The sequence below is a fragment of the Poecilia reticulata genome, chromosome 14, assembly GCF_904066995.2.
Source record: "Poecilia reticulata chromosome 14, P_reticulata-male-v2, whole genome shotgun sequence".
Classification (NCBI taxonomy): Eukaryota; Metazoa; Chordata; class Actinopteri; order Cyprinodontiformes; family Poeciliidae; genus Poecilia; species Poecilia reticulata.
In genome coordinates this window covers 11441859-11669501 of record NC_088843.1, presented here as the reverse complement: position 1 = coordinate 11669501, position 227643 = coordinate 11441859, and the positions used below count along the sequence as shown (strand labels likewise).

The 227643-nt window shown below is 40.0% G+C and overlaps 19 protein-coding genes across 34 annotated transcripts; 12 read left to right on the top strand and 7 right to left on the bottom strand.

Moving 5' to 3' along the window:
* The first annotated feature begins 25749 nt into the window (after positions 1-25749).
* plp1b (proteolipid protein 1b) lies at positions 25750-31613 on the top strand. 2 transcript variants are annotated; one of them, XM_008427610.2, is made up of 7 exons: positions 25750-25884; positions 27722-27908; positions 27999-28155; positions 28374-28551; positions 28813-28886; positions 29006-29071; positions 30741-31613. In XM_008427610.2, the coding sequence occupies exons 1-7, from the start codon at positions 25881-25883 to the stop codon at positions 30810-30812; spliced, it is 738 nt and encodes a 245-aa protein (XP_008425832.1). In that variant the 5' UTR covers positions 25750-25880; the 3' UTR covers positions 30813-31613. The 2 variants fall into 2 exon arrangements, with proteins under 2 accessions (XP_008425832.1, XP_008425831.1); XM_008427609.3 differs by lacking the exon at positions 25750-25884 and adding an exon at positions 27109-27329.
* Positions 31614-31650: 37 nt separating this feature from the next.
* LOC103475753 (uncharacterized) lies at positions 31651-45214 on the bottom strand. Its single transcript, XM_008427608.3, has 9 exons — positions 45159-45214; positions 44641-44672; positions 44467-44557; positions 44243-44320; positions 34385-34477; positions 33213-34280; positions 33075-33137; positions 32818-32920; positions 31651-31941 (listed from the first exon to the last, which is right to left on the bottom strand). The coding sequence occupies exons 2-9, from the start codon at positions 44648-44650 to the stop codon at positions 31837-31839; spliced, it is 1611 nt and encodes a 536-aa protein (XP_008425830.1). The 5' UTR covers positions 44651-44672; positions 45159-45214; the 3' UTR covers positions 31651-31836.
* On the top strand, positions 37004-41267 carry LOC103475752 (uncharacterized). Its single transcript, XM_008427606.2, has 2 exons — positions 37004-37308; positions 39726-41267. Exon 2 carries the CDS (start codon positions 39732-39734, stop codon positions 41025-41027), a length of 1296 nt encoding a protein of 431 aa, XP_008425828.1. The 5' UTR covers positions 37004-37308; positions 39726-39731; the 3' UTR covers positions 41028-41267.
* A 1697-nt stretch (positions 45215-46911) lies between the features above and the next one.
* On the top strand, positions 46912-49623 carry cwc15 (CWC15 spliceosome associated protein). Its single transcript, XM_008427611.2, has 7 exons — positions 46912-47018; positions 47418-47559; positions 48004-48116; positions 48228-48331; positions 48802-48912; positions 49045-49172; positions 49256-49623. Exons 2-7 carry the CDS (start codon positions 47429-47431, stop codon positions 49383-49385), a joined length of 717 nt encoding a protein of 238 aa, XP_008425833.1. The 5' UTR covers positions 46912-47018; positions 47418-47428; the 3' UTR covers positions 49386-49623.
* Positions 49624-50068: 445 nt separating this feature from the next.
* On the top strand, positions 50069-57166 carry mtmr2 (myotubularin related protein 2). The gene is made up of 16 exons (XM_008427613.3): positions 50069-50320; positions 51302-51404; positions 51502-51525; positions 51712-51778; positions 51923-52017; positions 52100-52204; positions 52319-52423; positions 52501-52584; positions 52676-52825; positions 52902-53090; positions 53539-53724; positions 53811-54017; positions 54129-54221; positions 54310-54423; positions 55432-55608; positions 55696-57166. The coding sequence occupies exons 1-16, from the start codon at positions 50244-50246 to the stop codon at positions 55858-55860; spliced, it is 1941 nt and encodes a 646-aa protein (XP_008425835.2). The 5' UTR covers positions 50069-50243; the 3' UTR covers positions 55861-57166.
* A 665-nt stretch (positions 57167-57831) lies between these two features.
* fam76b (family with sequence similarity 76 member B) lies at positions 57832-63277 on the top strand. The gene is made up of 10 exons (XM_008427615.3): positions 57832-58381; positions 59311-59375; positions 59475-59529; positions 59663-59818; positions 59914-60122; positions 60875-60925; positions 61021-61098; positions 61210-61345; positions 61471-61572; positions 62152-63277. Exons 1-10 carry the CDS (start codon positions 58295-58297, stop codon positions 62239-62241), a joined length of 1029 nt encoding a protein of 342 aa, XP_008425837.1. The 5' UTR covers positions 57832-58294; the 3' UTR covers positions 62242-63277.
* Positions 63278-64017: 740 nt separating this feature from the next.
* On the top strand, positions 64018-77947 carry taf1 (TAF1 RNA polymerase II, TATA box binding protein (TBP)-associated factor). 4 transcript variants are annotated; one of them, XM_008427617.2, is made up of 41 exons: positions 64018-64345; positions 64493-64607; positions 64718-64841; positions 64922-65038; positions 65221-65340; positions 65478-65719; positions 65841-66056; positions 66392-66634; positions 66703-66943; positions 67088-67195; positions 67282-67449; positions 67541-67668; positions 67974-68081; positions 68196-68369; positions 68645-68818; positions 68920-69024; positions 69119-69319; positions 69397-69538; positions 69700-69830; positions 69929-70009; positions 70093-70242; positions 70338-70457; positions 70639-70814; positions 70910-71142; positions 71237-71444; positions 71542-71707; positions 71869-72080; positions 72194-72302; positions 73328-73426; positions 73511-73688; positions 73792-73859; positions 73939-74061; positions 74174-74266; positions 74381-74465; positions 74567-74634; positions 75079-75195; positions 75500-75607; positions 75781-75876; positions 76607-76823; positions 77072-77237; positions 77342-77947. In XM_008427617.2, exons 2-41 carry the CDS (start codon positions 64494-64496, stop codon positions 77562-77564), a joined length of 5952 nt encoding a protein of 1983 aa, XP_008425839.1. In that variant the 5' UTR covers positions 64018-64345; position 64493; the 3' UTR covers positions 77565-77947. The 4 variants fall into 4 exon arrangements, with proteins under 4 accessions (XP_008425839.1, XP_008425838.1, XP_008425841.1 ...); XM_008427616.2 differs by having other exon boundaries at positions 71542-71713; XM_008427619.2 differs by lacking the exon at positions 75500-75607.
* A 1393-nt stretch (positions 77948-79340) lies between these two features.
* LOC103475761 (SLAIN motif-containing protein-like) lies at positions 79341-82622 on the bottom strand. The gene is made up of 7 exons (XM_008427621.3): positions 82210-82622; positions 81765-81898; positions 81539-81658; positions 80663-80761; positions 80234-80521; positions 79898-80023; positions 79341-79801 (listed from the first exon to the last, which is right to left on the bottom strand). Exons 1-7 carry the CDS (start codon positions 82620-82622, stop codon positions 79551-79553), a joined length of 1431 nt encoding a protein of 476 aa, XP_008425843.1. The 3' UTR covers positions 79341-79550.
* Positions 82623-86048: 3426 nt separating this feature from the next.
* Positions 86049-99039, top strand: slc6a7 (solute carrier family 6 member 7). The gene is made up of 14 exons (XM_008427620.2): positions 86049-86365; positions 88794-89031; positions 89495-89626; positions 91595-91805; positions 92594-92732; positions 92867-93001; positions 93995-94098; positions 94172-94296; positions 94379-94491; positions 94566-94703; positions 95428-95527; positions 95674-95792; positions 96865-97038; positions 97664-99039. Exons 1-14 carry the CDS (start codon positions 86294-86296, stop codon positions 97832-97834), a joined length of 1971 nt encoding a protein of 656 aa, XP_008425842.2. The 5' UTR covers positions 86049-86293; the 3' UTR covers positions 97835-99039.
* A 1433-nt stretch (positions 99040-100472) lies between these two features.
* On the top strand, positions 100473-124860 carry rb1 (retinoblastoma 1). The gene is made up of 27 exons (XM_081615127.1): positions 100473-100729; positions 101124-101244; positions 101434-101537; positions 102391-102525; positions 102608-102646; positions 102970-103019; positions 103263-103373; positions 103577-103722; positions 103805-103882; positions 104874-104983; positions 105072-105149; positions 106310-106397; positions 106821-106937; positions 107013-107069; positions 107169-107200; positions 109077-109153; positions 109267-109472; positions 120648-120763; positions 121009-121166; positions 121504-121649; positions 121760-121864; positions 121956-122069; positions 122162-122310; positions 122402-122432; positions 123075-123217; positions 123460-123506; positions 123624-124860. Exons 1-27 carry the CDS (start codon positions 100617-100619, stop codon positions 123692-123694), a joined length of 2742 nt encoding a protein of 913 aa, XP_081471253.1. The 5' UTR covers positions 100473-100616; the 3' UTR covers positions 123695-124860.
* Positions 110370-111999, bottom strand: LOC103475857 (lysophosphatidic acid receptor 6). The gene has a single exon (XM_017308500.2). It carries the CDS (start codon positions 111629-111631, stop codon positions 110618-110620), a length of 1014 nt encoding a protein of 337 aa, XP_017163989.2. The 5' UTR covers positions 111632-111999; the 3' UTR covers positions 110370-110617.
* LOC145554776 (lysophosphatidic acid receptor 6-like) lies at positions 116969-118997 on the bottom strand. The gene has a single exon (XM_081615131.1). It carries the CDS (start codon positions 118484-118486, stop codon positions 117437-117439), a length of 1050 nt encoding a protein of 349 aa, XP_081471257.1. The 5' UTR covers positions 118487-118997; the 3' UTR covers positions 116969-117436.
* A 216-nt stretch (positions 124861-125076) lies between the features above and the next one.
* Positions 125077-135100, top strand: LOC103475764 (short transient receptor potential channel 2-like). The gene is made up of 13 exons (XM_008427623.3): positions 125077-125764; positions 126003-126695; positions 127507-127707; positions 127793-127957; positions 128060-128234; positions 128308-128508; positions 129185-129347; positions 129439-129531; positions 129699-129891; positions 129977-130104; positions 130208-130280; positions 130359-130473; positions 133256-135100. The coding sequence occupies exons 1-13, from the start codon at positions 125750-125752 to the stop codon at positions 134131-134133; spliced, it is 3093 nt and encodes a 1030-aa protein (XP_008425845.2). The 5' UTR covers positions 125077-125749; the 3' UTR covers positions 134134-135100.
* A 615-nt stretch (positions 135101-135715) lies between these two features.
* On the bottom strand, positions 135716-144392 carry LOC103475859 (ribonucleoside-diphosphate reductase large subunit-like). Of its 3 annotated transcripts, none has more exons than XM_081615130.1 (19): positions 144178-144392; positions 142026-142114; positions 141769-141946; positions 141428-141528; positions 141289-141348; positions 141159-141198; positions 140891-141053; positions 140266-140407; positions 140103-140186; positions 139843-140004; positions 139679-139758; positions 139381-139582; positions 139115-139264; positions 138171-138392; positions 137989-138065; positions 137768-137903; positions 136793-136888; positions 136513-136701; positions 135716-136433 (listed from the first exon to the last, which is right to left on the bottom strand). In XM_081615130.1, the coding sequence occupies exons 1-19, from the start codon at positions 144182-144184 to the stop codon at positions 136242-136244; spliced, it is 2370 nt and encodes a 789-aa protein (XP_081471256.1). In that variant the 5' UTR covers positions 144185-144392; the 3' UTR covers positions 135716-136241. The 3 variants fall into 3 exon arrangements, with proteins under 3 accessions (XP_081471256.1, XP_081471254.1, XP_081471255.1); XM_081615128.1 differs by lacking the exon at positions 144178-144392 and adding an exon at positions 142808-143038; XM_081615129.1 differs by lacking the exon at positions 144178-144392 and adding an exon at positions 142451-142475.
* On the top strand, positions 143905-154029 carry rnf121 (ring finger protein 121). 2 transcript variants are annotated; one of them, XM_008427624.3, is made up of 9 exons: positions 143905-144063; positions 145965-146002; positions 146337-146478; positions 146862-147016; positions 147150-147257; positions 150353-150473; positions 150553-150686; positions 152553-152654; positions 153655-154029. In XM_008427624.3, the coding sequence occupies exons 1-9, from the start codon at positions 143986-143988 to the stop codon at positions 153773-153775; spliced, it is 999 nt and encodes a 332-aa protein (XP_008425846.1). In that variant the 5' UTR covers positions 143905-143985; the 3' UTR covers positions 153776-154029. The 2 variants fall into 2 exon arrangements, with proteins under 2 accessions (XP_008425846.1, XP_081471258.1); XM_081615132.1 differs by lacking the exon at positions 143905-144063 and adding an exon at positions 145757-145864.
* A 145-nt stretch (positions 154030-154174) lies between these two features.
* On the top strand, positions 154175-157315 carry LOC145554777 (uncharacterized). Its single transcript, XM_081615133.1, has 5 exons — positions 154175-155838; positions 155918-155959; positions 156029-156091; positions 156224-156353; positions 156460-157315. Exons 1-5 carry the CDS (start codon positions 155793-155795, stop codon positions 156620-156622), a joined length of 444 nt encoding a protein of 147 aa, XP_081471259.1. The 5' UTR covers positions 154175-155792; the 3' UTR covers positions 156623-157315.
* nlrc3l1 (NLR family, CARD domain containing 3-like 1) lies at positions 156355-163754 on the bottom strand. Its single transcript, XM_008427628.3, has 7 exons — positions 163673-163754; positions 162675-162928; positions 161540-161638; positions 161350-161427; positions 161155-161260; positions 160827-161064; positions 156355-160383 (listed from the first exon to the last, which is right to left on the bottom strand). The coding sequence occupies exons 2-7, from the start codon at positions 162830-162832 to the stop codon at positions 158825-158827; spliced, it is 2238 nt and encodes a 745-aa protein (XP_008425850.1). The 5' UTR covers positions 162833-162928; positions 163673-163754; the 3' UTR covers positions 156355-158824.
* A 2637-nt stretch (positions 163755-166391) lies between these two features.
* Positions 166392-204649, top strand: LOC103475861 (connector enhancer of kinase suppressor of ras 2-like). 9 transcript variants are annotated; one of them, XM_081615524.1, is made up of 22 exons: positions 166393-166944; positions 174348-174511; positions 177449-177651; positions 178616-178721; positions 179931-179972; positions 180064-180183; positions 182969-183028; positions 183435-183503; positions 188366-188512; positions 190513-190631; positions 191679-191899; positions 192065-192154; positions 194580-194764; positions 194865-194913; positions 195025-195203; positions 195296-195369; positions 196990-197061; positions 197292-197359; positions 199563-199663; positions 199748-200228; positions 203203-203402; positions 203489-204649. In XM_081615524.1, the coding sequence occupies exons 1-22, from the start codon at positions 166881-166883 to the stop codon at positions 203534-203536; spliced, it is 2862 nt and encodes a 953-aa protein (XP_081471650.1). In that variant the 5' UTR covers positions 166393-166880; the 3' UTR covers positions 203537-204649. The 9 variants fall into 9 exon arrangements, with proteins under 9 accessions (XP_081471655.1, XP_081471650.1, XP_081471653.1 ...); XM_081615527.1 differs by having other exon boundaries at positions 166394-166944; positions 178634-178721; XM_081615526.1 differs by having other exon boundaries at positions 166394-166944; positions 178634-178721; positions 190498-190631.
* Positions 204650-204656: 7 nt separating this feature from the next.
* Positions 204657-211597, bottom strand: LOC103475768 (olfactory receptor 52Z1P-like). Its single transcript, XM_008427629.3, has one exon. The coding sequence runs from the start codon at positions 206785-206787 to the stop codon at positions 205867-205869; it is 921 nt and encodes a 306-aa protein (XP_008425851.1). The 5' UTR covers positions 206788-211597; the 3' UTR covers positions 204657-205866.
* Positions 211598-227643: the final 16046 nt, after the last annotated feature.

The window sequence follows — 227643 nt, the reverse complement described above, 5'->3', positions numbered from 1 at the left end:
CTAGGAAGTGTGAATCACTTCAGAGCTTTTCCTGGTTACCATAGCAACTATTACACTTCTACCTAACTGATGATGTCACTAGGAACCCAGGCTTTGTGTCATAGATTCTATGACATCAGCTCTGAACCCTTTGAATATCTTGTTACGTGTGTTCTAAAGCCAGATGTGCAGAACTCAACGAATTTAGAGAATTGCAATTTTTCACCTAGAGACTGAAACACAAGATGGATTCACGTCGATTCCCCAAGAGGCATAACACCCCTATGCCTATGACGAGAAAGGTTACATTTGACCCAAACCCTACTCTATTCAAGAAAAGTGTCAAATTTCAAGATGAGGACAGCACTTTAAGAAACTCTACTTTAAAGTTGCCTAAAATGAAAGATTTCCATCCTACCCCCATACCACAACGTAAACTTGATATTCAGGAGAATTCCGCCACAAGTGATTCCGACATTAGAAATAGCTCAGGTTTCCTTATATGTTTGGAAGACGGAATTGATGATCAGACACGCATTGACCTAGATAAATTTCGAAGAGCACATGAGTTGAAAGAAAGACACCAAGCTGCACTTCGTAAATTACAGGAGAAGGAACCAAGACCAACAAATGCTTGTGCACGGGATGTGCAAAACCGGAGAGACAAGCGGGAGAAAACTCCATCAAAAACGTTGCTGCAGATTGGCAGACATGGGCAAAAACCTCTCAACTTGTCCCCAGATGTGGACAAGTTCAGAGATGACAAGCTCAGCTCACAGCTCACTGTCCTTTCTAATGTGGATTCTGGAAAGGACAAACAGTTTAAAAAGTCTTCGTCATGTAAAAAAGAACAAAAACTCAACAAGCAGCTTAGTGAAAAGGCAAAGGAACAATTTGTAAGGCCAAGGAAAACACACAGAGTTAGTGAAGGCAAACGGTCAGAATATGTACATGACGAGAGGGAGAAAAATGGTCCCGAACAGGTAAAATATCGAGAGAAATGTAAAAAGATGGCCTATGATAATTTAGAGAATATAAAGAGACAAGAATATCTCAAAGAAGCTTTCAAGGAGAAAAACCTTAATGAAGAAATTATTAAGCAGGAGTTTGCCCAAAAGTTACTTGAAAAACAGGAGAAAAAAAATAAAATTAAGATGCAAAAGTATTTGACTGATGCATGGGATGGTCAAGTTGAATATAAACGGCATAAGCAGATTGAAATAGACAAGATTGTAAATCAAGGGCAAGAAAGAGGAGTTCAGTATAAATCTGGCTTTCTAGGCTATGGGAGTGACTGCAACATTCCTGATAAGGACAGAAGTCGTGAAATACGTAAAAAAATAGTGTACAACCAACTGTCACTTATAAAGAAGGAAGAAGCTGAAAAACGGGCTTTTATGGAGGATAAATTACTGAAAGAAAAGACACAACGGGAAACTGCAGAGCAAAAGCGTGAAAAACTGGAGAAAGAGAAAAAAGCGACAGCTATGAAGTCTCTGACAAATTCTTGGAATTCCCAGATACAACTTAAACAGCAAGAGAAAAAGGAACGTTGTGAGATTGAAAGGAAAAACATGCAGACCTTGATGGAACTGGACAGAGTGTGTGGAGGTGAAAATAATAAGATAAGCCACCAGACTCTGCCAGGGAGAAGTACCTCCAAGAACTGTACAAGAAGATCGTTAAGTTCTGCTGACAAACATGACGAAGCAAAAATCAGACCTATACTGAGTCGTCAGAAAGTTAGCAATACCAAGCCCGTCACACTTCCATTACACAAATCCACCACTGTGCAAAGTGAGGATGGCCAACAGCATAATAAAAGAGTAAGCTTCCCATCCATTTCCAGTCCCTAATAAATATCTGTTTCTCAGCTGGCCAAGGAATGTGATGGGAATCCCCCGAAGGAGCTGACCCAAGTGCCTCCCTACTTAGGCTGCTGCCCCCATGACCTGAAGAAAATGGATGGATGGATGGATAGATAGGTTTTCTCTGGGTCCTCCAGTTTCCCTACAAAAATGACAAATAGGTTTTCTCTGGGTCCTCCAGTTTCCCTACAAAAATGACAAATAGGTTTTCTCTGGGTCCTCCAGTTTCCCTACAAAAATGACAAATAGGTTTTCTCTGGGTCCTCCAGTTTCCCTACAAAAATGACAAATAGGTTTTCTCTGGGTGCTCCAGTTTCCCTACAAAAATGACAAATAGGTTTTCTCTTGGTCCTCCAGTTTCCCTACAAAAAACATAGGTTTTCTCTTGGTCCTCCAGTTTCCCTACAAAAAACATAGGTTTTCTCTGGGTGCTCCAGTTTCCCTACAAAAAACATAGGTTTTCTCTGGGTCCTCCAGTTTCCCTACAAAAAACATAGGTTTTCTCTGGGTCCTCCAGTTTCCCTACAAAAAAACATAGGTTTTCTCTTGGTCCTCCAGTTTCCCTACAAAAATGACAAATAGGTTTTCTCTGGGTCCTCCAGTTTCCCTACAAAAATGATAGGTTTTCTCTGGGTCCTCCAATTTCCCTACAAAAATGATAGATAGGTTTTCTCCAGTGTCTCTTAAAACACAAGTGACAGACACTGTTATTTGCTCTGTTAGTAAAATCAACTAATATTGTTTTGAACACGTTTTCTCTGGGTGCTCCAGTTTCTCTACAAATACAAATAACAGACAGACAGACAGATATTGTCTGTAATTTTGTCTATTAGTGAAATAATTCTACTTTAAACATAAGTTAAAATTAAACATAAGTTAATTAAACATCCATCTATCAAGTTTGTAGAGTGCCTCTACAAACTTGATGGATGGATGGATGGATGGATGGTTCTCCAAACCACTCTTTGCTTCTCTCTTCTGCCTGTCTGTGAAGACGACAGCTTTCCCTGATTAGCTTCCATCAATCCATCCATACATTTCTTCCCCTTATCCAGGGTCGGGTCGTGGGGGCAGCAGCTTCAGAAGGGAGGCCCAGACTTCCCTCTCCCCAGCTACTTCTTCCAGCTCCCCCGGGGGAATGCCAAGGCGTTCCCAGGCCAACCGAGAGACATAGTCCCTCCAGCGTGTCCATGTCTTTCTGATTAGCTTCCCTGTGTATTTAACCCCAGCTGTTGTCTCTGTCCTTCGTCGGGTCGTCATTTGTTCATCGTTCGTCTGTCCGTTTCCAGTGCCGCATGTCTTTCTGAGTTTGTTCCTGATTCTTTATTAAATACATAATTTCCTCATTACTACCTGGGTTTACCGGCGTCTTCCTCACCTACAACCACGCAGATCATGGCAGAATGTCCCTATTAGCTACGACAGATATATGGGTAGGGCCGTGCAGAGACCACTAAAGGGGCAGGTGCTCGTCAACCCTCGTTGGGTCAATCAGTGTTGCTTCCTAAGTGGACAGTTTGATTTCACAGAAGTTTGATTTACTTGGAGTTATATTGTGTTGTTTAAGTGTTCCCTTTATTTTTTTGAGCAGTGTATAAAAACATTTTAAAACAAAGAAATAAATATAAGATTTGTCACTGAATCCACCTACCGATCAGGCCAAGCTCTTCTCACTCGCACCCAAATGGGAACGCTCACAAATGTCGGCACTTGTTGCAGGAACCACTCTGTAGTGTTGTGGAAAGAAGACACGTTCTTGAACAACTGTGCATTTATTCAACGCAGCACATCAAGTACAACTAACCGAACGAGCACATGCCATTCCTTCTCTAACGTTCTCTCGCTTACTCTTCCCACGCTTCTCACCCACACCTGCCAGCGGCTTCACCTAGTGGCATTGAGTAGTATTACACAACACAACATATCCTCCCTTGTTAAGGTTTTAACTTCTTCCAAAGTATACGTGAACAGAATTTGCAGAGTACAAACTATTATCCAAATGCATTTGAAATTATCTGCATATTTGTAGCAACAGAAATATAAAACAAATGTACATAACCCTTTTCATTTTAACTAGATTTTCTCTCAATATTTCTGTAATAAAACAAACTAACCCATGTTGGTAACCAGTAGCTGTAATAACATTTTATCAATCCTTCTATAACTTTATGAAACAGTTATGTTCCTACGTAACTTTTAAGACATAACAAAGTTTCTGTGCCAACCGGGTTTGTATTTTGCACGTGGGAGCTTCCTATTAGGAAGTGAATCAGGCTGGGCCTTTTCCAGTTCTGTCATAGTAAAGTCTTGTTCAGAAACTGGAGTGTAGCGTGCAAGGTGTAATGCGTTCCAATTCCTTCCGTCACTCAGCATGAAGGTGTGTTTACCTTTAATCTTTTTGGTGGTTGCAGGAGGGGTAAACTTAGGGTGACCTTTTGGAACGTGTAATGGATTCCGTATCCTCACCCTCTCTCTTATCTGGAATGAAGGTACTCTTGCACCGCGCTTGGCATCAGCGTAGCGTTTCATTTTGGTTTGCCGTTTCAGAACTTCATGTTGTGCCCTGTCGTGCAGTGGAGATGTAGGAGGCAAAGGGAGTACGTCCAGTTTAGTACGCATTTTCCTCCCAAAGAGAAGTTCGTACGGAGAGGTGGATGTAGTTGCATGAGGTGTTGCACGGTATACTTGAAGCTATTCTGAGACAGTCTTTCCACGATGTAGACTGTTGGATTGCAGTTTGAATGCAGGTGCGGAGAGCACGATGAAACCTTTCAACGGCACCATTGGCAGCAGGGTAGTAGACAGATGTTCGGTTGTGAGATATTCCTCTATTCTGGAGGAATGATGAGAAGGCACCAGATGTAAACTGAGTGCCATTGTCTGTAACGATGGTCTCAGGGTTGCCATGACGACTGAAAACTGTTGATAAGAACTGAATAACATCGTTCGTAGTGACAGTATGTGAGAAAGCAAGTTCAGGCCATTTAGAATAATAATCAGTCAATGTAATAGCAAATCTGCAAGAAGGAATAGCTGTGTCAAATGGACCTACAATGTCAAGTCCAAGTTTTTTCCAAGGCCCATCTGGCAGTGGTACAGGCTGAAGAGGAGCAGTGCGTGTTTGGGCAGTTTTATCATTTGACTGGCATATGACACGTGACTTTATGGCATACTGAACTTGTGAGTCCATTTTTGGCCACCAATAGAGGTCTCTCAATCGCTGTTTTGTGCGCACGATTCCTTGATGACTTTCATGTGCAAGTGTAATCAGAGTATGTCTGACAGAAAGTGGTGCGATGAGTCTCGTACCTCTGAGGATGTAGTTACCATAAGTGGAAAGTTCATTTCTGATCTTGTAGTATGGAGTAAGTGTATCACTGACTGATTTAATGGAGGCAGGCCAGCCTTTTTCCATTTGTGCATGCAAATCTGTCAGTTCAGGGCAGGAGAAGCAAGCTGAATCAAAGTCAGTAACAGGAAGAGCAGACAAAGTAGCAGAAATCTGAGCAACCATTTCTGGAACCACGTCTGGTACAGGTTCTGACGTTGCAGGCAAAGGCAGGCGTGACAAGCAATCTGCTGTGTAGTTTTGAGAACCAGGTCGGTAAACGACATCATAATCAAAACATAGCAGGCGAGCTGACCATCGTGCAATGCGCAATCCAGCTCGATTCATTCCTTTAGTGCTCAGAAGTGTGGTCAGAGCTTGGTGGTCTGTTCGAAGGGTAAAGCGTCGACCCCACAAATATGTTCTCCATTTCTCTGTAGCCCACACACATGCAAGTGCTTCTTTGTCAACAGTAGAGTACTTTTGTTCAGTTGCAGACAGTGTGCGAGAAGCGAAGGCCACAGGCTTCTCTGTTCCGTCAGGCTGAACTTGGGCAAAGACAGCTCCTAGTCCATAATCACTGGCATCAGTAGATATAACAATACGTAGAGAAGGGTTAAACAATGCAAGAGCAGGGCTGTTCACCAGAAGCTGCTTAATTTCTTCAAAGCTTGTCTGTGCTTCTGCAGTCCATACATAGTTACTTGTCACACTTCCACAAGAACGCATAGGTGCCACTATTGTTGCAAAATTGGGCAAGAACTTGGAGTACCAAGATACCAACCCAAGGAAGGATCTCAATGCAGCAGCATCAGTGGGTGGAGGTGCTTTTAGAACAGCGTCAATGTGTTCTTTGTCTGGGAAAATGCCATCTGCAGTTATGACATAAACCAAAAAACGTAAAGATGTCTTTCTGAAATGACATTTGTTTTCATTTAGCTCAAGACCAGCAGTTTTGAGCTTTTGAAGGACAGCATTCAGGTTGCTGTCGTGCTCAGCGGGAGTTTTACCATAGATGATAAGGTCATCCAGGTAATTCTGGACACCTGGAAGATCTTTTAGAATCTCAACCATCATCTTTTGAAATGCTGAGGGAGCAGAGGCAAGGCCATAAGGAACTCTGCAAAATCTGAAAAGACCTTCATGTGTGATAAATGCAGTTAAATCTCTGCTATCTTCATGCAAGGGTAGCTGGTAGTATGCATTGGCTAGATCGATTGTAGAAAACAGTGTTGCACCTTGTAAACTGACAAACAACTCATCCACATGTGGTAGGGGATAGCAGTCTGTAATAACAGCTCTGTTTGGTTCACGGAGGTCTGCACACAATTGTATTCCTCCTGTTTTGCGTTCTGTTACTACAATTGGTGAAACCCATGGTGATGCATCAATGCGTTCAATGACTCCAGCTTTCAGGAGGCGATTCAGTTCGGCTGAAACTGGAGCTCTCACTGCAAAGGGAAGGCGTCGAAGCTTTTGTCGTACCGGTTTAACTGTAGGATCCAGTCTCACTTTATGAACAAATGATTTCACACAGCCTATATCAGCAGCAGCAGCAGAGGCAAGTGATGCATCTGTTGTCATCACGGGAGCAGCAGGAGCAGTGCATGGTGGCAAAACAGCGTTTCCAGTGATTCAAATGTGTAGTGCTTCCATCAAGTCTCGGCCAAGAAGAGGAGTTCCCTGTTTTACTACAAAAAGAGTAGCTGGTGTAGTAATAGTTCCTCTACTTGCTTCAACTTGTAGACATCCTAGAACAGGAATTGTTTTCTTAGTATAAGTAACTAAGCGAAGGTCAGGAGGACGTAGCGGTGTTTCACTGAAATATTCTTTGTAGGTTTGCTGCAGCAGTATGGAAACTGCAGAGCCTGTATCAACAGTGAGTCGAAGAGTCTTGGTAGGTGAAGTTGTGGTGCTTAATTCAATGTCACACTGTAAGGTTTTTGATGCATGCAAAGTGTCTCAAGTACAGTACACTCAGATTTGGTAGCTGCACTTCACGGACCTGTCTTGTCTTAGATGAGCAGCAGACATGGGCAAAGTGACCAACTTTTTGGCAGAGGTTACATGTAGCTTTAGCAGCTGGGCATTGGCGGAAGTTAGCCAGGTGTTTGTTTGAACCACACCTAAAACAACTTTTAGCAGAAGCCGATGCAGCAGAAGGTGCCTTGGTAGGTCGAAGAACAGAATTGTTATTCTTTGTAGCCGAGTATGAACGAGACTGTATGGCTTGGACATGGCCGTCGCTATTAGCTGTTAACGCTTTAGCTTGGTAAGCTGCCGATTCCATTTGTGCTGCAAGAGTAACACCTTTATCTAGAGTCAAATCAGGTTCAAGTAGGAGTCTCTCTCTTATTCTGGAGTTAAAGACGTGTTCGACCAACTGATCACGGATCATTTCTTCGGTCTTATCATCAAAGTCACATTTAGAAGCAAGGTCACGTAGAGCAGTCACGTACTGCTCAACAGTCTCATGTGGTGATTGTGTTCGCCTTCTGAAAGCATGCCTTTCTACAACAATGTTGACTTTCGGTGTAAAGTGTTTTTCTAGAGCAGCAACAGCAGAAGGAAACGTGTCACCTGTGTTCGGCTCCTAAGCAGTGTAATAAAGTCGCTCTTTTCCGGGCGTCAGGCCAAGCATTCCCTGTTGCATTAATCACGAGCAAGTAATTGTTGAACATACGCATCCACATGTTGAATGGTAGAGCAGGTTCTCCTGGGCACGGCAAAAACAACGGCGGCGGGTGGACATTAGCAGCCATGCTAATTCACCAGGTAGAAAAAAACTTCAGCAGGTAGAAAAACTTCAGAAGAAAAAACACACACGCAGGATCTCTCGTCGCCAATTTGTAGTGTTGTGGAAAGAAGACACGTTGTTGAACTGTGCATTTATTCAACGCAGCACATCAAGTACAACTAACCGAACGAGCACATGCCATTCCTTCTCTAACGTTCTCTCGCTTACTCTTCCTACGTTTCTCACCCACACCTGCCAGCAGCTCCACCTAGTGGCATGGAGTAGTATTACACAACACAACACACTCCGCTCACGATCAAACGTGGTGGTAAATACGCTCGTACGTTTCTGCTGATAAAAGGCTCTATATAACTACAATGTACAAGCAGTTATAAATACGCAGGCAGCCAACCTCACCTGAACTCGGCATACAGACAGCTCAACAAGGAAGCGCGGCGCGCGACGTGTCAACAGCAAACAACAAGTATCCGTCTGCAGCTCACCTCAGCTTTTATACTGAGCGCTGTAACGCTTCAGGTTGTGTTTAAGGGAAGAGAGGAGGCGGTAGACTCGACTGGACGGTTAGAAACTCACAACTTCACTGGTACTGAGAATTCCACAGTGTTGTCCTTTAATAAAACGCTCTTCACCAACCTTACAAGCCCGGTTGAACGGCTGCTACACATTCACACATGAAATAAGCAGAGTTCAAAGCAACCCGTAACGTCACCAACGTAAGAGAGTTATATGTCCGTCTCAGTCCAGGTATTGTAACAATTTGTAACGACTGTTACAGTATCCAACTGTAGCAGGTTTCTCAGACGTTCTCTAAAAAGAAACAGCGACGCATACATGACGTCATCTGAGATACTAGAATGTCTTAAAGAGATACTACACAATTACGACTGTTACATATTCCCCCCAGGTCAGAATAGGCTGCCCTCAGCCGAACACAGCAAAGGCACAGTCAATACTTAACAAACCTCCATACATGGATAAGTTGTTAAAAGTAAACCGGGAATATACAGCATAATATTGAAAAGCCGACATACATGACAGTTTTCAACAACGGCAATATCTACTTTGACGAGTACTGTAAAAACAAAAAATAAGGCAGGCAGGACGATTACAAAAGTGGAATTCCTTTTTTTTTTGTCTTTTGAAAATGCTAGAACCCTTAGCATAACATGTGTTAAACGTTTGAACATGACCCGAACAAAACGTGACAGTCACAGAACACTACTGAAACTAGCAAAACAAAGTTCAAACAAGGTCACTTCAGGTTAAACCTCGAGGTATGAAAAGGGTTGGTCCATCTATTGACTGACCAGTCAGTGGTGACCCTCGGAACACGTCTCGGTCTAAAATTATAAGAGACACCAGCAGCACACCCATTGTCCGCAGGGGGCAAACTGTTAAGAGCCGTCTCCAAAGCAGTGTCAGGGTCTTGGACAGGGTCGTGGTCCAAAAAGGCTGGAACAGGATCCGCATATTCCCAATCAGTTTTGACTGGGACGTCATCAGAGACGTCATCAGAGACGTCATCAGAGACGATATCAGCGTCAACATCATAGTCAGGCTCTGGGTCCAAAAGAGCCGGGGAAAAACTGTTGTCTGGTGAAATGGAAACCAAATCTGCAGAAGTGGTTTGCTTTGAGTGTTTGTTAGATGAAGCTGTAGCCCAGGTGTAGAATGGTTGAAGGTTTGCAACATGAAAAACTCCAGCTTTCTCTCCAGTGTCCACCTTGGTTAGACAATAGTTCACGTCAGACATCTTTTTGTAGACACGGTAGGGACCCATGTAGAGAGGCGCCAGTTTTGCTGAAAAGTTAGATGATGCATCCGACTTTGGGTGTGATTTTGCTCTGACCAGATCTCCGACTTTAAAAGAGATTGGGCGTCGTCTTAGATCATAGTAATGCTTTCGCCTTCTATGACTTTCTGTGAGAACTGTACAAGCATGGTCATGAGCATCTTGAATCGAGGCTCTCAGGTGATCTGGGTAAGAAGTCTCAAGGTCGTCCATTCCTTCCCACGACGGCTGAGTGATTAGGTCCAAGGGAGTGTCTAACTCTCGTCCATAGAGCATCATTGCGGGACTCAGGTTTGTACTTTCATGAGGTGCCGTACGCAGCGCGAAACAAATATGGGGAAGATATTTGTCCCAAGAAGTGTGTTTGTCCTCAATATATGCTCGAATGGTTGTTTTCAACGTGCGATTTACACGTTCAGTTGCATTAGTTTGAGGATGGTAGGCAGTTGTCATTCTGTGCTCAGTTCCAAGTGTTGACACAACATGTTCAAACAGGTCGCTGATGAAAGGTGTTCCTCTGTCTGAAATAAGGTATGTTGGGGAACCATGTCGGGCAAATATGTCGTTGATGAACTTATTAGCAGCAACTCGAGCAGTTGCTTCCCTGACAGCACTCACTTCAATCCATTTGGAGAAATAGTCCACAAAAACAAGGATATATGCATTTCCCATTTGTGTGCGGGGGAGTGGGCTGATGTAGTCCACACCCGTGTACTCCCATGGTCTCTGTGGTTGGATTGGGACCATGAGGCCTGCTGGTTTTCTTTGAGTCGGTTTAGTGACTTGGCACGAACGACATGACACCACATATTTCTTTACATCAGAGTTCATGTTTGGCCAGAAGAACCTGAGACGCAAGAGTGCCAGAGTTTTTGCAACACCCAGATGTCCAGCTGTAGGATGGTCATGATAATACTTGAGTAGATAACTACGGAGTGCAGTTGGAGCAAAAAGTTTAATCTGCTTGAGTGGGTGAAGACCGCACTTTGTTTTCGGATCAATGAAATATAAGAGTCCATCTTGTACAATGAACTTTTGCAGATCTTGGTTATCCTCCTCACTCTGTTGGTCATTTTCAAGTTGGCAGAGTAAGTTGGCTGTGACTGGGTCCTCCAGTTGCAACTGACGAACATGAGGATGGTCCGACACAATTACAGAGGGCAGAGCACGAAGATCCATGCTTCCAATCACGGCATAGGGAGGAAGAAGATCCATGGGTGTGTCCACATCTGGGAGGGGATTACGTGAAAGGGCATCAGGCACCTTATTACGTTCTCCCGGTTTGTGGATGATGCTGAAGTCAAAGTCCTGAAGGCGAAGAGACCACCTGGCAAGCCTACCAGAGGGATTTGGTCGAGACATCAACCACTTGAGGCTGCTGTGGTCGGTGTAAATAGTCACGTGTAAACCTTCGACATAAGGACGGAAATGTTCCAATGCCCAGATAACAGCCAGACATTTTTTTTCTGGAGTTGAATAGGGTTTTTCTGACTTATGCAGCGAACGGCTAGCAAAAGCCACAGCTACATCTTTGCCGTTCTCATCCCTCTGCATTAATGCTGCTCCAAGTCCAGCATCACATGCATCAGTGTGGATGAAGAATGCACACATAAAATCTGGGAATTTTAGCACTGGTGCCAAAGTTATGGAATATTTTAGAAAGTCGACAGCTGCTTGGCACTCGTCAGTCCAGTTGAACGGCACGTCCTTTTTAGTGAGAGTGAAGAGTGGCTCTGCATGACTTGCATAATCTTGTACAAAGCGGCGGTAGTAGCCTGTTAAGCCAAGAAACTGTCGCACATGCTTTGTCGTGGTTGGCACTTTAAACTCAGTCACAGCTCTCACCTTGTCAGGGTCAGGATGAATGCCAGATGGTGTGACACGGTAGCCGAGGAAGGTGAGTTCCGAAAGGCAGAATTGACATTTGCTCAGTTTCAATGAGAGGCCAGCAGATTTAAGCCTGTCAAGCACCTCCTCTAGGTCAAGTAGATGCTGCTCAAAAGTTGGTGATGCGACAACAATATCATCCAGATACACTGCACACGACTTATAAATCAGGCCATCTAGAACATTGTTCATAAGTCGCTGAAAGGTCACAGGAGCATTACATAGACCAAAAGGAAGGACCTTGAAGTGAAACAGGCCACAATGCGTGATGAAAGCAGTCTTAGGTTTAGCCTGTTCGCCAATGGGGACCTGCCAGTAACCTCGAGCAAGATCTAATGTCGTCAGGAACTTTCCTCTTGATAAAAAGTCCAATGACTCATCCACTCGTGGTAGTGGGTAAGAGTCTTTCACAGTCAGCTGATTCAAACCCCGGAAGTCAACACAAAACCGTGGTTCACGGGGTGGTTTGGTCACAATGACCACAGGAGACGCCCATGGTCCAGACGCAGGTTCAATGATGTCATCCTTTAACATCTTTTGTACTTGCTCTTCAATGATTTGCTTTTTAGCTGGGGAGGTGCGGTAGGGCGGTAAGTTAACTGGCTTTGCATCCCCAGTGACAATGAAATGTTCTGTCAGAGAAGTGCGACCTAGATGACCATCAAACAGATCACTGTAGTTATCTATCAACTTTAACAGTCCATTTTTTTCCTCAGGATTCAAGTTAGCTTCTTCAACTTTTTCCTTAAGTGAGAGCTGTGGAGTGTTCTGTAGAGTCATCGTTCCACACTCAAGATCAGCCTCCACAAAGTCATTTTCACAGGGTTCATCCAGAAATGGGGAATTGTCATCCACAATTACTGTTCTGGTTGGGACATGAATTGTTAGTGAAGTGCGAGTCATAAAGTCCATTCCAAGAACTAAGGGGGATGAGAGGTCCTGCACTATCACAAATCGTTGATAGACTGACTTGCCCATAAATCCAATGGTCATCCAGGTTACACCTAACGGATTGCAGTCGGTGCCGTTGGCCAGTCTTATGGGTGGGGAATGCCACTGATTCTTTAACGACATATTTTGGGTCTTTTCGGGTATCAGGTCTGCGTTTACTGCTGAAAGCGACGCACCTGTGTCAAGTGTGGCCTCCAGAGCTGTTCCTTTAAAGTTCACTCTAACTCTGAAAGGGGTATTCCAAGATGATTGTGAAGCTCCATCTTCAACGTGATTGAGCATAGGTGGTGAACTTTGAACTGACACAGGCAATAAGGGCGGAGTTACTGACTGGGAGGAGGGTTGGCCCTGTGAAAAACTCTCCCCCCTCTGAAGTTTTCCTGCTTTCTACTCACTGGTTGTGTTTCTCTCATCATGTTAGCACTTTCTGGTTCTGCAGGTGCAGTTTGGGGATGCTCTCTAGCAGGTCTTGCAGACTGTCGAGTTCCCTGATACTCAGTGGAACAGTTTGGGCATGTGCGGGATGTAACACCAGGCATGGAACATCTAAAACGGTAGAGACCACCATCATTTTTATTTTTCATCTGGACCCTTGATGGTTGTGACAGGCTGGTGCCGAGAACAGAATGGAGCTCATGGGCACGCAGCACCAAGTCCATTACTGACCTGACAGGTGTTCCATATAGTGCCACTCTGTACTTCTCTACTGCATGTTTACAGATAAGGTCAATCTGCTCCTGCTCAGGCAGAGGGTTCCTCAGTCTTTTGAACTCACTGACCATATGGGCCACAAATGTAGGGAGAGGTTCTTCGGGGTGCTGGAAACTGTCTAGGATACCCCTCATAATATTTTCCTGGTTGTCAGCAGGTAAGAACACAGTTCTGAAAAGTCCACAAAATTCAGCCCACGTACAGACATGAGAGCTGAGAACATTAAACCACTTCCTTGGTGCCTTAGCTAGAAAATGTGTTCTCTGAGAATCTGTGTGTCTGTTAAGTCTAAAGAAGTCTTGTAAGCATTGACAGACTGCAGCCATTCCTCTGGGTGAAGACCACCATCATTAGTGAACACAGGGGGCACCAATTTTGTTTGGTGCAACGCGGCAGCGAGCACTCTGGTAGTATTAATTAACTCCAGTGAATCTGAATGGGTCTGAGACAAAGACCTTGTGGTCTGAGTGGGGTCGGGTGCTGAGTCGCATTGCTCTTTTCTCCTGGCATGTAGACTAGGCACATATGGAGTAGATGATGCTTGAGGAAAAGGCTGAGTAATCTGAGTAGCTGGGACTTTAGGAACAGTTTTAGTTTGTTGAGTCCAACGTTCTAAAATATTTTTCTGGAGATCCAATGAATCATGTAAACATTGTTGAAGCATGTCCACCTCTTCTTTTAGACTTTGTACTTTGAGTTCTAGGTCAGGGGTTTTGCGCCTGACGGTAGTTTGGTTTGGGAGCAACCTAAAGTCCAAATCATCACACAGGTCAGCCAAGTCAGGACGAGTAGCCATCATGCACACTTAAGTGAACCCGAGTCCGTGCAATGCAAGTTGTGCTAGGATGAATTCAGTTCTGTCTTTTCCTTTTATTTATTTATTTATTTATTTATTTATTTATTTATTTTTCCAAGTACTCACGGCTTCAGTTCGTATTTTCTCTGATGGACCTAAAGGCTCGCAGCCCTGATCCGGTACAGAGTTGAGTCCAGTAAGAAATTTCCGAAGGGAGTGTTCAAAAAAAAAAAGTCTGCCGCGCGCTTAGCCGATGAGGGGTTTTTCGCTTCGCTTCGCCGTGCACACAGGCACATTCAGAAATTATAAAGCAAAATCCATCTTACGTCTAGGCGGTGCAGTTGTTCCAAGTCGTCACGGTAAAGGGTTTAAACCTGGGACCGTGTTATATTCCAAAAACGGCGTTGAAGTTTCCGCTCGTTGCCGTTGAAAAGCTCCGAAGTCCGCGCCTGGCCTAGCTCGGTTCGTTCCCACAAGGTATGGCGGCGGACGTCCACTATACTGTAAAGTACTTCTTCCACGTTTCAAATATTAGCTGGTAGAAGATACTGCATTCTGAGGTCCAAGAGAAATTGTTCGGGCGCAATTTGTAACGCTTCAGGTTGTGTTTAAGGGAGGAGAGGAGGCGGTAGACTCGACTGGACGGTTAGAAACTCACAACTTCACTGGTACTGAGAATTCCACAGTGTTGTCCTTTAATAAAACGCTCTTCACCAACCTTACAAGCCCGGTTGAACGGCTGCTACACATTTACACATGAAATAAGCAGAGTTCAAAGCAACCCGTAACGTCACCAACGTAAGAGAGTTATATGTCCGTCTCAGTCCAGGTATTTTAACAATTTGTAAGGACTGTTACAGTATCCAACTGTAGCAGGTTTCTCAGACGTTCTCTAAAAAGAAACAGCGACGCATACATGACGTCATCTGAGATACTAGAATGTCTTAAAGAGATACTACACAATTACGACTGTTACAGCGCCCTCTGGCGCAATTGGCTCACTTGCAATCACCCTGCCAGCAGGTGCAGCCTCCACCTTCCTCCTGCCACATTTGGTTCCTCATAAAAAAATGTATTGATGAGGAAAACACTGTTGAGCAGATTTAATGGGAAACCGGGTTATTGTGTTTTGCACATTGTAAAGCTTATATCAGTGTGATGGCTGCAGTTACAGCCACACAAATGTGGTAACATTCACTTTCACCGCACGCAACAAGTTCACATTCACTCACTACAAATGGGTTCACCTCACTTATATTTGGGTTTCTTTAAGTCTAGGATTCAATTTACAGAATAACTGGTTTTGTTTAGAAGGCAACACATTGCATTGTATTCTAGAATAAGTGCGCACATTTTAGTCTACATTGTTGTGTTTTGCTTGATTTAACCTTTGTTTGTTTTTGAGTTTCCTTAGTGCTGGCTGCTCCAATCCTAGAGGAGAGCAGAGAGGTGGAGATGGGGTGGAGCAAGCCAGCTGAGACTGCAAATTGGTTCATACCACTACTCATCATCTAGAGGGGGGGGGGATGGGATTTTTCTATGTTAGTTTCAGTTAGGTTTTTGTGTATTTTCCCCTTGGTGTGTTGTATGTGGCCTGATCAGCCAGTATTTAAGTTCCCCCTTTTTGTCTGTTTGTTAGGTCTGTTTGTTTGAGTTATTATGAGTTGATGTCTGTTACTCTGACCTCTTTTATGGGCCCAATTTTTGTCATTTTTTCTGTTATTTACCCAAGTGTTGTTTGGGTTAAATAAAAAACAATTATTTTTGACTTAAAACTGGTGCCTGGCTGTTCCTTTACTGCTCGGTCCATCACAATCAGTTACAGCCACATTGGCTGAAGCTTGTCTAAATTGTTGAAAAAGTTACATTTGTATTAATATGAATGAGTTTATTTGGAAATGTTTTGATGGGTTGAAACATCTCCTTTACTAGGAAGTGTGAATCACTTCAGAGCTTTTCCTGGTTACCATAGCAACTATTACACTTCTACCTAACTGATGATGTCACTAGGAACCCAGGCTTTGTGTCATAGATTCTATGACATCAGCTCTGAACCCTTTGAATATCTTGTTACGTGTGTTCTAAAGCCAGATGTGCAGAACTCAACGAATTTAGAGAATTGCAATTTTTCACATAGAGACTGAAACGCAAGATGGATCCACGTCGATTCCCCAAGAGGCATGACACCCCTATGCCTATGACGAGAAAGATTACATTTGACCCAAACCCTACTCTATTCAAGAAAAGTGTAAAATTTCAAGATGAGGACAGCACTTTAAGGAACTCAACTTTAAAGTTGCGTAAAATTAAAAATTTCCATCCTACCCCCATACCACAACATAAACTTGATATTCAGGAGAATTCCGCCACAAGTGATTCCGACATTAGCAATAGCTCAGGTTTCCTTATATGTTTGGAAGACGGAATTGATGATCAGACACGCATTGACCTAGATAAATTTCGAAGAGCACATGAGTTGAAAGAAAGACACCAAGCTGCACTTCGTAAATTACAGGAGAAGGAACCAAGACCAACAAATGCTTGTGCACGGGATGTGCAAAACCGGAGAGACAAGCGGGAGAAAACTCCATCAAAAACGTTGCTGCAGATTGACAGACATGGGCAAAAACCTCTCAACTTGTCCCCAGATGTGGACAAGTTCAGAGATGACAAGTTGAGAGCTTGTCCACAGCTCACTGTCCTTTCTAATGTGGATTCTGGAAAGGAGAAACAGTTTAAAAAGTCTTCGTCATGTAAAAAAGAACAAAAACTCAACAAGCAGCTTAGTGAAAAGGCAAAGGAACAATTTGTAAGGCCAAGGAAAACACACAGAGTTAGTGAAGGCAAACGGTCAGAATATGTACATGACGAGAGGGAGAAAAATGGTCCCGAACAGGTAAAATATCGAGAGAAATGTAAAAAGATGGCCTATGATAATTTAGAGAATATAAAGAGACAAGAATATCTCAAAGAAGCTTTCAAGGAGAAAAACCTTAATGAAGAAATTATTAAGCAGGAGTTTGCCCAAAAGTTACTTGAAAAACAGGAGAAAAAAAATAAAATTAAGATGCAAAAGTATTTGACTGATGCATGGGATGGTCAAGTTGAATATAAACGGCATAAGCAGTTTGAAATAGACAAGATTGTAAATCAAGGGCAAGAAAGAGGTGTTCCGTATAAATCTGGCTTTCTAGGCTATGGGAGTGACTGCAACATTCCTGATAAGGACAGAAGTCGTGAAATACGTAAAAAAATAGTGTACAACCAACTGTCACTTATAAAGAAGGAAGAAGCTGAAAAACGGGCTTTTATGGAGGATAAATTACTGAAAGAAAAGACACAACGGGAAACTGCAGAGCAAAAGCGTGAAAAACTGGAGAAAGAGAAAAAAGCGACAGCTATGAAGTCTCTGACAAATTCTTGGAATTCCCAGATACAACTTAAACAGCAAGAGAAAAAGGAACGTTGTGAGATTGAAAGGAAAAACATGCAGACCTTGATGGAACTGGACAGAGTGTGTGGAGGTGAAAATAATAAGATAAGCCACCAGACTCTGACAGGGAGAAGTACCTCCAAGAACTGTACAAGAAGATCGGTGTGTTCTGCTGACAAACATGACGAAGCAAAAATCAGACCTATACTGAGTCGTCAGAAAGTTAGCAATACCAAGCCCGTCACACTTCCATTACACAAATCCACCACTGTGCACTTTGCTGAGGATGGCCAACAGCATAATAAAAGAGTAAGCTTCCCATCCATTTCCAGTCCCTAATAAATATCTGTTTCTCAGCTGGCCAAGGAATGTGATGGGAATCCCCCGGAGGAGCTGACCCAAGTGCCTCCCTACTTAGGCTGCTGCCCCCATGACCTGAAGAAAATGGATGGATGGATGGATGGATAGATAGGTTTTCTCTGGGTGCTCCAGTTTCCCTACAAAAATGACAAATAGGTTTTCTCTGGGTCCTCCAGTTTCCCTACAAAAATGACAAATAGGTTTTCTCTGGGTCCTCCAGTTTCCCTACAAAAATGACAAATAGGTTTTCTCTGGGTCCTCCAGTTTCCCTACAAAAAACATAGGTTTTCTCTGGGTGCTCCAGTTTCCCTACAAAAAACATAGGTTTTCTCTGGGTCCTCCAGTATCCCTACAAAAAACATAGGTTTTCTCTTGGTCCTCCAGTTTCCCTACAAAAAACATAGGTTTTCTCTTGGTCCTCCAGTTTCCCTACAAAAAACATAGGTTTTCTCTGGGTCCTCCAGTTTCCCTACAAAAAACATAGGTTTTCTCTGGTTCCTCCAGTTTCCCTACAAAAAACATAGGTTTTCTCTGGGTCCTCCAGTTTCCCTACAAAAAACATAGGTTTTCTCTGGTTCCTCCAGTTTCCCTACAAAAAACATAGGTTTTCTCTGGGTGCTCCAGTTTCCCTACAAAAAACATAGGTTTTCTCTGGGTGCTCCAGTTTCCCTACAAAAAACATAGGTTTTCTCTGGTTCCTCCAGTTTCCCTACAAAAAACATAGGTTTTCTCTGGGTCCTCCAGTTTCCCTACAAAAAACATAGGTTTTCTCTGGTTCCTCCAGTTTCCCTACAAAAAACATAGGTTTTCTCTGGGTGCTCCAGTTTCCCTACAAAAAACATAGGTTTTCTCTGGGTGCTCCAGTTTCCCTACAAAAAACATAGGTTTTCTCTGGGTGCTCCAGTTTCCCTACAAAAAACATAGGTTTTCTCTGGGTGCTCCTGTTTCCCTACAAAAATGATAGGTTTTCTCTGGGTCCTCCACTTTCCCTACAAAAATTATAGGTTTTCTCTGGGTGCTCCAGTTTCCCTACAAAAATGATAGATAGGTTTTCTCCAGTGTCTCTTAAAACACAAGTGACAGACACTGTTATTTGCTCTGTTAGTAAAATCAACTAATATTGTTTTGAACACGTTTTCTCTGGGTGCTCCAGTTTCTCTACAAATACAAATAACAGACAGACAGACAGATATTGTCTGTAATTTTGTCTATTAGTGAAATAATTCTACTTTAAACATAAGTTAAAATTAAACATAAGTTAATTAAACATCCATCTATCAAGTTTGTAGAGTGCCTCTACAAACTTGATGGATGGATGGTTCTCCAAACCACTCTTTGCTTCTCTCTTCTGCCTGTATGTGAAGACGACAGCTTTCACTTATCGTTTTTCTGTGTTTTAGTTCCGTTTCCCCTGTGAGTCTCTATTCCCTGTTGATTGCTCCCAGCTGTGTCCAGTTCCCTGATTAGCTTCCATCAATCCATCCATACATTTTCTTTCCCTTATCCAGGGTCAGGTCGTGGGGGCAGCAGCTTCAGAAGGGAGACCCAGACTTCCCTCTCCCCAGCTACTTCTTCCAGCTCCTCCGGGGGAATGCCAAGGCGTTCCCAGGCCAGCCGAGAGACATAGTCCCTCCAGCGTGTCCAAGTCTTTCTGATTAGCTTCTCTGTGTATTTAACCCCACCTGTTGTCTCTGTCCTTCGTCGGGTCCTCGTCATTTGTTCATCGTTCGTCTGTCCGTTTCCAGTGCCGCATGTCTTTCTGAGTTTGTTCCTGATTCTTTATTAAATACATCATTTCCTCATTACTACCTGGGTTTACCGGCGTCTTCCTCACCTACAACCACGCAGATCATGGCAGAATGTCCCTATTAGTTACGACAGATATATGGGTAGGGCCGTGCAGAGACCACTAAAGGGGCAGGTGCTCAACAACAAAAAAGGGCACATCTAACCGCATTCTAGGACAGAATATTAACAAGACCTCTCAGCTTTCAGAGTTTAATAAACAATGATAAATTACAAAATTGTGAAATATACACAATTATATCTAAAGGAAATCTCTATATAAAGCATACAACTAAGCATATGTAAGATATTTTATAAGTAATTTCTTTCTGCAGGTCTATTTTGTTATAGGAAAGTATTGCCATATTCAAACCCGCAATTTAGCAAGATATGAAAATCAGAGCTGGTGGTCTAGCTCTGATTTACATATTTTGTCTTTACAGAATTACACTATTAAAAATATAAACAAGGGCACAATGCAACCTTTTAGTGGACAGTAATCTATAAAAAATAACTGCTTGTTTGCTGCAGTGGAGATGAAGCCAGTCCATTCAGGAAAACAGAGCTGCATCAAATTAAGGTGGAACTGCAGAAAAAAGAAAAAAACAAAAGCAAAATTTTAATTGTTAATGCATGCCACCATGAGAAAATCCTACTGAGTTTTGCTTAAAAAAACTTTTTTAGACATTTAAATCACACATTTGTCTCACGAAGTGATTTTTTGTTGCAAAACAAACTTATTTGTGCATGTCAGAAATATTTTCTTGATATTCTAAGTTTTTGTTTGACTCAAAGTTTTGCTTGTGGTTCTCACATGATGTCGTGGGCAGGGCCTAAAATCACAACAAAAGATTTCTGATGTATGCAAATAATCTTAAAATAACCTTTTAAGTTCACAAGACAAAAATTAGTTATTTAATTTAAAAAAAAGTTTTTCTAAAAAACAAAACGACTTGTTTTTAAAAAAGAAATCATTACAATTCCAAAAGTTTTTATTACAATTTTATTTTAATCAATCAATCAATCAATCTTTATTCCAGACCAAAAAGGTCCATAAAAAAAGGAAATAAGAGAAAATAAAATAAAAATAAAATAAAATAAAAAAAATAAAAATAAATAAATAAAAAAACATGACATTCACTGAGTCACAAATAAATGATGACACCAATGTTTCCATAATCTTGAGAAAAATCTCACTGTACTAAAAACAGGATTTACTAAAATTGCAATTATATTATTGCATGACACAGAAAATCTACACATACATCTATACATGAGATTCCTGATTCCTTAACTGAGGTTAGTTTTTCCCATTGGGAAAAAAAATGGAACTGCTACTCTGCGAACCAGACCCTAAACTTAAAGTCTGGGTTGATTTTTTCCCTCTTCATTAATGACACACTTTATATCTATCATGGTAATTCAGGGCGAGTTATTTTTTATTCTAAATAAATATCCTTATTTAACACTTAAATAACTGTTATTCTCCTTCAAGATACGTTTACCTAACGCCAGAATAAATGCATTGTACATTATGCAGCAAAGGAAATTAGAAGATCGGACATATATCCATAATGGAGATGATACGTTTTGGACGGGCGATGTGCCTCGTACACCGGGAAGAAGCTTTTTAGTTATCCATCTTTGCTAGCAAAGTCGTTAGCTAGCAGCTAGCTAATAGCACAACAACAACAGCCTAATGTCTGTATGATAAAAATACTGAATCGATAGATAAGAACAGTTTTTCCTCACCTGGCTGTCTCCTCCCGCTCAGTAGTTCTTCAGAGAAAGGCAGACGCAGAAGCCTGTCAGTGTCAGTTGTATTTCATTACCTCTCTGCTTAAACCGCGACTCCGAGCTGAAGCAGAAATGATACGTTCAACGTTTTCCTTCATCTGACACTTTATTCACCAAAAATGTTTTTTTATAATTCACCAAAAACTGTTCTATAATCTAGAACGTTCGTTACATTGAGCTCCTGTTAGCCGCTTTATCGCACTGCGCGAGAGGCAATTGCGTCGTGCGTCACGGGCAAAAGGTCAAAGGTAACAAGGTGACGGGAGGGCTTATTATGTTGTACAAAAAAAAATAAATAATAATAATCATTTTAGTACATGTTATTATGTGTCAGAAGAGGGCTTAGAAAATAATAATACAAAAAAAAAAAAATTTGACCAAAAGGGCACTTGGGGGCAAGGAGCAAAAAGGGCAGGTGCTCGTCATTGTAGCATGATATAAAACTGAAAAAAAAAAAAAAAATCTATTTTACATAATACCCTTTCTTTGACCCAAAGCAAAATGGTATGTGTGACAGAAGACTAACACTGTCCCTGAACATATCATTGCCATGAAACATGGTGTGGAAATTTAAGTGGATGGGTAAATCATGTAAGAAAACTTTTTTTAGAAGCTGTAATGACTTGAGATTCAGGGACAGATTCTCCTTCCAGTACAACAATGTCCCTAAACATAGAACCAGAGAATCTGTTGCAAAACTCGATTTCCATAGACACTCTCAACCCTTCAGTCTTTACATGTGCAAAGTTGCCAGAGATTTACCTCAAATTCATGCCACGTTTTTCATTTGTGTTTTTTGGCAAAACATTTTGGAAAACCATGTATAATTTTTCTTACACTACACAATTTATTCTGTGATAGTCTACCACATAAAATCTCAGTACAATACATGGAAGCCTTTGGTTGTAACGTGACAAAATGCACAAAAAAAGCATAAGGGATATGAATACTTTGTAAGCACTACTCTGAAGTGGCAACCAGTCATTTCTTTGACACACTCCAGAAATTGCATGGTCTCACTGTCAGACTACCAGACTACATGTCTGATAGTGCAAGCAAACGTGAAGATTTTTTCAAACTGTGTGACTACTTGCATACCCTGCAGGCTTCAAACACACAGCCACACACAGAGCCTGTAATAATCACAAAAGACAATCAAACACGCAGGCAATGTAGACACCCAGCTGGAAAACAGCTCAGCCTGAACTTTCCTTCATCACTCAGCAAACCAAATAATTTCAACTCTCAACATGGGAGGTCATCACAGCTGAATTATCAAGGGTTTGTTTGTTTGTCTGATGGGTGTTTGTCTGGTTTGCCACAAAAAGATAACATAAGAAGCGTACAGACCGCGATCACAGGGTGAAAAGGAGGGCGCAAACATAGTGAGAGCCCATGCATATTGCTGCGTTTAGTGTGCAAATATTAGCAAGTGCAGCTGCCTCACGGCAAACAACCACAAAGACAACTCAGAGATCCCACGACCTCTACACGCAATCCCATGCATGCTATTGACGTGTGGAACCCATTTACATAGCTGCTTATGCAATCAAACCAAAATTTGCAGTGTAGCTCATGAAAATTCTCTCTCTCTTTTTTTGGTCAACCAAGTAAGCAATTCTTTCGATAATTACAGCTAATGCTAATTTCTCACATGCAAAGTCGACAGCCAATCAACTTCCTCTCGGAAAGAACAGAGGCTAATTGATGCTCCAGGTCTCTCCTCTGTTTTATTGCTCCATGCCTTTCTCTGGTATTTCAAAGGCATCATTCCCACTACAGCATGTTTCATTAATGTTCTCTTCTTGATCTATAACCACTCTGTGTTTTTTAGGACATAAAAGGATTGAGAATGGGGAAAATAGAAACCACTGAGATATTTTTTCTTTTCTTTTTTTTTTTTTGAAGATACCATCATAAAATAAGTCTGTTAATGTTGGTGAGCATGTCAGTCCCCAAAAGAGTTAATCAAACAGTTTTGCGTCAGCAGCAGTCTAAGATAATTGTGGTGCCTTGCAAAGTGTTAGATTGTTTAAAGAGTGATGACATGCAATTAAGATTAAATTTAAGTGAATTCAATTTTAATTGCATAGAGACTTCTTTTGCAAAGCATTGTACATTTATAGTTCCTTGCTAAAGTTCAAATACCCCTTGAACCTTTTGTGTTACTGGGATTTGATGAAATACAAAAATACACACAGCACAAAATTCTTAAGCGGAATAAAAATTATGCGTGTCTTTTCAAAACGGTTTGCATGTACAAATCTGCATGCATTTGTGTCCCCCTGCCTGAGTCAACCCTTTGTTGAACCACCATTCATGCAATTGATACTGAAAGTCGCTTTGCACATCTACTGTGAAGGCTTTGACAAGTTTAGTCTGAACATCAATTTTTAGTCCTTACACAAATTGGATTAATGTGTGGACTTGGATTGAGCCATTCATTCACATTTCAGTCTAAAGCATTTCATTGTATATCTGTCTGTTCGTTGAAGGTGATCATCCTGCTGAAAGGTAAACTCTCCACCTCAGTCTCAAGTCTTTCAGAGCCTCTAACAGGTTTTTCCCCCAGGACTGCGCCGTATTTAGCTCCATTCGTCTTCCCATCGACTCAGGCGGCGCTCCTGTCACTGCCAATTAAAAACACCCTCACAGCATGATGCTGCTCCTGTGTGTCAGTGTGGGAATGGTGTGTTCAGAGTTATGAGCAACGCTCGATTACCAACACAAGTGCAGTTTAACACGTAGGCCAGAAAGTTCAGTTTTGGGCTTATTTGATCAGATGGTAATTTCCACATGTCTGCTGTGGCCCCGACATGTGACCAATTGGAAAATCCAACTCCGCACAGCCTTCTTTCAACATTGGCTTTCTTCTTGCCTCTCTTTCATGGGGTAAATTTATGTCATTCTGTTTTATAACTCAACTTCCAGGTCCCTCTTGAAAATGAGATGTGGATCTCTCAATGGGGTTTTACCTGGTTAAATAAAAGAAAGCAATAAAAAATCAAACAATAAAAGTTTCTCTGCCACTTCACCCCTGAGTTCTGTCTCCACTGCTGTGTTCTTTGCTCTTCATGATGCTGTTTGATCACCAATCTTCTCTAACTAACCTCTGAAGCCCTCGCGCAACAGGGATCAAATTGCACACAGATTCACTGCATTTACTTTATTCAAAGTGACTTCTGAGGACAATTAACTAAACTGGAGTTTATTAAAGGTTAACAGGGTAATTAACAAGTGCTCACCATTTTTTTTTTTTTTTTTTACATTTTGAAAACTATTAATCCTTACTCTCCCATTTGACAATTTGGTGCTACTTTTTGTTGAGCTGTGGTATAAAATCTTCCAAAAATACAACATTTGATCCTAACGTGACAAAACATTTAACACTATAAAGGTATCTGATTGCATCTGATACAGTTGAATACTTTTTGCTTCAACAGAAAATAAAAAACAGGATGAAGACTTTCTCTCTAATAAAGGATAGTGCACTGTTTTCTCCTATCCCACACTGGCTCCTTTGTGTCGAACTCAGCTTTGACATCAACTGGGTCAAACTGGAGGGAGGGAAGGAGCACAGCAGCTGGACCAAACCATCAATGTCAGCCTTGTTAGCCAACTTCATCAATGTCAGCCACCGTTGCGATTTATTTCACTATTTTCACTCCGCGTACCTCTTATCTCTTTGTCTATGAACACGCCGTTTAGAGGAGCATTAAATTGTTCGACTGAGTATTGCTGACATTCTCGCATGTGGAGCTCGCAGAGAGACGGCACTGGCATGCTGACAACAAACACATTTAGAAGTGAAAGTTAATTGGATGCATCCTGCAAACTACTGTGCACAAAGTTAAACAAGTCTGTGATATAGGAAAGTTAAACGAACAGGGACGACAATGTATTTTGTACCTAGAATATTAAATAAAACAGAAGAGGAAAGAGGGGGAAGGAGAGGACTCATCAAATAGAGTTGAATATTCTTTATTTTGAACAGGTTTGTAGGTTTAAATAGATTGAAACGTTATGGTTTAAATATAATGAAAAATTGTAGCTTCAAAAACTATCTCTGCTTTTAAATTTGTGCTGCAGTGTAAAACCACCTGTTATAATTATAAAATACTATAAAGGAAAAAAACTTATAGTCAGAAGAGAAACTACATAAACTAAAACAAGTAATAAAGTTTTGATTAGAACTTTGGCCTCTCTTCTCGTCCCCCTTCCTGAACCCAGCGGCTACACAAATAATGACTGGCAGCTGAAATGGGACTTTGTGACTTTAAGATGTGACTCGGGGAGATGTGCTCTATCTATTGTTGATGAGACAAAAGCTCGAGTCAGATTCATATAAGGGTGGCGGGGAATAACTTCTCATATCCTCATATCAGTCACAAAGCCGTCCAGCTAAACCTCAATATCCCTGCTCTTCTTTCTGGACATGGGTGAGTGCACAGAATTTTTAATAACTCTTATCATCTCTTATTAATGGGATTTGAAAACTGTGAATTTCAATAACTTGCTAATGTTGCCTTGTAATATGTCTTTGGACACCGTGTTGACCTTTTGGTGCACTGTGGGCAGAGCGTGCTCGCAAATCATTCCTGCAATTTTCACCTATGTAAATGCATTTTTAGGTTCAAATATTCATTTACAGCTGGATCACCTTTCAAGCTCAGTAAGCAAAGATGACTTCAGACTTAATGGAAAACACCACAAGTGCTCAGTGGGGAATTTCTCTCAGTGCAGAAAGTGGTCCTCATCTCCTCCAGTGATTTTATGAAGCATAATTCAAAGTCAAATCAGAGAGTCTGAGATTAAAGGAGAGTAAATCTGTTCTTGCTTAGTCCATGCCTGGTCACCCATGGGAAGGAGATCTCTTGCATTTACTCCCAAAAAAAGATGTGTGCTTATTTTAGCATGCCGTTTTCAGCAACCTTTGCACATTTATTGCAACTAATGTGAGATCCAGCTGAATGAAATCTAAGCAGAGGCAACGGTGGCATTCTTTGCCAAACTCCTTTGCAGTAGTTGGTGTGAGACTACATGTGTGTGCCACTATTATTTTTGGGAAACCATTGCGCTTCCTTCTGTTACTATTTATAATTTGGGAAAACATTAGCTCAACACGTGGCTTCTGTTTCTGCATTAAACACGCAGATGCTTTGAGGACCTTTTAGAGACTTTTATGAAACCGCACATAAAGATTTAAGAATCTGCAGGATTTCCTGTGTAATTGTTGTAAAGCTGAATCTTGTTGCTGTTGTTGATGGGGAACTGTTTGAATTGCCCCCCTTTCTGCTCGTTTTCCTGCCACCCACTCTTTGAACCTTTGAGCCCAGCCCCCTGCCCACACCGACACTCAGTGCCAGCCTCAGCCAGCTGTGGATAGCCGGAGTAGTCACACACAACCAGTGGTGCTGAAACGGTCCCGGTGACCCCTTCTGCCATCACGCACGACACCGTTTCTGGTGTCACGATGGCCTTTTGTTTGTTTGACATCACTGCCCTTTGTTCATCTCCGATCTCTCCAAACACAATGGATATTGTACCCGCGAACCACAAAGAGAAGCTCTTTCTTCGGGCCCCCCGGTGAAGCCAGTGTTTCACCACCATCCCTGAATGGCCCGGTGACGCCTGTGACCATCGCAGGGAGAGGGGCCGGGCCAGATTTAGTTGGGACTAAGCTGTGAGGAGTTGGCACAAGCAGAAGAGCCGTCACATACGTATGAAATCAGCGCAGAAGCGTCGCAATATTTGTACAGTAGCGTAACCTCGTAGGCATCGTTGTACATCACTGCTTGGTACTGGACCTTTTCTTGTTGCAGAGCACGGCATCACAGGCAGCAAATGTTTCCGGTCAGACAACACTGGCTTTGCAAAGCCTTAGGTGCTTTTCTCTATCCAATTTCTGGCAATGCATTTATTATTAACCCCTTGGATATTTGCTAAATGCTTCAACACGACTGCTTAACCCGGAAGACGTGTACAAGTCTGCTTGTGAGGGCGGCGGCGGCTGCTTTAGTTTGGACTCTTTGTTGGAAGACGCTGCTTGAACTCTTATTTGTCATTGCTGTCTAATTGAATGTTTTTTTCCCTTGTTTTCTGTTGCTTTTTTTGTGGGGGTTTTGACACGTGCTCATGGATGTGCAGCCAGAGAGAGACCTTCCTCATAGCTCCCCAACGGGGTGGAAGAGCCCCCCTCTGCAGTGACGTTGATGTGTTGTGTGGTTATATGTGCGGTATGTGCCGCCTGTGTGCTGATATATTATGCCCCCTCAGGTTGTTATGATTGCTGTATCCGGTGCATTGGGGCAGTGCCCTACCCGTCCCTGGTGGCCACCTTGCTGTGCTACGCCGGCATGGCCCTGTTTTGTGGCTGTGGGCATGAGGCGCTGGCCCAGACGGAGGAGCTCATCGAGACTTACTTTGCCCGCGACCCTAAGGACTTTGAGGTCATGGCATCTTTGTGAGTTATACTTGAATAAGTTCATAAGAGCTCTCAAATGTTGCTTTCGTTTTCCATTTGACTGACTTTCCCCCCTTGTAACTTTTCCAGTATCAAATACTTCCAGTTCGTGATCTATGGGCTGGCATCATTTTTTTTCCTCTATGGTATCCTGCTTCTGGCTGAGGGTTTCTACACCACAAGTGCGGTCAAACAAACCTTTGGGGAGTTCAGGAGCACCCAGTGTGGCCGCTGCCTCAGCCTGACGGTGAGTCGGGGGAGGCGGGGGTAGGGGAGGAATGTGACGTCAGGTTGAGATGCTGAATGCTGGTTTGTGTTAATGAAACCCTCTTTGTTTCTGTATCCCCTCTCCCCCCACCAGAATGATTAATTGTGGTTGATGACCAATTTGAACGAAAACACATTTTTCATGCCGACACCTGAGCGCCTGAAGGCAACTAATCTATAACCTTCTTGTTTCAACAGTTCGTTATAGTCACATACATCTTGGCCTTCATCTGGCTGGCGGTGTTTGCCTTCTCGGCCATCCCAGTCTTCTTTCTGTTCAACATGGAGCACACCTGCCACAACATCAACATCCTGGCTGAAACCACCCCCAGCATTAATCAGCATAGCTGGATCTGCATGGATGCTAGGCAGTATGGTGGGTTTCTCCTACAATGACTGGCTGCATCCCCCCCTCCCACCAATGAGCGTGTTAATGTGTCCTTGGGAGCAAGGGGGATTAATCGATGGGGAGTGGCCATGAGACTGATGGTTGAATTTGCCATGAAACGATGGAGATAATTCTTCATCGCTGTGTCTCTGATGTGCTGCGTGTAAAACGGAGCGTTCATGCATCACGGCCCTGTCATGATTCAGCATTAGCTGGAGAGCCCTCGCTCACGTCATGTTTTCATTTCAGGTCTGCTTCCTTGGGATGCGATGCCGGGCAAGTCCTGTGGAATGACCTTGGCGGCTATTTGCAAAACCAGCGAAGTGAGTTATTGTCAAGGGGTCACTCATATTTGTTTGATGCTGCATGCTTGGAATGAATTTGTTAAAAAAGTCTTCATGTAAATATAAGCCGAACCAATTGTTTTTGTTGCTTCTTACAGTTCCATACCACCTATGACTTGTACATAGCCACATTTGCAGGGGCTGGAGTCACCCTTTTGGCGCTGGTAAGGACTCACTATGTTACTGATTTTGCTTAAAATGTAAAGAGGAGTCTCTCTTTTTTTAAAGAGTGGCTTATTGTACAGACATTAAGAGTAATCTATATCTTACTAGGGTAAACGATTCTCTTAGCATTTTCATTTTGATGAATCAAAGATATGCTTTCAAGCAAATGCTATCAAGAGAGGGCAGAGACAATAATACTCACTTGATTTGCTGCAACTATTTGGTTGTTATTTAGCCTGAGAGATGGTTAACCTGTTTGCTCCATGCCTCCTGTTTTGAAGTGTTTCATCTGGGATGGTCACTGTTATGAGTTGTGGACCGCAGCTGTCTTTATAGAAACTTCTATGTAAATGGCAGGGTTGTAACTACATCTGGAACAAACATCCAGAAAACTGCAAAACAGCTGAAACACTGACTTCCTTTAAATTAAGACTAAAACTCCCGTCTGGAGTTGTTTTTGAACAATAATAAATAGAACATTAACCAACATATTTGATGTGTATTGAAGATTTTGATGGGGGTTTTTTTGTAAATGTAAATGTTTGTCACTGGTTTCTGTTGTTTTTATGATTTTTTTGTGTGTTTTTATGATGTAAAGCCCTTTGAACTGCCTTGTTGCTGAATTGTGCTATACAGATCAACTTGATTGACTGATGATCGATTGATTTATTGCACATTTATAGCTGGTTTATAGGTTTTGTTTTTTATGATCACCAAATGCCATACAGTCATACTGATTAAAAAAAACTCTGAGGATGCTTCTATTTTATGTTTTTATCTCGCTCTTAATCTCAACAGACTTATACATTTCATGTTTTTGATAAGTATTTTAGATTTAAATAGAATTTAAATCTGATGTCTGAACCAGATGCTGATTTTGGCTTCATTACCAGCTGTTAGTCCATTATCACATTCCTTAAAAATCAGTCATATCTTGTCTTTAAAATACTGTTTAGATGGAGTGCCAGGCTTCTTTATTGTTTTATAGCAAAGTCTGGTCAGGTAGAGTTTGCCAGACAATCTTTGTTAGTTGATTCTGTTGACAGAACCTGACAATTCTAGAACTGTTTCCATATGAATTCAAATATCACTAAGAGTTTCAAGTTTGAAGCACTCACTTTCATGCCCAGGAACTATAAATGTATCTTGGACCTACTTCAGTAAACAAGGTCATATACCCTGCAGCATGAAGGTCTGAGTGTTTGAATCCAGGCCAGGGCCTTTCTGCATGGAGTTTGAATGTCTTCCCCATTCATGCGTGGGATCTTTCTAGGTACTCACGCTTCCTCTCGCAGACATAAAACATGCATTTTAGGTTAGTCGACCTCTCTAAATCACGCCGTTGTTTCCCCTGCGTGTCTTTGCTTTTAGTTGGAAACCTGTTCTTTAATTCATCTGGTTCCTGTTTTAGATTTTTTCCAAGTAAACTATGTGAAATAACAAGGAAGCTAAACCTGATTATTGCCACAGGCATCAGGAACAATACTCCAATCAATTTTTGAAGTCTTGAGTAGAAAGCATCCACATTTCTTTTTCTAACCATCTGGAACCAAAGATTGCAGTGTATCTGTTTCGCTCTGTTTCTCTTTACTGAACGCTATACACTCTCAGTATGTAGAATATTAATGCTGTTTCATGTCTGTCCTTGTCTTGCCTTTCTTCTTTCAGATTCTCTATCTGGTTCCCACCACCTACAACTACGCAGTCTTGCGGTTCCTGGGCAGGAAAGGAATTCGCTAAGTGCTTCACATCTGGCTATGAGATACTTGTCCAACTCCAGGTTTTAGTCCTGCCTTCTTGAAACAGAAACTTTTCAAACCTGGATCATCTGCCGTCCTTTTTCTTTTCTTTGTTCTTTTTCCAGATAACAGACAAATGTTTCTCTTTACTGTTATGTATGAACAACAGACAAAGAGAGGAAGATAATTCACCCACCGTAATGAGCCCCAACCTGTTTCACAAGTCATCCTCTCAGATGATTCTCTTAGCTTTGTTGTTCATTCTCTCTCTCTTTTGCTCTCTCTTCCTCTTTCTCTTTCTCTCTCTCTCTTAATTCGCTCTGTGAGGCTTTGCTGGAGCTGATTGTGATGTATGATGTTTCATGAATAATTAAGAGCAACGACAGCTTTGCTTTGCAAGTCATAACTGTGTGCTTCCTGTACAGTGTTTACTGGTGCAGATATTGGTTTCTGAATATAATTTTTGCTGCTGCCTTATTATCTCCAACTCGCCCATGAGCATCACGAGTCTCAAGCAGGTGAAGCTGAATGTACCAAAGTTTCTCTTGGAGCTTCTCTCTTCAGAAAAAATCTGCTGTGCGTTTTATTTTTATTTTTGTTTCTCTTAAAAGTGAGGAATTGTCTTCACGATTACCTAAAATTAGCAACAGAGAGGTCAATATTTAAATAACTGCTCTGAAGCTGACCAGTGTTGTGTGTGCTTATTTGTAATTGAGGCTAATTATTGATTTGATCTAAGGGATTTGATTGTAATTTTATTTTAATCACATCCTGTACATGGCATTAAAATAATTTATGCTAATTATGGAGCATTTCATTCAAACATCTGTGGTAATTACCACTGTGTACATTTTTTTTTTAATTGCACAATTTTTAAACTTCACATCACACCACGTCCTCCTTTTCAGTGAAAGGAAACATTCGGTAGAACAGTCTACAGATCAAGGGCAAAACCGGGGAGGTTCTCAGAGAGCACATTATTCACTGTGAGCTTGGTGACAGGAAGTATTTTTCGCCAGCAGAATTCAAATGTTAAGCGCGCTTGCAAAGCAGTCTGTGCAGTGGATCACTTTGCCAAGCAAGAACATGGCGATCGGCATTTCTCCCAGGGCCTTAGCACAAACGCCGCACTGCAGAACACACAAACATTAGTTAACATTAAGCAATGATAAGCGTTATTATTTCAATCATACACTGCCTTGAAAACCGTATTAATGCCTTTTCCTCTTTTAAACCTTTTGTCCTGTTCGAGCCACAAATCTCAACGTATTTTATGGTGATTTTATGCTGCAGATGAACACAAAGTAAGTGTTTAATTGTGCTTGGAGGGAAGAAGATGAATGGTTCAAAAATGTTTGGCTAGTAAAAATCGGATATATGTGGCACGCAGTGCAACCAGTTCTAATCAGAAATCTCCTACAGAGAAAACCACTGGGTTAGTAAGCGTGTGTCAGATGGCCTCCTGGTTTGATTACAATTTTGTTTTTTACTTTTTGGGAATGAGAGGAAATCTTTGAAAGTACTAACAGTAAAACGTCACCTAAAGCATGCATGGTGAAGCGTGGTGACTGCAGTGTCATGCTGTAGTAATGCTTTTCTTCAGCAAGGACAAGTAAGTTTGTCAGGTGTGCTGCTCAGAGCTACGATGGAATATATTATGTAAAAATCAGGACCTAAATTGGATTGAGAATCTGCAGCAAGACTCAAAAAATTATATTTAGACACCCTTTACCCAATATAGCTCACTATTTTGAAAATAGAAATGACCCCAAACTAGTTTTTAGATGTTTAAAGCAAGTAAAGAAATACCCCAAAATATTTGCGGTTGTATTTACATCAAAAGTTGGGTGGAGAATGTTTTTGCTTACTTTGTGTAGCCTATGAAATAAAATCATGATAAAATACATTAAAGTTTGTGGTTATAACCTTATGAAATATTTTTTTTAATTCTATGGGTATGAATACTTTGTATTTTAAGTAAATCAAATATGCAAAGAAATGCAAACCTTGAGGCATTCTTCATGGCATACCACAGGCGGTTCGCTCAAAGTGATCTTCACTTTCCCATCAATTATTTTGTTGCAGTAAGAGCAAAGAGGGGTTCCATCACTAAAATAAATGTGGAAACATTGAATTACCTCACAATGTAAAGCTTCCAGTGTTAATTATAACTTTAAATACCTTTAACACCTCATATTTTTCTATAAGAAATGCCAAGTCATGCTAATGCTTAGAGATGCGACATGAGCTATTGGAAACCCACCTGGATATTTTAGGAACCTGGGTTGAATTTAGTTCTTCTGCAGGCTTCTGAAGGCCTTCAGAACTATAAAAAAAAAATCATCAATAAATATGAAGTGTTTTATTGTCATGTTTCTACTGCTTGTGAAAGCATGCTTACACTCTGGCATCGTCAGGCTGGGGATCAGGTTCCTCTCGAAGAGGCTGTTCTTCAACTTCAGTTTTAGGAACAGATTCTTTCTGGGGTGCCTCCACACGCAGAGCATCTGTCAGATCAATGGGTCTGTAATCTGAACTATCCTGAACAGCTCCAGGATCTGCAGACGGTACGGGTTTAAGAGCATCTTCGATGTTCAAATCTATGGAATGTACTTCATCTCCAAACGACGGCTCGACACTTTGCTCAACAACAATATTGTCAGCTGCTTGGATTTCATCGTGTGACTCGGGTAGAGTGCAGGCGACTGGTTGCACACTGTTAAGCGGAGGGGCCTCCTCACGGGGTGTTGCATTATCAACATCGGGGGTTTCCACCTCCGGCTCAGCCTCAGATTCAACAGTTTTGTTGTCAACTTGCTCTTGGGGATGTTTTTCACAACTGGCCTCTGCAGGTGTTTCATTTCCAGGCTGAGCAGGTGACTTGCTTACAGATTCAAACTCCATGTTAGGTTCCACGCTGGCTTGAGGAGGAATGTCTTTCTCCGGCGTAGCAGTGTTCTCCGACAACTCCTTCACAATAAACGGAGAGGCAGCGGGTACAATTTCTTCTGCAGGTAGCGGGGATTTCTCTCGACTTCCCTCTGTAGTTTGAGTGGTAGTTTGCGTGGATGCCGTCTCCCCTCCGTCCTCCAAACTACTTGTGTCTGTTTTGATCAAAGCTTCTTGAGGTGAAGCGGGAACCTCTGCAGTGCCTGTTGTACCCGATTTCACCCGAAGATCACTGGAAACCTGATCTTCTACATTTGTAGGGTCAGTGTTAAGGTTTTGTTCTTTGACTTCTGCAGTTTCATGGGCAGGTGGTGGTTCTGCTGCATCAACGTTGCCATTTGTTGAAGAAGCTGGTTGGATTTGTTCTTCATTTTTTACATCTGCAGAGACCTTAACATCCCCCCCGTTCTGCTCCACGTTGGACTCGCCAGCTGGTGCTTTTAATTCCACCTCCTTCTTTTCATTGTTTGTGTTTATGACTGGCTGTTGCTCTTGTGCCTGTTTGGATGGTGATTGGCATCTGTAACATAGCGTGATATTTATTCGTAATTAAGAAAATGTGACATACAGTATATCTGCAGCATTTTTGCAAACACAGTTAAAAAGAGGATGTGCTATACTAACTTTGAATTTCTCGTGGTATTTTTTCTTGTTTCCTTGGTCGAATCATCGGGTTTAATAGAATCAGCTTCATTGTTTGTCTGATTACCTGGAAGCCTACAACAAAAAGGTGAAAGACAACTTTCAGAAAAATTCATCTGATAGCATCAATGACAATTTACAGTAAAAGTAAAAGCTGAGATTTTCAAGTTTTTTTAAGTTTTAAAGTTCAGTACATTGGGAGTTTGGATTATAGCTGATTGGAGAGAAGCAAAGATGAAAACAGAATTTCATCATCTTAACTCAAGATGATGATCTGAAAAAACATCATGGAGGTTTATGGAAAAGCAATTTAGCAAACCTAAATCATTTTTACATCTACATTTGGTGATTATCTTTAAAGAAACGAATAACTATGTAAACAAAGTTATGATAGGAGGCGAATTATCAAGCATCTTCCTTTGTGATATCCATCTATATATATCTATCGACATATAGGTTTATCTGATCACTCACTAAATGTAGCCTTTATAAGAGTTATCTGCTATATACTGATGGTTTAAAGGTTCATCTTTCCTTTCAGCATAAATCCAGATTATATGACTCTAGAGGCTAAAGCTAATGGGTAATCCACAAGGAGCCAAGACCAAAGCAGACTTCAGTCATTTAAAACAACACTTGATATCTATTTATGCTGTTGTATGAACCTGACTTGTTTTCATGTTTCATTTATCTTTGCCTAGATGCCAAATATGTTTACACAGGAAATGGAGCTTGGAGGTGGTGCATCACCAGTCATTTTCCTATGTGAAACACAAACTGAAAACGGAACTATAAGTAAAATGGAATTGAAAGCAAAAATATCATAGATCTTTGTTTGGTATTTAGTTGATTTTTTATTATTTTTTGTTTGCTTTATTTAAATTTTATACAAGAGAGTTATTCTATTTGGAAATGCTTGACCATGTTCTGTTTTCTGTATGTGATTTTACACAAGAAGATCTTGGAGGGCACACTGCCTTCTACTTCCCATGAACATACTAATTGTCTTCTTAATAAATAACCACCTAATGCAAAATAAAGAGAGCGGTTAAAGGCCAATAAAATAATGTTTGTGTAAGCTTCTACAACAAAATCATATTTGTTTTCAATCTTTAAAAATCTGTTTTGCTCATCACTGCTTCTGAACACGTCAACTAGGACCAACAAATCTGGATTATACAGAAAGATCTCTACTGCAGGTAATATATGACTTTACAACGTCTTTACGAGAACTTCATCAACGAATTCTGATCATCCCTTAAAAAGGGATTTTGCAGATGCACAAAGGGAACCGAATCACATTGCACAGCTTGTTCTGAATTAAAATTCAATGCATACGGTACGGTGTCTGATGTTAAAAGGTCAGAATAAAAAACACAACCGAAGGTGAACTTTGTCACTTAAAACCTCACATTACGAATCTCTGGAACATTTCCATGAGATCCAAACCAACTCAAAACTGCAATCACATTTAAAGGCTCTACTGTCAGACACAGTGGACGTTTTTGTGTATTTGTTGGGGTTTCAGAACATAATGTAGTCTCTTTCACAATATAAGCCAAGTAGTGATGTATATTTGCAAAAGAAATATGCACAAAGAATCTGCTCTGGGAGATAAAGATAGTAAGTATATGCTCCATAACTAATACATTCTGCTTTAAATATCATCACTGTGTTTGTTCACAGCTTAATTCTCACAGGACGCGTTGTGGAACAGGAAAGGAGACTGGTAAATGAATAGAGGCTACCCAATATAAAGCTTGAATGAAACGCGGACAAAGCATCATAAAGTCACAGGAGCAAACGGCTTACTCTTTATGTAACAATATATCAGAAGACAGTGGAAAAATGTCTCATTTGATGATGCTTTTTAACAGTCAACAGAGACATGCAAACATGGTGAATCAATAAATCAATATGCTGGACACTCTATAGAGCATATATAATAAGACAGTCTCCAACACAAAGCAAAGCTATACAGAAAGTTATTCCTGCCAGAAAAATACACCAAACTAAATTATTTATTTACAGCAAAATGAGTAAAATCTGGATTTCACCCAAGAATTTCAATCACCATACTGCTTATCAGCAGTTTTCCATTATTAGATTCAAAATCATTGTAAAACGTGTAGATATAGAAACCATTTTATCACCTGCTCAAGTTTAACCAGCTTGTTTGCTTTAATGTTCTATGTTAACTATAAATGAATTTAAACTAGAATTGTTTATGTTGCATTTCAAAAATATAAGCAATAAATAAACAAAGAGAGACATTAAGAATATTTTACTCATGTGAAAAAGTACATGTGAGAAAAGCTTAATTAATAAAATAATGGTTTAAAAACATCAGAAATAATAACGCAATTAAACAATTTTTGAAAATAAGTAGGAGAACGCAAATTCGTATTAAATCTAAAGTATTATGTTAAATCTTCTAAATAATTACATAAAATATAATTAATATCCAACCTAATTATATAGGTTAAATAAAATGTAACAAAATAAATTGAATTTGAAAATATCGATTTTACTTTTTAATTTCTGAACTTTTGGGCACTTCTTTTGGTAATGGTCGCTTTAAAACTTTTGTTTTGAAATTATCCCAACTTTATTTCCGGTTGCGCTCCTTGCTGTAGCAGTCTTAAGCTAGGGGAAAAAGAAATGGCTCTACTCCTGCTGTATAATATATTATTTATTGTGTTTCTGGAGCTGGGAGATAAAATAGTGGTTAGTATTGAATGAATAAACTGTAACTATTATGTTGTCAACTTCAAAACTACCTCAAAAGCCTTCAGACTGCACAGCATCGTACTTCACGAACAGCAGCGTTCACGTTTCATCACGGAGAAACCAATACAGGAGAAATTATCTTCAGATAAGAATATTACGAGGATCTTTCCTAGCCCGTAAGTACGCTTTGACAATTTTAGAGTCGCAAGAAGACGTATTTGTAGCAGAATATATAAGTATAATTTCAAGTGTTGAACGTCTCCATCATGAATCTCATTGGAGTCTCTGCATGGTGTATTTTGATGCTTTCAGGCTCTTAAAAGTTAAGGAGAATCGATTTTGTCGCTACTACTTTATGCAATGTATATTGTCAAAAAAACATACAGATAAAGCACATTTAAATATTTTTCAAACCAAATTTAGAACGTATAAAGTTCAATTTCGGTCTTGAAAAAAGAAGCGTCTGAAATTTCCGTCTTCCGACGTCCGTGAAGTAGTCGGCAACCCTTTTAGTTCAGAGCCAGTTTTGCCTCAGCTGCTACAAAATAAAATGTGTAGTGCTACAACAAAAGAGATATTTCATAAACATAACTAAATTAAACGTTTTAGTTTAAAAACTAAAGAAAATACACTAACGTGTATTTCTGTTCGATTTTTTTAAAACTAAAATATTATAAATGTTACAAAAGGAAATTATTTTGTAGAATGAGACCCTCTGAGTGAGCCCTTTCCATAAATGTGGAACATGTACTATTGGTCCCCTGTTGTAAATATTATATTTAGACACAGCACTGATCAAACCAGGCTTTCTTATAGCTTTTATAACTAAAAATATGTGGTGTTATAAAAGACTAAAGATATTGAACAGGAGAGGTTTGCAGGTGCTGCCTGAAATTTAGACGCAGACTAGGGTTTCTGTAAAAAATAAAAATGATCTGGATTATTTGGGCACCAGAACGGAGGACAGGTTTGGCATAAACCAGTTAAATCTTAGAAGTGTGCTTTGCTGCAATAATTGCCATCACATAGTTAACCATAACTGGGTCCTTTCAGGAAATGTGAGACCAATCTGTCAAAAACTTTAGGAAGAAGCAGATCTGGACCTTGGAACATGACAGTAACCCAAAACGTATTGCAACTCCTCCAAAGTTTAGTTCTGAGTTAGAAAATGAAAAGTTCTGGGCAAAATCGAACTCAGATTTTAATCTCAGAGAGAAGCTGACGGGTGACTGTAACAAGCCAGAACCTCCCAAACTAATCACTGAAAGTGAGGAAACTTTCCACAGGCTGATGTCAGAGACTGATAGGTGGTTACAAAAAGCGTCTTACTGAAGTTATTTCAAACTGAAGGGGGGAAAACATCAACTGTTAGGTGGGTGGGTGTCCTAACAATTATACTGTTACAGAAAATATATTTTTTCCTTTTGTACAATCATTGCTACAAGGTTAATTGTGATGTTCACCTGTTTAAATCGCTCTCTTTTGCAGAAATAAAGAATAACAATTAAAAAAAAACAGATAAGACAACGGTATGTGAATATTTCTGTGGAATTGAATATTTGATGGATTGTCCTACTTTATTGTGGAAGTAACGAAGCTGCTGAAGCAGATGAAAAGTGACAGGAACATTATTATAGGAAGAGAAGAAGGGTAACTGCAATGGATATTCTCTTTGCACTTTTCAAAAATATTACCATAATGTTTTCCTAATTTTGTGCAGCCCTAGTTTGTTTGGTGAGTCACTTAGCTCTCACCTATGAATTATTCAGACATAAAAAGGCTCCTGAACTCAAGAGATGAAGTGTTCTGTCAACACACAATAAAATAATTAGTCAAGAAGAATAGGGTTGAAATTGGACCTTAAGCCACTTTGTTACCCTCAGACAGTCAAAACCTGTTCCTGTTTCTTAAAAAGGTTTGTGAAAATAGTAAGAGAGGTTGACAGACTTAAAATTATCTTCTCATTAGGACAGCCTAATGAGAAGAAAGTGTTTTCATCACCAGTTAAATACTTTTATTATTCTTATGTTTGTCATTTTTCATTTTTAAAATGTTAAGTTTCATCTTTACTGTTATTTATGGAAATGATATTGATTAGAGAAAGAATAAAAGTATTTAAATATGAATCACCTTAAACAAGGTTTCCCCTAGAAAACTAAAGTCCAGTGGTTGGGTGCCAGGGCAGTCAATCTTCCAGCGGCCCGTCCTCTTTTTAAGTTAAAAAATGCTTACATTTGACAGGAAATTTGAAAACATCACTTGATAATTATGTGTTATTGAAATATTGGAAGATTAATACCTGAACTTCAACTATAAATCCTTAAAAAATGCAAACATTTTAAAAAGTCTTTAAATAAGCAATGCTTAGCCTGGTGGGGCCACAAGTAAAGCCTGGTGACCCGCCAGGCTTAGTATATACCGGGGAAAACCCTGCTTAAATACTAAAAGTATAAATTACAATATATTTTTATTTTATTACCGACTTGTATCTAGACGTCAATTTGTGAAATTCCTTAGTACATTAAGTGATGTTTATATGGATTAATTCACAGATTAGAAGTGAATCTTTAAAGCCTGAATTTCCTCTGTTTAGAAGAAAATGCCGTCCAGAAATCATCTTGACAAAGTTGGACGCAAGAAAAAGAAGAAATGGACAGAGGAGGCCATGGAGCGAGCGCTGATAGAGGTGAAGTCTGGGAGATGCACGGTGAGGCAGGCGGCCAAGGAGTTTGGCGTCCCCAAGTCCTCGCTAGGAGACAGAGTGAGTGGACGGGTGACACCGGGGAGCCGCAGCGGGCCGGCTCGGCTCATCACCTCCGCAGACGAGAAGCTGCTGGTGGAGTTCTCCTTATACATGTCCGAGCATGGATTCCCACTTACCAAGCAGCAGGTAGTGTCCTTCGCATCGTCCATTTATAAGCGGCAGCACCGGAGGGTGGCATTTTCCAAACTCGGCCAGACGTGGTGGCTCAATTTTCGAAAGAGGCAAGAAAAGAACATTACTATTCAGCCAGCAGACAATGTTGTGCGTGGGAGGACAGTGTGTGTCAGGAAGGAAGCGGTGGATCAGTTCTTTCGTCTGTTGAGCACGGTTGAAGACACACACGGGCTCAGAGACTCGCCGAGCCAGATCTACAACTGTAGCGAGACGGGCTACCAGTTGGGCAGGAGGAAGGCTGTCCTCTCCAAGCCCACGAGTCTGGGCTACAAGCCAGCGCCAAGCTCCAGGGACCACATCTCTGTCCTGGCTTGCTTCAACGCAGCTGGAGAAGACATTCCTCCATTTGTCATCTACTCCAAGGCCTATCCAGGAGGAGTGTGCTACAAGACGCAAGGCCCGCCTAACGCCCTCTACGGGTGGTCAGAATCTGGTTTCGTCAACTCAGAGCTCTTTAAGAAGTGGTTCCTCAAACATTTTCTCCTCCATGCGGCAAAGGAGCGTCCTCTGCTGCTGATCTTCGACGGCCACAAGTCGCCGGTGAGCCTGGAGGTGGTGGAGTCGGCCCAGAAAGAGGGCGTCATCCTCCTTTGCCTGCCTCCCCACTGCTCGCACATCCTGCAGCCGCTCGACACCAGCCTTTTCGTGGTCCTGAAGCAGCGTTTCGCTTCGCTCACAGGGGACGGCGACGCCGACGGCCACTTCGCCGTCAGCAAGAAGGAGTTCTCGGGGGTGTTGAACAGAATGTATCAGATAACAAAGGAAGAGGAAGGTGTCCGGATTGTGAAGGAAGGCTTTAGGAAATGTGGCATTTTTCCGCTTAACCACTACGCGCTTAATGAGGTTCATTTAATGCCTTCACACAGCATCGACCCCGCTGCTGGCGACTCCTTGTTAAAATCGGCAGAAGGCATGCACTCTGTAGCGGAGCTCGCAGCACCTGGACCCTCCTCCTAGCTCATTACCAATTCATCAAACTGTCTGTACCTTTGAGGTGAGCGGGGTCGGTCCTCCTGAGGAAACCGTGACTGGTCGCATAATTCAGCCAAACCCAATCAACTCAGACTAGTCCTGCTCATTAAGATGCCGAGTGGGTTTGCGGTCCTGTGGGGGCGTCACGCCGCACCACCCCCCTGCTTCCGTGCAGGACGCTCTGTTTATCCACCGGCCAGAATAAAGGGATGTGTTGATATTTAATTAGTTTCCTGGGTTGTGTTCAATGCCAATGTTACAATGCTTCACTACTTTACCTCCCAGCCAGTTAAGGTAAATTGGGACAATACAGTGCGGCCACATTTATTTGCGCCTCTTGGAAAACTGTAAAAACAAAAAACCTTAAATAAAAATTTTTTTGCTGCAATGGCATAACTAAGAAAATCACTATTTAAATCTGAATACATTTCTTTACGTCATCAAGAATTGGCCATTTTCAACAAAATGACTTGTGCGACAATTCTTTGAACCTCTAACAAATAAGGTTTTTTTAATGTATTTTACGTTTTTATTTAGGTTTTGCTGCTTGTATGTGACACAATGCAACAGACGGGATAGTATTCTTCATAAGCCAAGAAACACTGCAGCTGTCGTACATTACTGTAAGAGAACTGCGGCAAAGAGTGACATTTTAAGGTCACCGAGTCTCCATGACAACAATTACATACTATCTGCAAGCCAATTGCTTGCATGCTTGCCAGAAAAAGCCTTTTCTGTCCTTCTATCCAAGACGTAAACTCTGCTGGGAGTTGTGCTTTTTTTTTTTTTCAGATGAGACTAAGACTGAGCCTCTACGGCAGAGGATCTGTCATGCTGTGGGTCATTTTCACTTTCAAAGGGCTTGGAAACCTTGTCAGAGTGCGTAGCATCAAAGAAATTGAAAATGGGTCCAGAAATACCAGACCTAGTCTAGTTTTTATTGCAAATATTCTAATACAATTGAAATAAGACAAAACTTACTTGCAATTAACTTTTCAGCAAGAAATAGGAGCTTTTTTAATTTAAATAATTCCTTAATATTAGTGGAAAAAGTACTAGCTATAAGTGAAATAATCTGCCAGTGGAATAAGACATTTTTCCCATATCATAAGTTCAAATGTCTTGCTCCACCAGGAGATTATTTCACTTCTAACTAGTACTTTTAAATCAATCTCAAGAAATTATCGACTTAAAACAAGTTCCTATTTTGTGCTGAAAAGTTGTTGCTAGTTAGTTTTATCTTATTTCAAGAGTATTTGGAAACCAAATCAAAAATTCTTGTTTTTGCAGTGTAAAACCAAACCAACACAAAAAGTGTTCAGCACAAACTACATCATTTCTTTTCCATCTCTCTTCCTAAAATTGAATCCAATGCATGATATGAGTTTAAGAGGAGATGTGGGAGAAAGCTCAGTGTTTCTCTGTTGGTAAAAGATGAGGTAAAGAGTTAACAGCAGGGGTGCCAGTAATTGTGGCCCACTGTGATTTTTTTTTTTTCTCTCTCATTGAATGGACGCGACCACATTAAATATTTGTTTTTTATAATATTTTCCTATTGCGTGAATCTATTTTAAGGATTTTTACTCATCTGTACCAATAAATGTGGCCTGCACTGTACGTCTAAAGAGCAGAGAAAGTCTCGTTTTTCTAGCGTTTTTCTCCCTATGGTCCCCGATTCTTCTGGGTCTTTGATTGGACTATTATTTCAATTTAAAACGCACAAACACACAGAGCCTCCAACGCATTTTAAAAGCTTCTAAACAAAGCAACACGAGGTCAAACGTCCACTGCAGAACCGTAACTGTCGGCCGTTTCATATCGCAACCGGTGCAAACGTAACGTGTCACAGCCAGTTATTTAGCAGCTAAAACTCTGCAGCCGCGCTGACAGATGTGCCATCCCACGTCTGCAGTCATAATTACAGATGCAGCCTCTTCAGCTGTCAGTGGGCGGGCTGGTCAAGCAGATCTTCAAGTCTCCTCTCTCTGAATGCAGCCGTTCAGGCTGGCGCTGCCACGGCTCAGGCTGCTCGGATGCGGTGGCAACAACACGACACATGATGCGGTATAATAATCCAGCTCATCCTCGTCACCAGAGGAAGAGCAGACCCATCTGAAGGGTTATTTGAGAGTTAGCAAATGTATGTTTGCAACTTTTCAGAGTTACTTTTTTTTCTTCAAGTGAAATCTACCACAGTATTTTGTTCTTAATTTAAGTGTCGTAAGTGAATTTATCCGAACACTGCAGGCTCCATTTGCCATTACCACAGAAGGATGGACCCAATAGCATGTTATCAGGGAGACGATTTAAATAAAATGGGTTTTTTAAAATTTACTTACATGTGAATGTGTGTGTGCGCCTGTGTGAAAAAAATTGCACCTTTTGCAAGTTCTATGAAAGGCCTTGCTAGCCATTTCCATAAATAAAAATAGTAATGTGCAGCTTTCTACATATATAGGTTCTCTATATATACATAAACCTTGTGTGTGTGTGTGTGTGTGTGTGTGTGTGTGTGTGTGTGTGTGTGTGTGTGTGTATATGTATATATATATCTCAAAATCTCGTCATTTCTGTGAATTTCTGTATTGTAAACACACAATCAGTTACTTTGAATTGAGGCTTTTCGGTTTACCATTTAAAATGCAGTGCCCATTTGGTATTCAAGGTTGGTAAACCATTGACAAATACAGTGATTTATCCTTTAGGCTTTAAGAAGAATTATTTTGGAGTTTATTCTGCTGCAAATGGGTTTTCCCTAAGGGCAGAAAATGCTTCGGTATATATTTAGCCCAATGTGAAGTAATTAAAGTCCAGGTCACTTTCACACTGTAGGTCTGTAGGGAAGCAGCTGATGGACAAAGTTAATGTTTATGTTTGTTAAAGTCTGAGACGGTGAGTTGGGCCTGAAGCCTGGAATACTTTAATTACTACAGGGTGATGCAACACTTGGAAGAACGTCAACTTGAGCAACACAACAAGAAGCAGGTTTTTTGCAAAGTGCAGTATCTAAAAATGATAATCAAACATTAAGTGGAAGAAAACGTGCTAGAAAAATTGACTAATTTACTGTACATACATCCTAATACTTTGGGTAACTGGTTAATTAAGTTGGTTAGATGCTATACATGTGGTATTCTTTTTAAAATAAGCAGATAGGATCAGATCTTTAGCTATAACTGAGCGGCTTTTGTGTTACTCACTGGAATCTTTTGATCCTTGACTGGACCAGTGAATTCTTTGTCGCTGGCGCAGGTTCCTGTTTCGCTTCAGAAACTACCCTAAGGGACAGGAGAAGTTTTTGTTATCACTTCTAACGTATCATTTCTACAACTTGTATTTCTTTTACAAAGTTGGACAAATTAACCATCGTGTTGCTCAGTTACCCTGCAGCCTAGCAGCAAATTACTGGTTTAACTTCACTCACTTGTCATTGTTAGAACTATGGATCCACCAGCCGTCCTTCCTGGTCGCTTTTCGCACCTTGATGTTTTGCAACACCTGATTTCTGTCAATGTCTAAAAGATATAAAGCATAATACTCAATAATGGCAAATATTTATAATTTGCCCAAAAATGTTCCTAGACGTTGAGCAACTTGCCTTTTGACATGATGTGTCTCCCGACGTTCGACCTGAGGAGATTTTCTTGTGATGAGTAAGATTAAATTAACTCAACCTGATGTACATTTATTCTGAGCTGATTAATGAGCCGCGACTTGTAAATCGTCAACCTGCATCGAAAGAAATGACTAATTGCTCTTTAACAAGTTTCACCCTGACCACAACTTGACATCAACAAGTGTATGATCTGTTTACTATCTCCTCTCAGATATCTACCTTGACCTTTATTTACATTGTCAGATCTTGTCGCATCTTCTCTGTCTTCCCTCTGAGGCGCTGTTAACATTTTGACCTGTGCTTCGTTTTTAATCTCTTTTAATGAATCTAAATAAGGATCTGCCAGCACCAATTAACCAGGTCAAATTTGCTATGCATTGAAAATGAAGCCAATTTAGACTTTCTAATGAGGTCTGGCCGCGCAAACAAGTCAGAGAGACGAGATCAGATCCACTGTGGGGAAAAAAAGGCCAGTCTTTTGGGTTAGGCTGTGCTCTCACCTGTTTGAGTCAGCTGGGTCGTCGAGTCTCCTCTCTGTCCTTGTGGCAGATTGGTAGTGATACTTTAACTCCCACAACCCACCCACAACCTGTCATTTCAGATTCCACCCCCTGTGAGCGTCTAGGGTTGGATGTTGGAGAGGTGTATCTTTTTTTTTTTTTACTCTTTCTAGTTTGTGTTTGGAAAGCCACATTCCAAAGTTGTTATCCATTAAAATGTTTTGCTGCGGCTCTTTCTTGATAAGAAAAGGTAAGCACGGTTTATCGTTCATCTCAGCTGTGGGAGAATCTGAAAATGTTTTAAATCACTGCAGAAATGTAGTTCTGGTTGACACCTTTACTCGCTGACTTTATTGTGGAAAAATAAACCGCAAGCTGTAAACCTGTCATCGCTGTATTACGTTCAGTCAGGAAGCTGTTTGCTTTTGTTTTTCTTCTGGTTTTACAGCAAAACATTTGTGGCAAAACATACCGTTCCACTTACCAAGATTTCAGGAATCAGAAAAAACCTGATTTGAAACTACTGAAACTGTGATCAGTTTCCTTATCAAACACTTGCGTTATCATTTTCACTCAACGGCATTCAAGTGCAAATGACACGCAGGGATCTTTGTTGCCAAGCATCTTACTAAACTTGAATGAACCTGCTATGCCAATTTATATCCAAAAAGAGCTCACAGGCTGGTTTAATCTCCTATTTCAATGTTTTCCAGGTGTGGATAAGTATAGAAGAATATTTGTAACTTCATATCTTACTCCCTGTTACATTTTCTAAATGTTGTCCTTCCTTTCTTACCTTCCATTTCATGTCTTGCTCCCTTTTTTCCCTTTTTTCTTGTGTCCTTTTTTCCACCTTTCCCTCTATCTTTCCTTTTTGATACTGCATTATGTCAATAATTCCTTTTTTAAATTTAATTCACCCTTTCATTAGACAGTATAAAGATTCATTTACGTTTTCCTGGGATCCACATTGTCTAAACAATCATGGAAAACCCTCACCTGATAAACTGCACAGCCATAAACACATGCTCAGCTCAACAAATGTAAAAGATTAGTTAGAAACTTTTGTAGTGGGAAAACAAGTAAACCGTAATAAGGTAAAAGATTTTTTTTTTTTAAAGGTACTAATTTTACAAATAATTTTGGGTTAATAAAGATAGAAATCTTACTATGTGCCTAAAATACTACATTGCTGGTTCACAGGGCAATGGTTACAATATGCATAATCTTTGTATGAATCACAGGTTTTATTTAAACGCCTCAAAATTTCAGTTCTTTCATCAAAGACAAAAATTATTACTTCTCAAAATAAGTGACAGCTTTTGTGCTGCACTTTTTATGACGGAATCATTTGTACGTCTAAGAATTATAATGCAATATTTTTCAAATTTTGATCTAGATAGAAAGACTTGCTTTCTGGCATTGCATAATAATTATGTCCTAGTATTCAAGTACGTTTTGGTTCTTTAGGCTCAATCTTTCAAAATGTTGTTTTTGTGCCAGACGAACATTTACATACGAACACCAAAAAACAGTTTGGCAGTAAATGACAACACAGGTTTAAGGGTTTATACATTATCTAATACCTGCCCTCTACCGTCTCTTCCATAACACTGCAAGTCTTCCTAAAGTCAAAGTCAAGTTATCTGTTGACACCCGTTTATATTTTACAAATGAAATTGTTTATAAATACAGATATATTCCACAAAGTTATGATGATACTATTTTTGTGCCAAGATCAAAATATATATTTTGTCCGAGGTCTATGAACGCATCTTCTTTTTTTTTTTAATATGTTTATTCCGGAAATGACGCCACACGGATTCGAGAAGCTGTCTTTTGTCGTGTGCTAGCAGCCTGGTAAGTATTCAGCCTTTGGAAAAAGCCTTTTTAATAACCATGTATTTCACACAGAGAGTAAAAATTCACACAGCTTACCATTTAAAAGAATATTATACTTTCACTCACTTTGAGCGGATAATTTATGATACAGAGTTGATTAGACAAGCGGTGTTGAACCATGTTAGCCTGTCGGTAGGTCTTTAGCATTTCTAGCTAACATGCTAACTTTGTCTTTAAAGTCTGTTGATAATTTAGTAGGATTGTCTAATTACAGTTAGATTAATCCTAACAAACAGTGCAGATTTTTTTTCTTTGCGTTGAATATTGTAACGATGATGTGAAATACTTTAAGACAAAACTAATACCTTGTTTTGCCATCAGATGTATTATTTAATGTGTTACGTTTTAATAAAACAGAGCCGTCCAAGATGACTACAGCTGCAAGACCCACGTTTGAGCCTGCGAGAGGAGGCAGGGGGAAAGGAGAGGGAGATCTGAGTGCTCTTTCCAAGCAGTATTCCAGCCGAGATCTTCCAGGTCATACAAAGATAAAGTACAGGTCAGTAGATCGAATATAAGGGATAATTAAAATTTTCATGAGTAGATTTTATGGTTTTTCAAAGGAGTTTGAGAAAATACGTGGTTTTATATGAAAGAGAATTAAACATTTCAAATGATGCAAAGATCATATGTGCATGCTAAAAAAATAAATGGTCATTGTTGAAAACAAAAGCTTAAACAAGCGTGCTTTGTTGAATGTTGGGATTTGTTGACTGATAGAGCTCTGGATTCATCGGTCCGTCTACCTCCCAACCTACGCCCTTGATCATGACAGCTAGAGCAAAATCCTCAGGGATAATGATCTAATATTTGCTTTCTCTGTTGGGTGTTCATTTGGAGGAGGTTACAGTAAAGAGACTGCTTTGTGTCATCATAAGTTATTTTTAGGTGTTTTTTCCCCCCCTTTTTTTTTGTACTACAATAAATACTGCCCGGTACTCAGGCAACCCACCCAGGATGCCCCCGAGGAGGTGCGTGCCCGTGACTTCCGCAGGGAGCTGGAGGAGAGGGAACGTGTCGCTTCCCGTGACAAGACCAGAGAGAGGGGACCCAGAGGTTATTGTTTTTAAAAAATACTAATATTCTTAGGGTGTATTTCTGACACAGTTCCTAATTATTCAATTGTTTTTACACACAGGATCAATTATTAGTATTTGTTTTTTCCAGAACACACCACATCCTCATCATCATCCTCTTCATCATCTTCAAAGAGGCCCAGACTGGATCAAATCCCAGCAGCAAACCTTGATGCAGATGACCCTCTGACTGACGTAAGTACAAAAAGTTTATCTCGATGTCTTGTTGTATTTATCCAATAAAATTGATTATAAATCATATTTAGAAATCTTTGGTAATACATTTGTATGTCAGCCTAGTTAAAGCTGCTCTCCTAAAACAAAAGTTCACTAAAGATAGCTTATTGATTATTAAATAGGCTACTATAGGATGTCGCTCATGCAGTTGTGTTAATAAACAGCACAACTAAATCATAGTTTTGAAAGTCTTGTTACTTTTTGTACTATTGTCGATACCCCTTGAAAATATAGCAAAAACAATCCTAACAATTATTTGTGGGGTTTGCAGTTTATTGGTTTCACAACAAATCAAAATTCTTCTGACACTAAACAAAGTTTACTTTAACAATGAATGGTGTTATATTCGTGAACCTCACTGCTAACTTTACACGTCCTGTTTAAAACTCATTGGACTCCCCATCTCATTCTCTCTTCATGCTTCTAAGGATGATGAAGATGAAGACTCTGAGGACGACAGTGATGATGATGACACCGCTGCCCTCCTGGCTGAACTGGACAAGATCAAGAAAGAGCGAGCTGAGGAGCAAGAACGCAAAGTAACGACTGAACACTCGTGTTTCTGCTTATTGTTGAAATGGATGTACAGTTATTAAATGTTAGAAAGGAGCTGAATGACATCTCTTTGGGCTTAGTTCCTTTATTTTATTTTATTTTGTTTTCCACTTCAGGAGCGAGAGCAGAAGGCAGAAGAAGAAAGGATTCGAATGGAAAATATCTTGAGTGGCAACCCCCTAATTAACTTGGCCGGCCAGCAGCAACAGAACCAAGCTCAAAATACATTTAGAGTCAAAAGGAGGTAAATTTCTCAGACAGAAAACATTTGTGAGTGTGTGTGTTGTTTATCACCAGCAGTAACCTTCTCATGCATCATCTCTTTAGGTGGGATGACGATGTGGTGTTTAAAAATTGTGCCAAAGGAGTGGATGAGGCACGGAAAGAGAAACGCTTCATCAACGATACGCTGCGCTCAGAGTTCCACAAGAAATTTATGGAAAAATATGTAAAGTAAAGGACTTGCTCTGTGCTTTATTGGATCATTTGTATCATCTTTGGTCTACAACCCTCAAATGGTAGACAGCATCTGCTGCCATTGAAATTCATTAGACCTTGCAGAGTAAACAGGTAAATGGCTGTATATAAATGAGGTGCATCCTTTGTTTAAATTTTGTGAGAACGTTTTAAAATGTGATTTAACATTTATTTCTGTGGTTTATTTTTTATTTCAATAAACAATGACTTGGCTCACAGTGTGTTTCCTGTGAAATGTCTCTTCAAATATAATTCTCAGTTGAATGTCAAACAGAACATTAAAATCTTTCCTTTAGGAAATTATTTTATGTCTTTTTATGGTAAAATACTTGCTAGTAATGCTTTGTGTTCCTTGGTAAAAATCAATACACTCGAGGTATCTGAATAAAGGGGGATTAATTGAAATACATGCCACACTTTTCAAATTTTAATTTGTAAAAAAATGATTTTGTGACCTATCATCATTAAACTACCAGAAAAAGTTATGTGACAGCTTCACCATATTAAACTTATCATATTAAGTTTAATACAATCTCTCAATGAGTGTCCTTAACCTTTTCTGTCTAGTTACATATAAAAATAATTTTTTGCAATGATCTGAGTATCACATGAACTGCTAATATCCCAGACAACCGGCAGAGGGCGCCATCCTTCACAATGTCCTGTTTGTGACAGGGATTGGGAGGCTTCTGGGAAAAAATGGCAGCTTCCTTTTGTTTGTGAGGATTCGCTATGCTGGGAGTGAGCTTTTAAAGGCGGTGTTCAGCGGAAACTCCGGTCTACATCACGTTTTCGGAGCTCGTCCAGCCCTTTACTTAGACTTTTGAAGCAGGAGAAGATGGAGAAGAGCGGTAGCGTTGATAGTTTGGGCTCGAAACCCTCTTCCCGACAGCCAAGTGTTGATTCATTGTCCAGGTAGCAAAACCCTTCACATCTTATTGCTTTTAAATGTGGGTAAAAGTCTGAAAATTCATGCACTAATGAATATAGGGGCTTCTTAAACGTGTTTAATGTTTTCGTCCTCCAGTGTCTTGGGTGTAATTTTAGTAGCGAGTGTTTAAACTCCAATAATTAAGTCCGCTTCCTAAATTGTCACAAGACAATCAGAAGTCATTGAAATAGGACAAAAGCTTGGCTTGCATGTATCAGTTTTTCTCATTGTTTCCGAGTTCAGTTGGTTGTCTGATATAAAAGCTCATGGAAGCAATAAAACCTCTAAAACATTTCATTTAAAATCCGAACTGTGTGTAAGACAGACATGGGCGTTGTGCATTCTGTGATGCCACCTGCTGTTTTATTCAGCTCATTTTCACATTATATTCAAATACATAAAGTTCAAAATTATTCTAATTATAATTCAATACATTAAATGTGGTGACAGTGGAGAGGAACCACTCGTTTTTAGCAAGAAGAAACCTCCAGCAAAACCAGGCTTAGTTTGAGAATTTGAGAACCACAGAACCTGTAAGATACAGGAAACGTTGACTTGCTAGATAGAAATGGACATTTATTGTATTATCTAAGTACATTTCATATTGATTTATAGTGACATTGATAAATTCACAATAACAGCATTGCACAGCCTTACAGTTAAATATTTTTTAATAACTTTTAAAGTAATCACAATAGCTAGCATTGTGATCAGGAAAGCAATCCTAAAATATTAATTGAAGTTCTTAGTTATGTGACAATATGTGAAAGACTCATATGGGTGTAGTAGCTTTTAACTGTACGCTGCAGATCTATAGTAACTAGATTAATTTGATGCAAAAGGGGTATTAGCTGCAGAAGGCTGGTTGCATTCATACAGCCAGCAATTTATCGTCAAACATAAATCTAAGTTAAAGGAAGAAAGATTAAATCATGTTCTTCTGTCTTTGTTTTGTCCGTTCTCAGCACTTCCACCTCTCGCTCCGACCGCTCCGCCCAGGCCAAACCTCCGTCTGTTTTGTCCTCCGACTCTGTGTCGACATCTGCAGAGTTTTCCCCTGAGCTCCGGGTTAGTTGCCTGCGTGCAGTTCATTGATATTCTGCAGCTTGATAAAAATGAGTTTTCATAACTAAAGCATCACTCTCCTCCTTTATGCATCCCCCAGGTGAAGCCCAAAGCCACTGCCAAGGTATGTTATCGTATAAGTTTCTGAGCCAAAATCAGCAACTTTTCAAACCTCTGAGTGAAACTTGTAAAGTTAATGTTGTAATGTTGCATTAGTTCTCCATGATTTATTTGGGTATTTTAAAATGTTTCTATAAATCTGTGGATATTTGAGATGGAATGACTGCTTTGCATGTTGGATGTTTTGTAGAAGGCACATAGGGACTCAGATAAAGAAGAACCACAGTTGCTTCCGAACGAAACCGTGCAAGATATGGGTAATGTATTTCCTTTTTTGCTTGGGATTTAAGGGGCTATCACAGAAAGTAAACTATTATCTTCAAATTACTAAAAAGATAAAATAAAATTTCTTGAATAATTGATCTTTATCTTATTTTTTTGGGGTGTGGGGGTTTTGATAGCACATGACATTACCTACTTCTGTCCTTTCACTGGAGCGCTGAGGGGAACAGTGATGGTCACCAACTACAGGCTTTTCTTTAAGTCCATGGACAAGGTGCGTGTGGACCATGTTAAAGATGGAAACGCTGTTAAGTAGTTTGAAGAATTATTTTCGTTCTTTTGTTGCTCGTATCTAGGATCCGGCGTTTATGCTGGATTTACCTCTCGGAGTTGTAAGTCGAGTGGAAAAAATTGGAAATACTTCGAGCCGTGCTGACTCGTCATATGGAGTAGTTTGCAAGGTGATTACCTGGTGTTGTTTCATACTTAGAGGAAACTGGATGATTCATCACACATCACTTATTTAAAACCTTCATTTCTACTGTTGCTCTTTTTTTTTTTTTGCTATTTTGCAGGACATGCGCATTCTGCGATTTTCACACAAGCAGGTGGATGACACTCTCAAGAAGTCGATTTTTGAAGTTCTGATGAAATTCGCATTTCCTGTTTCCAACGGACTGGTGAGTCGCTTTCCAACTCACGGCTGCTGACGCATTGACGCAGCACAACCGCTTCATTTCTCCTCCTCACTACACAGCAAATCTTTGCCTTTGAATACGGGCAAGTTTTTCCTGAAAACGGATGGAAGGTGTACGATCCCATATTGGAGTATAAAAGACAGGTAATTCCAGGAGCACCGAGCTTTAATGTTTTGCTGAATCTTATTGGGAGCGTTCTTACCGATGTTTGTTTGTTTTTTTTTAAATTCTCAGGGTATACCCAATGAAAGCTGGAGGATAACGAAGGTAAACGACCACTTTGAGCTCTGCGACACATACCCATCCACTCTGGTGGTTCCGGTCAACATACCAGACGAAGAGCTGAAGAGAGTGGCAGCTTTTAGAGCGAAAGGCAGGATACCTGTGAGTAATCCATCCCGAACGTCCGCGACTTCGTCTCGCCGACGGTGCCAATGTTCTCCTGACCTTCATGTGGCAGGTGCTGTCATGGATCCACCCGGAGAGCCAGGCCACAGTGACGCGCTGCAGCCAGCCGACGGTCGGAGTGAACGGGAAGCGCAGCAAAGAGGATGAGAAATACCTGCAGGCGATCATGGATGCCAATGCTCAGTCCCATAAGCTTTTCATTTTCGATGCCAGACCGAGTGTCAACGCCGCTGCCAACAAGGTCGATGTTATGAATTTTTAAAAAGCAGCTTTTACTTGAATTTTATAGAAAGATATAATTAGAGCTGCTAGAATTAAGCAAAACCTGTTACAAAAACGGCAGCATGAATATAGAGGTATGACTATTTTTATATCGAGAAACAGTAATTTTATCAGCTCTTAAGCAGATCAAAGGTGACTTCATGCACTCTTTCATTAGCAGAAAAGATTATGCGGACATGCATATTATTGAAGTTACTCCTGTGTGAAAAGTCTTAAAATAATTGTCTTTTATTGTGGTTTCATTTCTACACTGCAAACTGAAAATATCACCTTTTAATGTGAGAAAATCTATTATTTTGCTATTTTTAATCTCTGCTACGCACAAGGATTCTATGTTTTTAATGAAGCGTGAATTGATTGTTAAGGGCTGGGGGAAAAAACCTCTTTTTCTCGCGTCTGTTCTGCAGATGAAAGGCGGTGGATATGAAAGTGAGGACGCATATCAGAACGCTGAGCTCGTGTTCTTGGACATCCACAACATCCACGTCATGCGGGAGTCGCTGCGCAAACTCAAAGACTTAGTTTACCCCAACATCGAGGACTCCCATTGGCTGTCCAACCTGGAGTCCACTCACTGGCTCGAACACATCAAGGTGGGCAGGATTAATTACGAAAGCGAGCCACCCACTCAACATTTCTTAGCTACTCTGTGTTCATTTTTCTGCTGGTGTGTTTTCAGCTGATCCTGGCCGGAGCGCTGAGGATCGCGGACAAGGTGGAGTCTGGGAAAACGTCCGTGGTGGTGCACTGCAGCGACGGCTGGGACCGGACCGCCCAGCTCACCTCTCTGTCCCTGCTCATGCTGGACGGTTACTACAGAACCATCCGTGGCTTCGAAGTGCTGCTCGAGAAAGAGTGGCTGAGTTTTGGACATCGCTTCCAGCAGGTAAACTGAAACGCTTTTATCCCTTTAAAAATAATAAAAAAATAAAAAATAAAGTTCGTATGTTGTAGTTTAAAAATACGTAACCAACTTTTCTCATCATGGGTCTGTCAGCGTATCGGTCACGGCGATAAAAACCACAGCGATGCAGACCGCTCACCTGTCTTTATCCAGTTCATTGACTGTGTGTGGCAGTTGACTCGACAGGTAAGTGAAGGATAACCGCGTGAGACATTTCTGTGTGGAGAAAGTGATGCTTGGAAGATAATATGCATCTTCTTTTTTATTATTGAAGTTTCCTGCAGCTTTTGAGTTTAACGAATACTTCCTGGTAACAATCCTGGATCATCTCTACAGCTGCCTGTTTGGGACATTCCTGTGTAACAGTGAACAGCAAAGGTTGAAGGAAGTAAGGGCCCTTTTGATTCTGTATTTAGTCACTTTTATTGCTAGAAGTTGCTGTCCACACTCCTTGACACATATTATGAAATCTAAAAACATGCTTCACATTTTGTGAAACATCAAATCCTGTTGCATTTGTGTGTGTTGCTCAATATTTGTATAGTGAGTGTTTTTGGGGGTGAAAAGTGTAAAATGTTCAGATTGTATTGCGTTAGGACACAGTAAGGCCTTTTTTTTTTTTCTTCAGTTTTTCTCTATGCTTCTTGTGTGGGATGAAAGTTTAATGCTTTTCGCAAAATTAAAACCTCCGAGTTGTAAAAAATGTATTAGCTGGGATCAGTGCAAACTCAGGTTTAGAGTTCACCTCATCAACTTTCTAACCTAAATTTAGTCTCCACTTTATGTGCATCATGTATCTCTGCTGTACCTGCAAACTGGAACTGTGCAATATATTGAATTGCTGTCATCATCTCTAATTGCTTTATGTATATTTATTTGTGGTTGAGATGCTCACATTGACAGAAAATGGTGGCAAATAATACAAAAGAAAGAAGTGACACAAGTGGCAGCAAAACCAGGTTGAGAGAAAGTGGGAGGGGGGGACAATCCACTGGTTTAAATAAAAGCTTTTCGTCATCATCATATATTTATTCCATACACGTAAAAAGAAAACAAACAAGATTTCACTTCTTAAACGTTCATATTTAAGATGTTTCCATTGAGAGCAAAGCAGACTTGCAGGCAGAGTTCTTGTTTTTGCACACAAACTTGGAGAATAAAACAGATTCTGATTGTTTTTAGTTGACTTTAAAGTGAATTGTATTATATACACGTGCAACCTGTCCAAAACCTACGCATTTAAATTGTAAATAAAATTCACGTATATTTTTTTTATAGAATCATGATGCGGATTCACAATAGTGTGACGGGGACAGGATCACTTAAACAAATAATAAAAACAAGTCAAGATGTTGCAGAAACATTAATGCGATTGTTTTTTCTTCTTAACTTAAAGGAGATTCCCAAGAGGACGGTCTCGGTGTGGTCCTACATCAACAGCCAGCTGGAGGAGTTCACCAATCCAATGTATGTAAACTACTCAAACCAGGTGCTGTTCCCCGTTGTCAGCTTGCGCCACCTGGAGCTTTGGTCTGGCTACTACATCCGCTGGAACCCTCGCATGAAACCGCAGGTATATCATGAAATCTTCTCTCTGTTAGTTGTTTCTTAAGTGCTCCAAAGCTGAAAATGTAGGCTTCTTTTTTCCGTCTTCGACAAGGAACCAATTCACCAGCGCCACAAGGAGCTGCTGGCGAAGCGAGCCGAGCTTCAGAAGAGAGTGAACGAGCTCCAGAGGGAGGTGACGAACCGCTCTGCTTCATCGTCTTCGGAGAGGGCGGGCTCACCCACACGCTCCATCACTCCCGTGCAAACCTTTGTTTGACACTCAATGTCTTTATGAAAGCGTGAAAGAGTTTTTTTTTATGCCAGGGAGAACATTGGAAAACTAGGAATCGGTGTCATAACTGGATCCCAGAAGAGCCTCTTGAGTCGAGCCACTTCATTAGGGGACGAATGCATCACCACCACAAGTTTGAACAGGCAGAGATGTGTGACTATTCGGGTAGAGTGTGTTTACGTTGGAGATCACTGGACTGCAGCCATATATAAAATACTAGTCCTGTGAGGTAGAAGGGCATGTAAAAAAAAATAAAGAAGGACCTTAATGCCTGTTGACCCACCTACAATCAGTGTTTGTTTTAATTACACTAGTTATCATTTTGGTTATCTTTTTTTTTATGCCTTATGCTTCATAGGAACACTCACTCCACTACTTCATGTTGATTTCAAAGCACAACAGCACAATTTGTGAACACAGTGCTGCAAAAAAACAGAAGAAAACCCAAGTGTTCTTTGAGTTTGTACATATGTGTTTCAGCCGATAACTAAAAAGAAATGATGCTAACATTTTTAACACTTGCTTTGTCTTCATTAATCAATCCTGTTTGACTTTTGCGACCAAATATCTGTTTTAATTTGAGAAGGGATACTACGTATAACATTCCTTTTAATGAGCAATTTAACTTTTGTAAGTTTAATTTCTCTAAGAAGCTAACATTATTTATTATCCTGTACTATGGACTTATGAACTCTAAGCTTCCTCTTTCTCTTAGTCTCATAATCACATTTTTTAGGTGATATCAGTAAGTTGCAATGGATATGCAATAATTTGGGTTTGTTTTGGTTATTAAATGTAATGTAATAATTAGAATCTGTGCCTTTTGTTCAAATAATCAAGAGTAAAAACTCAAATGTGCACAATGATGATAAAAACACTCGCATAAAACACTAATCAGCCTCATGATGTTTTCCTCATATGTAAGCTGTTGAAATTGTTTGGTAACTTCCCTAATAGCACTAGCAGTAATGAGTTTATAAAAAGTGCCTTTCATGGTAAAAAAAAATAAATAAAAAAGTTGACTATTGGTGGGAACTCTTACTTTGTTATGTTTCTACATTGTAGTTTTTAAATATACCCACTAACACTAATATTTCTTTGATTATTATACCACTACATCTTTCTCTGTGTACATCTCTGTCACTGATATTGTTCCTTTAAAATGTAGAACTATTAGTCATAAACTTCCACACCATTCCTTATGCTGTGCTTACTACCTTTATTGGTCTATTTCCTGCATTGTCAAGTGTACTGTCAGATGTCAACCCGTATTAAACTACTTAAAAAGTGACACTGGAGTCATTTTTAATGTCTGATTGTGAGTGGATAATGTTGAATTCTTTAGATTGGCACATAATTAAATTGGTAGGTGAGTAGTTGTGTCATACTGTTGATGCATGTGTTTTGGTTTTCTGAAGATTAAACGGTGACCAGTGAGATATGCAAAGTTTGGGATACACCAACTTTCTCCCTGATCTGTCTGCAGTGTTACTTGGTTTTCATGATGCTGTTTAATCACTAATGACCTCTCACAAAACTCTTGAAACCTTTACAGAAGAGCATTGGATTTTATTTAGGGGTATAAAATTTTTACCACACTATTCTGTTTTTTGTTTGTCTGTCACATAAAATCACAAAGAAATAGATTTAAGTCTATGGTTGTAACTTGCCAGGATTCCCCTGAATGGATAACTTCAGATTGAGGTTAAATTGAAATGTATTCATGATATCCACCCGAGCCTCCGTGTTATCACTTTTTTGCTTGCAAAAGGGCTTCCAATCACATAAACACCTTGAAGCGTTTTAAAATATTCAAGCCAACTTGCTTGTTTATCCTTTTAATAACGCAAGTGTAGGGGATATTGAAAACTGCTAAAATTTGTGCGGGCCCCTGATTGGCTGAGCTGATTTCAAACTGTAAATCCCGCGGACGGATGTTGTGTCGCGATAGGTTTCCTTCCTTCTTCGGGAGCTGTCGGCCTCTTCCGGTTACATGACACAAAAAGAGACACGGAAAACACAAGGAAAATACATTTCTCCGCGAGAACAGCGGAAACTTGAGCCCCGCGGAGTTCATTGTTGATGAGGATTAATTCCGAGGCGACGCTATTAAAAGCCAAGGAGAAGCCATTGCTGCGGGACGACGCAGCGAGAGAGCCCGGAGATCAGGACTTTATTGTTCTTCGCCGCTCGCTCGCTCCCTCCAGCTGAGCTATTTCTGTATTTGCCCTGCGCTACGTAGCCGAGCGGGCTAACGTCGGCCAACGCTGGATGCCAACGCGGTGTGTTTTTCCCAGCTCTCAGTTGAGCAACAGCGAGCGGCTCTGACGGTAAAAACAGCGCGGCTAATCCGTTCGGTACGCAGCTGGACCTCGGTGTTCCTCGGCTAGGTCGGACGACTGCTCAGGCTGGGGCGAGAATGGCAACGTCGGCTCTGTACGCCTGCACGAAGTGTAACCAGCGGTACCCCTTCGAGGAGCTGTCGCAGGGCCAGCAGCTTTGCAAGGTTGGAGAGCATGAGAGGGAGAACGACCCAAACAATCACGACCTTAGGAGTGTAGTTGTGTGCGGGTTGTTTGGTTATGGCCACCTTGGAGAGATTTAGCAAGGGCTCAGATTATGTAACAAGTTGGAAAACGTCCACATGAACGTAATGTTCATTTTATTGTAGAGTTAATAGCGGTGTTACCACACCCTGACCTGCTGAACACTTGTTAATACGGGTCACTTGCTGTACATATTTTTCAGACGTGTTGCTCCTGTGGTGCCGAGTGTATGATGGTACAGCTGAGAATTGAAGGCCTTTTAAGTCACATTTAAGCCTTATATAATTTCCACATGCCCTTAATTAGTTTCTACAAATTAATGAGTTTCAGATTTTTTTTTAATGTCCCCCAATCACCTCTGGATTAACTGCTCTTAAAGTTTCTAACTGAATTAAATCATTAATTGACTGCCATACTGTCTTTATAAAGTTGAAGGATACCAATTTAAAACAAACAATTTCTCCTGTGTTAATGAGTCACAAAAGAAAAAGGGAGGGAACAATGAACTGTGTATGAGATCAAATATTGGCATTCCCGGTACAGATGTTAAATAAAATAAAACTTTAAAAATAATTTAAATTGTAATGTGCGTTAGCAGAATCTCATGTTTAAAAAAAGTTAAATTAAAAACTCTGTGCCTCCTTGCAATTCTCTAAAATGGGAAAAACAAGAGAGCATGCCTTCAACTAAGGTTGATTTGTCGATCTGGATTAATAAATAAGAAAATTGATACAATCAAGAATCTGAGACATTCTCCATCAGATTGAAAATATAAATGCATCTTGACATAAAAAAAGATCCGAATTTATTTTAAAGCTTTTTACATGTATTTATACCAAGTGTGCCAATAACTGGAAGCTTCTGTACTTATTTTTTTTTTCTTTTGCAGGAGTGTCGTATTGCACACCCAATAGTGAAGTGTACATACTGTAGATCTGAGTTTCAGCAGGAGAGGTGAGAAGGGCTCCACTATTTTCTATTATCTCTTATTTGGGATGTTTTTATTTATTTATTTATTTTGTGTGGATTCAAACCCTGTTTGTTCCTCTGCAGTAAAACAAATACAATTTGCAAGAAATGCGCCCAGAACGTCAAACAGTTCGGAACAGTGAGTAGTAGAATCTTCCAAATTAGTTTTCACACAAAGTCGCACTTGTGCTCCCAAACCATCTGAAATTGCTTGTGACTGTTTCGTGTCCACATCCTGTTTTCAAAAGTTCTTCTTCATCTGTTTTTTGCAGCCCAAACCCTGCCAGTACTGTAACATAATTGCAGCTTTCATCGGGACAAAATGCCAGCGGTGTACTAACTCGGAGAAGAAATATGGACCCCCACAGACTTGCGAACAGTGCAAGCAGCAGTGCGCTTTCGACCGCAAGGAGGAAGGCAGAAGAAAGGTGAAAACCAGAGCAGATATCCAGTCTTGAGTTTGCGGCCCGTTTCGTCACGGGCGGAGTCTCACCGCCTGCTCTCTCTCTTGCTTGCGCCACAGGTGGACGGCAAGCTGCTGTGCTGGCTCTGCACGCTGTCCTACCGCCGCGTCCTGCAGAAGACTAAAGAACAGAGGAAGGGCTTCGGCTCCTCCAACTCCTCATCCCTGAACGAGAAAGACCACCACTCCAGATCGCATCACCACCATCATCACCACCACCAGCAGCACCACCAACACCACCAGCACAGACACAGCAGCTCCCACCACAAGTATGTCCGCCACAAGTTGTCGCTTCTAGTCAGTAGAGATTCGCCAATCTGAACTTTGCGTCCAGTCCTCGCAAATGGTTTCACCTGCAAGATTTCGATTGTGTGTGTGATTCTGATTTCTCCCCAAGAACGGAAACGTAGGAAAAAAATAAGAATAGCATTAAAGGAATTCAGTCATTTTCTTCAGTAATTATCAAGACCAGAGTCGATGCTGCACCACTTTGTTTGAGAGAGTGTGGGCTTGGAAACAGATTTACTAGTATTTTAAAATAAACACGATGAATACAGAGACGAAAACAAAATTATAAGGCAGTAATTTATATTATGTTAGCGATTAGCTTGGCTAGCCTTCCAATCTCTGTGTGTATTTGCTAGAGAATTTAGATCTTTACCTTAACTATGATGCATTTCCAAAATCAGCATGCTTCATGACAGATGTTGAAAACCTCAATTGAAAAATTGGAGCAACTTTGCTCTAGAGAATTCTTGTTACCTGTGTTAGATTTTTATTTTGTACTTATTATTTTACAAAATAACTTATTCACTTTTAACCTGAATTAATGGCAGAAAGTTTTCTTTTACATGGTTTTTTACATATCTGTGCTGCACTTTAAGACATCTCACCAGTCCTGAAAATGGCTAACCTTCAAATATCATCAATATTTTTGTCTGAAAATTGTTCTTTTACTCTAGTTGGAGTAAAAAGTTTATACCATGAAGTGCAGTTTGCTAAGTTTACCCATTTTTCACAGACTGAGTGGGAGCTTGAGTCCTGAGCAGGAGCCAGGACTGTGGAAACAGAGGTACAGCAACTTCAAGTTTGTTAAGTTTACACAACAGCCATTAAAATAATGTTTAAATATTCACAGTTCAGTTTTCCTCTGCGTTTCTTTTGCAGCCATAAATCGTCTTCAATCCAGAAGGAGACTCCAAAGAAGAAACCAAAACTGGAGCTGAAGCCATCCAACGGGGACAGGTAGCCCCAGCGTTGTCATTTAAGCTCGACTTATAGCTGCAAAATATTTGTCCCACACGTTCAGGAGCTTTTTTTTATTATTATTATTTGTTTTCTTGTTCATCCCAACAGTAGTTCAATCACCCAGTCCATGGACTCTGGTGGAACAGACAACTTCATTCTCATCAGCCAGCTGAAAGAGGAAGTTATGTCGCTAAAGAGGCTTCTTCAGCAGAGGGATCAGACCATTCTGGAGAAGGATCGAAAGGTGAGTCGTCTTCCATAGATGAACTCCAGCGCTAATTATTCAGTCAAAGCTCCGAGTTTCTGCTCTTTTTTCCTTTTTTTTTTTTATCTGATAATTAAATGTTGCAATTTTTTTCCCCCCTCTAGCTCACAGAGCTTAAAGCAGACTTTCAGTACCAGGAGTCAAATATGAGAGTTAAGATGAACCAAATGGAGAAGTCACACAAAGAGGCCATGGAGCAGCAGCAGGTGGGGTAGTTGGTGTACGACCGCGCTCTGGACTGGTTTGATCTCAAGCTGTTGTTTTGGTTATTTTTAACGTATCCCATCGATGTTTTGGGAAGCTTCAAGGTTAAACGTGTTCTAAGAAAACTTGGTTTTTAGTAACTGAACTCAGATCTCGGTACAGTTACCAACTTGCTGTTGTACATGATTTTTAAGCTTTGCGTCTCAAATCCACATGTGCAACAAAGGGGTTCACATTTTCAACATTGTGCTGCCCTTTATACTCACACTTTGACAAATGTCTAAGTTTTTTTTGTCATTTTATCATAGATTATAGGCATTATTAGTTTAAAAATTCAGCTGTACTTTATTAGCTTTTATAAAGAAACTTTTTTTTTTCTTGTGTTGCGATACATTGTTAAATTATTGTTGACAGTATATTTTTTAATGAATACAATGAGGAACGCAATTAGCAGTTTGTTCTTATAACTGAATTTGCACATCATATCTTAGAAACGGTCGTTGTGTTTGGTCATTTGACTCACATCCAGAATTGGAAATAAATGTATCCACTCTGATTTCACCGTTTGTGTCTTTCCACAGTCCAAGAACAGGGAGCTGATGAAACAAGTGGCCGCCCTCTCGAAGGGCAAAAAGTTTGACCGGACAGGAGGCTCACTGCTGTTGCCCTAACAATAGGCCGGTCAGCGGCTAACGACAAAGAGCGGCTTCATTCTCGCAGCACTGAGAGAGTCTCCCTCCTGTGTTTCCTCATTGCCATCTACTTTGATTGCTTCCTGCGATGCCGAAGCCAGAAGCCATGCTGTAAAAGGAAACCAGCTGTTACATTCAAGAAACCATTCTCTAAAAAGCAGCGTATTTTAGGTGTCTCGTGGCAAAAATTGCCTCGAGGGCTTCGACTTTAGATGGCGAGGAGGATGAAGCCCTTGTTTCTAACACTGCCGGGCCAAAACAAAACAAGCTTGGTGTGCTAATATGGAGAGCATTCTGGTGACTCTTGATTTTATGGATGTCATGCATTTATTTATTCAGCTGTATTTCTTAGCGGTTTGTTTTTGGGTTTTTTTCCCTCAGCATACTGGGACAATAGCCCTCATTCTGGGGGTTTCTTCAATAGCAATCATCAGTTATATTTTTCTAAGTGGATGCAAGATGAGCTCTCATTAACAGAAATTATGTGAAACTTTACAATGTATGCAAATGCCGACTGGGTGACCGTCAAACAGCAGAGAACTCCCTGGACTGACTAAGAAAAACAACCAGTGAGCGCTCTGAATGGCTGTCTGAGGCCTTTTGGTCTCCCATTTTCTCACTGTGTGACAGCTGTAGTGCTTTACTGGTCCTCTGTACTGGAACGGTTGTAACACTGCATGATTTTACTGCCAGAGACCAGAATGGTGTTGTGGTGAGACTTCTTTCTCCTCCTTATTTTAATTACTTTTTTTTGTTTTGTTTTAAGGATAACTTTTAAATGTATTTCTGTGCTCAGCCATTGTATTTAAACCATTGCTTCTATCTGTTTTAGTGAGTACATTATGTGTATAGTATGGCCAGTTGAAATACACTTGTTTGTAGAAAATGCTTTTTAAATGAACACACCTATCACCCTACATTACTGGGTTGGTTTCATACTGTGGCGTTCATGATCACTTTTGTACTTTTTTCAAACTTAAGTGTTTGAAACTATTATTAAACTGGCTAAACTGTTGCTGTGTGCTTGTTTTCTTGACCATTGGCTAGCTAACTTTATATTAGCTAGCTAACTTCATAGCTAATATGAAGCTATCCAATGACAATTGAATTTATAACAGTCATTTTTCGTATGATTTGTATGATTATACCTGACATTTCAAATTATTTAGAGGTGTACAGATATTTGCACCTAAGATGTATATAAAATAAATTAAGTTGAAGCATTTTTGATGACAGTATCTACTCAAAACCTCTAGAAACTCCTTGTTAACCATGCTTCATATACGATATGTGATATCGTTTGGGAAGAAGACGAGTTCTGTGATCCAGAGATGAACATGTTTAAGTTTGAAAAGCATACTGACCCCAGAACGTATTGTAAAGAGGCTGGTAAGGATGTCACTGAGCTAGTCCTTCACCGCCACTCAGGCAGAAGCCATTTCTCGAAAATCAACGTAAAACTGATTGCAGAAGGTTAAAATTTGGGCACAAATGGACAAAGTCTCCAAGAATACCATCAACTTAGTTGCAAAGTGGCACGAGAACGATAAAGAAGCTGCTTTGGGGTGGACGTCACATACCAAAATGGCCCACAAACCGGACTCAAATACACCATTTCTGACAGGCGTCGAGTCCATCAAACATTTTTTATTTATTTATTTTTACTTTATTGAACATATTCTTTACTTCAGTAATTTACTCTTTGTGTTTCAACAGAAATTTTAGCTGTCGACAAATTTCCGAGTAGCCCGTTAACGCATCACGCTGTTCATCCGGGTCACGGCGAGGTTTCCGCTCGTTTACGGATAGCTTCTCTGTGTTGCACAAATAAAAACAAAACTTCATATTTAATCGGGTTGTGTCACGGATTGTTAAATAGATTAACATTATTTATCATAACCTGGCCAATTTAACGTAGGCACGGGGGGAAACATGCATAGTAACATAGCTTTTAGCTTACGTATTACAGCTTTTTGAGTTTAACCATCGTTAGCTAAACCTTTTAGCGCTTAGCTGCCTGTGTTAGCATGCAGTGAAAATACCAAAACAAAAACATAAACAATCTCAAGAAGAACCAGAGAAGGTAAGTACAACATAATTCCCTAAATATAGTATAGGTCTTGTAACTACTTGAGCACTAACGTGTAAAACTTAGTCATCATTGCATATCTTACGTACCATCGGTTTAGCTGTGTGCCTGGTGTTTATAATGCCATTATTCTTATTGCAGGATGTCTGATTCAGACAGCGATGAAGACCAGGACCGACCCTTTTCCCTCACTGGCTTTCTGTTTGGAAACATCAATGAAGATGGGCAGTTAGAGGGAGACAGTGTTCTGGACAATGTGAGCCTTTTCAAGACTTCTTGTTACAATATTATACTCTGTATGTGAGTATTTTTTTTTCCAGTTTTTAGGGAATATTTGTCTCTGATTTGCATATTGTCATGCTCCAGGAGTCCAAGAAGCATCTTGCTGGTTTGGGGACTTTGGGTCTGGGCTCTCTCATCACCGAGATCACGGCCAATGAGAGCGAGAATAAGGAGGAAAACAGAGAATCTGTAAGCGTGGATTCAGAGGGTGAGTATGAATGATGGTAGCGCTTGGCAAGACTATGACCAGCAACCAGATGTGATATATTTTTGTATCTCCTATTGCAGGTTGGGTGAAAAGCACTGACGATGCAGTGGACTACTCTGACATCAGCGAGGTTGCTGAGGATGAGACTAAAAAGTACCACCAGGCGATGGGGTCTTTGCAGCCCAGCAGGAAAACAGGTGAATCCTAATTTAGGGTTTAGGATTGTGTTTCAGCAGACATTCTGCTCTGACATGTCATTTATTGGCATCAAAAACCAAATTTCCGGTTGTACAATACCCTTGTTGTTTGTTTTCTTAACCTTATCTTTAACTTTCTATTTTTTGGTGTGTAACCGCGTCTTTAATCTCCTTCCTCCTAGATGATGAGGATGATTATGATGCTGACTGTGAGGATATTGACTCAAAGCTTATGCCTCCTCCTCCACCGCCTAATCTTCCTACTTCAGCTAAGAAAGAAGGATCGCCCACCGGTACAAATGGTAAAAAGAAATTGTAAAATATGTTTTTAAAGGCTGCCTGTAAAAAACAAAACAAACAAAAACCTGTGCTTGTCTTACACCTATTGAACACTGGATTACCACTTTACTCCGACTTTAATTTTCCTCTGTATTGGCAGTTGGGGAAGAGGGCGATGGCATCATCTTGCCCTCCATTATTGCACCGTCTTCCGCTGCCGATAAGGTAGACTTCAGCAGCTCTTCAGACTCTGAGTCGGAGACGGAGCGGCCCTGCCAGGGTTCGGGAGTTCTAGGGCCTCCGGACAGACTCACCCTGCCTCTTGCGGGCATCATGCAGAAGGATGCTGCCAAGGCGTTACCGAGTGTCACACAACTCTTTCCAGAGTTTAAGCCTGGCAAGGTAAATCAGTTTTTCAAACATAAAATAAATCTGATACTGTTTGAGAGTCTTTTTTTTTTTTTAGCTAGATTTAAATGAAACACGTAGTCTAAGAGTTTTTATTTTTTTGGATGTCTGTCAGGTTCTTAGGTTTTTACGGCTGTTCGGTCCTGGTAAGAACATGCCTTCGGTTTGGAGGAGCGCCCGCAGGAAGAAGAAGCGGAAACACAGAGACCCTCAGCCAGGGACTCCTCCGCCAGAGGAAGACGCCTCTGAAGCAATTCAGGAGAAAAAGTCTGGATGGATTTATGAGTACGCACTCCCTCCAGCCCCAGAGCACTGTCTCTCTGATGACGAGGTAAAGCTTTCGCGTTACAAGGTCTTGTAGTTTTGTAGTTTATTCTTAGTTTTTGAGTGCTTTTATGAGTTTTGAAGTTATTTTAAGGATGGAAAAAAAAACATCCTTAAAAAATTTTTTAAGGATGTTTGAAGAGTTATTTTTGAATCTTAAAGGATAAAAATCTGAATTAAAATGTCTAAGTATTATTCTTAACTTGTTTTAAATTGTTTTTGATTATAGATGGATGCGCACTCATTCAAAAATAAAGAAAGATCCATTTCACTGTGGTTTGTCACTTCTTTCTAAATGTTTAAAACATGTTTTTTTTTTGCATATTTTCTACGCGTTGTTAGATAACCATGATGGCTCCAGTAGAGTCAAAGTTCTCGCAGACGTCCGGAGACGCGGACAAAGAGACAGAGTCTCGACCTAAGGTAGCAGAATGGAGATACGGTCCGGCGCAGCTCTGGTACGACATGCTGGGAGTACCTGAGGACGGAAGCAACTTCAACTACGGGTTCAAACTCAGAGAAGATCAGCTCAGTGAGGCTGAAGAGCAAGATCTGCCCAAAGAAGTAACAGAACCTCCTGAAGAGGTTTGTTTCCACAGACGAGGATGACATTTACGCGACTAGTGGTGACTCTCCATTTTATATTTCCTCAGGCTCAGAAAGAAGACGACAGCATGGATGTCGATGACGACGACGGTGGCGACGGAGATAAAGTGAGGCGGGTTCTGGAGAACGAACTGTTCCTAATGGTCACTCAGCTGCAGTGGGAGGACGACATCATCTGGAACGGAGAAGACGTAAAACACAAGGGGACCAAGACTCAGAGGGCCAGTTTAGCAGGATGGCTTCCCTCCAGCATGACCCGGAATGCTAACGCTTATAATGCCCAGCAGGGTGAGAGTAGAAGCCTGGATAATACACACAAATAAACCTCGTAATGTTAGAAAAAAAGTAGCTTTTTTTTTTTTTTTGCTGAAAATCTCTCAACACCAGGTTCCATAAGAAGGGAATAAAATCATAAACTTTATAATCCTCCAGGTCTGACCCGGAGCAATTCCCAGCTGGTCCCACCGACGCCGCCGCCTATTCCAAAAGCTTCCTTGATTTCTGCCTCGAAGCGGGAGAAAAGCAGCCACGACAATCAAGGTGTCCTTTTAGTTTCCTCTGCACAGCTATTCTGTCAAATAAAGCTTCCACGCTGATGTTTATTGATTATTTCTGCTTCCTTGCAGCCTCTCTAGAAGAAGACTGTTTGTGGTTTTCCATTTTCCCCATTGACAACGAGGAGTTGGTGTACGGCCGCTGGGAAGACAACATCATCTGGGACGACCAGGAGATGGACCACTTCCTCATGCCGCCGGTTCTCACACTGGATCCCAACGATGAGAATATAATACTAGGTGAATTAGAAACCATGACCTCACCGATCTCAGCTTCTGCGAAACATGTTTAACTTTGGTTGGATATTTACCGAGCTCCTGTGTCGTCTAGAAATCCCCGATGAAAAGGAGGAGACGACGTCTCATTCGCCGTCAAAAGAGAATAAGAAGGAGACGGCAATCAAGAAGAGTCGGATTCTGTTGGGGAAGACCGGCGTGATTAAAGACGAGCCACAGCAGGTATATCAGTCCATCAAAGCAGACAGAAATTCTGCAACCTAAAATTACTTTATTTGCCACACCACATATTTTGTAATATCAGAACAGATGGGACTGTACACATCCATGGTTAAAGGTGTTGGATTTAGGGAAAAACAGTAGTTACCCCTATAAATGAGCAGTAGTTGGGCTTTTTTCTATGCTGTGTTTTACCTCCATTTATCTCCTTTTTACGCCGACGCCGCTGAGTAAATTCCAGTGTAATAAAGTTAGTAGTTGTAACATTAAATTTTTAATGATTTTTATTTTTAAAAATTTTATCACAGAACATGTCCCAACCTGAAGTCAAAGATCCTTGGAACCTCTCCAACGACGAGTTTTACTATCCCAAACAGCAAGGCCTGAGAGGAACGTTTGGCGGCAACATCATTCAGGTAGCTAACAGAGACCAAACGGGCTTTAGACCGAATGCTGCCAAATCTTTCTTTGTTTCTTTCCTCTTTTTTTTTTTTTTTTTTTTAACGAGTTCTTTGTCTGTCCTTCCACAGCACTCCATTCCAGCACTTGAGCTGAGGCAGCCCTTCTTCCCCACTCACATGGGTCCAATGAAGCTTCGGCAGTTCCATCGACCGGCCCTGAAGAAATACTCTTTCGGAGCTTTAGCGCAGCCGGGTCCGCACGCTGTTCAGCCGCTGCTCAAACACATCAAGAAGAAAGCCAAGGTAAAGAAAGCCCCAATTTACCCTTTTGTTTTACATGAAGCTAATTTATTCCAGCTCTGCTGTGAGTCGGCAGGTTTGTGGGATCATTCAGCAGATTAGTGAACACAGATGGAACAGGAATGAATAAAAATACAAAACCAGAGAGAAATACGATTCAGCAGCTCCCCCTCACCGTCTTCTGCAGGGACTTCTACAACGAGGCTGTGTGTTTTTTTTTCTTTCTCTCTCTCTCTTGTTAATAACTCGACGCATATTGCTGTGCGTTTGGGGAACAGATGCGAGAGCAGGAGCGCCAGGCGTCAGGCGGCGGAGACATGTTCTTCATGCGAACGCCGCAGGACTTGACCGGCAAAGACGGGGATCTGATCCTGGCGGAGTACAGCGAGGAATACCCGCCTCTCATCATGCAGGTTGGCATGGCGAGCAAGATCAAAAACTACTACAAGAGGGTGAGCAGCGTCTTTGTTTTTTCAGCTGTGACTTTACGTCCGTTCGTACCCGGTCGTCGTGTAAACGCGTTTGCAAATGGCAACGTTCCTGTGTCCCGCAGAAACCCGGAAAAGATCCAGGAGCGCCTGACTGTAAATACGGAGAGACAGTTTATTGCCATACCTCCCCTTTCCTTGGTTCTCTTCATCCTGGTCAGCTTCTTCAGGTCTGCATGTCCATGTTTTTGATAATGTATAAACAATTAGATAAAATCTCTCTGACCTACTGACACGCCGCAATTTTTGTTGTCTTCCTTAAAGGCGTTTGAAAACAACCTCTTCCGGGCTCCAATCTACCTGCACAAGATGCCGGAGACGGATTTCCTCGTCATACGAACTCGACACGGCTACTACATCAGGGAGCTCGTGGACATTTTCGTCGTTGGTCAGGAGTGCCCGTTGTTTGAGGTTCCAGGTCCAAATTCCAAGCGCGCCAACACTCACATCAGAGACTTCCTGCAGGTCGGTGCATTCGTCTCGCCGCGGCGCATTGACCTCTCCTCTTGATGTTGCTGAAGGTTCATCTGCGTTCTCTGCAGGTGTTCATTTACCGCTTGTTCTGGAAGAGCAAAGACCGGCCTCGGAGAATCCGCATGGAGGATATAAAGAAAGCTTTTCCCTCGCACTCGGAGAGCAGCATCAGGAAGCGGCTCAAGCTCTGCGCTGACTTCAAGCGTACAGGTAACACACACAGAATTTGGGAGGAAAACTTTAGACATTCACACATGGTTTCAACATGTGTTTTTATCTAGTGTTGATCAGAAATGGTAGAGAGAGACAGGGATTTTTTATTTTTTTTACTTGGCTCACATGAAACTCCAAGTGTCTTGTGTTCGTGCCAGGGATGGACTCAAACTGGTGGGTGCTGAAGCCTGACTTCAGGTTGCCCACAGAAGAAGAAATCAGAGCCATGGTTTCTCCAGAGCAGTGCTGCTCTTACTACAGTATGCTGGTTGCAGAGCAGAGGCTTAAGGTGACAATGGTTACCTCATCTTGTGGGGGTGGAAAAATAAAACGGAGCAAAAGTAAATGTTGTGTTTCGTTTAACTTTGTGCTTTCCATCCATCGCAGGATGCTGGATACGGCGAGAAGTCTTTCTTTGCTCCAGAAGAGGAGAACGAAGAGGATTTTCAAATGAAGATCGACGACGAGGTGCTTGACGACGTGAACGCGGTTTTGAGACGAGAGAGAAGCAAAGCGTCGTTTCCACACTAACTCTGTGTCACGGACCGCAGGTGCGGACGGCGCCCTGGAACACGACCAGAGCCTTCATCTCCGCCATGAAGGGGAAGTGTCTGCTGGAGGTCACGGGAGTGGCAGATCCCACCGGCTGTGGAGAAGGCTTCTCGTATGTGAAAGTGCCAAACAAGCCCACTCAACAAAAGGTCCATTTTCTGAAGTAGATTCCCATCATCCCGGTATCGTTTCTTTTTCCCCCCAAAGTTTTTTTTTCCATATATTTGTCTTTGTTTTTCGTCAGGACGACAAAGAGCCACAGCCTGTAAAGAAGACGGTGACGGGGACGGACGCTGACCTGAGGAGGCTCTCTCTGAAGAACGCCAAGCAGCTCCTTCGCAAATTTGGCGTGCCAGAGGAAGAGGTAAAAATCAAAACTATGTCTGGTTTGTTGGCAGGTGTTCACTCATACAGACCTGGTACTGCTGAATGCCATGTTCAGCTTTATACATCCTCTCATCACGATGCTGCCGCCCTGCTGTTTTCTCTGGGAATGGTGTTTTTGCTCCATTTTTCGGCAATTCTTTTTGTTGCTCTCGTGTCAGATCAAGAAGCTTTCCCGCTGGGAGGTGATCGACGTGGTGAGGACCATGTCCACGGAGCAGGCACGTTCAGGCGAAGGCCCGATGAGCAAGTTCGCCCGAGGCTCTCGCTTCTCTGTCGCCGAACACCAGGAGCGCTACAAGGAGGAGTGCCAGAGGATCTTTGACTTGCAGAACAAGTGTGGCTTATTCCCTAGCGTCATATTTGTCACCCTGAAATCACCCTGTGCGAGTTTTAAGTTTTTTTCTCATTATTTTCACCCCTCGACGGCAGAGTGTTGGAGTCCACGGAGGTGTTGTCCACAGACACAGACAGCAGCTCAGCTGAAGATAGCGACTTTGAGGAGATGGGTAAGAACATCGAGAACATGCTGCAGAACAAAAAGACCAGCTCGCAGCTTTCCCGCGAGAGGGAGGAGCAGGAGAGGAAGGAACTGCAGAGGATGCTGCTGGGCGAGGAGAGCGACCGCGACAACAAGGGACGCAAGGAGCGCCGCAAAGGCTTGTGTAAGCAAACGAGCTCTTCGGCGGAGCAGGGGCACGTTCTGCCTGCCGAAGCGTGCGTCTCTGACCCCTCGTGCGACCGTCCTTCCCTTCACAGCCAGCGCCTTGTCCACCAGCTCCCACAAAGACGATGACACGTCCTCCGTCACCAGCCTGAACTCGTCGGCCACGGGGCGACGACTCAAGATCTATCGCACCTTCAGGGACGAGGACGGCAAAGAGTACGTGCGCTGCGAGACGGTTCGCAAAGCCGCCGTCATCGACGCCTACACCCGGATCAGAACCACCAAGGACGATGAGTTCATGTGAGTTTCGGCTTTCGGTCCCAGAGTTTTAGGTCTTTTTAAGGAGGAGATGGATCCCTCACACCCTTCTTTCTGGTTTTTTTTTTTGTGGTTTCAGACGAAAGTTTGCCCTCTTCGATGAGCAGCACAGGGAGGAGATGAGGAAGGAGCGCCGGCGTATTCAAGAGCAGCTCAGGCGGCTGAAGAGAAACCAAGAGAAAGACAAGATCAAAGGACCGCCGGAGAAGAAGTCCAAGAAGGTCAAGGAGAGACCAGACCTCAAGGTAAAAGTAAGCTTGCTGATTCAGTTCTATAGACATTTTCTTTCCCTTTTACAAGCTCACTTTGAGTTTATGTAGTTTCAATTTGCAGCATATACTGATAGATTGCCATCGTGTTCCTTAATGTTTGCTTCTGTGTTTTGTGTTTGTTTGTTTTTTTCTAGCTGAAGTGCGGCGCGTGTGGAGCCATTGGACACATGAGGACCAACAAATTCTGCCCGCTGTACTACCAAACCAACGCCCCGCCCTCCAACCCGGTCGCCATGACGGAGGAGCAGGAGGAGGAGCTGGAAAAGACCGTGATCCACAACGACAACGAGGAACTCATCAAGGTGGAGGGCACTAAGATTGTTCTGGGCAAGCAGCTCATTGAAAGGTAGCAGATCGTTGTTTATTTCATTTCTAATCTATTCCCATAACACGTATGTGCTTTGTGTGTTATGTTTTGTCCTCTTTGACACACGTGAGCTGCTGCTGCTTCTTTAACAGTGCCGATGAGGTGCGCAGGAAGTCTTTGGTGCTCAAGTTTCCCAAACAGCAGCTGCCACCAAAGAAGAAGAGACGCGTTGGCAGTGCGGTCCACTGTGATTACCTCAATGTGAGCACGATTATCAGTCATTGAGTTCACTCCTAGTACTGGCCAGAACTATAAAAGAATCAAAACACTAAATTAAATCCCAAAGAATTTAAAGGTTAACACGCAGAGAGGAAAGCGATATGCAAATAGGTTAAAGGGTTAAAAGACCACAAAATACGCAAGTGGAACACAGTGCAAAATGTGATTGAACTCATTTTTATTAACTTTGCTACTAATTGCAGTTTATCTAACCGCTCTTCAGAGCAACAGAGGCGCTATTAAAAACCGAAACTGCAAAGTTTATGAAAAACTGTCTTTTGACCACGACTCTGTATCCGAGTTAAAAGGAAGGTTTTGGTCAAAAGTGGCACCAGAGCGGCGGAGTTGAAACGTTTTTGCACACTGAGTTGAAGTTGTCAAGTTTAAAGTTCCCTTTAGTTACAGTTCTTTTTATTGTTTTGTTTTTTTAACTTAAAAGTCCAAAAAAAAGTTTATTCCAAAGTTTTGTACCTGCTCAAGAATAAAGCGAATACAATATTTTGATTAAACAATAAAAAAAATCATATTTTTGTAAAAAAAAAAAAAAAAAAGAAGCCATTTTTAAACAGGAATATTCCTGTTAAAACATATTATATCCTGTATTTTTGGAGTTTATCAATTTCTCAATGAAAAATGTTCATTCCTCTCACCCAACAAAAACATGATGTATGTTTCATACGTTCTTCATGTCACTAGGTTAAATGTAGCCACGTCTGCTTCTGACATAATCACTGAATATTTGTGCTATGAAATTGAAATGAAAGCAAAAAACCTGGTTCAAGAAAAAGACACCGAGTGTAGTACGTATCATTTTCCTTTGAAACAAATTTTTAATTAGCTGCCTTCAATTTTCATGTCCTGGCAGATTAAAGTTTGTACAAGTTTCGATTTCTTGTTATGAGCCAGACAAAACCATTTGACCCCCTATGTGGATGTTGTTGAAAGTTATGCTTCCTGGTAATAAGACGCTCTAACGTGTTTTTCTGACTCTGTTTGTCTTTTAACAGAAACCACACAAGGCAATCCACCGCAGACGCACTGACCCCATGGTCACTCTGTCCTCGGTGCTGGAGGGAATCATCAACGATATGCGGGATCACCCCAATGTAAGATCTCAGAAACATGCTCCAGTTTGTGCCTCTCCCTGCCCAGTCTCATCAAAAACCATCCCCTCCCCTCTCCAAATCTAGACGTACCCTTTCCACACACCAGTCAACGCCAAGGTGGTCAAGGACTACTACAAGATAATCAGTCGGCCCATGGACCTGCAGACGTTGAGGGAGAACGTGCGGAAGCGGATGTACCCGTCGAGGGAGGAGTTCCGGGAGGCCGTGGAGCTCATCGTCAAAAACAGCGCCACGTACAACGGTGATCCAAAACTCTCTTCGCGTGCCTTCGAATTTTCCCCATCAGTGTTCTGAGATTGATCTGTGTTGTTTTTTGTTGTTTTCTTTTTCTTCACCCCCACCAGGAGCCAAACATCCCATTACACAAGTGGCCCAGTCCATGCTTGACCTGTGTGACGCTAAGCTGAAAGAGGTGAGTTAAAAGAAGCAGTATGTCTTTCTAGTTTTGTTAGCTTCGGTCATAACCGTCGCATTTCTGGCTGCGGCGGCAGAAAGAGGATCGGCTGGTGAGGCTGGAGAAAGCGATCAACCCCCTTCTGGATGATGACGACCAGGTGGCGTTCTCCTTCATCCTGGACAACATTGTGACTCAGAAAATGATGGTGGTTCCCGATGTGAGTATGCGCCGCCCTTTCTCACTAGAAACAACATGCAGAGTGTTTGAGCCGTGACAGAATCGATTCGCGCTCGTTCCCTCCTCTCCTCTCACACCGTTTCCTTCAACAGTCGTGGCCGTTTCACCATCCTGTCAACAAAAAGTTTGTGCCGGATTACTATAAGGTTATTGTAAATCCTATGGATCTGGAGACTATCCGGAAGGTGAGACACTAACAAAAAGGCTGTAATTAAAAAAAAAAAAGTGTCAACATTATAAAGAAATCAGGATGAGACTACTAAAATGCTGCTGTCTTTTTTTTTTTTTTTGTTCTGCAGAACATCTCCAAGCATAAATACCAGAATCGGGAAATATTCCTTTCAGATGTCAGTCTCATCCACGCCAACAGCATTAAATACAATGGTGCTTGTTTTGTTTTGTTTTGTTTTTTTGTATGTTTTTTCTTTTTCTTTTTTTTTTACTTTGTGCAGAACAACACGTGACAGAATGTGCCTTTTGAACAGGTTCAGACAGTCCGTACACCAAGACCGCCCTGGATATTGTAAATGTGTGCAAAGGGACTTTAGCAGAGGTAAGTTTTATTTGTTATACACATTATCATTGCGTAGAAACCGGTGACGATATCTTTTAGGGATCTTTTTAAGATAAAACGGTTAAGATTCCCATATAGTCTTTAAAAGTCTGGATTTTAATGAAAACTTATCCGATCCCCAAACTTCATTCCCTATACCAGCGTTTAAGTCTTTTCTGTGCATTCATTTATCCATCAATCCATCCTTTTTTATTCATCCATCCACCACTTCTCTTCTTTATTTTCTGTTTTTTAAGTAAAAGGAACAATTTTTGTCACAATGTGATTGAATCCTGTTTTTTTTGTTGTTTTTTCAAGGATCACTTTAGAGGAAGTTGAAATTTGATTTTAACTCTGACATTTTTTTATTTATTTATTTTTTCTCGAAACGTTTCGCACTAGAGGGTAGACGTTTCACTGAAATAACGTTTCGTTTCTTTTCAGTACGACGAGCACCTGACCCAGCTGGAGAAGGACATCTCCACAGCCAAGGAAGCAGCTCTGGACGCAGCAGACTTGGAGAGCCTGGACCCAATGACACCCGGGCCGTACACGCCACAGGTAAGCGCGCCCGCTGCCCGGTCAGGTTGCCGGCGTACAGGAGAGAAGCGTACGTTGTGGTACACGCAGTAGATTCCTTGCTACATCGTTCACTGTTATTCCTGCCCTTTTCTTTCTGACTTCTTTGCTCTACTAGCGCTCCCCTCCAGATTGTTACGTTGTATTTGCGCAGTCTGGTTTCTTCACCACAGTGTCTCCTTGTTTTTTTCCCTCCCCCACTTTCCAACGTGTTTCCTGTGCTTCACTCCTGCCTTCACTTCCTTTCTCTTTGTTTGTGTATGCCACTGTGTGTGGTGTTGGCCAGCCTGCTGATCTGTTTGACAGCGTGGCTTCAGGGAGTCTACCCAGAGAGCCCAGCAGCCTTTTCTCTGAGGGACCTCTGTTGGTTGCTCCAGAGAAGAGAGGGGGGCAGGTACGGAGGGAGACACATGCCACCTCTCCTCAGACTTTCCTCAGAGCATCGGGCAATTTATTTTACCTGCTTACCAAAAAAGTTGTCCAGTACAAAGCTTTTTTTTATATATGCTTTCATTTCAATAAAAACTGGACTATGTGTGATTATTTTTGTTTCGTTCTGGCTGTCAGGGACGGCACATGAGGAGACCAGGAGAGGAGGACTCGGACGTGGACATCGAGGGCTTCGAGGAGGAAGATGACGGGAAACCCAAGACTCCTGCTCCCGTAAGAAAGATAAATTACTTATAGGTGAAAATGAAAACAAGGGGATTAATCGTGTTGAAAGAAAACTTATTTAGTAGCTGATTAATTGTAAGTGGGAGATAAAAATGGACAAAAAAAGGCAAATTACTGAAAGGACAGCATACTCAGAGGAGTAAAGAAGCCTATATATATATATCTATATCTATATATATATATATATATATATATATATATATATATATATATATATATATGTATATAATGATATAATGTCAAGTTGTCATAACAAAGACATTTTGAATAATGTCAACTTTGTATTAAAAGTGTCATAATTTACTGAATGACGCTTTATGACAACAGTCATAAATATATATTCATGAAGGCTTATTCATGTCCATGACAGGAGTTATGTCATGTTTATGAAAGTGTCATGGCAGTCTTATTCACCCCCCTTTAAATAGTGTTGCCATAAATCTTTTTAAGCACCTTTTGCTATCTAATTATTAATCCAAAAAATAATCACAGATCAGCCAGTATTGATGATAAGTCAATGTTTTTCCAAATTATTTGTCTATTTGCATCTTCTAATGTATTTCTAATATTGTATATATTTAAAAAAAAAGCTTAAATAAAAAAGAAAAGTCAGATAATCAATATCGTATTCAGTCACTAGCATAATCGTTAGTTCTGTTGTTGTTTACGAAATCTTAATTTGACCTTTCGCGCTTTCATCTCTTTGTCTGCTTTCCAGGCAGAGGATGCCGATGGAGATCTGGAGGACGAAGACGACGAAGAGATGTTACTGCCGCCTCGCAGGCGGCTGCACGACGTCGAGGACGACGACGACGACGAGCGAGGACACGGACGGTCCAACCACCCGGCCCAGTCCAGTGTGCTGTACCAGGACCTGCTCATGTCCGACGGAGAGGATGACGCCAGCGACGAAGAAGGGGACAACCCGTTCTCTGGTGAGGTCATCAGAAACAACGTCAAAAGTACTTGAACTGGACTGGATTTTATTAAGGAGTATCCAGTGTGTATACATTTGTAATTGTCCTTCTACTAAGCAGTTGAGTACTTTTGCAAGGCGCTGCATTTTAACTCTTCCCACAGCTTGTATTCATTGCCTTTGAACAGTTGCATCTTAAATTTAGGATTTCACTTGTGACCTCAAAGCTTCCCTGCCTGTGTGTTGATGTGTTGCGTTTCCCTGCAGGCATTCAACTGTCAGAGAGCGGCAGTGACTCTGAGAGGGAGGTGGACATCCGACCGGCGCCTCCGCGGAGAGCTCAGGATACGGCCCGCATGGGCATGGAGCAGGATGAGAGCATGATGTCGTATGAAGGGGTTGGTAATGAACACATGGAAGACAGCAACATCAGGTAGAACAATAAGTAGATGTCTTTTCTCACATTTGAAAGCTTAATACCCATTAAAGTCGTTTTGAATGTTTTGCGTTTTGCTCTCCCCCCGTCGTTTCTCTCAGCTACGGCAGCTACGAGGAGACGGAGAGTCGCAGTCAGATGCAGCCGTCCAGCATGGGAAACGGCGAAGAGTACGGCGTCAGCGAGGAGGAGGAGGAAGACGAGGAAGATGAAGCGCGGCGAAGAGGCCCGGCTGTCCTGTCCCAAGTCCAGCTCAGCGAAGACGAAGACAGCGAGGAGTTCCGATCCATCGGAGGAGACAGTGACATGGACTCTGATAATTAGCCGGATTTCATTGTCCTGACCGGACTTCATCAACTTCAACATTGTTGCAATTCCAGTTTCAAAACAGAGAAATCAGATTTCTCAGGTAAATACTGTATGTACAAACGTTTTGTAAATGGTGATCGCCGCTACTGTGGAATCTTCAGAGAGCATTGTAAATTATAGCTTGTTCCTTTTTATGTAAACTGAATAATATCCATTATGATGGATCCCAACATGGAGGTGTGCGCTCGCTTGTTTTTTTTTTTTTTTTACTGTTTTAGATGAGTTAAGTATGCAACAATTGTTGGCTGTTTCTAGGCTACCATCAAAGTAAAATAATACTGAAGAACTATAAAAATGTGTAAAAATGCAGTCAAAAATAAAACTTCAGTTCCTCATTAGCTACAAGTTTGTTTGATGAAATATTTTTTGCTGAAAAGTTCTCAGATAAGTCCCAGGTATTCAATTATTTTAAAACAAGGAACAAGGTTGGATCTATATGAAAAACAAACTAAAACTACAAATGATTATTATTATTTTGTTTGTTTGTTTATTTATTTTTCTGGGGACTCTAAAGAATACTTTTCTGTTCTTTTTAAATGCATGTTTAGTCCAGCTGAAGTAAGTATGTCGTTTGGAGATTATTTGTAGAAAACAGGAGATTCTCCAATTCATGCCTTGAACAGCAGATGGCGCTTTCAAGAACAAGCCAAATGTGGTCCTTACTACTTGTCTCTCCACTGAAATAGAAGAAGTCAAAGGAACTGACTGGTGGAAATGTTATTTATGAATAAAAGTGAGTGAACAAGCTTGAAATTAGAAAAAGAGCCCTCTCCCTCTGACCTGCAGCATGTAGACTAAATCTGAAGGACATCCTCTTTAAATGCTAAGCTGCTCTCTGCTCCTCTGTTTCCGGCTGCTGACACTTCCTTTCACACGTTATGTACTCGTATGGCTTTTTTGGCATGATGATGGTAAATTGCACACTTCCTGTTGCAATCATTCTGCTCACAGCAGACCGTTCTGTTGTCAGCCGCCCTGAAGAGAAGTTTCACTGCCACTTCCACTTTCAGACCAACCTTCAATCTGCACAAATAGATTTCTGCACAGTCCATCTTCACATCATCACTCTTGTTGCAGATTATAACTTTTCAGGTCTATGTGTCTTATCAGGTTAAGCGTATGAGCAAAGTTTATCTTGTGAGTGTTTTATGTTCTTTAAAGTTGCATTTAGAGTTTAACCAATCAGAAACTTCACCTAAAGAAACCACATGATGATTTTGATTTCACCTCGAGCAACACTTGTTTGTCTTTGTGGCAAACAAGCGTTGCCCTCGTCTGAGTTTCCTTCAGCAATACCTTTCCTGTCCCAAGTTGCAGAGCTCACACCCTATGGTTGTCCTGTAAACGGATTATTTGAACAGAACAGACAAAAAGTGAAAACAGATAAAAATAGGACAAATAATCATGCCAACTTTTATGCAATTTTACACAATTTGTTTGAAAAGAAGCAGATAGACAATAAAAGATCTTGTGATTTCCTGCCATATTTTTACATTGGTTTATATTAGTACTTTGCTCGAGTTCATCATTTAATCTTTTCCGCAGACCCCGCACACTGATATACAACAACTGATGGGTAACCACGAGCAGCTCGGCTGCTACTCTCCATTCAGCTTAGTCTGTCGGCCATGTCTTGGAGAATCAACAAACCCCTGTGAGAGGGTGAACGTTTAGGATATTGGACCAATAGTTGTCCTGTAAACCGTTGGGATAAATAAAAAAAAGCACGCCACACTTTACAGATTTTTATTTCAAAAACAATCACTTGCTTTCTACTTCCCAGCTACGCACTACTTTGTTAGTCACATAAAACACATCGAGGTTTTGAAGTTGCAGTGTGACAAATGTGGTGAAGTTTAAACAGTACAGATACATTCTTAAGCCACTTTTCGTGCTCATCCTCATTAGTTTGTCTAATGGGGATTTGCCAGTGAACATTTTTCACCTTTGAACGAATGAGGCATGCCTGCCCCAGGCCGCGGTGGACATCCTGTCTGGCGAGGCAAAAACTCGCCCACGAACAGACAGGTATCCCTTGGAAGGGTGAGCAATCCTGCTGGGACTGAGGGACTGGGATCTCTGCAGTCTTTTCACCGCCGTCACCCTGTCTGGGGACTCTCTCGCCAAGCAGGCGACGTCGCTGGAGATCAGATACGCGGCACGGCTTGACGCTGTTCCGGAAGACGGGACAACTGTGACGCAGGGTTAAGTGGTTAGACGTAATGAGAGACATGGAAAAAGATCAAACTTATTTCTGCAGTCTGTCGACGGCGTGGAATGACAGAAACCTGGAGGATGGCGGTCGCTTTGGCCTGCAGGTTGGCTGACATCAACCTCTAAACTTCTGCTGTTCCTGACAGCCTGGAGAGAGCGCAGGCTTGTCTGCAGAGGTGACCTCATCCTGCCTGGGGATGCTGCAGGCACGAAAGGATCAGATTTACTACCACTGTTCACCCCTAAAGTAAGCAGTGGAAAATCCTAACCAGTAACTAAAATAGAAAGTTCTGCAGATCAATATGAAAACATTGGTTTAAAATCTGTAATAAATCTCTCCATAGCCTTCTGCATGAGTTGTGCATTGTGGTACAATTTAGTTGTGATTGTGTCTGTGTGTGTGTGTGTACCTTTATTCTGGGCAAGCCTCAGCAGCTTGAACTGGGTTACTTGCTGGTGAAGTTTGGTCAGTTTTGGGCTTTGGCTGCCCTGCTTAGCTGCCGGTGTTGGTAACTTGCAGCTGGAAGAGCCTGCAGCTGTCAGACCGGGCTTGCAGGCAGAGTCTGGAGCGATGCTTTTATTTCTGGAACTGACGTCACCAGCATGGTCAGCCTCGGTGTTTAAAAATGAGGAAAACACGTCTGAGTTTCTCCTCAAGAGAGCTGCAGCAGGCATGGAAATATAGGCCTGTCTTAAACCTGAAAAGCGAGAGCAACAAGTCTTATAGTCCGACCTGGTTTAGGCGCAAGGGGTAAAAAAATCTAGAAAAGTCATGGATTATTCAGCTGAAAGATAATTGAAACACATGCCACCAGGTCCCTTATGTTCTTTATACTCACTGTCTTCCTGTATTCTGGCCATTATGTGGACATCTGTTATATCCTGTAGTCTGTAGCTTGTAGTTATGAAGTCATCAGGGTGGGTCACCTTAACATGATCTATGCAAAGTGAGAAATGGAAACCTTTTTGTGATAACTGTGCTACATTGTCAGATCTAGGCCGTGGGAAACACATTTAGTTCAAAGAGAGTTATTTATTTAGAGTTCTTACTGTTAAATAGACATGTATTTTGTAACTTTTTGCATGACATTTTCATAAAAAGCTTCAAAGTCTGACCTTTTGAAATGCACGGCATCTCTGCCTTGTTATGGTCCACATCCCGCTAACACAACATGTTGGGAGGTTTTTAATAAAGTCCACTGTGCCGTTTCCACAATATCATAGTAAATGTTTGACATACTGGAAGACTGTGTAGGTCGACTTCCTTGTTTTCTGTCTACTTCATTTTTGCCTTTCCTCTCTCAGGACAGAGCTTGTCTTTTTTGTTTGCTTTATCATTCTGCAGGGTTTTCTGCATATTTATTTAGAGTGTAATAGGAACTCCTAAAGAGTTCTGATGTGTTCTAACTGGTGTTTATCTTGAAAATAATACACCCAACTATGTGCTTCTATAGATCAGTAACCTGTCATACCAATGTGCCTGATGTTCTCGATCTTATTATTATCATAGTTCAACTTCTGCAAAACTAGACCACCTTTGGACTATTTTCTGTAGAACCACCATAGCTGTAGAAGAAACATGTTGCAGTCCCGCCCACCTTGTATCCTAAACTTGACCTTTTGACATATTGCTCAGCGCTACTCTGAGTAAGAAAGTTTTGCGTTTCTGCAACTTGTCTAAAGAGAATAGGCCGGCGCTTAACTGCAGCTTTTACCTAAGCTGTCAGAGTCATTGAGCGACGTATTGACTGATGTTTTGTCCAGAGCGAAACCCAAGGAGACACTCGGGGAATGAGTGGAAACTGCTGCATGTCTGAAGAAGTAATATCTTGATCCTGGCGATGGTAGAAATAAAGCAAGCCAATGACCATACCACATAATAAAAAAAAACAAACAGATTAACATTTGTAAGATCCTAAGTGTGTGAGGCTGATTTCTAACTTGGATCCAGCTTGTTCATCAGCCCACGACGGGCAGCCTCCATCTCGGGGCTGGGGTTATCCAGAACGTGTCGACACCACCTGAGCGCAGGCTCCCTTTCTTCGAACGACGGCCTGTTTGGAGGCTCATATAACCTGTGAGGAAAAACAACGTGAGCTATTTATACGCCTCGGACATTTTCTGCTCAGGGTGTTCGGGGTGAGGCAGAGTGTTTGTTTTCTGCCACATCTAGTCCAGCACGAAATCCAAAAGAGTCTAAAACAAATAAATCAATGTTTGTGGTTGTAACTTGACAAAATGTTAAGAAACCTTTGCGAACTTCACTGAAGTGATAAATCAAACATTTTAACATGCCTTCTGAAGTTCATAATTTAGACAAGATTGGTGTAAATACATAAATAACCACAAGGCCAGCTCAAGAAAACTCCCTCCTAGCAGAACCTACCAGCTCTCTTCATCGCCTATGCTTTCCTCCATGTCAAGTATCTCCACCTCGTCCAAAGCAGACTGCTCTTCCTCTACGTCTCCGCCGTTCCAGAGGTCTTTTTCACTGTCATAGTAGTAGAAAGAGTCGTCCGAGTTACCCCAGGGCTGCGGTGAATTGCACCCAGACTTCAGACTATCAAGTCTTATTCTAGCATCCATGGCAAACGACCTGCTGCTCCAGTTCTTGACTCTTGCTGGCTCAGAATCAGTCCAGAAGTTGCGGTACAGATGCGCCTGTTCGTCCAGATGTGCATTGCTGCTTTTCACTTCGCCACCGTTCGCGGGCCAGTTCGCCGTGGCACCAAACTCTCCCTGGGTTTGAGTGCACAAATATTCTTTCCAGCTGCTTTCCGTGTGGTTTTGATGCTCCATTTTCCGTGCAAAATCCTCAAACCTCCTTGTGGCTCCAAGCTCCCATCTGGGAACGTTGATAAAATCTTCAGTTGCTCTCGTTAAAACAGCTATTTTCTGCTATTCTGCTGGTTTTGTTCATCACACACACCAGCGGTAACGTCTATTGACCCAGATTTATTGAGTGAGGTTGTTAAATGAGGGACTCAACAGATTGGATGGATTTAGAGAAGCATCATGAGCTTAAGTGGATTACCACAGGTAGCTACTAAGAAAGAGCGACCCGGTCGACATCACACTGTCACGGCTCATATTGACACAAAATTTAGGCAGCAGAAATAGCCAGTCACACACATCACCATGTTCCATGTCTTTATCTTTATGTTGCCTTCTCTCTGTTAAGTGTTAGATGCTGCTGAGGATTTGTTGTGGTTCTTGTGTCAAATCCTGTTGCATTCTGGTCCCTGATGACCTCGATTGTCCAAAGACCATCGATGAAGTGGGACCAGCAGAGGCTCCCCACACTGTAGTAAGACAAACAACAGAACTCTACTGGACAGTGACGGGAGCTGAGAAGGTCAAACATTAATTTGACTTGGTTTGACTTGACAAAGGCCAGACTGTGAGGTGTGGTTTTCATCCACAGGCGGATTAGCGGACTTATGTACAGCTTTCCTTACTACCAAGTTAAACTCAAGATTCTTCTTCTTCACTCACAAAGTGTGAAGATCAAAACCTTCTCTGGGTTAAATGCCAGCTAAGAAAAGAGTTCAGATAAATGTATCATGAAAATGATACATTTGTACAGGTACAGAACAGATGATGTGGGATAGAAAGCAGCAGAAAAACAAGGTCTTTAATTTAGTGCACATTCATTTCACCACATAAATCCACTATCAGATCGTAGGTGGAACAATGTGTTGGCGTGAAAAGGTGAAGGCCTTTTGAACCTTTGAATGCCCCAGGCGTGGTTCGGTGCGTAAACAAATGTGTATGTTGTAAAGGCGCAGAAGACAATGGTCTGCTTTGACATGGCTCCGAAGATTAACACCTACGTCTGTTGATGTGTTTATCCGTGACTCTCATTGTGTGGACATCATGAAATAGAAAAACACTTGTAAAAAAAAAGAAGAAAGAAAACTTCAGTTTTAAATCTCAGCAACTGTGTACCTTGTCTTTAAATGTACCTTGTCTTTAAATGTATTAGGCTTTATAAGAACTTATTTTTATATTTTTATTGAGCCTTTACTAGAAATGTCACCCACCCTCTCTCTTACTCTCGATGAAGGCGGACGCTTTTTTCCTCTGCCCCCTCCCTGCCCATGCCTGCCCTGCTTGCTCTGTTTTTGTCCTGTCTTTTTCTATATTTTTGGAGCCTTTCTTTGCACATCATCCAAATCTACAAATTATGGACCTGGTCAACCGATCTCTCAATGCAATTGATCAAATTTTCAACGAGAAGTCTGGGTACAGGAGAGCCCTCTTGTCCTGCGGGGACACACCCGGCAGGATTCACCCTGGATTTATTCATGATAACAGGATTTCTGCTGTTTGGAGCTTGTGGATTCCTGGTTTATCAACAAATTTGTGACAGACTTGGCCGAACTAGCAAACACTCGGACTGTTGGTGTGGACAGAGACAAGGACTCTAAAACTCACTAACCGGATGGAATCGATCTTGGAGAAGTTGTTAGTTTCGGCTCAGTGGAATGACCAAACTAATTTGGATGATTGGGAACTGAGATGTATCGGAGAGACTTTAGGGAAGATTGAAATTTATAATCTTCCCAACCTAAGACCTTCTGTTTCTGAATTGGCTTTCCCCATGTGGCCTTGGAAGGGCTGCATATCTCTAATCTCCTCGAAGATACATTATGTAAACACAACGCTCTTCCCTCCTCAGCCCCTCCTGTTTCCATGGAGTTGCGAAGCTGAACGCTCCTAAGGACATTCCTAGATAAACAACACCTTTATCAGACTATGGCCCGCTCAGTAACGTTCCTTTGTGACCCTTTGACGTCACCGCCTTCACTCGTGTCTTTGTTTTGCCCCTTTGCTTTGTCTGAATGTTGCCACCTGCCCTACTGTGTCCATTCCTCTTTTTTGTTTTAGAAACGGTGGAGTACTCCCTATTTAACCCAGAAAAGGATTATTTTAGTTTATTAGTAATATCAGAAATTGTGGAGTATGTACCATTAAGATCAATATTATACAACCCAGAAATGGAATCAGAATTAGAATTAGAATAACTACAAACTTGGACTCCAGACTTAACAAGAACAGTCACTGCTTAGTTTATATTACTTTTAACCCACAAAAGGATTTAGAACAAACTGAGAATTGCGGAGTACTCACTTTAACCCAGAAAAGGAATTAGATCAGTCACTCTTTAGATTATTTTATCAGAAACTGTAGAGTACTCACTATTTAGAAATGGAATTAGATACTTAGCAACCCTGAACAGGAGCACTTAGTTTACAAACTTTAGAACAACATTAGATTAGTTTTCTTTCCTCTTTTTTTATTTCCTTTGGTTTGTTATTTTGTTTGTATTTCCTTTTAACTCATGTAAAGCACTTTGAATTGCCTTGTTGCTGAAAATGTGCTATATAATAAAATTACCTTTACCTTTACCTTTACCATAAAGTTGATAAGTTGAATAGAGTTAGCATAACGGTGATAAAACCAGAGTTGTACTTAAGCTATGGTAAGCTAAACAGGCTAATCATGTAACTAGAAAAATGAGTCTGTGCCCTGCCACTGTAACAAACAAATCTACTGCATAGATTTTGCATGCTAAACATATTCATGTGTTTTGTTTGGGTTAATAAATAGTTTTGTAATCTAAGACTGCAGAGCATTTAGATGAAATTGCAATTTTAGTGAGCCACCCGTCTACAGTTTGCAGACAACTGTAGACACGCCTCTGGTAATAAGAAACACACACACTTTATAACAACCTCTCCCCTCCCTTTACCTACACACACACAAGCACACACACACACACACACACACACACACACACACACACACACACACACACACACACACACCCACACACACACACACACACACACACACACACACACACACACACACACACACACACAGAAAAAAGAAGCATTGAAATACACAAAGTTGTGTCAGCTCCGGGTGTTATATGTGTTGAATTATGTTCTTTACAGAAAGTAGCCCAAACTCAAAGAGTGAGTTTGAAAAAAAAGTAATTACTTCTATAGGTTTACCAATAATAATAATAATAATAATAAAGACCCGAACAGCTTGCATGGCTTAAACTTACAGCACCCATAACTCACCACATTTGTCGCTGATTGGTTCTATAAGAATAAAAAACTTCAAAGCATCATTCTGCTACGTCAAATTGCCCTAGTTACTGTGTACACATCCTATAAACAGTCGCCGCCTCATTTTAAAGTGGTAGGTGGAGGTTTTCTCTTGAATGATGCAGCACCTGCGTCTCCTCTCCCCGCCCCTCACCTCACCCTCCGCCGGGCTCGGTTCCTGGTCGTCACCGCTGATGTCCACCTGCCAAGTCTGACTCTCTAACCGGTCCACTCCATCGACAGCCACCGAAAAACTTCAGCAGCTCGGTGTTCCTATAGTCTGTTGCATAAAATGAGGTGCAGCGACGTTGAATTTAGACAGTGAAGCGCCACCTCTGCCGGGTGGAAATGCACGACAAAAGCGGCAAAGGAGCAGCCGACGGAAGCTCCGCCGGTGGAGGCACAGCAGCCGCAACGCAGGTAAGAGCGGCGCTTTGTTTTGTTTCTATTTTATTATTTAATAATTTCTTACATTTTTGTTTGTTTGTTTTGAGCTCCCAAGACGTCACTCTATAAGTGTGTAAAATGTACAAGTTTTTTTTTCCGCTTTAAATTTCGAGCTGATACCGTCTGGTAAACTTCGCCGTCATCAGATGAAGCAGTCCAACCTGTCCGTCGACGTTATTTTGGGTACTGGACGCTCCTGAGATCAAACTGAGATGAGACTATGGAGCTACTCACTCAATACATGTGTGCATATAAACTATTCTTAAGATATTACAACACTGATACAGGTGATCCGCCCAGGAAAACGTCTTTTGTTCCGTCTCTATTATAACCTAAAATAGTTTCTTCCCAGGTATCCTTGGTGTGAACTCATTTGACTTGAATGCTTCTTTTTGAATTCAGTTGCAATAATTTAAAATCTCTAATTAGCTAAAGATAAAAAAAAAACAAAAAAACATTTGCTGTATTTTCTGCTCTGTCAGATGAAGATAATAATAGTCAGATGAAGATAATAATAGTCAGATGAAGATAATAATAGTAAATAAAAGGGAGTTAAAAGGGAGTTATCTCTGCATAGTTTTGGTGATCACTTCCTAAATGTTTTTGCAACACTTATTTATATAATTTATTTGTGTCTGCAATACAATTACAGTCATTCATATTTCCTATACTTTACCAGGTTTTTTTTTAAAGTATGTAAAACTTTTGAAGTAGGTAACTGATGATACCTTTCAGACTGAAATGTAAAATGTTATAACAATAAAACTGAAATCATATAAATAATTCATCTTTAAACTCTGTGTGACATAGTGTGACAGCACATAAAGCAGAAGCTCTGCTCTTATCTCCGTTGAAGTTCCTCCTTGTGGCCTTTCATAACTTCCTCTGTAGTTCAGATGTTGACTGCTTTTGTAGGAAGAACTAAATGGTACACTATTATTCTCTGGTTTTGAAAAAGTGTTGAGTTTCATACATGTTATACAAAGTGTTCTTAGGTCTACAAAGTGCCCTGTAAAACTATTAATACCTTTTGAAATGTTTGACATAATGTTTATTGAATAAAGCAACCGTTTTTGTTATTTACTCTTAATATAAAAAGCATACAGAAATATCATTCACACTGTGAAGCATGGTTGTGGCAGAATAATGCCATTACTATGTTTCTACTCAGCAGGGAGAAAGAAGCTAGTGTTGATGAAAAGACATAGAGCAAAATTCAGGACAATCTTCTTAAAAGAAAACATGTTAGAAACTACCAGTTTGTTTGTTTGTTTTGTGTTTGTTTTTGTTTTTGTTTGGTTGTTTGATTTCTATTGTTGTTATTCGCTCTATTATCTGGTTAATTATTTTGTAGATCAATACCCCTTTTATACTTTTTCTCACTCTATAATGTTTGTTAGAAAGAAAGAAACTACCTAAAGCAAGGTTTCTCCCAGAAAACTTGCTAGGCCTCGTGGTTGGGCAGTCATTCATCCAGCGGCCCGTCGTGTTTTTGAGTTAAAAAATGTTTAAAGTTGACAGGAAATTTCAAAATATCACTTGATAAACATGTGTTGTTGAACGATTGGAAGATCAATACCTGAACACCAAAGTGTTAAAAAATGCAAACATTTTAAAAAGACTTAAATAAATAAGCAATGCTTAGCCTGGTGGGGGCACAAGTAAAGCCTGGTGGCCTGCCAGGCTTATAATACACTTGCGGAAACCCTGTAAAGACCTGAGACTGGGGGAGAGATTCACCTTCCAGAAGGACAAAGCACTACAGCCAAAGATGCAATGAAATGGTTTAAATAAACATATTTGTGTGTTAAAATGGTCAGCTCAAAGCCTAAACATACATCTAGTTGAATATGTGAAACTTTCTATCAATAGATGTGCAAAGCTCTGTTTGACCTTGTCTCTTTTCTGGACAAACACATTAAAGTAACTGCTGTTGCAACTAATGCGTTACGCTTTTCCTCCTATAGCATCACATCACTGCTGTCGTTAACCATGTAGTTTTCTTTCTGTTAAAAGGGAGTTGTTCCTTTCTGTTGTTGCAAAATGCTTGCTCGGTGTGACGAGATTGCTGTAAGTGTAAACTTAATGACTTGCTTTGATAGAAGAAAACTTTCACCAATTGGCATTATTTGCAGAATTTAATCATCGTCAATTAAATGTATTTAATTTGATTTAAATTGGTCTATGACTGAACTGGATACTTATCTGTATTAAATCAAAACCACAAACAAAATATGAATTAAGAGGAGTTAGCAATGTAAAGTAATTCTTGTAGTATTACATCGACTAAATTTCCTTATAGCTACGAACAGCTTTACGTTGATTAGCTGCCAGTAACAATCAGAAACTGCAATGCATTTCTACTAATGTCGTCTGTGCAATTTAATTTTATATCTTTTAGAACTCATCACATTTGAATGGGCATAGTGTTTCTCCAAATGGCTTCAACCCAGCAATTACACCGACGCCACCGCAGCAGTCTGACACCCGAGTCCCCAGTCCCGTTCCCGATCCGGCTACGATTACCCCAAGGGATCAGTGGGGAGGGAAGTACGAGTTCCTCCTGTCCTGCATCGGTTACTGCGTGGGTCTGGGCAACGTGTGGAGGTTCCCGTACCTGTGTTACCGCAATGGAGGAGGTGAGCTACCATAAAGCATGCTGCATATCCTGATTTTAAAACCCAGGCATGTGTGCTGAATGGTTCCCGGCACTGATTTGGATTAGAGGTTGTCTTCGCACAACTCCATGGGTGTTGGCTTTGTTCCTCAGCACACTGACTTATTTGGCAGATTCTCTGTAAAATCGCGAGTCTCACAGCTTTCACAAACCGTCTAAGCAGAAATAGTATTTTCCCTTGATTACACACCAGACTTGAAGTCTATTTTCTATCCACTCATCTGAGATTAAACATGTTGAAGCTTGACTGACTGCACAACAGATTAACGTCTTTCTATGAAGCTGTCTCCTAAAATTGATGGTCTTATAATCAAACCTGCCTTCACAAGCATCATATAATCCCAGAATATTACTGTGTGATTTTTACATTTTTTTCATTACCAGCTTTGGTTTTCCTCATCTTGGCCTGTTTCCCTTCTTTGCAGGCGTGTTTCTCATCCCGTATTTCATCATGCTGTTTGTGACGGGAGTTCCTCTCTTCCTCATGGAGCTGAGTTTAGGCCAGTATGGCTCAGCTGGCCCAATCATGGTGTGGAAATGCTGCCCTCTGCTTAAAGGTAATGACCTACATCATCAAGTTTTTTTTTTTTGGCTAGTTAGTATGCATATTTATGGAGACCTAATGCCCCCAAATTCACCATGGTCTGCAATGTTAATTCTTCAGAAATCTCCATGTCGTCTGTTTTGCTTTATGTCACGTTGCTCCAACCCAACAGCACAATCCGGTAAAATTACAGGTTGCTGACTCATGCTGGCATGCCACCTCATTGCTTATATGTCATGCAGTTCAAGCTAAACATGCCTGACTGCTTTAGTTGCCTAAAGTGAAACATATTTGATTTTAAATAAATACATAATCTGGATAAAAGAAGTTAACACGGTTCAACTATTTATTTATTTATTTATTTATGGTTCAGGTTGTGTTAAAGTTCACAATACAAGTTGCTGAGTCACTAAGTTGTCCACATCACTAATTACACAGTGACTCTTAGAAGCGTAAACACCTCTGTTAAAAACGGCAGTTTTTTTTTTTTTTTTTTTTGACGCACATTTCAACTGAAAAACACTCGTCACATATAAGAACACTGCAAAACACAAAACCTTACCAAGTATTTTCGGTCTAGTTTCTAATGCAATTATCTTAGTTTTATCTTATTTCAAGTATACTAACTTATGGGTAGATTTTCAGCAAGATGCAGTAGCTTGTTTTACGTAAATAATTCCTTAATATTGATAAATGATAGTTTCATTTGGCAAATTATTTAACTTATAACAAGACATTTTTCCCATGTGATAAGAGAAATAATCTGCCAATGGAACTAGTACTTTTTATCAATACTAATGAACTTAAACAAACTATTTTATCTTGCTGAGAAGTTACTTAAAAGTCTTATTTCCAAAGTTTTTGCAGTGTAGAAACTTACAATAATTTGTTTGCATGAGTGTGCACATTCATGCTGTATTAAATCACCTTTTTATACAGTCTCAACATTTAGTCTACTTGTGTTCACAACTCCAATCGATTGCTGTGAGACAAATCTGATGAATGTGAAATAAAGATGAGCTGGTCTAGTGGGATTTTCCTCATTCCCTCATTTTCATCTTTTAACAAAAGCTTCAGTCTTAAAACAGGTTAGAAAATGTGAAAATGATCATATTGTACAAAGGTATCAGTCAGCTGAAGGGTACAAAAAAACATGCATTATTTGTATGCAGTGACTCTAAGGGCCAAGCTAGCATTCAGTACTAAATGTGACAAAAAAGTGATGTTATCAAAAAGCTTTTATTTAAAGTTGTGTGCGCTCTTATGCAGTTGAGTTCCACCTTTTTTTCTTTCTATTTTCTTCCCTGTAACAGATTTTCTTGTTTTCTGTTAATTGTTCCGAATAAATGTGACATTATTTGTGGGGGAAAAGTTTGAAATGATTAAAAACGATCTCATTTGCCAAAATGATATGTTTTTGTAAAAGGTGTGAAGTCTTTTGAGAGCAGCTGTAGTTAACGCTACATAAAAATGCCTACAAGAAACAAAAGACATCCAGTTCAACTTTATTTTATCATCAGGTCAGGGGTTCAGTCCAGGAAAGGTTCCAGTTGCTGACTCACGTTGACTCACTGTCTCACCATATACATTGTGTAGCTAATGCTAATGCAAAAAGCCTGATACATCTGCAGTTTAAAAGTTCAATATATGTGTTTAATTCAAAAAGCAAATGGCATAATTGTTGTTTTGCAAGAAACAAAAATGAATCAAACTCGAGTTGGTTTTACGAAGGTAAAAAATTTGTTCAAGTTAAAATGCCAGAATCAGATTAGCATGTTGAAGCTAAAGAACAAAAAATAAATAAATAATGTTTTTTTTTTTGTTCTTTAGTTGTACTGTACAACTTTAGGTTGTACAGTACAACCCAAAGTTTTCTGAATATTGCAATTCAGTTCATTCAACATAAACTTTTTTTCTTTGCACATTTTTACATAATAGTGTCTTTTTTTTCTTACACTCATACTTGTGTCTTTTTCTGTAGGCATTGGGATTGGGATGCTGTGTGTGTCCACGCTGGTGTGTCTCTACTACAACGTGATCATAGCGTGGACCTTTTACTACCTGGGCAGCTCTTTCCAGAGCCCCTTGCCCTGGTCATGTGACGCCGTGGCCAATGTCGCCATCTGTGCTAATCGCACCGTTGGTAATAGTTCCTCGGAAAGACCCCGAACTCCGACAGAGATTTTCTGGAAGTAAGTGCATTGTTTCCACCACAGTTCATACTCGAAATGCAAATTGTGTTTTCTCTAATGTGACTAAACTAAAAATGTAATCAAAGACATCCTCCATACTTATGAGCCCCCATTGCAAAGAAAAGCATTAAAATAAATACATTTTCTAATAATGTAATATATGGAGGAAATCCCATGTTAAGACTTTTCTTTAGAAAAATAGACAAAGATTTGTCTTCCAGTATTCTCCCACCTTGTAAAATGTTCTTCTACAACACTGGGGTCATTTCGGCAAAAGGCGGTTGAAAAAGGTGTAAAATTTCAATTTTATTTTATCTAATGTAACTTCATTTGGCTAATATCCCAAGCTTTATTAAACAAAAGTTTCAGTAAATTTAAAGTTAGATTAGTTTTAAAAAATATTAAATAGATTTATAACCTCTTGTTGCCTATTGCTAAAATCTCTTTTTCAGCTAAAACGTGTACATTGCATACATTCCAATTATTATTTATTATCAAAACTTATTTCCACACTTGCAATTCATTTTAAATTTGGTAAGCCAGGAGTGAATTTTAATAAATATTATTTAAACTTTTCAGAAAATATTAATACCATTACTAGAATATGAAGAAAAACATTTTTATGGACATAAAATGATAAAAAATAAATACATCTGAAGATCAAATATAAATGGCATTAGCTTTATATAAATATCTTAACTCTTAAGAGCCAAACCCTGATTATCTTTTTCTCAGCTAACAGATATGATTTAAAATGTTTCCATAATCAACGTTTGCTCATCTTTCAGTGAGAAAGTACTGGGCGTGGTGAACAGTGAGGGTCTTCACGACCCGGGCCCTGTGCGGTGGCCCCTGGCTCTGTGCCTGCTGGCTGCCTGGATCATCATCTTCCTCTGTATGCTGAAAGGGATCCGCAGCTCTGGCAAGGTGAACTACCTCAAATGTTTTCCACCCAAAAAAAATAAAATAAAATAAAATAAATTTTGAAACTCCCGACTCAATCTGTTCCCCGTACTTCTCTATTTTCCGAGTTTAACATTTGTGACGTCTGTGTTCTTTAGGTGGTTTATGTAACGGCCACCTTCCCATACTTTGTCCTCATTGTTTTGATCATCAGAGGTGCGACACTGGAGGGATCTCTTCAGGGCGTCGCTTTCTACCTCACGCCAGACTGGAGCCGTTTAGCCAACGCACAGGTACGTCAGAGCGCATTGCACGTTGTTTTGTATCAACGCCTCTTCAACTTTTTCATATTTTGTGACTTTACAACCACAGGCCATTGTATTTTCTCTGTTTTCCCTGATAGACCAATGCACAGTGCATAATTGTGAAAGGGAAAGAATATTATATGATTTTCAGATTTATTCACCTGTAAGAATTCAGCAATTCTAAGCATTCAGCAATAGTTTCAGAACATTTCTTTGCGATTACAGCTACAGTTGTTTCTGGCAGCTTTGCACATTTAGTGACTTAATTGTTTTGCGCATTGAAGAATGCTGAAATTTAAACTCGTTCAGATAAAAAAATTGTGCATTCGTGAACGTTGATGCTCAAGTCTCGTCACAGGTTCTCTATCAGATTCATGATGAGTTGAACAGCGCTTCATGAGATGTTCATATCTTGTTTACACTGAATTTTCTGTAGGAATATCAAAGTTAAAGGAACCAAATACAAATGCAAGCTAAAAACCCTGTGTGTGTTTTTTTTTTATTTTATTTTATTTTAATAATGCACAAATACACAGTCCTTTATGTTCATCTGTCACATAAAATCCCATAAAATACTTTGAAGTTTGGATACAGGGTGACAAACTGCGGAATTGAAATAGCTGACAAAGCATGTAACTTGTAAAGTCACAGTTTTCGATTATTTCAAAAACCTAAACATAAAAAAAACCCATCCAGCATAGACAAATCAATAAAATATTTATTAGATAAGAGTTAAAATTCATAACCTAATTAAATAACCACACTGAATGTGCTTAATGCAAACCTCCCAGACATTGACCAAGGCAGACACACAAACTCTTTAAAAAAACAATCTAATTAAAGCAGGTGTGACAAACTGTGTAAGCTACTCTACAAACTCTCTCCAGGATCCAATTGGGCTGAGAGGCTTTAAAAAAAACTTGCATTTTTCTTCTTCTTTTTTTCCATGATCCACACTGAATTTTCCCTGAAACATTTCAGGTCTGGAATGATGCAGCCTCTCAGATCTTCTACTCTTTGGGCATTGGGGTTGGTGGGCTGCTTTCTATGGCATCTTACAATAAGTTCGACAACAACGTCATCAGGTAGGTGGGCTGTATTATGCGCTCAATCGATGCTGTCATCCCTGATCGCGATAACATTTGCTGCTCATTTCAGGGACACTATTGTCATCACAATCGGGAACTGCGGCACCAGCTTCTTTGCGGGATTTGCTATATTCTCCATCCTGGGTCACATGGCGTGGAGGAAGGGAGTGCCTGTTGGCGAGGTGGCAGACAGAGGTAGCTGCCGTGCTTCTTTCTTTTTGTCCACACGTTTTGCGTTGCGGCAGAAATCCTAAATTTAATCCATTTGCGTCCTCAGGTCCTGGTTTGGCTTTTGTTGCTTATCCAGAAGCGCTTGCTCTGCTGCCTGGCTCAGTGTTTTGGTCCATTATGTTCTTCCTCATGCTCTTCATGCTTGGGGTCGATACTCTGGTAAGATTGACTGATCAGGAAGAATGGGAATCTGTTTGTCAGTGGTTGACATGACGCCTATTTTCGCCTGGCAGTTCGGTAACATGGAGGGCATCACCACAGCCGTACTGGATGAGTTCCCAAACCTCAGAAGGAACACCTTCCACAAGTCCTTGTTCCTGGGAGCCCTGTGTTTCGCCTTCTACCTGATGGGCCTCCTGTTAGTGACGGATGTGAGTCATTTGTGAATAATGTGGATTTGAATAGATGCATATGTCTGTGCTAGAATGGCCTAGTCAAAGTCTAAACCAAAAATCCAGCTGAGAATCTGAGGAAAAATTTGAAAACTAAGGTTGACAGATTTACAGACCTGTTCAATAAATTAAAATATTACTGGAAAGTTTGTTCATTTCAGTTGCGAGAAACACATTATATAAATTAATTACACAGAGATTTATGTTTTTATGTCTTTATTTCTGTTACTTCTATCTGTGATGTTTTTTTTTATTTGAAGATAAGAAAAACACAAGTCAAATCAAAATAAATTAGACAGAAATACAAGCTTAATGAAAAGTCTGTTTTAATATCTGCTTAGATTGCTTTCAAAAGGTACTTTTAAGCTAGTAAGTGAGCCTAATTCAATAGTATATTCAAATTTATTGAATATGACTGCATATGATATTTTACAAAGATTCTTTCAAAAACCTATCTAGATGTGCTAAGCTGGTAGACACATACACAAACAACTTGAAACTGTAATTGCAAAAAAAACCCAACTGTGGTTCTGCAAAGCATTGACTGAGAAAGAGTTTAATAAGAGTGCTTACCACAATGTTTAGATTCTTATTTATAAAAATTAAATCAATCATGATAAAGTTTGACAATCAAAAATGCTTTTGCGGTGCACCGTTAAGTTTTGACATTCATATTCCCTCCCTGTTGTTCGTGTCTCAATAGGGAGGGATTTACTGGTTCACTCTCATCGACTCCTTCAGCACCAGCTTCGGCCTCATCATCATCACCCTATTCATGTGCATTGGCATCTCCTTCTTCTATGGTATCCCATTTCACATTCCTTGCCGTCACTTGTCATCCCTAACTAATCCCATCATTCCATTGAACGAGTTTCAGGGCAGCGAGTCTCCGTTGTCCTGGCAATAATTCAGTTTCAAATGTGCATCTCTTCGCTGACTTTTTTGACAGGAATCAATCAGTTTTGTCAGGACATTATTGACATGATCTGCCACTGTCCTCCGTGGTGCAGCAAAGTGCTGATCTACTTCAAGGCCTGCTGGGTTTTCTGCACACCGTTTCTCCTCCTGGTGAGTGCAAACAAATGTGTACGAAATCAGTCATTTCCCACTCTTTACAGGAAAACATAAAATTTACTATAAATATTTCAACATAAACTGTTTTAGGTTAAGATAACTTGTTAAGCTAACTCCCCAAATCCTAGTTTTTGCAAGTTGTGCTCAAAATGACCAACATCTTCTTGTGTTAGTCCTAAACTGAGTTATACTTACCGTATTTTCCGCACTATAAGGCGCACCTAAAAACTTTCAATTTCCTCAAAAGCCGACAGTGCGCCTTATAATACGGTGCGCCTTATATATGGACCAATATTGAGCCACAACAGGTCTAGCAACTACGGTAAGCAGCCGCGGACTTCATTTTCCCCTGTAGAAGAAGAAGTGCGCAGTGCATGCTGGGATAGTTGTCAGAACGCTGGTTTGTTAATAAAGTTTGATAATACATATAAAGCCAGGAGGCGCAGGGGAGGAAGAGAGACAGAGACTGTGGCGGCAGCGTGTCGGTCGGTCTGTGTTACCCAGAAAGCAGTTGGGCACAATATTGCAACACCGTGAGTGAAACACTCACTTCTTTATAAATGTGGATGTGTAATGATAGAGTACAGAACAAATTGGCAACCCAAACTGAAGCGTCTATTCTATGCTCCTTATAACGCAATGCCTTAAGTTTCAAAATAGGCCATTCATTGAAGGTGCGCCTTCTAGTTCGGAAAATACGGTAATTCACTCTCAGCATTGTTCTCTGATATTGTTAACCTGTATTACATCACTCACACTATTATTACAGCTCTTTATTGTGCGTTACCTGAAGCATTTCAAGTGAAAAGGTAACGTGATCAGAGCTCAAACACTGAATGAAGTAAAGAGCTGAAAGAGAGGAAATGATTACAGAATCCCAAGCTACCAAACAAACTAAATTGTAGTTGCTATTTGTCCTGGAATCTGTACCCAGGTTGAATATTTAGGGCAGAGACTCAATCTGATCTCTTTCCCCGTCTGCAGCATTTGTGTTGTCTTTTTCTCTGCTGCCATTGATTCTCTCAACCGAAATGGTTTCTCTTCCTCTGTGCCTCTCCCACCACAGTTTATCCTGATCTACATTTTTTTGGAGATGTACAACACACCCCTCCATTACGGCTCGTATGTGTACCCACGGTGGGGTAAAGGTTTGGGCGTGTGCATGGGCGCGACCTGCTGCTTGCAGATCCTCATTTGGGCCGTCGTGGCCATCAGCAAGGAAACTGGCTCTCTACAAGAAGTGAGTATGCTGCTGGATTGGCACTGTGAGGTCCGGTTACAAGACTTTGCAAAAGTAGTCATGCTCTTTAAAGTTTTTTTTTCCATGTTTGACCACATTACAACCACAATAAAGGTGTATTTTATTGCCATTTAATGTTATAGACCAACGCAAAGTAATGGGCGACTGAAGAGTAGAAGGAAAATCAATTATTCTTTGTAGGAGTTGATGGACAGAGCTAATCCGTTTTAGAATGTGAGACAGGAAAATGAAGTCCACAGTGGTTTTATATCCAGTAAAACTGAACCTAAACTATTTTGCAAACAGGAAAAATAAAACATGCTGGTCTCTAGATCTGTCTTCACAGTCACAAAAGAGTTGCAGCTTTAATTGCTGTAAAAGGCGATTCTACAAGGAATGACTCTGAGGGGGTTGGATCCAAAAATGGAATGCATGCATGAGTTAAAAAAAAACATTTTTTAGTATTCTTCCTCTTTGTACCTACACAACATTTTATGATGTGAGATCCCAAGGCTTGTGGCTGTAAAACATCAAAACATTGACCCTCTTCACCTCTGTCGTGGTCATACAAACGGTTCAAATCTCGCTGGATTAATCTGGTGCGACTCTGACTTCTCCTCCGCAGCGCTTCAAGAAAGCAATCCGACCTCTGAACTCCTGGAGGGTAAATAACTTGAACAGTGCGGCGAGAAGGCAGGAGCACGTGGAGCCGGAGCGAGTGGAGGCTCCGTACACCGTCACGCTCACAGACCAGGACTTCACAGCAATGACATGGGAAGTGGGTAGCAGTGCATGAGGAGGCGGCAGGGAGGAATCGACAGCAATGAGCAAACTATGTTTTTAAGAGACCTTTTTTTAATTATTTGTTTTTATTTTTATTATTTTGCTACCTGCTCCAGCAAGGCTCTGGTGGCAGATCAGACTGTGTCCTGCAGGCCAGTGTGGAATGAAAGATTTATTTATAATACTGTGTGTGCATGTATGTATGAATGGTATTTTTAAGCAATTTATCTTGGATTGATTATGTTATACAAAGGTTAAAGTTGAAAATTTGTTTGATTTATTTGTTATGTTGTTTTACAAACCACATATTGATTGAAAAACCAAGAAGGAAAACTATTTATGCCAATTTACCTGGAGAAATGACTGCTTTTCATTATCCTTCCAGACTAAACTACTTGGTCCTAAATATATTTTAACCATGTGTCTTATTTAAACTGAATGAAAAGTATGTCTTGAGAAGAAATACTTTTAAAATAACTTGCTAAATCAAGTATTAAAGAGGTGTCTGTAGTTTCTCATATGCAACAAATTATGTTTTTGATTTTTTTTTTTTTTTTTACTTTGCCTTGTATGGTTATGCATGGAGGAAAAATTCCACTGGAAAAGACCCTTCCCACTATGAAACATGGTGGTGGCAGCATCATTCTTTGGGGATGTTTTTCTTTTTTTACTTTTTGTAGCGTAGCTGTAGGAAGGCCAATCCTGAAAACACGCATGTTGGAAAAAGCAATGTATTTATTTTTATTAGCATTACTGTCCTATATGCAAATATGACAATATATTAGTAAAACTGTAGTGGTATTCTTACCATGTCCTTAAGTATCAGAAATAGGTATTTTTGTTTGTGGTCATCTGTAGTGGCAGGATGGACATAAACCTGCATATTTGTTTCCACTCTGGTTGCACTTTTGACCCCCGTGTCCCTGGAGACGCAGTTTGATTTAAGAGAGCATCTTGACTGCTGTGTTGCTGCTTGTGTTCAACAATCTGAGGCCACCACACTGTTGCTTTTCAAACTGTTTCAGTTTTATTTTGATTTTATTGTTCCATGTTGACTTCGTACTCAGAGCTCCAATTTTTGTGAAACATTTCTGATTTGTAATGTACTGAAAGTCGCTCCTTCTCGCCTGGTGACATTTTGATTAGACTCCAGCTCCCACATGACCTTGAATAAAGCTGAAGAATCTGGAAACGTGAGAATAAAATCAAAAATGTTTATTCTGTTTTTACTGTGATGCTATAGACTGTATTGTGCAACTTAATTTTTCCAAATATAATCATGGTTTCAACAAACCTGCTGCTGGGGAAACGGGGAGCAGTGACAATAGTGTTCTTTGATTTCTCCTGTGCATTTAAGACAGTTCAACCTAATTTACATTAGGAGACAGATGGTGGCAACAACCACCTGGAAACAAGCCAGAGTTTGAGACACAGGAGCACCACAGGGATCTATACTCTCGCCATTCCCTTTCATTCTGTACACCTCAGATTTCCAGCATAAGTCAAAGTCCTATTATCTGTAGATGTACTCAGATGACAGCAGTTGAATGTATCAGAGATGGATAAGAAGATAACTAACAAGAATTAAGATGCAATCTATAGATAATAACGGGAAAGAGAGTTTAGGAAGCTTTGGTCCCATCTTCTTTACAATAGTTACTGAATTAATAAAGGCTTCGTCAAATCTGCTGCAATGGAGAATCCTGGCAAATCACATCTATAAACATCTATAATGGTTTAGTGGAGACAGTAACATTTCTTTGATAGATAAGTTACTTTTTAAGACGAATAAAATGTTAAAACATTGCAAAATGACTGCCGCATTTATAGCTGCATGAATATAAAAATACAGCCTACACCACGATGAAGTTATATTTGCATAGTATTTTGAAGATAATCACATAGTGGTTGTAATAACACTGACTTCGATAATCGTCTGCCAGTGCCAGTACATTAGATGTCAGTAAGTAGACTTATAAAATCAAGATGTAAGTTATAAAATGATTCTGCCACAAGAGGGCAGTACTAATACTAAAGACAAACAGTGGGACATGTCATTTTGAGTGTGTTGTGTGTTTTACATTAAAAAGGGATTCACAGTAATAATCTGCACTAACTAAAAGTACATGCTTCCAGAGATGAGACGGAATCTTACATATATAACATTAAAACGTTAAACAATAATAATGCGTGGTATGTTATTACTGTTTACACCTTTGCTGTACAGCGAGCGCTACTGAAAACAGAAACTGAAAACAAATCAGATGCTAAGGCGTTACAAGTGTAAATAAAAACAAACGTTTACGTTTTCGTTCTCTGCGGCGGGACAAACGCAAATAAGCGGATGTTGCGTAAATAGTTTTCCCGCGTTTTTGTCTCGTGAGTTTGGGTGCACTTGATTTTCTGCTTCTGTCACAATTCTAATGAGGTCACAATATGTCGTCTGAAGAGCTGTAGATAAATTAAAAGGTTTTACCGAGATATGTAAGTATAAATTGTCTTTATTTGGTTAAAAAAGAGGTAAAAGAAGTCAAGAAAAACGACTTTTGTCTGGCTTTTTCTTGGAACTGGAACCACAACTTGACATCCCCGCCCTTCCGCCGTGTGCACCGGTTCAGAAAACAAACACACGTTCTAACTCTGTTTCAGGAAATAGGGCAGAGTTTGGCGTATTGTTGTGACGACAACTTGCTCGCTGGGTTTTAAATTTATCCGACGTTAGCTGCGGTCTACGAAACCACCTGTCTGTGTTTTGTTTATTTAATTTGCTCTTTAGTAAAGCATAGGCTGTAAGAATGCCACCTAAAAAACGCCACTCTGGGATGACACAAAACAAGGAGCCGAAGCCCAGCGCTGACAGCGCTTCTTCTCCAGACAAGCAGGATAGCCCAGAGTTATCTGAGAAAAAGTAAGACAAGTAATTCGGAAAATAAAAGAGAAGGCAGCATTTCATCACCAAGCAGTTCGGCTTCTTTATAGACATGTAGCCCTGCGTTTAATTTATTAGCCAATATGTCAAATTATTCAACCCATTCTTGTTAGCTTGACTAACGATCTGTTAGGCCACCTGTTTAGCTAATTTCAACAGTAAGGCCTGCTATTAGGATAACACCAGTGAGTTTCCAGCCTTTAATATAAAACAAACACTTCCTCAGGATATTAGCTTGGAAGTAGCATGAGTTATAACGCTGTCATAAAGCAGGAAAATGACCTGGGTTTGAACTGTGTAGTACTGCTTCTCTGCGATGCTGCTGCTGTCAAATGACCTGAATGTTTTTGCTCTTCTTGTTCTTCACATTTAGACACAGAGAAAAGCACGCTGAGTTTGTGAGTCTGTGTAAGAGCCTTCATGTTTCAGACCTGGTGTGTGACCGAGCCTGGGAACTGTGGGAATCTGTTCGGGAATCCATGGATAAAGTCCCTGTATGTATTTCTTACATACACAGATGTTTCTGCACGTTTAGCTTAAAAAGTACCACAAAACCTGAGGAGCTCTATAAACTTAGATAATGCTAATGATATAAAAGTCATTTTACTTCATCCTTTATAAAATGACTGGAAAGTTTCCATTTTCTTTCACTGTTCTGAATATGTTTTTTTTTTCTCATTTAGGGCAGTCAGCAAAGACTTTGGGGAGCTTGTCTGTTTGTGATCGTAACAGACATGGATGTTGGCAGCTTTACTGTAACTCAAGTTTTGAAAGCTGTCAGTCTGAAGTAAGTGCTAGAAGATTCAATTCATAGTATTCCTGTCGGCATCCAGAGACACTCATTTCTATTCATCAAAACACACTGCCACGAGTTATCCATTACACCTCAAATTAATGTAAAGTTGGCAGTGGAAATAAATTAAACAGGATGTAGAGTTTTTTCTGAGAAAAGCAGGAAGTTATTAAGAAGATGGTACAGCAAACATGACATAAAATAAAGAAGACGGGTTGTAGTGAAATTATCTAAAAATCACTTCCTAATGAAGGAAAACGTTGAAGCCGCCAAGTGATTTTTCCTTCTTTAAAGGGGCGAATTATGTATTTCCCTGACACGTAGTGCAATTTTAAAGCTCTATTAAATACCTGTGTCATCTTCATATGTTGTACAGATAAATAAATTTGATGTTATAATTTGACGCCTTGAAATTGGCCTCTCTCTCTTTAAGAAGCTCCTGCTTTTTCTGACATTGCCTTCATCACAACAATGCCTTTCTCCATTACGCCGTTTCCAAACATTCTTATTAGCGTTAAACTGAGTAGTAAGTAGTAAAATTGAAAAAAAGTAATTTTACATGATACCCCCTTTAATGTAGTGGCAATAAATGTTGGTGTGCTCCACTACATGCAGTGGTTTTTATTGGTTACTTCCAGTTAGCAAAACGGCTAACTGCTCATCTCAAGGGATTTTCTCTGTGAAAACTTAGATTCTTATTTACTAATAAAGTTTCTTAAAATGCATAATTGAAGAAGATCGTTGATTGTACTGCACAAATGTTTATATACGCTGGATTCACCATAAAAACCTTTGTAGTCTTTAGTAGGAAATGCATTCCCAATCTTATGTTTCTGTTTTGTTTTAGTTTGAAGCAGTTTTTGGCTCTGGTGAGACAACTGGACGTTAACCTGGATACAATAAGCATAAAGGTCAACTCGGCGCTGACGCGACTGGAGAAGAAGTATGACGTAATGCTGGCTCTTTACCAAAGATTTGAGAAGTGAGTGAGCACAACAACGGAGAGCAGATTTCTGCGAAATGTGACGCGAATGTAGCTGAATGCAAATTTGTTTTTGTTTCAGAACGTGCAAGAATATCTTTGTTCTGACATCGGATGGCAAGTAAGTTGGGTTTAACAGTTGTCGACCATCATTGGTGGCACAGCTCTATGAAAAAGCATTCAGTCCTCTAAATGTTTTTCCACTTTGTCGTAGTACAAGGACAAGCTTCAGTCACATTTTCTAATAAAATCTGAAAAGTGTGGCGTGCATTTCTATTTAAGGGCATCTGTGTAAATTGGAATACCACACAATTGAAGGTGTAATTATAAAGGAATCTAGCAAATAAAATAAAATAAAATAAAAAGTTTGAATACTTTTACATACTGCTGTAATTCTTTTAACTTTTTGCAGTCTTTAAGAAGTCTTCTTGTCTCTTTTTCAAGGGAGAGAGAGACCATGCGGACCTGCTGGACAATGTTTCTTTTGGCAAAAGGTAGTTTTATTTCTTTTAGGAAGTCAACAAAATAAAACAAGATCAGTAGAATCATTTTCATGTTAAGCCATCCAATGTTTTTTTGTTTGTTTTGTTTTTTCATGACTTCCCGCTCTGTGCTCTACTGTAGCTCTTGGTTTAATTCAAGCATCAAGATTGTCACGGCAAATGCCGCCTTGTTTTTATCAGTTTGGGTGTTTTGGTGTCGGAGCTTCTCATGCGTTTCTCCTCGGCTGTTTGCAGGAAGAGCCTTGCAGATGGAGGATGACCTGGTCATATCCTTCCAGTTGCTGCTTTGCACGCTGGAGTTGTTTATCAAGCGCTGCTCTTCAGACCAGTTGCAGCCTTTATATCGTAAGCCTCGGCAACGTTTCATTCAGATTGCTTCGATTTAGATATTTGAGTCACCTTTTCAATAGGAAAGCAAATAATTATAACTTTAAAAAAAAACACTATGTAAGGTTATATGCTTAAATGATAACCATTCCAAGCAGATCTCTTTAGTAATTTAACATCTTTAAGTATTGGATATAAAAAATTTTTCTTTTGTTTGGCAGAATCGGCCATTAGCAAGGTCCTGAGCCCACCGACACGAACATCTCGCCGCAGCCAGAGCAAAGCCAAGTCCAGACCTTCAGAACCAGAGGTTGATGCGCAGCTTCTTGAAACCTTGTGCAAAGACAACGAATGCAATTTCGAAGAGGTTTCACAATTCCCTTCCTTGTTTGAGCATGTTACCATATGAGAACATTTGACTTTTGCTCAGCTGTCCCCATTGTTTGCAGGTGAAGAACGTGTACCAGACCAGCTTCTTGGCTTTTCTGGACTCGATGGATCTTTCGAGATCCTCCGACTTTCCTCAGGTGAGTGCCTGTTCTCAGAACACCTGCTGTACTGTTTAGTTTTACTCTATCCCCACAGCACTCACAGTTTCCATCATCTCTGCTGCAGCCGATGGCATCTGTTCGTTCTGATCCTTCAGTATTTGTTCGCACATAGAGTCAGGAAAAGGACGTCCGGGTCTTTTATTGCAGAGGCAGAAACGAAAGCGTTGAGGCAGGAGGTTTCTGTTTACCGACATTGACACACTTCTGTGAAGAATGATACGGCAGATATTGCCCCAGTAAAGCCCAGATGGTCAACATTATAGACTTTAGTGGCATATGTGTGAATGTTTGTCCAACCTTATTTATGTATTGGCCTCAATAAACAGCTTGAAAACATGAAGCTCTTGGTAAGATTCGAGGGTATACAAACGCATATTTTGCTTTCCTTCAGGGGCAGCAAAAGAAAGTTTGCAGCTTTTCCTACAGAATTATTTTCTGTATTAGTTTTGCATCTGAAATCTGAACAGAGAAAGAAAATGCAATGTCTTGTTATAGTATTCCTTATTTAGTGAAAGGTGTTAAAGAGGGCTGAATACAAATGTACATCATCCTTTCAATATTATCTATTCGGGATTTTCCACTGTAAGCTCAAATACCTTATTGAAAATACATTTTTCTCTTTACCCGTTATGACACACAAAGCGACAACTTTAGGCTGGGATTTTCCATTGCGAGTCCAACTTTGTTCATATTATTTTTTTTACAACATGGACTGAAATAGTCCAGCTGAAAAACTCTGTCCAAACGGGTTCATTAACCTATACAGAAATCAATCATAAAAATTCAAGAATTATTTTTCTTGTTCACTCTGAGCAACGAGAACAGGTTAAGGATCCAGCTTGTATTTACAGTATTTTGCAAAGTTTAATAAACAGGAATGCCCAAGTCTGCGTTTGGATTTTGTCTTTCTCCATAAAAGCTCCTTTCACAAACATCATGTCCGCTTGTGGTGTAATCTTCTCCTCAGGTGAATGATGTCAACCAGCAGTATGAAGAGCACTACCTCAAGAGCAGAGACATCGATGGACGTCTGTTTTTCGACGGGGATGAGAGCGTCCTTCCTCCTAAAATCGAGATGTAAGTTTCAAGCTTCTCTCCCTTAGTGGCTGCGGTTGGCTTTAGCGAAAAGAGAGAAGGAGAAACAGATGCAACATTCTTTGTTCAGATCACAGGTGGAGAGAACTCCAAAGAAGAACCAGCCAGAGGAAGACGGGCCGATGATCCCTCCTCAGACTCCGATCAGGTGAGCGCCACTTTGACCGGCGGAGGCTCTGCGTTCAGGAAGGAGGCAAGGCAAGAAAATGCAGTTGAGGTGGATTTATTTGAAGCAGCAGGTCACAGTTACACCAACATTCATTTTCCAATGAGACAAAGAAGCTGGCATTTATACCTGAGCCAAGTTGACCACTTCTACCAAGTGAAGGGGTGATTAAAAAAAGAACAATCAACAAACACTACCTGCACAAACCTAACACCAAAACAATAAATGGTGCCAACAAATATTTACCTCCATGCAAATCATTAGAACTAACTAAGATCAACCAAAGAATAAATTTAACTTAATATAACTCCTCAGAGTATTACCCCTCCTAACTGAAAGTGGTATGCTCCAGGAGCTTTTTAACAGCACCTGGAGCTCTTGTCTCCCTTTGCTGCTCCACCCTGCTGAGGAGACACACCCAGAAAGGTAAGGGCTCAAACAATTAGCAAACTCAAATTAAACCAATCTAAATCAAAAACAAGCTGACATTTTCCCCCACGTTCTCCCTGAACAGGAAAGATGGCCAGTCTCTACCCAAAAAGCATGTTCAACTAAATGTCACAATGTAACTGAAATAAAGAACTGAAGCAAAATACATTTGGTCTGTAAATAAATTCAACATGGTGTAACATCAATCATCATTTATTAGGGATGGAACCCCTGGTCTCCATCACAGTGAGTAGTTGGATGTTTTTCACCTGGTTGGTGCCGTGGAGAATTTATCCGTTCTCCATGTATGAGGTTGAAAAATTCATGAATTCCATGAATTAATACCAAAATACAGCTGGTCTTTTTCTCATGCTACCTTTAGGAGTTAGCAGGACAAAATGGCATCAAACAAAAATTTTCCATTCCTTTTGTTAGCCTCTATCTAAACTACGCCCTAAAGAGGGCGTTCCCTAGCGCGTCATATCCTTTAACCCTTGCTCTCATTTGCATTTCCTAACGTGTCATTTCCTTTAGCTTTAGCTTAGCCACTAGCTAAAAGAGATGGAAGAAAAACAGAATTACTTATTCTCATCAGTTTCATCATAATAAGGGAAAACAATCTTGTATAAAAACATCCTTGTCATGACGGTCATTAAATAATTCTTCCTTCTGGGTTAATCCAGTCACCACATTACATCCTGTTTTCTCCTCAGAGCTGCCATGACGTCTATTCGGATGCTCAGAGGAGATCTTCCCTCCAACGGGGATCAACCTTCTACTACACTGGCCACATATTTCAAAGTGAGTCTCTTTCATACATGAATTATTTTTTGGGGGAAAAAAATGTTTTAAAATTTATTTTTTGGTGATCAATTGTAATTTTCTCCACATACAAAGTTGTTATTTGAAAAATGCATCAGTAGTGTTGTTCTTTAGGGGTTATCTGATGTCAATATATTTCTTCTTACTGTAGAAGGAGGGACCGGGTCGGTCGGCGTGCTTTTTTGTTTGTCGGCCATATTGAATTTAACAAAATTAATTTTCTTGCATTTGCAGCTGATGGCCAGTAGTTGATAGTGTATTTTATGATGCATTAGTGTCCACTTAAGTGGTCTGCGTGCATTTATAACATAAAAATCCACAAGAAGCACAAGAAAATGACTCTTGGATAGCTGCCACTGATTAATTTAAGATGTTTCTGTGTGTCCTATTTGCTATGATCAGAACTGCACTGTGGACCCGACGCAGGATGTGCAGAAACGTTTAGAGACACTTGGTCAGGCGTTTAGCCAGAAGTTTGGCGAGGCGGTGGGGCCTCACTGTGTCGTGTACGGCAGGCAGGTATGAAGCTTAAAAGCACCACATCCTGTCCTGGACTGATATTATCTCTTGCTAAAAGTTCTCTTTGTCTTTCAGAGGTTTGCCCTTGGCATCAGATTATACTACAAAGTAATGGAGGCTATGCTGAAATCGGTACAGTAACTTGTTTCTTTGTGCTTGGAAATTTTCAGTGTTAAAATGTATCAAAATGGCTGAACTCATTGTAATCATTTGTTATGTTTTATGTTCTAGGAAGAGAAGCGTCTCTCTGTGCAAAATTTCAGGTATTTATAAAGTTCTTTTTGCAGTGCAGTATAAAAGATTTACTCTTGTTGCTGTTAACTCTGATTTCTTAATAGATGCATAACCTGTGCAGTAGGAAAAAGAAAGGACTTTGTTCAAAATAGTTTGGGGTCCCATTTATAAAACACTGTGCAGGATATGTATTAAAAGTGTACGTATGCCAAAAAAAAAAAAAAATACATCAGAAATAAATTACCCCTCTATAAAAAAATTTTTGCACTTCAAAGTTTTCTTACCACTTTCCGACCGCCTCATGTTTTGTCCTCTTTACACCCACATTCAACCATAAATGGTCAACGCAAAGTACTTCATGAAGGCTATGGCGTTTTTGAGACTGCTGATCAATGTTATTTCATGGTCACCAATGGCAACCAAAGAGAAAAAGATAGAAACACAATTCCACAGAAGCAGAAATCTCTATATACACCATAAGTGCATCAGGTCCACATAGTTTGAATTTGTGTAGCTGTGGCTCACCAGCAGAAGCATAAATTACATTACTGTGTTGAATGCTGACAACAAAGCTGATTAAAGTTTGATATGGAGTGAAACTAAATGTCTGAGATGAATTGTGATGCAGCGAGGCTTCAATTCCTCACCTCACCATCCGTGTCGCCGGTTTCCTCAGTTTCCACAACGAGCGAACGTCCGGGTCAGAGTTGGCGTGGGAGAGCGCATATTCTCCCGTTAAGTTTATTTTTTATAGTTCACAACCTTTATGTAGAAAGCGACACATGCCAGTTTCAGGCCCCATTTTGTGCCTGTGCCAGCTTTATAAATGAGACTCCTGGTCTTGATTAGATTAGAAAATAATTCAACAATAAAGTCAAAATGGAAAAGCAAAACCAAGTAAAATGGTTAATTCAACGGCTTGTGAAAGTAACTGGTGTATCAAACTACTTATTATTATGAAGCTTTGTGGTCTTTTACATCGTTGTGCTCTAATTTAATCTCTCATCTATAGAAACGTGTTCCGGCATTTTGAGGTTTGTTAGAGTTGCTGCTGTGTTTTGAACCTTTGTCCTGTTGACGATCTTATCTTTTTTTTCACACTCTGTACCGTTTCTTAAAACAAGCCCAAATCTCACCTCGGCGCCACCATGTTTATAATCAGACGTCTCTAGTTTGGTCTTATCTGTTCAAAGGACGTAGTCTTGCACTTTGCAAATGTACGATTCTTTTTGTACAATAGGGGCTTTCTCCCGGCAACCACAGAAAACGAACCATAACTTCTTCCTGTTTGATTCTTAACATATAACTTTAAGCATTTAAAGTTTGGCTGCTCTTTTTCTTTTGTTTTTTTATTTTCTCTGAGCACTGTACTGTCTGACAGTGTAGTGAATTTGTCAAGATGTTCATATCTGGTGCCTTAAATACTTTCTTTCGTGAATCATTTTTTGGTCGGCTCGTTTAAAAATGGACTCCTAACCCTTGATGTCTGGCAATAACTTCTTCTCCGACCTCAATGAGGTTGTCTTATCTTCCTGACATTGGGTTAATACTCATCTGTATTCTCCAAACTAGCAAATTTCCATAGCTCCTTGGTTTGTAGAATTGGTCACATCTGCTAATTAAAACAAGGTTTCTAGAGAAGTATGGATTTTAATTTGTGTCCTAAGATTTTGTTCCCATTTTCATCAGAAGTTATTCTGATGAATCTGAAGCAACTCCACTTTTGTCTGTTTTTCCTTTCTGGCTTGGACTCTAAGAAAGTTGATCATGTGGAATATGTTGTTTTCTGTAACCTTGAGGCCAGAAGTAAATAAATACCAAACCAAATGATCTCTGTTTCTGGTATGTTTTTGTATTTCATTATCTGTCTTTTAATTGAACCAAATCCTGTCGTCTGCCTTCTAGTAAACTCCTCAATGACTCCACGTTTCACACATCACTCCTGGCCTGTTCTTTGGAGGTCGTCATGGCAACATATGAAGGTGCTCCCTAAAATCTCCTACTTTGTTCAGTTCAGTTATATTTTAAGTTACACCTTTCATTGTAAGAGATAAACTATTGCTTGTCTTTAACTCCTGTTCGTTTCTGTGACCAGAGAGCAGTTTCAAGAACGGAGGAAGTGACCAAACTGGAACAAACTTGTGCTTCCCCTGGATTCTGAACGTCCTCAACCTCTCCGCCTTTGACTTCTACAAAGTGATCGAGAGCTTCATCAAGGCTGAGCCGACGCTGAGCAAAGACATCATCAAACATCTGGAGACCTGCGAGAACCTCATCATGGAGAGGATCGCGTGGCGGACGGTCAGTCTCACCACCACAGAACACACGAGCTGGAAATGTGATTAGATGTTTATTCGTCAGTAGCCTTAACAGAGTATCAAGTTACAAAGTGCAAATTCAACATTTTATTACACAGTATTTGAGTTATACTTTAGCCTTTAAATGCAATTGAGACATCATGAGTCTAGACAGCTGCAGATGTTCTGAAAGTAGCATCCAGTCCAGGCCTGGTCCTCTGCTGGACACCTGAGAAATGTAGTGCAGTGTGTTTATGCAGGGCTTCCCACCAGTGCATTATAAGCCTGGTGAGCCACAGAAACTCTCACCACTGCCTGCCTTTATTGGTCTTCCTGCTAACAACTTCAGCAAACAAAGAGACAAGTTGCGCTTAAAGAATAAAAATATTTTAGACACTTTGATTAGAATGAAAGAACTGAAGTGCAAAAGATTTCGTTTAATTGCATTTTTTATGTTTGCCTTTTGGTGTTTAGGTTTTGCTAATGATGTCTTCCATTAACACATAATTAATTAGTTGTATTTTCAAATTTTCTGTCAACTTAAAAAAAAAATCGAACTCAAAAACACACAGTGCCCACTGTAGCCATTCAGCCTACATGGGCTGAATGTCTGCCCACACCGCAGCGATTAGCAAGTTTTCTGGGGGAAACCCTGTTATGTAATAAGTCGCTTTACTCAAATGTACTCCTTAACTAATCAGAGAGAAATTCTTTTATTTAGTTTTAATAATTATTTTAGTATTATTTCTTTACTGGTATTTTTTACTGGTTAGTAATTGTTCAGCGTTTATAAATCCACCTGTGTTTTTTTTTTTAAAGCTGCCTATATTTACAAATGAGTTTTAACAGCTGAAAACAATGCAACAGAGCTTTACAGCTAAAGTATCTGCTGGAAGTCTTGCTCTCGCTCTCTGTTTCGCAGCCTGAATGAACCATATACTTGCTCTTTAACAATGTAGAAACAATAATGTTTGGTTCCTCTGACCATCCTGAATTAACAGATGACACAAAACATTTTAAGCAGTTTCCTAAAACATTTATGTTTCCTCTTACTAATACAGAAACGAGGCATCTTTAAGTTCACTTTACTCACCAAAAACCATTTGTGTTTAGCATTAAAAAGTTTCAAAAAGGCTGCAATCCTTGGCGTTATCCTCCTTGGCATTGAATGCTACTGCCTCTACCTCCCGAAGTCTCCCTGTGCACCAAGCTGCTGGAGAAATAATAGATGAGCGGATTGAGGCAGCAGTTAAAGCTGGCCAGTGAGAGCACCACTGGGTGCACAGTCTTGGTCAGCTTGGCCAGGCCACAGTGTGGCAGCAGCTTCATGTGTGTCAGGGTGTAGCCCAGCAGATTGACATGATATGGCAGGAAGCACAGCAGGTAGACGCCCAAAACCCAGTAAATAATTTTAAGGGTCTGCCGACGATTGCGGCGCTGGCTGCGGCGCTGGCTGCGGCAGCGATGCCTCGACTTGCGGAGCACGCTCAGCACTCTGCAGTAGCTGTAGAGGAGAATCAGAGTGGGCAGCAGAAACGACCCCAAAACTAAACTCAGAGAGACCAGAATGAAAGTTCTGTGGCGCAGGGAGGACGGGTCGAGCAGACAGGGCCGGTTTTGGTGAGAAGCTGCCAAACGCAACAGCGGCAGACTCACGCTGAGTCCCAGCACCACACACCATATCCCCCCGCTCACCATCCGTGCAATACTCTGTCTGCGGAGGTTCGGCGACAGAGGGTGCACGACGGCAAAGTATCGGTCCACCGCGATGCACACGAGGAAGAAGATCCCGCCGTACAAACTGATGTATTTGAGGATGAAGGTGACCTGGCAGAAAGCTGCTCCAGGAGTCCAGCTGGTCAGGTCCTCAGTCCTCGACCAAGCTCGAGCCTTTTGGTGGTAGTAGTAGATCCTCATTGGCAGAGAGATCACAAAGAACATGTCGGCGAAGGACAGGCTGGCCATGTAGACGGCCGTGCTGCTCATGGCACAAGAGGACGTGCAGAGTCTGCGCAGAGCCAGGCTGTTGGTGGCCAGTCCCAGCAGGAAGATGACGCTGTAGGACACCTGATAGAAGGTGAAGTGGTAGCTTGTATCCACAGTGCAGTTAGACGAAGGCCAGCTTGGTTTTCCCTCCAGATCCGTTGCGTTCCACAGCTCCATGTCTCAAACGTTTTCTAAGTCGCTCGCATGTCCAGAGGGGACCGTTCGGCGTTGCTTCTGCTGGAGATATTACGCCTGCCACAAGATGGGACAAATTAAAACAGGGTTTTTATGAAGGTCATTTAGCTGAAGTGACTCCTTTAAATACTCCTATAACTGGCATGGGTCAAATGCATCCAGCCAATGAAATTTTAATGCCGGCTTTTCCTTATAAAACATGTAAACATTTGATTTCATTACATTGAGAAAGCAGCACTTCTTTGTGTTCCACTATTGACACATTAAATAACTCGTAAAGTTTATGCTTGATTGAGATGGTCAGACGGTTTAATTTTGGATGCTGGCACGTAAGCAAACATGTCGTTAAGGATTTTTCTGGCAGCGTTATGGTAGGCTCTGACTAAGCACTTTTTATTAATGTTTACTCTGTTATGAAACATTTTTTATTATTTACACAGTTGATCAGCTTCTCTATTCTGCCAAAACCACTTAAACCTCAGATCATGACGGCTTACGCTGAGGATGCACGATACAGTGCAAGTTTATCGTCATGATATTACTGTACACAATTTGGTTACGAACTGCTTGACCAGTGAGTAAATGTTTATTTTTATTTATTTGGGTTCCTTGCATTCAGATGCTCCAAGGCTGTATTTTATTTGATGACACTTTTATTCAGTATAAAAAGTTTAGAAAGTGAAGAGGTGGTAAGGTTATTATTAAGAAACTACATCTGAATTGTTTTACTGCCAAAACAGACAGAAACACTTCTTCAATAAAACGTTATTCAGATGGATATAATTAAATAATTTTTTTAATAGCTACATAAACGACTTATGCTGTGTTTTGTTTTCTATAAACCCAAAGCAGAACGAGGTTAACGCGGTCGATAAGTCGTATTGCTAGTTTCTCTAACATCGTAGGTTCAAAGATATTTTAGCAGCATTCATTTATTTTAAATAATTCATCATCATCATTGTTATATATATATATATATAGTAAGGTGTTTGATTGCTCAGGTTTTCGTTGTATTAATAAAACATCTTGACTGTAAAAGCACTTCAGTTTTTTAAAGGTGCTGTGTAAATACATGCAACAATCTTTATTTGGGACTTTAATGCAATTATTTGGATTAATTAATTACAAAAACACTCGTAATAAAAGAAAATTCAGCATTTAATTCCACTGTGAAGTATTAACTCATAGTATTAATGCTTAAATAAGGTAAACTTGGATGTTTGATTGAAGTGGATGCGGTGCAGGATGATCTAGGAGTTACTTAACAAACCTTTTCCCTCGTATGTTTTACCGGTGGTGGGGAGAAGTAATCAGGGATTTAGTGACGGGATTATATAAATAAAGAGCGCTGAACAGCAAAGTATTAAAATGTATGACATCCCAAACTTGTGGTTTATTTTCCCATTTTGCCTGAAAACAAAACCACAGGTTTCAAGTTTCCTCTAGATCCCAGTAGAACCTGTTTTACATAACCACAACCCAAAATCTCAGTATAATTTCCTCATCCTGTCAAACGCTGCTGTTCTCTAAAAATACAAATTAATCACAAAGCCTCTGATTACAAGCATTTTTCTACTACTAATCTTTTTAAGATGTTATTCTTATAACGTGCCTATGAATAATTAGTAAAATGATCTTACAGTGAACCTGAAATTAAAGAAGATTTGTAAACTGTCAATTTTCATATATTTGATCAAAGTTTATATTGAGATGCAGAAACTTCATATCCAATTTTTGCCACCATCTGATTTAAATAATGTAGAAAACGTATAAAATATATATTGTACACATTGTTTTAGGTTTTTTGCAAAAGCAGCGTTGCCGTAGCTGCATTAAAATGGTTAAATCAGTAGAACTCACCAATATTTTGGCCGGCAGTGTGATGAATAGAGCTGGAAATGGGCACCTACCTATTCCTCCATCCTGCTTCACCTGCATCCTACTGATCTGCGCTACAGACAAGGATTTCTACCTTTCTCTCTCCTCCTGGTCCTGCTCTGCTCCCACCCTCCATCCCTGCACACTTCAACATTTTCACTGCGCAGTTTAAATATTTGTCATTTAGAAAGCTTTAAATATCCTGATCAACAGGCTATTTGTCTGATGAGATAGCTTTCTTTCTAAACTGTAAAGTCATTAGCCTTTTGTTAAAGATAATTTGCTTTATTAACTCATGGATGCAGTTATATTTACAGCCCTTTAAAAAAAACCTTTAGAAATGATTGAGGATTCTTATTAACCATATTTCTGTCTATTTGATAGATGAATAACAGGAAGTTGCTGCAATTATACATCCTTATAAGCCAGTGATGGGGTAGATACTGTGTCAGCTTTTCTTTATACCATTTGATCCATATCATGTAGCTGTCAATCAAAACCTTTGTTTTTCTGTTCATCTAAAGGATTTCACACTAATATTTATGATAAAATTTTGCTTGGCAAAGTATTTCCTTTATTTCAAATGCAGTACTCTTACAAATCTTCAATTTGTTTGAGGATCTAACATGTTGAATTTACTATGTAAAGAAGTAAATACAATGATTTTTTTTTTAGCATTTTTTTAAGTGGAAAAGCACAAACAGAAAAAAGTAATTCCCTACCTTGTTAAGCAATTAATTAAAGTTAACAAGGAAGTAAAAGTAAAAGATTATTTCCTGTTTGTAGAAAAATTGGGTCATTGAACTAGAACCTCTCTGGTTAACATGATGGGCAAAAAAAAAAATCTCAAAAGCAGAATATCATGTCTGGATCCCCCCCAAAAAAATCAAGAAAAGAGAAGAAACAAAACAAAAACCTTTCAAATCATTGTTCCACAATAAATGTGCGAACAGAAACCCGTTACAGATTAACTTTGTACTTTCACTTTAGGCAAACGTATCTGCTGAGATCAGGCGTTGTGTGTGTTAAAGCAGAAGATTACAGGACCGAGGCTTCCATCATTTACTAAACAATATCCAAGGCACAAAGCTAAACTTTCACTGTCTGTCCTCTTGCAGGATGGTCAAATGCTCTTAGTTCACTTCAAACACAAGCAAGGTTGTTGTGCACCATTCTCAACATGTTACCAACTTGACCTTTTGGTGATGAATATTTATCAGATGAGGCGGACAGGATAATCATGCGGCGCATCTGCTCTGTGTGTACACAGCAGCCCCCCGGCAGCAGCTGCAGATTGTATCATAATCGGTACAGTACTTATGCTATACAAGCCCATCTTACTCCTTATAGTTTATAGTTTGACTTCCGTTGTCTCAGTTAAGGTCAGTGTTGATTACTGTATCTAATCATTACAGAGAGACTTGGTCAAGAAAGACCTCAGTGGGAGTAATCCCAGGTAAAAAATAAAAAGATGGTCTGGGGCCGCTCTACCGGTTCGGGACCTGAATAATGTGTTGTAATTGATGAACCCATGTGTGGTGCTCTCTAGAAGACGTCACGTCCCACAAGTTATGACGATAAACAATAATGTTGTCTCGAGACCAATTTTCAAGTAAAACAATGCAAGAACTTCTCAAAAATTAAGAAACTTTAATCCTAATGCACATTTAACACTGTAACTTTCGACATTCGAAATATCCAAAATAAACAAACAAAATGGCAAACAAAAGGAATTATGATGGCTGTCCTAGTTTAAACCAGTGCACAAAGACTGGAGACCTTTGTTATCCAGTCTTTAGTAGAAGTAAAAAAAAGAGAAAAATTATAAACCACACTAATGGAAAATATTGAGCTATTTTTAATGTATCATGTGATTAATTAATTTATTGCTCATTGCAACAGGCCTAACCATCAGTTTATGATCTTGGGTTATCTGGCTATAGTAGCTCAAGAGGTAGGAGTTCCTCCCATGACAGTGGGTTGCCAGGTTGGACCCTTGCTCTGTCGATCTGTTGTGGTGTCCTTGAGCAAGGCACTACTAGTGTTTGCACAGTGCAGCCAATTGCATGGATTCTGTCAGTCTGTTAGACATGCAAACTCTGCAGAAAAGACCTCTGCCTGAGATTTTAACCTGATTGCTGCTGGGCAGCAGCGCTACCAACTGTGTCACCATGCAGTCCACACTCTGGTTACACCACAGGATAATGGTGCAAAGTACACAAGCAAGTCATAATGAATGTTTTGGAGTCCTAGTCAAAGTCTGGACTTGAATCTGATTGAGACACTGTGGCAAAACCTTAAACAAGCTGTTCTTATTCAGAACCATCATTTGCAGCTAAATTCAGGAAACTATGCAAAAACAGAGTGGGTCAACAGCTTGTTGGCAGTTGTGGCACAACTGTAATTAGGTTTAAGTTTTTGTATTTACTCAAGTTTATTTCATACAATTTTAAAAGTTGTTTGATTAAAAAAAAAAGCTGTTAAGACAACATAAATCTGTAAACAAATAATTGTATGTGAACAAGTTCATTCTACCAGCAGACTTTAACCCTAACCCAGTTTTTATTTATTTCACCCATGGATTTCATTGAAACCCACATTTCATGCTAAGTGCTTGTGGCTCAGCCGCTTCCTTCCTCACCTTACTTTGTGAACGTTTTCACCTCAAGAGCTATGCTTTTGCTCACATGCTCTGTCACTGGAGAAGACGAGTCTATTCTTGTTAGCATAGACCCCCAGGCTAAGCCGTTCCACAAAAAATGCAGCAATGCTCCGTCTTGCTGTGCACAGCTTTTACAAGGTGGAGCAAATATTTCACAAGCTCCACAGTACTCTGTTTGCAAAGAGCCATGGTTTCATTGGCAGGCAGCCCAAAGCACTTCACACCACATTTAGTCATTTACACACTGAATTAAATGCAAGCTAAGAACATTTTCATGTGACATATTTAGGATTTAGTTTCTGCATGCTCCTTTCTATATGGCCACCTGGAAGTGCAATTGGACAGGTACAATTTAATCACGTTCACATTGTTTGTAAAGGCTTCAGTCAAAGGCTACGCCTGAAATGTTCCTTCAGAATCATTAGCACTGCTGTGACTAAACTCTGACTGCACAGACGGAATGTGAATTTTAATTTCAGCAATTTCCGAGTATAGAAAAAAAATATGTGAAAAGATTTTGTTTTTGTTCCATTGTCTGAATGTATTAAAGCATCCACTTAGCCTGTAGGTTTGCAAGCTCTGTTATAAAGCTTGGCTATGACAGAAATCGCTGCCATAAATTAATCACACTCTTCTGTAATTGCAATTGGTCTGTAAAAGTATGGGATTTTCACTAGAATTATGTTTGGACCTTAGACGCACAAGCATTAACCAGTAAGACAATTATGCTCACTTTACACCACCTTATTCAGTCCAAAAAATCAAGTTCAACTCAAATCTAAAAAAACAAACAAAAAAAAAACTTTTATTTACTTAATTTGTAGTTCATTACGAAGCATGCTACGGTGTAAGGTGCACATCGTGGCTACAGAATACACAAATGACTACAAATGTCATACTACAGCACCTTAAAAGAACAATAATTCTGGTTCAGCTCTTATAAATAAAATTACAAACACAACATCACATGTACAACAATTATTTAGAGCATGTAAAATGTTCATTTATACAGCCATGTCCCAGGTGTAGGCTGTTATATAAAAAGTTACAACACTGCGTTCTTCTGTTTTATTGCCTCCTAGGGATCTTCATCCTTGATCTGAGTCTAAAGTCTGGTGTGTCCTGCGTAGAGTAACTCCTTATTAATACGTTTGTTTGGACTTCAAAGTCACTGTGCTTCAATTCAAGTTTTACCAATACCAACCCTACTTGCTGGGTCACTGCGCACATCAACAGTATAACTGTCATCAAATGGACGACTCAAAAATTTTGGATCTGTTGCTCTTCGGTGGGAGGCTTTTTATTGCCGTATTTGAACTGGTCCTTGAGCTGTCTGTTTGCAGTTTGTGAAATAGTCTGGTCCCGTGGTGCAAAACTGTCGACTTTTGCTTGAAGGAGCTTTGAATTGTCTCTGAAGTGAAGTAGTAAACCACCGGATCGAAGCAGCAGTTGGTCACTGCTATGCAGAGAGCTATGGGGTAGATGGTCCTGACCACATCCTCTGCATGGCACCCCTGTAAGACTTTGGTGCGCACCATCGCATAGAAGATGAGATTAACGTTGTACGGAATGAAACAGAAGCAGAATATGAGCAGATGCACGATGACCATCCTCAAGACCTTCGCCTTGTTGAGGCTCCCCCCGCGGCTGATGATTTGAGGATTCTTCAGTGTCCGTAACACCATCACCGAGCAAAATATGTTTAGCATCAGTGGTAGGATGAAACCCACGGTCTCAATAAAAACCACCACCTTCCACAGGTCAGCCTTCCACTGTCCTTTCGAGTAGTTCTCGAAGCAGAACTTTGAGTCGTTGGCACTGATGTTTGTTGCGGTGGTGTCCAGGAGTAGCCCAGTGGGTATACTTCCAGACAGAACCACTATCCACACCCCTAAGCAGGCCAGCTTGGCGTTCCTCTTTGTGCGGATCCTCCGGGATCGGAATGGGTGCACAATGGCTAGAAAGCGGTCCATGCTGATGCAGGTGAGGAAGAGGATGCTGCCGTACATGTTGGTATAGAACAGGGAAACGGAGATCTTGCAGAGGACGTCGCCAAACATCCAGTTTTGTTTGATGAAGTACACAATCCGAAAAGGCAAGCTTAGGACGAAGAGGGTGTCCGAGACCACGAGGTTTATCATGTATGTGGTGGTCTCATTCCGTACTTTCAGTGTACAAAGAAAGATGTAGGACGCTATCACGTTGAATAAAAGTCCCACTGCAAACACCAGGCTGAAGACCACGCTGTACAGAGGGTACTTGAAGTCATCATTTTTCTCACAGCTGCTGTTGTTCATGTTTAAATCCTGCTTGTCCGTTTAAAATCTTCAAACAAATAATTCTGTCTTTGCCCTTAATTTTTTCTCTTAATCATATGTTCAACAGGCAGGAAAAAGCTTCAGCTATGCAAATTACCTTCTTTTGTCTCCCAGAGTCTTTTATTTTATCTTTGTGAAATTGTCCACTTGGAAAAAATAAAAAAAATAAGTTTGGTGTCCTCTTCACCGTCTCTCTCAGTAGAGTGGTTTAATCCCTTTAGAAAGAAGAATCATGTGTTTCTCGTCAGCTCTGAACAGTCGAGTGGCTCTTCCCCTCTCGTGTTCTTCCGTCAGTTCCTGCAGCCGCCCTGAGGGCACATGGCGATTGTTAACTCTGCTCTTGGTTTACTGTAAATCAGAAAGTCACACAGCTGTTTGCACACATGTAGCTCGTAGGAGGAACTGATTCGACGGTTGAGTTAGGGCAGGGAGGAGCCTTCACCTGGAGCCAAAGTCCTCCCTCTGATACTGGGTTTTGCATGACGCTAATAAGCGCTGACACATTTGGAAACTTAACATTTGCATCTATCACAATCAGTTGTGTCTGTGTTATCACAAAGATAAGGTCGTGCTTTAGTTTTTTTTATCAGAAGAAATGTATATAGATGTGTTGTCTGAAGACATTTGAACCAAATTACTTGCTAAACCTGCTGAAAGTTTGACTGTAATGGTATAGAAATGCGTCACTTCATGTTATTGAAGCCACAAAACAGTCTGTGCTTTTCAAATTTCAGGGATTTCAGCAAGGCGTGACATGTACCAGTGGCATGTCGGTGCTGGTTTGAGCCATTTCTATTACCACACGCTAAAACTCGACTTCCTTTTTATGATGCTCTACTTTTATACTGTAGTGGTGCATAATAATAACACCCATACCATAATTCTCTAATTAAACTAATGTTCTTAATGAAATTACCAAGTGTTAAAGCTCGGCTGTGGGTGGACATGGACTTACCTGTGTCAATATACACACAGTTGGGAGTGTCTTGTGTCAACATGGTAGGAGAAGCAGATGTTTTCCAGGATTTTCCCCAGAAAACTTGCTAAGCCCGGTGGTTGGAGCGCTCGACGGTCATTCATCCAGCGGCCCGTCGCATTTTTGAGTTAAAAAGTGTGCCAGAAAATTTGGAAATAACTCTTGATTATTATGCGTTATTGGAGGATTAATACCTAAAAACCAACTATAAAGTCTTAAAAAGTGAAAATGTTTTTAAAAAAAATTAAATGAGCAATGCTAAGGCTGGTGGGGGCACAAGTAAAGCCTGGTGGCCCTCCAGGCTTATAATACCCTGAGGGAAACCCTGTTTTCTATTCATAGATATCTGAGTTGCTTTTTTATTTAAATAAAAATTTTGCAAGGGAAATTTGTTTTTGTCCAACTTATCATGATGACTGATATTGAACTAAGGTGCAAATAAAAATATATGCCACATCACTTTGAAATCTGAAGAGTTGAGTGTAGCTTTTTGTTCACAATAAAAACACTTGTATTTGTGAATTAATTCAAAATCAAAGTACGTGAATATGGTAGCATCATGCTTGTGGGGTGTTTTACTAAAGTTGGTGGAACGACAAAGAAAGACTTCCTCCAAACTCTTAAAAATCACTTCAGATCATCGCTTCCCAAATGAATCCAGATATGTCCTAAAACTAGTTTGCTAATGGCTGAAGCAAGCCAACATTCAGATCTCTTACCTTTGTTATAAAATATTTGTGAACTTTGTGGCAAATAACCCAACAAATTCAAATAAACTACCATTTCTTTCCGTAACAGTCGTCCAGCATCCTACCAGCATCAAACCATAGGTGTTGTTGCTAGCAACAACACCCATTAAAGGTTTGGTTGCTTTGAAGATATTGAACTTTATCAAAGTACATGGAGACACAAAGCTTTTGCTTTGTTGCCCGAACAATTTATCAGGTTATTGCATAACACTTATACAGAGAGCAGAGCTTTAACAGACGGTGAGTAAATATTCTTTGATCAGATGCAGGAAAATTTTAGAGCAGCACTGCAATTAGACTTTCTCCTTTAGATGAATTGGTGTGAGATACATTAATCAGTGTGGAGAGCAGCGATTCTTTGCATGAACAAGATGCACATGCACAAAGTCAGAGGTAAATATCTGTGTCTTTGCAGGGCTCTCCGCTGTTTGAGCTTCTGAATCAGGAGCATGCGAGTGCAGCAGCGGAGCCGGTGGAGACTCCAGCCAGTTTCAGCCAGCCGCTGCAGCACAGCCACACCGCCGCTGACCTGTACGTTGTCACGCTACCTATCTGATTTTGGCTTCTTGTGAAACGTAGGACGTTTCAGCTATTACAAAACCACTATGAATCATAAACGCCGTTTTAGGGATTGGTCGATTCCATGAGTCATAATGAGATTCCTCTCCACATGGCATTGAAGCTTTATCAGTGTTTAGATTATCATTAAAGTTTCTGGGCTCCGTGTTGCTAGTTTGACAGACTCCTCCCTCTGCTCTCTGTATTGCATGTTGCAGATATCTCACACCAACACGCCCAGGCTCGCGGGTCTTGTTTCCTGATTCCCCGGCCACGCCGCCCCGGCAGCCCGCTGCTTCTCAGTCCACCTCCCAGGCGCCCTGCCAAGCTCCGAGGCAGCCAAAGTCGAACTCCCTCAGTCTGTTCTATAAAAAATGTAAGATGCGTTTCAGTTGTTCTGATCGTTCTTTTATAAGGATGGCTGTGGTACTGCCTCTTTGGCGAATGTTAACATATCACCTGAGTTCATGTAGGAAAGGGGTGATTACAGAATCCAGCCAGTAAAACTGATTAATAGATCTGAACTTACACTCATCTCAAAGAAAATTTTAAAAGGTGATTCCCCATTCAATTCTTTGTGGTTATATTATGACTTGATGTAATAAGTTGAATACAAATCGTTTGTTAAACACTGTAGCTGCTAATTTAACACACTGATTGCCTCCTATCACCCACTTTTCTCCTATCTCTTATTTATTTATTTTACTTTGTAGTGTACCGCCTGGCCTATACAAGGCTAAAGACTCTCTGCTCATATCTGCTGTCGTCTCACCCTGAGCTGGAGCCCATAATATGGACCCTGTTTCAGTACACCCTGCAGCACGAGTATGAGCTGATGAGAGATCGCCACCTGGACCAGGTACTAAAACTGACTGAAGTTCCCATTATTTCACTTTCTGAGGTGCTTTCATCTTTCTCCAACTTCTATGTTTCTTTCTTTCATTCTTTCTTTCTTTCTTTCTTTGTCAGCTGATGATGTCGGCCATGTACGCCATATGCAAAGTGAAGAGTGTCGACCTGCGCTTCAAGTCCATCGTCTCGGCCTACAAGAACATGACTAACACCAACCAGGAGGTGACGCAGCCTGACAAAACATTCCACGCTGCTGACGCAAACTGGTTTAAAGTTCAAACTAAACTCGCAACCGTTTCTCTGACTTCTGCAGACCTTCAAGAACGTGCTGATTGCCGAGGGCCACTACGACTCCATCATTGTCTTCTACAACCAAGTGTTCATGCAGAAGTTGAAAACAAATATCCTGCAACACGCGTCCACCAGGGTGAGGCGTCGCAAGTCACAATTACAGTCTTTATAAAAATAATTTCAGAAACGTTGGTACTTATTAAACGTCACTTCTTTTACTTTTTGCAGCCACCTCCCCTTTCTCCAATACCTCAAATTCCTCGCAGCCCATACAAGTTACCCAACTCTCCTCTGCGTGTGCCTGGGAGCAACAACGTCTACATCTCCCCTCTGAGAAACTCCCGCATGTCCCCGGGTATCATGACTCCTCGCTCCAGGTCAGTCCTGCCCTTTTGTCGGTTAGTTTAATATTACCCACTCTAAATACACACGGCGCTTTTAACGCATTTCTGTATTTTGCCTTTGCAGAATGTTGGTGTCCATCGGTGAATCATTTGGAGTGAGTACTAGTAGTTATCAGAATTAGAGGCTGCAAAAAGCAAATACTCGGGTGGAGATTTAGCTTCAAGTTGATGAAATCTGACTGAACCTTAGGTGTATTGGGAAAAAGAATGGGCAGACATTAGTCTGTAGATGTGCTGTAAGAGGAGTGGAAGTCCTTTCAAAGAATTGACTCTTAAGGTTTAATCTAAAGAAAGATGCCCTTTGAAGATTAATACAAAAGTTTGAAAAACTGTGTCCTTTTCCTTTACAATGATGTGCTACTTTGTGTTGGCCTATAAGATAAAATGTCAACGTAAAAGTTTGTGATAAGATGTGAAAAGTTTCAAAGTATCTTTTGTAAGGCACTGCAATATTCACGGTAAACCCGTGAAAGAAAAGTTATACCACCAGTTATTTTCCATCAGCTCCATTAAGACAATATTAAGGTACCCAAGAAGTATTGTGTAAAAAGTTAACGTTTTTGAGTTTTGAGTGTGTTCAGTAATTGATTAATTTCTACAAATACTGTTTGAATTTTTCACAATGAACACCTAGACATATCGCGATGAGATTTCAAGTCCATATCGCCCAAATCTAGAGGACAACTGTGCAGTCGGTTGAATTTCCCTCTCTGGTTTGGTCTCTTCCGTTCCTGCAGCTGGGCAACCGCTTCCAGAGGATCAACCAGATGGTCAACAGCAGCGAACGCTCCCACAAGAGAGCGATGGACCAAAGCGCCGCCAGCAAACCTCTGAAGAAGCTGCGCTTTGACGTGGACGGGCAGGACGAAGCAGACGGCAGGTTGGTGTCGAATACTTTAGCCAGGGCTTTACCAATGAGACGCTGTCATGTTTTATAACTCCTAACCAAAACATATTGTTGCATATTTGTGAATAAAATAAGAAAGGATTTTCTTTTTTCCAGTTTAAATGTTTTGTGTTAGAGCGTGAAATAACAATTCCTGTGCTTTGGAACCAATTAAATATCAAGTTTGTCAAAGGATTCAAAGTGCATTTCAGCTGAGTTTGTTTGTTTTTATGCAGCAAACCTGGAGGGGATTCGACCCTGATACAGAAACTCACCGAGATGAGTGAGTGAAAGTGGCTACCGGTTTCCATTTCTGCTTTTGTTTGTTAAAGCCTGCGTGTTTTTTGTAGCACTTTGATTTGTTTTGTTTATTCATGAAGTGTCGTTTCCGCTTCCTCAGGCTCCACTTGGAGTCGCATGCATGAGCAGAAGATGAAGGAGGAGCCCGAAACGAGGGACGAGCCACAGTAAAGCCTGCCAGGCCCACCTGCACTGTTTGTCACTAACACTTCTGTTAGTTCACACATTAAGTGGAACATGCAGTTTCTCTGTACATTTAATAATGTGTTTTAGTTTTTATTTAACTTTGAGGATGCAGAAGCCTTTCTTTGCTCTTTGTGTTTAGGTTTTAAGTAATTTTTATTACAGGTTTTTTTATTGTTGCTCTTTTGGACTTTGATATTTCCAAAGAAAATTTTTTTGGTTTTAGGAGTGTTGTTAGTTATTTGCTGTTGAGGAAATCATTGTTTCCCCTCATGGATCTTCAGTATATCAACACAACATGATGCTTTTTTTTTATATAGCAAAAGCCTTAATTATGATTCAACATTTCTAGTGTTAAATCATGGCTATTGTCTACACAGTAGGAGTAAATGTTTTGGCTGTGCTTTTTTTTTTTTTTTTTGCCAATCAAAACCTAACATGAGAAAACTGGACCCAGCAGGGGGAATTTCACATGGCCAATATGGCTCACTGACCGGGGTGGTTTTCTGTCACGGGGTAGCACAAACACAGAAATAAAAAAAGGATATAAAGTTTTGCACCAAACAAGTTTCTACATTCAGATTTTCTAAGACACTGATTTTTGATTTGTTTGGGATTCATGTTGTACACAACTGGAAGTCGGCCATGATGAACAAAGGACACAAAATATTTATTTGTGGCCTGAAATGTAAAATTTTCTAATGATGATTTTGTTTTGTTTTTTCATTCCTAAAACAATACAGATCAAATGCAAAAATCTTCAATATGATTTAAACTCTTGTACTTGTAATTTTTGGAAATGGAAGTAAAAGCTCCAGAAAAGGTGAGAAGTTAATCACTGATCATGTGTAGCAAGAACATAGAGCAGAATGTTGTGTAAAGATAAATGTGTTTATAGTTTAATTTCTTTAGTAGATTCCAGAAAACCAAATGGAAGAAAACATCCATCAAGTTTTGACTCCATCTGTTTTTCATTTGTTGAAAGCAGGTTTTTTTTTTTCTTCTGTTGTTGCAAGATTGTTAAACTGATTATTGGAAAAAAAATGTTGCTCAACTGATTTGATTTGATTTGTTTGTTGTTGTTTTTTAATACAAAATCTTTCAAACTTTTAAAGGCTTTTTTTCTTTTGTCAATATACCTTATTTTAAAGTTTTCCAAGAGTCTTTTCTTCCTTCAAACTGAAACATTTTATCTTTTTTTTTTTTTTTTTTGATAAAGTCTCTTCCTGTAAGACCTCAGACACGGTTTTGACCTTTAAGAATATTCATTAAAAATAATTTCAGTTATTTGCACTTTAGCTTCTTTACGCTTTTCTCACTTTAACTCTTGTTTTACATTTAAACCCCCAAATTTATGGATTCACAGTAAAAAATGCTGGGTTATTTTTATAACCCAATTTCTGGGTTGAAGCTGTTGGGTCATAGGTTGGGTTAGTTTGACCAAATATTGGGTCAAAATTCAATATTCGGAGTAAATGGGGACAAATTCACAATATGCATAACAAGAAAAATGTTTGCTTTTTCTTAACCCGTTTGACCTTTCATAAAGTGGACTGAATGTTGAGAAAACAGGCAAATGAATGAGTGAATCTTCAACTGTGAGGCGCTTGTTTATCCAGGGCGCTTTGCGCTTCCTGCTCCTCATCTGGGGAGCAACAATGACAGCCGCTTTAATTGTCCTGTGGCGCTGTTACTAATGGGGAGACCAGGGATAATTCCTGTTTGAAACAGTTTGCCTTCAGCCCAGCCAAGCATGAAACACTTTAACCAGGTTACATTTTAATTGGCCCTGGCCCCGGGGACATTCAGTTTTGTTATTGAGTTTATGGAAGATGATGAATCCATCTAGTCAGGCGGTAGCACATGATCGCCACAGTGCTCAGTTTGCTGATTGAAAGTGAACATACCAGTCTATTGGTATCTATCACCTCCATCTCTGAAGCTCAAAATAGTTGGTGGGTGTCTGCTTCATGTCTCCAAAGACTGGCCCGGATTTCGCTTTAGGATCACAACGTTAAAGAGGGGATTGGTTTGTCATCAAGAATGGAAAACCTCACGGTGAGTCCCTTTATATTTACGTGCTTTACAGAATGGGCAATCACAAGGAAAAAGGGGTAGATTTAAGCTTTTTTTTTGTGCTGCAAATGTGCTTCAATTCCCGTCTTGTTTTCCTTTTTAAGAAGCAATATGTCAATCAATTCTATCAGAAAACTTGGCTTCACTTGCATGAAATATTAGCTGTTGAATTCACCGTTCATTTGTGACTAAATGGTAACTCGCCTGCGTTGCTCCACAGCCAGAGCAATGGCGAGAGATCATGAACAAGAAGATGCGCTTCCCTCCGGAGCTGCTCAACGCCATCCAGGAGGGAAAAATAGAGCTGTTGTGTGGGCTGCTGAGGACTGGAGATGGCATCATTCGCCAGCTGGATGAGTCAGAGGACCGCCAGTGGAGGGAGGCTCTCAACCTCTCCATCCGCCTGGGCAATGAGGATGCCATGGATGCCCTTCTGCAGGGAGTCAAGTTTGACTTCCGGCAGATTCACGAGGCTCTGCTGGTGGCTGTGGACACAAACCAGCCCAAGGTGGTGAAGCGCCTGTTGGACCGCCTGGACCAGGAGAAAGGCAACAAGATGGACGTACGATCCTTCTCTCAAGCCATCTTCGACCGGTCCATTGACAACTCGCAGTTTGCCCCTGGTGTCACACCTCTGACCCTTGCCTGTCAGAAAGATCTTTATAAAATAGTCACCATGCTCACTCAGAAAGGCCACGGCATCCCCTGGCCTCATAAGATATCCTGCGCCTGTCTGGAGTGTCGCAACGGCCGGCAGTACGACCTGCTGAAGTTCTCCTTGTCTCGCATCAACACCTACCGTGGCATCGCCAGCCGGGCCTATCTGTCCGTCACCTCCAGCGACGCCATGCTCAGCGCCTTCAGCCTCAGCAGAGAGCTCCGCAAGTTGTCCCAAAAAGAGCCCGAATTTAAGGTGCCCTCTTAAAAATGTCCTCTTATTTTCTTGGTTTGTCACACATAAATGCGTCACATCAGACAAATATAATCCTAGTAAATTTAAAAAAGGATTTTAAAAATTAGGATTTTGCATACTGGGAGAAAAAAAACCCCTATCCAAATCACTATGGCTTTCTGTGGAAAAAGTGGGTAGAGCAACGATGGCAGGAATCAGTCTGTAAGATCGTTGTGGCAAAATTTCATCCCAGTTGATTTTGGCATGTTAAAGTCATGCCAAAGAATCTTCATTCGATTTAAGTCTGGACTTTGAATAAACCATCCTAAAACCTTCATTTTGGAGCCATTCTGGGTTGGACTTGAGACTGTGCTTTGGCCCTGCTGCATAACCCAGGTAGGCTTGAACTTATGGTCACAAACTGATGGTTGACCGTTGGTCCCAAAGTCTTATAAATGGTATCACAACCCGTTCCAGACTGATCTGACTGATCTGAACATCATGTCTCGCCTTTTAGTTTTGCCTACAGGTTGTATTTAAGTGGTTTCTTGGTTCAACATGTCTTTCTGTAATTAGGCCTGGGTGTGGCTTGTGGTATAAACGCAGCATGGTTAATTAATAATTTATCAAGGTTGACTATCCCTTTTCCACATGGAGCCATCTCATCGTTTGAAAACTTACAAGATTAATATTTTTGTCTCTCATTCTCTCTTTATTTGAGCTAAAAAATTGTGCCAAAAAAGCTAAACAAAAATACTACAAGGGCCAAATACTTTTGGCATATCATGGTTTGTCTCTGTTTGGTTGGAAAAACAAATTGTTTCTCCTGCAGCCTGAGTACCTGGGCCTGGAGCAGCTCTGTCAGGAGTTTGCCGTTGAATTACTGGGCATGTGCCGTAACCAGAGCGAAGTCACCACGATCCTTAACAGCTGTGGAGACGAGAGCCAGGACGCTTTGGAACAGGAGGCCTTTGAGGAGGGAATCCCCAACCTGTCACGGCTGAGGCTCGCAGTCAACTACAACCAGAAGCAGGTGGGCAGGTTGGGACGTGGTTAGCTCCATGTGGAAAAAGCTATTATTTACCTTAATAACCTTATTCTCTCTGTGTGTTTGTTAGTTTGTGGCCCATCCGATCTGTCAGCAGGTTCTTTCTTCCATCTGGTGTGGAAACCTGGCAGGGTGGAGGGGCAGCAGGACGGCCTGGAAGCTCCTCGTCTCTGTTGGGATCTTCCTAACCATGCCTTTTCTTTGCCTCGTCTACTGGATAGCCCCAAAGTCGAAGGTCGGATAAAAATCGCTAACATATCTTGCAGAGTTTTAAGACTAGAAGTGACAGATGTCATATGTGGTTTATGCTCAACAGTCCTCTTGTTTTTTCCTGCAGGCGGGAAAAATGATTAGAATCCCTGTGATCAAGTTTCTGCTTCATTCTGCGTCGTACCTGTGGTTTCTCATCACGTTACTCGGAGAATCCATAACTATGGAGATGTATCGAGACAAATTTGCGTCCCGTCAGCAGAATATTCTGCACAGCTCGTTCCACATGGTGTGGGTGGTTGGTAGGTCCATTCGGTCAAGTTTAACATGAGCTAACACCTCCAGTCTAACTGGGACGTATGTTCTGTCACGCAGGATTCTTCTGGTACGAGTGTAAGGAAGTCTGGATTGAGGGCTTGCGAAGCTACTTCCTGGACTGGTGGAACTGCTTGGACATGATGGTGTTGAGCATGTACTTGGCATCCTTTGCCTTACGCGTGCTCATCATGCTCAAAGGTCACTTCCTGTGCCACGAGCAGAGCAACAGTGACGAGTGCATTTACTTTACTCAGACTGGTGAGAAAATGGCGCCAAGTTACTCAGCTAAAGTGCTTGGGGGGAAAATATTTCAACTGGTAAAACTTTTTTGCATTTTGGAGCGTCACAACAAACCTCAATGCATTTAAAAAATAAATAACAATTGTGCACATGGAAATGTAAAAAGTGTCAGCTGAATTCATATCCACCTTGCGTGAGTCACCTTTGAGTGTAATTATAGCTGGAAGTCTCTTGGCTTGTTTATCAGCTTTGCTAAAGTAGATGGTGAATGTTTTGCTAATTTTATCTCTTCAAAATGGCTCTGTCAGATCATAACTGGCTTTCACAGAACAACTTTATCTTTGATTACATTTTGCTTAAATTGTCTCTTATTTAATAAATTGTCTCTTATTTAGGTGACTTTTAAAGGGACCGTCCTGCGTGCACTGGATTTTAATTAGAGGTTTTAGACTAAAGAAAACCAAATAGAAATGAAGGACGTGTTTTATTTGTTTTTGAAAAACGTTTAAAGCTGCATAATCGTCCTCTCATAATCATCTGTGCCAACGGATCACATAAAATCACAATAAGAAGCATTGAAATACAATTGTAACGTAAAGTTTTGTAGGTATAAAATACTTATACAAGACACCTCGAAACGATTCTAAAAGGTTTTTTTTTTGTCATCCTCGACCTCTTTGTGTTTATGTACAAGTCCGTGACGACTGGCGCCAGGAGGACCCTCAGCTCATCTCCGAGGTGCTGTTTGCAGTAACCAGCATGCTGAGCTTCACCCGGTTAGCCTACATCCTGCCAGCCCACGAGTCGCTGGGAACGCTGCAGATCTCCATAGGGAAGATGATTGACGACATGATGAGGTGACGGCATTGCTACATCTGGATATTCGCACAGCTCAGAGGGGTGTGGGGGGGGATTCGAATCACATGAACAAGCTTCGCTCTTTCACAGATTCATGTTTATACTGATGATCATCGGGACGGCCTTCCTCTGTGGCATCAACAATGTCTACGTTCCTTATGTCATCTCTCCACATCTCGGCAGGTGAGAACATGATCTGATCAGGTTTACTATAGACGTAGTGCTGATGTGAACACAGCAGCATGAGCCTGATTTGCGTCGTATCTGCTGCGGTTTTCTTGCAAACATTTCCAAAGCAATGTGTCATAAAAACAATCTCATTTTGACGATGCTGCCCAACTTCACCGCAGGTTTAACGAGACCTTCAACTTCTTGTTCTGGACCATGTTTGGTGTGGCCAACCAGGACTACGTGGACATGCCGCAGTTTGTTGTAGCGGAGTTTGTAGGAAGGATCCTGTACGGCATCTTCACCCTCGTTATCGTCATTGTCCTGCTCAACATGCTGATTGCCATGATTACGAACTCCTTTCAGAAGATAGAGGTGCGGAGCAGCAGGTCTTCTGTGGCTGTGTTTCGTAGAAGACGAAGGTCAAAGGTGGCACCTGAGGTCCTTTGTGTGATTTCAGGACGATGCAGACGTGGAGTGGAAATTTGCCCGGTCTAAACTGTACCTGAGCTACTTCAGAGAGGGCCTCACCATGCCTGTGCCTTTCAATATCATCCCTTCTCCCAAAGCTGTGTTTTACATCCTGAGGTGAGCTCACATCTTCTGCAACACTTTACATGTTTTTGTTTTGCTTTTAATGCTGGATTTTTCTTTTCTTTTTTTTTTTTTCTTTTCTGAAATTGTGTTCAAGGGGGGGTTTTAAACGTCTCTGCTGTTGCTGCAACTTTAACTCAGAGCAAAAATACCCTCCTATAGCCTCTATGGTAAGAGTGTGTTCAGTGCTAATCACTTTCTATGTTGCTTTAAGAATGCGTTAGATTAAATGTTTTCTTTGGAAAAAGTCTAACGACAAAGGAACGGAGGACAACCTGCCTTACCGACAGCAGGTGATCAGAGCTCTGGTGCAGCGCTACATTGAGTCAGCGCGCAGGGAGTTTGAGGAGACCAAGAGGAAAGGTAACAAACTCATTATGTAAACACAGTTGAGTTGCTATAATATGCTCTGTGAGACGTAGAATAATACCAGTGTTTTACAGTACGAAAAGCAAAGTATCACACTTTCTGCAAGTTGCATATGTTATGACGATAAGCTGCATCTTCTGATTGGCTCAAGTAGAGAGGAGGACTGTGCCAATTTGCTAATGTAATGTCTTAGAGACGCAAACTAAAGGGGGAAGACGCATAGTGCAATATTTTTCATACATAAATCTCTAATGTGGTCACTAGTTAATAAAAAAAGCAAGCACTTTTATATAAAATAATAAAAGAAACTTGAAAAATAAACGGAAAGAAATAGCAGATAGCAGCGAGTGGTAGAAATAATTAAGACTTAAAGAGCAAACATTGGTAAAGTAATTTTTTTTTTTACTTTCATTTGGGTTTGGCATCGTAGTTCATGATAGTTAATTATTGTGCTCAAAGTCAAGAAACTGGGAAAAAGTGTTAATTAAAAGAGAAAAAAACACAAGGTTGACGTGATTCTGTTAGGATTCTGGGAGATCCGATCTCTGATCTAGTCCTGACCAACATCGTTTCCAACACCAGCACATTTATCTCAACAACTTTAGTCAGCAGAATAGTTTAAAAAGGTGCCCTAGTTTCAACATGTTGTTCAGATTGAATAAGTTGTACTAATCTAATGCTTCACATGTGGTGGGAGAAGTAAAAACACTGACGACCAATCAGACGGTAGCCGCAGTCAAACACAATATTCTGTATTTGGCATAGACTGAAAGGACAATTAGATGCCTCGTGCCTTTTTTTAAATTTTTTTTATTGGAAATCAAGATTGCTCACTCCAGTTTCTGTTTTCCAACAAGCGATGACACATCAGTGGTGAAATTGAACTGCCTTGCTATTTAGCCTATTTAATATTTTCAGGTCAAATTAAGCTGAGAACTCTTTGCTGTAGATTTTAATGAACTTATAATTAACTTCAGATATCAAAAAGTTTCTCTTTCAACACTCCAACCAGGAGCTTAGACTATAAATTATTGTTCCATGAATATAGTTTGTAACAAGGCAGACTGTTCCATCCTCCTCAGCCTGGAGGAGGAGGCAGTGTCCACGATTTCCGCAAACATCTCCACAATTTTAATTCATCAAACCATCACGTAGTTTTGCACTTCCCATCCCATATTTAGGCCTGAGAACAGCGAGCTTATGTAAGACGGATGCCATCCATCCATCCATCCATTTTCTTCCGCTTATCCGGGGTCGGGTCGCGGGGGCAGCAGCTTCAGAAGGGAGGCCCAGACTTCCCTCTCCCCAGCCACTTCTTCCAGCTCCTCCGGGGGAATCCCAAGGCGTTCCCAGGCCAGCCGAGAGACGTAATCCCTCCAGCGTGTCCTGGGTCTTCCCCGAGGCCTCCTCCCGGTGGGACGTGCCCGGAACACCTCACCAGGGAGGCGTCCAGGAGGCATCCTTACCAGATGCCCGAGCCACCTCAACTGGCTCCTCTCGACGTGGAGGAGCAGCGGCTCTACTCTGAGTCCCTCCCGGATGACCGAGCTTCTCACCCTATCTCTAAGGGAGAGCCCAGCCACCCTGCGGAGGAAACTCATTTCGGCCGCTTGTACCCGTGATCTCGTTCTTTCGGTCATGACCCAAAGCTCATGACCATAGATGAGGGTGGGAACGTAGATCGACCGGTAAATCGAGAGCTTCGCTTTTTGGCTCAGCTCTCTCTTCACCACGACGGACCGGTACAGCGCCCGCTTCACAGTAGACGCTGCCCCAATCCGCCTGTCGATCTCCCGTTCCCTTCTTCCCTCATTCGTGAACAAGATCCCCAGATACTTAAACTCCTCCACTTGAGGCAGGACGACTTGAGGCAGGACGAAGACGGATGTTAAAACTTTAACATGCATTCGTGGATGCGCTGAAACCCGTGTCCGTTAACAAGGAGGTTATTCTGAGTCTATGCTGGGATTTTAACTCGGGGAAAATGTTCTGTTCTAATGTGGTAACTCATGAGAGCCCAAAGATCACATCAGTTTTCTGCTTTATCTTGTGTGTAGAAATTAATTTGGATTCCCAGAATCCGCCAAGATGTTTTGTTCCGAGAAACCACCCAGTTCTGTGCCGTTTTGTAACTGGATTTTTCCGTTGTTGTTTTTTAAATGTCCACACGATGTCTCGTAAAACGTTGAGACGTCCGGCCTGCAGCTTCCTTCGACCATAAACAACTTCTCTAATAATGTTTATAACATTGCTGTGGCCATCTTTAAAATAATTTATATTCTCCCAAAAATATGTTCTTAGTGTATTTAGAGATTGCTTTTGTACGTCGTAGATCTGACAAGGAACTGACAACTTTGATTTGCCACATCATAATTTGATCTAAACTGTTTACTCATCATTATTTTAGGTTTTAAATAAAACAAAATTAAATGTTTCATGGTTGGTGGATCCTGTAGATGAGGCTAGATTGCCATTTAAGCTGCTATTTTTATTTTCAACTCAAACTTTCAGAATTTTCTTTTTTCTGAAACCTCCCAAAACAAATCTAGAGGTTTGAATCTGGAAAAATATAAAATTCGTAAATTAAAGATGTGTTGGAGCCTTGAAATTAAATCACGGTGATCAACAGAAACCTTAATTTGTGATGATTACAGTGTGAAGCCTGCATAATCAAATATCCATAGCGTTAGCCTTTCCTATTAAAGGAAAGTTCCCAGCTAAATTTGCCGCTAGCAAACCCAATTACTGTGATGTGATTTGTGTTTTCTCCCCTTAGATATCGGTAACCGAATCACAGAGCTGAACAAGGCGGTCTCCAGGATGCATCTAGAAATGAAAGCTATCCAGCAGCTTCTGATGACCGACGGACACGCTGCAAACAACGCGCTGACCACGGACGGTTCTTCTGTGCTGGGGAAATACATCAACGGTGCCAAGAATAACTTCAGAGGTTTTAACAGCAGGCAAGATGACAAAAGCACATCGCTTAAAGTGACAGTTCACCAGAAAGAGGAAGGGGCCGATGACAGGAAGGCCGATTCGGAGGCGCGGCAGGACACAGCTGCACAATTGGATCAGGTGGATGAAAGTGAAGAAGAAGAATTGGATAAGGCGGCAGACTGCGAGGTGGTGAAAATGGAAGAGGGACGAGCGAAAACAGAGCTGGGGGATTGGAAAGAAACTGAACATGCAGAGCTTGTAGAAGTAAACAAAGATGATAATGGAGTGAAAGAGGACTTCTCAGAAGGGACAGGTTTTATTAGAGTAGAAGAAACGGTGAAAGTCGAGAGCATACAGGGCAAGGAGGATAAAAGGGAAGGAGAGATTGACCCCCAGGTGACAGAAAATCTCACAGAGGTCAGACCTGAACACACAGAGAGCAGCAAAAGCAGTTTTGAAACAACAGATGCGAAGAAAATGATAAACAAGTTCAATAACATGGAGCTGAAAGAAAAACCAGACGAGGCAGGATGGATGAAGGGAAAGAAATACGAGGGTAATGTTGTGGAAAGATCTCGCGTAACCAAGGGGGACGAGAAAACCGGAAACAAGAAAGCGATTCAGTCTCCAACAGGGAGCAGCGGCTCCAACGACACCGGCTTTGGTTCACAGGAAGGGGAAGGATCGATTGACGGCACACCAGTAAAACCATGACGGGTCTCTGATAACCGGAAAATTTGAGAAGTTTAAAAAGAAAAAAGGCTCAGTAGATGAATATCACTGTACATACAGATGTTTTCAGCTGTAAGACTGTATATAGCCTACATTTGTATAGACTAATGCATAAAAAAGTAACCTGAAGTTCAGCTAAGCAGGGATTTGACCCAAAGGAGGAAACAGGATCACACAGAAAGTAAATGAATATCCTATTTATCACTAACATTTTATATTCTGGGCAGAATTATTTTTTATTTACAATACTGTTGCTGAAAACTGCAATTGCCATATTGACTGAACATTATTTTTGAAATGTCTCTTCTTTTGTTAGCCTTTCATAATCCTCCCTACCACTTCCCATGAGCCTCAGCATCTCAGCCGCTGAGGAAAGAAACCTGCGCTGGGCATTAAAGGAAGTCAGATCCGTTCAATATTCAACATATTTTCAGTGTCAACGCACGACACTAAAAATATTAACTGCAATCTGATAAATCCCTGGTTTCTGTACATTTGAGGTTAGATTTATATCACTGGTAAATACAAACCATTAACACTTTGAAACCCTAAAACTAATATAAGGAGTAGTTTCTTTTTATTATGACTTCTTCTTATAAGCATTCAATTAAGATGCTAAGGCTAACCTGCCAATGACGTCTGAACAGCAAGCTGTTTCTCCGCCATTAGCGCATTTATCAGCACGTCCACAGGGTTGAAAATCCAACTAAATCATTACATTTTTGGTTTCTAGAACAAATTGTTGAAATTATTTTCACACTAGTCGCACTGAATTAGTTTACAGCTTTTTTTTGTTATAACCAACAACCTTGTTAAACTTTACTACATGTAGTTTTTCTATTGTGAAGTCTGGTTACCTGCTGAATTAACAGTAACAGCAGATTAGTGTTGAATAAAGATTGAAATGTACCAGTTAGGCCAATAAAAGTTGTGAGCATTTCAACTGTAAGATGTCATTATGTTTTTTTTATTTTTTCCTAAAGACCATTCCTTTAAAGGTTCTTTATTGGTGAAAGATTTGAATATAATTGGTTTCAGGTTTTGTTTGAAATGAAATTTGTTTCTTCCCCGTTAACTGGGCTGTAACTTATCAGATGACTGGATTCACAGATATGTTCCTTCACTTTCTTTTCATTAAGCGGATTTTCTGTAGTTTATGCAACAGTGTGAAAGATGCAGGTCCCTGCTTGTTTAGCACCGTTTTCCCCTCCGGGGCATGAACCAGCACACAGAGTCATTAATCTTTCACCTGCTGTGTCATTTGTCCCAGGGCACATTACGTTCTCCTTCACTGGAAAAACACTTGCGATATTACCTTATATATTTTTTTTGGATAAGAAACATATTCTGCTTCCATTCGATTTGTTTCATGTCAGCCTTGGTTTAGTCGGTTCAAACCAACTCAAAATGTTTTTAACAAAGGGCTTTGTGTTTTTATAATCATTGGATCAGGAGGCAGCTGCCAAAAAAATCTGAGCAAAGATGGAAGAAAATGTGCTTAAAGTACAGAACATACACATTACCCACGCCTTTTTTTCCCACCATTTTTATTTACTTTTTTTTTATTATTGTCATACAAATAGAAAAATTATAACTGTTTTAATAAAAGCAAAGCAATTTAATAAAAAAAGACCCAAACTTACAAGTTGTTGATTTTGAAAATAGAAAACCCTACATATTTATTTCCACCCCTATTGTAAGTGTATAAAAAACAAAAAACTAAAATGTTTTATTGCAGTAGTAAAAAAATGACCTGCGGATTTTTTTAAATATCTTTATTAGAATCCATAACATTTAATGCCAGATGGCTGATTTCATTTAAAACAAAGATCAACCTGAAATTCATTCAAAAAAAAAAAAAAAAAAAAAAAAAAAGCATTGATAACTAAGTAAAATGTTAATTCATAAAATCCTATTAATTGTACACAATATGGACCCACACTATACATTTTTTTATGATTTAAAAAAAATACTGTAAACATTAAATAACTGTATTTTAATGTTTAAAAAGAAAACATTAAAAACACTAAGTATTTTCCAAAAATATAAATCTGCAATGATTATGGCGATAGAGAGACTCGATCCTCGTCTTAGGAGCCACACATCAGGCATTCATCCTTGTTGGCTAAGGAGCAGACCATGGCCGCTGTGTTGCGCTCTCTAGATTCTTCCTCCAGCCTCTTTGCTGACTGGCTCTCCTTCAGTTTCTCCTTGTTCAATGTGAACTGAATCGGGTTGGCAGCGGGCTTCGTTCGGAGGTAGTACATGCCGGTTTTCAGGCCCTGCAGGCAAGAAAGGACAAGGATTATGAGGAGTTCCTGCTGATACTCTTGAGTATTTGTCCTTTGGGTCCAGACGTACCAACTTCCATCCGTAAAAGTGCATGCTGGTGAGTTTGCCGTAGTTTGGCTCAGCGATGTGAATGTTCAGAGACTGACTCTGATCGATGTAGGTGCCACGATCTGCTGCCATCTTGAGGACGGTTTTCTGGGAGATTTCCCAAACTGTTTTATAGAGCTGCTTCAGATCATCTGGGATCTCTTTGATGTCCTAAGCAAGAAGTGAGAGCATGTTATAAAAATCTGTTTCTTGAAGAATAAATCTCATTTTCTTGCTGATTTTTTAAAATATTTAGTTTTACCTGGATGGAGCCGTTCTGAGCAATCAGCTGGTTCTTCATATCCTCATTCCACAGTCCTCGTTCAGTGAGGTCCTTCAGCAGGTGGGGATTCACAATCTAGATGACAAATTTAAAAGATCTTAAGGCAATCTTTTCTTCCTTTATGGATGTCGTAAATATCAGTCATGTTTCCAATCCCAGCAAATGTTTTCCAGGACTAAATACAACTCCTGATGTAGGTTTAATCTGTGGTTTTATCTATTACACAGTGCAGTGAGTTGTGCATCTGCAATTTTTACAACCAATAAAAACGTACAAACACACATCAAATCACAGTAAAAGAGAGATGGCACTGCCTCTGTGAAACCCAGACAACTGCTCATGTAGTTGCACAGAAAGCAGTTGAAACACTGATAATTAAATTTTATGACATTTAAAGAAAATATCCGTTTATAAAGCTGGAGAATAACTTTTTTTTAATATATATATAGGTCTTGTCTCTACATGTTTAGGCGTAACCACATGACAGACTATCAAGAGCAGCTAATAAACATGCTAGCATTAGCCTAGCGGTAGCACCAGTCAGCAGGAGCAAGATTTAAGGTTCTTTATGACTGTAGCTGGATTTGTCGTGTCAGATGCAGATCTTCGGCTCCTAAGAAGCTTCTGCTTGGACAAAATATTTGTCACTGCCGAGATTCCAGAGCATCACTGAATGCAAATAAATTAAATAGGACACATCCCATTTAATTTTAACTGTATTTATGTGAATCATTGAATACAGTTCAAACTATTTATCTAAATGGAACAGATTTTAATACACTGATTCCTGAAGAAAGAGTCCGACACACTGACTACTTGTGTACTGGACTAGTACACAGACTGCAAATCACTATTATATGAACAAGATTTGGATCATGACTAAACTAAATCCTGATGTTTGTTTCTTTTGTTGTTTTTTAGAGATTTAAAGCGGCAAATGCATTCTGTGCTGACCTGAAACTCTCCTGAGAGCACCCTGCGAGTGTAGATGTTGCTTGTGTACGCCTCAATGGACTCATTGTTACCCAGAATCTGGGCAGTGGAAGCTGTGGGCATCGGGGCCAAAAGCAGACTGTTCCTCACACCGTGCCTAAGGACAAACAATTTAACGTATAAAGGGTTAATAAAGGTTCTGCTACAGGAAAACGGATGTTTAAAACAAGAGGAAGACTTACTTGGCAATTTTCTCCTTCAGTGCCTTCCAGTCCCACAGGTCTGTTGGGGTTTTTTCCCACATGTCGTACTGAAGGATCTAAAAAAAAAAAAAAGGCAGAACAGCATGATGAGCACACAACTTAAGCTCTAATCTGCAGATTAGACAGATGTTTCTCCAGGTGGATGTGTGAAGACTACTCACTCCCTTGCTGACAGGAGAGCCGGCGTAGGTTTCATACGGACCAAATTCTGCTGCCAGCTCACAACTGGCCTCCAGGGCGGCGTAGTAGATGGTTTCAAAGATGTGAATGTTGAGTAACTGGGCCTCTGGGCTTTCAAATGGGTAGCGCATGAGGATAAAGGCGTCAGCCAGACCCTGCACACCGATTCCAATAGGCCTGTGACGCTTGTTGGACTTTTCAGCCTGTAATGCAGGAAGCAGGAGGTGGTGTTTTAAAGAAAAAAAATGTACAGTTTCAAGCAGTTGTTTACGTACATTTACTGCTGATGAATCGATTATTGGAATAAATGTTTCAGCTCATTTACTTGATGAATCATTGTTGGAGCATACACACTCAAAAGAAGCCAATTGCAGAAAGAACAGATTCAGAGCTGTAATTGGACAAAAAAAAAACAAAAAAAAACGGATTTTGAATTTAAAATAATAAAAAAACCTTCTGTCTGTAACTATGGTCTGTCCAGAACTCCTCAAGTAGCAGTTTTAGCTTTACCTAGTTCAATTTCAGTAAAACAATTCTTTTAAGCACCTTCTGCTATGCAATTATTAATCGATTAATAAAAAAAATCTACACATTATCCCTAAACTTTATAGATGCATTAATTATTTTTTATCTTCAGATACAAACTTTACTACAAATAATCATGCGTGCACTAAAGGAAAGCTATATTTTAGACAATTTTTTTAAATTATTATTTAAAAAGGAATTTACTTATTTATTTTTTATGGATTTCAAATTTTTTGTAAAACAAGCCTCAGGGGTTAAATTAAATATCTGCAGAATTTGCACATTTCTGATCTGATTAATCTATTAATCATCATAATATTCGATTACATAAACATCTGACTGGAACTGCAGCTGCAGGGAGAAATCAGCTTCCCCGGAGCCATTAGCGCTGGAGTCACACCTCAGGCACTGGGTAGTAGTTGATATCGATGATCTTGTTGAGGTTCCTGACAATCACTTTGGTTACAGATGTAAGCTTGTTGAAGTCAAAGCTCCTTTCTGGGGTGACATACATGTTGAGGGCGATGGAAGCCAGGTTACACACTGCAACCTGAGTTGGAGACGGAGCAGAGCAGATTGAAAATACCCATCATCGACGCGCTGCAGAAAGGCTAGTCGCGGCGCCATGCAGGAACAATCTCAACCCGTAGGGATCGGCCTATTCACCTCATCTTTACTTGTGTATTCGACGATCTCTGTGCAGAGATTGCTGGACTTGATGGTGCCCAGATTTTGCTGGTTGGTCTTCCTGTTGCAGGCGTCCTTGTAGAGCATGTACGGCGTACCCGTCTCCGTCTGCGACTCGATGATGGCGTACCAGAGCTGCTGAGCCTTCACCACACGCTTCACCCTGCCCTCCTTCTCGTAACTGGAAATAGATGTGATCAACAAGGAGGCGTTAGCCCTGAAAAACGCACGGCTTGGTGGAAAAAAACAAACAAACTGTTCGCCGTGTCGTGTTTACCGAGTGTAGAGCTCCTCAAACTCCTCTCCCCAGCACTCATCCAACCCAGGACATTCGCTTGGACACATCAGAGACCAGTCCTACGGGGGACAGAGGAGTGGACACGAGGTTAGTGATAAATCCACTGCAGATATACTAGACAGAAAATTTCTCTGGGGATTCACCTGATTGCTTTCCACTCGCTTCATAAAGAGGTCTGGAATCCACAAGGCAAAGAACAGGTCTCTAGCTCTCTGCTCTTCTTTACCCGTGTTCTTCTTCAGCTCCAAAAACTCAAACACGTCAGCATGCCACGGCTCCAGGTACACAGAGAAGGCCCCTGGTCTCTGTAAACACAATGACCCTAAGGGTTCAGGAAGCCCTTCAAATACCGTTTTATGCATCATTGTTAGACCCCTTCGACGTCTTTGGCACGAATTCTCACCTTGTTGCCGCCCTGGTCCACATAACGTGCTGTGTTGTTGTACACTCGCAGCATGGGAACCAGCCCGTTAGAAGTGCCGTTAGTCTGAAAAACATAACAAATACATTACATCTGGTTGTTCAAAAGAACAAGTTAATTTGAATTTAGTCTTGGCTGTATTTACCCCAGCAATGTAGCTGCCTGTTGCTCTGATACAGCTGACCGCCAGGCCGATGCCTCCTGCCGATTTGGAAATGAGCGCGCACTGCTTCAGTGTGTCGTAAATACCGTTGATGCTGTCGTCACTCATAGCTAGCAGGAAACAACTGCAAAAGTCATCCAAGCGGTTGAATTAGGAAAAAGATGAGCTTCAAAGTTTAGGTTATGCTTTCTCTGAGTGCAGTACACTTGTCAGGAACAGTCCTGAAAGTCATTTTCAGTTTAGACTTTTAATGCTGCATTTGAGTTTTTCGTTTCCGTAAAGGACTGACGAGACAAAAAACATAGCTTCAATGAATTAATTAAGCACATGTTTAAAATTATTTTAAATTTTTTTCTCATTGGTCTAGAATTATACCAACATACACACCATTAATGTTTGCGTAACATCCCTTAGTGAACTATTGACTTTTTAAAGGTATCAGTAAACCTATGGATGTATACCTGAGACGTCTGCACCCAATTTATTAAAGTCATTTCTCGATCAACTGTCCAAAAAATGGTTCACAGGCATTGACTTGAGTCATTCATCCCCATGAGGAGAGAATTTTAATTTCTCACAGGAAGTGTGCAGTGGTCACCTTATTTACCTGGACAGCTGAGGCCTGGTGGTGCCGGCGTTGAACAGGGTAGGAGAGGCGTGAGTGAACCACTTCTCTGAAAGCAGGTTGTATGTTTCAACAGCTGCATCAATGTCTCCTTTGTGAATCCCGACTGCCACCCTCATCAGCATGTGCTGGGGTCTCTCAGCAACTATGAAAAGCGGTGAACAGTAATTTAGGGTCTTAAAATGATAAATAATTTGATGGGGACATTTACAGTCATGAAAGTAAATTCTGAATAAATAAGGAAACATACCTTTGCCGTTGATCTTCAGCAAATACGATCGCTCAAGAGTCTGTAAGAACAAAACAAAGTCTGTCAGTGACTTTATTTTGTCACTTGCTAATTGTTAAAATTTGATACCAAAAACAAAGCAAAGTCCTACCTTAAAACCAAAGAAGTTGTAAGAAAAGTCTCTGTCGGAAATGATGGCTGAGTTGAGGAGCTGCAAGAGTCGAGATTGCCATGTTAATACGAAAAAACCGAAAGTACGAGCACATGTTACTTCCCTCATGTTTACTTACGTCCTTGTTTTCGAGGACAATGTCCAGTGTCTCCTTGGAGATCATAGGGGAGTGACGTTTGTTAAAGGGGTTGACATAGTTGTACAGGTCTTCCATCACGTCTGTGTGAGAAGCAGACAGGCTGTTGATTTCAACATTGAGTCACTGCAGAGGTAAGTAACATCTTACAGGAAGCACTGGACGTCATTATGAAGCTGCGCAGACTGCGATACTCATCTGAATGCAAAAAGTATCAAGTTTGCTCTGATTACTAATTATGTAACTTATTAAAGAAATAAGTTGCTCTTCCTTCCTCTTTACGCCACTTGCACCCATTATGAAACAATCAACAGCAAACATACCACTGAAAACTTTCTTGGTCTCTCGGTGCAGGTTGGACACAGCGATCCGAGCAGCCAGGATTGCATAGTCGGGATGTTTGGTGGTGAGAGTGGCAGCAGTCTCTGCAGCCAGAGTGTCCAGCTCCACAGTGGTGACCCCGCTGTACAGACCCTGAATCACCTTCATTGTAATCTGGGTCTGCGTAAACAGAGAGGCGAGGTTATGACAGAATAAAGTGCATATTCCTGTTTGATTCATTTTTGTTGTCTGAACTTACAGGATCCACAAAGTCGCTGTTGAGCCCATAGCAGAGTTTCTGAATGCGGGATGTGATTTTGTCAAAACTAACTGCCTCCTCCCGCCCATCTAAAAGAAAAACACAAAAGAGAGGGTTAAAAAAAAAAAAATTATTAAACCAGGTTCTGAAATAAATCACTAGAGAAGTTTAATGATATTAAATGTGAAGCGGAGTTTTATTTGTTGTTTGATGCCACTCAAGCAACATCAAACAACAAATAGCTTCCTGATCCAGATGATCAGGAAGCTCACAGTGAACATTATGTTTTGCAGCGCGAAGAAGACAGGAGCGCGCCAACACAATACTATAAGCTTATTTTTGACATTTATACAGTCTTAGTTTGTAAATCGATTTTGTATAAAAATCAAAGTGAATAGTCAAAATAAACAACTAAACAAAGGTACATTTGTTCATTTAAAGTTTCGGTTCAGATGCGACTGTTTGAGCAAAAACATATTTTGAATGCAGAATACATACGTATTCTTTCTAAAAGGGGAAATCTTAGAACACATATAGAAATCGTCAGCTCTGTCGTTTCATAATTGGAATCTTTGTTCTGTTTCGGCGGAAACTGAAACTGTACACAAAGAAACTACAACACGCCACAACGTCTATAATAAGATATTAAACTGTAAAATAAAACACGCCATCCTTCAATGTGCAATAACGCATACTGCCTTTGAGTCATTGGACAAAGTTTGCAGAACAATAACTTCATGTTTTCTGACAAGGAGGAAAAAACAAAAACCTCATAACAATACCTCTTTTAATCACGTGCATGTTGACGGAAGATCAGCAGTTTATTCCTAGAATGAAGGTTTTAGTACTTTCTTCTCGGCCGGGGTCAGAAAAAGATTAAAACTATTAGACGATTGTTGCAGCTTATTATCCTCTGCAACATTGAATCTCAAACTAAGAGCGCCAACAAGTCAAACGCTGCTTGAAAGGCTTTCGCTCTGGACAGTACCGGTGTTTTCAGCCAATCAGCGTTGACTTTGGAAGACCGGTAACCAATCACAAGCAGGATTAATATCCTGCTCTGAATAATCTGGCGGGATGTCATTTTTATAATGTCATTATAGCAGATGAGTGTTATGAAAACATTATATGACTATCGTTGTTTCTTTGCTGTTTGGTGATAAAAACCCCGACAACGATCTGTTCGGGTTTATGAAAAGCAGCATTCACTTCTCTTTTTATATTAATGCTTGATATTTTTTTTGTTTTTAATTAACACATATTGTTTACAGGTAGGTAAACAATAAAGTTAGATAATTATGTTGTGTTTTCTTTTACAGTCAAAACTAACATTATTTAGTAAATTGCCACTGATATTGTGCTAATTTTTAACAGTTTCATTTTCATATTAGAAATTCGGGCTACTTTTAATTCTGGTTCTAATTTTAGCTTTTAAAATATGTTCCCGTAGTTTCTCTTCACTTTCACAGTTCAGTTTAAGGGAAAAGTGCATAAAGCTAACAATATCACAATGGATATTTCTATTTGAAATTAGAACCACAAGGAACAGAATGTTTTATGCAATGGGTGTAACAAATCCACACAGTTTTCTGTGTGGATTTGTTGATAGTCGTGAACATTTTTCTTTCTACATAAAATATATCAGCTTTGAAAGAGAGAATAATGACAATATGCTTCAAGAGTTAAGCAAGCAGGATATTTTACAAAATACATCTGATTTACTGTATTCTAACCCATTTAAAACATTCTAAATATTAGCTATTATGTGATACATTGATTTTTGGGGGGTGGGGGGGCGGCATGATACGGTTTGACTCTAAAAAAGAAAAAGACACGGTTTACAAACTGACCTACATTTAATTTGGAAGTTTATTTTGAAGGGGTTTGAAACCGGAAGTGACTCTCCTAAGCTGCTCCGCTAATGCTAATGGCCCCGGAACGTTAAAGAAGCTCTCCGAATATGGCTGGCGTGTTTGAGGTGGAGGTTGACGGTGTGGAGCACGACCACGGGCTGGACAATCATAACCAACCGAACCAGGTTAGACTAATGAGGATAAACAGGAAGCCTTAGGTTAGTCTGGGAAGGAGCTAGCTTCTGAGTTAGCTCCTGCTCCCAGATTTAGCTAACTACTAACTACCACGATTAACTTACCAACCATGACCAGGTAGAGTGTCTGGGAGGAAGGAGGTTGTCAAGTGAACTAACAGCTAAACTTGTGGAACCAGGACACAAGTTTAGCTGTATGGCAAATACAAACAAAAATAAAATTACAGCTTTGCTAAGACCATAAGCATCACCTGCTATTACTCAATCAAAGCTACTTGTGTTCTTCCCTTTCTCTCTCGATTATAAATGGTTTCCTCCTTTGTAATTTTGCTGAGCTGTGAGTGACATTTTAAAGCAATCTTAGTATAAGATGGTGTGGCTGGTGGGGCTCAAAGGTCAGGTAATTTCAGTGGCAGTAACTTTAGCACTTCCTGTGATATTTCAGTGCTTGAATTAAACTCAGCTTTTTGAAAGGTACAATGATGAGACTGTTATTTAAGTCTGTTAGGTTGTGTCATTGTTTCAAATTTGTGTATATGAATAGAAATAATTTTGAAATACTCCTAAAATTCAGATGTTGATCATTTTGTAACCTTTGGCCTGGTTGTCCTTCATCTCCTTGAGGAAAGTGAAATAACAGTATAATAACAAATAGGATCCAAGATTGTGCTAAACTGATCACATTCAATTAAGAATGATTGCCTTATTCAGTATTACTACACAGAAATTAATACAAAATATTACATACTAGTAGTACATCTCACCCATGCTGTGCTACAAGGGTGATCGCCTCTGCAGTAATGATGCAGTAATTCATGCAAGAGGATAGAAATGTACATACTTTTCAGAAGGCTGACATTTGTGCTGATTGGTCTAATATGATATTCTAATTTTCTAAGACACTGAATTTTGAGTTTTTTATTTTTATTTTTTACCTGTAGACCATAATCATTAAAAATAGTTTATAAAAAAATAAAGCTTGAAATATTTTACTCCCATGTGTTAATGAATTTCTGTAAAATTACGTTTCACTTTCTGAGATGACTGACAAGAAATATTGAACTTTTACGCTATATTCTTAATTTTTTTTGAGATGTGCTAGTACATCTGAACCTTCACTTGGACTCCTGCTTAGGATGACAATTAATATTTCTCTGTTGTTCCAGGTAATTATAACGAGACAGGCATACCTCAGTGATTCCTACCAGTCTCTAAATTAATTTCAGGTTGTTAAACAAGCTCTACAACCAGGGAGGGACAGCAGCTGTTAAGTACAGAGAACAATGTTGTTCCAGAATGCTTTATTTGATTTAGCTGTCAGAGGTGCACCACTTTGGCTTTTACTAGACCAATGCTTTTTATTTACTTTGTTTTGGTATTTTTAGATCTGACCAACTTATTCCATAAAAGGTTCTACATGTATCTTGATGGAAATTAGCATTTTGAATTAATTAGAAAAAAAAAAACAGTTACAAAAAATTTCCATTTGAGCATCAAAGAGTCTTTAAATGACAAAAAAAAGAATCATTAATTTACCCACCAGGCCCAGAATTAATGATTAACATAAAATTGATTGTTGCGTGGCGATAACCGCAACTAGAAAAGTTTTTTTTTAAAGAAATACAGGTTTAGTTTTAACCGAGAACTAGTTGTCAGTTGTCTCACCTCTTTAAATAAAGTAAAACGAACCTCAAGTGATGCAGAGATTAGACTTTTTAAAATAGAAAATTATGACTGATTCAAATTTTTGGTTTTAGCAATACAACAAAAATGACCAAAAAATTTGTTGCAGGTTTGGGATCTTACACAGAATGACGGAATTACAAAATTAACAGTTATTTACAAACTTCCGCTTTGCAATTTTATTCACCCTTTCTTCTGTGTTTTTACAGTTTGATGTGTCCAAGCTTTCACCAGAAGAGAAATGGAGGTCAGTGTATGCATCACACTCGGACTTATCTGTACAATTAATTGTTGCACGTCAGTAGGTTTTCAGCTGATAATGCACAAGGTTTTTGCATAATAACATCAGTAATAAATCACTATCTGTTTCTGTCTCTTTAATGCATTTATCTGAAACATATTCTAATCTTATCAAGGTCAAAATACAAACCATTTTACTCCTGTTTTTAAAGATGACACCATTTACAGTATGTCTATCAGCCCATTTGCCAGCACGAGCACATATCCTGTTTTGGTGTAAATCTTCCGATCACGCGGTTGCTTGTTAACCTACATTGCTCATTTACAACTCTTATCAACAGAGTGGAGCATGCAAAAATGCATGCCAAACACAAAGGTCATGAAGCCATGCACGCAGAAATGGTGCTGATCCTCATCGTCACCCTGGTCGTCGCCCAGCTGGTACTGGTGCAGTGGAAACAGAGACACCCAAAGTCGTACAACGTAAGGCACAAAAGACACAAGCTCTGAGTGTGAATTTGGAAATATCATCATGTAACGGTTTGCATACCGAGTCTCAAAATCTGTTCAAGTGGGACAAGAGGTATGTGTGTCTGCATCGGCGTGAAAAGTACTTTTATGAAATCTCCAGTGTGGAGGAACATGCATCTTTACGTTTGGATTATACCTGTGGCAGCGCATTGCTGCAATGTCGTTTGCTAATACAGAGAAATAAAAACTGATATTTCCATTCTTGTTTTTAGTTCGATTCAAATGGACTTTCAGTTTTCCTCGTCTCTGATAGCATTGACCGCTTAGTTTTCTTTTTTTTTGTTTTGTTTTTTGCTCAAATTCGCTATTGATTCTGCACATTTCGTGTCTCGTAGCTGGTGACACTGTTTCAGATGTGGGTAGTTCCGCTCTACTTCACTACCAAACTCCACTGGTGGAGGTTTCTGTCCACGTGGTTCATCTTCTCCGTCATCACAGCGTACATCTCCTTCCGTGCCACTCGCAAACCACTGGCCTGCACCACACCGAGGTGAATCTCATTTTTAGAAAAACTTCACTTATAGACAAATATCCACATAAAAAAGAGAGATGACAGATTAGTGCTGCAATAATTCTAAAACAGTCTCAAGTCAAACACATTTACTGTCTGTTTGTATTTGTAGGTTGGTGTATAAGTGGTTCCTCCTCCTGTACAAGATCAGCTATGCCATAGGAATATTTGGCTACAGCGTTGTCATGTTTACACTTTTTGGTATAAACCTTATATTCAGGTATGTATAGTTGCACAAAATGATTTTCTCTCTCTCTTTCTCTCTTTTTTTTTTAATATTGTAAAATTTTCCAGTGGGTGGTGTATAGTGTGTTCACAAAAGCTGTACAACTCAACCAATTTTTTTTTAGCTTTTAGGGCTCCATGATGTGTTGCACTTTCTCACCGCTAGATGGTGCTGTTTTCAAATTCTGTGTAACAACTACTTTAAGAATCCATCTACCACTTCATATAAAAAAACTAGAAGGCTATCAAAAAGTTTTTCATTTTAATAGTTAACAAAACTTAAACTTGTGATGTATAGAAAAATTTAAGCATGACAAAAATTACTGCAGAAATGCCAATCTTTTGAATTTTCTTCATGTACTGTACTGGATTGACATTAAGTAAGAAGTCAGTCTTGGTTGCATTGCCAAGACTCAGAATTTCTGAGTTAATGTAATGTGGCATGAATGTCACCAATCTGTGATTTTTAAGGAAGCCCAGGTTTCTTTAATGGTGTTGATGGGTTTGGTGTCTGCTCTTGCTCTATTCTCTATGGCAGTGGTCCCCAACCTTTTTATTACCACGGACCGGTCAAGACTTGGAAATTTTGCAGTGGCCCGGGGGAGAGGGCGGACAAAATGTCAGATAAGGCTTCTGCATACCGCTAAAGCCTGAATATGTCCAATTTGGGTTGTCTTGGCCCTTTTATCGCAGCCTGTGGGGTTTTCCCTGACTGGGAACGAGAATACGACCTGTTGAATGTGACAGGTAGCCAATCAGAAAGCACGGTGATGTAAGAACAGAGGGGAATCCCAAACAGCTGACATATCGCGCAACTGAGAGTCTGGTGGACATCAGAGATGATATGTGGAAATGTTTATTATTACATGTAAAGGTCATTATTATATATGTTTATTATGTTTATTCAGTTAAAAATGTTAACTATGAAAAAACATAGTCACCTCCAAATCATAGTGCAGCAAATAGAGCGGCTGCTCCCGTCGTCTTTTGTCCACCACCTTTTCTTTTTGTTACGGATGACGATTGTTACCTAATCATCATACGTGTTTAGTTATTCTAAATTCCCGTATGCTATGTTGGGGTTTTTTACTGTATTATCCTCTGGAATCGGGATGTTCGTAACTGGAATCGGGTCGTGTTGCTCCTGCCTTGGACACACGAACCAGTCGAACCTGTTGTACTTTTATCAGCTCTGTGGTCACAGAGGTTTGGAGAATCAGCCGACAATTCTTAAATCTTGCCGTCTAAACCAGACTTAAGACTCACAAACTCTACTCATCTCCTCTCAACCACTGCCCAAATGCTCTCTGAAAACGAAAATATTTAATTATTTCTTGCACGACCCAGTGCCAATTGATCCATGGACCGGTACCAGTCCGCAGCGCGGGGGTTAGGGACCATTGCTCTATGGGGTTTGTTGGTCAGACATGATTCCTTTGCCAATCAAGCACAGTCACTATGAGCAAGTTCCAAGTGCAGAGGGAACCATGAAGTGGTACATGGCTCCAAAAGTGAACTTGATATGACACAGTGAACCTTCCTGCCATCTGCTCGTTCACCTTTGCTATCATTTCTTATTCAACAGTTTTACCGAAGAAAGCGTTAATATAATATCTGTAGAGGTCTCCGATATGTTTCTGTTCTAGACTGAGTACAAATGCTTCAGTTTAGGTACTCGCTGATACTAAGTACTGATACCACACAATAACTTCTGAAAATAAATTTATTTAGTTTAGTCTTTGAGTTGCACAGCTGCACAGCGCAGGAGGAAAATCCAGCAGAACTGTGGAATCGGTTTGGAGTATTGGGTACGAGTACTTGACGCTGGTGTCGGGTATTAATATTCAGTTTCTTTATTGGTCATATGTAATATTCCAATTTTCTGAGTCACTTTATTTGAGTTAGCTGTACACATAGCAACCAAAAAGTCTCTGTGGTTGAGATTTAGTGGTGGCATGAGATTATAAATGGACGCCGTTGTAGCTAACCCTCTCACTTGCAGGGATTTCTTTAGCAAATCCTGAATATATCTGCAGCTTCTTTTCTTGCGAACAGGCTCTCTGACACAGGACTATTTCATTTCCTCATTGTTGCGGTTAAACCGACTTATGTGTCAGAACACATTAAAGGGCAAAGGCTAATAATCCTGTTTATGTAATTATTGTTCCATTTGCTAATTCATCTGGTTTTGTAATTTCCCAAGTATTTATCTTTTTACTTATGTGGATTTTAATTGAACTTGGCTGGATTACTTTAGAACTAGGATTGAATTGGAGTAAACTGTGCATCTAGTCCATTGATGTTTTTTCTACATTTCTTAGCTGAACTAAAAAAAAAAATTCACATTGTCATGATTGGGTATGAAGAAGAATTTTGAGGAAAAATATACATTTTAAAACAATTATGGATAAGGCTGTAGAAAATATGGGAAAAGTGAAGCACCGTGAAGACTTTCCAGATGCGCTGTATGTATCTGAATTTGAATCAATTTTTAATTTCTGTTCTCAAATTAGATTTCTGTCTTGGAAAATGCCCCGTCATCGTTACATACGTAAACTGAATTGAAATGAACCACCAAGCCGACTGGAATTCACTTTTACTAGCTCTGCTTGGATAAAGAGTGAAACGACCTCAGTCCAGAAAAATGTAGCCTATAAGAGTCAGTCTGTTTCTAAAATTGCAAAGGTTAATGTAAACATTATGTAAAGAGCTTAAGCTTTCATGACAAGTGACACATATGATCTACACGTAAAAAAATGTCTGCCTTTCTCTTCTCCCCCCCCCCCCCCCCCCATAGAGGTGGTCGCCAAGGGACTGCTATTGTTTTCAGTTTCATTGTTTATAAGATTGTTTTGTTTAGCTATATTTAAAACATGGTTACAGCTATTTTAAGGTTTATTGATTTTAAAATAAGTCTTGAGATCAAGGTTTTCTATTTGAAATGATTAGGAAGTTCTAAATAATTTAAAGCAAAGTTTGCAAAATAATGAAAAATGGATCATTTAGGTGCAGTGTTCAGCCTTTTTATTAGTTCACTTTTCTTTATTGGTCTTTTGCAGCTCTTGCTTATCTCTCTGATTATCCCTGTAGGATAAAACCAGAGGATGCTATGGACTTTGGCGTTTCGCTGCTGTTCTATGGGCTGTACTACGGGGTCCTTGGTAGAGACTTTGCCGAGATGTGTGCAGACTTCATGGCTTCAACTGTTGGCGTAAGTAGCTACCTTGCATATTTTAGAGGTAGCGACTGACTCTAAATGTTACTTGAACCATTTGTGCTTTTCATTTCAGTATTACAGTGCATCGGGGATGCCGACCAAGCACCTCTCGGACAACATCTGCGCCGTGTGCGGTCAGCCCATTCTCGTAGACGTCAGTGAGGAAGGAATAATCGAGAACACCTACAGATTATCCTGCAATCACGTGTATCCTACCTGTCACTCATACAGACGTGCTTTTTGGTCTGGTCTTATTAGTGAAAAGAGAAGTTTTGGTGCATCATGGGTTGTTTTCCAGATTTGTTTTAGATACCGCGACATGCAGTCTCTCACAATGTAAAGAGGAAGTAGCTTGATCTTTATCCCAGAATGTTTTGTCTGTTGGTTTAAATTACCCCATGTACTTCCTCAGTGCTGATTGGAATTTGCTGAACGTTATAAACCGCACGTTTTCCTGTCTAGGCCTTTTTCAAACTCTGCGTTACGGTTTTAAAACCTGGCACTAACATGTTTTTTTTCCATGTTAGTGTCCACAGCAGTGGTCTGCAACCTTAACATCTAAAGAGTAATTTTTCCAGCTAAAATTTAATTTAGGTTTGCAAATGTTACATGGGCTCTTAAACACAACTTATCTACTTGTCTACTGAGGAAATCTGATGTTTTTAAATAACTGCCATTTTATTTCTGTTTTTAGGTTTTAGTACAGAGGATGGAGAGGTAAAAGAGGACGGATGCAATTTTTTATATGGGATTTGTGTAAAAATGTTTAAAAAAAAAGCATATTGTTTCCAACAAAATGACACGACAAATGGATCTAAAAACATTGTTGTTATCTTAAGAGACACATTATTGTGTAAATTCAATGTAATTATTTCATGAAAAAATTGACAGTACTCTAAAACCTTCATTTATGTCCTTATTTTAAAAATATTAAGTTAGAGCAACACAAAGTAGGGTCTCATAAGATATATGTTTTTCATAATCTAATACTAATTTATCTTATTCAAATTACAGCGGCACTGTCTGTACAAGTTTTCCACCGAGAGAAATTCTTGCCCATTGTTTGCAAATTCTGCAAACAAACCCTATCAAAACTCAGATTTTAAGCTGCATATTGTTGACTTTGACTGAGCCATTATTGTGGCTGAATTTTCAGGGCCATTGTCCTGTCTAAAGAAGAATTTCGCTTTATTTTGCTCCATTTATTTTCCCGTCAACTCTAAGCAGAATCCCTGTCCCTACTGAAGAAAAGCAACTCCCACAGCATGATGCTGCCGTCACCGTACGTTATGTAGGAGTATCAGAGGAGAACGGGGATTTATAAGCAAACTCGATTTGTAGCTACGTGATATTATGAGCAGAAATGCACAACAGCAGTGAAAATGATTCAAGCCATAAACCAGCTTACTAAATTATTATTGCAGTTAGATTATGATTAGAAAAACAACAGAGATTATTGGATGTTCAAGACCAAAAAAAAGTTTGTGAATAATCAAGAGAAAATAATTTACATATTGAACATTAATGTAATGGGATGTAATTTAAAGAATTTACATCTCTGAGTAAAATATTTTGCACATAGAATATCCATTACAAATCCTTAATGTTTTGCTGCAATCCATTCCAAACATGGCATTGGTGTTTTAGATAGAAATAGCATTTTTATACTATTCCAAAACCAAACTGTCAACCAAACTCCTCCCATGAGTGAAAGAAACGGTATACAAATCATATTCCGTTGTCTGTTACATTTGATGTTTAAAATTTAATGTTTTTTGAAGGAATTTTAGCAGAAATATAACTCGCTTGAATTGTGAGAATATCCTCCATCACTGCCACCTAGTGGTATGTTTGTTCCTTTGTCCCGTCAGCCTCCAAATATGTTCATGTTTTCATGTCCATTTTCTTCCCATGAACTCCTGGAATTATCCAATCTGGTGGGATATGAATCACCTGCGGTTGCAGTCAGCGTTTTCACTGCCACGTTTCTGTTGTTGATGCTGTGGAAACGTTCATATCAACACTTCCCCATGTTCAAGCTGGTGACGCATGAAGCCTTAACTCCACGTCCAGCTTCCATGAGTTCTGCATAAGAGGCTGGTGCATCGTGGGGAAGAAGCAGATGTGTCCGTACTGCAAAGAGAAGGTGGATCTGAAGAGGATGTTCAGCAATCCGTATCCTTCCTATTGTTCCTACCAGAGACAACTACTTTTTGAGCTCAATGTTGAATCCTGCTGTTAAGTATTATAAGAAGTTGAACTAAATAATAAACTTGTTGGAAGTTTAAATCGAGTGTAAAAAAGTGACTAGATGCTAATTAATGTACTAGAAATTTCCAGCTTGCATATCAAGTTCTTGTTCCTTTTCATGGATCAGTTAAAGGCACGTTAGAGGCGCGTGACAGCAGTTTCCCAAAACTGAAATGGGATTCTTCTAAATTAGAAGGTCATTAAAAAGTTTACCTTTAGCATTTACGATCAGGGAAAGATATATTCAGTTATGTATATTAAGTGTTTATTTTAAATTAGAGGATTGTGAGTGACAGATAACAGAATTCTAATAAAATGTTATATTTTGCATAAGGCCAAGCAGAAATATTTTTAACATAACAGTATTGTGGCCCATCCAGTCTGGTATTTCTAAAGAAGCACAGACTGCCGTTCCAAGGATATCAGTTGAAAGTTAAGTGGAAGGAAGAAATGGTTTGGAAGGGGGAGTTGTACATGAAGCAGGCATATGCATAAATGTTCACTAGGTGTGGTTTGTGCATCAATACTGTGAACCTGCAGGTCTTTAGTGACATGTTTTTTGCAGAATCAGAGGCTGATCCATGTCATGCTGCATTGATGCAGTAAGTCGTGTTAAAGGAGGCCTAACCCAAATATTCAGTGCATATACTGCACTGAACATGCATATATGTTTTCAGTACGCTGTTTAAAGAGTAGGTTTTTATTAACTTTGTGTTATTGTGTAGCTTGGTTTTCATTTGCTAGAAGCCATAATTATCAAAATTAACAAAAAAATAAACTTGAAATGTATCAATTTATGTCTATTTTTTATTAGCTTAACGTCTTGCATTAGGTTGAGTTTCAATGATGTTCAAATTGAGTTCCTAATTCTCTGTTGTATCTTTTCTGATTACTTTGAGTTGTTTTCCTTCACTGTTTTGTTCAGCTGGGAGAGGCCACATGTCATGTATGGACAACTTTTAGACTGGCTTCGATACCTGGTAGCCTGGCAACCCGTCATCATCGGGTTTGTCCAAGGTATCAACTACGTCCTGGGTCTGGAGTGATCCCGGACTAAAGACCTCAATGGACTGAGAAGATATGCACTGGCTCCAAAAAGACTGTGGGCCTAACATTAAACTAAAACACCAACAAAAGTGTCTCTACTTTTTGTAAATATTTCTAGGCGCATATCTGTATTTACGGTTTATTTGAATTTTATTAGTGTTCTCTCTCCGGAGGTCTTGTTAATTTCCTGGGATTTGTTTCACACCCATGTGATTTGTTATTTGGTTGAACTAGTAAATTGGTTTGAAAAAGGTGCTTTTTTACTGATTCGTCTTAAATATTTGAAGGTATCGTGCTCGAACCATGTTTATGTCTGAAAGTTGTGAGTCAGACTTTTTTTTTTTTTTGCTGCAGAAAACGTCAATTCGTTACTTCCTCAAATTGACACATTTTCTTCTTTCAGTGTAATCACTCATCTCGCTGCTTCACATTTGTCGACGTATTTTTAGCACCAAGTTGCGTAGGTTTCTTAAAGCTGATGTCATACGTCTTCTGACTGGAAGCATCCAGTCAATGGGGAAAACCTTTTAATCATACAAAACCTAGAATTTTATGAAACTTTCTGATTATCATGACATAAAGGTTACTTTCAGGGTATTTTTAGCAATATCCTTATTTTAACATTTTGTAGCTCTGGAGCAATAGAGGTTATTTAGTTGGTCTCATCATTATAAGACCAAGGGAAACTTTTTTTCCAAAGCTATGGTACTCAAAGGCATCAATTAAGAAACGAAACATAATGATCTTGGTCAAACTGGCCCGATCAGGGTCTCCTCTTTTAATGTACAATATTAAATATGTATAAAAAAGCAAATGCAGACTTTAGCAGTTTTTTCATGGATTGTTTTGAAGTACCACAACAGAATGAAACTAAGAGTGTTATTTTTTTAACATCTGTTTTCCTTATTAGGTTGGAAGTGGTGTTTTTTTTTTGTTTTCCTAATTTCCCACAAATTGCATCCAAGGTTTCCCCCAGAAAACTTGCTAAGCCCGGTGGTTGAGTGTGAAGGCAGTCATTCATCCAGCGGCCCGCCGTATTTTTGAGTTAAAAAATGTTTAAAGTTGACTGAAAATTTGAAAATATCACTTGAAAATTATGTGTTATTGGAAGATTAATACCTGAAAACCAAATATAAAATCTTTAAAAAAAAAATGCCAACATTTTAAAAAGACTTAAATACATGAGCAATATTTAGCCTGGTGGGGCACAAGTAAAGCGTGGTGGCCCGCCAGGCTTAGAATGCACTGGGGGAAGCCCTGTACATCTCAGAGAAAATTGATCCATCCTCTTTTTGCAAAAGTTTTCTGTATTTTATGTAAAAAAACAAACTTTTCTTTAAAAATGAAACATATTCTATAGTAGATATTAACCAAGAGATTCTAAGTTGTTTTTATTCAAAAAGTCATGTAAAATTTGCAGCTCTCATGTTTTGAAGTTCCACAACTGTTAAAAGTTGTGGAGTGACATTTTAGTAAAAGTTGCACCACAATGTCAAAATAATTTGCATTTGCTTTCAGCTTAGTTCTGGTTGCAGTGAAGGAAAAAAAAAACAGCTCTTTTGTTTGTAAAGGCTGCACACCCCTGGTGGGGCACAAGTAAAGCCTGGTGGCCCACCAGGCTTATAATGCACTGGCGGGCCACAAATAAAATATTTTTATTTTTGGCTGTCATTTTCAAAAAGTCAAAGCTCTAAAGAGGTTGTTTTAGAGCTAAACTCTTCATATAAAAATGATCAGGTCTGTATAGCACATCTCAAACATCAAATCAATCAGTACCCTTTAATAATTGTCACATGACAATGATTGTGTGATTGTGTTTAGTGTATAAACCACACGTTTGCAGGATTTCCACTGACACACTGTGCGTAACGAGTTGGAGTCAACCGTAAGTCTCACAATAGTTGACCTAAAGCAATACAAATGCACCAAACTGTGAGGAAATCCCCAGAGTGGGTGGAGGGGAAGTGTGTACAGCTATATAACGGGATCCCTATTTGCAGATACTGTAGACAATAGATGTTAACTGGACAGATCAATATGAAGCTGCAATCTACTATCAAAGGTAATTGTGCATATTGATGAAAATACATTGATTTTTTTTTTGTTGCATTTTTGTGATCATTTTGTGGTCTGTGCAACAGCTTTTGGATGTCTGTGCCTGCTGTTTGCTCATGGATTTCCAGGTAAGGAGCAATTCAACATGACAGGTTTATGTTTTTATGTTATTATATTGGCTCATTTCAGCTGTTCAGTTTCAGAGTATGACTCTCCAAAGATTATCGGGCCTCTACACAGCCAAGTAAGGGCGGATCCAGGTAACTCACGTTATCCTTTTATTTGCATCCTAACATTCATTTCTAATAGTATCTGTTGTTTCTTACGCTGCGTTCAAGTAACGTCTACTGAAAGCAATATTTCAACCCTGGATTGCGGATCTTTCCTTCCAGGCGAGGATCTGATTCTCCACTGTGAGGCATTACCGAACTGCGACGAGGATGAGGCTCTCATCTACTGGCTCGTCAACGGCACTTTCCCCGAAGAATCACCCAGCCATGACAGAATAATCGAATCAAACGAGTAAGGATCACTTCAACACTTTAATAGAAGTTACGCCACAACATCTAAATCATTTGCATCTTTGCTTTCAACTTGGTTCTGATTGCAACGACGAATCTTGTTTTAGATCATCTTTGATGGAGGGATTGATCCTGCAGAAGATTTTGCTCTTGAAAAACGTCGCATTGGAGGACTTTAGTTCCAACTTTAGCTGTGTTGTAACAAATGCAGTTGGAATGGCACAGAAGTTTATAAAGTTAGCAGACACTGATTGTAGTGGTAAACAATAGAGGCACTCAGGGCACCTGCTGAACAATGTTCGTCTTGCAATATGCACATTTAACATGAATTGTACCTTTCATGTACAATTCATGGTAGAAGAGTCTCTTTAGCTACAGAATTAGTGTGGAGAAGAAGAAAACAAAGGCACAAAGCAAAACACTGGCTGGAAGCTAAGAGAAATATCTAGAGTACTTTGAAAGGGAAACAAGCGCCCATCTAAATGCAGCACTGAGGCACTTTACATCGACTTCTGTGTAAAAGCAAAATATTACAAAAATAAATTACTAAGCTTTTCGCTCTTCTGTTTTGTTAGCTGATATGCTCTTTTGAATTAAAAGCTTAAATAAATGTGTGAGGTGGAGACTTGGGTGGAGACAAAAACATGCTTTTGCCTCCAACAAGTTATTTCTTTATTGCATTTCAGCTGACATTTTTGCAATGCTTGTGCATAATTAGGCCAGCGTAGTCAGGCACTCTGGGAAACAAAAGGACCAAATTTGCACTGTCACAACAAGCCTGGTTTATTTCTACATGTACCAAAAAGAGCAAGAAATGGCTGTAAATACATGTGTTTACTCTTCATTTTATTTCTTCTAAAGTGTATATATTTATACTTTTTTGTTTGTATGCTGTGAGTACTTTAAACGAAAGTCAAATTCTTTGTGCACACAATCTTGACCAATAAATACTGATTCTACTGATTATTTGTCCTATTTCATAACTACATAACTGTAACTGTGATTAGTTACAATCTAGATATTACAGGATTACAGGAAATCTAGATATTTCTCATAAACTTAAAATAGAAAGTTTTACAATCTTTTATCAAATACACGAGACAAAGAAAGATTTGAGATAAAATTTCTTCTCAGCATCATTGTTTTCATACAAACACAAATATAGAAAATATACATAAAAAAAACAAACCTTTCAGACAGCAAAGGAACATACAATGTAAGACTGTATGTGTACATGCATGTAATAATGAGTGTTGAATCAGTTTCCTAATGAAGCATTTCATTTCTTAATGCAAACAGAAAAAAAATTACCCTAAAACACCAGATTCCATTTTAGTCTTCAAAACTTTTTCAAATAATTACATCCATCATAAACTCCTCCTTCAAGGTCAATCTTTAATCTAACAGGTTATTACAAAAACAATGATAATGAATCAAAACTTGGAAACTGTCCAGATCAAGGTTTCTGAAAATGTAAATGCTTTTTTTGCCTGAAGGACTAAACTCTTACATATTCTGATCTTTAATTTAACAGCATGCTTTTAGAAGTATGCCAAGACTCGTGTCCAAAATCCATCCCTGTGTGACTCAAGTTGTTTACCATTTTTATAATTACTCCCTATGTGATCTTGCAGAGCTACCAAAACACTAATGCATCTGAAAACCTACAAATGGCAGCAAGAGAGATTGGATGCACAACTCAGCCTTTAGATGAGAAAACTCACAGGGCTGCCTTCTCCAGACTTTTAACTTGGACTGGAAATTTCTGCTCATTAATACTGGGAGTTTCTGCAGATTAATCAAATATAGCACCTTGCAAAAACTGTCATTTCACCTTCAACTTGATCACATTACAACCTGAAACCTGGATGCATTTTTATTGGGATTTTGTGTGATAAACACTGAGCACAACATAACTGTGAAGCTAAAGTATTATTTTTAAAATAAAAATATGGAAAGTGTATTTGCATTCAGCCCACCTTAAGAAATTCCCTGGTTTAAATCATATTAACGAATGGTAAAGGCTCAAAGCCCAAGATGAAACTGGGAGTTTTAAATAATTTCCAAAAAAAAAAAAAAAAAAGGTCAACAATGATTAATCAATTTCCTCTCACAGTTACTTCTGTTTTGTTGTTGTGTAACACAAAATCCAAATAAAAAGCCCTGGGGTTTGGGGTTGCAACAGGTTAACATGTTGGAAAGATCATGAAGCTTCTGAAACCACTGAAGATGGGAGAAAACATGAAGATCTGATCACATCTGATCACTGATAGTGTCTCACATAAATTAGCAGCTTTTCCTCATATGCTCCCAAACTAAATGAATAGGCGTAACACTCAAACATAAATTGTTAGTCTAAGTGTGCCTTACCCATGCATGCAACTTTTCTCTGATACTAAAGTGCACTACTTTGCTTTCTTGCGTAGTGATCGGCCATTTTATTCATTCTGACTTGGGAGCCAAGTCAAAAGCTCACATCTCCAACTCCTCCTGGCAACACTTCAAGTTCTTACTCCGATCTGGATGCTGAGATCCTTGGTTCTTTTTGATGAGAGCGGCACAATCTTTAGCCAAGTCTAGGACCTTCGCAGCGGGCTTGTGAAACGGCAGGAGAAGTTCTTGGTTGGTTTTGCATCCCATCCCAAAGAGGAAACGCAAGAACAAGTCCAGTTTGCCATCTGGGCATTGCAGGCTTTTTTCCACTGCTGCCTTGTACAGCTCCATTATTCTGTGCCCCTTGTGGCTCAATCTTAATTTGCTTTTCACCGATTGATCAAAAATGTTCTTGTCCTGGTTCCTAAAGGAGAGATATGCATAGAGAGCAGCCATGTACTCCTGCATGGTGGGGTGGAGAAAACACACCACGTCCTCGTGGCACAGGACTAATGGATTCGTCATGTACTGCATGCAAATGCCACTTCTGTTCACTGCCTCTATGTGAGAGAAGTCAGGACATTTCGACCTTTTCAAATGAAACTGACCATTTTCCAGCAAGGTAAAGGCAAATTTCCCAAGATCCATGAGCAACTTCTGCTCTTCCACTGGACTGAAATCTGGCTTTCTTGTTCTACGAATGTGAACAAGCTTCAGCAGGAGCTTCGTGTACATGTACGTAATGTTCGTGGGGAGTTTTTCTTCTGGTGACTCTCTGAAGACCCGCTGGTACTCATCTGCCAACAACATGCAGAACAAGGGCAGGTAGCACATGATATGGAGAGTTTTCAGTGACTTGACGTGCTCGATGACTTTGGCTGCCTGATTTGGGTCCTTGAACCTCTTCCTGAAATACTCGTCTTTGTTTTCGTCGGAGAAACTACCCATTTCGATCTCGTCGTAATGCCCATCCCACGGGGCGCAGCGATCAGCATGATACCGGGACGTTATCACGAATCGGCAGCGGCTGAGAAACCGGCCTCTGAGGAGGTTGACCAGGAGGATCCTCAAGGTTATGGGAGAACTGGCGTCGGAGTGAATCTCTGTTCGCATAAAGTTAAGCTCATCAGGGTACTCGTCTAGACCGTCAAAGATGAATAAGGCTTCATAATCTTCATACCTCAAGCCCTCTGATTTTATCCTCTTTGCCATCGGGTACAGTTTGTTCACTATATCCATCAGAGAGGTCTTGGTTCCTAAATCTAAATACTCGTTCATCATCTCTCTGATTGTTATGACATAGACAAAGGAGAAATGCTGGTGTGATAGCCCCCGAGCCCAGTCAAGGGCAAGCTTTTTGACAAACATGGACTTCCCCGATCCGGCCAGTCCATAGAGATACACCTGCCTTGCAAAAGTCTTGGTTATCCACTCCTGAGAGAGAGTTTCTGCTAACGGAAGCGGCTCGCCTGGCTTCTTCTTGGTGTACGCCTTGGTTATTTGCAAGACCTCGTGTTCAATATTCGGGCCATTGTCAGAACGTGAGAAAGTATTGACGTCTACGTAGATGTCATCCAGTGGCATCGTTTGTCCTTCGGTGATCGACACTTCGCTATACTTCTGTATCATCAATTCACACAATTCATGACGTATTTGATCTGGAAGAAAAAAAAAAAATCAGGTTAAGATCAAAACATGTTCTGTAGAGCTGCAAAAAAATTATTTGCATCCTTCAAGATTTCTTGTCTATTGTTAATAGAGGAATATCTTAATACAGAAATACGTCATTTTTGTTTAAACAACTTTGTTTCCCATCTGTTCTTGGATTTCTTTAGATGCGTTGCTTTTTGAGATATTTTAGCGCATTTCATGCTGTCAGATTCGTTCTGTTGAAATTATTCAACAAACCTGTTTATGACTAACAAAACTGAACCAAAAAAATGTGGTGATCATTTGAAAACTGTCCTTTGCGTTTGTTCAGGTTTTCTGATGTTAACATTTGTTTCATCTAAGAAGAGAAGAAATCTGGAAGGCATCAAATACTTTTTCACAGCGATGAATCATTCGTGTTACTGGAAATGAACATGGTGAATGCTCTCACTTTTGATGTACAACTTCCGCAGATGTTCAGCAACATTTTTTTTACTGATGCTGACGAGAATGGTTCTGGTGATCTGCACAGACATTTCGCAGGTGAAGCTCTCCAGCAGTCGGTCCACGAGGTCCACGATGTCCATGCTTTGAGAGGCGCTGAATTTCTGCGGGTAATGAGTCCACAGCTTCCACTTGAACATCCTGAAATCATCATCAGGCAGCTTCTTCAGGGTCTCACACAAAGCCTAGGAGGAAATGGAGCAAATAAATGAATCACTTCCAGCTTGAGCTTGGGTTTTGAAGGCCTGGTGGAGGTGAATGCCACATAAAGACACCTTAAAAGTGAATTGTAGGGTCAAAGATGGATGCTTGATTTCCTCTGGCTCTTGGATTAATTCGAGCTGGTTCGAGGGCTCTTTGACTTCCTCTTTGCTTTTTTCCCTGGTGAAACACAGGTTTCATTACATCTTAGGGCCACGTATCAAACAGCTGCATGCGTTAAAATCTAACACTGCGGTCACATTTCTTACTTAGGAATGATCTTTTCACAGTCGTTGCTGTCAACGGAGTAGCAGCTGGAAAATGAATCTGTTCTTTCCAGCCGGACGCTAAAACCAGGAAGACAATGACGCTTTTACATTACAGTGAGGTAATGAAGATCAACGTAGCTCTCTGATCATCATGCTTAAGCTTTCTGTGAGTCTTTAAAGCTGCTTCTACCTTGTAGAGGGCCCCTCCTCCTGGTCTGCCACGCCTTCATCTTCACTAGTCAAATTTTCATAGCTCTGAGCCGGAGCCAAGGCCTGATCCACAAAATGCCTGTAGCGAGCAGAGTTAAAGTTTTTTAGATGAAGTGATACACAAATCAGTCATCCAATAGTTGAAAAAAAGACAACTGGTCATTGGTTAGCCATTGGTATGTGATCACAATGGTAAAAGTAGAATAGATATCTGGAGCCAGAAATCAAGCAGTTTCCAACTTCAGCTGCCCAGAGCATTGACCAGTCAGCTGGGAGATGTGGGTAGATGACCCAAGAGTCAGAATTCTATGTTCCGACTTGATTTAAATGTATATTCCTGCAGCAGGAATATACATTTTCAAACCGGAATCAATGGAATGATCCTTCATAAAAAGCAGAGATTAGAAAATACATTTGTTTTTATTCCCAAGAAATAAAATTAGTAGGTCAGAGAAAACTAGAAATCTGTGTTTATCAGTAAAAGCTCATCTGTGCGTCTCGAGTTAGTTTCTTGGTTTTCACAGAGCAATACACGCACAGGAGCAGCAGTCCACTCTGACCTCAATGAACTCCTACAAGCAGCATCAAGTCAGGCATTTTAACTGAAATGCCTTAAAGTTGACAGACGAATACAAGTTTGAGCTCCATGTGAAGATTTTTCTTTTTGAGGGCAACTTGCACTAACTCCACTTTCCTCCAGGAGGCGTATTTTTGTTACAATTGAACATTTGTAATTGCATGTATATAGCCTAATAATTCCCTTTTTCTTACAGATTTCTTTTATGCATTCTGCTAAAGTTATGCACAGTGCTTTTGTAATTAAATTGCATTCAAGTGTAAGTTATAAGTTATAAGGCTACGAAACTTTTAAAAGCAGATAACAGTGATCCTAAAACCTCTTGTGCTTTATTTTGTCCACAAGTAAAGTCTGCTTTCATTACATTTTAAGTTAGACTTATTTTGGTGAAGAGGAACCTTAGAATGCACAGTGATGACCTTTGCCCTTCTCCACCAGCGGCACACATTCTTTCCGTCTCTGTAGTATTTAAAGTGACTGCATTGTATGAATCTTTAGCTCGTTTGGAAAGGCTAAAAAGTCATAGATCTCAACGTACCATTGACTGGTGTCCATAGGAGACGGTCCAAGGTCCAGAGATGGTCTCCTCTCAGGAATGTAGTAAAGATCATCATCCTCAATGGATTCAACATCTTCTCTACCAGACGCTGCATCCCCAATGGAAGAGTTGTCTGACAACATCGATTCAGCCATCATATCATGCAGAAGTATACTCAGCGACCGACTCGGCAGGAACTACCAGTGAACGTTTTTTTTTTGTCCCAGTGTGAACACAGACTAACCTGCCTGAACCTGTACAGCAGCAAGAAAAAAAAATAGAAAGAGTTGTGAGGACCAGACATTCAGGTTTTTTCAGAACCATTCTGCTCAAGGGCATATCTCGTGTTGCTTTCTTTAAAAAAAACCTAGTAGTTAGAGATAAAGTGAATTTAGTTAAAAAGGCGAAACAATTGTAGAAAATACCTTAAATGCAAAGGGCATAAATAAATAATTATAATTATGCGATTTTAAACTTTTCCAGACTGTCAGCGGTGGGACACAACAACACATAAGGTGTAAATTCACACGCCACGTCATGAATCTAACTTATTTAAATTATCTGAGAGGTTTATATGTTTAGGATACTTAATTCTAAATGTGGACACAGCGGCAAGTTGTAAAACACTAGTTTAAAAAAAAAGAAAAACGCTTTTTTTTCATAAATTGAGAGCTTCTGTCTATCTAGAGCAAATTCATGGCTTATCATATTATATCGCTTATGTGATCTACAATTGAAAGGCATATGTTTGAAGCTTGACTTCACTATTCTACATACCAGAGATAAAGAACGTGTTCTCCTTTCACTGAAGCCAAATTAGGTGTGAGCATTTAGCTAACTTTCCCGGTGTCCCAAAGACGACTTTAAGAAAGCTAGTGTAGTCAAAACGTTCACTAATACGTTCATAAACTATGTAACCATGTAAAGGAGTTGGCTAGGATATAAAATATTATTGTTAAGAAATAATTACCGATCTTTTGACCGAATAGTTACCTTACCTCTGGAAGTCTTTGCTACAAGGAAGTTTCTTTTCTTGTTCGCTGTCAAACTGTAATGGAGGCTTGATGAACTCGACTGCCCCCTAGAGGATGAAGCCATTAAATGCACACTCCCATTAGCTAAAAATTACATATTACATGGTTGTTAGGAAATTTAATCTCAAACCTGCTTATTTCTCAGTCTTTGGAAGAACAGCTAACAAATCTTAATATTCGTTTCTTGTTAAAAACAGTTAGGACTTGAAAAAAAGAACATGTTTTAAATAATAAATTAATTCAGGCACATGTTTTCAAAATGCTTTCTGATAAAAAGCTATTCTTGTCAATTAAAATGCATTGATAATGTTAATGTTAGATTATAGATGTTGCCAATTGCATATAAGGTATTATTTTTGTCTGTATGCATAAAGGTAATAAGTTGTTTCAACATATTTTACTCCACAGTTGTGTAGAAAGGCTTTCGTGGCTAACACACAGTTTTAATGGTTTAATAAGACTTAATTCACAGCACATTTGGAGTTTCCCTATGAAAAGATAAATCATTCAGTTTCAGTCTATATCATGATGCTGCTGTTATGTAAGGCTGGGACTGAATGTCAATCCCCTGCATCAGAGTTTTCCTTGGACTGAAAGTATGATTCACAGAGATAAAAAAAGAATCATGATTTATAGATGCTGTATCAAGTCACATTCTCACATTTCCCACTGTTCCTCTCTTTGCATCTATGATTATTGATCTTTTTGAAGGTAACAGAGTTGGGTTTCAATCTGCTGCACTGGCTTTTATGTAGATGATTGTGCGTAAACATTTAAAGACCTTTGAGTGTGTAAAACTCCATCCCTCTTTTTCCCATTATTTCATTTTAACTTTTGTTCTAGCATACTGGGGAACTTGGCTGAAAAAGTACATTATGTTACGGTGAAAAAAAAGGATGATAAAAATGTATTATAGTCTTATTTCTTATTAATAGTAAACCCAGTATTATTGAGCCTTTGTTACTAGATGCTATAGGTTTTCTAGACATGTTTCTGACCATTTCAGCTCTGTTTCTGTTTGATTCATGCATGTTACATTATCTTCCTCCCTCTACATATAAGCTCACCATTAACTTCTTTAAATTATCATATGTCAAACCATGGATTTTAGAATTTTTTTTAAAGCTCAGTTTCACATTGATGTACTCTGTTCTTGCAACTCATAGCCTTTATAATCTGCATTAAGAATACATTTATTATCTGACTGTTTCTAAATGCAAACTCATCACATGAAATCAAAAACAGACCAGTTTCCTGCTTGATTAACGAGCAAAACAGGAACGCAGCCTCCTTCACCTGGCCACAAAGCAGCTTTTAAGTTAATACTCAATTCCATCTCTTGAAAAATGGTTTGTAAATAATATAATCCTGATTTCAGTACTCTTTTGACAATTTTGGATGTAAAGTTCCTTAAGACAGAGCTGAATGTTTGCAATTAAAGCCCAACTCATCATGATTTGTAAAATCATAATCTTTTTGAAACTCTTTTTAGAAGAGGCATCTTCACTACAACTTAAAAATAAAATAAATTCAAATTTAATTATAAGGTCATTTAAAACCCCTCAAATGTAGTATTTATTTACTTAATTACAGTGTACTGTACACAAGGCTTAATACTGAGCAATGCATGAGTAAGGAAAGGTTTAAACCCTGAAGCTGTTTAGTGGTATATATAAAGATCACGGCATGTCAGGATCCTCTTTCCCTTGGTGACCACTGTTCCACTACAGTGCGCTTTGTGTGATGGAGGCGAGCAGCGACAAAGACAGCAGGAGAAAACAGTGGCTTGTATGGAGGGCGATCAGTGCCCCCCAGGCTTGGAGAAGATGTAAAGGAATTGGCATCAGAATACACCACACTGTTTCTATTTATTGGAGACATGCGATCAAAGTCTAATTTTATATTGTTTCTTTTGACCATTAAATGTCAGCGATCTTTGTTTTAGCAGCATGTATGTCATCATTTGTGCAGTCCGTGCCTATGAACCAAGTTGACCTGGACACAAAAGGCCCTGAGGTGATGAAACAGGAAGATAAACAAACACTCATTCATGATTGCATTGTCTCCTTCTCACTTTTGTTGTTTTTTTTCCCCGCTGGCAATGAATAAGTTTGTTTTAATGCAAATAATGATCATGTTTTTTCAGTCACTAAACACATATGTAATTTGTAGTTAGGTTACAGAGTTGGCAGAGTTTTGCCAACTGTATAATCCAGTCTTGGATTATACTTTTGTTCAACGTGGTTGTTTTTCATAATGAAGTAACAAAGTAGGCGTCTCTCAAATTTGTAGATTTTAATCTAGTTGACTTGGCAGTGGCTAGACTAGCCTCTATTTCAATTTATCACCATTAAAGATGGCTTGAAATAAAGCCCACAGATTAACAAAAGGAACATGCTAAGAGCTCCAGCTAAAGATATTAATGCCGTATAAAGTTTAATTGAATTCCACGTCAAATATCCCGAACCAAACTCTAAAAAAAAATAATTTCTCAAGAAATATTAAGCTTGAAAGTACTGTCTTAGATTCCTTCATGGGGAAAAAAAAAAGCCTGTTCACAGACAAATGACCAACAAACATAAACAATACTACATGCTGAGTCTTCGCGGTTGTCGCTCCTGTGGCATTAATCACCCGTCATACAGAAAGACCTCGCCTGCTGAAGGCAGCGAGGGCTGTGACTCCATGTCTGGGGAAGGGGAGGGAGGATGCTTAGAGCGAATGCTACCTCTCCAGACGGCAGGATGAAGTGAACAGTCTGCGTGTTGTTCGCTGCTCTGGACGGCACTAGGATGTATTTAGGCAGAAGAGCCGGGCAGCAGAGACCCAGCAGCATCACCGCCGCTGAGCCTGACATGAATGATAATTGAAAGACCTCATTCAAAGGACTGAGCAGCGCTGGAATCTGCAGGAAGCCTGCCGGGCTTTACTCAGTCTCCGCTCCACGACAACATTTTTTTTTTTTTTAGACATCTTGGACCAATGTCTACCTCCATTGATGTTTAAAGGCAGTTAAAACTAGTGTGCGTCTTTTTTTTCTTTTGGAAGAGGAATTTTGAGTACATTTTTTGTGCTTGTTTATTTATTTTTCCCCCCCCCCTAATTTTGAGAAGGGAGTTGGTTGAGTTGGGTGTGTTTTTTCTTTTGTGAAGCTTGAACACAAACTTCTACCATGGCACTGATTATGGAGCCCGTGAGCAAGTGGAGCCCAAGTCAAGTGGTAGACTGGATGAAAGGTGGGTTTTATTGCCTGTATAAATGCAAAATTTTTTCCACAAAACTGTTCCAAGTGAATCAAGTGTTGCGCAGCGATTCAACACATTCCGACACAAACCGATCCGAGATGTCGGAAAGAAAGCAAAACACCTGCTGAACCTCGCCTTTAAACGTCGTCGTTTGGGTTTATGCGAACCCGATTTGTTATCATGGATTATTATTTCCTTTTGGGAACAATAGCGACGTGAATGTGGATGTTCTCCAGAAGAGAGCGCATCCAAACATCTCCAAGCGCTTTGAAACCCATTGTGTCCATTGTTAAATCAGAGCTTCCTCCTCGGGGAGGCTGGGGAAACAGCAGAGATGTAGTAATTGTACCCAGATGACACGGGTTCAGATGAAAACGGGGTAAAGTTATCTGGGAAGTGTGTGTGCATAGCAATCATTGCAGCATCGCCTGCTAAATGTTCATCCACAGATGTTTGGAAGGACTCTCCAGGTGAGCTGACAGAGAGGGACACCAAGGCTGACTGGAGTTAAAGCTCAAAGCTATTCCTCATTACTTTTCAGTAAAAATCAGCGTACTTCAGTTATAGTTTGTAATATATATGACAACATATTTCGGTCAGTTTTTCTATTTGTTTTGGTATTTTTTTTGCTATGGTGAAAGCAAAAACAAAAAAAAACAATAACGAGCTTAAAAGATGCTCATACTTCCTGGTGACATCACAAAAGGTGCAGCTGATCAGCACTCTTGCAACGTCCTCGCCTATTACCCTTTTTATTCACACGTTTTACTTGCCTTCAAATAAATTGACTTGGATTCTGTGAGCACACAGCAAAGAGTTCAGGAAAATTTGGACGCGAGAAACAAAGAAGAGGTTTGTGAAGATGAGCAGATGAGTCAAACTGAGTTATAAAAAACTGGTCTAGTCTCTGTGTTAATGTCCTTCATCACCTGTGACATCCACCAAAACAAAACAAAAAAAAAATTGTTCCATTACTTCCTCTTGTCGTGTTAACAGAAATCCACGTGCAGCAAAATTGTTAGTGTCTTCTTCTTTTTCTTCTTCTTTACCCTGCTGTGTTTTTACTGTTAGTGTTTCACTAGCATTTGTTAGTGGAAAAATACACCAGTGGATAATATTTTTAAAACTATTACACGACAGACAGAGCTTATGTGTGGTTCCAATGTTTATTCCTAAAGCTTTTGTTATCATGACGGGGGAATCCTCCGCCTAGCAGAAGCTAACGCACATAGAGAGAGATCCTTTTCAGACGAGCAGTAGAGCCCTCCTGAGGCCATTTTTCATCTAAGAAATGTTTGTGCTTAAACTAATCTGACGTGCCATTACTAAAAGCCTGGAAATTCAGAAATGTTGAAGTTGTTGTGATCAATTTGTCTCCCTCTACCAGCTTTGGTAGCTGTGTCAGATTAGCGTTTGCTTTGATCTAGAGATCTGTAAATGTCCCCAAACAGCTGTTGGGGTTTTTTTTTTTTTTACATCCTCAGCCCACTCCCACTCTCTTCACAGATTCCTCATAAGCTATGCTTGTTTTTGTCTGTTTGCATTACAAAGATATTCCAGAATTCAAATGTGATAGGAATGTAAGTGGAAATGTTCGTTCCAGTTGGAGGGAATTCTCTGCCTGTTCAGATTTGTCTTTTTTTTTTTCCAGTTCTTTAAATAGTAATTGTCTCGGTAATGTGTTGCTTTGTGCTCACGTGTCAGACCAGGGGCCTTCACATCCACATCCATACATCTGTACCGCTTCAGCACACATACGCCTGTAAATATAGCATCGTAATTCGCAGCCTGTTGGTCGCTGCTGCTGCTGCTGCTACATGGAGCTGCGTGAGATGCTCATCGTATTATAAACATTACTGTTCAATGTCTATTAAAAACTAAAACCAAAATAGTGAAACATTATACGATTATGTTGAAATTTGGAATTCAAAAAAACTATGTTTTAATTATCACAGTTGAGGTATTTGCCCCCTCAGAGATGCATTCTGTTTTGGGCTTTGTGTCACATTGGAATGTTTCACATCATCAAATATTAACACCAGACAAATGTAAATACAAAAAGCAGTTTTAAAAAATATTTCTCATTCAGGGAAAATCTAAAAACCTATCCAAGCCAACTGGCACCATGTGTAAAAAGTAAGTACCCCCTAAACCTCATAATTGCTTGTGCCAGCCTTGGCAGCAGAGACGGACGTCAGGGTTTAGTGATAACTGGCAATTGGTCTGTTAAATCCCCATGGAGGAATTTTGTTCCCTTCTTGTTGTAGAAGTGTTTTAATTCTGTCACATTTTTAGGGTTTGGGACGTGAACGGCCTGTTTGAGGTCAAACATCGGCTTTCGGTTGCACATGGCTCTTCATCTGATGTTAATGGATCTAAGTGAACAAAAAATAAAAAATAAATCCCCAAGAGGGGGTTGTTTATTACCACCATTTAAGTTATCTTTTTGTCTGATACTTTTTGTGTATCAAACATTTGATACACAAAAATGTGGAATAAAAATCACCCGGTAAATAATATATTGAAGTAAACATTTTATCTACTGCTGTGTAAGCAAATAAAATGTAGGAGGTTAGCTATCCTTCAGCCAGCTGACTGGCAGTGTGGAGCATATGAAGGACAGGGCGCGTTGTTTTAATTTATGATTGACATGATCGTAAAAAACTTCAGCTCCTCCTTTGGTATTGTGTGTTAGCCGTCCTTCATTCAACTTGTGGCACTTGGTGAAGTAGCTCGGCGTTTTACCCAGCCAGCAACAGGTGGAGAAGGGGGGAGTTCTGGGCTTATTGTAATGTCCATACAGCTGGACGAATCTCTGTTCAGTTCGTCGCTTTCTTTGTTATCGGATGCTGGCGTTTTTATGCAAGGTGACTGGCAGCTCGCAGCAACCTGCGGGGGAGGGGGACTGCGCCGTTACTTCATTGTTCTTTTGCTGGCGTCTCATTAAAATGAGTTTAAAGCAAATGAACTTCATGATGGCAAACTGGAAACATTTTAAAGCCTCGGGTTGCCTTGGTATCGGTCAGCAGCTTGCGGTGACGACAAGGACCCCCTTGAAAATGAGATGAAACATCTCAGTGGGTTATCCTTGAAAAAAACAAATAAATAAATCATCAGATCGCTTCTAGTGCGAGTGGTATAGCTAGCTGCACTTGAGTCTGTTGAATATGTGTTTAAAGAATCACATTGGAGAAATAGGAGCTTTAAATGTAAGCAAAAAAAAAGAGAGATGCAGAATCAAGCAGAAAGGCGGCGATGCTAGCTGCTCAGCGAAGCTTTAAGTCAAAGAACAAATGAGAAAAGTAGGAAGAACGATTGTATTGGACTCCTCTGTGTCCCACATCTGACAAGTGGAGCAAAGAGCATTTCTGTGGCCGGCGCTCCGTAGTGGTAATGTGAAGTGAGGGACAAAAGTGACTTTGAGAGACACTGAGGAAGAAGAAACGGCTGCAGGGGGTGGGGAGTCCTGTTAAATAACCATCTCCGAGCCTGCCTGGCGACTGGCACTGTTTTGTTTTCAGGATTCCCAGGTTCCTTTATTTCTTCGTGCCCCGTGATGTCGCAGGAGGCCAGAGAAGGGAGGACCCCCGTGACCTTCCCACAGCCCTATTCCCGTCTCTCGTCAGCTTTGTTTGAGCGAGGCGCTTTGTTCCCAGCTGCGATGGAGCTGTTTAAGCACTCAACTTTAGAGAGAAACGACACACACCTTATCCTCCAAGTCTGTTCTCAACATGAGCAGCATCTTCTGCAGAGTGTTGTTTTTATGCTGCAGACCAAATTCAAGCTCACAGTCTGAACATTATCAAACCTTCCATATTTACAAAGGGAACCACTTTTGATTTTTCTCCTCTTGTGTTCCCCCTCACCCAAATTATCTGACTCAGCCACTCAAACTGTCGTATATGTGTTTCAAATTGCTCTTTCCCCCGGACATTAAAAGTGGATTATCCATAATGGAGATCAGCGCATGTCGGCACTGTGCTTTTAATTTCTCCTCTAGGTGCTTAATAATCTGACCCATACATGTAATGGCTAGGAAAACCGATGTGGCGGAAACTATCATGTTCACTCAATGAATGGTGTCCTATTTAAATGTGGGCTAAATGCCAAACAGAACAGAAAAAATATCTGTGTTTAATATGTAGCGACTAATCAGGATTTCAGTGTCTGTGACTAATTAAATCTAAAAATCAAATCAGTTACATCACTTTCAGCTGAAGACGACCTTTTCAGAGAGTTTAAATAAAACTTCAAAGGAAGAAGAAGAGATTGCTTCATTTTTTAGAGATTCCTTTTAAAATGAATGCAGGAAGTGGAAAAAAAACTTATCTATATTTCAGTGTTTTTCAAACTATTTTTCATGTGGGCCAAAATTGTCAAGTCAAAAGGATTTGCAGGTCAAAAAATACATTTTATTTGTTTTTATTTGTATGTTCAAAAATAAAAAGTTTAAATTATTCCAAACTTAAAAAGGGTTTACAGTTTATTTAAAAAAAAGAAAAAGAAACGTCCACTTTTCCAATTTTTAAGGTGAATGAAAACAGTCGCTGTGTTCGACCATGTTTAATGAGTTCATAAAAAGCAGACTGCTTTTGAGTAAAGGTCACCGGGTCCTTGCAAGAGAAACCAAAAACAGCGCTATCTAAGGACAAACAATTTGTGTTGTACCCAATATTTTCCATTGTAAGGAGAATTAAATTTGTTTGTAATAATTAAAAAGTTTCCATCTACTAGGGAGGGGAAAGCATCATTCTTGAACTGCAATGGAGGGCCACACAAAACTAAACCAGGGGCTACAAATGGATCCACAAACCTGATCTATTCCAAAACCAACTACTCTCTTAATCTGGGATCATAATGAACAAAACAAATTTCAATCATCAGATCCTCACTGTGACCCTCATATGAAAGAATGAAAAGAAATTATTAAAACGAAAACAGCATAAAATTGTTACCCTTCATAATTTATTGTTTTATCTCGACGCATGCAGGAGCTCAGCGTATTAACAAAGCAATACGAGAACAGTTTAAAACGGCCAGAAGACTTCATTATTTTTGAGAGATTGGGTTAACATCTAGACAGACGATTTGTTTGGCTGACATAGATGCCCACACACAAAAATCTAGCAGGTGATTGGAAGTGGGCAGGAAAGCCAAAAGTCAAAGTTCAAAGGTTGGTTCGTGCTACATTTGATTTTCATTATTAGCCTCCTACACACACCAACACGGTTCTACGCAAAGCTATCAAATATTTAGTGTAATTTATTTAATAGGAGAATACAGAGAGATTGGTTGCATATTTCACCATCAGTTATAGAGATTGATTAGTAAAGCCTTAAAGTGTTGAGCTCTCTATGGCCTTCCCCTCACACACCCACGCACACGCACGCACGCACGCACGCACGAACACACACACACACACACACACGCACACGCACACACACACACACACACAATTAGCTGCTAGCTGAACCCATCTTGAACGCTTGATCAAGTCTGTGCTCCAAGTCCCATGTGTATAGTTCGTCCACCACAGCAGAGAGACGAGATGAGGGGGGAGTTGCATGTGAATGGGGGAGGAAAAAGAAGAGAAAGTCGCTACATAAGCTGTACAAAAGCTGACTTCCCTGTCTGGACTGCTAAAAAGGAAAGCCGATGAGGTAGAAAGCGGACACTTTCTAGTCACAGTGTTAGTAAAGGTTGTGTGAAAAGCATTAAAGTGAAATGCAGTAAAATAAAGTAACATTTCATTTCCGTAGAACAACCTAACAATGAATCCAATTTGGACTTTTTAGACAGTTTTAGTGTTAATCTGATTGTAGATGGGGGAAATTGACTTCAAGCCAGACATATGATCAACATCGTCCTTACTTGAATGTTCATGTTCTCCTGTCTCTCCCATTTTGAAGAGTGACTCCTCTTCCACGTTATGGTTATAGCCACAGGAAACAGGAAGTCATGAGTCGCTAGATATGCCCAGACAATATGATCCATAGATATAGAACAAGAGACACTGCATTGGCTCCGTTGCAGAGTAGAAATGAGACGTTAGCATGCCACCATATTGTGAGTGGCAGTTTGAAAAATAAAACATGTATCCTAGTAAGCTGAGGTTTTTATGCTCCCTATAAGCTAAGTTGTTAAAAAAACACACACACACAATATACAGCCAGGATAAAACACAAGGTCTTAAAATGCTTGGATCGTTATTTATCATTATATTAAACTTTATTTATTTGCATTATTTGATCTGCAGAAATTTAGCTACATTTTAAACTAAAAAGTATCGCTGAAAAGAAACATGTGGAACTCTTTATTAATCTACTACCGTACTACTATCCTTATTATAAATATAAAGAAGTAGGGATCATAAAAATAAGAATCAGATTAACTGTCCTACAAATAAATAAAAATCTCTTATTATGATGAAGAAATTGACTCAGCTTCTCAGAAAAGTAACTAAGGAAGAAAAACATCTATTTCAAAATGTAATTTATTTTGTGAGCTCTATAAACAGTTATGCATCCAAATACCTACATAGAAATGGAGGTTATGACGTTATGCTTTATATAAGGTATAAACTAAATATAAAAGTGTCTTGATCTGCTCTGCTTAAAATAAAAAAAGCTGCCTCAGTCGAAAATCCAATTCATAGGGAAAAGAGGGCATATAGTCAAAATCAAAATCATTTATAGGACCAATGACAAGTGCCTTTGATTCTTTTCAAGAAAGTCCGGTGAATTTGGTTGCTTTAGATTTTGTATTTTTATAGCAGCGTGAGTCATAAATCTGCAGTCTATGCCTATAAGCGCTCTATCAGTGTCCCATCAGAATGCAATTGTGTTGACTTCTGCGCCAGAGAGATTCTTAATCCTGCCTGAGAAACGATTCTGAAGGTTTCTGTGATGCAATAGTAATAGATTGAGCTCCTCATGAACCTGTTTATTGCGTGAACGACATAGAAGCAAGAGTTGTTTGTGATTTCAGATGTAAAGCACAAGCCGTCGGCACAAACGAGTGTTCGGTTTGTTTTAGTTTGCTGCCTTTCACCAAGTATTTCTTCCACAAGGATTTCACACCTGCTGCGGTGCTAAAACATGTAAAACAAGTCGCGCGCAGACTCATAACCCTGTTAAATTAAACGCTTCTTTTCAGGCTCGGCGCTGAAAATGTAGCTGGAATGATGTTGTGGAGGGGGGGAATGTGTCACATTTCTTGTGTCACACAGACTGTTATCATGCTTGAATGCGGCAGAACGCGACCTGTGATCACACGAATTTACAGCACATATTCCAGTATGGAAGGCAACGTTGAGCCCACTTAGCATGTAGAAAGCAAAAGCAGATTTTGCAAGAACTCACAAAGTCAGACTCAACTGTGTTGTGTCGTCTCAGGCCTGGACGACTGCCTGCAGCAGTACATCAAGACTTTTGAGAAGGAGAAAGTTGGGGGAGACCAGCTGCTGCGCATCACCCACCAGGAGCTGGAGGATCTGGGCGTGTCCAGGATCGGCCACCAGGAGCTCATACTGGAAGCTGTGGACTTACTGTGTGCGCTGGTGAGTCCAAGGCTTTGCTTACATCTCTCTACTCACTGCTGCTACCTTTGAGTCACAGATTGAGCTTTCAGACAAATAGTGTGTGTCTCTGTGAATCACAAAGTAGGAAAAGTAGCTTATTTGTTGTAAGATCAACAGAAATGTAAGAAAATATTGTGTCTCTGCAAAAGCTTTTCTACGCTTTGAACTTTTCCCACATTGTGCAGTGACTCTTATGAAAGTCGCTGGGAACTCCACACGCTCCGGCCTTTATGGAACAGACGCAATAAAAAGCCATTGTCGATCCAAGATGTCCTAATTTATGTTAGCTATTTATGTATAGAGGACACCGCAAACTTGGGAAAGCAGCTGCTCTGGTCAAGTGAGATCAGATTAACTTCTTGACCTGCCTGCAAAATGCTTTCTTGGGTGGAAAACACTGAATATCCCCCCCCTAAACATAACATCCCTGGCTTGAAACACGGTGGTGGCAGCATCAGTTGAAAGGACTGATGCTGGGGAAAGCTTTACTTTTGGTTCAACAATCCTTCTGAGAAGAAGCTACATCTTATTTCACATTGGTCCAAAACGTGTGGCCTTTACAGTCTGACTTTGTTATCTCCATGTTCTTAAAGGGGCTAGCTCAATTTACTTTTGTATCCTACAGGATTGCTCAGGTGGAGGTTGTTGTATTTACTGGATGTAGCTCCAGTAAGTACACTTCCTTGTATCCATTTGTGCACTGAGGGTAAAGCTAGTGCCGCAGGTCTAGCTTTATAAGATCAAGAACTTGATCTTACCAATCAAAGCAGCTAAATTTCCACTTTAAGTCCGAAAATGTTGGAAATGTGAAACCGCTTTGGGTTCCAGTTAAAAATTTCCCATGAGATAAAGTTATCAATCTGAGCAGAATGTTTTCTTAAAGCAGGCAGATATTTCTGTTGTCATCCTTTACTGGCTCGTTTTGAGGCAGTTTATGCACTTACTTACTGTCAGAGATACAGACGTTTGCTGTGTGTCAGCGTGAAACACCATCGCTCTGCTGATTTGACTAATGAGCTGCTATAGTGCGAGAATGTATCCCCCTCATAACCCTAACTCCTTCCTTGAGCATCCTTTGTTCCATCAGTAACAATAAGAAATAACATCATAAAACATAGTTTTCTGCTCAGAAGAGGGGGATCATAAATGTAACATTCTGTGCAGTAAAATGAGTTTGTAGACACACACCGTTTGGTTCAGGCTGGAGTGATTATACAACAGGCGACTTCAATGAATTTTAAATACTAGAACTAGCTGAGATTGTTTGAATTTATGGAGGATTTTCTCAAAAACTGTGTAAATTATGTGCACACACCCCCTAGTGACAGTTGGATAAATGTCACATAACCAAGTTGCAGAGAAGCCACACACGTTTTGCAGCCATCAACAAGCTTAGACTGAATATTTGACCTCATTAAAACTGGTTGGTTTCCAGGCATGGTTTTAACCTTTCAGTGAAGATGAAAGTTTGGTTTTCCGGAGGCCGTTGAACGAACCGTCTGGAACCACTTCTGTGTTTTTTGTGCCTTTGTCCTGTTGGAGCATCCGTTTATGTCCAAGTTTCAACCATCTAGCTGTTGATTTGAGGTTGAAGTGAAGCATTTAGAGGCCGCCCTCACTCCTCGTTACTCCACTTCTTTTGGTTGTCCTGAAACATCCCGACCAGCTTCCTGGTGAACCCAGTTTGGGTTAGAGGCTTCAAGCTCCCAAACACACATCAGAGCAGATTTTAGCCGGATAAAACAGACTAACATTAAGCTTCTGGAGTGACCCTTATCCCAACCCTAAAGAAGATTTTAGCAGTATGTTTAAAAGCAAGAACTACGCCAGGAAGTTACTTTTAAGGAGCTTATCGATGAAAACATTTAGGCAGAGCGGAAAAGCTGATTCTCTAACACAAACCTAACAGATATGACTCGGCTACAGCAGATCTGTCAGGAGGAATGGGCCAAACTTCCTGCAAACCTCTATGAGAAGCTTGAAGAGAGATATCCAAAACACTGTACATAAATAAACGTTATTATGTAATTTTATCAGTTAGGAAATGTATGTTAACTTCTCAGTTTGAAGAATGTTTTAAAAATATTTATATTTTGTCAAAATTCTGGTATTTAGCAAATAGACTTTATATTGGTAACCCCACCTGACGTAAACAGGAAATGTTTAATTTAATATTAAACCGTGAGGAAAAGTCTATGTATATATCTGCTGTTTGTAATTTAGCATTTTAAAGCACTAAGAAATATGGAAACTGTAATTACTCCAAGCAACACATTTCCATTTTCTTTCTTTTGCAAATTCTGCAGGATAAAACACACATTTATCGATGAGCTGACATATGAATTATGAATTTGGCTGTTGGGTAGAGTAAAAGAAATGCACATCGGTGTGAGTTAATCCCAGAGATCAGTGGAGAAACTGGATGCAGATTTAGTGGGCTGAGGTCGTAGATGCTATCAGAATGTGAACTCCTCTCATCCTTCATCCCTGCCGGGAGGGGGCCACGCATCGGCTCCAAAACCCCTTACGTAACCGGGATTTAGTTTTAAGTCTGTCAGGCTCTCCTGTATTAAATATGATTAGCAGCCCTCCTGCTGTCCCCTCTCCTCCTAAGAAACCCTGACAGGAGAGACTCCACAGTTCCTGCACGTGCAATTTGCACCAAAAATGAGCGTTAGGTTATCTGTACGCAATCAAAGCCACAGCTGGGTTAGATTGTTTTTTTCATTTCTGCAGCGTTTTTCTTGGGGACCCCCTCCGCCCGTGGCTTTTATAGAGTTGTGTCAGAGCGACAATAGGTTTGAGTCTGATGTGTGGAAAAAAAAAAATCTTGGCCGGAATGTGTCATCATCGGTGAAACAAACTCTGACAAACTGGGTGAAGGCAGAAGGTTTTACCCTCAACTCTGTCCTCTAGAATTACGGTTTGGAGACTGAGAACTTGAAGACGCTTTCTCACAAGCTCAGCGCGTCTGCGAAAAACCTGCAGAACTTCATCACGGGCCGGCGGCGCAGCGGCCATTACGATGGCAGAGCCACTCACAAGCTGCCCAACGACTTCCTCACCTCTGTGGTGGACCTGATCGCTGCTGCCAAGAGCCTGCTGGCGTGGCTGGACAGGTGAGACTTGCAAAATGATGCTGCTGGATAAAGTCATCCATCCACCTACCCACCCACCCATTGTGAAACATAAGATCTTTATTGATGTTTTAAAAAAAATCATGCTTTTGCTAAACGTAAGAAACAAGACTTAGAAAGCAAAACTATGGTCAGGTGTTTCTGCACGTTTATGTTCTCCTAAAATTATTCAACCCCAATTGCAAATTACATCTACTGGCACAATAAACAAGCTCTAGCAGCTGCTGCTGCTTTAAATAAATGTGTCAACAGTAATTGAAATAATTTACCACAATTAAGATTACAAGTATTTTCTAAAAACCAAACCAGTCTTTGTATTGACAACTGAAGTCTGTACATTATTCACCCACACCCTGACAAGCATTCTTTGCATTTCAGAACACTCTTTTGCTTTTATGACCTGTTGCGTACATGATTTATAGCCCAACTTTTGGCATCGTTCTTCAGGAATCGGCCAACCCCTCATGGGGAAATACCTTCAGTTGCTTAATTAATATTCCTGGGTTTGTTTGCTGCAAACCTTTATTCCAGCCAAAGTCCAAACATGAGGGACTTTTTGTGTATGACAACTTTTAGATCTGGATCTGCCAGGAAGACCACATTAGTCAATTCAGCCAGCAGGTTGATACAAAACCCCCCCAAAACTGAACAAGTCTGTTTTTATGTGGTTCAATGTCTTGTTTTCCAGGTGCACATGCATAATTGTGGACAAAATTAGACAGAATAAATGCAGAAAACTCATCTAGCTTTTAAATCCTATGCAAATGCGTTGGTCTAAAAGCATAGAAACTGAAGAATTTCTACATATTTACTCATTTTGTGCGCATTTGTTGATAGCAAGGCCGTTTCTCCCGCCGTCGTGCGCACCGTCGAGTCTCTGAAATGTCTCCACCACGTTAGCAGTGATTCAATCTGTGATGAAGAACGGTCTAATGGTTCATTTCAGGTGCTCTTTCTTTTTCAGGTCACCGTTTGCTGCAGTGGCGGATTACTCTGTGACCAGAAACAATGTGATCCAGCTATGTCTCGAACTCACCACGATCGTGCAGCAGGTGAATGAACTGTGCAACATCACATCGCGACGTACATCTCATGCCCTCGACGCAACTTGACCCACATGTTACGCTTCAAGCGACATGAAGCCGTATGACCTATTCCTGCCATTTTTACTGTATTTAGCTGTTTATTATGTACAATATACAAAGTTGAAAACAATGATCCTATCTTTTTGAAAAAGCAGTATAGTTAAACAGGGGTGAAAGCTCAACATAAACAATTTACTGCTTTTAGACTTTTAATCTAAATTATAAAAAGTAGATCCAAAGATTTATGATCTTTATTTATTGTCAGAGACTTACTAATACTGTACTGTCAGCTTTATTCAGGTACTGAATATTCATAAAACTTCAGACTGAAGTGGAGGTTCATCTTCCAGTTGGGCAAGAAAATGGTTTAGATCATCCAAACATATTTAAATGTAGAACAAGTTTAAACCATATAATGTGTGACAAAGTTTATAGATGCTCCCTACTTGATCTGCCTGACTTGGAGCTGTATTGCTAAAGACTGAAAAGGTCCAAGTTGGTTCTACAACATCTTGAGTTGGTGGTGGAACCCCCCCCCCCTCCCCCCGGACATCACACTTTTCACGTTTTCAGGAATGTTGAAGGCATTTTTCCTCCACTTTATGCACTTATTTGTGTTGATGTTTCACAAGAAAACACATCTAAGTTTGTAGCTCTAGTGCTATATTATTGGAAACAGTTCACAGAGAGGAAATAATTTTGAAGGCTCTGCATTCGGTTATTTACGTCACCGTTTCTGCTTCTGCTCACGGACGGCGAAGGTTGGCGGTCACTCATCTCCGTCTTGGTAACTAATGAGAGAAGTGACAGCTAATGGCTTTTAACTTGGTCTCTGTGGAGGATAATGTTTATCTGGAGAAAAATTAAAGCGATAGAACAAATTGAAAGGAGGGGCGGAGGGAGTTAAAGAGGCCAAATTAGATGGAGCCGAAGACTGATGGAGAGGAAGGCTAGCAGAGAGCAAGAGAGAGACCTGCCTCCGCATTGGTGACTCATTTGTTTGGTGTTTGTGCATGCCTGTGTGGGAGGGTTGGTTGGGGAGGGGGGTTATGGTGTAGGTGCCAAGCTGCTCAATTTCTTCTTATATCCACCTACAGCAGAAAGGCCAATAACTCCATTTTAGTCTAATTCTCTTGAGGTAACAGATTTTTTTCTCTCTCTCTGAATATTCCCCAGGACTGCTCTGTGTACGAAACTGAAAACAAGATCCTGCATGTGGTGAGTTTCTAACTTTGTCCCGCTGCACTGAACGTGAAGTCACCTTACGTGGGTTTAAAGAATGCGCTCGTCCCTCGTTTGTCGCCCTCAGTGTAAAACCCTGTCCGAAGTGTGTGACCAGATCATTTCCCTGTCCTCGGACCCCATGGTGTCTCAGTCCGCACACTTGGAGGTGGTGCAGCTGGCCAACATAAAGTCCGCTGAAGGCTTGGTAAGACTCACCCGCAGCCACGCTGTCACTGTAAAATGCTTTTGTGCTATAAAACGGCACTGTGTTTCTGGAAAACACATAATACTGCATGTAATTTTATATTTCCATACCAACTTCAACCTTTCATGCTTTGAATATGTCAAGGTTTAAAAGAACTAGGCCGAGGTTGTAACAAGCAGTGTGAGAGCATTTTTACCAATGTTTGCGAAATACCCTTGGTTTCCTGAAGAACCCTTCTAGAGGCTAATAATCATCTTCCGTGCTGTCATGTTCAATATAGAGATGAACCAATGTGACCGGAAGGATCCAGTTCTCAGTCCTGTCCACTCCACCCTGACTGCCGATTCGTCTGGCTTCAGGGTTTTTATTCGAATAAACAGGCAGCGCCACAGAAGGACTAACAATTAGCCGGTCAGCAGCAGACTAATGCCGCTATCAAGCTGCGTTCAAGTGGATGCATTTGTTTTTAATGATTAGTGGAGGGGTACTGAATCCCCTCCCCCACTGAAATGAATTGTGGAGGGTTCACTGGCAAACATAAGTCATGCAGTGAGGCAAAGTGGGTTGATTTCAGCTTTGGTACTCTTACAGCAAGTTAATACGCAAGTTTTTTTTTTGTTTTTTTTTGCAGAAGTGCAGCTTGCAGACTGCAGCAACAGTTAACAGTCTGTAAATATGAAGGTTACACAAAATAAACTGCATAGCTGAGAAACTGGTAAAAATCAAAGATGGCACCTTGAGCTCTGAGTCTGTGATTTTGTTCTTGCAGTCACTACCAAGGAGACACGCACATCCCAAATCATGAAACATCATGAAACAATCCGTAAATATATATATGCCAAGATTTTCACCATGCATATGCTCAAACATTATTCCATCAGCTTGTATGGAAATGAACATGAATTGAACTTTAAAGAGTAATTTAACATTTCTGTTCTGGTTTGTTAAAAGGTTTTTTAGCTGTTCATATTTGACCTGCAGTACATAACTCCTTCTTTTAGTAACCAGATTATCTCGTCAGAGTGACGGGTTGGGCATTGTGGGGTTGAGGGTTCAATAACAGAGCAGACTGCTGTGTCAGAAACACCATAGTAGTTTATGTTAAAGTTGTTTTACAGCTTACAGTAGACCGTTATTTAAAAATAAATATATGGTTTTGAATAGGAAATTATAGATAGGAGTCAGTGCATCAAAAATAAACACGCCTAGCTTCATTTAAATAATCAATATTTTCTATAAATAAGCATCTAGAGCAAATGTGACAGCAGTTTGAACATAAGGAAAGTTTGCAGAAACCGCAATGATTTTGTTGAGATTTAAATTGTTTTAAGAGAGTAGGAAACTGCTGTGGTTTCTTGGAGATTCTTCACCTTATGGGACCAACTAGTCCGGATTTAAACTAAATGAAGACACCAAGAGCGTTTTCTACTGTAGGTAAGATAATAACTACTATGCTATAAAACATTTCTGAATCATCCCTTCAATATGTAAAGTTATGTTGAATTGTTTTCTAGGTTGGTGTAACAGACTCAGGAAAAGACTTTAAAAAAATGTAAAGTACAACAAACAGACTACAATCAATGCTGGATGATCATATTTACTAATTATAAATATAGTAACAGCATGACTCTCAGCAATATCTTTTTGCTTTGATTCAAATGTAGCATGATTGTCTTTCAGCGTCTCTGACTCAGTGAAGGTATTCCCTTTCTGAACAACAGTACTAACTCTACCCTTTTATTTAAAAAAAAAAAAAAAGTAGACATTGCTGAATACAAAAAAAAAACCCAAGCTAGTTATTCCTTATTAGCTATTCCCAAGCAAAGAAGTGTCTCAGTCCTTTGGTTATTTCTCCAAAAAAGAAAGAGACATTTTTTAATTTCAAATAAATTTGATTTTGAAATTTAAACATAACTTTTGGGTTGTTTGAATCACGGAAACCGTTTTTTAGAACCTGCAGAAACGTAGCTTTACTGGTTTGCTTGTTCCTCTGCAGCCTGGGGTTTTCAGACAGGAGAAAAGTGCAGGTTGAAATATTGAGGTCAGTTAGAAACGCTCTACTGTCCAGTGTCCGATGCAGCTCACTGTAGTGGCTCCAAAACTGGGTTTTGCTCAGCTGATGGGCATGTGAGTAATCTGTTAATATGAAACAAACAAAAAAAAAAACCTGCATGTTGGGCGCTTTGAAATTAGACAGAGAGTGTACTGCAGCTGCAACACTTGGCAAACATGCATGTCTTTATTGTGGGTAATTATTTAACAAAACAGAAAAAAAAAGGGAGAAAGAATCCGTTCTTCCACTGCGTAGCCATGAGCAGTTTGTTGGACTGTATCTTTGCATTGACCTACACTCAGACACAAGCTCCCTGCTCGGGGCCACAATAAAAGCCCTGCCCCCCACACAAATGCCGGGACTGGGCATGAAAGTTCTCTCATCCATTCAGTGAACCCTGAACACAACAGCAGGCCAAGTGGCCTAAAAAACAAATCTCTTCCACTCATCTTGAAGCCTGGCATGCCGCTTCTGTGCGTCTATGTTTGCTTCTTAATCTCTGTTCTTGCCCCTTTCCTTCGTAAAAGCTTGGAGTTTCAGCACTTTTGCAAGCGGTGTTTTTGCAGATTGATGATCTTTCGTGTTTGTCTTTTGCACGTCAAGCAGATTATTTCAAATTCACAAGAACAAATTGCTCCACTGTTTTGCAGATATCCGTGTGGCTACACATTATTTTGAGTTCCTATGGTTCTCATATGTCCATTAATCCATATTGGTGCTATATTCCTTCAGGGTATGTACATCAAATCAACATACGACGGCTTACACGTGATCACCGGGACGACTGAAGGAGTGAGTACTCGCCTCTTTGTTTTTACCTTCGTCCATCTCATCGTCGGTACACATGTAGCGGATGGGCAGACTTAAGTGTGCCTTTTTTAACTCCTTCTTCTCCGGAAAAGAATTGCTCTTTTGAAATCAAGTCAAATTGATGGCGGAGCCTAATTTGACCAAAATGGTTGTAGCTTTTTTGTGATTTGTCTTTGCAGTAGTTTTGATTATTATGAAGCTGTTATTACTTCCCTGATTGGCATTTCTGACAAAGACTATGATCCATAACTGATCGAGTAAAGTAAACACTTTTCTGCTGTTATGAACTAATAGTGAGGGATTTTATTTTGTTGTTATTTTAAACAAGTAGTGTGTGGTTCTCTATAAAGATGCATGCAGCAACAATGACCTCTTGTCTCCTCATCAGTCTCTGGCTGATCGTTGCAAGAAGATCCATGCTGGAGATGAAGTCATTCAGGTCAATCATCAGACAGTGGTAAGTCCAGGCTGGTTTATTTTATTTTCCTGTCTCCTGTCTGAATTTGCATACAATTTGTATTTTTTATTTTTTCAATCTGGAAAAAGTTTGCATATAATTAATAGTTGTTGTTTTTGTTGTTTTTTTTCAAGCTGCACACCATTTATGAGTTGAAACATAAAGCAATCATCTCTGCTGACTGTGTCTTTGCAGTCCTTTTAATAACATTTATAGGTCTTTGTGTCCATAGTGGTGAAGCGCTGCTATCAAGTTATTTGATGATTATTGGGTCTTTTGTAATTAGGCTTTGAGGGAATAAACAAGTGAACTGGATGGATCTGTTTTGCTTGCTGCATTGCCCATTACAGATTGCTTTGCAATATCCAATATACAACACTTTACAAGAGCATTCATAGCCCTTGATCTTTTCCACATTTTAATATGTTTTATAAGGAATTTATGTGGTATAGCATATAACTCCCTGTGCTGGTGGGCAACTTTAAAATGACAAATCAAGCTTTTTTGGGTTTTGTGGAAAGATTGAACTGCAAACAGGGCAATCGTGGAATAATACATGTAAAATGCTAGATGACCTTTATAACCTCTCACATACAGAAACCCATGTGTCATTTTCACACTCTTCTTTGGTCTGTGCCATAAAATTGCAAAATCCAGTGTTCCAAGTCAACGTGCTTAGTGGTGTTTCTTCTTAAGCAACTCTCAGTCCGCCCACGCAGCTAATTTACATAACAGTGAAATGTCTCGGTTTGCTTGTGATACACCTTAGTGATGACATAAACTGCATCCCCCACCCCACCTCTGCTGCACGCAACTGTGCAAAGTAAAAGAAAAACAGAGGAAGAAGGAGAACAACAAGCTTAAGAAATATTCTTTCCTGGATTCAACATAGGAGAAACATTGAGTTCTCTGGCATCTGAGTATTTTCCTGAGGAAAACAGAATTATACATTACTTGGTCAGAAGAGGATATGTAGAAATTGAATTTATTATATTAAAATGACAAGAGTTAATCAAGGTTTTATGAATTACTCAGGTAATTAAAGAAACTGAGCCGTTACAAGTAAAAATGCCTTGTTCGTCCTCTAAGGTAATCGTCCTTTGACATGACTGTAGAAAAGTGCAGCCTTGTGATGAAATACGCAGTTTATTTGTGAATGAAAAAGGCCTCCTGCAGTGCAGAGTTTAAATATAGCCCCTTTTGTGGAAAATATAATTGCTGCTTGTGTGTGTGCAACAGCAAGATATGTAATAATTCCACAGCTGCTCATTTCAGTCAGCTCATCCACTGAATAGAGGCTTTCTTATTATTAAGACTGTGGAGAGAAGCGGCACCTATTTGGGTGTCAGGACTCTTTCATGTCACTGAGGCATACAGACGTTCAAAGCATCTAAAAGTTCAGAAGAAAGAGCTGTTAGATCCTCATTATTATCAAGATTCAACAGAAGTACCCAAACATTTTGTTTTAACCTGTCAGTGTTTTTAGCTGTTAGCTTCATGCTAACTGATCTGTTAAAGCGGAAAAACATCCAATGTTGTCATGAAAAGCGGTTGTAGAGTGGTTGAGGCAGACGCAGTGGGCCCAGGTAGTGATGAGAAATGATAAATTTAATGATGAATTAGCACAATAACACAGGCAGCACAAATGAGCATGAGGCTATTAGCTCAAAACTGGTAGCAACTGCTAACAATCATATAGACGGCGAACTAGACGACAGACTTGACGACGGACAACTTGACGAAGACCCAACAAGGAGCACAGGAGGCATTAAATACACAGAGGGTAATCAGGGAAACGAGACACAGCTGGGAGCAATCAAGGCTTAGACAGGACAACACGGAGACTCACACTGAAACCTAAATAAACCTCAAAGGTAGGTTGTATATATCGCGGTTTCCCTCAAATAAAATATCTGACATGTCTTTTATGATTTCTATGGTATAGTAATGGTGTATACATGGCAACGTTGTGTGTCCTGATGGAGAGGTTGATGAGTGAGGAGCAGTTCAGTGGGTTTTGACAGCTTAGGCGATACTGTTGGTAAACACATCTGACATGTCTGATGATCCAAAACAGCATTGTCAGTCAGAATGAATGTTATAACAGCATTCATATTGTTACTGCCTTTAATTTACTGTGGCATGCAGCTATGAACAAATAGAGGTGATGCTGATTGATCCTGAACGTGGCAAGAAACCGTTGATTTAGCTGGATTGATTTTGATGTGTTTAGGTTTAGAAGGGCAACTATTTACAGAAAGTTCACAAAACAAAATACCATACAGAGGACTTGGAGAAAGCTCTTTTTGGTCAATTAAATGCAACCCCCCGCCCCCTCTAATTTTTATGAAAAAAGGTTTTAGAAATGGTTGTGGGATTTTATTTTAGCAAGGCACCTTGAGGTTGAACGGTTTCGAGAGTTTGAGAATAAGTAAGAGCTGGTTACTAATATCAAACTATTTCAAGATTTTAAAAAGTTATGTGTCAAACTCAAGGCCCGGGGGCGACATCTGGCCCACCGTAGCTTTTTATGTGGCCATTTAAAGTCCAAATTACAACAATAAGTTCTTCCAATTTTCACAAGTCTGCAAAATTTAATTCATGTTATTGATATGGCAGGTAATAAAAATTCACATTTAACATCAGTGCAAATATTGTAACAATGTTTTACTAACATTTCTAAATTGGCACCACAAAATCTGTAATTTTGATTGCAAAAAAAAAAAAACAGCAACACAAAAACAATCACAAAATCCTCGAGGAACTGCTATTTATTGATATTTTAACAATTTAATGGGGCTTATCAATATATATTCTGGAACAACTGGCTGATATAAATTAATATTGAAACAAACTTTATAACAACAGAATAATGAGGAACATCTGAGAAATTTGTTCAGAGGGAAGCTGATATTTTATTAAATTAAAACCACAGGACCAAGCCTGGAAGCATGAAAAAAGAAATGCAACCAAAATATAGCATTCACAGTGGATAATAAAAACACTGTCAAGCAATCAAACCAGACAAAACTCCCAAAACAATAGTTTAATTTCCTTAGAGATATATTTTACCCATCCATTTTCTTACACACTTGTCCCTTAGTGGGGTCAGGAGAGGTGCTGGTGCCTATCTCCAGCTAACGTTCCGGGCGAGAGGCGGGGTCACCTGGACAGATCACCAGTTTGTCACAGGGCAACACAGAGACACACAGGACAAACAACCATGCACACACACAGTCACACCTAGGGACAATTTGGAGAGGCCAATTAACCTGACAGTCATGTTTTTGGACTGTGGGAGGAAACCAGAGTACCCGGAGAAAACCCACACATGCACAAGGAGAACATGCAAACTCCATCCAGAAAGACCGGGGCTGGGAATTGAACCCAGAACCTTCTTGCTGCAAGGCAACAGCTCTACCAACTGCACCACTGTGCAGCCAGATATATTTTACATAAAGGCATAATGAAACAACAGCAGAAGTAAAAGAAGTCTGCTTTACTTATGCTTTATAAGAAAAGCATAAGTAAAGCTTTTTCCACTCTCTGAAACAAATGTGTGAAGTAGCTGTCGAGATAAAAAATTACTTTCAGAGAAACACAGTGATCTCCAGGTCAGAACCTGAAAAATGTTTGGTCTCTCAGGCTAGTTTGAAATATGGACCCAAGACGCACTAAGCTTTAGCGCAGGCATCCAGCAGGCGAAGATTTCTCTCCCCAAACTGGACCTGGCATATTTAGTTCAGCAGCAGGGAGTGTTTGTCTGGGCAGGGTCTTTGGGTTGTACTAAATATTATTAGGAACCGCTTAAAGACGACTTACAACTAGGCATGTAGCTGCTAGCATCACACAGCAGGAGACAAAACCACTGCAGAGGACGAGGCGGACTGGTTTGGTCTTTAATTTCCGTTTTAATATCAAAATCTACATGGAGCTTAAAGATTGCTACGTTCTTCTGCATGTCTTGACCATAGGAACCCAAAAAGTGTTATTAAAAATACAGAAGCATGTAAAACAAAATGGCTTTCCTCCAAGTTAATTTTCCCATAAGTCGGATTAGACTTTCAAACATAAAAAAGTTTCCACACCTGCTAACTTTACCTCATTTTACTACATATTTGAGCTGTTTTGGTGGGATTTAATGTTACAGACTAACACAAAGTACCACACGTTCAAAGTGGAAGGAAAATGAAACATTGCTTTTTCACTGTTTGGTAAAAATCATCATTTGTTTTCAGTAATTACTAAATTGCTAAATTGGCAAATGGTAAGTTAGCATGGATCTATTTATGATCTATTCATTGAATCAAGTTATGTTATTCTTTGGGGATGCTCTTTCTTCATCATGTTGAGACGATGGAAGTACAGGGCAATCCTTGAGGGAAAAAAACTGTTAGAGGCTGCAAAAGACTTGAGAGATTGACAGTGAAATTGTGTGGATCAAAATATAGTCTTATGCTAGTATGGCCTAGTAAAAGTCAAAATCCATTTGAGAATGTCAGATTTTGAGATTTTTTTCTGATTGGATCTTAAAAGCTGGTAGAGACGTACCACAAAAACTATTGCATTTAGTCAATGTACAGATTTAAATCGGTGATTATATAAAAATAATATGTCATTTTTCTTACATTTCACAAGTATGCTACTTTGTTTTGATCTGTCAACATGAAGTCCATCTAAAATAGGCAGAAGTTTGTGGTTGCAGCAAACAAACGTCAAGCGATACGAGTACTTCTTCAAGGCACTTTAGCATCTTTAACCTGAATTAGATCCCTTCCACTAATTGGCTGACTACACTCAAATATGGATAAATCTGACACATGCATATGCCGGTGCGTTTCAAGGCTATTCTTGTTTGCTAGGTGGGCTGGCAGCTGAAGAACCTGGTGAACCTGCTGCGTGGGGACCCTGCAGGTGTCACCCTAACGCTGAAGAAACGCCCACAGAGCACGCTCACATCCACTCCTGCTCTGCTCAAAAACATGAGATGGAAACCATTAGCTCTGCAGGTACAACGGCAGCTTTCGCTCAGTCCTGTGTGATTATCTCTGTCGTTTACGTGTGCTTACTTCTGTGCATCCATCCTATTTGTCCTCTAAAATAAGAGTCGCCTCTAAAATGCACAAATTAGAAAACAAGGAGAGCATTGTGGGAACAAGAGAGACAAAAGTCGTGCAGGAAGAGTTTTCCTGGAAAACCCCCTAGTGTTTGCCTTGGGGATGGTTTTAGATATTAAAATTGCACTCTGTCATTCAGATATGTGCTATATTTAACACTCACAAAGCATGAACAAAACAGATTGTTGTTGCTAAATTTATACTTGTGACTAATTAGTTGAGTGCTGCGGCATCATTCATTTAGATGTCATCATTTCATCCCTAAGTGGCATCTGTTGTCCTACTTCAGCCAATCTAGTTACATTATTAGGACAGTGTGCCAGCACCAAAATGGGTGGAAAAGAGAGGAATGAGCATTAAAGTGGTCCAGGCTTTCTTTGAGTCGCTTTCCAGAGAAAATGTTTTCTCTCCCCTGAGGCCACAAAATACAGCCGTTCTCTGCCTCCTCCCTCGTAATGTCCTCCCTCCTCTTTTCCTCCAAAATTGATTTTTTTTTCTCCTCCTGCTGGCAGCATTAAAGACAGAAGTGAGAAAAAAATAAAGTCTGTCAGAGATTAAACAGGACTAAAGTGTAGAAGTTAATCGGCTGAGTTTCCTTCTATTGCAAAAACACTGCAGAAATTTTATCTCAGCTTTATAACAGAACAGATCATTAATGGTAGATCAAGATGCATACCATGATAGTTCAGTTTGAGCAATGGGGTATCTTCTTTTTTAAATAGGTAAATAAAAAGGCTAAGTTGTTTAGAAGTGACAAAAATTGTGTTTTGTAGCGTTAGTAAAAAATTTATCATATTCAAAGTCAAATGTATTCATACATACATCTGAATTTATGTGAAAAAGAAACATTTTGACTCCTGTTAACCTGCTGTGTGTCTTATTTTTGAGGAGTCGATCCAGAAAGTTGGATTGAAGTTGCCACTGTTAATACTGAAGTTGCACACCAACACCAAAAACCACAGCAGAATTACAGTAGTTTTACTGACAATTTTTTTTTATATGGGAGAACTTAAAATTAGGATTAAAGACAAAAGAAAAAACTTTTTTCTTGTTAAAATTCTTTTAAACACTGTAACAGTCTGCAAATTGTATTACTAATCTACCAAAAACTCATCTGTTCAGAACTAGATGGGGTATTTTTTTCTTGCAAAACTGAAATTGAAATACTCAAATCTTCCTAATTTTTTAGCTGAATTCTTCTTTATAATGGGAGCAGGAGTAATACACAACTAATAAAGGGCTCGATAAAGAACACCGCTGTTTATTTTGTTAACTTAAATTACAATATTTTGCTCACTTCCAATACTTCTAGACGTGGCTGTAATTTTGGAAATCTATTTCAGTAACTGTGAAGAATTTATGCTCTTCAAGTTAACCAATCTGCAGATTGTTTTACCACATTGATAAAAGAAAATAAGGGGATAGTAACAAAAACAAACTAAAAAAATACGGTCTATTAATTTAGAGTTCAGTTACAGTACTAACCAGACTGTTTAACCTGTAAGCCATGACAGCGGTGACTAGGCCGCTCTCCAAACTGCCCCTTTCGGTGAACCGGGTTAAAGTGGAGCTCTGCAAACGTCCTCTGCTCATTTCACAGCTGAGCTCCGCTGCCTCACTGTCTGACTAAAGTGAACAGTCACTGACTTACTCAGCTGTTGTGAGGTCCACATTTTCATTGTGCCATTTTCCGTAACTGTCTGTGTCTCCTTTTCCTCTCTGTCCGCCTGTCTCTCTTGTCTTTTGCACATATTTAAACACGTCCTCTCTCTCTCACACACATGCACGCTCACGCACACACCCCCCCACACACATACACACGCACACACACGCACACACGCACACACACACACGCACACACATTCACTCACACACAGCCTATCTTTCCTCAGAGTCCCAGCAGCAGCGTCGCTACGCCCACCAGCACATTAAGCACTCCCTCCAGGCGAAGTAGCTGCGCCCTGCAGGATCTGTACATCCCGCCTCCTCCGGCGGAGCCTTACACCCCCAGGTGAGCATGAGAAAGAATCGATCGATTACTGCCGTACAAAATTCAAGGTTGTGTTTCAGAGTCAAACTTTGTGGTGTTGATTTTAATTTGGAGTAACACAAACACAGTCAGAATCTGGTCAATATTTGGTGGCTGTATAGCCAAAAAACGGTTTTCCAGGTATTAATGAGAAAGGCAAAAGATGTTTTTGACATGCAATTCTTTTTCTTCAACTATTAATCAAAATATCTTTGAAGAAAAATCTGGTTAATTTATTATCAGAATGAACTTCTTGGTTGAATAATAATAAAAATAAATAAATAAAATCTGTATGAATATCTTCAATAAGAACTCAATAGAGTATTGGATGTCTCTAATTTGCAACCAAAGCAAATAAAAGAACTAAGCTGATGAAACAATTGTTATTTTTGTTTATTTGCTGGTTAATAAATACAAAAGTAACCAAGTGAGAAAGGAACCTGAAAAACCCATCACCTTGTTACATCTCTGCAGAAACAGGAGTGAAAGTGATGCTTCATCTTAAAGGAGCCGGTTTAATCTTTGCACCCAAGAATCATTAAGAATGTAAACATTTTCACTTTCTTTGAGTTGCTCTGACCATTTGCACCTTTTGCCACTGTGAAAATTAGCATTTTGATTGTTTTCTGAACCAAAAGAAATCCGTCTGCCACCGGTCGTTTTGCATAAATTCCTGCCCACCTTGGGGACATTTTGTTCCCGCTGTGACAACTGATCACTTAAAATTCGCCGTAGAGAAATGCAGTTACGAAATGCTTGCCACTGGTATGAGGGAGGGTGCTTCTGATGAGAACGCCCCATTACTAAAGCACAAACTGAATTAACGAGCAGTCGAAGCCCGATAGATCCCCTGGGCAAATACGTGTGAAAGTAAAATATAAATACATCTGTGAGTCACAGCTGGAGACTTGTTTCTCCCCCCCCTGCTGAATATTAAGACGTCCCTGTTTCTAATTAAAACCCACAACAAACACCGACTGCGATCCACCTGTTTGCTCTACCTGGAAGCTTATTTGACCTTCTCTGAAGTTTTGCTTTCTTTAAAAGAGACGAGAAGGAAAATCTGACCGATGAAGATCCTCAGTCGGACGCCCAGGCCGCGGAGCGATCCGAGTCGCCCAACTCCTACCTGGACCAGGAGTGTCAGCGGCAATTCCCTCTGGTGGAGGAAGACTCCATACTCTACTGCTACGAGTACGACCAGAACCAGGAGGCCTCGTCGGTCCGCAGGGGGAGCACTCCCACCTACGGTAGGAAATCGTGACCGATAGATAGCAGCTTAATGTCATGGCAATGAACGGCGTGTGGGTTTCTGGGTGGGTTTTTTTTTTTTGAGACATCTGCAGCTGTTTGATGTCTATGTGTGTGGACGGCTGTGTAATATTGACATCCCCCCCTGCGCCTACTTGCTGCAGGCAGGCTCAGGCCCATCTCAATGCCCGTGGAATACAACTGGGTGGGAGATGACGAAGACCTGGCGAAGCTGAGGAGAGAGAGCAGGAGAGGTGAGTGGGAGGCAGTGGGAGAGAGAGAGAGAGAGAGAGAGAGAGAAGGACAGAGGGAAGCTGGGGCGAGGGGGTGGAAATCTTATAATACCCGCTCCCTCTCAGATCTCTGAGCCAAGAAGTTGAAGCATGAGCTGGCCTGTCAACGCCGATAACATGCCGGATATCTGCTCCTGCCTCTTTCTCCTCCATATGTTCAGAATCTATAGCTGCTCCTTTTTTTTTTTTTTTCCTCCTTCATCCCCGTCTCTCTCGGCCCCGCTGTTCTCTGTTTGGATATAAAAAGTACACTGTTGCTCTGGCAACGGTATAAATATATTTTCTTGAGGTGCTCACATTTCATTGGTGGCTGCTAAGTTAGGTGGTAAGCGCGCCGGGAGGGGGCCGCGTTTCCTTTAAAATTTGACCCAAGAAAGGCTTGAGTGATGTGTTTGTGTCCTCTGGGAGAGATGCTTGCTTCTCTAGGCTTTTCAACAAAAAAATAAAAAATAAAAGAAAGAAAGTGATGGGTCTATATTTATCTGCTTGAGACCTTTCATGGGTGTTTGGAGGCTTTTCTTTTTCTTGACAATTGCTTCCTCTGTAGATTGTATAATGATTTTTCAGACATTGCAGTGGATTTATTTGCTGCACAGACAGCGTGCTGCTGTGGATTTGATAACGTCGTCGTGCCTCACTAATCTACTTATTACAGGTTGTTTGAAGTAAACTTTGTTTTATTCTTTTGTAATCACTCATCCAGTCATGGTTAAAGGCTGAGGAATAACAGGGATTTTCACATTTTGTGGCATTACAGCCACAAACTTCAACATATTTTAATTGTATTTTATTCCATATAACTATATCAAATAATTGGAAAGTGGAAGGAATCTGATATATGTTTCTTTTTTTTTTTTTTTTTAAAAAACCTTAAAACGTTGTGTGTGTATATTTACCTTTTAGAGTCACTTTTCATTAATTTGCACATCTGGAGGCTGACTTTGACCGACCCATACTGAAATATGACTATACTTTCATCTGACCCCTTTCATTCAACTTTTGGTTTTATTTTTAAGGACGTTGTTGAAGGTGAACCTCATCTCTGCTCTGGTCTGAAGTTTTTAGCCGGCTAATAATTGCTCTGTTTGTAGAAAGGAGAAAGAGACTGGAAAAAACTGAATTGTCAGACATACAAAGACTTTTAACAGGTGAATCAATAACATATCAGCTGAACTGTAGCTGCATGTATAGCGTTAACTGTCCTTGTGTCCTGAATCTGTGCTGTAAATCACAAGGCCTGCTGTTTATTGCGGTTGTCCTCTACTCTGTGTACTTGTATAAAAATAAACTTATGTATGTAAAAAATGCCCTTGTTTTAGCTCCATCATCAGATCTCATCAGCTTCCTTGTCCCTGCTGAAGACCAGCATTCCCACAGCATTATGCTGCCTTTAATATGCTTCATCATGTGGATGCAGTGTTCAGGGTGGTGGCTCTTTGTGCATCAATCCTATCACCTTCTTTCATGTGTTTGTTGTATCCCCTACATGACTACAGTTCAATTTTATTTTATTTAATCCAAAAATACTTCTCTGATTCCAAAGAGAAAGTTGTAATTTAATCTAAAAATACTTTATTTATCCCAAATCGAAAGTTTTGTGGCAAACCGAAGAACTGAGGACTCAACAGTTACTTTCCTCCTGCCAGTAAGTGAGAATGGGCGACATTTCCAGCCCCTAGATGTGCACAGCTTGCAGAGGAACCCTCTGCAGGACGTGCAGCTCTAATTGCAGAAACATGCGGTTCTACAAGGTTCTGACTCAGAGGAGCTGAAAACAAGGACACCTGTACGGAAAACGATGGTGGATTTTTCTCCCGCTTCACAGTCGTGCTCTGTCCTTTAAAATGAAAATGATATGCACTCAACATGTAAAAAAAAGGGTAAAGTCACAAATACTTTGGCAGCTATTTTCTCAGGATAAATAATAATTGGGAAGTGGACTGGATGCAGCTTCTGTTTATCACCCTAATAAGCAAGCCTCAGCTTCGTATCCCACTGAGACCAGCTGAGACGGAGTCTGTGAAATGGATCTGTCACTGCAGCTGCAGCAACATGTAAAACCTGTCTGCAGCTGACTGTGGACTGCTTAAAATCTGTGTGCCTTCATTCACAACAGGACTGCTCAGAGTCGGCCGGGTAGATTGCGTCATTTTATCCCCACACAAATAAATTATACCCCAAAATGGAGCCCACTGGGTATTTCCAAAGGTAAATTAGAAAACTATGACTGCATTTAACCACGTTCCTCGCAGGCAGACATCCATCTCTTCCTTTCAGAGAGACGTGTAGCTAAAATGGCCCCCAAACTTTTAATTATTCATTCCTGAAGCGTATAGTAGATTCAGGTGTGTTCAGTCCTGAGCTGGCTTCTTTCTTGTCCCTGCAGAAAACTCCCTCCTGCGTTTCCCCAGTGAGGACAAACCCTCCGGGGAGAACTTCTTGCTGGGCCGCAGTCTGAGTCAGAACAGGAGGAAAATGGAGCGAGGAAGCAGCCCCACCCACTACACGCTTGTTCCCGCCCTGGAAGTCGCCATGTCCACGTCCAGCTCAGACTCTGCGTCGCTTTACCACGTCAGTCCCTCCAAGAAGCAAAAAGTCGAACACATGTCACAACTGTGATCCGTTGCCGTCGTTTTAATGATTCATTTCTTCTTCTTTTTTCAATTTTCAGGTGTTTGAGCGCTCCTCAATGCTGTCTAGATCTAAGAAGAAAAAGCAAGGTAGAAGCACTTGCTTTGCCTCATTTTTATGCACTTCTACTCAAACATGAGCACAGGTATTTTTTGTTTTTTTTTCTCATGAGGTTTTTTCTTCTTTTCTGCCACTTGCAGCTGCAAGCCCCATGTCCTCCATCAGTAAACGAAGGATTTCCTGCCGGGACCTGGGTCAAGGCGACTGCCAGGGCTGGCTGTGGAAGAAAAAAGATGCTAAAACCTATTTTTCGCAGAAGTGGAAGAAATACTGGTTTATCCTGAAAGACACGTGTCTTTACTGGTACATGAATGAAGAGGTGAATATGATTTTGATTTTTTTTTAAACATAGACAGTATTAATAACACAAATGATATTCCATGGATGTAACTTTACCTTTGCTTGTGTCAGGATGAGAAGGCAGAGGGCTTTGTGAGTCTCCCAGAATTCAGGATCGATCGTGCCACTGAATGCAGAAGAAAATAGTGAGTATAAATTTATATTGCTGCTCTGAGATTTGAGGATTTAAAAAATATATATATTATAAAGATTGCACTTTGTAAAGCTGAGTAGGGAAATATAACAGGTATTCTAAAATATTTAAACAAAGTTTAGATATTACCAATATACAGTAAAAGTGTCTCAAACAAGCATATATATTACTTACATGTACGTATAAATATGTAATTTTTTGAAAATGATTGAAAGCAGGAGCCCAAATATGTCAAATTTGCGATTAAAAACAAACTGTGCATGTAGCGCACATTGTCGGACAACGTTTGGCCAAAGTCTCCAGCAGTTGTGTCGGTCTTTGAGCAGAGATTTTAGATGACAGATGGGAGTTGAATAATTTAGGACTCAAGTCTGTCTCCATAGTAAAGCTTTCTTCAACAGGTCTCTGTATTCCTATCGGCTGCGCGGCTTCACGTCACGGCTCTCTTTGGCTCAAACTGAGCAGATTGTGGTGCCAGAGGTGGAAGCGAAGCAGAACAAAGAAGAGTTTGAATTAATAATTCATAATTCAGTGTGTTTTTTTAAATTATTAAACAGATCATTGTAGCAATACTTACAGGATGTGTGCGACCTCAAACCACTTTTATAGCAATAAATATTTATACGAGATCAAAGTTCAAAGTGTAGGAAGTTACTGTAAAGATTTTTCCTGCATGTGGTCTCAAAGCCGTGTTCATCAGAATCTTTACGGTCAGGCTTGTCGTGTCTTCTTCAGATGCTGTAATTTGTCGTGTGGATAAAATTCTTATCTGCGTTGTTTAAATTACAGTCTATGTAAATGTTAAAGGTCACCACAATACTTTCTGCAGCATGCGAGTCTGCAGAGACTTTTTAAAATGTCCTGTCTCAGACAATCCCATGGCAGATGTTGCTCAGAAGTTGCGTGAACTCTGTCATGTATTGTCATTTTCTATTTTTGTTTTTCCAGTTTCCTTAAATTCTTAAAACTCACATTTGGGTTTGTTTCTCATAGTTATAATGATTTCTTTCTATCAAGTAGAGAAAGTTGTATGAAAGTAGTGAAAGAAAGCAAGGAAGCACAAGGGACAAAACACAAGTGACAGCTGCAGAAGATATTACTGAAGTTACGAGGGATGCACCGATCTAAAAATCTGGGCCAAAATCGATAGCCGATATTAATATCGCTGTTATTTACCAAAAATATAGACTTCAGGATTACAAGATGGATTTTCTGTTTTATAGGATTTTATTTGTCCTTTAAAATGTAAGTAAATTTTATTTATAAAGCGCTTTTCAGAGACATAAAATCACAAAGCGCTGCACAGTAGAAATCAACATTAAATCTACACAAAGCATAAAACCAACATATGTTTTATGCTAGTAAAACTTGTTAGTATTGACATAATCTACAATGTCAATGTAGGTTATTTTTGCTTGAGTGTATATATGTAAAAATTCATTTTGAGTTATTAGCCAGTACATATTTAACAAATAATAAAAACAAAAATGTGAAAGTCTTTTTAAACTTCTTTAAATGTAGCCATGATGTAGTCTTGCATTCATATGTTAATCTGCGCTATCCTGCTTGCCCTTGTTTGTACTCACATATAATTAAACTCCTTCTCTTTCAGTGCTTTCAAGGCTTGCCATCCCAAGATAAAGACCTTCTACTTTGCTGCGGAAAATGTAGATGACATGTCCCGGTGAGTATCCGAGGTTTTGATAGCCGTGCTGCAAACTCCTCCAGTGCTGCATTTCAAACCGTCTATTGTCCAAGAGCTGAACTGCCTTATTAAACCTCCCACTCTCTTCAAAACTGGGTAGTTTTGCAAGGTAAATTGGTCAAAGAGAGAAATGTAAGCTTTCAAAAGAAAAAAAAACCCATCACAAAATCATTAACGTTATGCGTCATCAGTGTTATTCTCCCCCACAGGTGGCTGAGTCGGCTCAGTATGGCTGTTGCAGGCTACTCTGAGCAGGAGAAAATGCGCCAGGAACAAGGTGAGATTAGTCACAGAGCCTTTTCACGAAGCTGTAGAAAAGGATGTCAGCTAGGGGTCAAGAGCTGCTAAATGGCGCAGCAGGACATCGGGTTGTGATGATGTGAACCTCCTTCGAGAATCACAGATGGAGTCTGTGTTCTTTACACTTTATTCACATCGTTCAGTACCGAGCGATGCTATCTTTGCACATAAAGACGTCGAAGACTTTAAATCAGCTCGCTGGTGCTGCTGCAAAAGGTTCTCTGCTACGTGGATGTCACATCTAGTAAAGTTATAAACTCCTGGGATATGTCTAGTTTGGTTGTTATGGTAACATAGTGACCGCCCCAAGATGTCAGTTTCCGCTGCAGGTTTCCCTAACAGTGTCACAGCACCACAAATGTTGTTGTCAAGAGTAAGAGTTAGCACGTTATTATAATTATTTTTAATAATATTATGTTTATTTTACATGATTTCACATAGATGCTTTCGTCAGCACACTGACTGCGTTTCTGTTTTTATATTTTTGCTCAAGTATGAAACTCTGTCTCATACTTGTTTAAGTTTAAAGCTTAAACTTTATATTTTAAGTTTAAGATTAAACTTAAAATATAAATCAGTAATATAGATAGTATTGCAATGATTAATTATGCAATATTATAAACATATAGAGTTGTAGAATGTTTATATTTTTGTTTTTAAGATAGTGTGTGATTCAAATGAAATTAAGCAGGCCTAACACAAGAGAAATTAGTTCAAACTGCAACAAATTAATGTGCAATTGAGTGATTAATGACAGCCAAAGTGTACAACATTAAGATTTTCTGTAGTGTTTTTACAAGCTGTGATTAATTAAATTAACAGTCACAAACAAATTAGGTCTGCGACCTGTGTTGTGCTTTCACGAGCGGAAATGATGCTCCAAGCAATTTTAATTAGGTTATCCCAGTGCCAGAGGGAACAAAGGGCCCTGGGGTATCACTAAGCCACTGCCATGCTTCATTGTAGGCAGCGGGATCTTTTCAGTGTTTATGTCATTCTTCCTCCTCCGTACATTCTCCCGATCCAACTAATTAGCATTCGCTGCTAAGCAGCTAGTGACAGCCAGAGGCCGAGCAAAACTCGTGTACTTCACTTCCGCATGGAGTGAGGACTCCAACATGTTCAAAAAGCCTTCTGCGCAGTTATGAAGTCCAAAAAGCGGCTATATTTAACTCTTGAGGTTCTCTGTGGGTTGAAATATCCCAGCTTTGCTTTCATTGCCTCTGCTTGTATCTGGGGAAAGCTGACAAACTGTATTTGATGGAGAATCTGGAGTTTTATAACGTGTGCTAATCAAATATTTAAATTGCTTTTTCAGTTTTGGAACAACACCAACCAAGGGGAATTTTATCATAGCAACTAAAAACATTGGTAATTGTTTAAAAAGAAGAAATGAGCAAAGTTTTCCTTTCATTCTGAAGATTAACACACATCGAGTGGACTGCTGCCATGACTTTCTTATTCTGAACAAGAAATTAAATTAGCTTCTGTGTCACAGAATAAAACAAGGTACAAAAATGTATCCACTCAATAAAAATAATAATTAAATATAATGTTGAACCTTTCTGCTTGGTTTTCTAATTGTACAACCAATTTGGGGGAATACTCTTTAGCTAAAGTAAAATATTTATATCATTACACTTGTAGAGGAGCTGCCTTTATCTGCTTTTCTGAGTTAATTTGGGAAAATAAGATCACATTTATACGTTTCAGTTAAGACATTTTTGATTTCTTGGCCAGCAGCTGGTGCATTAGATTTTTCCTTCCAACAGAGCATTTCTGCTCCAAGCTGAGGCAGGCTGGATATTTGTGTTATTCATATAGCTTAATGTTCTTTGGCTTCTAACAAACTGACAGGAAGTAACGCAACTAACCCTTCTGCTATTTGGAGGTGCCTACGTACAAACCCTGCCAAGGTGGGTGTGCGAGAACAATTTTATCTTTGGAGAGGGGGCTTTTTTTTTTCATTATAACCAAGTTATTTTTTTTTTTTTATTAGCTCCATAACACCTCCAGAAGATTTCACAGGAAGTTCTCACACCTTATATCTGTCCATCTTCATATTCAAGTTAAACCCGATACAGTCAGAGCACTTTTTCACGACTACAGCTTTCTGGTGTATGAATATCTTGCGTAGCTTTCCTTGAATTTTGTTGATATAAATGTGTGATTTACTGCAGATTACTGGAGCGAGAGTGACCACGAGGACATGGAGATGCCCCCAGTACCCAAACGGGACAGTCCACCGCCCCCGTATGACACCTATCCCAGAGCAGCCTCAGTGAGTTTTCAGTTAATCTAAAAGATGAAGCAGGTATCACTCTGTGAACCTGTTTTCTAGCCACGGCTGCCTGTTTTTATGTAGGTAAGTCCCTACCTGGAGCCAAAGCGTAGCCACCTCTCCTCTTCGGACACATTCCAGTCCCGTTCCTCACACGAGGAATTCCACTCGGAACCTCAGGAAAGCAGCAGCAACAACAGCGTCTCCCCTGGGCAGAAGGCGAGCAGCCACCGAAACTCGTGGCAGGACCAGATGGAAGGCAAATCCAGGATGCACTACCTGCAGACGTATCCGGTGGAAGAGTCCATGCAGTCTGAGGACAGGGAGCAGCTGGCCATGGAGTACCGCAGGCAGTCCACTCTGCCTGCACAGCGCAGCCTGCTGCAGGAGCAGTACAGGGCCCTGCCGCTGCCCCTCAGGGCCAGCATAGATTCTGACGCCGGAGGAAAACCTCGCAGCTTTACGCTTCCAAGAGACAGCGGGCTCCATGCCATCCTGGCGGCCACCGCTGCATCGGACCAGAGAGAGACCCAGAACTACCAGCTGGACCGGGCCAGAGACACAGGTCAGACAGCCTAAACAATTCATTTTGCGTACATGTATACTGCTGAGGAAGCTGCTTCTTTGTTACATTTTCTACACGTTGATCAATTTTCTTATCTTCCTCTTATTTTTCATGAGATTTCTTAATTAAACCATTTTCACAAAATCTGCTGAAAGCTGTTGTTCTTGACAAAAAGAAAAGAGAAAAGTTAGTTTTTCTCCTACTTGGGACTGGTTGCTTGAAGAGAAAAGGCAAGAAGGTGATTGAACAGTTAATGTAGCCTTTATTTTAGTCAAATTAGTCTCGGAAAAGATTTTCAGAGTAGGAAGATGTATCTTTAGAAACTGCATAAAAGAGTGCAAAATATACAGCTCTGTAATGCACACAATTTATTTTTAGTGTGCTTTAGCTTTGACGTGGAAACATCAAACATCATTTTTGCTCTGTAAAAACAAAAGTCACGACTGATGACAGTGGGCCAGAAACTAAGTCTCTGTCACAGCGTGAGTTTCATTTTGGGCCATATCAAGATAATGAATGTCCCCAAAAAGCTGGTTGTGGCAGGATGTAATAATAAAACTACCCATTAGCAAACTGGTGAAATATGAATAAATAGCTGTATCTGCATTTAATGAGAACTTCTTGACATTAAATATTATTTAACATCTTTTCACATTGGTGCAATTTGACAGTATGCAGAAAAAAACTTGTAGAGTGGCCCAATTAAAGTCCAGGCATAAATTTACCTAAGCTAAGGCACGACAAAACCACTTGCATGATTTAATAAGACTATATACTGTCCTTTCAGTCTGTGTACACAAAAGCACAAAAGTGTTGCAGTTTTCGTCAAACGCCAGCGCCATCTTGTGACGTAATCAGGGTAAATCAATCTGTCAACGTCTAGGCTGAGTACACAGAAGCAAAGGAAGTCGTGAGCGATTTCAACGAAAAGATGTTGGAGTCATTGTTGATTCCTGGACAATATGGCTTAAAAAATGGCTTTGTGGTCCTTCAGTAGAACCAGCTTCATCCTTCTTCATCACTCCATCTACAAACCGGGAGATAAATTACTCAAGTCTTCACTGAAATCGCTCACAACTTCCTCCGCTTCTGTACGCTCACCCATCAGGGTAAATCAAACCATAAACATCTAGGCCCTAGATTCTAGGGTAAATCAAACCATAAACATCTAGGCCCTAGATTCTAGGGTAAATCAAACCATAAACATCTAGGCCCTAGATTCTAGGGTAAATCTAGGGCCTAGGGCCTAGATGTTTATGGTTTGATTTACCCTGATTACGTCACAAAATGGCGCTGGCGTTTTGACCCAGTTACTACAAACTAAAACATCACACTGCATTTATTGTATTCTCTGAGAAATATTTATGATTAAAAGCTTTCACAGAATGAGAATGAAAGCACAGTAGTTCATCTTTTTAAATGATATAAGTGGTTTTATTGTGTCAGTGCCACTTAAAATAACACATAAATGAAAGGCAATTCAAAGCTTTACATTTATAGCTTATTTGATCCCCGTGCTAGCGTTACATTGGTTCTAGGGAGCAAAGAGCATTGAAGTCGACCTTTATAGTAGATCAGGGAACTACACAATAGATGTTGATGAAAATGTCTTTCATCTGGATTGGAGCGCACAATTGCCCCTATTTGTCATCAGGGATGTTTTCAAATCCCAAACATTCAGTCAGAGCCAGCAAATGTCAAAGGCTTAATGCTCACTGTTGTTTCTTTACAGGGTTAGATTGGAAGTCAGCCTATTTGCCATTCCTCTTAAACCTTGAGGGCGTTTGTGTGTGGAAGATCAAATTCTGTTTCCTGTTTGATGCTGATTGATTCCGGCTCTTCTTTTTCTCCCCTCTTTTATTCTGCTTTCTCTCATGCCCAGTCCAGATGCCATTGTAGCCTCTCGGCTCTGTTTGGACAGAGAAGCACAGAGTAATCCTTTCAGTCAATGTTAATATTTTATTTTGAACAAAATAAAGAAACACACCGGAGGGGGCCTGTCTTCATTTATCTTTCGCATTTCCCACGAAGATAAGAGGAGCGATAAACAAGCATCAAAGTGATGTGCATTTCAAAGCCCAGGCAGCAGCCAAAGCTTCAGGATGCTACTTTCCAAATACAAAACAGGCATCTCACAGGATAGGCCTTAATGTAGTGTGCCTATCCTACCAGAAGGGGGTGATGTATGTTAATAGAAGGTAAATTAACGTCACCCGTTTATTTCTACCCGTAATCATGGCCTATCACACATTAAGTGTTCCCTTTTCACACATAAAAAGCAAATACAACTTAACATGTGTTCAATATGTGTTTCAACAAATAAATGTACTTATTGCATAGTAAGAGCAGCACTATTTCTACATATTTTTAATTAATTAGAATTAAAAGTTAGCAATTTAAGAAATTACTCAAGCCAAAATAGAACAAAGATTGTCTACAAACAGGTAAAAGTAGCAATACTTTATGATATTACTGAAGTAAAAGTAAAATGTATGGTGTTGTAAAAATTCTTCTACAAGTTTTTCTTCCAAAAGTTAATGAAATAACAGAGTAAATGTAACTAGATACTACCCAACTCTGAAAATAAATATTTCTAAAACATGGTTGCTTTGGTTCCATAATCTACGTTGCATCTGCTTGGCCATCCAACTTAAAATGTAACCTCAGACAGAGCATCCATGGTGCATAATTATTAAGTTGAAGGAAAATCTTAACAGATTACAAACTCCTGAGACCTTCGCAGAAGAGCTGGATCTATACTGAGTTTAAATTACACACAGCTGGATTCAGGTTACTAATAAAGTGACTTCTGAAACCATTGGGTTCCACTCAATTTTATTTAGGGGATCAGAGTAATGCCACACTTTGATTTTCATCAAAACTTCACACAGGTGTGTGAACTCTTTGCTCTGCAGATTTCAGATTTTATTGAGATGTAAACATTCTGCTTTTATTTGCTGATCTGCTCACCGAGGCCGTGGACGTGACTGTCGAATGCAGACGGACTCACTGGTGGACCTGTACCGGGCCCTGGAGCAGACCAGTCTGTCCACCTCTGCTGACCACAGATCAGCCGGTCGCCTCGAGTACAAACGCTCCTTTGTCCGCAGAGTTAACGACCCCCTCCTAAACGACAAGCTCCACCGCCTGCGGATTCTTCACAGCTCACTGAAGGTATGGAAACGACTTCCAAGAACCAATTTGTTTCCATCTGCGCTGCATTTTGCTGATCAGTAATCAGTACTTTTGTCTTCCGGCAGAATGTTCCTCTTCAAGACACAAACCGGTCGCTGGGGTTTTTAGATTAGCCCCGCTGAGCGCCACCTCCCCCCACCCCGCCACCCGCAGCTTGGCTTCTGCTTGTGCCTCACATTTGGAGTCAAAGGCACCAAAACACATCTTTTACCTCCTCATCCATCCATCCATCCTTTCATTTCTTTCTGCTGCTTCTCTCAAAAGCAGAAACAAAAACTACTGATGTCACTTTTTGCCTCATCTCATCCTCAAGCAGGGCAGGGATCCAAGCAAAGATTGGATTAATAAAGCAACTGAAAGCACTTTGTGTCCATTTCAAAGATTCATCGTGAAAGCTTCTAAATATCATCACTTCCATGCATGGCAACCTCCCCCCGCTCTTCTGTTGAATTGTTTTTATACCTTTACGCTGGAGTCGTGTACAGCCACTCTTCAAAAAGAAGCATCTTTTTGGTTGTACGCCACTTTTCATTGTGCATGTACATTCGATCCATGGGTATGTTTGTTTTGTGACTGTACAGGGTGTTAAGCATATTAACATATGTTGTATATTTAATATTACATTCCTACAACAGTGACCACACCACGTTTCTTTCTCTTTTTTTTGGCTACCTATTTAATCTGTACATCAAGTGCTGTGCCTCAGTGATAGTGAATGTACATTGTACCTTTTTAAAGAGAGAAGAGAGAAGATTTAGAGAGAAAGCTATTTCCTCAGAGCAGAGGCATAAAAATGTAACGCCTGGCAATAATGAACTAATGTATATTACAATGGAGCGATAAGAATAGTTGTCTATTTTTGTATGCATGCTGTCTACCTGATTGTTTGTACGGCAGTTTTGTAATTCTAAGTGCATTCGGTCCAGAGGATACTGGTGTTATCGCTCCCACCCTTCCACCCACATCTCATGCACACAACCAGCACAGCGTGTTTTCTGTACTTATTATAGACACTGGCCCAGAAATGTGATTTTTATTTTTTCTTTTCTCTTAATGTTAACCATAAAAAAAATTGTATTTAGTAAGTGTTTAATGGAGAAGCATGCTCTGTAAGACTAAAGTACATTACCATGCCATTTGAAGCTGACTCATATTGCACACCTGTGCCATATTGTAGCTACATATTTTTTTTTCTATTGATTAAAATATGGTACAGGCATAAACAAGGCTTGTTGTTTTATCTCATTCAGGTCAAAGAGAAACTGACAAAAATCTTGTTGCGTAACAGATGTGGAATAAAATAACCAGGAATGAGAGAAATACACAGTATTATAAAATACATTTATTCTTAGAATCCCAATATTGATCCTTAAATTTCAAATAAATTATTATATTTTTATCAGTTATCACAGTTATGCCTGCACAATATTGAAAAATCTTGCAATTGCAGTAATATTGGTAAATATTGTGACGATAACATAAGGCTGTTTTCTTCTTTGCTCTCTTTCTAATCTGAGCTTTCTGCTCTGTGACCTTTAACATTTTCGATCATGTCAGGATGCTTAAGCGAATTTTCTAACTTGGAGGACAGAAAATCAAAATTTAAGACTGAATAAACTTGAAACAGACTTTAGTTTTGATAGATACTCAAATTTCTCTGCAAAATAAAGTACCCTGTAGTTTTTAATTATATCAAACTTAGCTCATTATTAGAGAAAACATTTTAAACTCACTTAGGTGGTTCTGTGATAATATCTATAAAAAGTCAAAAGGAGAAGGGCAGAAACTGTGAAATAACATTTCAAGCATGGAAAAAATTTGACTTTATTGATAAATAATCCCAGGAAATACTTTGCAAACGTAAACATGTGCATTGTGTTATTTTTTATACAATCTTCTTGAGGTAAAAATGACAGAAAAAATAAATAAAATAAAAATCTTTGTTAATTATGAAAAGGATGTAAAAAAATTGACTAAATATCAGAGACGGAGCTATGGGGGGGCCTGGGTCTGGAGGTGCCAGGGAGGGAGGAATGGTTTCAAGTCAATGTCAGAAAGTGTCTGTTGAGAAAGGTGTATTTAATGTTAAAGCTATTTTCCCTCAATGGAATATATAGTAATCAGTCCCAGTGAGTGTTTCACCCACGGTTTAGCCGATGTGCATCCTGGGTAAAGATCATTGGCCCTGCCCCCCGGTCCGACGTTGACTTGTTCCGCTAGTGGAAGGGATATTGTGTTTTTGAAAGCATTTGTGCAAAACTAAATTGTGGATAAACATTTAAAAACTGGCAAGATAAGCAGCACTCAAAAAGAAACAAACAGCATTATCTAACATGAATTCAGACTGCTATAAAGTCCTAAAATAAAGCCACCTTTAGAGGACTTCTGAACACCAGGCCGGATGCGCATTTAATGAAACCAAATCTAAAACATCTTGACTACGTCACTTGCACTTGGTGAAAAGCTTGATGAGTCGGACTCTTATTATTTGTGTGCCCAAGCCGTATATCAGGGCGTTTAGGAGCGGTGGGAATATCAAAAAGTACAGGGACAAAAACAGCTTAGTGTGATAAGACATGTGCCTGTTGTCAAGACGACCTTGTGCCAGCTCAAAGAAGCACCCAGTGGCGTAGTTGATTACAGACAGTAGATGGGGAATGCAAGTACGGAGGGCCTTGAATTTGGATTTCCTGAACGACATTATGCAAATCTTCAGGATGTGTGTGTATGAGTAAAAGATCATGATCAGCTGAGGAGCCGTGTAGAGAGCCGCAGACAGCAGACCGATGATGTTCACTATGAACGTATTTGTGCATGCAAGCTGCACAAGCAAGTAGTTGAGGCAGTAAAGCTTCTCTATGGTCCGGCCACAATACGGCAGCTGAAGAGTAAAAACGAAAACCACACTCAGTGCCAGCATGGGGTAAAGCCACATAAAAACAATCAGCTTCACTATCCTCCGAGACATGATCACATGGTAGGACAGTGGATGACAGATGGCCACGTATCTGTCGTAGCTCATCACCGCGAGAATAGTGAATTCGGTGATGGCGTACGTGTGTATGACAAAGACCTGCGTCTGGCAAAAAGAAACAGAAATCTGGTGTGTGTGAGAGAGAATGTTGATCAGCGTCGCCGGCAGCAAGGCGGTGCTTCCTAGCAGCTCATTCACGGCCAAGTTACACAAAAGCACACACATTGGCTGATGCAGGGATTTTTCACAATATACCACCCTGATCAGCAAGACGTTCTCGGTGATGATGGCGAGGTACACGATGAGGAAAATGCAGAAATACATGGACCTCAGCTCTTCCATTCCATAATAAGCAGACAGATAAATTGATGTAACAAGAGAGAAATTCATGTTGAAACAACTTGATGCGAGTTGGTGACCTAAATGTGTTTACGTGTATGAGTCTGAATGGCATTTAACTGCACTGAGGTGTAAAACCGCAGCTTTATATTTGTTCTTCTGTGAGATAAAGTCACATCCTCTTCACCTGCACACCAATAACTTCACAGCACGTAAGCACCAATTTTGTTCCTCCGAGATCAAAACATAAAACATTACATCATCTATGTACAAGTAATTTATCGAGCTGGTTACCCTAAACTGAGACTCGATAATTATCCACATGTTATAAATTTGCTAACATTAATACATCAAAACGACAATTTTTTTCTTTTTGTGTAGCATGCATGTTGTTTTTAAAACAAGAGTTGTATAAAAATCAAAGCAATTATAATAAAAAAAAACTGATTTTGGGTTTTGCTTTAATTTGGTGTTAGATTAACGATGTTCCCTCTTTGCTCTACCTTTGTCCCGTTTCCTCAGTTCAACTTTGGGTTCCTGCTTTCCCTCACAGCTGCACCCAGTTTCTAATCAGCCACCTGCTCATTGTTTTGTAATCAATTCCTCTTAGCTTAAGAGCTAAGGTAGTTAGCTGTTGGTCAGACCATTTTGTTATTCCCATAATTCTGGCTCCTTCTGAGGTCTACTTGTGGGTTATTATTTTGGAACCCATGGTAGACATTAGTTGTTTTTTTATTATTATTATTTCTTAAGTAAAATAGTTTATTTTCACCTGCCAGCCTCCTTGCTGAATTTGAGTTCTTCACTATTATGTGACATTTACTGAAAAAAAAAAGTTGCAGCTTTTAGGGAGTCAACATGCTGAGGTGATGTATGCAGGGTTCCCTAGAGGAATATAAGCCTGGCGGGCCACCAGGCTTTACTACCCCTGTCGGATTGAGGCTGAAACAAATGACAGTCAGTCTGTTGGTCCTACACTGTGGCAACTTCAGCCTCCTTCCTAATAGCAGTGCTTCATATTCAGAGAGCAGTAGGTGTCTGGATTTGATTTCTGCAGTTCTTATCATTGCTTGTTCATATGTACTCTGTATGGGTTCATAATCTCTTAAGCTGATTATGTTCAGAGCTGCTGCATAAATGTGGGCCAGCTTGTTGCTGAGTTGGACTGTTAAACTTTGATTCTGTATTGTTTAATGCTTTCCAGTGCTTTTAATTAGTAGATAATATTGAACAAAACACACTTAACACATTCAGTTAAGTTGCCTTTATTTTGGTCATTTACAATTATCCAAGCTGTAAAAGAGAAAAATTTTCAAAATTCAAGATTATACAGAATCCTCTAATCTAAGGGATCATATGATCAAAATCAATTTCCATGTCGTTTCTTTCATATAAAGATCCAGGTTTTAGTCAAAAAATATTACGGCTACCAGGGCCGTGCAGAGACCACTAAAGGGGCAGGTGCTCAACAACAAAAAAGGGCACATCTAACCGCATTCTAGGACCGAATATTAACAAAGCCTCTCAGCTTTCAGAGTTTAATAAACAATGATAAATTACAAAATTGTGAGATATACAATCAGAGCTAAAGGAAATCTCTATGTAACGCATACAACTATGCACATGTAAGATATTTTATTAGTAATTTCTTTCTGCAGGTCTATTTTGTTATAGGAAAGTATTGCCATATTCAAACCAGCAATTTAGCAAGATATGTAAATAAGAGCTGGTGGTCTAGCTGTGATTTACATATTTTGTTTTTACAGAATTACACTATTAAAAATATAAACAAGGGCACAATGCAACCTTTTAGTGGACTGTAATCTATAAAAAAGAACTGCCTGTTTGCTGCAGTGGAGATGAAGCCAGTCCATTCAAGAAAGCAGAGCTGCATCAAACTAAGGTGGAACTGCAGAAAAAAGAAAAAAACAAAAGCAAAAATTTAATTGTTAATGCATGCCACCATGAGAAAAGCCTACTGAGTTTTGCTTAAAAAAACTTTTTTAGACATTTAAGTCACACATTTGTCTCACGAAGTGATTTTTTTGTTGCAAAACAAACTTATTTGTGCATGTCAGAAATATTTTCTTGATATTCTAAGTTGTTGTTTGACTCATAGTTTTACTTGTGGTTCTCACATGACGTCGTGGGCAGGGCCTAAAATCACAACAAAAGATTTCTGATGTATGCAAATAAAAGTTTATGTTTGGCAAATAACTTTTTAAGTTCACAAGACAAAAATTAGTTATTTAATTTTAAAAAAAGTTTTTTTTTAACAAAAAACGACTTGGTTTTTAAAAAATAAATCATTACAATTCCAAAAGTTTTGATTACAATTTTAATTTACTTATTTGAGGTTAGTTTTTTTTCCCATTGGGAAATTTTTTTTTTACTGCGTACTCTGTGAACCAGACCATAAACTTAAAGTCTGTGTAACCCACAAGAAAGGTTATTTTGAATACTTTTTAATAGTAGATGGCAATACCAACACTACAAGATAAGTTGGGCCAGATCAGGAGATCAGGAGATTCTAAATTCGGGGGAGCCTAGGTGTGAACAACAGAGGAGAGCACACAATGTATATAAAAAAGTAGAATTTATTTATTTTTTTAAAGTAGAATTTAATATAAACAACATTTGTGGATCCACATTGTACAAATAAACAAAAATTGCACGATTTTTTAAATAAATAAATAAAATGAACCAGTCTTTTTGATGTCTGTCAAATGTTCTTTCAAAGTTTGTTTAGCATAGGTGTGACCAAGTCACTGTGTTGCAAGTCTCAAGTAAGTCTCAAGTCTCTGTCCTCAAGTCAAGTCAAGTCTCAAGTTAAGACAGGCAAAAGTCGAGTCAAGTCTCAAGTCAGGAACCTTTAATTTCAAGTCATTTTTATTTTATTTTATATAATTTGCAATTATACATAAAATTCAAATAATGGACCATTTGTTCTTTTTTAAATCTGCATTTATCTCAAATGATAGAATATGTGCAGCTGAACACAAAGTATAAAAAACATTTTTAAATTGGACCTCTTTATTGCACAGTTCTGTTAAACTTGATATTCAATAAAAAAAGTTTTCAAAAAATGAAATAAGTATATATGAAGTTATCACAAGTAAACTCAGGAAGGTCTTGTGCATTTATTTTTCTGCTTTTATTTCAAAGTATGTCAGTTTCAGTCCTCCGTAAATATGGGCCAGATATTCTAAACACAAAATTTATTTGGGACAGTCACTGTATTTGGTCTGTTTTAACAAATAAACCACAGGAAAAAATCTAAATCATTGCAAATAAAGTGGAGTGGTTTTGAATTTGGATGCGATGGTAAAATAAATATCCATCAGGCCAAGTGGGTTAAATCTACAGCCAATTTCACATCTCAATATTGATAAAAACATGTTGTGTGAATCAAGCTGGTCAGAATCACTAAACACAAAATAATGAGCTCATTATTTTATGTCTTACTCAGTTAACTATCCCACTTAGTGTTATATTCAGGGTCAGTAAGATTGTACAATTTTTATTTTTACAGAAATTTTTGAAAGATGGCCAAAAAAAACGGGATTTTTTATTTGTTTTCCAGCAAAGCTACTTGGAAATGGGTTCTGTGCGACATGTGGCTAATTAGGGTTAGAGTGCCGGTTTTGATGTCTTCCATCTTTTTATGTCTTTAATGTTTTTAATTTCTTATTCTTTCTTTTCGACGTTTTAATGATGTAATGTTTTTTTGTTTTTATTTTGTTTTTTTATTTTTTTTAAATCTCTCTCTTTCTCACTGATTATTTCTGTTTTTATTTTAATTATGTAAAGCACTTTGAAATGCCTTGCTGCTGAAATGTGCTATACAAATAAAATTTGATTGATTGATTGATGTGACAGATAGTCACGCCGGTCAGTGCATTAAGTCAAAAACAGTTGACTTAATGCACTGACTGCAGTAAACAATATATTGTCAATATAATTTCCCAACGTAGATGTCTTCAAATACACCAACCATCCTTAGATGATACTGGACCGGCTCTTTATCATGACGGGACAGAGAGACTCTGTTCCCTGAGTTCAGGTCCAGAATCTGCTTTCTGTTCCGGAGCCCCGCTCACTATCCACCGGCTTCCTGAGCTAATAACACGGTGCACATTATTTGTGGAGGCATTTGAAGGACCGGATTTATGGTAAATCATCACCAATTTAACCCGGAGTACACATGCTAACACGAAGTTAGCTAAAGTCAACTATCTTACAGCAAAAGAAAAGTGCCACCTACCATCTTTGTGAAGCTTCAAATGCCGGACAAAGTTGGACGTCGTGGCATCTCCATCCGGTATTCTCTTCTTGCATGTTTTACAAGTTGTAGTTCGTTTTTTATTCGAAAGTTCATAACCTACGTAGCCAAAAGAAATTACTAGCGGAAGCATATCCGAGCGGTTATTTCGTCTTTCGTTCCGTGAGCTCTGTAGCGTCACCGCGTTTTTTTAAATGTCCAAATCCTGTTAATTTGATTGGTTGAGCTGCAGCTACGCACACATACATACATGAGGAGAGAGGAAAAACAGAGGGACGGTCTGCGCATATTGATACGGAATGAGTGAAATTAATTAATGACGCCACTTTATAAATAATGTGTTTTAGATTTTAAGACTTTGAGTAAAAAATGTCAAGTCTTTTCAAGTAAACAGCTTCAAGTCCCAAGTCAATGGCATGAAAGTCAAAGTCAAGTCCGAGTCTTTGAGCATTTTTTCAAGTCAAGTCTCAAGTCGTGATTTTAACGACTCGAGTCTGACTCGAATCCAAGTCATGTGACTCGAGTCCCCACCTCGGTTGTTTAGTCTTTCCAATGTGTTTGTGAAATATTTTTTTAATGTTTCACGGCTGGTGATCAGTGAGGTCACCATCTACCGGTTCACTTGGTCCTCTGGGCTGGGTGGGGTTCGCCATCCAAGTTCTTGTAAGGGTGATGAGGTCTCTGGGCACAATGCTCCCAAAGTGCACCATAAGAAAAAAAACCTGACCTGGAAAAAGGTCACAGTAAAACATCTTAAAAATCAGGATGCTAATATCAATAAAGCTTAAGTAACAATTCAAATTTCAAACTAAAAGTGCCAAAGTACATCTATAACATTAAATCTACATTCAAAATGTGGATTAGAAACCCGCATTAGCTCTGACCTACAGAAAACAGAAAGTTCCTAAGTAATAAGAACACATCACAGCACCATCACATTAACAACGTTGAAATATTAAAACGTACTAATAGAAAAAGAAGTATACTTACATGGAAAAAATACAACATACACAATAATAATGATATAAAATTTATAATACAATTACATTTTTTATTAAATTTGAACCGTTATTAGGTATTTTAGCCAATTTTTAGTGAATTTACTGGGCCAACGGCTGAGCGCGTGTGATTACTCACCGATGCTTCAATGCTATACAACTACCAGGGATTTTTCCGAACATCAGGTGTTAGAAGCTTTTGGAGATCTAATTTTAAAAAATCTTCTAATTTCCTTTGCTGCATAATGTACATTGCATTTATTCTGGCGTTAGGTAAACGTATCTTGAAGGAGAATAACACTTAAAAGTCCAACAAGGATATTTATTTAGAATTAAAAATAACTCGCCCTGAATTACCATAATAGATATAAAGTGTATCATTAATTAAGGGGAAAAAAACTCAACCCAGATGTAACCCAGTGTAAAAAACACAAGTAAAATGAATAGATGTTGGTTTAATATCACTCCACAACGAGATTAAAAAGTATTTAAATTAAAAAAAAAGAATGTTTGTAAATATGTTCATAAATATTGATAAAAAAGAGTGCTAAAAATCTTTTAAACCTGTGAAATATCCCTTTAATGATTGCTTTTAATTACATTTTAAACAACCAATAACTGGCACCGTCTGATTTCAAATCAGCCAATCAGGTTGATTCTTTAACTGCAGCGCTGAGATTTAACTTCGATTGCGTCTAACTCCCGTGAGAGTTGAAAGCTGACAGTTGTTCCGTGAATACCCTGTAAGATTCTGTTAAATTCTACAAAGAATCCTGGAAATTGGTAAGACAATGTTAAATTAGCATCTCAGAATTCATAATTCAAAATAGTGAATTTGTTTTTTTTAAATTAGACCTCCGAAAGTTTCTAACAGCTTACGTCCGGAAAAATCCCTGGTAGTTATATAGCATTGAAGCGTCGGTGAGTAATCGCACACGCTCAGCCGTTGGCCCATTAAATTCACTAAAAGTTGGCTAAAATACCTAATAACTGTTCAAATTTACAAAAAAATTAAATTGTATTATTAATTTTATATTATTATTATTGTGTATGTTGTATTTTTTCCATGTAAATTTACTTCTTTTTCTATTAATACGTTTTAATATTTCAACGTTGTTAATGTGATGGTGCTGTGATGTGTTCTTATTACTTAGGAACTTTCTGTTTTCTGTAGGTCAGAGCTAATGCAGGTTTCTAATCCACATTTTGAATGTAGATTTAATGTTATACATGTACTTTGGCACTTTTAGTTTGAAATTTGAATTGTTACTTAAGCTTTATTGATATTAGCGTCCTGATTTTTAAGATGTTTTACTGTGACCTTTTTCCAGGTCAGGTTTTTTTTTGCTTATGGTGCACTTTGGGAGCATTGTGCCCAGATCACCCTTACAAGAACTTGGATGGCGAACCCCAGCCCAGAGGACCAAGTGAACCGGTAGATGGTGACCCGACTGGTCACCAGCCGTGAAACATTAAAAAAATATTTCACAAACACATTGGAAAGACTAAACAAACTTTGAAAGAACATTTGACAGACATCAAAAAGACTGGTTCATTTTATGTATTTATTTTAAAAATCGCGCAATTTTTGTTTATTTGTACAATGTGGATCCACACATGTTGTTTATATTAAATTCTACTTTTTAAAAAAATATATTATTCTACTTTTTTATATACATTGTGTGCTCTCCTCTGTTGTTCACACCTAGGCTCCCCCGAATTTAGAATCTCCCGATCTGGCCCAACTTACTTATACTTTTGTAGTGTTGGTATTGCCATCTACTATTAAAAAGTATTCAAAATAACCTTTCTTGTGGGTTACACAGACTTTAAGTTTAGGGTCTGGTTCACAGAGTACGCAGTTAAATTTTTTTTTCCCAATGGGATAAAAGTAAAATAAAATTGTAATCAAAACTTTTGGAATTGTAATGATTTCTTTTTTAAAAACAAGTCGTTTTGTTTAAAAAACTTTTTTTAAAATTAAATAACTAATTTTTGTCTTGTGAACTTAAAAAGTTATTTGCCAAACATAAACTTTTATTTGCATACATCAGAAATCTTTTGTTGTGATTTTAGGCCCTGCCCACGACGTCATGTGAGAACCACAAGTAAAACTATGAGTCAAACAACAACTTAGAATATCAAGAAAATATTTCTGACATGCACAAATAAGTTTGTTTTGCAACAAAAAAATCACTTCATAAGACAAATGTGTGATTTAAATGTTTAAAAAAGTTTTTAAAGCAAAACTCAGTAGGATTTTCTCATGGTGGCATGCATTAACAATTAAATTTTTGCTTTTGTTTTTTTCTTTTTTCTGCAGTTCCACCTTAATTTGATGCAGCTCTGTTTTCCTGAATGGACTGGCTTCATCTCCACTGCAGCAAACAGGCAGTTCTTTTTTTATAGATTACAGTCCACTAAAAGGTTGCATTGTGCCCTTGTTTATATTTTTAATAGTGTAATTCTGTAAAAACAAAATATGTAAATCACAGCTAGATCACCAGCTCTTATTTACATATCTTGCTAAATTGCTGGTTTGAATATGGCAATACTTTCCTATAACAAAATAGCCCTGCAGAAAGAAATTACTAATAAAATATCTTACATATGCATAGTTGTATGCTTTATATAGAGATTTCCTTTACCTCTGATTGTATATCTCACAATTTTGTAATTTATCATTGTTTATTAAACTCTGAAAGCTGAGTGGCTTTGTTAATATTCGGTCCTAGAATGCGGTTAGATGTGCCCTTTTTTGTTGTTGAGCACCTGCCCCTTTAGTGGCCTCTGCACGGCCCTGATAATGGAGATGATAAGTTTTGGACGGGCGATGTGCCTCGTACACAGGGAAGGAGCTTTTTAGTTATCTAGCTTTGCTAGCAAAGTCGTTAGCTAGCAGCTAGCTAATAGTACAACAACAACAGCCTAATGTCTGTATGATAAAAATACTGAATCGATAGATAAGAACAGTTTTTCCTCACCTGGCTGTCTCCTCCCGCTCAGTAGTTCTTCTGAGAAAGGCAGACGCAGAGGCCTGTCAGTGTCTGTTGTATTTTATTATTTCTCTGCTTAAACCGCTACTCTGTGCTGAAGCAGAAACGATACTTCAACGTTTTCTTTCATCTGACAAGTAGCAAGTCTACTCAACTTTATTCACCAAAAACGTTTTTTTTTATAATTAACCAAAAACTCATCTATAATCTGGAATGTTCGTTACGTTGAGCTCCTGTTAGCCACTTTATCGCACTGCGCGAGAGGCAATTGCGTCATGCGTCACGGGCATAAGGTCAAAGGTAACAAGGTGACTGGAGGGCTTATTATGTTGTACAAAAAAAATAATAATCATTTTGGTACATGTCATTATGTGTCAATAATAATACAAAAAATAATACAATAATACAAAAAAAAAAATAAAAAATTGACCAAAAGGGCACTTGGGGGCAAGGAGCGAAAAGGGCAGGTGCTCAAGCACCCCCAACCCCCCCCTCTGCACGTGACTGACAAACGTATTAAATTGAACTGCAGTAAAACTCCAGTAGCGGGAAAAAAAGAACAAAAAACAAAAAAAAACAACGTAGAAGTAATTGGAACGTTACTTTCTAACTAATCATAACTTCCATGGTAATATTCCATAAAAGCTGTTTAGCATGAGGTACGTGTGTACTGATGCAGAGGTGCTGAAATTTTTACATTAAATACAATCGCTAAGCTACCATATTTAGTACATTCATTAAATATGACCTGTTGACTAAAAACTAAAACATTGGCTTAGTGGGCACTGTACACAAAAATGCAGCTCTTTAAACATTCAAGCTAACAGGCTGTGAGATTTAATCTTTTATGCTAAAACTCATTGGCATACATATAATCAACAACTGAAAAGTCACAGTAGAGTTCAGGAAAGGTTTTCTGTAAGACATTCTTACAGAAAACCAGTTCTACAGAAAAAGTGGCACAGGGCTGCACAGTGGCGAAGTTGGTAGAGCTGTTGCCTTGCAGCAAGAAGATTCTGGGTTCTGGGTGCATGGAGTTTGCATGATCTCCCTGTGCATGCGTGGTTTTCATCCGGCTTCCTCCCACAGTCCAAAAACATGACTCTTAGGTTAATTGGTTTCTCTAAATTCTCCCTTGGTGTGAGTGTGTGTGTGCATGGTTGTGTGTCCTGTCTGTCTTTCTGTGTTGCCCTGTCCAGGGTGACCCTGCCTCTCGCCCAGAACGTTAGCTGGAGATAGACACCAGCAACCCTCCCGACCCCATTAAGGGACAAGGGTGTAAGAAAATGGATGGATGGATGGATTACAATTACTAATTATTCACATGTTGTATTCAATAATTTACACATGAACATGAAAGGTACAACACAACATGTCAAAGAACATTACTAATAAATTGGAAATACTTAAACTACCCACTTGTTCAATGGAACTTGGTTGAACAAGCTCATCACCTGCTTGACCATCAGTTGTTTCTGTTGAAAAGTTTTCGGTATTAGGTTGTATTTGTGGGAGAAAAACATACAAAACCACATGAAAAAAGCATGAAGACTGTTGATGGAGTCTTCAGTGGAGAGTCAAAACTTGTGCAGGTCACTTGGAAGAGAGCGTCAGGAATAAATAATTCTGTTTTCCTCTACCTCTCTCAGCTCTTTGCATGCTCGTACATACATACACATAGGTGGTTTTCACACACCCATGTGCTCGAAGCTAAGGTTGAACGAAATGACACGCTGGGAACACCGTCTTTAGGGCAAGGCTTAGATAGCGGCCAACAAAAGAAATTAGAAACTATTGTTAGGTTCCTCATAAAAAAATGTATTGATGAGGAAAACACTGTTGAGCAGATTTAATGGGAAACCGGGTTATTGTGTTTTCCACATTGTAAAGCCTATATCAGTTACAGCCACATTGGCTGAAGCTTGTCTAAATTGTTGAAAAAGTTACATTTGTATTAATATGAATGAGTTTATTTGGAAACGTTTCCTTTACTAGGAAGTGTGAATCACTTCAGAGCTTTTCCTGGTTACCATAGCAACTATTACACTTCTACCTAACTGATGATGTCACTAGGAACCCAGGCTTTGTGTCATAGATTCTATGACATCAGCTCTGAACCCTTTGAATATCTTGTTACATGTGTTCTAAAGCCAGATGTGCAGAACTCAACGAATTTAGAGAATTGCAATTTTTCACCTAGAGACTGAAACACAAGATGAATTCACGTCGATTCCCCAAGAGGCATAACACCCCTATGCCTATGACGAGAAAGATTACATTTGACCCAAACCCATGTGATCTTCTATTCAAGAAAAGTGTCAAATTTCAAGATGAGGACAGCACTTTAAGAAACTCTACTTTAAAGTTGCCTAAAATGAAAGATTTCCATCCTACCCCCATACCACAACGTAAACTTGATATTCAGGAGAATTCCGCCACAAGTGATTCCGACATTAGAAATAGCTCAGGTTTCCTTATATGTTTGGAAGACGGAATTGATGATCAGACACGCATTGACCTAGATAAATTTCGAAGAGCACATGAGTTAAAAGAAAGACACCAAGCTGCACTTCGTAAATTACAGGAGAAGGAACCAAGACCAACAAATGCTTGTGCACGGGATGTGCAAAACCGGAGAGACAAGCGGGAGAAAACTCCATCAAAAACGTTGCTGCAGATTGGCAGACATGGGCAAAAACCTCTCAACTTGTCCCCAGATGTGGACAAGTTCAGAGATGACAAGTTGAGAGCTTGTCCACAGCTCACTGTCCTTTCTAATGTGGATTCTGGAAAGGACAAACAGTTTAAAAAGTCTTCGTCATGTAAAAAAGAACAAAAACTCAACAAGCAGCTTAGTGAAAAGGCAAAGGAACAATTTGTAAGGCCAAGGAAAACACACAGAGTTAGTGAAGGCAAACGGTCAGAATATGTACATGACGAGAGGGAGAAAAATGGTCCCGAACAGGTAAAATATCGAGAGAAATGTAAAAAGATGGCCTATGATAATTTAGAGAAAATAAAGAGACAAGAATATCTCAAAGAAGCTTTCCAGGAGAAAAACCTTAATGAAGAAATTATTAAGCAGGAGTTTGCCCAAAAGTTACTCGAAAAACAGGAGAAAAAAAATAAAATTAAGATGCAAAAGTATTTGACTGATGCATGGGATGGTCAAGTTGAATATAAACGGCATAAGCAGATTGAAATAGACAGGATTGTAAATCAAGGGCAAGAAAGAGGTGTTCCGTATAAATCTGGCTTTCTAGGCTATGGGAGTGACTGCAACATTCCTGATAAGGACAGAAGTCGTGAAATACGTCAAAAAATAGTGTACAACCAACTGTCACTTATAAAGAAGGAAGAAGCTGAAAAACGGGCTTTTATGGAGGATAAATTACTGAAAGAAAAGACACAACGGGAAACTGCAGAGCAAAAGCGTGAAAAACTGGAGAAAGAGAAAAAAGCGACAGCTATGAAGTCTCTGACAAATTCTTGGAATTCCCAGATACAACTTAAACAGCAAGAGAAAAAGGAACGTTGTGAGATTGAAAGGAAAAACATGCAGACCTTGATGGAACTGGACAGAGTGTGTGGAGGTGAAAATAAGATAAGCCACCAGACTCTGCCAGGGAGAAGTACCTCCAAGAACTGTACAAGAAGATCGGTGTGTTCTGCTGACAAACATGACGAAGCAAAAACCAGACCTATACTGAGTCGTCAGAAAGTTAGCAATACCAAGCCCGTCACACTTCCATTACACAAATCCACCACTGTGCACTTTGCTGAGGATGGCCAACAGCATAATAAAAGAGTAGGATTCCCATCCATTTCCAGTCCCTAATAAATATCTGTTTCTCAGCTGGCCAAGGAATGTGATGGGAATCCCCCGGAGGAGCTGACCCAAGTGCCTCCCTACTTAGGCTGCTGCCCCCATGACCTGAAGAAAATGGATGGATGGATGGATGGATAGATAGGTTTTCTCTGGGTGCTCCAGTGTCCCTACAAAAATGACAAATAGGTTTTCTCTGGGTCCTCCAGTTTCCCTACCAAAATGACAAATAGGTTTTCTCTGGGTCCTCCAGTTTCCCTACAAAAAATATAGGTTTTCTCTGGGTGCTCCAGTTTCCCTACAAAAATGAAACATAGGTTTTCTCTGGGTGCTCCAGTTTCCCTACAAAAAATATAGGTTTTCTCTGGGTCCTCCAGTTTCCCTACAAAAATGACAAATAGGTTTTCTCTTGGTGCTCCTGTTTCCCTACAAAAAATATAGGTTTTCTCTTGGTGCTCCTGTTTCCCTACAAAAAATATAGGTTTTCTCTGGGTCCTCCAGTTTCCCTACAAAAATGACAAATAGGTTTTCTCTGGGTGCTCCAGTTTCCCTACAAAAATGAGAAATAGGTTTTCTCTTGGTGCTCCTGTTTCCCTACAAAAATGACAAATAGGTTTTCTCTTGGTGCTCCAGTTTCCCTACAAAAATGACAAATAGGTTTTCTCTTGGTGCTCCTGTTTCCCTACAAAAAATATAGGTTTTCTCTTGGTGCTCCTGTTTCCCTACAAAAAATATAGGTTTTCTCTGGGTCCTCCAGTTTCCCTACAAAAATGACAAATAGGTTTTCTCTGGGTCCTCCAGTTTCCCTACAAAAATGATAGATAGGTTTTCTCCAGTGTCTCTTAAAACACAAGTGACAGACACTGTAATTTGCTCTGTTAGTAAAATCAACTAATATTGTTTTGAACAAAAGTTTTCTCTGGGTGCTCCAGTTTCTCTACAAATACAAATGACAGACAGACAGATATTGTCTGTAATTTTGTCTATTAGTGAAATAATTCTACTTTAAACATAAGTTAAAATTAAACATCAGTTAATTAAACATCCATCTATCAAGTTTGTAGAGTGCCTCTACAAACTTGATGGATGGATGGTTCTCCAAACCACTCTTTGCTTCTCTCTTCTGCCTGTATGTGAAGACGACAGCTTTCACTTATCGTTTTTCTGTGTTTTAGTTCCGTTTCCCCTGTGAGTCTCTATTCCCTGTTGATTGCTCCCATCTGTGTCCAGTTCCCTGATTAGCTTCCATCAATCCATCCATACATTTTCTTTCCCTTATCCAGGGTCGGGTCGTGGGGGCAGCAGCTTCAGAAGGGAGACCCAGACTTCCCTCTCCCCAGCTACTTCTTCCAGCTCCTCCGGGGGAATGCCAAGGCGTTCCCAGGCCAGCCGAGAGACATAGTCCCTCCAGCGTGTCCATGTCTTTCTGATTAGCTTCCCTGTGTATTTAACCCCACCTGTTGTCTCTGTCCTTCGTCGGGTCCTCGTCATTTGTTCATCGTTCGTCTGTCCGTTTCCAGTGCCGCATGTCTTTCTGAGTTTGTTCCTGATTCTTTATTAAATACATCATTTCCTCATTACTACCTGGGTTTACCGGCGTCTTCCTCACCTACAACCACGCAGATCATGGCAGAATGTCCCTATTAGCTACGACAGATATATGGGTAGGGCCGTGCAGAGACCACTAAAGGGGCAGGTGCTCAACAACAAAAAAGGGCACATCTAACCGCATTCTAGGACAGAATATTAACAAAACCTCTCAGCTTTCAGAGTTTAATAAACAATGATAAATTACAAAATTGTGAGATATACACAATTATATCTAAAGGAAATCTCTATATAAAGCATACAACTATGCATATGTAAGATATTTTATTAGTAATTTCTTTCTGCAGGTCTATTTTGTTATAGGAAAGTATTGCCATATTGAAACCCGCAATTTAGCAAGATATGTAAATCAGAGCTGGTGGTCTAGCTCTGATTTACATATTTTGTCTTTACAGAATTGCACTATTAAAAATATAAACAAGGGCACAATGCAACCTTTTAGTGGACTGTAATCTATAAAAAAGAACTGCCTGTTGGCTGCAGTGGAGATGAAGCCAGTCCATTCAGGAAAGCAGAGCTGCATCAAACTAAGGTGGAACTGGCGTTCCCTCGCCCGGAACCAGGGCCCCACTCTGGAGCCAGGCCTGGAGATGGGGCACGATGGCGAGCGCCTGGTGGCCGGGCTTTTGCCCACGGTGCCCAGCCGGGCTCAGCCTGAAGACGAGACGTGGGTCCCCCTTCCGATGGGCTCACCACCTGTCGGAGGGGCCAAAAGGGGTTGGGTGCATTGTGCTATGGGCGGCAGCCGAGGAAGGGGACCCTGGCGGTTTGATCCTCGGCTGCAGAAGCTGGCTCTTGGAGAGTGGAACGTCACCTCTCTGGTGGGGAAGGAACTGGAGCTAGTGTGCGAGGCTGAGAGGTTCCGGCTAGAAATAGTCGGCCTCACCTCGACACATGGCTCTGGTTTTGGAACCAGTCTCCTTGAGAGGGGCTGGACGTACTTCCACTCCGGAGCTGCCCACGGTGAGAGACGTCGGGCTGGAGTGGGCATACTTGTTGCCCCCCATCTGGGCGCCTGTACGTTGGGGTTCACCCCGGTGAACGAGAGGGTAGCCTCCCTCCGCCTACAGGTGGGGGGACTCCGCCAAGGCTGCCCTTTGTCACCGATTCTGTTCATTACTTTTATGGACAGAATTTCTAGGTGCAGCCGAGGTGTTGAGGGGATCCGTTTTGGTGGCTTTAGGATCGCATCTCTGCTTTTTGCGGATGATGTGGTCCTGTTGGCTTCATCGGAACGTGATCTGCAGCTCTCACTGGAGCGGTTCGCGGCCGAGTGTGAAGCGGCCGGGATGAGGGTCAATGCCTCCAAATCCGAGGCCATGATCTTGAGCCGGAAAAGGGTAGAGTGCCTTCTACGGGTCAGGGGGGGTCGTTCTGCCTCAAGTGGAGGAGTTTAAGTATCTGGGGATCTTGTTCACGAATGAGGGACGAAGGGAACGGGAGATCGACAGGCGGATTGGGGCAGCATCTGCCGTGAAGCGGACGTTGTACCGGTCCGTCGTGGTGAAGAGAGAGCTGAGCCAAAAAGCGAAGCTCTCAATTTACCGGTCGATCTACGTTCCCACCCTCATCTATGGTCATGAGCTTTGGGCCATGACCGAAAGAACGAGATCATGGGTACAAGCGGCCAAAATGGGTTTCCTCCGCAGGGTGGCTGGGCTCTCCCTTAGAGATAGGGTGAGAAGCTCGGTCATCCGGGAGGGACTCAGAGTAGAGCCGCTGCTCCTCCACATCGAGAGGAGCCAGTTGAGGTGGCTCGGGCATCTGGTCAGGTTGCCTCCTGGACGCCTCCCTGGTGAGGTGTTCCGGGCACGTCCCACCGGGAGGAGGCCTCGGGGAAGACCCAGGACACGCTGGAGGGACTATGTCTCTCGGCTGGCCTGGGAACGCCTTGGGGTTCCTCCGGAGGAGCTGGAAGAAGTGGCTGGGGAGAGGGAAGTCTGGCCCTCCCTTCTGAAGCTGCTGCCCCCGCGACCCGACCCCGGATAAGCGGAAGAAAATGGATGGATGGATGGATGGATGGATGGATGGATGGATAAAAATACATTTTAAAAAAATTGACCAAAAGGGCACTTGAGGGCAAGGAGCGAAAAGGGCAGGTGCTCAAGCACCCCCAGTCCCCCCTCTGCACGTGACTGACGACCACATCAGATTGAAAGTTCAATAAAAACTGGTTCAGCATTTTTTCCCCTTGACTTTTTATTACAGGGGAATTTGATGAATATAACCCTATTGTTAATGACTTTTATTGCAGCAACTGGAGTAAAAAAAAGTATTTGAAACTTTCCAATTGTTGGCTGTTTGTCAGAATGAATTTGTACTTTTCCACCAAAAACCCTCCAGTGGATACGTAAGAGCAAAAGTAACCATGTTAAATCACAAATGAGTTAGTGACCAATTAGTCACTGTGTGTCTTTCTTCCTCTTGAAAGTAATTAAGACAAGTGATTTACAACAAGGGACACTTGTTTGGACAGCACCTGGAGAATAGAGATAAAAGTCAGGAGACAACCATTAATGACTTCCCTTTGGAAAAATACTGATGCAACACTGATGAAACTATCCAAGGCGCTTGGCCCTTTGGTAATGCCGGTCACATGCAGTATTGTCTTTGTTATTCTTATCAAGCTGGATTTCACAAATTAGACTGTTCTGACAACACCTTTGTAACGATATCCAGTCTCTTAAAGAATCAAAAATCAATCTGAAGCAACTCTTTGTATAAAAATAAGCACCACCAGAAAAACCACAAAAGGTACAAGTACCATATTTGGTCTGATATCGACTGTTTAGCTCAGTCTGGGATAGTTGTATTAAACTGACCCTAAACACTGAAGTTTTAGATCATTACAGAATCAAACAATATTTAAGGGAAACAATCCTCTTGATCAGTTTGCTGGGTCAAGTTGATGGAATCTTTATGGTGTGTACAGAGGAAAAATAAGGTCCTGCAGGAATTGTAAACAAAAATCCCTAACATATGATGGAAACAAAAATGCATGTAACACAACTGGAATTTTAAGTTCTTCTTAAATTCAGCTTCTTGGAAACATTCACCTCCATGATTAGTGTTGGCGTGTGGAACTAATCAGCCAATCAGAAGCAAAGACAGGGTGACATAAACAGACTAAACTCATATTGCACTTTAGTAGTCCCACTTACAACTTTACTTATTTATGTGGACGTTTTAATTGAACCCACTAATTTGTAGCCCCCATACAGTAAGTCAGAGCTGTCACACTTGACACATTTAAAGAAAAAAAATGTATATCAAGAATCCATTAGTATGGCCATTGCAAGTTATCTTAAGCTTTTATTAACAGTCTGACATGCTGATAAAGAAAAAGAAATCAATAGAATTTGGATATTAGGACAATTTTGGAAACAATTGCAGAGATGTGCTCTCCTTCTTTGAAACTCAAGCTCCGGTGACAGTTTTGGAGGCTGTGCTCATTTATCACAAAGAAGGCAAACTCCATTCCTTCAGGGAGCGGGAGCCAGGAAGAATGTGCAAAATCTGATTTAAAACTGGCTCTTCTTCTTTTGGGAGATTTCAGTGACTTGTCCCACGACGACACTTGGATCACGGGTTAAAAACGCTGAATTCATTTTCGTGATGTAATTAGGAAAGGCATGTTCTCTTAAGGCTTCTTGTGCCCAGTTAATATTAACGTCTGGTGACCAGCCTGCTGCTTCATATTAACCTCACTCCTCCTTGCTGACCAAAACTACGCAGATCCACACCAAACCATCACTCGGGAGCGCCACTGTCAGGCTCAGCCATGTTTTCATATCGCACAGCAGCTTTCCTTATCTTAATGCTCTTACTTCTCCAAGGTGAGTCTTGCTTTTTTGAAGTTCTGCGTGGTTTTCTGCAAATGGTAGGACTTAAAGACACTTTTCCACACACTGCTGTTGTCTTTCAGTTGTTGAAAACGAAGCAGTATCGTTTCCTTGGTCCTGCCCCACCCTCAGTGGAGTGTGCAGGAAGGTTTGCCTTCCATCGGAAATGTTCTTTGGACCTCTCGGATGTGGCAAAGGCTTCCTGTGAGTAGAATTGTGAAAATGCTTTATCTGATCACGTTGAGCATGTATGATAGCAGAAGAAATTAAATTGCTGTTTCATTCCTAGGTGCTGCGTTTCTCATTTTCTGTGAGGTGGACGTTTCTAATCAGTGTCTGCAGAAATCCAGCAGTGCGAAGAGACGCTCCGTTCATCAAAGATAAAGAGAAGCAGACATCATGTTTGGCTTTTGTAACAGGATGCACTTTGTGACATTTTAACTGCTCACATGTTTATTCTTGTTTGCTAATTTTAAAATGGCATAAATGTTTTAAATAAAAGATGTAGATTACATTTTCTTTAATTACTTTTTTTAAATTTTTTTATTTGTTTTATTTAAGCTCAGATTTTGCTTTTGCTTGTTTCGTTTTTTTTCTTTGTTTAATGGTAAAACAACGTTTTTATCTGGTAATAAATATCCAAAAGTCAATTTTCCAAATCCTTTAATTAGGGATTTGGTCTGGTGTTCTGTGTCCAGCAATCATTGAGCATTGTCTAGACTCTAAAGGTCACCGGTCCATGACAAAGAAACACAGAGATGCACAACTACACATTTCTGTTCTGGTCGGAGGGCCCAGATAACAAGAGTCACACAGAAAGACTCCAGTCAGGATTTAACCTTTCAGACTTTCTTGTTGTGAGGTAATAGTGTTTAACAACTGCCCCATGGTGCAGTCCAGTTCTAAATATGCACAAATATGAGTAGAAATTCTTCCAAAAGACAGTTTGTGTTTTATAAAGATCATATCTGACAAGAAAAAAGCATGTCTTCAAATTCCAGAATTTGTTTATTATGAGTTGCAAAAAAAGCAATGAAATATAAAAAGTTTTATTTCTTATTTAAGGATTATGGTACTTCCACAAAATGTAGCTGGGAAATTATGAAAACATAATTGCTAATAATAGAAACTTATTGATTTAATGATCCTCCTTCATTTTCTGAGGAAATGACTTCTGAAGTCAAACTTCGGAAGTGAAGGAACAAATACTTATCGCCCTTTTTTCCCCCAGATTGAGGATATGGGCCATATTAAATGAATATCTTAAATAGAAAAAAAATTAGATTACAAAAACTGAAATATTGTCAGCTTTGTATGCACACATTGTCATAGACAGTATGTAGGAAACAGACAAACTGGTGCCAGAGACTCTGATAGAGAACTTATCTGAAATCAGGAGGAAGTGAATGTTTTGCTCACAGAAGCTTGTTTCTGTCATTGCAGTGCCAACTCATTATTAATATATAAATGTCAAAAACTCCATTCATATAAGGCACCGTTATTTTCATAGTGACAGCGGGGAAAAAAAGAAAATGCTGTACCTATGTCTTAAACAATTAGACTTTGTGACTGATACTCTAAGAACTACTTGTTTTTGTTTGCATTGCACCTACAGCTCTTGGTCTAACACTGTAGCTGAAGTTCAGCTTGAACAGGCTGTCAGATCTGCATCTAATTGTTGCATTAAGTTACCTCTAAAGTGCTTTAAATGTAAATTTCACAAATGTGCAGCCAATTCCTGAAGGCTAAGAAGAATGAAATGGTTTTGTTTTTCTGTATCATAATGACCTTCAGCCTCGACTGGTGACTCAGCTTTTACAAAGGCAGTAAACGTGGCGTTTTCAGGGGGACGTCACGATAAGCCTCATGCAGAAATAACTACTTCTGTTTACACAGGCCTTATTGTACAAAGATCATATCTGTAACTTTCTTCCTTCCTATTATTTTTCTATTAGCTACATTTATAGATTTAGATGTCGTGTATAACACTGAGAAAACATGCAGAAGTTTCTATTAGACATTTTCTTTCCATCACTAATTCTAAGAGGGTTTCTCTCACACTGTTCCAATTTTGTTGCCATCTGAACTTCCATTCCTTGGTTTCTAAATAAAGAAGACATTTTCTCATAAAATTGTGGAAGCAAACCCTCCAGGTGGCTTGGTGGTGAATATGAGAATAACACCTCCAACAGGACAGCGATTAAAAATGTTATATGTGATTAAACCTCCAATTGGATCGTGCTTCCTATTATTTCAAACCTATAAGAAGTTTTGAAAGTCGTGACATCACCATCTGTGCTTGCCCTCATTGTTTTAAGAGATAGTAATCTACATGTAAACTTCTGATTTTGAAGACATTTATACATAAATATCTGACATATACTTTGTCTCGTTATTATAGCATTTAGTAAATCAAAATATCTTTGGTCTTTCTAACTGAAATTAAACAAACATGTTAAACTATTAAGTCAAATTGTATGATGTTTTTTATGCATTTCTTTAAGACTCTTTCCAAATAATGTCTTTGAAAGCACAGTTCTTTCAGTTTATTTGATGCATTTCCCAAAACAATTAGTACAAACTAATCTGGAAGTGTTTTCCTGTGCACAAAAGTCAGATCACAATAACAGTTCCTGAAATTGCTCAAGACAACTCTTTGCTTTATTAGCACAGTCATTTTAAATCTACAGTTACAGTAAGTTACAGTAAATTCTGTTTTGCTGTATTTAGTGAGGTAAATGAGTGCCAGACACAAACACATGGTCCACATTTTTACTGCATGTAATCTTTCCAATTCGAAGTTGTTCGTAGTATCGTGCAAAGGTAAAGTTATTTCAAACAGACACCCTTTGGGTAAAGCTGTGCACAACTGTAATCAATATAATCAATGAAAACTGAGAGAAACTGTTGTGAAATGAGGATTTTTCAGGAAGGAATGGTAAAGACTGACAGATCTTTAGAACTAGTTCAACATTTTTTGATTGCCTCAAGCAATGAAATGAAAGCCATTTGTTCAGCCTATTCAGCCTACATAAGTATACACCGACATGACAAAATCAAACGATGTTATAAAACAGCAGATAATTGCATGGAAGCAATTGATGCACGTCCAAAAGCATGCAATTTCTTGGAAGGAATTAGAAACTGCTACTGCAAGGCACTAATGTTGTTGATAATGGACTAATATACACCAGAGAAATATACTAATACAATTGAGAAAAAAACAGTAAAACAGTATTTTACATAGGTCTAACGCCAGAGGGCACTGTCTGTTGATTGTTGAATTCAGCGTTTGGGTATTTGACAAAAAGTGCTTTATTATTTCAAGGTTGTTGTGTGTTTTTTTTTCCTGCAT

Coding starts and splice junctions, on each gene's coding strand:
- plp1b (XM_008427609.3), top strand. CDS start 27,290: ATGTTTCCGGTCAGACAACACTGGCTTTGCAAAGCCTTAG. Junction 27,909..27,998: donor TTTGAGGTCATGGCATCTTT/GTGAGTTATACT, acceptor TAACTTTTCCAG/TATCAAATACTTCCAGTTCG. Junction 28,156..28,373: donor GCCGCTGCCTCAGCCTGACG/GTGAGTCGGGGG, acceptor TTGTTTCAACAG/TTCGTTATAGTCACATACAT.
- LOC103475752 (XM_008427606.2), top strand. CDS start 39,732: ATGCCGTCCAGAAATCATCTTGACAAAGTTGGACGCAAGAAAAAGAAG.
- LOC103475753 (XM_008427608.3), bottom strand. Junction 44,321..44,466: donor CATAGTTCTAACAATGACAA/GTGAGTGAAGTT, acceptor CCTGTCCCTTAG/GGTAGTTTCTGAAGCGAAAC. Junction 34,281..34,384: donor AATACCACGAGAAATTCAAA/GTTAGTATAGCA, acceptor GCTATGTTACAG/ATGCCAATCACCATCCAAAC.
- cwc15 (XM_008427611.2), top strand. CDS start 47,429: ATGACTACAGCTGCAAGACCCACGTTTGAGCCTGCGAGAGGAGGCAGG. Junction 48,332..48,801: donor CAGATGACCCTCTGACTGAC/GTAAGTACAAAA, acceptor CATGCTTCTAAG/GATGATGAAGATGAAGACTC. Junction 49,173..49,255: donor ACATTTAGAGTCAAAAGGAG/GTAAATTTCTCA, acceptor TCATCTCTTTAG/GTGGGATGACGATGTGGTGT.
- mtmr2 (XM_008427613.3), top strand. CDS start 50,244: ATGGAGAAGAGCGGTAGCGTTGATAGTTTGGGCTCGAAACCCTCTTCC. Junction 50,321..51,301: donor AGTGTTGATTCATTGTCCAG/GTAGCAAAACCC, acceptor GTCCGTTCTCAG/CACTTCCACCTCTCGCTCCG. Junction 52,018..52,099: donor TCTTTAAGTCCATGGACAAG/GTGCGTGTGGAC, acceptor GCTCGTATCTAG/GATCCGGCGTTTATGCTGGA.
- fam76b (XM_008427615.3), top strand. CDS start 58,295: ATGGCAACGTCGGCTCTGTACGCCTGCACGAAGTGTAACCAGCGGTAC. Junction 60,123..60,874: donor CACAGCAGCTCCCACCACAA/GTATGTCCGCCA, acceptor CATTTTTCACAG/ACTGAGTGGGAGCTTGAGTC. Junction 61,573..62,151: donor AGGCCATGGAGCAGCAGCAG/GTGGGGTAGTTG, acceptor GTCTTTCCACAG/TCCAAGAACAGGGAGCTGAT.
- taf1 (XM_008427616.2), top strand. CDS start 64,494: ATGTCTGATTCAGACAGCGATGAAGACCAGGACCGACCCTTTTCCCTC. Junction 65,341..65,477: donor ATCGCCCACCGGTACAAATG/GTAAAAAGAAAT, acceptor CTGTATTGGCAG/TTGGGGAAGAGGGCGATGGC. Junction 73,427..73,510: donor ATATGCGGGATCACCCCAAT/GTAAGATCTCAG, acceptor CTCCAAATCTAG/ACGTACCCTTTCCACACACC.
- LOC103475761 (XM_008427621.3), bottom strand. CDS start 82,622: ATGGAGCATCAAAACCACACGGAAAGCAGCTGGAAAGAATATTTGTGC. Junction 81,899..82,209: donor ATAGGCGATGAAGAGAGCTG/GTAGGTTCTGCT, acceptor TTTTCCTCACAG/GTTATATGAGCCTCCAAACA. Junction 80,762..81,538: donor CAATGACTCTGACAGCTTAG/GTAAAAGCTGCA, acceptor CACTTTGCATAG/ATCATGTTAAGGTGACCCAC.
- slc6a7 (XM_008427620.2), top strand. CDS start 86,294: ATGCACGACAAAAGCGGCAAAGGAGCAGCCGACGGAAGCTCCGCCGGT. Junction 93,002..93,994: donor GCCGTTTAGCCAACGCACAG/GTACGTCAGAGC, acceptor GAAACATTTCAG/GTCTGGAATGATGCAGCCTC. Junction 94,297..94,378: donor TGGCGAGGTGGCAGACAGAG/GTAGCTGCCGTG, acceptor TTGCGTCCTCAG/GTCCTGGTTTGGCTTTTGTT.
- rb1 (XM_081615127.1), top strand. CDS start 100,617: ATGCCACCTAAAAAACGCCACTCTGGGATGACACAAAACAAGGAGCCG. Junction 101,538..102,390: donor TTGAAAGCTGTCAGTCTGAA/GTAAGTGCTAGA, acceptor GTTTTGTTTTAG/TTTGAAGCAGTTTTTGGCTC. Junction 121,650..121,759: donor GAGATCGCCACCTGGACCAG/GTACTAAAACTG, acceptor TTTCTTTGTCAG/CTGATGATGTCGGCCATGTA.
- LOC103475857 (XM_017308500.2), bottom strand. CDS start 111,631: ATGGAGCTGTGGAACGCAACGGATCTGGAGGGAAAACCAAGCTGGCCT.
- LOC145554776 (XM_081615131.1), bottom strand. CDS start 118,486: ATGAACAACAGCAGCTGTGAGAAAAATGATGACTTCAAGTACCCTCTG.
- LOC103475764 (XM_008427623.3), top strand. Junction 128,509..129,184: donor CATTTACTTTACTCAGACTG/GTGAGAAAATGG, acceptor TTTATGTACAAG/TCCGTGACGACTGGCGCCAG. Junction 130,474..133,255: donor TGAGGAGACCAAGAGGAAAG/GTAACAAACTCA, acceptor TTCTCCCCTTAG/ATATCGGTAACCGAATCACA.
- LOC103475859 (XM_081615128.1), bottom strand. Junction 140,005..140,102: donor TGGACCAGGGCGGCAACAAG/GTGAGAATTCGT, acceptor TTGTGTTTACAG/AGACCAGGGGCCTTCTCTGT. Junction 136,702..136,792: donor CTCAGAACGGCTCCATCCAG/GTAAAACTAAAT, acceptor CTTCTTGCTTAG/GACATCAAAGAGATCCCAGA.
- rnf121 (XM_008427624.3), top strand. CDS start 143,986: ATGGCTGGCGTGTTTGAGGTGGAGGTTGACGGTGTGGAGCACGACCAC. Junction 150,474..150,552: donor TCATGGCTTCAACTGTTGGC/GTAAGTAGCTAC, acceptor TTTTCATTTCAG/TATTACAGTGCATCGGGGAT. Junction 150,687..152,552: donor AGATTATCCTGCAATCACGT/GTATCCTACCTG, acceptor CTCCACGTCCAG/CTTCCATGAGTTCTGCATAA.
- LOC145554777 (XM_081615133.1), top strand. CDS start 155,793: ATGTTAACTGGACAGATCAATATGAAGCTGCAATCTACTATCAAAG. Junction 155,960..156,028: donor GTTTGCTCATGGATTTCCAG/GTAAGGAGCAAT, acceptor TCAGCTGTTCAG/TTTCAGAGTATGACTCTCCA. Junction 156,092..156,223: donor CCAAGTAAGGGCGGATCCAG/GTAACTCACGTT, acceptor CTTTCCTTCCAG/GCGAGGATCTGATTCTCCAC.
- nlrc3l1 (XM_008427628.3), bottom strand. CDS start 162,832: ATGATGGCTGAATCGATGTTGTCAGACAACTCTTCCATTGGGGATGCA. Junction 161,639..162,674: donor CCTATGGACACCAGTCAATG/GTACGTTGAGAT, acceptor TGCTCGCTACAG/GCATTTTGTGGATCAGGCCT. Junction 161,065..161,154: donor CCCTACAATTCACTTTTAAG/GTGTCTTTATGT, acceptor ATTTCCTCCTAG/GCTTTGTGTGAGACCCTGAA.
- LOC103475861 (XM_081615523.1), top strand. CDS start 166,881: ATGGCACTGATTATGGAGCCCGTGAGCAAGTGGAGCCCAAGTCAAGTG. Junction 177,652..178,615: donor CTGCTGGCGTGGCTGGACAG/GTGAGACTTGCA, acceptor GGTTCATTTCAG/GTGCTCTTTCTTTTTCAGGT. Junction 197,360..199,562: donor GAAAATGCGCCAGGAACAAG/GTGAGATTAGTC, acceptor GATTTACTGCAG/ATTACTGGAGCGAGAGTGAC.
- LOC103475768 (XM_008427629.3), bottom strand. CDS start 206,787: ATGAATTTCTCTCTTGTTACATCAATTTATCTGTCTGCTTATTATGGA.